Source organism: Pygocentrus nattereri, chromosome 21, assembly GCF_015220715.1.
Source record: "Pygocentrus nattereri isolate fPygNat1 chromosome 21, fPygNat1.pri, whole genome shotgun sequence".
NCBI classification, from domain to species: Eukaryota; Metazoa; Chordata; class Actinopteri; order Characiformes; family Serrasalmidae; genus Pygocentrus; species Pygocentrus nattereri.
Window position 1 is genome coordinate 13147079 of NC_051231.1, and position 246884 is coordinate 13393962.

The 246884-nt window shown below is 38.6% G+C and overlaps 5 protein-coding genes across 9 annotated transcripts; 4 read left to right on the plus strand and 1 right to left on the minus strand.

Moving 5' to 3' along the window:
- Positions 1–106258: 106258 nt before the first annotated feature.
- On the plus strand, positions 106259–199532 carry dgkab (diacylglycerol kinase, alpha b). Of its 4 annotated transcripts, XM_017692733.2 has the most exons (29): positions 106259–106419; positions 111690–111773; positions 112809–112887; positions 113864–113934; positions 114026–114226; positions 115464–115551; positions 117092–117234; positions 117611–117823; positions 118753–118831; positions 126283–126397; positions 126986–127068; positions 129322–129439; positions 129855–129923; positions 130824–130964; positions 131238–131297; positions 131594–131705; positions 132894–132965; positions 133429–133630; positions 134315–134402; positions 135330–135447; positions 136093–136312; positions 136530–136617; positions 136698–136781; positions 137441–137586; positions 137683–137765; positions 138934–139016; positions 139129–139220; positions 139761–140001; positions 162310–162396. In XM_017692733.2, the coding sequence occupies exons 1-29, from the start codon at positions 106393–106395 to the stop codon at positions 162389–162391; spliced, it is 3282 nt and encodes a 1093-aa protein (XP_017548222.1). In that variant the 5' UTR covers positions 106259–106392; the 3' UTR covers positions 162392–162396. The 4 variants fall into 4 exon arrangements, with proteins under 4 accessions (XP_017548222.1, XP_037388141.1, XP_017548224.1 ...); XM_037532244.1 differs by lacking the exon at positions 162310–162396 and having other exon boundaries at positions 139761–158548; XM_017692735.2 differs by lacking the exons at positions 106259–106419; positions 111690–111773; positions 112809–112887; ... (24 more) ...; positions 139761–140001; positions 162310–162396 and adding exons at positions 170372–170453; positions 172333–172496; positions 174779–174855; ... (19 more) ...; positions 198717–198777; positions 199204–199532.
- LOC119261922 lies at positions 118875–125816 on the plus strand. 2 transcript variants are annotated; one of them, XR_005129284.1, is made up of 2 exons: positions 118875–125452; positions 125636–125816. XR_005129284.1 is itself a non-coding variant. In XM_037532243.1 (2 exons), exon 2 carries the CDS (start codon positions 119408–119410, stop codon positions 125177–125179), a length of 5772 nt encoding a protein of 1923 aa, XP_037388140.1. In that variant the 5' UTR covers positions 118875–119046; positions 119230–119407; the 3' UTR covers positions 125180–125690. The 2 variants fall into 2 exon arrangements, 1 of the variants encoding a protein (XP_037388140.1); XM_037532243.1 differs by having other exon boundaries at positions 118875–119046; positions 119230–125690.
- si:ch73-190f16.2 (SOSS complex subunit B1-A) lies at positions 160183–167566 on the minus strand. The gene is made up of 6 exons (XM_017692734.2): positions 166963–167566; positions 166120–166258; positions 164618–164689; positions 162049–162124; positions 161904–161961; positions 160183–160771 (listed from the first exon to the last, which is right to left on the minus strand). The coding sequence occupies exons 1-6, from the start codon at positions 167039–167041 to the stop codon at positions 160614–160616; spliced, it is 582 nt and encodes a 193-aa protein (XP_017548223.1). The 5' UTR covers positions 167042–167566; the 3' UTR covers positions 160183–160613.
- Positions 199533–208002: 8470 nt separating the features above from the next.
- Positions 208003–219289, plus strand: LOC108424607 (probable nuclear hormone receptor HR38). The gene is made up of 7 exons (XM_017692738.2): positions 208003–208126; positions 212624–213468; positions 213573–213702; positions 214058–214212; positions 214591–214793; positions 214889–215067; positions 216447–219289. Exons 2-7 carry the CDS (start codon positions 212632–212634, stop codon positions 216719–216721), a joined length of 1779 nt encoding a protein of 592 aa, XP_017548227.1. The 5' UTR covers positions 208003–208126; positions 212624–212631; the 3' UTR covers positions 216722–219289.
- Positions 219290–239399: 20110 nt separating this feature from the next.
- On the plus strand, positions 239400–240238 carry LOC108424568 (fibronectin type III domain-containing protein 11). Its single transcript, XM_037532480.1, is given in 3 exon segments — positions 239400–239959; positions 239961–240126; positions 240128–240238. Coding segments are annotated over 3 exon segments (837 nt in total).
- Positions 240239–246884: the final 6646 nt, after the last annotated feature.

Genomic DNA, 246884 nt, shown 5'->3' on the forward strand with positions numbered 1-246884 from the left:
AAAGAGGCATTAAACTTGCCCTGAAAACCAAACCAAAAGAAAATAAATTACAAAGAAACTACCCTGCCTACTCTTTTCCAAAAAACAGAGGCAAAAGTCCCAACAAAAAAAGGCAGGTCACCCCTAAGAATCCTGCTACTAAACATCAAACAACATAAGAAATTTGGTCTGGTGGGCATCTGGTGGGCGTCTGGTGGGCGTCCACTGGAGCACCACATGTCGGCTCAACAGGAAAACAATCTGTGCAGCACACCGACTGCCAGACAAAGGGCCCTTTTGAATTTTCCCGTCATCAGATCCAGCCAATAGAAACTGCACAACTGGGTGGAGCAACAAGCAACCAACTCAGCAGAGCAGCCAATCACTACCACAACACCTGACCTGAAATAGACCAGAAACAAAACAAACAGACCTACAAAACACAGAACGTAACAACAGTCACAAGGCCGGAACTCCATACACATCTAAACATGCTGACTTTAACTACATGGGTGGCTAGTAGTGCGTACAGGTTAGATGGCTGCCCCCCAGCTTACACCAAACCCAATCCCGGGGTACATAACTAACACACACACACACACACACACACACGCACGCACAGTCATACTGTGCAGTAACATACACCTGGTTGCAGCCCATGGCTTTATCTGTGAGTATAAGCAAATATTAAATACAAAGATCATGATCCCTCTAGGCGGCATGGTGGCGTGGTGGGTAGCGCTGTCGCCTCACAGCGAGAAGGGCCTGGGTTCGATTCCCCGGCCGGGCGGCCAGGGTCCTCTCTGTGTGGAGTTTGCATGTTCTCCCCGTGTCTGCGTGGGTTTCCTGCGGGCTCTCCGGTTTCCTCCCACAGTCCAAAAGATATGCAGTCAGGCCAATTGGACATGCTACATTGCCCCTAGGTGTGTGAGTGACTGTCTGTGTCTGTCTGTCTGCCCTGCGATGGACTGGCGACCTGTCCAGGGTGTATCCTGCCTTTCGCCCGTAGACTGCTGGGATAGGCTCCAGCATCCCCCCGCGACCCTGACGGAGAAGCGGCTTAGAACATGGATGGATGGATGGATGATCCCTCTAGCATACTTCCTTTACAGTAACTGAGTAAATGTAGTTTATTACTGAACATAAGTAGTTTTTTCGTTTATCTGTACTTTACTGAAGTTTTTCCATTTTGGGCGACTTTTTACTTTTACTCCACTACATTTTGAGAAATCTGTCATTCCTTTTGGTTTTTGTGTGTATAAAAATGTAACATGTCAAAACAAAAGAAGCGCAAAGCATCATACAGACCCAGTGCAGCACACGGTTCAACGTCAGTGCAGCTGCGTAAAAATTTGGGAGCAGGTACGTCACCTAAATGATGAACTAACCTAACTTTGTGTAAATAGACCACAATATAGAAATATGTACACATATGCAGTCGTGACTGGCATGTTTCTTTTTTTCTGAATTCATACAAACACTTTCATTTTATAGTAAATTAGTTTAGGTTAGTTTATGTTTATGAACAGAGGCCTACAGATCAATACAGTAAAGGAAAACTTATTTGTGAACTTGCGTTTAAAGCAAGTTTTTATTGAACTTGTAACTAAATTACAAAGTAATCTTAAACTGAAACTTTGCTTGTTTGTAAAAGTGATTTCAGAGCCACTCGTTTCTCCCTGATGAAAACTGTTTACCTCCAGTTTTTTGTGCTTATGATCATTTTAATAGACGTCAGCATCACTAATTAATGACGTTCTATCAAAAGACTGGTTTACCAAGAGAGACACTGGAGGATTTTCACCTTCCTGAATTCAGGAAGTGAGTCTTGTTATAAAAATGATACCAGGACATCAGAGCCATAATTAATCTTATAGTACTTTTATTTTTGATACTTAAGTACATTTGAAGGCAAATGTACTTTTACTCAAGTGGAGGTCTAGAGTAAGGACTTCTACTTTTACTGGAGTAGTATTTTACCTTGAGTGTCTCTACTTTAACTCAAGTACATGATTTGTGTACTTCGTCCACCTCTGTCAAGGACACACATCAAAGGAATTCAAGTAAGTAACCTTTTACATGATTTATATGTCCCTACCTGTAATGGTTACACTACCAGTCTCTAGCATGAAAAAGGGAGGGGGATGGAGTGTAAAACTCACCACATCACTCTACTAATCCTCTACATTCTCTGGATCTCCAGTAGTTTTCATTATATTGTGAATATTCAGTTTCAAAAAGATGTAAAAACAGAGCCATACAAGTCTGTTCTTACCTGCTGAGACACGGTTCATGCTCCCACCCACCCTATGACAGAGTGATGAAACAAAGGAGCACATTCAGTGCGAGACTCATTCTACTAAAATGCACCTCAGAATGCCACAGGACGTGATTCTTACCTGTAGCCATTAAACTCTATAACTCCTCCCTCAATGTACAATAACTCAGAGGTGCAATAATTTGAACTGTTTTATACAGTATGTTTCATATTTATTATTACAGTCACTGCCACTTACTGTATTTGTAAGAATTTAAACTTGTACAAATTGCAAATTTCTATTTTTTGTCTTAAATAATTAAAATGTTTATTCTTTTAAATAAATTGTTGCAACTGTAACAACTGGAATTTGTCTCTGAGATCAATAAAGTATTCTGATTCCGATTCTGATAATGTACAACATCTTGACTGTAAAGATATCATCACAAAAACTGATCAAACTCTTTGCCTACAAAAGAACGACTGTGGTGTCTCACAAAAGAACTTCAAATCAATCAGGATCTGCTCTACGTTTACTAAATGTTGCAGTTCTCTTCATTAGCCGTTTGTCAGAAGTAGCATGTAAACTGCTTAAAGATGTTTTTGATGCCTCAACACCAACTCAATAAGCCTATAACTGTGACGAGTGGTAAAGAAAGTGTAAGAAAGATGGTGAAAAATGGTTTAGTTGAAGTGATGCATGATATTTTGACCCGGTCTGACATGAATCCTTATGAAAAGGCCAAGTTTTATGCATCAGCCCTGCAAAGATTTTTGAACATAGTCAAAGAAAGAGATGAAGAAGCAACTCAACTAAACCAGTCCTACCTGTTAAATCAGAAAATAAGACTGTGACCAGACTGGTTCTCCAAATTATCTTTCAGTAGATGGTTCTTTTCTGTCCACCTCTGCATTAGGGTGCATCAAGTGAAGGCTGATGCTGCATTGCTGTATTTCAAAGGAGAACTGTGACTATTAGAGCTAGGTCTTCAGTTTGGACTATAAATATCTAAACTATGATAATGCTAATTTTTGCTAGCCCCCGTATGGAACTGTAGTAGTATGTTAGTGCTAAGCTAACATTAGTGCACATGAACATTATTTGTCCATTCTATATAAAAGGTGGACATTTCAAGCTTGTAAAACAGACATGGACATCTACCAGAACCTGTATGTATCAGTTTTACAGCAATTCTTTCAGTAAATTGTCCTGACATGGAGCTGCTGCTGCTGCTGTTTTACATTCCTAACAAACTAAGCCAGACCTCTCTGGACTACAGCTCACATTCACAGTCAGTGACATATCTAGAACTCTTAGAAGGACTACAGTGATATTTTTGTTTCAATAAGTCGGTCACTTCCTAAATATGTTGCTAGTTAATGTGACGTGTAAGGCCTTCAGTCCAGCTCCTGAAGTCCTAACCAATGGGAGAGCTCACTTGGCTGCATCTACCCAGATACCACAGAGAAAACAATCCTGACTGGATCATTTTCCATTGTGGATTTCAAGAATTTAACCCTTTTGTTTCTAACAAATGTTGAAATAAGAGCATTACTACGACACTTTCAGTGTTAAAATAATACAATAAAATTGAGCAAACAGAGAGATTTTATTTTACAGAAATCATTAAAAGGAAAGAAAGACATCATTTAAAAAAGTGAAATCATTGACATTTAAGGAATTTTAACTTAGACATCTTCATAGAAATAAAGAACACAAAATGAAGCTTAACAGTAACTAATAACAAACAATATTCATAACATTACAATAAACTTTAAACAGTAACTTATTTTTTTTTTTTCTTTTTTTTTTGCTTTTTGGTAGTTTAAGTAAAGGCCAACATCTCCTTCTCTCCATCATCCTGATGCCTCCTCCAAGTCTTTGAGTCTTTCAATCTATTTCCTCCTGATCTGGCCCTTTGGTGTCGTGCATGAACTGCACCTCCAGCTTCGGGAGCATAAAGAAGAGGCCGCCGCGGAGCTACAGGTCAAAGCAGCAAAGAGGACAATGTACATTCACTGAAGGTAAAGAGACGGACTCATGAGTTAAAGGTGGAATTTCATTATTAGTAGAAATTCCTGCCTAAATGGTTAAGATGGAAACAGAGTCATTCAGAGTGGTTTGGTGTGAAATGATCTGTTCTAGAGAAACTTAGAGTCAGAACTCTTCACAGTGGTGGTGACAGGAACCAGACCTCCACCTCTAAAAGCCCTCTCACAGAATGTCACTACACACGATGGTTAAAAATACACTTCCTGATGTCTGAGACATTGTTTTATAATACTTTTGAGAAGTTTTTGGCCAAAAATATATATTTTAATAGGAGACAGGATCTATGCAGAGTAATATGAGGCAAAATATTTGCCAAAGAAAATATTTGTTTACATTTATCACGATTTTACCATCATCAATATTCCTTGTAAAACTCAGAGGACATGTGTAGGTTCACTGGTGGTTTTGGATAGTAAAATGTCTATATTTGTCTTGTAGTCATGGTGACTCCTGGTTCCTATCACCACCACTGTAAAGAAATCTGAGCCATTTCACACCAAACCACTCTGAATCACTCTGTTTACATCTCAAACACTGAATTAGACAGAAAATTAGAAAAAAAAATCCCCCATAAAGGTCATCATTTTGACCTCACGTTACCCACTATACATAATAAATACTAATAATACAAACCGTTTTTACCCTGGATTTCCAGCCCCAGTTAACCTTCAACGTCAAGATCTGCATCTCAAACTCCTGGTGCTGATCTGTGACGTTGTTGTCAGAAGAGGTCCTAATGGTTTTTATCTCCTCCTGCTCCTCTGGTGTCCTCATAGTGTCCAGCAGCAGCTCTAGAAGGAGAAAAACACAGTTCAACAACATTTCCATTCAGTTTATGCCCCTCTAGTCCAGGCTAGGCACTGGGCATGGAGACTTTAGGCTCATGTGTGGCTGTTCCACAGTGTCCCATTCTGTTGGTCAGTGCTTTTCTATGGAGATTATAGAAGCTAAGTGGAGGCAACTGAGCTCATGTGTCAGCAATGATTGCATATCAACGGGGAATTCCACTGATATTTCACATCAAATGGCCGAATTATTCAGAACTTTAAAAAATACATTGCAATTCCCCTTTAATGTAGCTAAATGTATTCATTAGAAGGGTGTCTTCAAATTTTTAGACATATAGTGTATATAAACATCATTTCTCACCACTTTTCTCAGGGATGTAGACAGACGTCAGAGTGGTGGTGGTCTGTCCACTCAGATTCATTTCATTTCCCTCCCTGAGAGGCTTATTAGCAGAGCTGATAAATTTCTGGAGAGGCTCGATCAAGGAGACAGGATGTGAGGTCACAGGGTGGACGACACAAAGGGTCTCTACAACACAAAGCAGCAGTGAAATGTCATGTAGTTGATTTTAATACACAATTACTGCTTATTTTGCAGAATTTAACATACTGGGAAAAATAATGAACTTTTACATGGACCACATTTTCTGTTTTTTCCCTAATATGTAAATACAGTAAATAAACAGTAAACAGAGCATTAAACTGTGCAGAGCTGTGATCTCTGTAGAGGATATGTTCACTTATTTTCACAACAACAACATGTAACTAGTCCAGAGGTACCCAAACTTTTGCACACAAGAGTAACTACACATCAGGTCTGTTTTTGTGGTGCTGGTGCTGATAGATACTCGCTAGTCAGGTGTGTATCCACAGCAGATTTAATAGAGCATGTATAACATACCGTTCAGCTCTGTGAGTCTCTCTGACCACGTCCTCTTCCTCATCATCTTCCTATTCAGCATCATGACCTCACAGTCCTGTAGACGGACACTGACGCTGTGATTAAAGGGGACCTTGATTGTGTTCATCTCCCACCCATTGAGTCTGGTCAGAGTGCTGTGAGGAGTTGAGTTGAGGAGCAGGTCTAGGAGGAGTAAAACCCAGTTTAACCACATTTTCATTCACTGCAGTGGAGGTGACCATCAGTATTAGCACTGTAATACTAAACACTGTTAATATCAACATGCAAACCTATAGAAATATAAATGTGAATGTATGACTGATTCATATTCGTCATTTCTCTATTTAACATTTGCACTGTTTCTTCAATCTTACCATTAATCTGCACTGTGATTGGTTGAATGCTGTCAGTAGTTGCTCCACTGATGCTGCAAACTGGGCCAGAAAAACATTTACATTAAAGACAATTACTATACAGTACACTGCAAGAACAATCTATGCAAGTGAAATGATCTTAAATCTACTTAAAATATCAAATATTTCTCACTATGAGATTCTTGTGAGAAGACTCTGAGACTATTTAACATATTTCTGGACATTTTTCTACTTTGGAATCATTTTCTGTAGTGAAAGTTTTAAATGGACAGATAATTTTGCACAAAATCATTTGTGTTATTCCCCGAAACAGGTGCAATGATCAGCCAATGGAATAAGACACTTTCAATTAGTAACACTATAGCTAGAAACAATAACATCTCATAATATTCTTACAACAGTCTTGTAATGAGACATATTAGATATATTGGCTTGATTAGAGACGTTTTTTTCAGTATATATGAAAACACTGCCTAAATGAGACCTTGGCCAGTGAAATGATCTTATATCTAGTTAATATATCTTATATCCTTAATATTTGTTGTAAGCTTATTATAAGAACACAGCACTGTAATCTCCTGCTGTCTGCTTCACCTTGTTCCTCAACATGGTGGTCAGGCTTCTGAACGTCATGGACGATGTCACTCCAGCTCAGCTGCTCGTCTCTCTCTCTCAAGCGCTTCAGCCAATTTCTCTCCATCACTGAAGCACAATCCAGATTAAATCCATCATCTAAACTCTCAGCAGTGATCTTATCAGCTCTGTTAGCTGTGCAGGTGGAGTGGTCGGTGGTGATGAGGGCGAGAGACACTTCTAATGAACAGAGAAAGTAAATGATGAATCAAAGGAACAATGAAAGTCAAGCGTGTGAGCTTCTTAATGTTGATGACAAGAGTGGAAAGCATGGCAAACTGCTACCTTGCTCCTCTTTGAGCTTAGTCGCCCATTCGGTTTTAGTCTGGGTCCTGCTGTGGTCAGGCTGGGCTACAGCAGAGCTGTTAGAGTCACTGGATTCCTCCAGCTGCTGCTCCACGTTCTCATCAGAAGCAGTGAAGGTCCACTTCATAAATGCTTCCTGCAGCAGCTCTGATGTGAGAAAGAAAGTGGGTTAAAGACACTTTGTATGTTTACAGTTACAGCCTGTAGCTCATCTGCTGAAAAGTTTACCCCCCCCTCTAGACTGAAACAGTCCTTATGACCACATCGTGAGTGGGCGGGGTTAAATTGTTGCAAGCTGAAAAGGCAGATGTATGGAAATACAATCACAAAAACAATTAACTCAACATCAGTGAAACAGGTGTCTGTATGGACTGGAGACTAAACAGGACAAACACCTGCGTCAAACACCTTTATTTTGAAAAAGTGAGTAAAGCTCAGTTTACTATGATGTTTAAACAGTGGCTGAGTTCTCTTCATTCTCTCTCACAGGTTACCTTCAAGCAGTTGCTGAATCAGCTCAGCTTCAGCAGACGCAGCACTGCTGGATTCCTCGTAGACTGGAAGACCTGAAATGATGAAATTAGTAGAGAAATTGGTCTTTATCTGCTTTAAAGTATTAATTATGAACTCTTATTTTATCATGCATTCCTGGCTGAACTTACAGAGCAGATCTGCTGCCACACAGTCCTTCTCCTCCTCCTCCTCCTCCTCCAGCAACATCTCCTCCTCTGTTCTGTCTCTAATGTTCTCCAGCTCTGCCTTCTGCTCCTCCACCACAACTGGGCTCTCCACACTGACCCCTTCCTCCACAGCTGGGCTCTCCACACTAACCCCCTTCAGGACCTCAACATTCTCCATAACCTTCCTCTCCTCCTCGATATCCAACACCTGCTGCTTCTCTTCTTTCTTCCTCTCCATGATCACCACCACCACAATTCTGATCTTTTTCTTGCTCTTCTTCTCAGACTTCAGCTCCTCCATAACCTTCTGCAGCTGGATCTTCTCCTCCTCCACCACAGCTGTCTTTACATTAAGCTCCTGCAGCAGAATCTCTTTCTGCGTCTTGTTATTGTCTTCAACTTTCACCTCCTCCTCTACATCCTGCTCCTCCTGCTTCTCCTCTTCCTTCATCTGTTTATGTTAGAATTGATGTTCAGATTATTTTACTGTATTTAAAGCTGACTGACTGTTCAGTGCTGATTTCCACACCTGCTGAACACTGAACAACCACAATGACCAACTTCAAAAAAGAGACTTAAACCTGTTTTACTTAGTTTAGGACTTTATTGGCTGTTCTGTTTTTGTTTTTACATTTTAATATATAACAGAATAAAATTATGTGGCTTAGAAGATGCGTGTTTGTGTGTGTGAATAAAATTATGGAAATTTTTCTTTAAATTCAGTTTTTTATTTCCAATTATCCTTTTTAAGTGTTCTTTTTTATGTTGTATTTTTTTTCATTTCCTTTGTCTTCAGAATCTCTGTACATCTTCACTCTCATAAATAAAGACTTTACATATTATTTTCATACCAAATTTGGAATTATACATAGCAAATGCTGAATAATTTTAGTAGTATTTGAGTATTTAGTAGTACATAATGAATAATTCATAGTACCTAATGAATAATTCATGTTATAAAACGGATGGTTTTGGTCCTAAAATCTGATTGGCTGAGCCGTGTTCATAGCCGTTGTAAAATCATGGGGATCTGCACAGCAATGACCGCCTCACAGCAACTGAACTCTGTATTACTGCACCACGATATGAAAAAACCCTTGTGCTGTTAATGGAATAATCTCTGACTGTAATGCTGCTCACATGGACCACCGAGTTATCGACCCGTATTTTGTTTGAATTGAGTTGCTGGAAACTTATGATCTTAACTAGAACTAGAACTAGACTGGTCAGCTAGACTTGCAGAGGTGATTTTGTGACCAAAAAGTACTTAATATTAATAATAACGTAATTTATTCACTGAAAATGTTATTTTTTTATTGTATTTTATGTTGATGCCGTTTTATAAAAGCAATAAGCCACTCGATGCTGTGCGTTACTGCATTTTATATTACAGTAAAGGAAGTTTAGAGCTCAACACAATGATACAATCACAGTAACACACAGCCTCTCGGGGCTTATTGCTTTAGTAGATACTGAATAGTTCACAGTAGATACTGACTAATTCATAGTTAACAATGAATAATTCATAATTGATACTGAACTCTCCTCAGCTCTCACCTCCTCAGAATCATGCACCTCCTGTTGCTCTTCACCTTTCATCTCTATTTTTACCTCCTCCTCCTCCTTTAACATTTGTTTCTCCTCCTCAACAACAGTCTCTGTCTCCTTCATGCCTCCTTCCTTCTGCACCACCACCAGCTTCTCAACCTGCTCCTCCTCACTTCCGCTCTCCTTCTTCTTCCTCCTCCATTTTTTTACTGTCTCAAGACGTCCTGCTTTACTCAGCTGACGTGTTTCGTTTGGTTCGTCTTCGTCCACTTGCGGCCAAAAGCAGCAGAGCAGCATTTTGTCTGCAGTTTGTGTCGATGTCCAGCAGCCAAATGACCACAGTCTGAGTTCCTCTCAGTGCTAAAGCTCTAAAATGTGTCTGTGACATCACTCATTTAAAGTGTTCTCACAAACAAGCTTTTTTGAAAGACGTTGGTTACTGTTGCCACACATTGAACGTCATGGAATTCTAAGTTGCTCTTATTGGAGTATATGGACAATAAACACTGAGGAACCCTCACTGTATACATACATACATATAGCTGTTCAAATGACATGTTCTGTTGATTTCTAAGAGAAAATAAGTTCAGGTGTCCAGTCAAGTGGTCTTTATTGTTATTCCTCTATATAACTTTCATACATTGGAGTGAAATGCATGGTCTTTTAGCCCTCACAAGACACAACAGCAGTACATCATACAGAACCACTCAGAGTGAAGAGACACGAAGGAGTGAAACGAAAATATAACCCCATTTCCAAAAAAGTTGGGATGCTGCACAAAATCTATATAAAACAAATTCACTGCAGTGCAAGTAATATTATATATTTAATTGAAACTCAAAATATATTTAATTTGAAATGTGGACTCGTCAGACCACAGGACACTTTTCCACTTTGCATCAGTCCATCTCAGATGAGCTCGGGCCCAGAGAAGCCGGCGGCGTTTCTGGGTGTTGGTGATATATGGCTTTGGCTTTGCCTGGTAGAGTTTTAACTTGCACTTATAGATGGAGCGACGAACTGTGTTCACTAACAGTGGTTTTCTGAAGTGTTCCTGAGCCCATGTGATAATATCCGTTACAGAATGATGAGATAAAACCATAATTATCATGATAGAACTTTTCCTCGATAAAGCGATAAGAAAGGTTCCATACATTTTTGATATAATACACGATTCTCACACTTGCATGTTGTAGTGAAAGCCTGTTGGTAGCATTTTCTACTTTAAGGAAAGCAACAATACTCTGCTGTATTATGTTTTATGCTGCTAGCTGATGTTTGAATATTGCAATGTGCTCTGACATGGATGTTATAGGAGTGATGGCAGTAAGGCGGTGTGATCCATCACTGACCTACTGAGCCAGCTATTATTTGCTGTTTGTACTAAACTGATGTTGTTAAGAAACTAAACAGTTCAGCTCTGTTGTTGGCGACTTGTTTAGCATTTGTAACAGGATAGCCGAGCGCTCGTCACCAGACAGCTAAAAATAATCTTTTCTTTCTTAAATTATGACTATTACAAAAACTGCGGCTGTGCTTATCCAGCTGATAAAAACAGCCAACCAGTAACTTCCTCCCACTGTCCCATGACAGATTTGTGAAATGTTCCACTGTTTGGAGGGTGTTTGTCATGTTCCGACTATAAAGGATAGTTTAAAACAGCAATTAATCACCCAGGAGCAAAAATCAGCCTTCAAACTTGAAATCATCATTTTGTAGTCGGTGCCCGGCTCTTTTGCCCGTATTGAGAACTCCGGACTACAGAATGACACAACTACAGTGGTCTGTTCTCGTCTCTACAATTTCCCTTTGTGCTCACTGACGTCATGAACGTACATAAGACACCCTTATAAAGGCCTAAAATTGGAGCTCAAAAGCATTTAAAAATATATCAGAGGTGTTAAAATGTTTTATGCTGTTCTGTGTTCAGGAAATAAATACATTCTTCTTTATAAAAATGTTTAAGCATTTAAAAATAATGATTGGGCTCAAACGCTCCGTCTTAACCCAATCATTTCAGACTCGCTCAGGAGCGCCTTCTAGTGTCCAAACATGCAGAAGACATCACAGAGTGGTAATTCTCCTCTCTACAAATTCTCTGATTTATTCTGACATGATTTCATTACATGAACTTGACCGTTTTGTCATGGCTGTTGTAAAATATTTACATGTGCGCAGCGCAAATCACGGCACAAAATGATGCTCTGCTCTGAGTTGTGGATCATAAATAGTGTAAACCAGGTGCTGTAAGCTTTTCACTCCTCACTCTTTCATTTGTCCTTTCTTTTTCTTCTCTTTCCTCTCCTTTTTCACAAGTTCTTAAGAGTTTCATACGTCATTGTGTTCCAGACGTTTAAGTCATGAGAATGAAGGCTTTTATTTTGAAAAATCTTCCTTGAGTAAATGATCAGTGAACCAGAGTGAACTTGCTTTAGCGATCTAGCATTAGCAATCTCTTCCAGTTTCTTTATTTCCCAGCATCCTCTCAGTTTGTGAAGCATCATTCATTAAATACTTTAAAATACTTAAAAAATCAAAACAAAACAAAGGAATAATTCATTTTATGAAGTGTCATTTGGCACAGCGTATCATTTTGAAGGGTCTTTGAGTGATTAACTTAATCCAAAACAGTTTAACTGGCATTACATCTAACATTAGGCTCACAAGTTCCTCCAAAAATAGAAAGAAATACAATTCTAAACCCACATTTTTGGCTGTTTATTGTATGAAAGTGTTCCCCCTTTAAACTCTAATGGACAGAAGCTGACGTCCAAAGTGTGAGAGCTTTTATTTTGGGGAAAAAAATCAAAAGTCCAGCAGCCAGTATAACCTATCCAGAGCCATGTAGAGAATCAAGAATGATGTTCGGCCTCTAAGCATCATTGTTTAAAAGACCGCTGTCAGGGCGTTTCTGCAGGTTTTGAATCATACAGACTATTACAGTGACTGATAAACAGATTCTCACGTTTTTTAAATGTGGAAAAAGCTGAACGAATTTCTCGCCTCGATCCGTCTGCAGTCACACGTTTCAGTTTCTGTAGAGACAAATCGACGGCTCGTGACAGATACCAGATATCGTAGAGATCATCGGCCTCTTCCTGCCAGAATGGTTTCTGGTGGAAACTGTGACTGAAATCTAAAGAGGAAAAATGTCTGAAATTAGGACCAAAAAATTCTAGAAACACATTTAATTTTACTTACTCAGAGGACGTCTTGCTGTAGGGCTGAATTTGACCTTGTTGTGTTTTTTAATCAATCTTTTCACGTCTTTTCAAAAAAACAAGCAAAACATAAATGTCTCCACAACAAAATACAGAATCATAGGACATATTACACACAAAAATACTTACTTGGGTTTTGTGCTTCATGGGAGTCAGAAAAGCAAGAGGTGCTATCAGGAGCTGAAAACATCAGAAAACAATGTCAACTTGAGCATCAGTTCATTTTAGCTAATTGTCTGAATAATCAGTCAGAAACTAATTACACATAATTGCTTACTTTTAAAACTCTCATTGATGTCCTTTTTCTAGAGCACCATGCTGTATGCCGAAAATCATTCAGGTAACAACATATTTCATGTAATGCACACTTTGAACACAAGGAGTGAGTCAGGAGACACACACACACACACACAGTCTATGGCTCTGTCACTGAAGTGTTGAATCAATGTAAAGGTGTAATCAGAGCAATATTTCAGTTTTAATTTTGAGTATATACTATACACACATTAAAATACATGCATTTGATGTGATAGCTAATCAAGTTACACTACATTCATAAATAATGTTAATTAGCAGTTTTTTTCTATTGCTTACACAGTGAATGATGAAAGTTAGTGAAACATGACACTGAAGAAAAAACCTCAGCCCAGATTTTAAGTATCTGTATTCTTTATTCTTCATTCTGTCCAAGTTACATTTTGTAATTGCAGTATTCAGAATACAGTTATTTTTCACATTTTTACAGAAGGACATTTAGAATTTTTCCCACTAAATTAAATAAAACACGCCATCTCAAAATATACACCACTGATAGTTGGTTTTAAATCAGTGAACTGTATGTTTGGGTTTTGGGATGAGATTAAGGTTAGGATTAGGACTGAGTTTAGGGTTTGGTTCTGGGTATAAGGTTGGTAAGGTTAGGGTGTGTAACAGAAATAACAGTTTAACATTATATCTAATTATTGTAAGCAATGTATCAACAAAGCATCTTTAACATATTTACCTCAATGTATTCAGATGCTGCACTACTGCTACTTCACCAATATGTTGTTTGACATGTTACTGATAATCTGGACCCCTCAAAATAAAGTGTGACTGATGTTGAAAGTTTTGGATTGAGCACTGCAGTGTGTAACTGGTTCAATCTCAGTCAGATTGTATGAGCCCTGTGTGTCATATGGTGACATCATTGATTTGACATGATATTTGTACAGGTTTGAATGAAGTGAATGATCTGATGTTCTGCTGCTTGTGTGTGTGGCAGCATGAATTGTGTGTAGCATTTGGATGAAATGAGCCGTGTTTTGAGGATTGTGCTTAAGCAATCGTAAAAATCTGTTTTAGATTATGTAACAAAAGGAATGCTAAAAAGTCAATAATTAACATTTATTAAATACATTACTTGCTGACAAACATGATTCAATTTTCATGCTAATAAAACAATTTAAAAAATACAAAGATACAAACTGATTTTACTGCTTGTTAGATGGTGATAGCCCCTAGATGGAGGATTTAGGCTTCACGTGGTGCTAACTAACAAAGACTCCAAACAGGTAGTTTATTAAACAATAATAATAAACATAGTTTATTAAATCGCAGGACAAACAGATAAACAAGACACTGTACAAAAGGAAAGAAAATATATACACTATTTACAAGTAGGTTTGAGTAACAGTGTTACGTCCTCTAGGGGTAGGACGCACAAAAGGTTTGAGTGAGTGCCCACTCAGCCTCAGACCAAATAATCAATACAAAAAACTAAGTAGAGCAGATTGTTTTATTATTCTTAACAGTTCTCGAGATTCACCAACTTCTGGAACAAATGACCAAAAATAACAGGATTTTAAAAGCTTCAGGATGAGCCCAGGCCAAAACAAACAAATCACCTAAAAAAAAACAAAAAAACAAAACAACAAAAACAAACCACCATTGAACTTGCCCTGAAAACCAAACCAAAAGAAAATAAATTACAAAGAAACTACCCTGCCTACTCTTTTCCAATAAACAGAGGCAAAAGTCCCAACAAAAAAAAAGGCAGGTCACCCCTAAGAATCCTGCTACTAAACATCAAACAACATAAGAAATTTGGTCTGTGCTGGTGGGCATCCACTGGAGCAGCACATGTCAGCTCAACAGGAACACAATCTGTGCAGCTCGCTGACTGCCAGACAAAGGGCCCTTTTGAATTTTCCCGCCATCAGATCCAGCCAATAGAAACTGCACAACTGGGCGGAGCAACAAGCAACCAACTCAGCAGAGCAGCAAATCACTACCACAACACCTGACCTGAAATAGACCAGAAACAAAACAAACAGACCTACAAAACACAGAACATAACAACAGTCACAAGGCCGGAACTCCATACACATCTACACATGCTGACTTTAACTACATGGGTGGCAAGTAGTGAGTACAGGTGAGACCTCCTTCTGAATGGCTGCCCCCCAGCCTACACCAAACCCAATCCCGGGGTACATAACTAACACACACACACGCACGCACACACGCACACACGTCCACTACATTTCAAAGTCAAATATCTGACTTTTTACTCCACTACATTTTGAGAAATCTGTCGTTCCTTTTGGTTTTTGTGTGTATAAAAATGTAACATGTCAAAACAAAAGAAGTGCAAAGCATCATACAGACCCAGTGCAGCACACGGTTCAACGTCAGTGCAGCAGCATAAAAATTTGGGAGCAGGTACGTCACCTAAATGATGAACTAACCTAACTTTGTGTAAATAGACCACAATATAGAAATATGTACACATATGCAGTCGTGACTGGCATGTTTCTTTTTTCTGAATTCATAAAAACACTTTCATTTTATAGTAAATTAGTTTAGGTTAGTTTATGTTTATGAACAGAGGCCTACAGATCAATACAGTAAAGATAAACTTATTTGTGAACTTGCGTTTAAAGCAAGTTTTTATTCAACTTGTAACTAATTTACAAAGTAATCTTAAACTGAAACTTTGCTTGTTTGTAAAACTGATTTCAGAGCCACTCAGTTCTCCCTGATGGAAACTGTTTACCTTCAGTTTTTTGTGCTTACGATCATTTTAATAGACGTCAGCGTCACTAATTAATGACGTTCTATCAAAAGACTGGTTTACCAAGAGAGACACTGGAGGATTTTCACGTTCCTGAGTTCAGGAAGTGAGTCTTGTTATAAAAATGATACCAGGACATCAGAGCCATAATTAATCTTATAGTACTTTTATTTTTGATACTTAAGTACATTTGAAGGCAAATACTTTTGTACTTTTGCTCAAGTGGAGGTCTAGAGTAAGGACTTCTACTTTTACTGGAGTAATATTTTACCTTGAGTATCTCTACTTTAACTCAAGTAGATGATTTGTGTACTTCGTCCACCTCTGTCAAGGACACACATCAAAGGATTTCAAGTAAGTAACCTTTTACATGATTTATATGTCCCTACCTGTAATGGTTACACTAACAGTCTCCAGCATGCAAAAGGGAGGGGGATGGGGTGTAAAACTCACCACATCACTCTACAAATCCTCTACATTCTCTGGATCTCCAGTAGTTTTCATTATATTGTGAATATTCAGTTTCAAAAAGATGTAAAAACAGAGCCATACAAGTCTGTTCTTACCTGCTGAGACACGGTTCATGCTGCTGAAAAGGTTAGAGCTGTGTTCAAGTAGCAGTTGTGGACAATGGCTCCCACCCACTCTACGACACGGTGATGAAAGAAAGGAGCACATTCAGTGCGAGACTCATTCTACTAAAATGAACCACAGAGTGCCACAGGACGTGATTCTTACCTGTAGCCATTAAACTCTATAACTCCTCCCTCAATGTACAATAACTCAGAGGTGCACTAATTTCAACTGTTATACAGTATGTTTCATATTTATTATCACAGCCACTGCCACTTACTGTATTTGTAAGAATTTAAACTTGTACAAATTGCAAATTTCTCTTTTTGTCTTAAATAATTAAAATGTTTATTCTTTTAAATAAATTGTTGCAACTGTAACAACTGGAATTTCTCTCTGGGATCAATAAAGTATTCTGATTCTGATTCTGATAATGTCCAATTTACCATCTTGGCTGTAAATATGTGTCAGTGTGTGCTGATGTACTAGTATAGACAAAAAATATAATATAAACAAATATGTAGCTTTACTTTCTCTGTTTGAAGCTTTAGCTCAACTATAGCTGCTTCTCACATCTCCAACAGGAAACTCTTCCAACAAAGTAGAATTTCACTCAACATTTGACTTTTTGTGAGGCTGAAGTCGCTTCTAATTCACCAGCTTCCTTTACAAATTTGACCAGTCCACCTTAAATGAATGTAACTGCTGCACCATTTAAGGTAGAACGGGAAAGTTTTAAAATGAACCTGGCGAATGAGACGCGACTTTAGCCTTGTGACTTTGTAATGTTTGACTGTTTCTTGTTGGAGATTAAACGTATCAGGAAACCAGATGGAGTCCTTATAAATGTAAATAAGTCAGCTCGTTTCCAAATTATTGATGCTCGTCTTAAATCTTTCTCTTTGCCTCTTCGTTAGCTGCTACTTGTCTGTGTTGCTATGCTGATCAGCAGTTTGTGAAACAACCTTCAGGGTTGAAGGGTGAATTAGCATTATTATGCCTTAACTCCAGTGTTTAAGACCATGTATTGATAAAGCTCCGTTAGAATGATCATCATGATTTTACTGCAAAGGAGGATTCTTTTATTTTTACCTAAAAATCTAATTCTGCTGTGGAGCCACAACAGGAGCCGCATGCTGCTGACCCCTGACCTTGGCAGTACAGAGAAAGAAAGAAAAACACGGAACCAGCAGATGGCAGCACCAGAGACGTCTTGACTGTAAAGATATCACAAAAACTGATCAAACCCTTTGCCTACAAAAGAACGACTGTGGTGTCTCACAGAAGAACTTCAATTCAATCAGGATCTGCTCTACGTTTACTAAATGTTGCAGTTCTCTTCATTAGCCGTTTGTCAGAGGTAGCATGTAAACTGCTTAAAGATAAATAAGCCTATAACTGTGACGAGTTACTTAAATAAGACCGTGACCAGACTGGTTCTCCAAATTATCTTTCAATAGATGGTTCTTTTCTGTCCACCTCTGTATTAGTGTTCATCAAGTGAAGGCTGATGCTACACTGTTGTATTTCAAAGGAGAACTGTGACTATTAGAGCTAGGTCTTCAGTTTGGAGCATAAATATCTAAACTATGATAATGCTAATTTTTGCTAGCCCCCATATGGAACTCTAGTAGTATGTTAGTGCTAAGCTAACATTAGTGCACATGAACATTATTTGTCCATTCTATATAAAAGGTGGACATTTCAAGCTTGTAAAACAGACATGGACATCTATCAGAACCTGTATGTATCAGTTTTACAGCAATTTTTTCAGTAAATTGTCCTGACATGGAGCTGCTGCTGCTGCTGTTTTACATTCCTAACAAACTAAGCCAGACCTCTCTGGACTACAGCTCACATTCACAGTCAGTGACATATCTAGAACTCGTAGAAGGACTACAGTGATATTTTGGTTTCAATAAGTCGGTCACTTCCTAAACATGTTGCTAGTTAATGTGACGTGTAAGGCCTTCAGTCCAGCTCCTGAAGTCCTAACCAATGGGAGAGCTCACTTGGCTGCATCTACCCAGATACCAGAGAGAAAACAATCCTGATTGGATCATTTTCCATTGTGGATTTCAAGAATTTAACCCTTTTGTTTCTAACAAATGTTGAAATAAGAGCATTACTACAACACTTTCCGTGTCAAAATAATACAATAAAAATGAGCAAACAGAGAGATTTTATTTTACAGAAATCATTAAAAGGAATCATTTAAAAAATCATTTAAAAAAGTGAAATTATTGACATTTAAGGAATATTAACTTAGAAATCTTAATAGAAATGAAAAACACAAAATGAAGCTTAACAGTAACTAATAACAAACAATATTCATAACATAACAATAAACTTTAAACAGTAACTTTTTTTTTTTTGCTTTTTGGTAGTTTAAGTAAAGGCCAACATCTCCTTCTCTCCATCATCCTGATGCCTCCTCCAAGTCTTTGAGTCTTTCAATCTATTTCCTCCTGATCTGGCCCTTTGGTGTCGTGCATGAACTGCACCTCCAGCTTCGGGAGCATAAAGAAGAGGCCGCCGCGGAGCTACAGGTCAAAGCATCAAAGAGGACAATGTACATTCACTGAAGGTAAAGAGACGGACTCATGAGTTAAAGGTGGAATTTCATTATTAGTAGAAATTCCTGCCTAAATGGTTAAGATGGAAACAGAGTCATTCAGAGTGCTTTGGTGTGAAAAGATCTGTTCTAGAGAAACTTAGAGTCAGAACTCTTCACAGTGGTGGTGACAGGAACCAGACCTCCACCTCTAAAAGCCCCCTCACAGAATGTCACTACATACGATGGTTAATAATACACTTCCTGATGTCTGAGACATAGGTTTTATAATACTTTTGAGAAGTTTTTGGCCAAAAATATATATTTTAATAGGAGACAGGATCTATGCAGAGAGACATGAGGCAAAATATTTGCCAAAGAAAATGTTTGTTTACATTTATCACTATTTTACCATCATCAATATTCCTTGTAAAACTCAGAGGACATGTGTAGGTTCACTGGTGGTTTTGGATAGTAAAATGTTTATATTTGTCTTGTAGTCATGGTGACTCCTGGTTCCTAACACCACCACTGTAAAGAAATCTGAACAATTTCATACCAAACCACTCTAAATCACTCTGTTTACACCTCAAACACTGAATTAGACGGGAAAAAAAATGCCCCATAAAGGTCATGATTTTGACCTCACGTTACCCACTATACATAATAAATATTAATAATACAAACCGTTTTTACCCTGGATTTCCAGCCCCAGTTAACCTTCAACGTCAAGATCTGCATCTCAAACTCCTGGTGCTGATCTGTGACGTTGTTGTCAGAAGAGGTCTTAATGGTTTTTATCTCCTCCTGCTCCTCTGGTGTCCTCATAGAGTCCAGCAGCAGCTCTAGAAGGAGAAAAACACAGTTCAACAACATTTCCATTCAGTTTATGCCCCTCTAGTCCAGGCTAGGCACTGGGCATGGAGACTTTAGGCTCATGTGTGGCTGTTCCACAGTGTCCCATTCTGTTGGTCAGTGCTTTTCTATGGAGATTATAGAAGCTAAGTGGAGGCAACTGAGCTCATGTGTCAGCAATGATTAAACATTAAAGGGGATTCCACTGATATTTCACATCAAATGGCCAAATTATTCAGAACTTTAAAAAATACAGTGCAATTCCCCTTTAATGTAGCTAAATGTATTCATTAGAAGGGTGTCTTCAAATTTTTAGACATATAGTCCATATAAACATTATTTCTCACCACTTTTCTCAGGGATGTAGACAGACGTCAGAGTGGTGGTGGTCTGTCCACTCAGTTTCATTTCATTTCCCTCCCTGAGAGGCTTATTAGCAGAGCTGATACATTTTTGGAGAGGCTCGATCAGGGAGACAGGATGTGAGGTCACAGGGTGGACGACACAAAGGGTCTCTACAACAGAAAGCAGCAGTGAAATGTCATGTAGTTGATGTTAATACACAATTACTGCTTATTTTGCTGAATTTAACATACTGGGAAAAATAATGAACTTTTACATGGACCACATTTTCTGTTTTTTCCCTAATATGTAAATACAGTAAATAAACAGTAAACAGAGCATTAAACTGTGCAGAGCTGTGATCTCTGTAGAGGATGTGTTCACTTATTTTCACAACAACAACATGTAACTGGTCCAGAGGTACCCAAACTTTTGCACACAACAGTAACTACACGTCAGATCTGTATTTGTGGTTCTGCTTCTGGTGGATGATCGCTAGTCAGGTGTGTTACGGCCACAAAATCTCCAAATGTATTCACAGCAGATTTAATACAGCACGTCTAACATACCGTTCAGCTCTGTGAGTCTCTCTGACCACGTCCTCTTCCTCATCATCTTCATCTTCAGCATCATGACCTCAAAGTCCTGTAGACGGACACTGACGCTGTGATTAAAGGGGACCTTCATGGTGTTTGTCTCCCTCTCGTTGAGTCTGATCAGAGTGCTGTGAGGAGTTGTGTTGAGGAGCAGGTCTAGGAGGAGTAAAACCCAATTTAACCACATTTTCATTCACTGCAGTGGAAGTGACCATCAGTATTAGCACTGTAATACTAAACACTGTTAATATGAACATGCAAACCTATAGAAATATAAATGTGAATGTACGACTGATTCATATTCGTCATTTGTCTGTTTAACATTTGCACTGTTTCTTCAACCTCACCATAAATCTGCACTGTGATTGGTCGAATGCTGTCAGTAGTTGCTCCAATGATGCTGCAAACTGGGCCAGAAAAACATTTACATTAAAGACAATTACTATACAGTACACTGCAAGAACTATCTAAGCAAGTGAAATGATCTTAAATCTACTTAAAAGATAAAATATTTCTCACTATGAGATTCTTCTGAGAAGACTCTGAGATTATTTAACATATTTCTGGACATTTTTCTAATTTGGAATCATTTTCTGTAGTGAAAGTTTTAAATGGACAGATAATTTTGCACAAAATCATTTGCGTTATTCCCCGAAACAGGTGCAATGATCAGCCAATGGAATAAGACACTTTCAATTAGTAACACTATAGCTAGAAACAATAACATCTCATAATATTCTTACAACAGTCTTGTAATGAGAAATATTAGATATATTGACTTGATTAGAGACGTTTTTTTCAGTATACATGAAAACTCTGCCTAAATGATACCTTGGCCAGTGAAATGATCTTATATCTAGTTAATACAGCTCATATATTTAATATTTGTTATAAGCTTATTATAAGAATAGTCACCTTATTCCTTGTTTTAAATGATTTAGGTCAAATTATTTCACTACATTGGCGTATTAGTTTGTTTGTTTTAATCCTGTTTCTTAAAATAAGCAACATTAGCTGCGTCTAAATTGTCTCACTCAACAAAGTCACTTATTACAAGGAAAAATGTTTAGAAACAAGTTGAATAATCTTATAATAAGCCTAAAACAGTCTCATGATGAGAAATATTAGATATGTTGGTTTGTGTACTTTCACACACAGCACTGTAATCTCCTGCTGTCTGCTTCACCTTGTTCCTCAACATGGTGGTCAGGCCTCTGAACGTCATGGACGTCGTCACTCCAGCTCAGCTGCTCGTCTCTCTCTCTCAAGCACTTCAGCCAATTTCTCTCCATCACTGAAGCACAATCCAGATTACATCCATCATCTAAACTCTCAGCAGTGATCTTATCAGCTCTTTTAGCTGTGCAGGTGGAGTGGTCAGTGGTGATGAGGGCGAGAGACACTTCTAATGAATAGAGAAAGTAAATGATGAATCAAAGGAACAATGAAAGTCAAGCGTGTGAGCTTCTTAATGCTGATAACAAGAGTGGAAAGCATCACAAACTGCTACCTTGCTCCTCTTTGATCTTTGTCGCCCATTCGGTCTTAATCTGGGTCATGCTGTGGTCAGGCTGGGCTACAGCAGAGCTGTTAGAGTCACTGGATTCCTCCAGCTGCTGCTCCACATTGTCATCAGAAGCAGTGAAGGTCCACTTCATAACTGCTTCCTGCAGCAGCTCTGATGTGAGAAAAGAAAGTGGGTTAAAGACCCTTTGTATGTTTACAGTTACAGCCTGTATCTCATCTGCTGAAAAGTTTATCCCCCCCTCTAGACTGAAACAGTCCTTATGACCACATCGTGAGTGGGCGGAGCTAAACTGTTGCAAGCTGAAAAGGCAGATGTACGGAAATACAATCACAAAAACAATTAACTCAACATCAGTGGAACAGGTGTCTGTATGGACTGGAGACTAAACAGGACAAACACCTGCATCAAACACCTTTATTTTGAAAAAGTGAGTAAAGCTCAGTTTACTATGATGTTTAAACAGTGGCTGAGTTCTCTTCATTCTTTCTCACAGGTTACCTTCAAGCAGCTGCTGAATCAGCTCAGCTTCAGCAGACGCAGCATTGCTGGATTCCACACAGTCTGGAAGATCTGAAATGATGAAATTAGTAGTGAAATTGGTCGTTTATCTGCTTTAAAGTATTAATTATGAACTCTTATTTTATCATGTATTCCTGGCTGAACTTACAGAGCAGATCTGCTGCCACAAAATCCTTCTCCTCCTCCTCCTCCTCCTCCAGCAACATCTCCTCCTCTGTTCTGTCTCTAATATTCTCCAGCTCTGCCTTCTGCTCCTCCACCACAACTGGGCTCTCCACACTGACCCCTTCCTCCACAACTGGGCTCTCCACACTGACCTCTTCCTCCACAGCTGGGCTCTCCACACTAACCTCCTCCAGGACCTCAACATTCTCCATAACCTTCCTCTCCTCCTCGATATCCAACACCTGCTGCTTCTTTTCTTTCTTCCTCTCCATGATCACCACCACCACAATTCTGATCTTTTTCTTGCTCTTCTTCTCAGACTTCAGCTCCTGCATAACCTTCTGCAGCTGGATCTTCTCCTCCTCCACCACAGCTGTCTTTACATTAAGCTCCTCTAGCAGAATCTCTTTCTCCGTCTTGTTATTGTCTTCAACTTTAACCTCCTCCTCTACATCCTGCTCCTCCTGCTTCTCCTCTTCCTTCATCTGTTTATGTTAGAATTGATGTTCAGATTATTTTACTGTATTTAAAGCTGACTGACTGTTCAGTGCTGATTTCCACACCTGCTGAACACTGAACAACCACAATGACCAGCTTCAAAAAAGAGACATAAACCTGTTTTACTTAGTTTAGGACTTTATTAGCTGTTCTGTTTGTGTTTTTACAATTTAATATATAACAGAATAAAATTATGCGGCTTAGAAGATGCGTGTTTGTGTGTGTGAATAAAATTATGGAAATTTTTGTTTAAATGTAATTTTTTATTTCCGATTATCCTTTTTAAGTGTTCTTTTTTATGTTATATTTCTTTTCTTTTCCTTTGTCTTCAGAATCTCTGTACATCTTCACTCTCGTAAATAAAGAATTTACATGTTATTTTCATACCAAATTTTGAATTATTCATAGCAAATGCTGAAAAATTCAGTGTAGTTTATCACTAAATCAGAGCAGTTAATGATTAATTTAAAGGAAATACTGAGTATTTAGTAGTACGTAATGAATAATTCATAGTACCTAATGAATAATGCATGTCATAAAACGATGGTTGTGGTCCTAAAATCTGATTGGCTGAGCCGTGTTCGTAGCCGTTGTAAAATCATGGGGATGTGCACAGCTATGACCGCCTCACAGCAACTGAACTCTGTATTACTGCACCACGATATGAAAAAACCCTTGTGCTGTTAATGGAATAATCTCTGACTGTAATGCTGCTCACATGGACCACCGAGTTATCGACCCGTATTTTGTTTAAATTGAGTTGCTGGAACTAGAACTAGGCTGGTCAGCTAGACTTGCGGAGGTGATTTTGTGACCAAAAAGTACTTAATATTAATAATAATGTAATTTATTTCCTGAAAATTTAATTTTTTTATTGTATTTTGTATTGATGCCATTTTATAAAAGCAATAAGCCACTCGATGCTGTGCGTTACTGCATTTTATATTACAGTAAAGGAAGTTTAGAGCTCAACACAATGATACAATCACAGTAACGCACAGCCTCTCGGGGCTTATTGCTTTAGTAGATTCTGAATAGTTCACAGTAGATACTGACTAATTCATAGTTAACACTGAATAATTCATAATTGATACTGAACTCTCCTCAGCTCTCACCTCCTCAGAATCATGCACCTCCTGCTGCTCTTCACCTTTCATCTCCATTATTACCTCCTCCTCCTCCTTTAACATTTGTTTCTCCTCCTCAACAACAGTCTCTGTCTCCTTCATGCCTCCTTCCTTCTGCACCACCACCAGCTCCTCAACCTGCTCCTCCTCACTTCCTCTCTCCTTCTTCTTCCTCCTCCATTTCTTTTCTGTCTTAACACGTCCTGCTTTTCTCAGCTGACGTGTTTCGTTTGGTTCATCTTCGTCCACTTGCGGCCAAAAGCAGCAGAGCACCATTTTGTCTGCAGTTTGTGTCGATGTCCAGCAGCCAAATGACCACAGTCTGAGTTCCTCTCAGTGCTAAAGTTCTAAAATGTGTCTGTGACATCACTCATTTAAAGTGTTCTCACAAACAAGCTTCTTTGAAAGACGTTGGTTTCTGTTGCCGCATATTGAACGTCATGGAATTCTAAGTTGCTCTTATTGGAGTATATGGACAATAAACACTGAGGAACCCTCACTGTATACATACATACATATAGCTGTTCAAATGACATGTTCTGTTGATTTCTAAGAGATAATAAGTTCAGGTGTCCAGTCAAGTGGTCTTTATTGTTATTCCTCTATATAACTTTCATACATTGGAGTGAAATGCATGGTCTTTTAGCCCTCACAAGACACAACAGCAGTACATTATAGAGAACCACTCAGAGTGAAGAGACACGAAGGAGTGAAACGAAAATGTCACCCCGTTTACAAAAAAGTTGGGATGCTGCACAAAATGTAAATAAAAACGAATAAACTGAAGTGCAAATAATTTAAACCCTATATTTCATTGAAACTCATACAAAGACAACATATCAAATGATGAACTTTTGCAAAGAAATTTTATTGTTTTTTTGAAAAATATATGCCCATTTTAAATTTAATGACAGCAACACATTGCAAAAAAATCTGAATAGGGGCAATGAGAGAGAGGCTGAGTCTTTCAGAAATAAAGATGAATGGGCATTCAGACTTCTGTGAAAGACTGCACAAGCAAATAATGAGAAAATTCAAGAATAACTATTCTCAACATAAAATAGCCAAGAATGTTTGCTTTTTTATTATCTACATTATGTTATATCATTAAAATATTCTGAGAATCTGGAGAAATCTCTGTATGCAAGGGACAAGGTGAACTTTGGGCCCTCAGACAGCACTGCATTCAAAGCAGACATGATTCTGTAGTGGAAATCACTGCATGAGCTCAGAAACATTTCTGAAAACCACTGTTTGTGAAAACAGTTCATCACTGCATCCACAAATAAGTTAAAACTCATAAAAACAAAGAGGAAACCATACATAAACAGGGTCCAGGAATGCTGCCACCTTCTCTGGGCCTGAGCTCCTTTAAATTGTACTGAGGGGAAGTGGAAAAGTGTCTTGTGGTCTAACAAATCAACATTTGAAATTTTTGTTTGGAAATCATGGACACTGTGTTCTCCAGGCTAAAGACCAGTCATGTTGTAATCAGTGCACAGTTTAAAAGCCAGTATTCAAGATGTTATGGGGGGGCATTAATGCACATGGCATGGGTGACATGCACATCTATGAAGGCACCATTAATGCTGAACTATATATGCACAATATGCTGCTATCCAGACAACGTCTTTCACAGGGAAGGCCTTGATTATTTCAGCAACACAACTTCAAACCACATTCTGCATGTATTACGGGTGGCATGGCTCTTTATTAATAGAGTTCGGGTGCTAAACCCACCCACTGAAAACATTTGGCACATTATGAAATGAAAATTATGGCAAATGTTGGGCAACTGAAATCTTATATCAAGTAAGGATGTGAAAACATTTCTCTTTCAAAACTACAGCAGTGTCTCCTCAGTGCCCAAACACTTACAGAGTGCTGTTAAAAGAAGAGGTGATGAAACGCAGTGGTAAACATGCCACCGTCTCAAGAAATATATGAGTAGGGCTGGGAGATAAAACCATAATTATCATGATAGAACTTTTCTTCAATAGAACGATAAGAAAGGTTCCATACATTTTTGATATAATACACGATCCTCACACTCGCCTGTTCTAGTGAAAGCCTGTTGGTAGCATTTTCTACTTTAAGGAAAGCAACACTACTCTGCTGTATTATGGTTTACGCTGCTAGCTGGTGTTTGAATATTGCAATGTGCTCTGACATGGATGTTATAGGAGTGATGGCAGTAAGGCGGTGTGATCCATCACTGACCTACTGAGCCAGCTAATATTTGCTGTTTGTACTAAATTGACGTTGTTGAGAAAGTAAACAGTTCAGCTCTGTTTTTGGTGACTTTTTAACATTTGTAACAGGATAGCCGAGCGCTCGTCACCAGACAGCTAAAAATAATCTTTTCTTTCTTAAATTATGACTATTACAAAAACTGCGGCCGTACTTATCCAGTTGATAAAAACAGCCAACCAGAAACTTCCTCCCACTGTCCCATGACAGATTTGTGAAATGTTCCACTGTTTGGAGGGTGTTTGTCGTATTCCAACTATAAAGGATAGTTTAAAACAGCAATTAATCTCCCAGGAGCAAAAATCAGCCTTCAAACTTGAAATCATCATTTTGTAGTTGGTGCCCGGCTCTTTTGTCCGTATTGAGAACTCCGGACTACAGAATGACACAACTACAGTGGTCAGTTCTCGTCTCTACAATTTCCCTTGTGCTCACTGACATCATGAACGTACATAAGACCCCCTTATAAAGGCCTAAAATTGGAGCTCAAAGGCATTTAAAAATATATCAGAGGTGTTAAAATGTTTTATGCTGTTCTGTGTTCAGGAAATAAATACATTCTTCTTTATAAAAATGTTTAAGCATTTAAAAATAATGATTGGGCTCAAATGCTCCGTCTTAACCCAATCATTTCAGACTCGCTCAGGAGCGCCTTCTAGTGTCCAAACATGCAGAAGACATCACAGAGTGGTAATTCTCCTCTCTACAAATTCTCTGATTTATTCTGACATGATTTCATTACATGACTGGCTAAAATATTTACATGTCTGCAGCGCAAATCACGGCACAAAATGATGCTCTGCTCTGAGTTGTGGATCGTAAACAGTGTAAACCAGGTGCTGTAAGCTTTTCACTCCTCACTCTTTCATTTGTCCTTTCTTTTTCTTCCCTTTCCTCTCCTTTTACTCAAGTTCTTAAGTGTTTCATACGTCATTGTGTTCCAGACGTTTTAGTCATGAGAGTGAAGGCTTTTATTTTGAAAAATCTTCCTTGTGTAAATGATCAGTGAACCAGAGTGAACTTGCTTTAGCGATCTAGCATTAGCAATCTCTTCCAGTTCCTTTATTTCCCAGCATCCTTTCAGTTTGTGAAGCATCATTCATTAAATACTTTAAAATACTTAAAAAAAAACAAGACAAAACAAAAGAATTAATTCATTTTATGAAGTGTCATTTGGCACAGCGTATCATTGTGAAGGGTCTTTGAGTTATTAACTTAATCCAAAACAGTTTAACTGGCATTACATCTAACATTAGGCTCACAAGTTCCTCCTGCATTATAGAAACACATTTGGCAAAAATAGAAAGAAAAACAATTCTAAATACACATTTTTGGCTGTTTATTGTATGAAAGTGTTCCCCCTTTAAACTCTAATGGACAGAAGCTGACGTCCAAAGCGTGAGGGCTTTTATTTTGGGGAAAAAAAACAAAAGTCCAGCAGCCAGTATAACCTATCCAGAGCCATGTAGAGAATCAAGAATGATGTTCGGCCTCTTAGCATTATTGTTTAAAAGACCGCTGTCAGGGCGTTTCTGCAGGTTTTGAATCATACAGACTATTACAGTGACTGATAAACAGATGCTCACGTTTTTTTAAATGTGGAAAAAGCTGAACGAATTTCTCGCCTCGATCCGTCTGCAGTCACACGTTTGAGTTTCTGTAGAGACAAATCGACGGCTCATGACAGATACCAGATATCGTAGAGATCATCGGCCTCTTCCTGCCAGAATGGTTTCTGGTGGAAACTGTGACTGAAATCTAAAGAGGAAAAATGTCTGAAATTAGCATAAAAAAAGTCTAGAAACACATTTAATTTTACTTACTCAGAGGACGTCTTGCTGTAGGGCTGAATTCGACCATGTCGTGTTTGTTATCCAGTTTGATCTCTAAACTAATATTTTCATCATCAATCTTTTCACGTCTTTTCAACAAAACAAGCAAAACATAAATGTCTCCACAACAAAATACAGAATCACAGGACATATTACACACAAAAATACTTACTTGGGTTTTGTGCTTCATGGGAGTCAGAAAAGCAAGAGGTGCTATCAGGAGCTGAAAACATCAGAAAACAGTCTATCAACTGAACATCAGTTCATTTTAGCTAATTGTCTGAATAATCAGTCAGAAACTAATTACACATAATTGCTTACTTTTAAAACTCTCATTGATGTCCTTTTTCTAGAGCACCATGCCGTATGAACTGTCTTGTTACCCAAAAATCATTCAGGTAGCAACTTGTTTCATGTAATGCACACTTTGAACACAAGGAGTGAGTCAGGAGACACACACACACACACACACACACACACACACACACACACACACACACACACACACACACAGTCTATGGCTCTGTCACTGAAGTGTTGAATCAATGTAAAGGGGTAATCAGAGCAATATTTCAGTTTTCATTTTGAGTATATACTATACACACATTAAAATACATGCATTTGATGTGATAGCTAATCAAGTTACACTACATTCATAAATAATGTTAATTAGCAGTTTTTTCTATTGCTTACACAGTGAATGATGAAAATTAGTGAATGTCTTTAACATATTTACCTCAATGTATTCAGATGCTGCACTACTGCTACTTCACCAATATGTTGTTGACATGTTACTGATAATCTGGACCCCTCAAAATAAAGTGTGACTGATGTTGAAAGTGTTTTGGATTGAGCACTGCAGTGTGTAACTGGTTCAAACTCAGTCAGATTGTATGAGCCCTGTGTGTCACATGGTGACATCATTGATTTGACATGATATTTGTACATGTTTGAATGAAGTGAAAGATCTGATGTTCTGCTGCTTGTGTGTGTGGCAGCATGAATTGTGTGTAGCGTTTGGACGAAATGAGCCGTGTTTTGAAGATTGTGCTTAAGCAATTGTAAAAATCTGTTTTAGATTATGTAACAAAAGGAATGCTAAAAAGTCAATAATTAACATTTATTAAATAAATTACTTGTTGACAAACGTGATTCAATTTTTATGCTAATAAAACAATAAAAAAAAACACAAAGATACAAACTGATTTTACTGCTTGTTAGATGGTGATAGCCCCTAGATGGAGGATTTAGGCTTCATGTGGGCTTCATGCTTAACCTCTGTGTGGGGGGGTTGGTGCTAACTAACATAAAGACTCCAAACAGGTAGTTTATTAAACAACAATAATAAATAATAATAAACAATAATAATAAACATAAAGTTTATTAAATCACAGGACATAAACAAATAAACAAAACACTGTACAAAAGGAAAGAAAACACAATAATATATACACTATTTACAAGTAGGTTTGAGTAACAGTCACAAGGCTGGAACTCCATACACATCTACACACGCTGACTTTAACTACATGGGTGGCTAGTAGTGAGTACAGGTGAGACCTCCTTCTGAATGGCTGCCCCCCAGCCTACACCAAACCCAATCCCGGGGTACATAACTAACACACACACACACACACACACACGCACACACGCACACACACACACACACACATACACACACACACACACACACACACACACACACACACACACAGTCATACTGTGCAGTAACATACACCTGGTTGCAGCCCATGGCTTTATCAGTGAGTATAAGCAAATATTAAATACAAAGATCATGATTCCTCTAGCATACTTCCCTTCCTTTACAGCACCTGCACGAGAGGAGAGTGGAACCCCCTATATTGGTGGATCCGTCCGACTAGGATAAGAAGACCCACAGCTCTTGCCGACATCCCCTCAAGGACCAGTGGTGGACAGTAACTGAGTAAATGTAGTTTATTACTGTACATAAGTAGTTTTTTCGTTTATCTGTACTTTACTGAAGTTTTTCCATTTTGGGCGACTTTTTACTTTTACTCCACTACATTTTGAGAAATCTGTCATTCCTTTTGGTTTTTCTGTGTATAAAAATGTAACATGTCAAAACAAAAGAAGTGCAAAGCATCATACCGACCCAGTGCAGCACACGGTTCAACGTCAGTGCAGCAGTGTAAAAATTTGGGAGCAGGTACGTCACCTAAATGATGAACTAACCTAACTTTGTGTAAATAGACCACAATATAGAAATATGTACATATATGCAGTTGTGACTGGCATGTTTCTTTTTTTCTGAATTCATACAAACACTTTCATTTTATAGTAAATTAGTTTAGGTTAGATTATGTTTATGAGCAGAGGCCTACAGATCAATACAGTAAAGGAAAACTTTTTTGTGAACTTGCGTTTAAAACTTTGCTTGTTTGTAAAAGTGATTTCAGAGCCACTCGGTTCTCCCTGATGGAAACTGTTTACCTTCAGTTTTTTGTGCTTATGATCATTTTAATAGACGTCAGCGTCACTAATTAATGACGTTCTATCAAAAGACTGGTTTCCCAAGAGAGACGCTGGAGGATTTTCACCTTCCTGAGTTCAGGAAGTGAGTCTTGTTATAAAAATGATACCAGGACATCAGAGCCATAATTAATCTTATAGTCCTTTTATTTTCGATACTTAATTACATTTGAAGGCAAATACTTTTTTACTTTTACTCAAGTTGAGGTCTGGAGTAAGGACTTCTACTTTTACTGGAGTAATATTTTACCTTGAGTATCTCTACTTTAACTCAAGTACATGACTTGTGTACTTTGTCCACCTCTGTCAAGGACACACATCAAAGGAATTCAAGTAAGTAACCTTTTACATGATTTATATGTCCCTACCTGTAATGGTTACACTAACAGTCTCCAGCATGCAAAAGGGAGGGGGATGGGGTGTAAAACTCACCACATCACTCTACTAATCCTCTACATTCTCTGGATCTCCAGTAGTTTTCATTATATTGTGAATATTCAGTTTCAAAAAGATGTAAAAACAGAGCCATACAAGTCTGTTCTTACCTGCTGAGACACGGTTCATGCTCCCACCCACACTATGACAGAGTGAAACAAAGGAGATCATTCAGTGCGAGACTCATTCTACTAAAATGCACCACAGAGTGCCACAGGACGTGATTCTTACCTGTAGCCATTAAACTCTATAACTCCTCCCTCAATGTACAATAACTCAGAGGTGCAATAATTTTAACTGTTTTATACAGTATGTTTCATATTTATTATTACAGTCACTGCCACTTACTGTATTTGTAAGAATTTAAACTTGTACAAATTGCAAATTTCTATTTTTTGTCTTAAATAATTAAAATGTTTATTCTTTTAAATAAATGGTTGCAACTGTAACAACTGGAATTTCTCTCTGAGATCAATAAAGTATTCTGATTCCGATTCTGATAATGTCCAACATCTTGACTGTAAAGATATCATCACAAAAACTGATCAAACCCTTTGCCTACAAAAGAACGACTGTGGTGTCTCACAAAAGAACTTCAAATCAATCAGGATCTGCTCTACGTTTACTAAATGTTGCAGTTCTCTTCATTAGCCGTTTGTCAGAGGTAGCATGTAAACTGCATAAAGATGTATTTGATGCCTCAACACCAACTCAATAAGCCTATAACTGTGACGAGTGGTAAAGAAAGTGTAAGAAAGATGGTGAAAAATGGTTTATTTGAAGTGATGCATCATATTTTGACCCGGTCTGACATGAATCCTTATGAAAAGGCAAAGTTTTATGCATCAGCCCTGCAAAGGTTTTTGAACATAGTCAAAGAAAGAGTTGAAGAAGCAGCTCAACTAAACCAGTTCTACCTGTTAAATCAGAAAATAAGACCGTGACCAGACTGGTTCTCCAAATTATCTTTCAATAGATGGTTCTTTTCTGTCCACCTCTGCATTAGGGTGCATCAAGTGAAGGCTGATGCTGCATTGCTGTATTTCAAAGGAGAACTGTGACTATTAGAGCTAGGTCTTCAGTTTGGACCTTAAATATCTAAACTATGATAATGCTAATTTTTGCTAGCCCCCGTATGGAACTCTAGTAGTATGTTAGTGCTAAGCTAACATTAGTGCACATTAACATTATTTGTCCATTCTATATAAAAGGTGGACATTTCAAGCTTGTAAAACAGACATGGACATCTATCAGAACCTGTATGTATCAGTTTTACAGCAATTCTTTTAGTAAATTGTCCTGACATGGAGCTGCTGCTGCTGCTGTTTTACATTCCTAACAAACTAAGCCAGACCTCTCTGGACTACAGCTCACATTCACAGTCAGTGACATATCTAGAACTCATAGAAGGACTACAGTGATATTTTTGTTTCAATAAGTCGGTCACTTCCTAAATATGTTGCTAGTTAATGTGACGTGTAAGGCCTTCAGTCCAGCTCCTGAAGTCCTAACCAATGGGAGAGCTCACTTGGATGCATCTACCCAGATACCACAGAGAAAACAATCCTGATTGGATCATTTTCCATTGTGGATTTCAAGAATTTAACCCTTTTGTTTCTAACAAATGTTGAAATAAGAGCATTACTACAACACTTTCAGTGTTAAATTAATACAATAAAAATGAGCAAACAGAGAGATTTTATTTTACAGAAATCATTAAAAGGAAAGAAAGACATCATTTAAAAAAGTGAAATCATTGACATTTAAGGAATTTTAACTTAGACATCTTCATAGAAATAAAGAACACAAAATGAAGCTTAACAGTAACTAATAACAAACAATATTCATAACATTACAATAAACTTTAAACAGTAACTTTTTTTTTTTTTTTTTGCTTTTTGGTAGTTTAAGTAAAGGCCAACATCTCCTTCTCTCCATCATCCTGATGCCTCCTCCAAGTCTTTGAGTCTTTCAATCTATTTCCTCCTGATCTGGCCCTTTGGTGTCGTGCATGAACTGCACCTCCAGCTTCGGGAGCATAAAGAAGAGGCCGCCGCGGAGCTACAGGTCAAAGCATGAAAGAGGACAATGTACATTCACTGAAGGTAAAGAGACGGACTCATGAGTTAAAGGTGGAATTTCATTATTAGTAGAAATTCCTGCCTAAATGGTTAAGATGGAAACAGAGTCATTCAGAGTGGTTTGTTATGAAATGATCTGTTCTAGAGAAACTTAGAGTCAGAACTCTTCACAGTGGTGGTGACAGGAACCAGACCTCCACCTCTAAAAGCCCCCTCACAGAATGTCACTACACACGATGGTTAAAATACACTTCCTGATGTCTGAGACATTGTTTTATAATACTTTTGAGAAGTTTTTGGCCAAAAATATATATTTTAATAGGAGACAGGATCTATGCAGAGTAATGTGAGGCAAAATATTTGCCAAAGAAAATATTTGTTTACATTTATCACTATTTTACCATCATCAATATTCCTTGTAAAACTCAGAGGACATGTGTAGGTTCACTAGTGGTTTTGGATAGTAAAATGTCTATATTTGTCTTGTAGTCATGGTGAGTCCTGGTTCCTATCACCACCACTGTAAAGAAATCTGAGCCATTTCACACCAAACCACTCTGAATCACTCTGTTTACATCTCAAACACTGAATTAGACAGGAAATTAGAAAAAAAATCCCCCATAAAGGTCATCATTTTGACCTCATGTTACCCACTATACATAATAAATACTAATAATACAAACCGTTTTTACCCTGGATTTCCAGCCCCAGTTAACCTTCAACGTCAAGATCTGCATCTCAAACTCCTGGTGCTGATCTGTGACGTTGTTGTCAGAAGAGGTCCTAATGGTTTTTATCTCCTCCTGCTCCTCCGGTGTCCTCATAGTGTCCAGCAGCAGCTCTAGAAGGAGAAAAAACACAGTTCAACAACATTTCCATTCAGTGTAAGCCCCTCTAGTCCAGGCTAGGCACTGGGCATGGAGACTTTAGGCTCATGTGTGGCTGTTCCACAGTGTCCCATTCTGTTGGTCAGTGCTTTTCTATGGAGATTATAGAAGCTAAGTGGAGGCACCTGAGCTCATGTGTCAGCAATGATTGCACATTAAAGGGGAATTCCACTGATATTTCACATCAAATGGCCAAATTATTCAGAACTTTAAAAAATACATTGCAGTTCCCCTTTAATGTAGCTAAACGTATTCATTAGAAGGGTGTCTTCAAATTTTTAGACATATAGTCCATATAAACATTATTTCTCACCACTTTTCTCAGGGATGTAGACAGACGTCAGAGTGGTGGTGGTCTGTCCACTCAGATTCATTTCATTTCCCTCCCTGAGAGGCTTATTAGCAGAGCTGATAAATTGCTGGAGAGGCTCGATCAGGGAGACAGGATGTGAGATCACAGGGTGGACGACACAAAGGGTCTCTACAACACAAAGCAGCAGTGAAATGTCATGTAGTTGATTTTAATACACAATTACTGCTTATTTTGCAGAATTTAACATACTGGGAAAAATAATGAACTTTTACATGGACCACATTTTCTGTTTTTTCCCTAATATGTCAAATACAGTAAATAAACAGTAAACAGAGCATTAAACTGTACAGAGCTGTGATCTCTGTAGAGGATATGTTCACTTATTTTCACAACAACAACATGTAACTAGTCCAGAGGTACCCAAACTTTTGCACACAACAGTAACTACACGTCAGGTCTGTTTTTGTGGTGCTGGTGCTGATAGATACTCGCTAGTCAGGTGTGTATCCACAGCAGATTTAATAGAGCATGTATAACATACCGTTCAGCTCTGTGAGTCTCTCTGACCACGTCCTCTTCCTCATCATCTTCCTCTTCAGCATCATGACCTCACAGTCCTGTAGACGGACACTGACGCTGTGATTAAAGGGGACCTTGATTGTGTTCATCTCCCACCCATTGAGTCTGGTCAGAGTGCTGTGAGGAGTTGTGTTGAGGAGCAGGTCTAGGAGGAGTAAAACCCAGTTTAACCACATTTTCATTCACTGCAGTGGAGGTGACCATCAGTATTAGCACTGTAATACTAAACACTGTTAATATCAACATGCAAACCTATAGAAATATAAATGTGAATGTACGACTGATTCATATTCGTCATTTGTCTGTTTAACATTTGCACTGTTTCTTCAATCTTACCATTAATCTGCACTGTGATTGGTCGAATGCTGTCAGTAGTTGCTCCACTGATGCTGCAAACTGGCCAGAAAAACATTTACATTAAAGACAATTACTATACAGTACACTGCAAGAACTATCTAAGCAAGTGAAATGATCTTAAATCTACTTAAAAGATCAAATATTTCTCACTATGAGATTCTTGTGAGAAGACTCTGAGATTATTTAACATATTTCTGGACATTTTTCTACTTTGGAATCATTTTCTGTAGTGAAAGTTTTAAATGGACAGATAATTTTGCACAAATCATTTGCGTTATTCCCGAAACAGGTGCAATGATCAGCCAATGGAATAAGACACTGTCAATTAGTAACACTATAGCTAGAAACAATAACATCTCATAATATTCTTACAACAGTCTTGTAATGAGAAATATTAGATATATTGACTTGATTAGAGATGTTTTTTTTCAGTATATATGAAAACTCTGCCTAAATGATACCCTTGGCCAGTGAAATGATCTTATATCTAGTTAATATATCTTATATCCTTAATATTTGTTGTAAGCATATTATAAGAATAGTCACCTTATTCCTTGTTTTAAATGATTTAGGTCAAATTATTTCACTACATTGGCGTATTAGTTTGTTTGTTTCAATCCTGTTTTTTAAAATAAGCAACATTAGCTGCGTCTATATTGTCTCACTCAACAAAGTCACTTATTACAAGAAGAAATGTTTAGAAACAAGTTGAATAATCTTATAATAAGCCTAAAACAGTCTCATGATGAGAAATATTAGATATGTTGGTTTGTGTACTTTCACACACAGCACTGTAATCTCCTGCTGTCTGCTTCACCTTGTTCCTCAACATGGTAGTCAGGCTTCTGAACGTCATGGACGATGTCACTCCAGCTCAGCTGCTCGTCTCTCTCTCTCAAGCGCTTCAGCCAATTTCTCTCCATCACTGAAGCACAATCCAGATTAAATCCATCATCTAAACTCTCAGCAGTGATCTTATCGGCTCTGTTAGCTGTGCAGGTGGAGTGGTCAGTGGTGATGAGGGCGAGAGACACTTCTAATGAATAGAGAAAGTAAATGATGAATCAAAGGAACAATGAAAGTCAAGCGTGTGAGCTTCTTAATGTGGATGACAAGAGTGGAAAGCATCACAAACTGCTACCTTGCTCCTCTTTGAGCTTAGTCACCCATTCGGTCTTAGTCTGGGTCCTGCTGTGGTCAGGCTGGGCTACAGCAGAGCTGTTAGAGTCACTGGATTCCTCCAGCTGCTGCTCCACGTTCTCATCAGAAGCAGTGAAGGTCCACTTCATAACTGCTTCCTGCAGCATCTCTGATGTGAGAAAGAAAGTGGGTTAAAGACACTTTGTATGTTTACAGTAACAGCCTGTAGCTCATCTGCTGAAAAGTTTATCCCCCCCTCTAGACTGAAATAGTCCTTATGACCACATCGTGAGTGGGCGGGGTTAAACTGTTGCAAGCTGAAAAGGCAGATGTATGGAATACAATCACAAAAACAATTAACTCAACATCAGTGGAACAGGTGTCTGTATGGACTGGACACTAAACAGGACAAACACCTGCGTCAAACACCTTTATTTTGAAAAAGTGAGTAAAACTCCGTTTACTATGATGTTTAAACAGTGGCTGAGTTCTCTTCATTCTCTCTCACAGGGTTACCTTCAAGCAGCTGCTGAATCAGCTCAGCTTCAGCAGATGCAGCACTGCTGGATTCCTCACAGACTGGAAGACCTGAAATGATGAAATTAGTAGTGAAATTGGTCGTTTATCTGCTTTAAAGTATTAATTATGAACTCTTATTTTATCATGCATTCCTGGCTGAACTTACAGAGCAGATCTGCTGCCACACAGTCCTTCTCCTCCTCCTCCTCCTCCTCCTCCAGCAACATCTCCTCCTCTGTTCTGTCTCTAATGTTCTCCAGCTCTGCCTTCTGCTCCTCCACCACAGCTGGGCTCTCCACACTAACCTCCTCCAGGACCTCAACATTCTCCATAACCTTCCTCTCCTCCTCGATATCCAACACCTGCTGCTTCTTTTCTTTCTTCCTCTCCATGATCACCACCACCACAATTCTGATCTTTTTCTTGCCCTTCAGCTCCTCCATGACCTTCTGTGGCTGGATCTTCTCCTCCTCCACCTGAGCTGTCTCCACATTAAGCTCCTCCAGCAGGACCTCTTTATTCATCTTCTCATTGTTCTCAACTTTCACCTCCTCCTTTACATCCTGCTCCTCCTGCTTCTCCCTCTTCCTTCATCTGTTTATTTTAGAATTGATGTTCAGATTATTTTACTGTATTTAAAGCTGACTGTCTGTTCAGTGCTGATTTCCACACCTGCTGAACACTGAACAACTACAATGACCAGCTTCAAAAAGAGACATAACCTGTTTTACTTAGTTTAGGACTTTATTAGCTGTTCTGTTTGTGTTTTTACATTTTAATATATAACAGAATAAAATTACGTGAACTAGGCTGGTCAGCTAGACTCGTGATAGTGATTTAATAATAACATAATTTATTTTCTGAAATTTAGTTTTTTACTGTATTTTGTGTTGGCGCCGTTTTATAAAAAGCAATAAGCCACTCGATGCTGTGCGTTACTGCGTTTTATATTACAGTAAAGGAAGTTTAGAGCTCAACGCAATGATACAATCACAGTAACGCACAGCCTCTCGGGGCTTATTGCTTAGTAGATACTGAATAGTTCACAGTAGATACTGACTAATTCATAGTTAACACTGAATAATTCATAATCGATACTGAACTCTCCTCAGCTCTCCACCTCCTCAGAATCATGCATCTCCTGTTGCTCTTCATCTTTCATCTCCATTTTTACCTCCTCCTCCTCCTTTAACATTTGTTTCTCCTCCCTCAACAACAGTCTCTGTCTCCTTCATGCCTCCCTCCTTCTGCACCACCACCAGCTTCTCAACCTGCTCCTCCTCACTTCTCTCTCTCCTTCTTACTTTCTCCTCCATTTCCTTTCTGTCTTAACACGTCCTGCTTTACTCAGCTGACGTGCTTCGTTTGGTTCGTCTTCGTCACTTGCGGCCAAAAGCAGCAGAGCACCATTTTGTCTGCAGTTTGTGTCGATGTCCAGCAGCCAAATGACCACATTCTGAGTTCCTCTCAGTGCTAAAGTTCTAAAATGTGTCTGTGACATCACTCATTTAAAGTGTTCTCACAAACAAGCTTCTTTGAAAGACATTAGTTACTGTTGCCGCATATTGAACGTCATGGAATTCTAAGTTGCTTTTATTGGAGTATATGGACAATAAACACTGAGGAACCCTCACTGTATACATACATACATATAGCTGTTCAAATGACATGTTTTGTTTGATTTCTAAGAGAAAATAAGTTCAGGTGTCCAGTCAAGTGGTCTTTATTGTTATTCCTCTATATAACTTTCATACACTGGAGTGAAATGCATGGTCTTTTAGCCCTCACAAGACACAACAGCAGTAAATCATACAGAACCACTCAGAGTGAAGAGACACGAAGGAGTGAAACGAAAATGTCACCCCGTTTACAAAAAAGTTGGGATGCTGCCACAAAATTGTAAATAAAAACGAATAACTGAAGTGCAAATAATTTAAACCCTATATTTCATTGAAACTCATACAAACACAAACATATCAAATGATGAACTTGAGAAATTTTATTGTTTTTTTTTTAAAATATATGCCCATTGGAAATTTAATGGCAGCAACACGTTGCAAAAAAAAAAAAAAACAGTATTTGCTGGCCGTGAACTTTGGGCCCTCAGACAGCACCGCATTCAAAGCAGACATGATTCTGTAGTGGAAATCACTGCATGAGCTCAGAAACACTTCTGAAAACGACTGTTTGTGAAAACAGTTCATCACTGCATCCACAAATAAGTTAAAACTCAAACACAAAGAAGAAACCATACATAAACAGGGTCCAGGAATGCTGCCACCTTCTCTGGGCCTGAGCTCCTTTAAATTGTACTGAGGGGAAATGGAAAAGTGTCTTGTGGTCTAACAAATCAACATTTGAAATTTTCGTTTGGAAATCATGGACACTGTGTTCTCCAGGCTAAAGACCAGTCAGGTTGTAATCAGTGCACAGTTTAAAAGCCAGTATTCAAGATGTTATGGGGGGGCATTAATGCACATGGCATGGGTGACATGCACATCTATGAAGGCACCATTAATGCTGAACTATATATGCACGATATGCTGCCATCCAGACAACGTCTTTCACAGGGAAGGCCTTGATTATTTCAGCAACACAACTTCAAACCATATTCTGCATGTATTACAGGTGGCATGGCTCTGTATTGATAGAGTCCGGATGCTAAACCCACCCACTGAAAACATTTGGCGCATTATGAAATGAAAATTACGGCAAATGTTGGGCAACTGAAATCTTATATCAAGTAAGGATGTGAAAACATTTCTCTTTCAAAACTACAGCAGTGTCTCCACACGGTTCAACGTCAGTGCAGCTGCGTAAAAATTTGGGAGCAGGTACGTGTGGTTTATTTAGTAGCGATGCTGTGAAGGTGTAGGAACAAACTCTTCGGTGACACTCATCTCTTGCATATAAAGATGTTTATTAGCATTGAGAGGTCGAAGTCACAGACAAGCCTTCGCGAAACAGCTTGGAGAGAACCGCCAAATGTCTCTCCCATACATCCCAACTCCTGGTTTTTTATACCTGCTAAGATAGCGTCGGTTTTCAAGGATTCAAGGATTCAAGGAGATTTTATTGTCATTCGCATCACATGGTACATGAGGTGGAACGAAATTAAGATCTCATGGTCCAGTTTACACCCAAGAGCTGTTATTAAAATAGATAAATATAAGCAAAATAAAAAAAAAAAAAACCACAAAATAGAATAGAGCAAAATAGATAAAGCTAGACAAAATAGATAAGGTAAATACACAAGAGAGGGAGAGTAGGAGAGTAGGCAGTTAGCAGCAATATGAAGTCCAGAGTGCAAGTTTGCTATAGCAGCATGATATTGAATTAGAGCAGTAGATAAAGTGTCTAGATAAGTGTCTCAGTGCGGTTTAAAGTGACAGTGTTTGTAACAGTAATTGTTCTTGTAAGTGTCAGTGCAGTGTGTTTAGTTGGAATTTAAGAGCCTTACAGCTTCTGGTATGAAGCTGTTTCTGAGTCTGGTTGTTTTGCACTTGATGCTCCGCAGCCTCCTGCCTGAGGGGAGCGGGACAAAAAGTGCGTGTGCTGGGTGGGTGGGATCCTTCCTGATGCAGGTAGCCCTTTTCCTGCATCTGGAGGTGTAAATGTCTGTGGTGCTGGGGAGGCTGACTCCAACAATCCTCTGTGCAGCCTTCACCACCCTCTGCAGAGCTTTCCTATCTGCAGCAGAGCAGCTTCCATGCCACACGTTGATGCTGGAGCACACAACGCTCTCCACCACACATCTGTAGAAGGAGGTGAGGACTGCCCTCCCGAGTCCAGCTCGTCTCAGCCTCCTGAGGAAGTAGAGCCGCTGATGTGCCTTCCTGCCGGAGTGGAAGTGTTGTTGCTCCAGGTGAGGTTCCTGCTCAGGTGCACACCCAAGTACCTGTAGCTGTCGACCACTTCCACCTCAGAACCTCCAATGTGCAGAGGGAGGTGGTCATTGTGGCCCCTTCTGAAGTCCACAATCATCTCCTTCGTCTTCTTTACGTTGATGCAGAGGTTGTTCTCTCTGCACCAACCCTCCAGGTGTTCCACCTCCTGCCTGTAGTTGGACTCATCCCTGTTTGTGATGCATCCAACCACTGCTGTGTCGTCCGCAAACTTCACAATATGACAGCCTGGATGGATAGGTGAGCAGTCATATGTAAGCAGTGTAAACAGGAGGGGGCTCAACACACAGCCCTGAGGGGAGCCAGTGCTGAGGATTATGGTGGGGGAGGAGATGTTGTGAATCCTCACAGACTGCGGCCTGTTGGTCAGGAAGTCTAGGACCCAGTTGCACATGGAAGAGCTCAGTCCAAGTGAGGAGAGTTTTGTTATCAGGGTCTGAGGAATCATGGTGTTGAAAGCAGATGTGAAGTCCACAAAGAGCATACAAACATAGGAATCCTTCTGCTCCAGGTGGGTGAGGGCAGTGTGGACCACAGAGGAGATGGCATCCTCTGTGGATCGATTCCTCCTGTACGCATACTGGTGTGGATCCACAGTGACGTTGATGGTGGCTTTGATGTGGGTCTGAACCAGTCTTTCAAAGCACTTTGTTACTATCGGTAACATCATATTTGATGTATGGCCCCTCTCAAGCCATATTTGGTATTTAACATACATTTTTTCCCAGAATGACCTTGGTCACCAAATCCCATATCTAGGCATTGTTTACATTCAGGGGGCCTCTTTCAAGCCAGATGACTCTTTTCCCAGGTCCACTGATACCCAATGGTCCTACTACTACTTCAGTCAGAGGCCCACAGAAGCAACTTCAGCCAGGATCTACACAGTATACTAACGAATATGATAGAAAATAATGTTACGACTATAGAATTAATAAGATCAAATTCACCACAAACGTCACCTAAATGATGAACTAACCTAACTTTGTTGTAAATAGACCACAATATAGAAATATGCACACATATGCAGTCGTGACTGGCATTTTTCTTTTTTTCTGAATTCATACAAACAGTTTCATTTTATAGTAAATTAGTTTAGGTTAGATTATGTTTATGAACAGAGGCCTACAGATCAATACAGTAAAGATAAACTTATTTGTGAACTTGCGTTTAAAGCAAGTTTTTATTCAACTTGTAACTAATTTACAAAGTAACCTTAAACTGAAACTTTGCTTGTTTGTAAAAGTGATTTCAGAGCCACTCGTTTCTCCCTGATGGAAACTGTTTACCTTCAGTTTTTGTAAATAAATGGTTGCAACTGTAACAACTGGCATTTCTCTCTGGGATCAATAAAGTATTCTGATTCTGATTCTGATAATGTCCAATTTACCATCTTGGCCGTAAATATGCGTCAGTGTGTGCTGATGTACTAGTATAGACAAAAAATATAATATAAACAAATATGTAGCTTTACTTTCTCTGTTTGAAGCTTTAGCTCAACTATAGCTGCTTTTCTCACATCTCCAACAGGAAACTCTTCCAAAAAAGTAGAATTTCACTCAACATTTGACTTTTTGTGAGGCTGAAGTCGCTTCTAATTCACCAGCTTCTTTTACAAATTTTACCAATCCACCTTAAATGAATGTAACTGCTGCACCATTTAAGGTAGAACGGGAAAGTTTTAAAATGAACCTGGCGAATGAGACGCGACTTTAGCCTTGTGACTTTGTAGTGTTTGACAGTTTCTTGTTGGAGATTAAACGTATCAGGAAACTAGCTGGAGTCCTTATAAATGCAAATAAGTCAGCTCGTTTCCAAATTATTCATGCTCGTCTTAAATCTTTCTCTTTGCCTCTTCGTTAGCCGCTACTTGTCTGTGTTGCTATGCTGATCAGCAGTTTGTGAACCAACCTTCAGGGTTGAAGGGTGAATTAGCATTATTATGCCTTAACTCCAATGTTTAAGACCGTGTATTGATAAAGCTCTGTTAGAATGATCATCATGATTTTACCTCAAAGGAGGATTCTTTTATTTTTACCTAAAAATCTAATTCTGCTGTGGAGCCACAACAGGAGCCGCCTGCTGCTGACCCCTGACCTTGGCGGTACAGAGAAAGAAAGAAAAAAAGACCAGCAGATGGCAGCACCAGAGACGTCTTGACTGTAAAGATATCATCACAAAACTGATCAAACCCTTTGCCTACAAAAGAACGACTGTGGTGTCTCACAGAAGAACTTCAATTCAATCAGGATCTGCTCTATGTTTACTAAATGTTGCACTTCTCTTCATTAGCCGTTTGTCAGAGGTAGCATGTAAACTGCTTAAAGATGTATTTGATGCCTCAACACCAACTCAATAAGCCTATAACTGTGACGAGTTACTTAAATAAGACCGTGACCAGCCTGGTTCTCCAAATTATCTTTCAGTAGATGGTTCTTTTCTGTCCACCTCTGCATTAGTGTTCATCAAGTGAAGGCTGATGCTGCATTGCTGTATTTCAAAGGAGAACTGTGACTATTAGAGCTAGGTCTTCAGTTTGGACCATAAATATCTAAACTATGATAATGCTAATTTTTGCTAGCCCCCATATGGAACTCTAGTAGTATGTTAGTGCTAAGCTAACATTAGTGCACATGAACATTATTTGTCCATTCTATATAAAAGGTGGACATTTCAAGCTTGTAAAACAGACATTGACCAGACCATCTACCAGAACCTGTATGTATCAGTTTTACAGCAATTTTTTCAGTAAATTGTCCTGACATGGAGCTGCTGCTGCTGCTGTTTTAAATATCTAAAAACTAAGCCAGACCTCTCTGGACTACAGCTCACATTCACAGTCAGTGACATATGTAGAACTCATAGAAGGACTACAGTGATGTTTTTGTTTCAATAAGTTGGTCACTTCCTAAATATGTTGCTAGTTAATGTGACGTGTAAGGCCTTCAGTCCAGCTCCTGAAGTCCTAACCAATGGGAGAGCTCACTTGGCTGCATCTACCCAGATACCACAGAGAAAACAATCCTGATTGGATCATTTTCCATTGTGGATTTCAAGAATTTAACCCTTTTGTTTCTAACAAATGTTGAAATAGGAGCATTACTATGACACTTTCAGTGTTAAAATAATACAATAAAAATGAGCAAACAGAGAGATTTTATTTTACAGAAATCATTAAAAGGAAAGAAAGACATCATTTAAAAAAGTGAAATTATTGACATTTAAGGAATATTAACTTAGAAATCTTAATAGAAATAAAGAACACAAAATGAAGCTTAACAGTAACTAATAACAAACAATATTCATAACATAACAATAAACTTTAAACAGTAACTTTTTTTTTTTTGCTTTTTGGTAGTTTAAGTAAAGGCCAACATCTCCTTCTCTCCATCATCCTGATGCCTCCTCCAAGTCTTTGAGTCTTTCAATCTATTTCCTCCTGATCTGGCCCTTTGGTGTCGTGCATGAACTGCACCTCCAGCTTCGGGAGCATAAAGAAGAGGCCGCCGCGGAGCTACAGGTCAAAGCATGAAAGAGGACAATGTACATTCACTGAAGGTAAAGAGACGGACTCATGAGTTAAAGGTGGAATTTCATTATTAGTAGAAATTCCTGCCTAAATGGTTAAGATGGAAACAGAGTCATTCAGAGTGCTTTGGTGTGAAAAGATCTGTTCTAGAGAAACTTAGAGTCAGAACTCTTCACAGTGGTGGTGACAGGAACCAGACCTCCACCTCTAAAAGCCCCCTCACAGAATGTCACTACATACGATGGTTAATAATACACTTCCTGATGTCTGAGACATTGTTTTATAATAGTTTTGAGAAGTTTTTGGCCAAAAATATATATTTTAATAGGAGACAGGATCTATGCAGAGAGACATGAGGCAAAATATTTGCCAAAGAAAATGTTTGTTTACATTTATCACTATTTTACCATCATCAATATTCCTTGTAAAACTCAGAGGACATGTGTAGGTTCACTGGTGGTTTTGGATAGTAAAATGTTTATATTTGTCTTGTAGTCATGGTGACTCCTGGTTCCTAACACCACCACTGTAAAGAAATCTGAACAATTTCATACCAAACCACTCTAAATCACTCTGTTTACACCTCAAACACTGAATTAGACGGGAAAAAAAATGCCCATAAAGGTCATGATTTTGACCTCACGTTACCCACTATACATAATAAATATTAATAATACAAACCGTTTTTACCCTGGATTTCCAGCCCAGTTAACCTTCAACGTCAAGATCTGCATCTCAAACTCCTGGTGCTGATCTGTGACGTTGTTGTCAGAAGAGGTCTTAATGGTTTTTATCTCCTCCTGCTCCTCTGGTGTCCTCATAGAGTCCAGCAGCAGCTCTAGAAGGAGAAAAACACAGTTCAACAACATTTCCATTCAGTTTATGCCCCTCTAGTCCAGGCTAGGCACTGGGCATGGAGACTTTAGGCTCATGTGTGGCTGTTCCACAGTGTCCCATTCTGTTGGTCAGTGCTTTTCTATGGAGATTATAGAAGCTAAGTGGAGGCAACTGAGCTCATGTGTCAGCAATGATTAAACATTAAAGGGGATTCTCACTGATATTTCACATCAAATGGCCAAATTATTCAGAACTTTAAAAAATACAGTGCAATTCCCCTTTAATGTAGCTAAATGTATTCATTAGAAGGGTGTCTTCAAATTTTTAGACATATAGTCCATATAAACATTATTTCTCACCACTTTTCTCAGGGATGTAGACAGACGTCAGAGTGGTGGTGGTCTGTCCACTCAGTTTCATTTCATTTCCCTCCCTGAGAGGCTTATTACAGAGCTGATACATTTTTGGAGAGGCTCGATCAGGGAGACAGGATTGTGAGGTCACAGGGTGGACGACACAAAGGGTCTCTACAACAGAAAGCAGCAGTGAAATGTCATGTAGTTGATGTTACTACACAATTACTGCTTATTTTGCTGAATTTAACATACTGGGAAAATAATGAACTTTTACATGGACCACATTTTCTGTTTTTTCCCTAATATGTAAATACAGTAAATAAACAGTAAACAGAGCATTAAACTGTGCAGAGCTGTGATCTCTGTAGAGGATGTGTTTCACTTATTTTCACAACAACAACATGTAACTGGTCCAGAGGTACCCAAACTTTTGCACACAACAGTAACTACACGTCAGATCTGTATTTGTGGTTCTGCTTCTGGTGGATGATCGCTAGTCAGGTGTGTTACGGCCACAAAATCTCCAAATGTATTCACAGCAGATTAATACAGCCACGTCTAACATACCGTTCAGCCTCTGTGAGTCTCTCTGACCACGTCCTCTTCCTCATCATCTTCATCTTCAGCATCATGACCTCAAAGTACCTGTAGACGGACACTGACGCTGTGATTAAAGGGGACCTTCATGGTGTTTGTCTCCCTCTCGTTGAGTCTGATCAGAGTGCTGTGAGGAGTTGTGTTGAGGAGCAGGTCTAGGAGGAGTAAAACCCAATTTAACCACATTTTCATTCACTGCAGTGGAAGTGACCATCAGTATTAGCACTGTAATACTAAACACTGTTAATATGAACATGCAAACCTATAGAAATATAAATGTGAATGTACGTACTGATTCATATTCGTCATTTCTCTATTTAAACATTTGCACTGTTTCTTCAACCTCACCATTAATCTGCACTGTGATTGGTCGAATGCTGTCAGTAGTTGCTCCAATGATGCTGCAAACTGGCCAGAAAAAACATTTACATTAAAGACAATTACTATACAGTACACTGCAAGAACTATCTAAGCAAGTGAAATGATCTTAAATCTACTTAAAAGATAAAATATTTCTCACTATGAGATTCTTCTGAGAAGACTCTGAGATTATTTAACATATTTCTGGACATTTTTCTAATTTGGAATCATTTTCTGTAGTGAAAGTTTTAAATGGACAGATCATTTTGCACAAAATCATTTGCGTTATTCCCCGAAACAGGTGCAATGATCAGCCAATGGAATAAGACACTTTTCAATTAGTAACACTATAGCTAGAAACAATAACATCTCATAATATTCTTACAACAGTCTTTGTAATGAGAAATATTAGATATATTGACTTGATTAGAGACGTTTTTTTTCAGTATACATGAAAACTCTGCCTAAATGATACCTTGGCCAGTGAAATGATCTTATATCTAGTTAATACAGCTCATATATTTAATATTTGTTATAAGCTTATTATAAGAATAGTCACCTTATTCCTTGTTTTAAATGATTTAGGTCAATTATTTCACTACATTGGCGTATTAGTTTGTTTGTTTTAATCCTGTTTCTTAAAATAAGCAACATTAGCTGCGTCTAAATTGTCTCACTCAACAAAGTCACTTATTACAAGGAAAAATGTTTAGAAACAAGTTGAATAATCTTATAATAAGCCTAAAACAGTCTCATGATGAGAAATATTAGATATGTTGGTTTGTGTACTTTCACACACAGCACTGTAATCTCCTGCTGTCTGCTTCACCTTGTTCCTCAACATGGTGGTCAGGGCCTCTGAACGTCATGGACGTCGTCACTCCAGCTCAGCTGCTCGTCTCTCTCCATCACTGAAGCACAATCCAGATTACATCCATCATCTAAACTCTCAGCAGTGATCTTATCAGCTCTTTTAGCTGTGCAGGTGGAGTGGTCAGTGGTGATGAGGGCGAGAGACACTTCTAATGAATTAGAGAAAGTAAATGATGAATCAAAGGAACAATGAAAGTCAAGCGTGTGAGCTTCTTAATGCTGATAACAAGAGTGGAAAGCATCACAAACTGCTACCTTGCTCCTCTTTGATCTTTGTCGCCCATTCGGTCTTAATCTGGGTCATGCTGTGGTCAGGCTGGGCTACAGCAGAGCTGTTAGAGTCACTGGATTCCTCCAGCTGCTGCTCCACATTGTCATCAGAAGCAGTGAAGGTCCACTTCATAACTGCTTCCTGCAGCAGCTCTGATGTGAGAAAAGAAAGTGGGTTAAAGACCCTTTGTATGTTTACAGTTACAGCCTGTATCTCATCTGCTGAAAAGTTTATCCCCCCCTCTAGACTGAAACAGTCCTTATGACCACATCGTGAGTGGGCGGAGCTAAACTGTTGCAAGCTGAAAAGGCAGATGTACGGAAATACAATCACAAAAACAATTAACTCAACATCAGTGGAACAGGTGTCTGTATGGACTGGAGACTAAACAGGACAAACACCTGCATCAAACACCTTTATTTTGAAAAAGTGAGTAAAGCTCAGTTTACTATGATGTTTAAACAGTGGCTGAGTTCTCTTCATTCTTTCTCACAGGTTACCTTCAAGCAGCTGCTGAATCAGCTCAGCTTCAGCAGACGCAGCATTGCTGGATTCCACACAGTCTGGAAGATCTGAAATGATGAAATTAGTAGTGAAATTGGTCGTTTATCTGCTTTAAAGTATTAATTATGAACTCTTATTTTATCATGTATTCCTGGCTGAACTTACAGAGCAGATCTGCTGCCACAAAATCCTTCTCCTCCTCCTCCTCCTCCTCCAGCAACATCTCCTCCTCTGTTCTGTCTCTAATATTCTCCAGCTCTGCCTTCTGCTCCTCCACCACAACTGGGCTCTCCACACTGACCCCTTCCTCCACAACTGGGCTCTCCACACTGACCTCTTCCTCCACAGCTGGGCTCTCCACACTAACCTCCTCCAGGACCTCAACATTCTCCATAACCTTCCTCTCCTCCTCGATATCCAACACCTGCTGCTTCTTTTCTTTCTTCCTCTCCATGATCACCACCACCACAATTCTGATCTTTTTCTTGCTCTTCTTCTCAGACTTCAGCTCCTGCATAACCTTCTGCAGCTGGATCTTCTCCTCCTCCACCACAGCTGTCTTTACATTAAGCTCCTCTAGCAGAATCTCTTTCTCCGTCTTGTTATTGTCTTCAACTTTAACCTCCTCCTCTACATCCTGCTCCTCCTGCTTCTCCTCTTCCTTCATCTGTTTATGTTAGAATTGATGTTCAGATTATTTTACTGTATTTAAAGCTGACTGACTGTTCAGTGCTGATTTCCACACCTGCTGAACACTGAACAACCACAATGACCAGCTTCAAAAAAGAGACATAAACCTGTTTTACTTAGTTTAGGACTTTATTAGCTGTTCTGTTTGTGTTTTTACAATTTAATATATAACAGAATAAAATTATGCGGCTTAGAAGATGCGTGTTTGTGTGTGTGAATAAAATTATGGAAATTTTTGTTTAAATGTAATTTTTTATTTCCGATTATCCTTTTTAAGTGTTCTTTTTTATGTTATATTTCTTTCTTTTCCTTTGTCTTCAGAATCTCTGTACATCTTCACTCTCGTAAATAAAGAATTTACATGTTATTTTCATACCAAATTTTGAATTATTCATAGCAAATGCTGAAAAATTCAGTGTAGTTTATCACTAAATCAGAGCAGTTAATGATTAATTTAAAGGAAATACTGAGTATTTAGTAGTACGTAATGAATAATTCATAGTACCTAATGAATAATGCATGTCATAAAACGATGGTTGTGGTCCTAAAATCTGATTGGCTGAGCCGTGTTCGTAGCCGTTGTAAAATCATGGGGATGTGCACAGCTATGACCGCCTCACAGCAACTGAACTCTGTATTACTGCACCACGATATGAAAAAACCCTTGTGCTGTTAATGGAATAATCTCTGACTGTAATGCTGCTCACATGGACCACCGAGTTATCGACCCGTATTTTGTTTAAATTGAGTTGCTGGAACTAGAACTAGGCTGGTCAGCTAGACTTGCGGAGGTGATTTTGTGACCAAAAAGTACTTAATATTAATAATAATGTAATTTATTTCCTGAAAATTTAATTTTTTTATTGTATTTTGTATTGATGCCATTTTATAAAAGCAATAAGCCACTCGATGCTGTGCGTTACTGCATTTTATATTACAGTAAAGGAAGTTTAGAGCTCAACACAATGATACAATCACAGTAACGCACAGCCTCTCGGGGCTTATTGCTTTAGTAGATTCTGAATAGTTCACAGTAGATACTGACTAATTCATAGTTAACACTGAATAATTCATAATTGATACTGAACTCTCTCAGCTCTCACCTCCTCAGAATCATGCACCTCCTGCTGCTCTTCACCTTTCATCTCCATTATTACCTCCTCCTCCTCCTTTAACATTTGTTTCTCCTCCTCAACAACAGTCTCTGTCTCCTTCATGCCTCCTTCCTTCTGCACCACCACCAGCTCCTCAACCTGCTCCTCCTCACTTCCTCTCTCCTTCTTCTTCCTCCTCCATTTCTTTTCTGTCTTAACACGTCCTGCTTTTCTCAGCTGACGTGTTTCGTTTGGTTCATCTTCGTCCACTTGCGGCCAAAAGCAGCAGAGCACCATTTTGTCTGCAGTTTGTGTCGATGTCCAGCAGCCAAATGACCACAGTCTGAGTTCCTCTCAGTGCTAAAGTTCTAAAATGTGTCTGTGACATCACTCATTTAAAGTGTTCTCACAAACAAGCTTCTTTGAAAGACGTTGGTTTCTGTTGCCGCATATTGAACGTCATGGAATTCTAAGTTGCTCTTATTGGAGTATATGGACAATAAACACTGAGGAACCCTCACTGTATACATACATACATATAGCTGTTCAAATGACATGTTCTGTTGATTTCTAAGAGATAATAAGTTCAGGTGTCCAGTCAAGTGGTCTTTATTGTTATTCCTCTATATAACTTTCATACATTGGAGTGAAATGCATGGTCTTTTAGCCCTCACAAGACACAACAGCAGTACATTATAGAGAACCACTCAGAGTGAAGAGACACGAAGGAGTGAAACGAAAATGTCACCCCGTTTACAAAAAAGTTGGGATGCTGCACAAAATGTAAATAAAAACGAATAAACTGAAGTGCAAATAATTTAAACCCTATATTTCATTGAAACTCATACAAAGACAACATATCAAATGATGAACTTTTGCAAAGAAATTTTATTGTTTTTTTTGAAAAATATATGCCCATTTTAAATTTAATGACAGCAACACATTGCAAAAAAATCTGAATAGGGGCAATGAGAGAGAGGCTGAGTCTTTCAGAAATAAAGATGAATGGGCATTCAGACTTCTGTGAAAGACTGCACAAGCAAATAATGAGAAAATTCAAGAATAACTATTCTCAACATAAAATAGCCAAGAATGTTTGCTTTTTTATTATCTACATTATGTTATATCATTAAAATATTCTGAGAATCTGGAGAAATCTCTGTATGCAAGGGACAAGGTGAACTTTGGGCCCTCAGACAGCACTGCATTCAAAGCAGACATGATTCTGTAGTGGAAATCACTGCATGAGCTCAGAAACATTTCTGAAAACCACTGTTTGTGAAAACAGTTCATCACTGCATCCACAAATAAGTTAAAACTCATAAAAACAAAGAGGAAACCATACATAAACAGGGTCCAGGAATGCTGCCACCTTCTCTGGGCCTGAGCTCCTTTAAATTGTACTGAGGGGAAGTGGAAAAGTGTCTTGTGGTCTAACAAATCAACATTTGAAATTTTTGTTTGGAAATCATGGACACTGTGTTCTCCAGGCTAAAGACCAGTCATGTTGTAATCAGTGCACAGTTTAAAAGCCAGTATTCAAGATGTTATGGGGGGGCATTAATGCACATGGCATGGGTGACATGCACATCTATGAAGGCACCATTAATGCTGAACTATATATGCACAATATGCTGCTATCCAGACAACGTCTTTCACAGGGAAGGCCTTGATTATTTCAGCAACACAACTTCAAACCACATTCTGCATGTATTACGGGTGGCATGGCTCTTTATTAATAGAGTTCGGGTGCTAAACCCACCCACTGAAAACATTTGGCACATTATGAAATGAAAATTATGGCAAATGTTGGGCAACTGAAATCTTATATCAAGTAAGGATGTGAAAACATTTCTCTTTCAAAACTACAGCAGTGTCTCCTCAGTGCCCAAACACTTACAGAGTGCTGTTAAAAGAAGAGGTGATGAAACGCAGTGGTAAACATGCCACCGTCTCAAGAAATATATGAGTAGGGCTGGGAGATAAAACCATAATTATCATGATAGAACTTTTCTTCAATAGAACGATAAGAAAGGTTCCATACATTTTTGATATAATACACGATCCTCACACTCGCCTGTTCTAGTGAAAGCCTGTTGGTAGCATTTTCTACTTTAAGGAAAGCAACACTACTCTGCTGTATTATGGTTTACGCTGCTAGCTGGTGTTTGAATATTGCAATGTGCTCTGACATGGATGTTATAGGAGTGATGGCAGTAAGGCGGTGTGATCCATCACTGACCTACTGAGCCAGCTAATATTTGCTGTTTGTACTAAATTGACGTTGTTGAGAAAGTAAACAGTTCAGCTCTGTTTTTGGTGACTTTTTAACATTTGTAACAGGATAGCCGAGCGCTCGTCACCAGACAGCTAAAAATAATCTTTTCTTTCTTAAATTATGACTATTACAAAAACTGCGGCCGTACTTATCCAGTTGATAAAAACAGCCAACCAGAAACTTCCTCCCACTGTCCCATGACAGATTTGTGAAATGTTCCACTGTTTGGAGGGTGTTTGTCGTATTCCAACTATAAAGGATAGTTTAAAACAGCAATTAATCTCCCAGGAGCAAAAATCAGCCTTCAAACTTGAAATCATCATTTTGTAGTTGGTGCCCGGCTCTTTTGTCCGTATTGAGAACTCCGGACTACAGAATGACACAACTACAGTGGTCAGTTCTCGTCTCTACAATTTCCCTTGTGCTCACTGACATCATGAACGTACATAAGACCCCCTTATAAAGGCCTAAAATTGGAGCTCAAAGGCATTTAAAAATATATCAGAGGTGTTAAAATGTTTTATGCTGTTCTGTGTTCAGGAAATAAATACATTCTTCTTTATAAAAATGTTTAAGCATTTAAAAATAATGATTGGGCTCAAATGCTCCGTCTTAACCCAATCATTTCAGACTCGCTCAGGAGCGCCTTCTAGTGTCCAAACATGCAGAAGACATCACAGAGTGGTAATTCTCCTCTCTACAAATTCTCTGATTTATTCTGACATGATTTCATTACATGACTGGCTAAAATATTTACATGTCTGCAGCGCAAATCACGGCACAAAATGATGCTCTGCTCTGAGTTGTGGATCGTAAACAGTGTAAACCAGGTGCTGTAAGCTTTTCACTCCTCACTCTTTCATTTGTCCTTTCTTTTTCTTCCCTTTCCTCTCCTTTTACTCAAGTTCTTAAGTGTTTCATACGTCATTGTGTTCCAGACGTTTTAGTCATGAGAGTGAAGGCTTTTATTTTGAAAAATCTTCCTTGTGTAAATGATCAGTGAACCAGAGTGAACTTGCTTTAGCGATCTAGCATTAGCAATCTCTTCCAGTTCCTTTATTTCCCAGCATCCTTTCAGTTTGTGAAGCATCATTCATTAAATACTTTAAAATACTTAAAAAAAAACAAGACAAAACAAAAGAATTAATTCATTTTATGAAGTGTCATTTGGCACAGCGTATCATTGTGAAGGGTCTTTGAGTTATTAACTTAATCCAAAACAGTTTAACTGGCATTACATCTAACATTAGGCTCACAAGTTCCTCCTGCATTATAGAAACACATTTGGCAAAAATAGAAAGAAAAACAATTCTAAATACACATTTTTGGCTGTTTATTGTATGAAAGTGTTCCCCCTTTAAACTCTAATGGACAGAAGCTGACGTCCAAAGCGTGAGGGCTTTTATTTTGGGGAAAAAAAACAAAAGTCCAGCAGCCAGTATAACCTATCCAGAGCCATGTAGAGAATCAAGAATGATGTTCGGCCTCTTAGCATTATTGTTTAAAAGACCGCTGTCAGGGCGTTTCTGCAGGTTTTGAATCATACAGACTATTACAGTGACTGATAAACAGATGCTCACGTTTTTTTAAATGTGGAAAAAGCTGAACGAATTTCTCGCCTCGATCCGTCTGCAGTCACACGTTTGAGTTTCTGTAGAGACAAATCGACGGCTCATGACAGATACCAGATATCGTAGAGATCATCGGCCTCTTCCTGCCAGAATGGTTTCTGGTGGAAACTGTGACTGAAATCTAAAGAGGAAAAATGTCTGAAATTAGCATAAAAAAAGTCTAGAAACACATTTAATTTTACTTACTCAGAGGACGTCTTGCTGTAGGGCTGAATTCGACCATGTCGTGTTTGTTATCCAGTTTGATCTCTAAACTAATATTTTCATCATCAATCTTTTCACGTCTTTTCAACAAAACAAGCAAAACATAAATGTCTCCACAACAAAATACAGAATCACAGGACATATTACACACAAAAATACTTACTTGGGTTTTGTGCTTCATGGGAGTCAGAAAAGCAAGAGGTGCTATCAGGAGCTGAAAACATCAGAAAACAGTCTATCAACTGAACATCAGTTCATTTTAGCTAATTGTCTGAATAATCAGTCAGAAACTAATTACACATAATTGCTTACTTTTAAAACTCTCATTGATGTCCTTTTTCTAGAGCACCATGCCGTATGAACTGTCTTGTTACCCAAAAATCATTCAGGTAGCAACTTGTTTCATGTAATGCACACTTTGAACACAAGGAGTGAGTCAGGAGACACACACACACACACACACACACACACACACACACACACACACACACACACACACACACACAGTCTATGGCTCTGTCACTGAAGTGTTGAATCAATGTAAAGGGGTAATCAGAGCAATATTTCAGTTTTCATTTTGAGTATATACTATACACACATTAAAATACATGCATTTGATGTGATAGCTAATCAAGTTACACTACATTCATAAATAATGTTAATTAGCAGTTTTTTCTATTGCTTACACAGTGAATGATGAAAATTAGTGAATGTCTTTAACATATTTACCTCAATGTATTCAGATGCTGCACTACTGCTACTTCACCAATATGTTGTTGACATGTTACTGATAATCTGGACCCCTCAAAATAAAGTGTGACTGATGTTGAAAGTGTTTTGGATTGAGCACTGCAGTGTGTAACTGGTTCAAACTCAGTCAGATTGTATGAGCCCTGTGTGTCACATGGTGACATCATTGATTTGACATGATATTTGTACATGTTTGAATGAAGTGAAAGATCTGATGTTCTGCTGCTTGTGTGTGTGGCAGCATGAATTGTGTGTAGCGTTTGGACGAAATGAGCCGTGTTTTGAAGATTGTGCTTAAGCAATTGTAAAAATCTGTTTTAGATTATGTAACAAAAGGAATGCTAAAAAGTCAATAATTAACATTTATTAAATAAATTACTTGTTGACAAACGTGATTCAATTTTTATGCTAATAAAACAATAAAAAAAAACACAAAGATACAAACTGATTTTACTGCTTGTTAGATGGTGATAGCCCCTAGATGGAGGATTTAGGCTTCATGTGGGCTTCATGCTTAACCTCTGTGTGGGGGGGTTGGTGCTAACTAACATAAAGACTCCAAACAGGTAGTTTATTAAACAACAATAATAAATAATAATAAACAATAATAATAAACATAAAGTTTATTAAATCACAGGACATAAACAAATAAACAAAACACTGTACAAAAGGAAAGAAAACACAATAATATATACACTATTTACAAGTAGGTTTGAGTAACAGTCACAAGGCTGGAACTCCATACACATCTACACACGCTGACTTTAACTACATGGGTGGCTAGTAGTGAGTACAGGTGAGACCTCCTTCTGAATGGCTGCCCCCCAGCCTACACCAAACCCAATCCCGGGGTACATAACTAACACACACACACACACACACACACGCACACACGCACACACACACACACACACATACACACACACACACACACACACACACACACACACACACAGTCATACTGTGCAGTAACATACACCTGGTTGCAGCCCATGGCTTTATCAGTGAGTATAAGCAAATATTAAATACAAAGATCATGATTCCTCTAGCATACTTCCCTTCCTTTACAGCACCTGCACGAGAGGAGAGTGGAACCCCCTATATTGGTGGATCCGTCCGACTAGGATAAGAAGACCCACAGCTCTTGCCGACATCCCCTCAAGGACCAGTGGTGGACAGTAACTGAGTAAATGTAGTTTATTACTGTACATAAGTAGTTTTTTCGTTTATCTGTACTTTACTGAAGTTTTTCCATTTTGGGCGACTTTTTACTTTTACTCCACTACATTTTGAGAAATCTGTCATTCCTTTTGGTTTTTCTGTGTATAAAAATGTAACATGTCAAAACAAAAGAAGTGCAAAGCATCATACCGACCCAGTGCAGCACACGGTTCAACGTCAGTGCAGCAGTGTAAAAATTTGGGAGCAGGTACGTCACCTAAATGATGAACTAACCTAACTTTGTGTAAATAGACCACAATATAGAAATATGTACATATATGCAGTTGTGACTGGCATGTTTCTTTTTTTCTGAATTCATACAAACACTTTCATTTTATAGTAAATTAGTTTAGGTTAGATTATGTTTATGAGCAGAGGCCTACAGATCAATACAGTAAAGGAAAACTTTTTTGTGAACTTGCGTTTAAAACTTTGCTTGTTTGTAAAAGTGATTTCAGAGCCACTCGGTTCTCCCTGATGGAAACTGTTTACCTTCAGTTTTTTGTGCTTATGATCATTTTAATAGACGTCAGCGTCACTAATTAATGACGTTCTATCAAAAGACTGGTTTCCCAAGAGAGACGCTGGAGGATTTTCACCTTCCTGAGTTCAGGAAGTGAGTCTTGTTATAAAAATGATACCAGGACATCAGAGCCATAATTAATCTTATAGTCCTTTTATTTTCGATACTTAATTACATTTGAAGGCAAATACTTTTTTACTTTTACTCAAGTTGAGGTCTGGAGTAAGGACTTCTACTTTTACTGGAGTAATATTTTACCTTGAGTATCTCTACTTTAACTCAAGTACATGACTTGTGTACTTTGTCCACCTCTGTCAAGGACACACATCAAAGGAATTCAAGTAAGTAACCTTTTACATGATTTATATGTCCCTACCTGTAATGGTTACACTAACAGTCTCCAGCATGCAAAAGGGAGGGGGATGGGGTGTAAAACTCACCACATCACTCTACTAATCCTCTACATTCTCTGGATCTCCAGTAGTTTTCATTATATTGTGAATATTCAGTTTCAAAAAGATGTAAAAACAGAGCCATACAAGTCTGTTCTTACCTGCTGAGACACGGTTCATGCTCCCACCCACACTATGACAGAGTGAAACAAAGGAGATCATTCAGTGCGAGACTCATTCTACTAAAATGCACCACAGAGTGCCACAGGACGTGATTCTTACCTGTAGCCATTAAACTCTATAACTCCTCCCTCAATGTACAATAACTCAGAGGTGCAATAATTTTAACTGTTTTATACAGTATGTTTCATATTTATTATTACAGTCACTGCCACTTACTGTATTTGTAAGAATTTAAACTTGTACAAATTGCAAATTTCTATTTTTTGTCTTAAATAATTAAAATGTTTATTCTTTTAAATAAATGGTTGCAACTGTAACAACTGGAATTTCTCTCTGAGATCAATAAAGTATTCTGATTCCGATTCTGATAATGTCCAACATCTTGACTGTAAAGATATCATCACAAAAACTGATCAAACCCTTTGCCTACAAAAGAACGACTGTGGTGTCTCACAAAAGAACTTCAAATCAATCAGGATCTGCTCTACGTTTACTAAATGTTGCAGTTCTCTTCATTAGCCGTTTGTCAGAGGTAGCATGTAAACTGCATAAAGATGTATTTGATGCCTCAACACCAACTCAATAAGCCTATAACTGTGACGAGTGGTAAAGAAAGTGTAAGAAAGATGGTGAAAAATGGTTTATTTGAAGTGATGCATCATATTTTGACCCGGTCTGACATGAATCCTTATGAAAAGGCAAAGTTTTATGCATCAGCCCTGCAAAGGTTTTTGAACATAGTCAAAGAAAGAGTTGAAGAAGCAGCTCAACTAAACCAGTTCTACCTGTTAAATCAGAAAATAAGACCGTGACCAGACTGGTTCTCCAAATTATCTTTCAATAGATGGTTCTTTTCTGTCCACCTCTGCATTAGGGTGCATCAAGTGAAGGCTGATGCTGCATTGCTGTATTTCAAAGGAGAACTGTGACTATTAGAGCTAGGTCTTCAGTTTGGACCTTAAATATCTAAACTATGATAATGCTAATTTTTGCTAGCCCCCGTATGGAACTCTAGTAGTATGTTAGTGCTAAGCTAACATTAGTGCACATTAACATTATTTGTCCATTCTATATAAAAGGTGGACATTTCAAGCTTGTAAAACAGACATGGACATCTATCAGAACCTGTATGTATCAGTTTTACAGCAATTCTTTTAGTAAATTGTCCTGACATGGAGCTGCTGCTGCTGCTGTTTTACATTCCTAACAAACTAAGCCAGACCTCTCTGGACTACAGCTCACATTCACAGTCAGTGACATATCTAGAACTCATAGAAGGACTACAGTGATATTTTTGTTTCAATAAGTCGGTCACTTCCTAAATATGTTGCTAGTTAATGTGACGTGTAAGGCCTTCAGTCCAGCTCCTGAAGTCCTAACCAATGGGAGAGCTCACTTGGATGCATCTACCCAGATACCACAGAGAAAACAATCCTGATTGGATCATTTTCCATTGTGGATTTCAAGAATTTAACCCTTTTGTTTCTAACAAATGTTGAAATAAGAGCATTACTACAACACTTTCAGTGTTAAATTAATACAATAAAAATGAGCAAACAGAGAGATTTTATTTTACAGAAATCATTAAAAGGAAAGAAAGACATCATTTAAAAAAGTGAAATCATTGACATTTAAGGAATTTTAACTTAGACATCTTCATAGAAATAAAGAACACAAAATGAAGCTTAACAGTAACTAATAACAAACAATATTCATAACATTACAATAAACTTTAAACAGTAACTTTTTTTTTTTTTTTTTTGCTTTTTGGTAGTTTAAGTAAAGGCCAACATCTCCTTCTCTCCATCATCCTGATGCCTCCTCCAAGTCTTTGAGTCTTTCAATCTATTTCCTCCTGATCTGGCCCTTTGGTGTCGTGCATGAACTGCACCTCCAGCTTCGGGAGCATAAAGAAGAGGCCGCCGCGGAGCTACAGGTCAAAGCATGAAAGAGGACAATGTACATTCACTGAAGGTAAAGAGACGGACTCATGAGTTAAAGGTGGAATTTCATTATTAGTAGAAATTCCTGCCTAAATGGTTAAGATGGAAACAGAGTCATTCAGAGTGGTTTGTTATGAAATGATCTGTTCTAGAGAAACTTAGAGTCAGAACTCTTCACAGTGGTGGTGACAGGAACCAGACCTCCACCTCTAAAAGCCCCCTCACAGAATGTCACTACACACGATGGTTAAAAATACACTTCCTGATGTCTGAGACATTGTTTTATAATACTTTTGAGAAGTTTTTGGCCAAAAATATATATTTTAATAGGAGACAGGATCTATGCAGAGTAATGTGAGGCAAAATATTTGCCAAAGAAAATATTTGTTTACATTTATCACTATTTTACCATCATCAATATTCCTTGTAAAACTCAGAGGACATGTGTAGGTTCACTAGTGGTTTTGGATAGTAAAATGTCTATATTTGTCTTGTAGTCATGGTGAGTCCTGGTTCCTATCACCACCACTGTAAAGAAATCTGAGCCATTTCACACCAAACCACTCTGAATCACTCTGTTTACATCTCAAACACTGAATTAGACAGGAAATTAGAAAAAAAATCCCCCATAAAGGTCATCATTTTGACCTCATGTTACCCACTATACATAATAAATACTAATAATACAAACCGTTTTTACCCTGGATTTCCAGCCCCAGTTAACCTTCAACGTCAAGATCTGCATCTCAAACTCCTGGTGCTGATCTGTGACGTTGTTGTCAGAAGAGGTCCTAATGGTTTTTATCTCCTCCTGCTCCTCCGGTGTCCTCATAGTGTCCAGCAGCAGCTCTAGAAGGAGAAAAACACAGTTCAACAACATTTCCATTCAGTGTAAGCCCCTCTAGTCCAGGCTAGGCACTGGGCATGGAGACTTTAGGCTCATGTGTGGCTGTTCCACAGTGTCCCATTCTGTTGGTCAGTGCTTTTCTATGGAGATTATAGAAGCTAAGTGGAGGCACCTGAGCTCATGTGTCAGCAATGATTGCACATTAAAGGGGAATTCCACTGATATTTCACATCAAATGGCCAAATTATTCAGAACTTTAAAAAATACATTGCAGTTCCCCTTTAATGTAGCTAAACGTATTCATTAGAAGGGTGTCTTCAAATTTTTAGACATATAGTCCATATAAACATTATTTCTCACCACTTTTCTCAGGGATGTAGACAGACGTCAGAGTGGTGGTGGTCTGTCCACTCAGATTCATTTCATTTCCCTCCCTGAGAGGCTTATTAGCAGAGCTGATAAATTGCTGGAGAGGCTCGATCAGGGAGACAGGATGTGAGATCACAGGGTGGACGACACAAAGGGTCTCTACAACACAAAGCAGCAGTGAAATGTCATGTAGTTGATTTTAATACACAATTACTGCTTATTTTGCAGAATTTAACATACTGGGAAAAATAATGAACTTTTACATGGACCACATTTTCTGTTTTTTCCCTAATATGTCAAATACAGTAAATAAACAGTAAACAGAGCATTAAACTGTACAGAGCTGTGATCTCTGTAGAGGATATGTTCACTTATTTTCACAACAACAACATGTAACTAGTCCAGAGGTACCCAAACTTTTGCACACAACAGTAACTACACGTCAGGTCTGTTTTTGTGGTGCTGGTGCTGATAGATACTCGCTAGTCAGGTGTGTATCCACAGCAGATTTAATAGAGCATGTATAACATACCGTTCAGCTCTGTGAGTCTCTCTGACCACGTCCTCTTCCTCATCATCTTCCTCTTCAGCATCATGACCTCACAGTCCTGTAGACGGACACTGACGCTGTGATTAAAGGGGACCTTGATTGTGTTCATCTCCCACCCATTGAGTCTGGTCAGAGTGCTGTGAGGAGTTGTGTTGAGGAGCAGGTCTAGGAGGAGTAAAACCCAGTTTAACCACATTTTCATTCACTGCAGTGGAGGTGACCATCAGTATTAGCACTGTAATACTAAACACTGTTAATATCAACATGCAAACCTATAGAAATATAAATGTGAATGTACGACTGATTCATATTCGTCATTTGTCTGTTTAACATTTGCACTGTTTCTTCAATCTTACCATTAATCTGCACTGTGATTGGTCGAATGCTGTCAGTAGTTGCTCCACTGATGCTGCAAACTGGGCCAGAAAAACATTTACATTAAAGACAATTACTATACAGTACACTGCAAGAACTATCTAAGCAAGTGAAATGATCTTAAATCTACTTAAAAGATCAAATATTTCTCACTATGAGATTCTTGTGAGAAGACTCTGAGATTATTTAACATATTTCTGGACATTTTTCTACTTTGGAATCATTTTCTGTAGTGAAAGTTTTAAATGGACAGATAATTTTGCACAAAATCATTTGCGTTATTCCCCGAAACAGGTGCAATGATCAGCCAATGGAATAAGACACTGTCAATTAGTAACACTATAGCTAGAAACAATAACATCTCATAATATTCTTACAACAGTCTTGTAATGAGAAATATTAGATATATTGACTTGATTAGAGATGTTTTTTTCAGTATATATGAAAACTCTGCCTAAATGATACCTTGGCCAGTGAAATGATCTTATATCTAGTTAATATATCTTATATCCTTAATATTTGTTGTAAGCATATTATAAGAATAGTCACCTTATTCCTTGTTTTAAATGATTTAGGTCAAATTATTTCACTACATTGGCGTATTAGTTTGTTTGTTTCAATCCTGTTTTTTAAAATAAGCAACATTAGCTGCGTCTATATTGTCTCACTCAACAAAGTCACTTATTACAAGAAGAAATGTTTAGAAACAAGTTGAATAATCTTATAATAAGCCTAAAACAGTCTCATGATGAGAAATATTAGATATGTTGGTTTGTGTACTTTCACACACAGCACTGTAATCTCCTGCTGTCTGCTTCACCTTGTTCCTCAACATGGTAGTCAGGCTTCTGAACGTCATGGACGATGTCACTCCAGCTCAGCTGCTCGTCTCTCTCTCTCAAGCGCTTCAGCCAATTTCTCTCCATCACTGAAGCACAATCCAGATTAAATCCATCATCTAAACTCTCAGCAGTGATCTTATCGGCTCTGTTAGCTGTGCAGGTGGAGTGGTCAGTGGTGATGAGGGCGAGAGACACTTCTAATGAATAGAGAAAGTAAATGATGAATCAAAGGAACAATGAAAGTCAAGCGTGTGAGCTTCTTAATGTGGATGACAAGAGTGGAAAGCATCACAAACTGCTACCTTGCTCCTCTTTGAGCTTAGTCACCCATTCGGTCTTAGTCTGGGTCCTGCTGTGGTCAGGCTGGGCTACAGCAGAGCTGTTAGAGTCACTGGATTCCTCCAGCTGCTGCTCCACGTTCTCATCAGAAGCAGTGAAGGTCCACTTCATAACTGCTTCCTGCAGCATCTCTGATGTGAGAAAGAAAGTGGGTTAAAGACACTTTGTATGTTTACAGTAACAGCCTGTAGCTCATCTGCTGAAAAGTTTATCCCCCCCTCTAGACTGAAATAGTCCTTATGACCACATCGTGAGTGGGCGGGGTTAAACTGTTGCAAGCTGAAAAGGCAGATGTATGGAAATACAATCACAAAAACAATTAACTCAACATCAGTGGAACAGGTGTCTGTATGGACTGGACACTAAACAGGACAAACACCTGCGTCAAACACCTTTATTTTGAAAAAGTGAGTAAAACTCCGTTTACTATGATGTTTAAACAGTGGCTGAGTTCTCTTCATTCTCTCTCACAGGTTACCTTCAAGCAGCTGCTGAATCAGCTCAGCTTCAGCAGATGCAGCACTGCTGGATTCCTCACAGACTGGAAGACCTGAAATGATGAAATTAGTAGTGAAATTGGTCGTTTATCTGCTTTAAAGTATTAATTATGAACTCTTATTTTATCATGCATTCCTGGCTGAACTTACAGAGCAGATCTGCTGCCACACAGTCCTTCTCCTCCTCCTCCTCCTCCTCCTCCAGCAACATCTCCTCCTCTGTTCTGTCTCTAATGTTCTCCAGCTCTGCCTTCTGCTCCTCCACCACAGCTGGGCTCTCCACACTAACCTCCTCCAGGACCTCAACATTCTCCATAACCTTCCTCTCCTCCTCGATATCCAACACCTGCTGCTTCTTTTCTTTCTTCCTCTCCATGATCACCACCACCACAATTCTGATCTTTTTCTTGCCCTTCAGCTCCTCCATGACCTTCTGTGGCTGGATCTTCTCCTCCTCCACCTGAGCTGTCTCCACATTAAGCTCCTCCAGCAGGACCTCTTTATTCATCTTCTCATTGTTCTCAACTTTCACCTCCTCCTTTACATCCTGCTCCTCCTGCTTCTCCTCTTCCTTCATCTGTTTATTTTAGAATTGATGTTCAGATTATTTTACTGTATTTAAAGCTGACTGTCTGTTCAGTGCTGATTTCCACACCTGCTGAACACTGAACAACTACAATGACCAGCTTCAAAAAAGAGACATAAACCTGTTTTACTTAGTTTAGGACTTTATTAGCTGTTCTGTTTGTGTTTTTACATTTTAATATATAACAGAATAAAATTACGTGAACTAGGCTGGTCAGCTAGACTCGTGATAGTGATTTAATAATAACATAATTTATTTTCTGAAATTTAGTTTTTTACTGTATTTTGTGTTGGCGCCGTTTTATAAAAGCAATAAGCCACTCGATGCTGTGCGTTACTGCGTTTTATATTACAGTAAAGGAAGTTTAGAGCTCAACGCAATGATACAATCACAGTAACGCACAGCCTCTCGGGGCTTATTGCTTTAGTAGATACTGAATAGTTCACAGTAGATACTGACTAATTCATAGTTAACACTGAATAATTCATAATCGATACTGAACTCTCCTCAGCTCTCACCTCCTCAGAATCATGCATCTCCTGTTGCTCTTCATCTTTCATCTCCATTTTTACCTCCTCCTCCTCCTTTAACATTTGTTTCTCCTCCTCAACAACAGTCTCTGTCTCCTTCATGCCTCCCTCCTTCTGCACCACCACCAGCTTCTCAACCTGCTCCTCCTCACTTCCTCTCTCCTTCTTCTTTCTCCTCCATTTCCTTTCTGTCTTAACACGTCCTGCTTTACTCAGCTGACGTGCTTCGTTTGGTTCGTCTTCGTCCACTTGCGGCCAAAAGCAGCAGAGCACCATTTTGTCTGCAGTTTGTGTCGATGTCCAGCAGCCAAATGACCACATTCTGAGTTCCTCTCAGTGCTAAAGTTCTAAAATGTGTCTGTGACATCACTCATTTAAAGTGTTCTCACAAACAAGCTTCTTTGAAAGACATTAGTTACTGTTGCCGCATATTGAACGTCATGGAATTCTAAGTTGCTTTTATTGGAGTATATGGACAATAAACACTGAGGAACCCTCACTGTATACATACATACATATAGCTGTTCAAATGACATGTTTTGTTGATTTCTAAGAGAAAATAAGTTCAGGTGTCCAGTCAAGTGGTCTTTATTGTTATTCCTCTATATAACTTTCATACACTGGAGTGAAATGCATGGTCTTTTAGCCCTCACAAGACACAACAGCAGTAAATCATACAGAACCACTCAGAGTGAAGAGACACGAAGGAGTGAAACGAAAATGTCACCCCGTTTACAAAAAAGTTGGGATGCTGCACAAAATGTAAATAAAAACGAATAAACTGAAGTGCAAATAATTTAAACCCTATATTTCATTGAAACTCATACAAACACAACATATCAAATGATGAACTTGAGAAATTTTATTGTTTTTTTTTAAAATATATGCCCATTGGAAATTTAATGGCAGCAACACGTTGCAAAAAAAAAAAAAAAAACAGTATTTGCTGGCCGTGAACTTTGGGCCCTCAGACAGCACCGCATTCAAAGCAGACATGATTCTGTAGTGGAAATCACTGCATGAGCTCAGAAACACTTCTGAAAACGACTGTTTGTGAAAACAGTTCATCACTGCATCCACAAATAAGTTAAAACTCAAACACAAAGAAGAAACCATACATAAACAGGGTCCAGGAATGCTGCCACCTTCTCTGGGCCTGAGCTCCTTTAAATTGTACTGAGGGGAAATGGAAAAGTGTCTTGTGGTCTAACAAATCAACATTTGAAATTTTCGTTTGGAAATCATGGACACTGTGTTCTCCAGGCTAAAGACCAGTCAGGTTGTAATCAGTGCACAGTTTAAAAGCCAGTATTCAAGATGTTATGGGGGGGCATTAATGCACATGGCATGGGTGACATGCACATCTATGAAGGCACCATTAATGCTGAACTATATATGCACGATATGCTGCCATCCAGACAACGTCTTTCACAGGGAAGGCCTTGATTATTTCAGCAACACAACTTCAAACCATATTCTGCATGTATTACAGGTGGCATGGCTCTGTATTGATAGAGTCCGGATGCTAAACCCACCCACTGAAAACATTTGGCGCATTATGAAATGAAAATTACGGCAAATGTTGGGCAACTGAAATCTTATATCAAGTAAGGATGTGAAAACATTTCTCTTTCAAAACTACAGCAGTGTCTCCACACGGTTCAACGTCAGTGCAGCTGCGTAAAAATTTGGGAGCAGGTACGTGTGGTTTATTTAGTAGCGATGCTGTGAAGGTGTAGGAACAAACTCTTCGGTGACACTCATCTCTTGCATATAAAGATGTTTATTAGCATTGAGAGGTCGAAGTCACAGACAAGCCTTCGCGAAACAGCTTGGAGAGAACCGCCAAATGTCTCTCCCATACATCCCAACTCCTGGTTTTTTATACCTGCTAAGATAGCGTCGGTTTTCAAGGATTCAAGGATTCAAGGAGATTTTATTGTCATTCGCATCACATGGTACATGAGGTGGAACGAAATTAAGATCTCATGGTCCAGTTTACACCCAAGAGCTGTTATTAAAATAGATAAATATAAGCAAAATAAAAAAAAAAAAAAACCACAAAATAGAATAGAGCAAAATAGATAAAGCTAGACAAAATAGATAAGGTAAATACACAAGAGAGGGAGAGTAGGAGAGTAGGCAGTTAGCAGCAATATGAAGTCCAGAGTGCAAGTTTGCTATAGCAGCATGATATTGAATTAGAGCAGTAGATAAAGTGTCTAGATAAAGTGTCTCAGTGCGGTTTAAAGTGACAGTGTTTGTAACAGTAATTGTTCTTGTAAGTGTCAGTGCAGTGTGTTTAGTTGGAATTTAAGAGCCTTACAGCTTCTGGTATGAAGCTGTTTCTGAGTCTGGTTGTTTTGCACTTGATGCTCCGCAGCCTCCTGCCTGAGGGGAGCGGGACAAAAAGTGCGTGTGCTGGGTGGGTGGGATCCTTCCTGATGCAGGTAGCCCTTTTCCTGCATCTGGAGGTGTAAATGTCTGTGGTGCTGGGGAGGCTGACTCCAACAATCCTCTGTGCAGCCTTCACCACCCTCTGCAGAGCTTTCCTATCTGCAGCAGAGCAGCTTCCATGCCACACGTTGATGCTGGAGCACACAACGCTCTCCACCACACATCTGTAGAAGGAGGTGAGGACTGCCCTCCCGAGTCCAGCTCGTCTCAGCCTCCTGAGGAAGTAGAGCCGCTGATGTGCCTTCCTGCCGGAGTGGAAGTGTTGTTGCTCCAGGTGAGGTTCCTGCTCAGGTGCACACCCAAGTACCTGTAGCTGTCGACCACTTCCACCTCAGAACCTCCAATGTGCAGAGGGAGGTGGTCATTGTGGCCCCTTCTGAAGTCCACAATCATCTCCTTCGTCTTCTTTACGTTGATGCAGAGGTTGTTCTCTCTGCACCAACCCTCCAGGTGTTCCACCTCCTGCCTGTAGTTGGACTCATCCCTGTTTGTGATGCATCCAACCACTGCTGTGTCGTCCGCAAACTTCACAATATGACAGCCTGGATGGATAGGTGAGCAGTCATATGTAAGCAGTGTAAACAGGAGGGGGCTCAACACACAGCCCTGAGGGGAGCCAGTGCTGAGGATTATGGTGGGGGAGGAGATGTTGTGAATCCTCACAGACTGCGGCCTGTTGGTCAGGAAGTCTAGGACCCAGTTGCACATGGAAGAGCTCAGTCCAAGTGAGGAGAGTTTTGTTATCAGGGTCTGAGGAATCATGGTGTTGAAAGCAGATGTGAAGTCCACAAAGAGCATACAAACATAGGAATCCTTCTGCTCCAGGTGGGTGAGGGCAGTGTGGACCACAGAGGAGATGGCATCCTCTGTGGATCGATTCCTCCTGTACGCATACTGGTGTGGATCCACAGTGACGTTGATGGTGGCTTTGATGTGGGTCTGAACCAGTCTTTCAAAGCACTTTGTTACTATCGGTAACATCATATTTGATGTATGGCCCCTCTCAAGCCATATTTGGTATTTAACATACATTTTTTCCCAGAATGACCTTGGTCACCAAATCCCATATCTAGGCATTGTTTACATTCAGGGGGCCTCTTTCAAGCCAGATGACTCTTTTCCCAGGTCCACTGATACCCAATGGTCCTACTACTACTTCAGTCAGAGGCCCACAGAAGCAACTTCAGCCAGGATCTACACAGTATACTAACGAATATGATAGAAAATAATGTTACGACTATAGAATTAATAAGATCAAATTCACCACAAACGTCACCTAAATGATGAACTAACCTAACTTTGTTGTAAATAGACCACAATATAGAAATATGCACACATATGCAGTCGTGACTGGCATTTTTCTTTTTTTCTGAATTCATACAAACAGTTTCATTTTATAGTAAATTAGTTTAGGTTAGATTATGTTTATGAACAGAGGCCTACAGATCAATACAGTAAAGATAAACTTATTTGTGAACTTGCGTTTAAAGCAAGTTTTTATTCAACTTGTAACTAATTTACAAAGTAACCTTAAACTGAAACTTTGCTTGTTTGTAAAAGTGATTTCAGAGCCACTCGTTTCTCCCTGATGGAAACTGTTTACCTTCAGTTTTTTGTAAATAAATGGTTGCAACTGTAACAACTGGCATTTCTCTCTGGGATCAATAAAGTATTCTGATTCTGATTCTGATAATGTCCAATTTACCATCTTGGCCGTAAATATGCGTCAGTGTGTGCTGATGTACTAGTATAGACAAAAAATATAATATAAACAAATATGTAGCTTTACTTTCTCTGTTTGAAGCTTTAGCTCAACTATAGCTGCTTTTCTCACATCTCCAACAGGAAACTCTTCCAAAAAAGTAGAATTTCACTCAACATTTGACTTTTTGTGAGGCTGAAGTCGCTTCTAATTCACCAGCTTCTTTTACAAATTTTACCAATCCACCTTAAATGAATGTAACTGCTGCACCATTTAAGGTAGAACGGGAAAGTTTTAAAATGAACCTGGCGAATGAGACGCGACTTTAGCCTTGTGACTTTGTAGTGTTTGACAGTTTCTTGTTGGAGATTAAACGTATCAGGAAACTAGCTGGAGTCCTTATAAATGCAAATAAGTCAGCTCGTTTCCAAATTATTCATGCTCGTCTTAAATCTTTCTCTTTGCCTCTTCGTTAGCCGCTACTTGTCTGTGTTGCTATGCTGATCAGCAGTTTGTGAACCAACCTTCAGGGTTGAAGGGTGAATTAGCATTATTATGCCTTAACTCCAATGTTTAAGACCGTGTATTGATAAAGCTCTGTTAGAATGATCATCATGATTTTACCTCAAAGGAGGATTCTTTTATTTTTACCTAAAAATCTAATTCTGCTGTGGAGCCACAACAGGAGCCGCCTGCTGCTGACCCCTGACCTTGGCGGTACAGAGAAAGAAAGAAAAAAAGACCAGCAGATGGCAGCACCAGAGACGTCTTGACTGTAAAGATATCATCACAAAAACTGATCAAACCCTTTGCCTACAAAAGAACGACTGTGGTGTCTCACAGAAGAACTTCAATTCAATCAGGATCTGCTCTATGTTTACTAAATGTTGCACTTCTCTTCATTAGCCGTTTGTCAGAGGTAGCATGTAAACTGCTTAAAGATGTATTTGATGCCTCAACACCAACTCAATAAGCCTATAACTGTGACGAGTTACTTAAATAAGACCGTGACCAGCCTGGTTCTCCAAATTATCTTTCAGTAGATGGTTCTTTTCTGTCCACCTCTGCATTAGTGTTCATCAAGTGAAGGCTGATGCTGCATTGCTGTATTTCAAAGGAGAACTGTGACTATTAGAGCTAGGTCTTCAGTTTGGACCATAAATATCTAAACTATGATAATGCTAATTTTTGCTAGCCCCCATATGGAACTCTAGTAGTATGTTAGTGCTAAGCTAACATTAGTGCACATGAACATTATTTGTCCATTCTATATAAAAGGTGGACATTTCAAGCTTGTAAAACAGACATTGACCAGACCATCTACCAGAACCTGTATGTATCAGTTTTACAGCAATTTTTTCAGTAAATTGTCCTGACATGGAGCTGCTGCTGCTGCTGTTTTAAATATCTAACAAACTAAGCCAGACCTCTCTGGACTACAGCTCACATTCACAGTCAGTGACATATGTAGAACTCATAGAAGGACTACAGTGATGTTTTTGTTTCAATAAGTTGGTCACTTCCTAAATATGTTGCTAGTTAATGTGACGTGTAAGGCCTTCAGTCCAGCTCCTGAAGTCCTAACCAATGGGAGAGCTCACTTGGCTGCATCTACCCAGATACCACAGAGAAAACAATCCTGATTGGATCATTTTCCATTGTGGATTTCAAGAATTTAACCCTTTTGTTTCTAACAAATGTTGAAATAGGAGCATTACTATGACACTTTCAGTGTTAAAATAATACAATAAAAATGAGCAAACAGAGAGATTTTATTTTACAGAAATCATTAAAAGGAAAGAAAGACATCATTTAAAAAAGTGAAATTATTGACATTTAAGGAATATTAACTTAGAAATCTTAATAGAAATAAAGAACACAAAATGAAGCTTAACAGTAACTAATAACAAACAATATTCATAACATAACAATAAACTTTAAACAGTAACTTTTTTTTTTTTTGCTTTTTGGTAGTTTAAGTAAAGGCCAACATCTCCTTCTCTCCATCATCCTGATGCCTCCTCCAAGTCTTTGAGTCTTTCAATCTATTTCCTCCTGATCTGGCCCTTTGGTGTCGTGCATGAACTGCACCTCCAGCTTCGGGAGCATAAAGAAGAGGCCGCCGCGGAGCTACAGGTCAAAGCATGAAAGAGGACAATGTACATTCACTGAAGGTAAAGAGACGGACTCATGAGTTAAAGGTGGAATTTCATTATTAGTAGAAATTCCTGCCTAAATGGTTAAGATGGAAACAGAGTCATTCAGAGTGCTTTGGTGTGAAAAGATCTGTTCTAGAGAAACTTAGAGTCAGAACTCTTCACAGTGGTGGTGACAGGAACCAGACCTCCACCTCTAAAAGCCCCCTCACAGAATGTCACTACATACGATGGTTAATAATACACTTCCTGATGTCTGAGACATTGTTTTATAATAGTTTTGAGAAGTTTTTGGCCAAAAATATATATTTTAATAGGAGACAGGATCTATGCAGAGAGACATGAGGCAAAATATTTGCCAAAGAAAATGTTTGTTTACATTTATCACTATTTTACCATCATCAATATTCCTTGTAAAACTCAGAGGACATGTGTAGGTTCACTGGTGGTTTTGGATAGTAAAATGTTTATATTTGTCTTGTAGTCATGGTGACTCCTGGTTCCTAACACCACCACTGTAAAGAAATCTGAACAATTTCATACCAAACCACTCTAAATCACTCTGTTTACACCTCAAACACTGAATTAGACGGGAAAAAAAATGCCCCATAAAGGTCATGATTTTGACCTCACGTTACCCACTATACATAATAAATATTAATAATACAAACCGTTTTTACCCTGGATTTCCAGCCCCAGTTAACCTTCAACGTCAAGATCTGCATCTCAAACTCCTGGTGCTGATCTGTGACGTTGTTGTCAGAAGAGGTCTTAATGGTTTTTATCTCCTCCTGCTCCTCTGGTGTCCTCATAGAGTCCAGCAGCAGCTCTAGAAGGAGAAAAACACAGTTCAACAACATTTCCATTCAGTTTATGCCCCTCTAGTCCAGGCTAGGCACTGGGCATGGAGACTTTAGGCTCATGTGTGGCTGTTCCACAGTGTCCCATTCTGTTGGTCAGTGCTTTTCTATGGAGATTATAGAAGCTAAGTGGAGGCAACTGAGCTCATGTGTCAGCAATGATTAAACATTAAAGGGGATTCCACTGATATTTCACATCAAATGGCCAAATTATTCAGAACTTTAAAAAATACAGTGCAATTCCCCTTTAATGTAGCTAAATGTATTCATTAGAAGGGTGTCTTCAAATTTTTAGACATATAGTCCATATAAACATTATTTCTCACCACTTTTCTCAGGGATGTAGACAGACGTCAGAGTGGTGGTGGTCTGTCCACTCAGTTTCATTTCATTTCCCTCCCTGAGAGGCTTATTAACAGAGCTGATACATTTTTGGAGAGGCTCGATCAGGGAGACAGGATGTGAGGTCACAGGGTGGACGACACAAAGGGTCTCTACAACAGAAAGCAGCAGTGAAATGTCATGTAGTTGATGTTAATACACAATTACTGCTTATTTTGCTGAATTTAACATACTGGGAAAAATAATGAACTTTTACATGGACCACATTTTCTGTTTTTTCCCTAATATGTAAATACAGTAAATAAACAGTAAACAGAGCATTAAACTGTGCAGAGCTGTGATCTCTGTAGAGGATGTGTTCACTTATTTTCACAACAACAACATGTAACTGGTCCAGAGGTACCCAAACTTTTGCACACAACAGTAACTACACGTCAGATCTGTATTTGTGGTTCTGCTTCTGGTGGATGATCGCTAGTCAGGTGTGTTACGGCCACAAAATCTCCAAATGTATTCACAGCAGATTTAATACAGCACGTCTAACATACCGTTCAGCTCTGTGAGTCTCTCTGACCACGTCCTCTTCCTCATCATCTTCATCTTCAGCATCATGACCTCAAAGTCCTGTAGACGGACACTGACGCTGTGATTAAAGGGGACCTTCATGGTGTTTGTCTCCCTCTCGTTGAGTCTGATCAGAGTGCTGTGAGGAGTTGTGTTGAGGAGCAGGTCTAGGAGGAGTAAAACCCAATTTAACCACATTTTCATTCACTGCAGTGGAAGTGACCATCAGTATTAGCACTGTAATACTAAACACTGTTAATATGAACATGCAAACCTATAGAAATATAAATGTGAATGTACGACTGATTCATATTCGTCATTTCTCTATTTAACATTTGCACTGTTTCTTCAACCTCACCATTAATCTGCACTGTGATTGGTCGAATGCTGTCAGTAGTTGCTCCAATGATGCTGCAAACTGGGCCAGAAAAACATTTACATTAAAGACAATTACTATACAGTACACTGCAAGAACTATCTAAGCAAGTGAAATGATCTTAAATCTACTTAAAAGATAAAATATTTCTCACTATGAGATTCTTCTGAGAAGACTCTGAGATTATTTAACATATTTCTGGACATTTTTCTAATTTGGAATCATTTTCTGTAGTGAAAGTTTTAAATGGACAGATCATTTTGCACAAAATCATTTGCGTTATTCCCCGAAACAGGTGCAATGATCAGCCAATGGAATAAGACACTTTCAATTAGTAACACTATAGCTAGAAACAATAACATCTCATAATATTCTTACAACAGTCTTGTAATGAGAAATATTAGATATATTGACTTGATTAGAGACGTTTTTTTCAGTATACATGAAAACTCTGCCTAAATGATACCTTGGCCAGTGAAATGATCTTATATCTAGTTAATACAGCTCATATATTTAATATTTGTTATAAGCTTATTATAAGAATAGTCACCTTATTCCTTGTTTTAAATGATTTAGGTCAAATTATTTCACTACATTGGCGTATTAGTTTGTTTGTTTTAATCCTGTTTCTTAAAATAAGCAACATTAGCTGCGTCTAAATTGTCTCACTCAACAAAGTCACTTATTACAAGGAAAAATGTTTAGAAACAAGTTGAATAATCTTATAATAAGCCTAAAACAGTCTCATGATGAGAAATATTAGATATGTTGGTTTGTGTACTTTCACACACAGCACTGTAATCTCCTGCTGTCTGCTTCACCTTGTTCCTCAACATGGTGGTCAGGCCTCTGAACGTCATGGACGTCGTCACTCCAGCTCAGCTGCTCGTCTCTCTCTCTCAAGCACTTCAGCCAATTTCTCTCCATCACTGAAGCACAATCCAGATTACATCCATCATCTAAACTCTCAGCAGTGATCTTATCAGCTCTTTTAGCTGTGCAGGTGGAGTGGTCAGTGGTGATGAGGGCGAGAGACACTTCTAATGAATAGAGAAAGTAAATGATGAATCAAAGGAACAATGAAAGTCAAGCGTGTGAGCTTCTTAATGCTGATAACAAGAGTGGAAAGCATCACAAACTGCTACCTTGCTCCTCTTTGATCTTTGTCGCCCATTCGGTCTTAATCTGGGTCATGCTGTGGTCAGGCTGGGCTACAGCAGAGCTGTTAGAGTCACTGGATTCCTCCAGCTGCTGCTCCACATTGTCATCAGAAGCAGTGAAGGTCCACTTCATAACTGCTTCCTGCAGCAGCTCTGATGTGAGAAAAGAAAGTGGGTTAAAGACCCTTTGTATGTTTACAGTTACAGCCTGTATCTCATCTGCTGAAAAGTTTATCCCCCCCTCTAGACTGAAACAGTCCTTATGACCACATCGTGAGTGGGCGGAGCTAAACTGTTGCAAGCTGAAAAGGCAGATGTACGGAAATACAATCACAAAAACAATTAACTCAACATCAGTGGAACAGGTGTCTGTATGGACTGGAGACTAAACAGGACAAACACCTGCATCAAACACCTTTATTTTGAAAAAGTGAGTAAAGCTCAGTTTACTATGATGTTTAAACAGTGGCTGAGTTCTCTTCATTCTTTCTCACAGGTTACCTTCAAGCAGCTGCTGAATCAGCTCAGCTTCAGCAGACGCAGCATTGCTGGATTCCACACAGTCTGGAAGATCTGAAATGATGAAATTAGTAGTGAAATTGGTCGTTTATCTGCTTTAAAGTATTAATTATGAACTCTTATTTTATCATGTATTCCTGGCTGAACTTACAGAGCAGATCTGCTGCCACAAAATCCTTCTCCTCCTCCTCCTCCTCCTCCAGCAACATCTCCTCCTCTGTTCTGTCTCTAATATTCTCCAGCTCTGCCTTCTGCTCCTCCACCACAACTGGGCTCTCCACACTGACCCCTTCCTCCACAACTGGGCTCTCCACACTGACCTCTTCCTCCACAGCTGGGCTCTCCACACTAACCTCCTCCAGGACCTCAACATTCTCCATAACCTTCCTCTCCTCCTCGATATCCAACACCTGCTGCTTCTTTTCTTTCTTCCTCTCCATGATCACCACCACCACAATTCTGATCTTTTTCTTGCTCTTCTTCTCAGACTTCAGCTCCTGCATAACCTTCTGCAGCTGGATCTTCTCCTCCTCCACCACAGCTGTCTTTACATTAAGCTCCTCTAGCAGAATCTCTTTCTCCGTCTTGTTATTGTCTTCAACTTTAACCTCCTCCTCTACATCCTGCTCCTCCTGCTTCTCCTCTTCCTTCATCTGTTTATGTTAGAATTGATGTTCAGATTATTTTACTGTATTTAAAGCTGACTGACTGTTCAGTGCTGATTTCCACACCTGCTGAACACTGAACAACCACAATGACCAGCTTCAAAAAAGAGACATAAACCTGTTTTACTTAGTTTAGGACTTTATTAGCTGTTCTGTTTGTGTTTTTACAATTTAATATATAACAGAATAAAATTATGCGGCTTAGAAGATGCGTGTTTGTGTGTGTGAATAAAATTATGGAAATTTTTGTTTAAATGTAATTTTTTATTTCCGATTATCCTTTTTAAGTGTTCTTTTTTATGTTATATTTCTTTTCTTTTCCTTTGTCTTCAGAATTTACATGTTATTTTCATACCAAATTTTGAATTATTCATAGCAAATGCTGAAAAATTCAGTGTAGTTTATAACTAAATCAGAGCAGTTAATGATTAATTTAAAGGAAATACTGAGTATTTAGTAGTACGTAATGAATAATTCATAGTACCTAATGAATAATGCATGTCATAAAACGGATGGTTGTGGTCCTAAAATCTGATTGGCTGAGCCGTGTTCGTAGCCGTTGTAAAATCATTGGGATGTGCACAGCTATGACCGCCTCACAGCAACTGAACTCTGTATTACTGCACCACGATATGAAAAAACCCTTGTGCTGTTAATGGAATAATCTCTGACTGTAATGCTGCTCACATGGACCACCGAGTTATCGACCCGTATTTTGTTTAAATTGAGTTGCTGGAACTAGAACTAGGCTGGTCAGCTAGACTTGCGGAGGTGATTTTGTGACCAAAAAGTACTTAATATTAATAATAATGTAATTTATTTCCTGAAAATTTAATTTTTTTATTGTATTTTGTATTGATGCCATTTTATAAAAGCAATAAGCCACTCGATGCTGTGCGTTACTGCATTTTATATTACAGTAAAGGAAGTTTAGAGCTCAACACAATGATACAATCACAGTAACGCACAGCCTCTCGGGGCTTATTGCTTTAGTAGATTCTGAATAGTTCACAGTAGATACTGACTAATTCATAGTTAACACTGAATAATTCATAATTGATACTGAACTCTCCTCAGCTCTCACCTCCTCAGAATCATGCACCTCCTGCTGCTCTTCACCTTTCATCTCCATTATTACCTCCTCCTCCTCCTTTAACATTTGTTTCTCCTCCTCAACAACAGTCTCTGTCTCCTTCATGCCTCCTTCCTTCTGCACCACCACCAGCTCCTCAACCTGCTCCTCCTCACTTCCTCTCTCCTTCTTCTTCCTCCTCCATTTCTTTTCTGTCTTAACACGTCCTGCTTTTCTCAGCTGACGTGTTTCGTTTGGTTCATCTTCGTCCACTTGCGGCCAAAAGCAGCAGAGCACCATTTTGTCTGCAGTTTGTGTCGATGTCCAGCAGCCAAATGACCACAGTCTGAGTTCCTCTCAGTGCTAAAGTTCTAAAATGTGTCTGTGACATCACTCATTTAAAGTGTTCTCACAAACAAGCTTCTTTGAAAGACGTTGGTTACTGTTGCCGCATATTGAACGTCATGGAATTCTAAGTTGCTCTTATTGGAGTATATGGACAATAAACACTGAGGAACCCTCACTGTATACATACATACATATAGCTGTTCAAATGACATGTTCTGTTGATTTCTAAGAGATAATAAGTTCAGGTGTCCAGTCAAGTGGTCTTTATTGTTATTCCTCTATATAACTTTCATACATTGGAGTGAAATGCATGGTCTTTTAGCCCTCACAAGACACAACAGCAGTAAATCATACAGAACCACTCAGAGTGAAGAGACACGAAGGAGTGAAACGAAAATGTCACCCCGTTTACAAAAAAGTTGGGATGCTGCACAAAATGTAAATAAAAACGAATAAACTGAAGTGCAAATAATTTAAACCCTATATTTCATTGAAACTCATACAAAGACAACATATCAAATGATGAACTTTTGCAAAGAAATTTTATTGTTTTTTTGAAAAAAATATGCCCATTTTAAATTTAATGACAGCAACACATTGCAAAAAAATCTGAATAGGGGCAATGAGAGAGAGGCTGAGTCTTTCAGAAATAAAGATGAATGGGCATTCAGACTTCTGTGAAAGACTGCACAAGCAAATAATGAGAAAATTCAAGAATAACTATTCTCAACATAAAATAGCCAAGAATGTTTGCTTTTTTATTATCTACATTATGTTATATCATTAAAATATTCTGAGAATCTGGAGAAATCTCTGTATGCAAGGGACAAGGTGAACTTTGGGCCCTCAGACAGCACTGCATTCAAAGCAGACATGATTCTGTAGTGGAAATCACTGCATGAGCTCAGAAACATTTCTGAAAACCACTGTTTGTGAAAACAGTTCATCACTGCATCCACAAATAAGTTAAAACTCATAAAAACAAAGAAGAAACCATACATAAACAGGGTCCAGGAATGCTGCCACCTTCTCTGGGCCTGAGCTCCTTTAAATTGTACTGAGGGGAAGTGGAAAAGTGTCTTGTGGTCTAACAAATCAACATTTGAAATTTTTGTTTGGAAATCATGGACACTGTGTTCTCCAGGCTAAAGACCAGTCATGTTGTAATCAGTGCACAGTTTAAAAGCCAGTATTCAAGATGTTATGGGGGGGCATTAATGCACATGGCATGGGTGACATGCACATCTATGAAGGCACCATTAATGCTGAACTATATATGCACAATATGCTGCTATCCAGACAACGTCTTTCACAGGGAAGGCCTTGATTATTTCAGCAACACAACTTCAAACCACATTCTGCATGTATTACGGGTGGCATGGCTCTTTATTAATAGAGTTCGGGTGCTAAACCCACCCACTGAAAACATTTGGCACATTATGAAATGAAAATTATGGCAAATGTTGGGCAACTGAAATCTTATATCAAGTAAGGATGTGAAAACATTTCTCTTTCAAAACTACAGCAGTGTCTCCTCAGTGCCCAAACACTTACAGAGTGCTGTTAAAAGAAGAGGTGATGAAACGCAGTGGTAAACATGCCGCCGTCCCAAGCGTTTTGGAAATGTGGTTCTACAAGAAATATATGAGTAGGGCTGGGAGATAAAACCATAATTATCATGATAGAACTTTTCTTCAATAGAACGATAAGAAAGGTTCCATACATTTTTGATATAATACACGATCCTCACACTCGCCTGTTCTAGTGAAAGCCTGTTGGTAGCATTTTCTACTTTAAGGAAAGCAACACTACTCTGCTGTATTATGGTTTACGCTGCTAGCTGGTGTTTGAATATTGCAATGTGCTCTGACATGGATGTTATAGGAGTGATGGCAGTAAGGCGGTGTGATCCATCACTGACCTACTGAGCCAGCTAATATTTGCTGTTTGTACTAAATTGACGTTGTTGAGAAAGTAAACAGTTCAGCTCTGTTTTTGGTGACTTTTTAACATTTGTAACAGGATAGCCGAGCGCTCGTCACCAGACAGCTAAAAATAATCTTTTCTTTCTTAAATTATGACTATTACAAAAACTGCGGCCGTACTTATCCAGTTGATAAAAACAGCCAACCAGAAACTTCCTCCCACTGTCCCATGACAGATTTGTGAAATGTTCCACTGTTTGGAGGGTGTTTGTCGTATTCCAACTATAAAGGATAGTTTAAAACAGCAATTAATCTCCCAGGAGCAAAAATCAGCCTTCAAACTTGAAATCATCATTTTGTAGTTGGTGCCCGGCTCTTTTGTCCGTATTGAGAACTCCGGACTACAGAATGACACAACTACAGTGGTCAGTTCTCGTCTCTACAATTTCCCTTGTGCTCACTGACATCATGAACGTACATAAGACCCCCTTATATAGGCCTAAAATTGGAGCTCAAAGGCATTTAAAAATATATCAGAGGTGTTAAAATGTTTTATGCTGTTCTGTGTTCAGGAAATAAATACATTCTTCTTTATAAAAATGTTTAAGCATTTAAAAATAATGATTGGGCTCAAATGCTCCGTCTTAACCCAATCATTTCAGACTCGCTCAGGAGCGCCTTCTAGTGTCCAAACATGCAGAAGACATCACAGAGTGGTAATTCTCCTCTCTACAAATTCTCTGATTTATTCTGACATGATTTCATTACATGACTGGCTAAAATATTTACATGTCTGCAGCGCAAATCACGGCACAAAATGATGCTCTGCTCTGAGTTGTGGATCGTAAACAGTGTAAACCAGGTGCTGTAAGCTTTTCACTCCTCACTCTTTCATTTGTCCTTTCTTTTTCTTCCCTTTCCTCTCCTTTTACTCAAGTTCTTAAGTGTTTCATACGTCATTGTGTTCCAGACGTTTTAGTCATGAGAGTGAAGGCTTTTATTTTGAAAAATCTTCCTTGTGTAAATGATCAGTGGAACAGAGTGAACTTGCTTTAGCGATCTAGCATTAGCAATCTCTTCCAGTTTCTTTATTTCCCAGCATCCTTTCAGTTTGTGAAGCATCATTCATTAAATACTTTAAAATACTTAAAAAAAAACAAGACAAAACAAAAGAATTAATTCATTTTATGAAGTGTCATTTGGCACAGCGTATCATTGTGAAGGGTCTTTGAGTTATTAACTTAATCCAAAACAGTTTAACTGGCAGTGCATCTAACATTAGGCTCACAAGTTCCTCCTGCATTATAGAAACACATTTGGCAAAAATAGAAAGAAAAACAATTCTAAATACACATTTTTGGCTGTTTATTGTATGAAAGTGTTCCCCCTTTAAACTCTAATGGACAGAAGCTGACGTCCAAAGCGTGAGGGCTTTTATTTTGGGGAAAAAAAACAAAAGTCCAGCAGCCAGTATAACCTATCCAGAGCCATGTAGAGAATCAAGAATGATGTTCGGCCTCTTAGCATTATTGTTTAAAAGACCGCTGTCAGGGCGTTTCTGCAGGTTTTGAATCATACAGACTATTACAGTGACTGATAAACAGATGCTCACGTTTTTTTAAATGTGGAAAAAGCTGAACGAATTTCTCGCCTCGATCCGTCTGCAGTCACACGTTTGAGTTTCTGTAGAGACAAATCGACGGCTCATGACAGATACCAGATATCGTAGAGATCATCGGCCTCTTCCTGCCAGAATGGTTTCTGGTGGAAACTGTGACTGAAATCTAAAGAGGAAAAATGTCTGAAATTAGCATAAAAAAAGTCTAGAAACACATTTAATTTTACTTACTCAGAGGACGTCTTGCTGTAGGGCTGAATTCGACCATGTCGTGTTTGTTATCCAGTTTGATCTCTAAACTAATATTTTCATCATCAATCTTTTCACGTCTTTTCAACAAAACAAGCAAAACATAAATGTCTCCACAACAAAATACAGAATCACAGGACATATTACACACAAAAATACTTACTTGGGTTTTGTGCTTCATGGGAGTCAGAAAAGCAAGAGGTGCTATCAGGAGCTGAAAACATCATAAAACAGTCTATCAACTGAACATCAGTTCATTTTAGCTAATTGTCTGAATAATCAGTCAGAAACTAATTACACATAATTGCTTACTTTTAAAACTCTCATTGATGTCCTTTTTCTAGAGCACCATGCCGTATGAACTGTCTTGTTACCCAAAAATCATTCAGGTAGCAACTTGTTTCATGTAATGCACACTTTGAACACAAGGAGTGAGTCAGGAGACACACACACACACACACACACACACACACACACACACACACACACACACACACACACACAGTCTATGGCTCTGTCACTGAAGTGTTGAATCAATGTAAAGGGGTAATCAGAGCAATATTTCAGTTTTCATTTTGAGTATATACTATACACACATTAAAATACATGCATTTGATGTGATAGCTAATCAAGTTACACTACATTCATAAATAATGTTAATTAGCAGTTTTTTCTATTGCTTACACAGTGAATGATGAAAATTAGTGAATGTCTTTAACATATTTACCTCAATGTATTCAGATGCTGCACTACTGCTACTTCACCAATATGTTGTTGACATGTTACTGATAATCTGGACCCCTCAAAATAAAGTGTGACTGATGTTGAAAGTGTTTTGGATTGAGCACTGCAGTGTGTAACTGGTTCAAACTCAGTCAGATTGTATGAGCCCTGTGTGTCACATGGTGACATCATTGATTTGACATGATATTTGTACATGTTTGAATGAAGTGAAAGATCTGATGTTCTGCTGCTTGTGTGTGTGGCAGCATGAATTGTGTGTAGCGTTTGGACGAAATGAGCCGTGTTTTGAAGATTGTGCTTAAGCAATTGTAAAAATATGTTTTAGATTATGTAACAAAAGGAATGCTAAAAAGTCAATAATTAACATTTATTAAATAAATTACTTGTTGACAAACGTGATTCAATTTTTATGCTAATAAAACAATAAAAAAAAACACAAAGATACAAACTGATTTTACTGCTTGTTAGATGGTGATAGCCCCTAGATGGAGGATTTAGGCTTCATGTGGGCTTCATGCTTAACCTCTGGGTGGGTGGGTTGGTGCTAACTAACATAAAGACTCCAAACAGGTAGTTTATTAAACAACAATAATAAATAATAATAAACAATAATAATAAACATAAAGTTTATTAAATCACAGGACATAAACAAATAAACAAAACACTGTACAAAAGGAAAGAAAACACAATAATATATACACTATTTACAAGTAGGTTTGAGTAACAGTCACAAGGCTGGAACTCCATACACATCTACACACGCTGACTTTAACTACATGGGTGGCTAGTAGTGAGTACAGGTGAGACCTCCTTCTGAATGGCTGCCCCCCAGCCTACACCAAACCCAATCCCGGGGTACATAACTAACAGACACACACACAGACACACACACAGACACACACACACACACACGCACACACACACGCACACACATACACACACACACACACACACACACACACACACACACACACACACACACACACACACACACACAGTCATACTGTGCAGTAACATACACCTGGTTGCAGCCCATGGCTTTATCGGTGAGTATAAGCAAATATTAAATACAAAGATCATGATTCCTCTAGCATACTTCCCTTCCTTTACAGCACCTGCACGAGAGGAGAGTGGAACCCCCTATATTGGTGGATCCGTCCGACTAGGATAAGAAGACCCACAGCTCTTGCCGACATCCCCTCAAGGACCAGTGGTGGACAGTAACTGAGTAAATGTAGTTTATTACTGTACATAAGTAGTTTTTTCGTTTATCTGTACTTTACTGAAGTTTTTCCATTTTGGGCGACTTTTTACTTTTACTCCACTACATTTTGAGAAATCTGTCATTCCTTTTGGTTTTTCTGTGTATAAAAATGTAACATGTCAAAACAAAAGAAGTGAAAAGCATCATACCGACCCAGTGCAGCACACGGTTCAACGTCAGTGCAGCAGTGTAAAAATTTGGGAGCAGGTACGTCACCTAAATGATGAACTAACCTAACTTTGTGTAAATAGACCACAATATAGAAATATGTACACATATGCAGTCGTGACTGGCATGTTCCTTTTTTTCTGAATTCATACAAACACTTTCATTTTATAGTAAATTAGTTTAGGTTAGATTATGTTTATGAGCAGAGGCCTACAGATCAATACAGTAAAGGAAAACTTTTTTGTGAACTTGCGTTTAAAACTTTGCTTGTTTGTAAAAGTGATTTCAGAGCCACTCGGTTCTCCCTGATGGAAACTGTTTACCTTCAGTTTTTTGTGCTTATGATCATTTTAATAGACGTCAGCGTCACTAATTAATGACGTTCTATCAAAAGACTGGTTTCCCAAGAGAGACGCTGGAGGATTTTCACCTTCCTGAGTTCAGGAAGTGAGTCTTGTTATAAAAATGATACCAGGACATCAGAGCCATAATTAATCTTATAGTCCTTTTATTTTCGATACTTAATTACATTTGAAGGCAAATACTTTTTTACTTTTACTCAAGTTGAGGTCTGGAGTAAGGACTTCTACTTTTACTGGAGTAATATTTTACCTTGAGTATCTCTACTTTAACTCAAGTACATGACTTGTGTACTTTGTCCACCTCTGTCAAGGACACACATCAAAGGAATTCAAGTAAGTAACCTTTTACATGATTTATATGTCCCTACCTGTAATGGTTACACTAACAGTCTCTAGCATGCAAAAGGGAGGGGGATGGGGTGTAAAACTCACCACATCACTCTACTAATCCTCTACATTCTCTGGATCTCCAGTAGTTTTCATTATATTGTGAATATTCAGTTTCAAAAAGATGTAAAAACAGAGCCATACAAGTCTGTTCTTACCTGCTGAGACACGGTTCATGCTCCCACCCACCCTATGACAGAGTGAAACAAAGGAGCACATTCAGTGCGAGACTCATTCTACTAAAATGCACCACAGAGTGCCACAGGACGTGATTCTTACCTGTAGCCATTAAACTCTATAACTCCTCCCTCAATGTACAATAACTCAGAGGTGCAATAATTTTAACTGTTTTATACAGTATGTTTCATATTTATTATTACAGTCACTGCCACTTACTGTATTTGTAAGAATTTAAACTTGTACAAATTGCAAATTTCTATTTTTTGTCTTAAATAATTAAAATGTTTATTCTTTTAAATAAATTGTTGCAACTGTAACAACTGGAATTTCTCTCTGAGATCAATAAAGTATTCTGATTCCGATTCTGATAATGTCCAACATCTTGACTGTAAAGATATCATCACAAAAACTGATCAAACCCTTTGCCTACAAAAGAACGACTGTGGTGTCTCACAAAAGAACTTCAAATCAATCAGGATCTGCTCTACGTTTACTAAATGTTGCAGTTCTCTTCATTAGCCGTTTGTCAGAGGTAGCATGTAAACTGCTTAAAGATGTATTTGATGCCTCAACACCAACTCAATAAGCCTATAACTGTGACGAGTGGTAAAGAAAGTGTAAGAAAGACGGTGAAAAATGGTTTATTTGAAGTGATGCATCATATTTTGACCCGGTCTGACATGAATCCTTATGAAAAGGCAAAGTTTTATGCATCAGCCCTGCAAAGGTTTTTGAACATAGTCAAAGAAAGAGTTGAAGAAGCAGCTCAACTAAACCAGTTCTACCTATTAAATCAGAAAATAAGACCGTGACCAGACTGGTTCTCCAAATTATCTTTCAATAGATGGTTCTTTTCTGTCCACCTCTGCATTAGGGTGCATCAAGTGAAGGCTGATGCTGCATTGCTGTATTTCAAAGGAGAACTGTGACTATTAGAGCTAGGTCTTCAGTTTGGACCTTAAATATCTAAACTATGATAATGCTAATTTTTGCTAGCCCCCGTATGGAACTCTAGTAGTATGTTAGTGCTAAGCTAACATTAGTGCACATTAACATTATTTGTCCATTCTATATAAAAGGTGGACATTTCAAGCTTGTAAAACAGACATGGACATCTATCAGAACCTGTATGTATCAGTTTTACAGCAATTCTTTCAGTAAATTGTCCTGACATGGAGCTGCTGCTGCTGCTGTTTTACATTCCTAACAAACTAAGCCAGACCTCTCTGGACTACAGCTCACATTCACAGTCAGTGACATATCTAGAACTCATAGAAGGACTACAGTGATATTTTTGTTTCAATAAGTCGGTCACTTCCTAAATATGTTGCTAGTTAATGTGACGTGTAAGGCCTTCAGTCCAGCTCCTGAAGTCCTAACCAATGGGAGAGCTCACTTGGATGCATCTACCCAGATACCACAGAGAAAACAATCCTGATTGGATCATTTTCCATTGTGGATTTCAAGAATTTAACCCTTTTGTTTCTAACAAATGTTGAAATAAGAGCATTATTACAACACTTTCAGTGTTAAATTAATACAATAAAAATGAGCAAACAGAGAGATTTTATTTTACAGAAATCATTAAAAGGAAAGAAAGACATCATTTAAAAAAGTGAAATCATTGACATTTAAGGAATTTTAACTTAGACATCTTCATAGAAATAAAGAACACAAAATGAAGCTTAACAGTAACTAATAACAAACAATATTCATAACATTACAATAAACTTTAAACAGTAACTTTTTTTTTTTTTTTTTGCTTTTTGGTAGTTTAAGTAAAGGCCAACATCTCCTTCTCTCCATCATCCTGATGCCTCCTCCAAGTCTTTGAGTCTTTCAATCTATTTCCTCCTGATCTGGCCCTTTGGTGTCGTGCATGAACTGCACCTCCAGCTTCGGGAGCATAAAGAAGAGGCCGCCGCGGAGCTACAGGTCAAAGCATGAAAGAGGACAATGTACATTCACTGAAGGTAAAGAGACGGACTCATGAGTTAAAGGTGGAATTTCATTATTAGTAGAAATTCCTGCCTAAATGGTTAAGATGGAAACAGAGTCATTCAGAGTGGTTTGTTATGAAATGATCTGTTCTAGAGAAACTTAGAGTCAGAACTCTTCACAGTGGTGGTGACAGGAACCAGACCTCCACCTCTAAAAGCCCCCTCACAGAATGTCACTACACACGATGGTTAAAAATACACTTCCTGATGTCTGAGACATTGTTTTATAATACTTTTGAGAAGTTTTTGGCCAAAAATATATATTTTAATAGGAGACAGGATCTATGCAGAGTAATGTGAGGCAAAATATTTGCCAAAGAAAATATTTGTTTACATTTATCACTATTTTACCATCATCAATATTCCTTGTAAAACTCAGAGGACATGTGTAGGTTCACTAATGGTTTTGGATAGTAAAATGTCTATATTTGTCTTGTAGTCATGGTGAGTCCTGGTTCCTATCACCACCACTGTAAAGAAATCTGAGCCATTTCACACCAAACCACTCTGAATCACTCTGTTTACATCTCAAACACTGAATTAGACAGGAAATTAGAAAAAAAATCCCCCATAAAGGTCATCATTTTGACCTCATGTTACCCACTATACATAATAAATACTAATAATACAAACCGTTTTTACCCTGGATTTCCAGCCCCAGTTAACCTTCAACGTCAAGATCTGCATCTCAAACTCCTGGTGCTGATCTGTGACGTTGTTGTCAGAAGAGGTCCTAATGGTTTTTATCTCCTCCTGCTCCTCCGGTGTCCTCATAGTGTCCAGCAGCAGCTCTAGAAGGAGAAAAACACAGTTCAACAACATTTCCATTCAGTGTAAGCCCCTCTAGTCCAGGCTAGGCACTGGGCATGGAGACTTTAGGCTCATGTGTGGCTGTTCCACAGTGTCCCATTCTGTTGGTCAGTGCTTTTCTATGGAGATTATAGAAGCTAAGTGGAGGCACCTGAGCTCATGTGTCAGCAATGATTGCACATTAAAGGGGAATTCCACTGATATTTCACATCAAATGGCCAAATTATTCAGAACTTTAAAAAATACATTGCAGTTCCCCTTTAATGTAGCTAAACGTATTCATTAGAAGGGTGTCTTCAAATTTTTAGACATATAGTCCATATAAACATTATTTCTCACCACTTTTCTCAGGGATGTAGACAGACGTCAGAGTGGTGGTGGTCTGTCCACTCAGATTCATTTCATTTCCCTCCCTGAGAGGCTTATTAGCAGAGCTGATAAATTGCTGGAGAGGCTCGATCAGGGAGACAGGATGTGAGATCACAGGGTGGACGACACAAAGGGTCTCTACAACACAAAGCAGCAGTGAAATGTCATGTAGTTGATTTTAATACACAATTACTGCTTATTTTGCAGAATTTAACATACTGGGAAAAATAATGAACTTTTACATGGACCACATTTTCTGTTTTTTCCCTAATATGTCAAATACAGTAAATAAACAGTAAACAGAGCATTAAACTGTACAGAGCTGTGATCTCTGTAGAGGATATGTTCACTTATTTTCACAACAACAACATGTAACTAGTCCAGAGGTACCCAAACTTTTGCACACAACAGTAACTACACGTCAGGTCTGTTTTTGTGGTGCTGGTGCTGATAGATACTCGCTAGTCAGGTGTGTATCCACAGCAGATTTAATAGAGCATGTATAACATACCGTTCAGCTCTGTGAGTCTCTCTGACCACGTCCTCTTCCTCATCATCTTCCTCTTCAGCATCATGACCTCACAGTCCTGTAGACGGACACTGACGCTGTGATTAAAGGGGACCTTGATTGTGTTCATCTCCCACCCATTGAGTCTGGTCAGAGTGCTGTGAGGAGTTGTGTTGAGGAGCAGGTCTAGGAGGAGTAAAACCCAGTTTAACCACATTTTCATTCACTGCAGTGGAGGTGACCATCAGTATTAGCACTGTAATACTAAACACTGTTAATATCAACATGCAAACCTATAGAAATATAAATGTGAATGTACGACTGATTCATATTCGTCATTTGTCTGTTTAACATTTGCACTGTTTCTTCAATCTTACCATTAATCTGCACTGTGATTGGTCGAATGCTGTCAGTAGTTGCTCCACTGATGCTGCAAACTGGGCCAGAAAAACATTTACATTAAAGACAATTACTATACAGTACACTGCAAGAACAATCTAAGCAAGTGAAATGATCTTAAATCTACTTAAAAGATCAAATATTTCTCACTATGAGATTCTTGTGAGAAGACTCTGAGATTATTTAACATATTTCTGGACATTTTTCTACTTTGGAATCATTTTCTGTAGTGAAAGTTTTAAATGGACAGATAATTTTGCACAAAATCATTTGCGTTATTCCCCGAAACAGGTGCAATGATCAGCCAATGGAATAAGACACTGTCAATTAGTAACACTATAGCTAGAAACAATAACATCTCATAATATTCTTACAACAGTCTTGTAATGAGAAATATTAGATATATTGACTTGATTAGAGACGTTTTTTTCAGTATACATGAAAACTCTGCCTAAATGATACCTTGGCCAGTGAAATGATCTTATATCTAGTTAATATATCTTATATCCTTAATATTTGTTATAAGCTTATTATAAGAATAGTCACTTTATTCCTTGTTTTAAATGATTTAGGTCAAATTATTTCACTACATTGGCGTATTAGTTTGTTTGTTTCAATCCTGTTTTTTAAAATAAGCAACATTAGCTGCGTCTATATTGTCTCACTCAACAAAGTCACTTATTACAAGAAGAAATGTTTAGAAACAAGTTGAATAATCTTATAATAAGCCTAAAACAGTCTCATGATGAGAAATATTAGATATGTTGGTTTGTGTACTTTCACACACAGCACTGTAATCTCCTGCTGTCTGCTTCACCTTGTTCCTCAACATGGTAGTCAGGCTTCTGAACGTCATGGACGATGTCACTCCAGCTCAGCTGCTCGTCTCTCTCTCTCAAGCGCTTCAGCCAATTTCTCTCCATCACTGAAGCACAATCCAGATTAAATCCATCATCTAAACTCTCAGCAGTGATCTTATCGGCTCTGTTAGCTGTGCAGGTGGAGTGGTCAGTGGTGATGAGGGCGAGAGACACTTCTAATGAATAGAGAAAGTAAATGATGAATCAAAGGAACAATGAAAGTCAAGCGTGTGAGCTTCTTAATGTGGATGACAAGAGTGGAAAGCATCACAAACTGCTACCTTGCTCCTCTTTGAGCTTAGTCACCCATTCGGTCTTAGTCTGGGTCCTGCTGTGGTCAGGCTGGGCTACAGCAGAGCTGTTAGAGTCACTGGATTCCTCCAGCTGCTGCTCCACGTTCTCATCAGAAGCAGTGAAGGTCCACTTCATAACTGCTTCCTGCAGCAGCTCTGATGTGAGAAAGAAAGTGGGTTAAAGACACTTTGTATGTTTACAGTAACAGCCTGTAGCTCATCTGCTGAAAAGTTTATCCCCCCCTCTAGACTGAAATAGTCCTTATGACCACATCGTGAGTGGGCGGGGTTAAACTGTTGCAAGCTGAAAAGGCAGATGTATGGAAATACAATCACAAAAACAATTAACTCAACATCAGTGGAACAGGTGTCTGTATGGACTGGACACTAAACAGGACAAACACCTGCGTCAAACACCTTTATTTTGAAAAAGTGAGTAAAACTCCGTTTACTATGATGTTTAAACAGTGGCTGAGTTCTCTTCATTCTCTCTCACAGGTTACCTTCAAGCAGCTGCTGAATCAGCTCAGCTTCAGCAGATGCAGCACTGCTGGATTCCTCACAGACTGGAAGACCTGAAATGATGAAATTAGTAGTGAAATTGGTCGTTTATCTGCTTTAAAGTATTAATTATGAACTCTTATTTTATCATGCATTCCTGGCTGAACTTACAGAGCAGATCTGCTGCCACACAGTCCTTCTCCTCCTCCTCCTCCTCCTCCTCCAGCAACATCTCCTCCTCTGTTCTGTCTCTAATGTTCTCCAGCTCTGCCTTCTGCTCCTCCACCACAGCTGGGCTCTCCACACTAACCTCCTCCAGGACCTCAACATTCTCCATAACCTTCCTCTCCTCCTCGATATCCAACACCTGCTGCTTCTTTTCTTTCTTCCTCTCCATGATCACCACCACCACAATTCTGATCTTTTTCTTGCCCTTCAGCTCCTCCATGACCTTCTGTGGCTGGATCTTCTCCTCCTCCACCTGAGCTGTCTCCACATTAAGCTCCTCCAGCAGGACCTCTTTATTCATCTTCTCATTGTTCTCAACTTTCACCTCCTCCTTTACATCCTGCTCCTCCTGCTTCTCCTCTTCCTTCATCTGTTTATTTTAGAATTGATGTTCAGATTATTTTACTGTATTTAAAGCTGACTGTCTGTTCAGTGCTGATTTCCACACCTGCTGAACACTGAACAACTACAATGACCAGCTTCAAAAAAGAGACATAAACCTGTTTTACTTAGTTTAGGACTTTATTAGCTGTTCTGTTTGTGTTTTTACATTTTAATATATAACAGAATAAAATTACGTGAACTAGGCTGGTCAGCTAGACTCGTGATAGTGATTTAATAATAACATAATTTATTTTCTGAAATTTAGTTTTTTACTGTATTTTGTGTTGGCGCCGTTTTATAAAAGCAATAAGCCACTCGATGCTGTGCGTTACTGCGTTTTATATTACAGTAAAGGAAGTTTAGAGCTCAACGCAATGATACAATCACAGTAACGCACAGCCTCTCGGGGCTTATTGCTTTAGTAGATACTGAATAGTTCACAGTAGATACTGACTAATTCATAGTTAACACTGAATAATTCATAATCGATACTGAACTCTCCTCAGCTCTCACCTCCTCAGAATCATGCATCTCCTGTTGCTCTTCATCTTTCATCTCCATTTTTACCTCCTCCTCCTCCTTTAACATTTGTTTCTCCTCCTCAACAACAGTCTCTGTCTCCTTCATGCCTCCCTCCTTCTGCACCACCACCAGCTTCTCAACCTGCTCCTCCTCACTTCCTCTCTCCTTCTTCTTTCTCCTCCATTTCCTTTCTGTCTTAACACGTCCTGCTTTACTCAGCTGACGTGCTTCGTTTGGTTCGTCTTCGTCCACTTGCGGCCAAAAGCAGCAGAGCACCATTTTGTCTGCAGTTTGTGTCGATGTCCAGCAGCCAAATGACCACATTCTGAGTTCCTCTCAGTGCTAAAGTTCTAAAATGTGTCTGTGACATCACTCATTTAAAGTGTTCTCACAAACAAGCTTCTTTGAAAGACATTAGTTACTGTTGCCGCATATTGAACGTCATGGAATTCTAAGTTGCTTTTATTGGAGTATATGGACAATAAACACTGAGGAACCCTCACTGTATACATACATACATATAGCTGTTCAAATGACATGTTTTGTTGATTTCTAAGAGAAAATAAGTTCAGGTGTCCAGTCAAGTGGTCTTTATTGTTATTCCTCTATATAACTTTCATACACTGGAGTGAAATGCATGGTCTTTTAGCCCTCACAAGACACAACAGCAGTAAATCATACAGAACCACTCAGAGTGAAGAGACACGAAGGAGTGAAACGAAAATGTCACCCCGTTTACAAAAAAGTTGGGATGCTGCACAAAATGTAAATAAAAACGAATAAACTGAAGTGCAAATAATTTAAACCCTATATTTCATTGAAACTCATACAAACACAACATATCAAATGATGAACTTGAGAAATTTTATTGTTTTTTTTTAAAATATATGCCCATTGGAAATTTAATGGCAGCAACACGTTGCAAAAAAAAAAAAAAAACAGTATTTGCTGGCCGTGAACTTTGGGCCCTCAGACAGCACCGCATTCAAAGCAGACATGATTCTGTAGTGGAAATCACTGCATGAGCTCAGAAACACTTCTGAAAACGACTGTTTGTGAAAACAGTTCATCACTGCATCCACAAATAAGTTAAAACTCAAACACAAAGAAGAAACCATACATAAACAGGGTCCAGGAATGCTGCCACCTTCTCTGGGCCTGAGCTCCTTTAAATTGTACTGAGGGGAAATGGAAAAGTGTCTTGTGGTCTAACAAATCAACATTTGAAATTTTCGTTTGGAAATCATGGACACTGTGTTCTCCAGGCTAAAGACCAGTCAGGTTGTAATCAGTGCACAGTTTAAAAGCCAGTATTCAAGATGTTATGGGGGGGCATTAATGCACATGGCATGGGTGACATGCACATCTATGAAGGCACCATTAATGCTGAACTATATATGCACGATATGCTGCCATCCAGACAACGTCTTTCACAGGGAAGGCCTTGATTATTTCAGCAACACAACTTCAAACCATATTCTGCATGTATTACAGGTGGCATGGCTCTGTATTGATAGAGTCCGGATGCTAAACCCACCCACTGAAAACATTTGGCGCATTATGAAATGAAAATTACGGCAAATGTTGGGCAACTGAAATCTTATATCAAGTAAGGATGTGAAAACATTTCTCTTTCAAAACTACAGCAGTGTCTCCACACGGTTCAACGTCAGTGCAGCTGCGTAAAAATTTGGGAGCAGGTACGTGTGGTTTATTTAGTAGCGATGCTGTGAAGGTGTAGGAACAAACTCTTCGGTGACACTCATCTCTTGCATATAAAGATGTTTATCAGCATTGAGAGGTCGAAGTCACAGACAAGCCTTCGCGAAACAGCTTGGAGAGAACCGCCAAATGTCTCTCCCATACATCCCAACTCCTGGTTTTTTATACCTGCTAAGATAGCGTCGGTTTTCAAGGATTCAAGGATTCAAGGAGATTTTATTGTCATTCGCATCACATGGTACATGAGGTGGAACGAAATTAAGATCTCATGGTCCAGTTTACACCCAAGAGCTGTTATTAAAATAGATAAATATAAGCAAAATAAAAAAAAAAAAACCACAAAATAGAATAGAGCAAAATAGATAAAGCTAGACAAAATAGATAAGGTAAATACACAAGAGAGGGAGAGTAGGAGAGTAGGCAGTTAGCAGCAATATGAAGTCCAGAGTGCAAGTTTGCTATAGCAGCATGATATTGAATTAGAGCAGTAGATAAAGTGTCTAGATAAAGTGTCTCAGTGCGGTTTAAAGTGACAGTGTTTGTAACAGTAATTGTTCTTGTAAGTGTCAGTGCAGTGTGTTTAGTTGGAATTTAAGAGCCTTACAGCTTCTGGTATGAAGCTGTTTCTGAGTCTGGTTGTTTTGCACTTGATGCTCCGCAGCCTCCTGCCTGAGGGGAGCGGGACAAAAAGTGCGTGTGCTGGGTGGGTGGGATCCTTCCTGATGCAGGTAGCCCTTTTCCTGCATCTGGAGGTGTAAATGTCTGTGGTGCTGGGGAGGCTGACTCCAACAATCCTCTGTGCAGCCTTCACCACCCTCTGCAGAGCTTTCCTATCTGCAGCAGAGCAGCTTCCATGCCACACGTTGATGCTGGAGCACACAACGCTCTCCACCACACATCTGTAGAAGGAGGTGAGGACTGCCCTCCCGAGTCCAGCTCGTCTCAGCCTCCTGAGGAAGTAGAGCCGCTGATGTGCCTTCCTGCCGGAGTGGAAGTGTTGTTGCTCCAGGTGAGGTTCCTGCTCAGGTGCACACCCAAGTACCTGTAGCTGTCGACCACTTCCACCTCAGAACCTCCAATGTGCAGAGGGAGGTGGTCATTGTGGCCCCTTCTGAAGTCCACAATCATCTCCTTCGTCTTCTTTACGTTGATGCAGAGGTTGTTCTCTCTGCACCAACCCTCCAGGTGTTCCACCTCCTGCCTGTAGTTGGACTCATCCCTGTTTGTGATGCATCCAACCACTGCTGTGTCGTCCGCAAACTTCACAATATGACAGCCTGGATGGATAGGTGAGCAGTCATATGTAAGCAGTGTAAACAGGAGGGGGCTCAACACACAGCCCTGAGGGGAGCCAGTGCTGAGGATTATGGTGGGGGAGGAGATGTTGTGAATCCTCACAGACTGCGGCCTGTTGGTCAGGAAGTCTAGGACCCAGTTGCACATGGAAGAGCTCAGTCCAAGTGAGGAGAGTTTTGTTATCAGGGTCTGAGGAATCATGGTGTTGAAAGCAGATGTGAAGTCCACAAAGAGCATACAAACATAGGAATCCTTCTGCTCCAGGTGGGTGAGGGCAGTGTGGACCACAGAGGAGATGGCATCCTCTGTGGATCGATTCCTCCTGTACGCATACTGGTGTGGATCCACAGTGACGTTGATGGTGGCTTTGATGTGGGTCTGAACCAGTCTTTCAAAGCACTTTGTTACTATCGGTAACATCATATTTGATGTATGGCCCCTCTCAAGCCATATTTGGTATTTAACATACATTTTTTCCCAGAATGACCTTGGTCACCAAATCCCATATCTAGGCATTGTTTACATTCAGGGGGCCTCTTTCAAGCCAGATGACTCTTTTCCCAGGTCCACTGATACCCAATGGTCCTACTACTACTTCAGTCAGAGGCCCACAGAAGCAACTTCAGCCAGGATCTACACAGTATACTAACGAATATGATAGAAAATAATGTTACGACTATAGAATTAATAAGATCAAATTCACCACAAACGTCACCTAAATGATGAACTAACCTAACTTTGTTGTAAATAGACCACAATATAGAAATATGCACACATATGCAGTCGTGACTGGCATTTTTCTTTTTTTCTGAATTCATACAAACAGTTTCATTTTATAGTAAATTAGTTTAGGTTAGATTATGTTTATGAACAGAGGCCTACAGATCAATACAGTAAAGATAAACTTATTTGTGAACTTGCGTTTAAAGCAAGTTTTTATTCAACTTGTAACTAATTTACAAAGTAACCTTAAACTGAAACTTTGCTTGTTTGTAAAAGTGATTTCAGAGCCACTCGTTTCTCCCTGATGGAAACTGTTTACCTTCAGTTTTTTGTAAATAAATGGTTGCAACTGTAACAACTGGCATTTCTCTCTGGGATCAATAAAGTATTCTGATTCTGATTCTGATAATGTCCAATTTACCATCTTGGCCGTAAATATGCGTCAGTGTGTGCTGATGTACTAGTATAGACAAAAAATATAATATAAACAAATATGTAGCTTTACTTTCTCTGTTTGAAGCTTTAGCTCAACTATAGCTGCTTTTCTCACATCTCCAACAGGAAACTCTTCCAAAAAAGTAGAATTTCACTCAACATTTGACTTTTTGTGAGGCTGAAGTCGCTTCTAATTCACCAGCTTCTTTTACAAATTTTACCAATCCACCTTAAATGAATGTAACTGCTGCACCATTTAAGGTAGAACGGGAAAGTTTTAAAATGAACCTGGCGAATGAGACGCGACTTTAGCCTTGTGACTTTGTAGTGTTTGACAGTTTCTTGTTGGAGATTAAACGTATCAGGAAACTAGCTGGAGTCCTTATAAATGCAAATAAGTCAGCTCGTTTCCAAATTATTCATGCTCGTCTTAAATCTTTCTCTTTGCCTCTTCGTTAGCCGCTACTTGTCTGTGTTGCTATGCTGATCAGCAGTTTGTGAACCAACCTTCAGGGTTGAAGGGTGAATTAGCATTATTATGCCTTAACTCCAATGTTTAAGACCGTGTATTGATAAAGCTCTGTTAGAATGATCATCATGATTTTACCTCAAAGGAGGATTCTTTTATTTTTACCTAAAAATCTAATTCTGCTGTGGAGCCACAACAGGAGCCGCCTGCTGCTGACCCCTGACCTTGGCGGTACAGAGAAAGAAAGAAAAAAAGACCAGCAGATGGCAGCACCAGAGACGTCTTGACTGTAAAGATATCATCACAAAAACTGATCAAACCCTTTGCCTACAAAAGAACGACTGTGGTGTCTCACAGAAGAACTTCAATTCAATCAGGATCTGCTCTATGTTTACTAAATGTTGCACTTCTCTTCATTAGCCGTTTGTCAGAGGTAGCATGTAAACTGCTTAAAGATGTATTTGATGCCTCAACACCAACTCAATAAGCCTATAACTGTGACGAGTTACTTAAATAAGACCGTGACCAGCCTGGTTCTCCAAATTATCTTTCAGTAGATGGTTCTTTTCTGTCCACCTCTGCATTAGTGTTCATCAAGTGAAGGCTGATGCTGCATTGCTGTATTTCAAAGGAGAACTGTGACTATTAGAGCTAGGTCTTCAGTTTGGACCATAAATATCTAAACTATGATAATGCTAATTTTTGCTAGCCCCCATATGGAACTCTAGTAGTATGTTAGTGCTAAGCTAACATTAGTGCACATGAACATTATTTGTCCATTCTATATAAAAGGTGGACATTTCAAGCTTGTAAAACAGACATTGACCAGACCATCTACCAGAACCTGTATGTATCAGTTTTACAGCAATTTTTTCAGTAAATTGTCCTGACATGGAGCTGCTGCTGCTGCTGTTTTAAATATCTAACAAACTAAGCCAGACCTCTCTGGACTACAGCTCACATTCACAGTCAGTGACATATGTAGAACTCATAGAAGGACTACAGTGATGTTTTTGTTTCAATAAGTTGGTCACTTCCTAAATATGTTGCTAGTTAATGTGACGTGTAAGGCCTTCAGTCCAGCTCCTGAAGTCCTAACCAATGGGAGAGCTCACTTGGCTGCATCTACCCAGATACCACAGAGAAAACAATCCTGATTGGATCATTTTCCATTGTGGATTTCAAGAATTTAACCCTTTTGTTTCTAACAAATGTTGAAATAGGAGCATTACTATGACACTTTCAGTGTTAAAATAATACAATAAAAATGAGCAAACAGAGAGATTTTATTTTACAGAAATCATTAAAAGGAAAGAAAGACATCATTTAAAAAAGTGAAATTATTGACATTTAAGGAATATTAACTTAGAAATCTTAATAGAAATAAAGAACACAAAATGAAGCTTAACAGTAACTAATAACAAACAATATTCATAACATTACAATAAACTTTAAACAGTAACTTTTTTTTTTTTTTGCTTTTTGGTAGTTTAAGTAAAGGCCAACATCTCCTTCTCTCCATCATCCTGATGCCTCCTCCAAGTCTTTGAGTCTTTCAATCTATTTCCTCCTGATCTGGCCCTTTGGTGTCGTGCATGAACTGCACCTCCAGCTTCGGGAGCATAAAGAAGAGGCCGCCGCGGAGCTACAGGTCAAAGCATCAAAGAGGACAATGTACATTCACTGGAGGTAAAGGGATGCACTTTTAACCACACAAGGGTTAAGATGGAAACAGAGTCATTCAGAGTGGTTTGGTGTGAAATGATCACCACCACGGTAAAGAAATCTGAGCCATTTCACACCAAACCACTCTGAATCACTCTGTTTACATCTCAAACACTGAATTAGACAGAAAATTAGAAAAAAATGCCCCATAAAGGTCATCATTTTGACCTCACGTTACCCACTATACATAATAAATACTAATAATACAAACCGTTTTTACCCTGGATTTCCAGCCCCAGTTAACCTTCAATGTCAAGATCTGCATCTCAAACTCCTGGTGCTGATCTGTGACGTTGTCAGAAGAGGTCCTAATGGTTTTTACCTCCTCCTGCTCCTCCGGTGTCCTCATAGAGTCCAGCAGCAGCTCTAGAAGGAGAAAAACACAGTTCAACAACATTTCCATTCAGTTTATGCCCCTCTAGTCCAGGCTAGGCACTGGGCATGGAGACTTTAGGCTCATGTGTGGCTGTTCCACAGTGTCCCATTCTGTTGGTCAGTGCTTTTCTATGGAGATTATAGAAGCTAAGTGGAGGCAACTGAGCTCATGTGTCAGCAATGATTGCACATTAAAGGGGAATTCCACTGATATTTCACATCAAATGGCCGAATTATTCAGAACTTTAAAAAATACAGTGCAGTTCCCCTTTAATGTAGCTAAATGTATTCATTAGAAGGGTGTCTTCAAATTTTTAGACATATAGTCCATATAAACATTATTTCTCACCACTTTTCTCAGGGATGTAGACAGACGTCAGAGTGGTGGTGGTCTGTCCACTCAGATTCATTTCATTTCCCTCCCTGAGAGGCTTATTAGCAGAGCTGATAAATTTCTGGAGAGGCTCGATCAGGGAGACAGGATGAGAGATCACAGGGTGGACGACAGAAAGGGTCTCTACAACAGGAAGCAGCAGTGAAATGTCATGTAGTTGATTTTAATACACAATTACTGCTGATTTTGCTGAATTTAACATACTGGGAAAAATAATGAACTTTTACATGGACCACATTTTTTGTTTTTTCCCTAATATGTCAAATACAGTAAATAAACAGTAAACAGAGCATTAAACTGTGCAGAGCTGTGATCTCTGTAGAGGATGTGTTCACTTATTTTTACAACAACAACATGTAACATGTCCAGAGGTACCCAAACTTTTGCACACAACAGTAACTACACGTCAGATCTGTATTTGTGGTTCTGCTGCTGGTGGATGCTCGCTAGTCAGGTGTGTTACAGCCACAAAATCTTCAAATGTATCCACAGCAGATTTAATACAGCATGTATAACATACCGTTCAGCTCTGTGAGTCTCTCTGACCACGTCCTCTTCCTCATCATCTTCCTCTTCAGCATCATGACCTCACAGTCCTGTAGACGGACACTGACGCTGTGATTAAAGGGGACCTTTATGGTGTTTGTCTCCCTCTCGTTGAGTCTGGTCAGAGTGCTGTGAGGAGTTGTGTTGAGGAGCAGGTCTAGGAGGAGTAAAACCCAATTTAACCACATTTTCATTCACTGCAGTGGAGGTGACCATCAGTATTAGCGCTGTAATACTAAACACTGTTAATATGAACATGCAAACCTATAGAAATATAAATGTGAATGTATGACTGATTCATATTCGTCATTTCTCTATTTTACATTTGCACTGTTTCTTCAACCTCACCATTAATCTGCACTATGATTGGTCGAATGCTGTGAGTAGTTGCTCCACTGATGCTGCAAACTGGGCCAGAAAAACATTTACATTAAAGACAATTACTATACAGTACACTGCAAGAACAATCTAAGCAAGTGAAATGATCTTAAATCTACTTAAAAGATCAAATATTTCTCACTATGAGATTCTTGTGAGAAGACTCTGAGATTATTTAACATATTTCTGGACATTTTTCTACTTTGGAATCATTTTTTGTAGTGAAAGTTTTAAATGGACAGATAATTTTGCACAAAATCATTTGCGTTATTCCCCGAAACAGGTGCAATGATCAGCCAATGGAATAAGACACTGTCAATTAGTAACACTATAGCTAGAAACAATAACATCTCATAATATTCTTACAACAGTCTTGTAATGAGAAATATTAGATATATTGGCTTGATATGCCTAAATGATACCTTGACCAGTGAAATGATCTTATTTCTAGTTAATATATCTTATATCCTTAATATTTGTTGTAAGCTTATTATAAGAATAGTCGCTTTATTCCTTGTTTGAAATGATTTAGGTCAAATTATTTCACTACATTGGCGTATTAGTTTGTTTGTTTCAATCCTGTTTTTTAAAATAAGCAACATTAGCTGCGTCTATATTGTCTCACTCAACAAAGTCACTTATTACAAGAAAAAATGTTTAGAAACAAGTTGAATAATCTTATAATAAGCCTAAAACAGTCTCATGATGAGAAATATTAGATATGTTGGTTTGTGTACTTTCATACACAGCACTGTAATCTCCTGCTTTCTGCTTCACCTTGTTCCTCAACATGGTGGTCAGGCCTCTGAACGTCATGGACGATGTCACTCCAGCTCAGCTGCTCGTCTCTCTCTCTCAAGCGCATCAGCCAATTTCTCTCCATCACTGAAGCACAATCCAGATTAAATTCATCATCTAAACTCTCAGCAGTGATCTTATCAGCTCTGTTAGCTGTGCAGGTGGAGTGGTCAGTGGTGATGAGGGCGAGAGACACTTCTAATGAATAGAGAAAGTGAATAATGAATCAAAGGAACAATGAAAGTCAAGCGTGTGAGCTTCTTAATGTTGATAACAAGAGTGGAAAGCATCACAAACTGCTACCTTGCTCCTCTTTGAGCTTAGTCGCCCATTCGGTCTTAGTCTGTGTCCTGCTGTGGTCAGGCTGGGCTACAGCAGAGCTGTTAGAGTCACTGGATTCCTCCAGCTGCTGCTCCACGTTCTCATCAGAAGCAGTGAAGGTCCACTTCATAACTGCTTCCTGCAGCAGCTCTGATGTGAGAAAGAAAGTGGGTTAAAGACACTTTGTATGTTTACAATTACAGCCTGTAGCTCATCTGCTGAAAAGTTTATCCCCCCCCTCTAGACTGAAACAGTCCTTATGACCACATCGTGAGTGAGCGGAGCTAAACTGTTGTAAGCTGAAAAGGCAGATGTATGGAAATACAATCACAAAAACAATTAACTCAACATCAGTGAAACAGGTGTCTGTATGGACTGGAGACTAAACAGGACAAACACCTGCGTCAAACACCTTTATTTTGAAAAAGTGAGTAAAGCTCAGTTTACTATGATGTTTAAACAGTGGCTGAGTTCTCTTCATTCTCTCTCAGGTTACCTTCAAGCAGCTGCTGAATCAGCTCAGCTTCAGCAGACGCAGCATTGCTGGATTCCTCACAAACTGGAAGACCTGAAACGATGAAATTAGTAGTGTCATTGGTCGTTTATCTGCTTTAAAGTATCAATTATGAACTCTTATTTTATCATGCATTCCTGGCTGAACCTACTGAGCAGATCTGCTGCCACACAGTCCTTCTCCTCCTCCTCCTTCAGCAACATCTCCTCCTCTGTTCTTTTTATAATGTTCTCCAGCTCTGCCTTCTGCTCCTCCACCACAGCTGGGCTCTCCACACTGACCTCCTCCTCCACAGCTGTGCTCTCCACACTAACCCCCTTCAGGACCTCAGCATCCTCCATAACCTTCCTCTCCTCCTCGATATCCAACACCTGCTGCTTCTCTTCTTTCTTCTTCTCCATGATCATCACCACCACAATTCTGATCTTTTTCTTGCTCTTCTTCTCAGACTTCAGCTCCTCCATGACCTTCTGCAGCTGGATCTTCTCCTCCTCCACCACAGCTGTCTCCACATTGAGCTCCTCCAGCAGGATCTCTTTATTCTTCTTCTCATTGTCCTCAATTTTCACCTCCTCCTCTACATCCTGCTCCTCCTGCTTCTCCTCTTCCTTCATCTGTTTATGTTAGAATTGATGTTCAGATTATTTTACTGTATTTAAAGCTGACTGACTGCTCAGTGCTGATTTCCACACCTGCTGAACACTGAAAAACCACAATGACCAGTTTCAAAAAAGAGACTTAATCTTGTTTTACTTAGTTTAGGACTTTATTAGCTGTTCTGTTTGTGTTTTTACATTTTCATATATAACAGATTAAAATTATGAATAATTTCATTTTTATTTCTTGTTATCCTTTTTAAATGTTCTTGTTTATTTGTATTTCTTTCTTTACTTTTTTCTTCAGAATCTCTGTACATCTTCACTCTCATAAATGAAGAATTTACATTCACACCAAATCTTGAATTATTCATAGCAAATACTAAATAATTTAATGTAGTTTATAACCAAATCAGAGTAGTTATTGAGTAATTAAAAGGAAATATTGAGTAATTAATAGTACTTAATGAATAATTCATGTTATAAAACGGATGGTTTTGGTCCTAAAATCTGATTGGCTGAGCCGTGTTCGTAGCCGTTGTAAAATCATGGGGATGTGCACAGCTATGACCGCCTCACAGCAACTGAACTCTGTATTACTGCACCACGATATGAAAAAACCCTTGTGCTGTTAATGGAATAATCTCTGACTGTAATGCTGCTCACATGCACCACCGAGTTATCGACCTGTATTTTGTTTAAATTGAGCATCTGGGAACTTATGATCTTAACTAGAACTAGGCTGGTCAGCTAGACTCGCTCTGATGATTTGGTGACCAAAATGTATTTAATATTAATAATAATGTAATTTATTATTTATTTTTTTATTGTATTTTTTTGTTGATGCCATTTTATAAAAGCAATAAGCCACTCGATGCTGTGCGTTACTGCGTTTTATATTACAGTAAAGGAAGTTTAGAGCTCAACACAATGATACAATCACAGTAACGCACAGCCTCTCGGGGCTTATTGCTTTAGTAGATACTGAATAGTTCACAGTAGATACTGACTAATTCATAGTTAACACTGAATAATTCATAATTGATACTGAACTCTCCTCAGCTCTCACCTCCTCAGAATCATGCACCTCCTGTTGCTCTTCACCTTTCATCTCCATTATTACCTCCTCCTCCTCCTTTAACATTTGATTCTCCTCCTCAACAACAGTCTCTGTCTCCTTCACGCCTCCCTCCTTCTGCACCACCACCAGCTTCTCAACCTGCTCCTCCTCATATCCTCTCTCCTTCTTCTTCCTCCTCCTCCATTTCTTTTCACGTCCTGCTTTATTCAGCTGACGTGTTTCGTTTGGTTCGTCTTCGTCCACTTGCGGCCAAAAGCAGCAGAACAGCATTTTGTCTGCAGTTTGTGTCGATGTCCAGCAGCCAAATGACAACAGTCTGAGTTCCTCTCAGTGCTAAAGTTCTAAAATGTGTCTGTGACATCACTCATTTAAAGTGTTCTCACAAACAAGCTTCTTTGAAAGACATTAGTTACTGTTGCCACATATTGAACGTCATGGAATTCTAAGTTGCTCTTATTGGAGTATATGGACAATAAACACTGAGGAACCCTCACTGTATACATACATACAAATAGCTGTTCAAATGACATGTTCTGTTGATTTTCTAAGAGATAAAAAGTTCAGGTGTCCAGTCAAGTGGTCTTTATTTTTATTTATCTGTATAATTTGTATAAATTGGAGTGAAATGTGGTCCTTTAGGCAACAATCACACAACAGCAGCACATTATACCGAACCACACGGAGTGAAGAGACACAACAGAATGAAACAAGTCCAGAATATACAATAAATACACAAGACAGTAAATATCAAATGACAACACAACATGTGTAAATGAGAGTTAGATACACTCTTAAAAAGATGGTTCTTCAAGATTTCTTTAGTAAAATTTATTTTATTGTTAGAAGTCATTGACATGGATCAGCAATAGTAGACTTTTGCTGCTATATGGAACAAATTTTTCAAAATTGCATGACAGAGGAAACAGTGATTCAGAGTGGTTTGGTGTAAAGTTATAGACTCATTTTATTTCCTATTCAAAACCACCAGTAAACCTGCATGTGTTTCTGAGTTTTTCATGTAATGATGATGTTGGTAAAATAGTGGCGGATCTGAAAAATTATGGTTTGTTTTTGGAGTAATATGCCTTACAAGACCCTGCATGAACCATAAATAGCTTTTTAAAAATATGTTTTGGGCTGAAATCTTATCGCAAAACAATTAAAACAGTGTCTCGGACATCAGGCATTGTATTCATAATCATTTCATGTAGTAATTTTCTGTGGGGGAGCTTTTTGAGGTGGATGTCTGGTTCCTATCACCACCACTGTGAACAATTCTGACAGTAGAACAGAGCATTTCATACTACACCACTGACCAGACTGACTCTGTTTACATTTTAACCATTTGAGAAAAGATGAATTCAGTCACGCCTCCGTTAAATGGCACAAGAGAACCCCTCCAGCAGAAACTGTGAGATCAAGTTGACGAGTGATTGTTATTAATGGTGTCACAGTGCAAGGTTGGTCCAGATATTCAGCAGTAAGGTTGGGGAACTATAATGCCAAAAACAGTAGCTGCAAGTGAGAAGTGCTCACTTTGAAAAAGGCATGTGGCTCCAAAATAAACATCTGTATTAATGCATTCTGAGCTACAAAAAATGGCTCATCCGTTGGCCCGTGTTGCTCTTTACAGGGCAGAACTCTGGTCCTCATTCTCCAATATCTTCCTACATTTTTTTGTAAATGTGTTCTTGATTAAGGTCCTAAGAAAAAGTCTACATCAGATTCATGATGTGTTCTTAAACCACAGAACTGTTCTCACATTTGTGTTCTTAACTGTGCGTATATTCTGTTCTAACCTAAGAACAAATCCCAAATAAGAAACACTGGTTAATGTCAGAATCATCTGGAAACTGCGTGTGTTTTAAGAAGAAACTTTATCTCACAGTTGGTCAATGAGGCCCAATGCAAGTGATGCACTGAATTAAAAAGCATATTCAACTGAGGACAGTATGACTGAGACACTGCCCAAGTATCGTTTGACTGTAGTTTGTTTTGGAATTATTTAACGTCTCGGGATGGTGAATTTGCACATAAAAACATTTATTCCTGAGGAAATGTCAGTGTGATGGTGTCTTTGAAGGCTATTTTGGGCTGAAGACTGGCGGCTGGTTCGGTGCTTTTTGAATTCTTGTGCTTGAGGCCGATTGCTGTTGCTGTAAAAGTCAAAAATATAAGCTGCACATTAGATGTCATTCCTAGGATGAAAAGTATTCATGTCATACTGATGGCAGGTTTAATAACAGCTTTAATAGCTTTCCTAATCTTCATCACTCAGTAACCAGAAGTTAGCTGGAGCATTGCTGTTGATTCTTACTGGCCACAGATTGTCTGGCCTGTTCATTTTCTTTGATCTGTTGGATGGACAAAATGACAATAATTAGCCAACTCAAACATTTTTGACAAATATATGAATTAATTTTACAGGCCACTGTAAAAAATGGCTCATCAGATTAACCTAAACATGACTACATGGGTTAACAAGTAACTGAACTAGTTTTATTTAACTTTAACAAATTACACTGATTGAAAGAAATGCTTATTCAAAGCCCTTATGTTGAGTAAAAGTAGTTCATTTTCTCATAACCAGATGAAGGACTTTTTTTAGGCTGACCTGACGATCCATTTTTTACAGCGTACAGAAAAATCACAGGGTTGAACTAACTTACAGCTGAATCTCCTCTTGCAGAGACTAACAGGGGGCCGAAGCTTCTGTCTCCTGGTTTACTGCATCACTGTGGGCTGAATTACTGGACGTAGAAATTAGACACATGAAACATTTCCTGTGTTGTAGAAAAGTCAGGCAAGAGTGTAGAATGTATGCAATATGTATAATATGTGTAATATTACATATTAATGTAATTTATGTATTTTTGGACTTTTTTTCTTCAGAGACCTCAATTGTTTCAACCATTTGTTCGTTCTGGATATAATAATGTAAATCAGTGTTTATGCTCTGTGCTAGAAAAGCTCTTTGTTATTATTTATTTATATTTCAGGAGCCATCATGCAGAAGTCCAGGTAGTTCCAAGAGTTCAGAAACTTCTTCATGCAACTGTATGTGCGGCAAACTCAGAAGACTGGGAAGAAGAACATTTTTGCCTCTTATTACGTTGGTGATAAATATATATATTCAGTATACTGGATGCTGAATTTTATATGTGTCGCTGTAAAAAACTACCAACAATAACTGTTTTGGTCTTTCAAGACTCGTTATTAAAGGCTAATCATTCCTTATCAGTTTTCTCCCAACTGCAGTGTCCATAGCACCCTCAGCTTACCAGTTGCATTTGTGTCTGATTAATCTCACACAGTTGGATGTTAAAGTTTTGCACTACCTCTAAGCAACTACCTAAAAGATCGCATGCTATATTTAACTCAGTAACCCAAGAGAACGTGTCATATTTCACAAGTTTATTTAATCATTTTATGAGCAAACCATGACATAATAGTAACCTGACCTGCCAACAGGCTATAGCTATCTAACAGGCTAACTAAGCACTTTTGGAAATATTCAGTTACAGAGTTTAAGTTTAAATTTAATGAAGTCTAGAACATTGTTTGATAAAAAATGCTTTGAACTTTTATTCAATCACTGAAGTTAATTTATCAGGAAATGCAGGTTTTACTGTAAAAAAGACATGTATAAAAACTCATTGTGACATCTTAATTCAACTTTACTTCCATCCATTTTCTAAGCCACTTCACCCTCAGGGTCGCAGGGGGGTGCTGGAGCCTATCCCAGCGGTCATCGGGTGGAAGGCAGGATACACCCTGGACAGGTCACCAGTCCATCGTAGGGCAGACAGACATAATCATTCACACACTCACACCTAGGGGCAATGTAGCATATCTTTTGACTGTGGGAGGAAACCGGAGAACCCGGACGAAACCCACACAGACATGGGGGAGAACATGCAAACTCCACACAGAGAGGACCCCGGTCACCCAGGCCCTCCTCACTGTGAGGCGACAGCGCTTCCCACCACGCCACTGTGCCGCCTTCAACTTTACTTATAGGAATTATATATTAACATGTAAAATGGTACTGATGCAACTCTTTTTCATTATGATAATGTATCATAAATACTGTAATAATTGTGACCCAAATGAAATTTAATTACAATTAAAAATGAAATAGTTATGCTAACATTAATATGGCAAACCGTTTCATATTTTATATTTCATGTTTTTTTGATCTTAGGAGTTAAGTAAGTGATCTGGACTGAGGAGGGTAAGTGAGATCATTTCTAAAGTCTACCAACAGATGGCGCTGCTGAACGAGCTCCGCGCTGCTGTCGTTCCGCCGCCGTCCCTGCAGGCGGGCACTGAGGATCCTGAGCGCTTCTGCTGCTCAGAGCAATAAACACGGCGGTGCGTATGGACGAGCAGCCAGCCTTTCCCTGAATAACTGTCACAAATAAAACCACACAGTATTCTCGCCTCACGCTATTCTGGCCTGATGAAGGAGCTTCGCCCTGACTGATCTGGGGAGATGGGAATACTAAGCATAACAGACCAGGTAATTCGGAGAAAGCGCGAATTTGACATTTGCGCCGCATTTTCTGCTCCTCTGCTTTCTTTATCCCAGCTTGTCAAACGGGGCGGGTTTGGTGGTTAGCTAGCTCGGTTAGCACAGCTAGCCAGTGGCCTGCAACGGGACATCACTTGGTTTTTTTTTTTTACCCCCGAGCACTTATTTTTTTCATACGTTAGACATTTTGCCTATGAGCAGATTAAACGCTGGTGTATATGATCCCATGTTTGTGTTAAAATATTGCTGCATTCATAAGAAGCTGGCAATTTGGCGTTGGCTAGCGTTACCTGTCTAAACAATTACATCAGCGAGCACAGTAGCGTTAGTACTATACTAGCTGTTAGCTAGCTGGCTCTATCAGACATTTAAGCTGTCCAGCTCGCATCCTGATAGCACTAAAATAGACGGAATTAACTTACGTCTTTGTTTTAGTTCTTGCTGTGTTAAAGCTTAATTAGCTAGCTGTAGACATTTTCCAAGGCTTCGCCTAAAATTAGCAGCTACACGTAACAACTGGGCTAACATTAGCTAGCTTAGCATAGAGGAGCCTGGCGTATTTGCAGCCTGGCAAATTTACGTGTACGTTATTTAGTTAGCTAGCTGGATATTTCTACGTCTTTGGATGCCGTAGGACACTGTGTGAGTTACTTCTGCTTTTGGTTGCAGTTCTACTCCGTTTTGTTAGAAATTGGTATCTTATTCGACACATTCTCATTGGAATTTTCCGCTCCACCTTAAATGGCGCAGCGCTTGTACAGACGCTTGGAATGTAACTGCTGCACAATTTAAGCCATTTAAGGTGGGACGGAAAAGTCCAGGAAGAAGTCAGGTTCGGCTTCGTGCTTGGTACCTAATTTTGCTAACGTTAGTATTTTTTTTTATCTGTAAGTAATGGAGAAACATTTTTCATCTCCACTTAATATCTAAACAGGAGTAAGTTGTCCAGAACAAATAAATTCTGGTCTGTGCTTGCTGAGAATGTTGGTGTGTGCCTCTGCTTTAAACTGCTGGACATGCACTTAATAACACTTAAACTGTGTTGCACATAACTACTGTCTGTGCCATAAATCCTCTGAATAAGAACCTCTCCCACTTTCCTCTACTGTAGTCAGTGCAGATATGCACTTTAACTTGTTGCAATGTACATATCTGATAAATGTGTTTACAATCATAATTTATATTTACTGTTTCATTCTCTACATACTGTCTATATGTACCTCAGCACTCCAGAACTATACTGTATTGTCTGTGTGCTCCCATTGCATGTCCTTTTTCTTGCAGTTTGTTTTTGTGCTGTCTGTTTTATGTTTACATATAGCACATCTTTTTCTATATTCACTTCATCTGATTTTACACCTGGTTCTTGGTAGATAAAGAATCTGATTCTGGTTAATGGAAAAGCACATGGCTGGCATATTTGTCAGACAAGTAGGTAATTTGGCATGGAAGCAGCCATGTGGATATACTAAATATAAGATACTAATGTGTCTCGGAAGGGCATGGAAAAACTGTTTTATTGTGTTTTTAGTGATAGTTGTATCGCAGCGATAAGTAAATCCTGACATCCGTTTGACACTGGCCAGATTAAAGGAAGGGAAAGGGAAATTCCACCACGTGCCTAAATGTCTAATTCCATGAAAATTACATGTTCAGACCCACCAGTGGACCTACACTGTCTCCTGAGTTTTTCTGTGTTACATAGATGATGGTAAAATAGTGGTAAATCTGCAGGAATAAGTTTTCTTTGGGGACTGTTTTGCCTCGCATTGCTCTGCATGTATCCCTCCACCATGATTGGGTAAAACTACATCTAAGGCCAAAATCTTATCACAAATGTTTCATAAAACAATGTCTCAGACAACAGTGTACAGTTGTGTACAGTGTTCTGACTCTGTTCACAACAGTTTCTGTAGAACAGAGAATTTCACATCAGACCACTCTGAATGACTTTATTTCTTGGCCATTTAATTCTGCAGAAATTTTGAAAAATTGGTGCAATTCCGCTTTAATTATACAGTTTTATGGCAGCAATAAGTAAATTCTGAAGTCCCTTTGAGACTGGCCATCTTAAAGGGAAATTCTTCCTTTTTCATAAATGCTGAGATGTAGACAGTCATTCAGAGTGGTTTTATGTAAAATGGTTAATGGTAGAGACCAGATTTCTTTACAGTGGTGGTGATAGGAACCAGGGGTCGCCATGACTACAACACAAAAATAGCAATTTAATTTGCTATCTAAAACTTCCAGTGAACCTACATGTGTTTTCTTCCAAGAGTCTTATTTGCAGTGGTGGTGGTGATGGATGGGGGGGGGGGGGGGGGGGGGCTATTGGTAAATCTATAAAATGTGTTTTCTTTGGGTACTACTTTGTCTTACAAATGTCCAAAATCTTTTCAAAAGCTATTGTTAAATAGTGTCTCAGACATCTGCCAGCATATTCATAAGTATTTCACTTTCTGTGAAGGAGCTTTTAGAGGATTTAATATGTTTGTCTAGTAACCTATAGACATAGAAAGTTTGTGCAATTCTTCTTTACTGCAAATTGTACTGCCTGCAGTAAATTACCTGAACCACAGCACAGCAGCTGTTCTTTATTCAGCCAACCTGCATATATATAGTATTTAGTGTTTTTTTAGCAGTTAAGTTTTATTTTCGCATGTTTGGATTCTTTCTTCAGTAACTTGTAAACAGTGGACTAAAAAGAAGTTAACACATAAATGATCATTAGCAGCCAAGGCAGTCAGCTTCCATTTAGCTTGTGTCTGAAATTAGTGTGGAACACGTTAATTTCTGTGTACTGTTGGAATCGAAAACTAAGTGTAGGCAGTAGTTCATGTGAGATCACCCTCATAATCATGAGAGACATAATCTCTCATTGGTAAAGTAAAAATGTAAAATTTCCATCCACATTCATGATGTATTCAATGGCATCAAACATGCCACAGTCTACATGGGTGTCTCTTTCATTGCTTTTGTCCATGATACATTTTTACAACCTCCTCCACCGTTGCCATGTTTGTTGTTGTCACAATCGTTTCTCAGTGCTTACCCCTGTATTTAAATTTAAGGATATTCTTGTTAAAGTCACTTAAATGTTGTCCCAGGAGTGATGCAGCTGGACCCCCTACAGAGGACTGGTTTCTGAACTTGCCACCTTTTTCACCACTTATGAGTTTTAATGTCTGTACATGTTACAATCTTATCAGCCAACTCAAAAAACATAAAGATGTGTTGAATGTTCTGTGGTGATAACAACAGAATTTTACTTTACCTGCTACCTATTAGCTTGATAGCTAATCCTTCAGTTCCTGAACATGAACAGGCCGTGGCACCTACCAAATTCATAGAAAACGTGACTTAATGGGCCATAAATAAATCAAATGACGACTTTGTGAACACAGAACAGTGCTTTTGTTCCACTGCCACTCTAAACAAATGGCAAGCCTTTTTTTTTTTTTTTTTTTTTTTTTTTTTTTTTTTTTTTTTTTTTTTTTTTTTTTTTTTTTTTTTTGGTGTAAACTCGGTGTGCACACTGTCGCTCAGACATGAGTGAGAACCACCACCTTAAACAATACAGTGGCATACAAACATCTCAGGCTCTTTATGCTACTAATTAAATGTTCAAAGGGTAAAATCTTTTTTTATCGTTTCATACAGTAGGATTTATAGTGGTACCTCACAATAAAAAACACTTATTCTGTTATAAGGATAAACAGATTGTTCAATACTGTTGAATGATAACACCAGATAATGTGTTGAATTAAAGGCATGTGTGAGCAATGATAGTAATATTTCAGAATCATAAACATCAGATTCCTTCAGTTTTCACCACCTTCAGACCGATTTTGATATTTGAAGATTAAAAAATCGGATATATCCAAAATATATGCCAATATAATTTTTTTAAAGAAATGCGTAACATTAAACAAAGATTTTTTCTAACATTTATTTTGTGTAATTATTTAAAAAGCCTCACCATGATAACATAATGCAGTTTAACTTAGGGATTTCACGCTGTCACTTTATCATTTAAAGAATTTAATGATTAACTGGATTACATGCAGGGGCATCTAAACATGGCATGTTATTCATAACTATACTGGCCCTCACAGCATATCAGTGCGCTCTGTACTCTTGACAAAATAATGCAATTGCAATACACACACTAACCATTTCAAAGAGAAGGTAGATAACTTTGTCTACCAAGCCTTGTTAGATATTTGATTAGATACTGGATAAGTGGGTTTTCTGTTCACAGTTTCTTGTTTGTTCTTGTTACTACTGGTTAATTACTGGTGTAACTGCCACACTGTTTATGATGGAACGGAAAAATTCAAGCAAGAAGCTGGCCAATAAGAAGCTGTCTTCAGCTTCGACATGTAAGCTGAATAAGTTAAACACTGTAGTTTAACCACTCAATAACGTTAGTTGTTTTTCACTGATAAACATCCACAAATCTAGCAAGTGTTAGAACCTAATTTAGCAATGAACAACATTTTAAGCTGCTGTAAGCAATGTTGCCAGAAAACTTTTCAAAGTGACGAGCTAGGGAGAAAAGATTGGACCGTTGGTTGTTTACTCGCTAGAACTGACAGACTGTTTTATAAATAAATCTACAGTCAAGTTTGTCTGCTGCTTGGCCACAACACTCAACACCCAATTATTAGGTACACATGTTCAATTGCTTGTTAACTCAAACAGCTAATCAGCCAATCACATGGCTGCAACTCATTTTGCATTGCATTTACATGCATTTAGGCATGTAGACCAGGTCAAGACAACTTGCTGAAGTGCAGACCGAGCAACAGAATGGGGAAGAAAGGTGACTTAAGTGACTTTGAACGTGGCATGGTTGTTGGTGCCAGATGGGCTGGTCTGAGTATTTCAGAAACTGCTGATCTGCTGGGATTTTCAGTCACAGTTTTATGTAAAGTATTACACTTTTGTTTCACGTTACTTCAACAAACGCCGGCATGGCTGACATGAATTTTGCCAGGCTTCTTTAGGTTAAGAAGAGAAGTGATGGGGACATTTCTTGTATTAATTAAGTATTTCATGTGACAAATATGAACTTTCTGTAGCACTACTCTGTTGCTCTGAGCTGGACAAAATGGACAAAAAAGTTATCAGTCTTTTGTATCATATCTATTTCCAGTATGTACAGGAACATTTAGCTTTGCACAAAATTAAAGACATTGTGTTGTTTCTGGTCAGTTGTTTAAACTTATATACAACATGAATATTTTCTCTTTCAGACACCCCTGGTCCAGGCAATATTCAGCCGAAATGCAGAAGAGGTGAAGTTTTTATTGCACAAGAAAGATGACGTTAATGCACTGGTAGGTGATCACACAGTCAGCTCAGTTATTGTGAAGTGCATTTAAAAAGTGAAATATGTACTGGGAGTGGAGCACAATCAAAAACATATTCCCATTATGAAATATCAATCATCAATGGAACCAGACTTTTCCATTTTATGGCGTTTCTTTTGGTCCATTTATCATGAAATATCAACACAATGTAAAGACCAACCGGCATGTTCAAATCATGTCAGAAAACATGACAACTCCATAATAGTTGGGACAGTCTGTGAAATTAAAAAAAAAACAAAACAAAACAAAGCAGTAATTACTAAATTCAGTTTGACTTGTATTAGATTGAGAAGAGGTCAGTATTTAAGAATTCAGTAAAGTATTTGCACAGCTTCTATGTCTGTTATCATAAAGACTTGTTCATTAAGTTTTTTGTTTGTTTCTCTGATTTTAATGTCAATAGCTCTTAAAAGCAACTGCACAGGCTGTCACTGAAGATAGTCTGAAGAGGCACGCATATAAAAATTAATGTACAAAAGCCAGGCCGATTATATGACACTGAGTAAAGACAGCAATATGATGATAAATAGCCATGATAACTTCATTGAACCACTAATTTAATACAGCTTTAATGGTTTCTCAAAATTTCACAAAATTAGCTATTAAAAATGAAAAACTTTGGACTCAATTTGCTGATACCTGCAGAGATTCTGATAATGCATGTTTAATTTTTCTCCAGTCAGCAACAGAGCTTTTATTGGAAGTATTTCTGAAGGCTTACCTTTTGGCTTTTTCAGTGTTGTGGAATCGTTGAAATGCTTTGCACACCATACTTTTGTTTATTTAAACCTATTTTTATTTTGTGGCCTTAAGAAACACTCTTTTAGTTGTCCAAATAATCAGTCAGTTACTTGATTACTGTTGCAGTCAGTTGTGACGGTCTTGCTGCTGTCTGATTCTCAAACGTTAAAGGACAAATTTTTAATATTAATATTGCACAAATGTTTAGATAAGATGCAAAGGGTCACAGAAAATGTTAACCGATGTCTGTTTTTGTTGAAGGACCAAGAACGCCGTACCCCTTTGCATGCTGCTGCTTGTTTGGGTGATGTCCGCATCATGGACCTCCTCATCAAATCAGGTACAATCAGAATGTCACTTTATCTGTATTTCACAGCCAGTGTGTGTTTCTTGTCAGTAAAATGTAATATCAAAGGGGTAAAAATCTCTTTGTAAATTAAAAAAAAAAAAAAGTACAAATGAAGTAGACCACCCAACATTCAACCAGTCAGGACAAGGAGGTGCATCAGCTTTCCTGTTGCTGTTACATTTACCCGTGTCTCTGAGAATACCTAAAATTTTTGGCCACCAAAAATGTATTGAAAAGTCGTTTGTGAAATCTTAGTTTAACATTTCATTGTAGTTCTGTTTATTTCTGTTAGATTTTTTTTGGCTGTTTTGAAAGATTACAGGGCTACAGTGTCAAACTAAGAATGTACAGAAAGGAAAAGGTACTTTTCCAGGTAAAAAGGTTACAAATACAAATTGGAGATGGAAACAAAAACTTTCCATTTCTATTATGTCAAATATATTTTTTCGATTAATGAAATCAATTAATGAAAACTTTGCTGACAAAGTTTAGACAGTTGAAACCAGCTGCTGGGGAGCCAAAATCACATTTTTTAATGTATTTTTTTTTTACTCACATGGAGTTTGCACAAAACGCAGGTGGAAGCAGCTACTGTTCAGGCTGAATATCAAGAAAAGGAATGACACATAAAAACTTCTCTGTTACAGGTTTAATACCGTGATACCCTGCTCGATACACAGAACAGCAACAGAAGCAGAAAGGAAACGATCTGTAGATTTATGGAAATGTTAAAATAATTTACAAATGACAGCCAAAGTGCAGAACTGAAAACAATGTAATTCTTTATCTTGGTTGACTGATCTCTTTTGTGTAAATATAAATAGCCTTTATTATTATGTAATCATAGTTATATAGTAATTTTTTCTTAGATCATTTTGGGGGGTTTTTTGGTCCAGTGTATTGTGAAATGTGGTGTCAGCCAAGGATTTTCATTTCAGTGCATCTATAGTGACTCTTGTTTTATTAGGTGCTAGTGTTAATGCTAAGGACCAAGGGTGGCTGACCCCGCTGCATCGGGCAGCTGCCTCGAGGAATGAAGTAAGGCTTTTTTTTCTTTTCTCTATTTATTATTATTTCATACAGTGTTCCATCATCTCATGTTCTGAATCCTCTTATTTTACATTTTCAGAAGGCAGTAGGGTTGCTGCTAAGACAAGGCGCTGAGGTCAGTGCGCGGGACAGGCTCTGGCAGACGCCGCTGCATGTGGCTGCTGCTAATCGAGCCATAAGATGTGCCGAGGCTCTCCTGCCTCTGCTGAGCAGTCTCAATGTTGCAGACCGGAATGGTAGAACAGCCTTGCACCATGCAGCCTACAGTGGACACACAGAGGTAACACTACATTATTTCTTAAGCCCTTGGGCTCAACTTGACTTGACTCGGCTTGGCTCAACTCAACTTGCTTTTGGTACCAGCTGCTTCATTTTCCAGCATAGGAATGCCTAATGAAACTCCCGAGACGAGAAGGATACCAGTTTGGTTCAGAAGAGCCTGATGGCAGCAAAACCAGACTGCCGAAAAAAGAGTTTGTGAAAAACTACATCTAAGTTTAGATGGCCTGATGATTCTGGTTACGTGAAAAGGGCGATGCAAGAGGCCATGCTAACCTGATAACTAACGTTAGCATATGGCTTTATTGATTCTCTCTGACTAATCAGTAGTGTGTAGCATTTTTGTACCTTTTGGTAATGGCTCAGCTCACTTGGGACCTTGATGGAAGTGAAACCAAAAAAGTAATGGGTACCAGGTACCAACTTTTGCCTTATGGAAAACCAAAAAAAGGCAAGTCAAGTTGAGTTGAGCTGGTGCTTGCTTAGCTTTTTTGATTGGACTTGTTTTCTTTTTTTTTTTAATTCTGTACAGAACTACAGATCTTAATCAAATAGAAAACAAAGACCACCATTATTTTACAGACATAACCTGTGCCAGAAAGTGCAGGAAAACAATAATAATAAAAGCGTGTGTGTAAGCATGTGCATGCATGTGTCTAGTCTAATGTATTTTTTCTTTTGCTTTACCTAATAATTTTCTTGTGGCTTAACCTTTGTAAAAATGAAACGGTTCAGTAAAGGTTGAGGTTGTAGTACATTTTCATGTATAATTTGGCCACAAATCTGTAATGAATCTGGTTATAAAGAACTGGGTTGCAAATGTCACTTAAATGTGTAGGAGAATTCAGTATATTGCTGAACACCAACTATACCATATTTATATTTAATAACACTCACATTATTATTATTATTATTATTATTATTATTATTATTATTATTGTTATTATTATTATTATTATTATTATTATCATTATTGAATTTTGAATTTACATGTCATCTGCTCTTTGGTGTCAATTAATTTGTTAGTTAACAAGAGATCATATCTGTGTACAAGTTATAATTTAGATCAAATCTGATGTTTGCTGCTGATTTTATTCCATGATTTAATGACTAAAGGAGGAGACTTGGCTCCCTGTTTTTTTGGAAATTGGTACAATTAATACAAACCAAAAATCATGCACGTCTGCATCACTTGTTCACTTTCTCTTTGTGCAATATCTGTTTTTTTTCCATTCCAGATGGTGACCTTGCTCCTGAACAAAGGGGCCCACCTGAGTGCCAGTGACAAAAAGGACCGGCAGGCTATCCACTGGGCCGCTTACCTTGGTAAAACAAATTCTTATCTTTTCATTCAATTTATCTTGTGTGACTCATTTCTTAGTGGAACAGCCGAATCTCTGAGCTAGAGTTTGGTATATGTGTCCAAACCTAGAAGGATTAATAATAAACTCATGTGTTTGGAGCAGAAATCTGTTGATTCTGGGTGACACCGATTGTGAATTCTTGTTATTGGTCAGTATAATTTTCCCCTCCTGCTGGTGCTTGGAAATGTAATCAAAAACCAGAAGATTCATTATGTTTTGATGGAAGATCAAACAAGAATATTTTAAATGATACGATGTGATCAATTGTGCCTGAACTAGTTTGTGTGTTGAGAAGAGGGATGTCATGAAGGTCAGCAAATGGACAGTCTTGGTCAGCACAGGATGGACAGTCTTGGTCAGCAAAGAGCTGCATACACATTTTCTGACCCTGACCCTAACTGACCCTATTGCCTGGTTGTGCTTGTTCTTGATGTGTGTGTATAACCTTCCCGTCACTGTGTTTATGGGCCGTTTTTAATCCATGCGTAGGCAGTTTTATGCTTTTCTTGGATGAAGGCAATAATTTTAGTGTTATATGGTTGAGGGAGTTTGGTTTTTGTTTGTCCTACAGTTTGCCAAAATTTTCCAGTCTGTAGCTTTTAGCCAGTTAGTCACCTCACCTCATAAAGGTCTGCAGTTAAATAAGTTACACAGTGTGCTGCTGGACACAATCTATATCGAGTATGGACTTTTTGCATATGTGTTTTTGACAGTGACAAAAGAGAATGTACTGTTTCATGACTACAAAGCACACCACAGTGTATACTAGAACAGCACATTAATGTCAGTTAATTTCACAGGCAACTTTGTCTTTCATCAGTTTAGTCTTTAATGTGTGATCACACTTGTTAAAGTCTGAAAAGTGCTTGATTTCCGGTATATTCATCAAATCTATTATCAGTGTAATCATATGTAAGTGAGATGCATGTAAATGAGCTCTGTTCTGATTGGCTGCCCTCATGCCCTCATTCAAAAACACTTCAGCGTGAATGGACGGTGTTAAACTGCTGTAGGCTGAGTAGGTGGATATTTGAAAGTGAGTTAAAACAGTGAAATTAAAACAGACTGTTCTGCAGTTTTATGTCCATATATGAACTGTATGGACTGGAGAGTGAAAGGGACATTTTGTTTACATACTACATTTAAAAAAATGTCTTTCATTTCAAAAGAGCGAGGCAAATTTGATTTTCGATGGATGGATGGATGGATGGATGGATGGATGGACTCTTTAAGACTGATATCTTCTGAATGGCTCTCCGGTATCATGCCTTGTTCAAAAAGCAATCAAGCCTGAAACACTCCTAATAACTTCAGTGTGAACTGCTGTTGGCTCAGGATGTACAACAGTGCAGGATTTTGTGGTGTCACAGCTAGCTCAAAATGAGCTGTTTTCACAGATTCATTTGCATACACCGATTCTGTGGACTGAGAAGTGAATGGTAGATTTTGAAACACATTTTCCTTTGTGTACTGAGTTATGCCTTTGTTTTCTGCCTAATCAGGGCATTTGGAGATCGTGAAGCTCCTGGTGTCTCGGAATGCCGATGTGGCATGTAGGGATAAGCGGGGTTACACCCCACTGCATGTAGCTGCTATTAATGGGCACATTGATGTGGTCAAGTACCTTCTTCGACTGGGAGCTGAGGTAAGATCACAGTGCATTCTCTCTCTTTTGAGTAAATGATTTGACGTGAGAGCAGTGGGAGGTGCTGCTTTTAAACAAAACAGAATAGTTTGCAAAGAAACCTTACTTAGAACCGATTATCCAATATCAGTACCTGACTTAATGCAATAATGCAATAATATTATAGTACAGTAATATTCCAACATCTGGTGTAAAGCCTTCCCAGAAGAGTAAAGGCTGTTACTGCAGTACAAACTCCCTATTAATACCCTTAATTTCAGAAGGTACTCTTGTCTACAGACATTTGCATTTGTTGTGTAGTGGAGAAGTAATGGAACATCCACCATGTGCCAGGTGTTCATTTTCATTTGTTTTCCTTCCCTCTTACCTCAATCAGATTGATGAACCAAATGCCTTTGGGAACACTTCTCTCCACATGGCCTGTTACAACGGGCAGGAGGCTGTAGCCAATGAGCTGGTGAACCGCGGGGCCAACGTTAACCAGCCCAACCTACGAGGCTGCACCCCCCTGCATCTGGCTGCGGTCTCCACCAATGGGGCCCTTTGTCTTGAGCTGCTAGTCAACAATGGTGCCGACGTCAACATGCAGGTCAACAAAGAAGCTTAAACACTTCATATACATGAATGCACTGTATAAAACTGTTTGCTAAATAATTTAGGCTTGGGCGATGTCTACCTAACTGACATACAATGATGTCTACAGGGAAGATAAGTGTTGGTTCTTAAAAGCTGACTTAACACTGTGATGTCTGTCAGTCCTCGCTGATGCATGATGGCATCGTCTGTCGGCCCAATCCAAAATTACGTTTTGTTTTAAGTAAAATTAATAATTTCATATGGGACTGCTATGCAACAGTGCAATGTGCTTACAGTTTTTTCTAGAATGGACTTGAGTTTTGTAATGGTTTGGCAAAAAAAATCACAATTACACAATTTTCTGTTTTCCCCAGATGTAATTAGCTGAGACATATTTGGCTTTTTAGTTATAAACTAGTGCTACTGGGCTAGTGTAGCTGACAAACACGAAGTCAGTAGTCAGCCAAATCTTTTCTGTAAATATGATCACAAAATGTCTCTCAACGCACCTCAAACAGCAGCCAGATCTTCTTACTGTGACTTACCAAAAGCAATAAAAATAAAAAAAAAGGGTTATTGTGAAATCTCCACAGAATCCTACTCCTACAGATAGCATTTACAATCTTTATTGTGTCTATTTAAAACAACTGTCGAGCAAAATATGTGTTTAAAAGTAGAAACAGCAGGAATCACAAATGTAATGAGTCCACAGGCCAGAGTGGCATGCGTGCATGCCAAGGGGAGTTGGATTTTGCGGGGGAGGCAAAAATCGACACAACACCTATGGTCTAAAATAGCTGCTTGCAGCATTCAGCTCCACAATGAAGTTTTGTTTGATTATGTTGTTCGCAATAAGTCATACTGTGTACTTGCACCACAAATTTTTAATTAGGAATTAATGTTATTTTTATTGGTGTCTTATTTTTATTCTTTGATTTTCAGAGTAAAGAGGGGAAGAGCCCTTTGCACATGGCCGCCATTCATGGGCGCTTCACCCGTTCCCAGATCCTTATTCAAAATGGTAGGACATACACCTGTGTGTCGCCATTAGGGCGATATGTATAGGGACTTTTATAATGACACTTTGAGAAATAATAGGACCTTTTATTTTGATGCCATTTCCTGGCATAACTTGCTTACCACTTCCTGCCTTGTCATCAGTTACTTCCCACTCAGTTTCTATCTGTTGAGAACAGTTAAGAATTCCTGACCCTGAGCGATGCTAGAAGCAAAGTCGTAAGTAAAATTCATCGTTAAGTTAAATCATTGATGGAATAAGTTAAGTTTAAAGTTGAAAGAGAAGGTAATAAATAGTTTAAAAGATTGTTTTTATTTACATGTATTTAGAAGGATATTTCATGAGACTTCATGTGAAGCTGAACTTTATGTTAAAAAACAGTCAAACCTTGTTTGTTGCAGTTTTCACTCTGCCATGTAATACTGGATTCTTCAGTAAACAACAGTGAAATGTTAACTACAGTACAGACTCCTGGTTTTTGCATCAGAGTTTAACTTGTTGGATAGCTTCAGTAGCTACACTGCAGTGAGGACAACACAGTGAAAAGACTGAGAAGTTAGCATTGAACATCGAGTCAAGATGGAAACTAGATCTAATAAATCAGGAAAAAGCAGAAGCAGCTTTCATTCAACTGCCTCATCAACCAATGCTTTACTTCACGCACGAGCAAAAGCAGCAGCTGCTAAAGTGCGTGCTGAATATGCTGAGCAAGAAGCCAAAGCTAGGATTGAAAAAGTTAAAAAAGAGACTGAGATTGACACACTAGCTATCTGCCGTGAAGCAGCAGAAGCTGAAGCCGTAGCAGCTGTCTGGGAGTCAGCAGTTACAGGGAGCAACAATTATATCGTGCTAGATGAAACAAATTCAACAGAACAAAGCAAACTTGAACGAACAAGCGAATATATCCAAACTCACTTCCATTCCACTAACTCAGTCCAACGAACAGCCATGAAGGCTAGTCCGCCACTAACTCAACCAGCTACCTATGCCACACTCAGTTATAGCCTGAATAACCCCTTTGTTTCACATCATCAGTCGCCGGGTTTTTCATACAACAGCACAAACAATGTGGATTTTACAGACTATGACTTAGACTATGCACCACCAGCAGCCAAAGAGTCAGTCAGCCAGAATCCATTTACCAGAGAAGGGCCCCGGGTTATTCCCAAGACTCTCACTTCGCAGATCAGTGACTTGAACATTGGGGCTCCATCCTTCAACCCCCAGCCGACAAACGCTCAAAGTATGCTTGTAACTGAACACCTGGCACAATATTTAGCACGGCGTGACCTAGTGAGTACAAGTTTGTACGAGTTTGATGATAAACCTGAAAATTATCGTGCTTGGCTGTCGTCGTACAAAAATGCCATTCAAGGACTTGGTCTCACAGCCACTGAAGAATTGGACTTGATGACACGATGGCTTGGAAAAGAATCCAGCAACCAGGTGAAACGTCTCCGCGCAGTGCACATAGCAAGTCCACAAACAGCACTGGTGAAAGCCTGGGAACGTCTTCGGGAGTGTTATGCAGCCCCAGAGGTCATTGAAAAGGCCCTCTTTACCCGACTGGACACATTTCCCAGAGTCTCAGCTAAGGAAAACCTGAAGCTACGAGAGCTGGCTGACCTGCTTATGGAAGTGCAGTGTGCTAAGGAAGATAGCTACTTACCAGGCCTGTCCTACCTGGACACGACGCGCGGAATTGAACCTATAGTGACCAAGCTGCCTTATGCACTCCAGGAAAAATGGATCACGGCCGGTTCTAAGTATAAAGAAGCAAATGGAGGACGGTTCCCACCATTTGATTACTTCACGAAATTCATATGTTACGAAGCTAAGAAAAGAAATGACCCCAGCTTTGCATTTTTGAATACCAGTACAACATCATCTGTCAGAGCTGAAAGTGCCTTTCCTAAAACCATCAAGAAACCCATTGCAGTTCACAAGATCAATGTCACTCCTGCAGAGCAAAATGTCTCCAGTGATCCGGGTAAGATCTGCCCAATACATGCCAAACCCCACCCACTGAAGAAGTGCAAAGCCTTCAGAGGCGAAACTCTTGACGACAGAAAGACATTCCTGAGAGAAAACGGAATCTGCTTTAAGTGCTGTAGCTCAACCAACCATATGGCAAAAGACTGCACTACAATTGTGAAGTGTTTCGAGTGCGACAGCACCCAACATGACTCAGCTATGCACCCGGGACCAGCACCGCAACCCACGACTCCTCTGACCTTGCCACAGCATGGCGGGGAGGGAGAAAAGGTAAACGACACCAGTGAGATTAGTTCAAGCTGCACAGCAGTATGCGGTACAGGACAAGTTGGACGGTCATGCTCCAAGATATGCCTGGCAAGAGTGTACCAGAAAGACCACCCAGAAGAAGCCATCAAGGCCTACATCGTGTTAGATGACCAGAGCAACCGATCGTTGGCCAAGTCCAGTTTCTTTGACAAGTTTGCCATTCACACTAAGCCATATCCTTACCAACTGAAAACATGTTCTGGTATAGTGGAAACGTTTGGCAGAAGGGCATCAGATTTTATCGTGGAGTCCCTCAATGGAAAAGTTACAATTCCCTTACCACTACTCACTGAGTGTAATGACTTACCTGATAATCGGTCCGAAATTCCCACACCAAATGCCGCTCTTCATCAGCCTCACCTGTCAAAGGTAGCAGAACACATCCCAGAGCTGGACCCCACAGCTGAAATCCTCCTGCTGCTAGGGAGAGACGCGATCAGAGCACACAAAGTACGAGAACAAATAAATGGCCCCGCCAATGCACCCTTCGCGCAACGCCTTGACTTAGGCTGGGTGCTGGTCGGAGAAGTCTGTCTAGGGAAAGCACACAAGCCGAACGTTTGTTCCTTCCGGACGACCATGGTCGACTGTCATCGGCCCTCACTCTTCCAGCCGTGCACAAGCCTTTTGCGCATTACAGAGGAACTTAATGACAGACTTCCTAGAAACAATGCCTTACCACCCAGAGCTAAGGAAGACAGTCTGGGTCAAAACGTGTTTGACTGCACCAAACAGGACAATAAGCTAGCACCTTCAATCGAAGATGAAACCTTCCTAAAAATTATGGACAAAGAAGTCTACAGAAATGACTCACGAAGCTGGGTTGCTCCATTGCCATTCAGACAACCTAGGCAACAGCTTCCCAACAACCGCGAGCAAGCACTCAAGCGGTTTGAATCACTCCAGCGCCAATTCAGAAGAAAGCCAGAAATGCAGCAGGAATACGTGGAATTTATGGGCAAACTGCTGAAAAACAACCATGCTGAGGTGGCACCAGAGCTAAGAGAAGAAGAGTGCTGGTATTTACCAAGCTTTGCCGTGTATCACCCACAGAAACCTGATCAAATCAGGGTAGTGTTTGATTCAAGTGCCCAACAGTCTGGGATCTCCTTGAATAATGTGCTCTTGACAGGACCAGATCTGAACAACACCCTTCTAGGAGTGCTCATGCGGTTCCGAAAAGACAAGGTCGCTGTGATGGCGGACATTCAACAAATGTTCTATTGCTTCCTTGTGGCCGAAAAGCACAGAAACTACCTGCGATTCTTATGGTTTAAGGACAACAATGTAGCCAATGAGGTCATTGACTACAGGATGAAAGTTCATGTTTTTGGGAACAGCCCATCTCCTGCAGTGGCAATTTATGGACTCAGAAGAGCCATCAGAGATGGCGCAGAGAAATATGGAACAGACACAGTTAACTTCATCGAACGGCACTTTTATGTTGATGACGGCCTCTGTTCTGTCCCAACTGATGCAGAGGCTATTGGGCTGCTCTATAGAACTCAAGCCTCACTTGCGGAGTCTAACTTGAGGCTCCACAAATTTGCCTCAAACAGTCAGACTGTCTTGGAAGCCTTCCCAAGTGAGGACTGTGTACAAGCCAAACAGGACATAGACCTCAGCGGAGATGAGGCACCCACCCAACGCAGCTTGGGGCTCCTGTGGGAAATAGCAAGTGACACATTCACCTTCTCTGTGTCAACCGACACCAAACCATTCACCCGTCGAGGGGTTCTTTCAATGGTCAACAGTGTATTTGACCCTTTAGGGTTTCTGGCTCCAGTTATGATCCAAGGCAGGGACCTTCTCAGGGAGTTGAATTCTGAGACATCGGAGTGGGACATCCCATTGCCTGAAGATAAGTTAGGCAAGTGGAAAGCTTGGAGAAACTCGCTTCAAGACTTGAGGCACTTTCATATACCTAGAATGTACACAGGCATCTGCCCAACCAAGGCTGAGCAACTAGAACTCCACGTCTTTAGTGATGCATCTGTAAAGGCCATTGGCGCCGTAGCCTACCTGAAAGCCATCCGAGAAGACACAGTGGACATTGGATTTGTCATGGCAAAGGCCAAACTTGCCCCTCAATCGGACCAGACCATTCCCAGACTTGAACTGTGTGCAGCAGTCTTAGCAGTGGAAATGGCTGAGCTGATTCAGGATGAACTGGATCTAAAGCTGGATACCACCAAGTTCTACACTGATAGCAAAGTTGTCCTTGGTTACGTTTACAACCAGTCCAGACGGTTCTATGTGTACGTCCATAATCGGGTCCAGCGTATACGCCAGTCTACCATCCCTGAACAATGGCACTACGTGAACACCGAGGACAATCCGGCTGACCTGGCGTCACGGTCAGTTCCAGCAGCACGCCTCACACAGACAATGTGGTTCAACGGACCAACCTTCCTGCGCAAGCCCTCGATTCAGCCAGACCCTGCTCAGTCATTCAGCTTAGTCTCACCAGAGTCAGATGCAGAGGTCCGTCCAGTTGTGAAGAGTTACATCACTTACCTACGAGGGAAAGTTCTCAGCACAGAACGCTTTGAAAGGTTCTCCACATTCGACACTCTCCAACGAGCCATCGCACTCTTGATTCATATAGCAAGATCCTTCAAGACTCCGGCAGGAAAGTGTAAGGGATGGCATCACTGTGACTTACCTCGCTCAGTGGATGAGCTTTCCCAAGCAAGAGAAGTCGTCATCAGAGCTGTTCAGAAGAATACGTTCGCGAAGGAAATTGAAGCTCTGGAGAAAGGAAAGCAAGTTCCGTTAAACAGCTGCCTACGCTCTCTCAACCCAGTCTTACAGGATGACGTCCTCTGTCTTGGAGGCAGACTGAAGAATGCGGATGTGGCCATTGATCAAAAAAACCCTGTCATTCTCCCAAAAGAACACCACGTGTCCTTGCTTCTCACCAGATACCACCATGCCCAAGTAAAGCATCAGGGCCGTCACTTAACAGAAGGTGCTGTACGAGCTGCTGGGCTCTGGATCCTGGGAGGCAAGAGGCTTGTTAACTCAACTATTCACAAGTGCATCACTTGTCGCAGACTTAGAGGACGGATGCAGGAACAACAAATGGCAGATTTGCCCGCAGAGCGTCTTACAACCTGCCCTCCCTTCACATATGTGGGCCTGGATGTCTTCGGACCCTGGCACGTCTCCACCAGACGCACCAGAGGGACACAACCTGAGAGCAAGTGCTGGGCCATACTATTCTGCTGCATGAGCTCCAGAGCAGTTCACATCGAGGTGATTACTTCAATGGACACTTCAAGCTGCATAAACGCGTTGAGGCGTTTCCTTGCCATAAGAGGACCAGCCAAACAACTGAGGTCAGACTGCGGCACAAATTTCATTGGGGCGTGCAAAGAACTTGGGCTGAGTGCAGATCAACCAGACAGAACAGTGCAGCAGTATCTGCAACAACAAGGATGCTCCTGGGTGTTTAACCCACCTCATGCCTCACACATGGGGGGTTCATGGGAGCGCCTCATTGGGTTGGCCCGAAGAATCCTGGATTCGATGCTCCATGAACACAGCACTCGCCTAACTCATGACGTTTTGTGCACACTAATGGCAGAAGTGACAGCAATTCTGAATGCGAGACCACTACTTCCAGTATCGAATGATCCAGAGAATCCATTCATCCTCACACCATCGATGCTGTTAACGCAGAAAGTCGGAGTCCCACCACCTCCGGGTGACTTCACAGACAGAGACCTCCTCACTAAGCAGTGGAGGCAAGTACAAGCATTATCCAACTTGTTCTGGAACCGTTGGAGACAAGTGTACCTGTCGACCTTACAAAGCCGCAAGAAATGGACAAGTTCCCATCAGAACCTGCAAGACGGTGACATCGTCCTCCTCAAAGACACCCAAGCTGCACGCAACAACTGGCCTTTGGCAGTGGTCACAAAGGCTATTCCAGGACCAGATGGAAGAGTCCGTAAGGTGGAATTAAAGACAGCAAACCAAGGACAATCAAGGACATACCTTAGACCAGTGACCGAAATTGTTTTGCTTCTTCGCAAGGACTGATGTTTCAGTTGTAGTTCTTAGTTGAGTTTAATGTTCATGCTAGTGTAGTGACCCCACAGTGGTCAGGCGGGGAGTGTGTCGCCATTAGGGCGATATGTATAGGGACTTTTATAATGACACTTTGAGAAATAATAGGACCTTTTATTTTGATGCCATTTCCTGGCATAACTTGCTTACCACTTCCTGCCTTGTCATCAGTTACTTCCCACTCAGTTTCTATCTGTTGAGAACAGTTAAGAATTCCTGACCCTGAGCGATGCTAGAAGCAAAGTCGTAAGTAAAATTCATCGTTAAGTTAAATCATTGATGGAATAAGTTAAGTTTAAAGTTGAAAGAGAAGGTAATAAATAGTTTAAAAGATTGTTTTTATTTACATGTATTTAGAAGGATATTTCATGAGACTTCATGTGAAGCTGAACTTTATGTTAAAAAACAGTCAAACCTTGTTTGTTGCAGTTTTCACTCTGCCATGTAATACTGGATTCTTCAGTAAACAACAGTGAAATGTTAACTACAGTACAGACTCCTGGTTTTTGCATCAGAGTTTAACTTGTTGGATAGCTTCAGTAGCTACACTGCAGTGAGGACAACACAACCTGCATATACGCTAAAAGGAATAAACAGCACTGTGCACGTTTTAGACACTTGAGATAATCAGAATTAAAAAGCTGTTCATTTTTGTACTAATAAATGCTAATATTATTGTATTAAATACAGTAAGTAGAGATTTTGTGCTTGTCATTGTGTTCATTAAACCTTATACCAACCTCTCCTCAATAAAGGCCAGCCTTCATTGTAGTTATAACTCAACACCTGGTTTGACTAATCAATACTTCATTCTATATCATCGAAGAAATCTGGAACCAAACATGAAATTCTTGTTAATTTTTGCTGTAGTTATGTTTGTATATAGCGTAATCTGCTAATGCTTAAGACTTTTCATAAATTTTGAAATTAGTTAGCAAGTCACTCCATAGTATTACTGCAAATATAATCTACATTAAAGAGTTGCTCAGAAAAACTCTGAGAATCTGTTAATTTAACGTCTTACTTATATATCACACACAGGAAATCTGTTACTTCATATCATTCTTCTGTTTTAGGTGGGGAGATAGACTGTGTTGATAAATATGGCAATACTCCTCTTCATATTGCTGCTAAGCATGGCCACGAGCTGCTCATCAGCACTCTGATGACTAACGGTGCTGATACAGCCAGGTAAACTAGACCATTCCTATCTATGCACTTCTGCTTTACTTTTTCAGAGGACTCTTTACTGTGGCTTTTTGCTCTAAGTCTAGTTTACACTTCTAGCATAATTTAGCAACTAAACTTTTTTCCCTCACATCTATATATTTCTTGAATTGAAGACAATATCAAGTACATTGTTCACTGTAAAAGTACCCTGTGGCTGAACATTAGCTCATTCAACTGAGCAGGTGGTTTTCACCGCTGCTGTCTCAAATGAACATCAGGCAGTTATTAATGTTGAATCTTTCTTTAAACACCTAGTTTCTTACTAAATGTGGCCATATGGGCAAGACCAGTCATATCCTGTGTATAGTCTGCCCCTTACCACCTTATTTTCAAAAACAGTTGTACAGTATGTACTGCTCAATCTTTTTCATATATGTTAAACACAAACCTGATTTGTTGATGTCTGCTCAGGGTAATAACTTACTGCCATGGTTGAGATTATAAAAATAGTCTTTGGGAGTGATTTAGTTTTCTTCACTTAATGCCCTTTTGCAAGAAACTGAACCAGATTTTTTACGATCATCTGTGTCTTTTTCTTCCTCACATCAGGCAAGGGATTCATGGGATGTTTCCATTGCACTTGGCGGTGCTCTACGGGTTTTCAGACTGTTGTCGAAAGTTACTCTCCTCAGGTAGACTTTGTTTACCTTAGATTACTTTTAGTACTTTAGATTACTTTTACTTTTTCTGTTATTATAGAAATGCAGTACTGTTTCTAAGTCATTGCAGAGTGATTTTTGTTAGTATTCCAAAACATTTTAAATGAATCACTTTCTAGGGCTTTCTAAGGCTAGTTACATCTACATTGGTTGAAGTTTACAGAATCACATGCTTCAACCAAGGTCAACACTTTTTTTTTTTTTCCCTCCACCTTTTCCTATTTATGTCACTTTGTTGCAAGTTCAATGTGAACTCCACCAATTTTTAGCATAATTAAATGGTTTAAGATGTTAGCATGCCATTCAGAGTGGTTTGGTGTGAAATGCTTTGTTCTAAAGAAACTTATTGAGTCAGAATTGTTCACAATAGTGGCGATAGGAACCAGACATCCACTTCTAAAAGCTCCCTCACAGAAAATTCCATCCATCCATCATCTTCCGCTTCTCCGGGGTTCGGGTCGCAGGGGCAGCATCTTAAGCAATGAGGCCCAGACCTCCCTTTCCCCAGCCACTTCCACTAGCTCTTCGGGGGGGATTCCGAGGCGCTCCCAGGCCAGCTGGGCAATATAGTCACGCCAGAGTGTCCTGGGTCTTCCCCGGGGTCTCCTCCCTGGTGGACTTGCCTGTGACACCTCACGAGGGAGGCGTCCAGGAGGCATCTGGTTACCACCTCAACTGGCTCCTCTTGACGTAAAGAAGCAGCGGCTCTACTCCGAGTCCCTCTCGGATGACCGAACTGCTCACCCTAACTCTAAGGGAGAGTCCAGACACCCTGCGGAGGAAACTCATTTCGGCCGCTTGTATTCGTGATCTTATTCTTTCGGTCATTACCTAAAGCTCATGACCATAGGTGAGGGTGGGAACGTAGATTGACTGGTAAATCGAGAGCCTTGCCTTGTGGCTCAGCTCTTTCTTTACCACAACAGACCGGTAAAGAGCCCGCATCACTGCTGACCCAGCACTAATCCGCCTGTCAATCTCCCGCTCCCTTGTACCATCACTCGTGAACAAGACCCTGAGATACTTAAACTCCTCCACTTGAGGCAAGAGCTTATCCCCGACCCAGAGAGGGCTCTCCACCCTTTTCCGCCTGAGAACCATGGTCTCGGATTTAGAGGTACTGATTCTCGGCTGCAAACCGATCCAGCGAAAGCTGAGGTTCACTGCCTGATGTACCCAATAGGACCACATCATCTGCAAACAGCAGCGATGTGACCCTGAGGTCACCAAACTGGACACCCTCCATCCCCTGACTGCGCCTAGAAATTCTATCCATAAAAATTATTAATAGAATTGGTGACAAAGTGCAGCCCTGACAGAGTCCAACTCTCACTGGGAACGAGTCTGACTTACTGCCGGCCATGCGAACCAAACTCCTGCTTTGTTTGTACAGGGCCTGAATGGCTAGTAGCAAAGAGCCATGTACCCCGTACTCACAGAAAATTATTACATGAAATTGTTATGAATGCACTGCCTGCTGTCTGAGACATCGCTTTATGATAGTTATGAGAAGGTTGTGGCCTAAAATGTAAATCATACCTGAAATGCACTGAAAATTAATTATTGGAGATGTACCTGCAGGCTGCTATGAGGTGAAGTTATGTTATGTGGTGGCACGCCATAGAAACCAAGTTGAAACTACACTACACTACTAAGTTTTGGGGATTTGGAGACCCCTCTTGTGGAAACGTGTAATTACGCACAATGTGCAGAAGAAAATTTTGTAATGGGTTGTGCTTCGGACCACTTCTTTGAACGAATGTGTCTGATAATTGAAAGAAAATCGAAAGAGAGTTCAATCAAAAGTTGGTTAAGGATGCATCGTCCAAGGATGTGAGTGAATTATCTACTATTGTCATCATATTTTCATCAGTATGATGTTGATTTTGAGGTCCCTTGAGGCCTAAACATTGAGCTGGACCTTCTTTATGAGGGTGTGAAAAACTCCTGACCTGGTGCTTCTTTCTTTTTTCTTCTGAGCGGGCAGTGATTCTTTTATATTTAAGTCAGTGCAGTCAAAGCTGAAGTTTTTTTGTTTTTGTTTTTGTTTTGTTTATCCTTTAATAATGAAAGTTGGTGTAGGGAAATCTTTGACATCGCCTCAGCAATTCATTTACTCTGCCTTGGGAAGGTGCAGATTTTACATAGTGTTTTTATGTTGATTATGTTGCTTAACTTGCACATCATAACATTAATCATTTATTTGTGTACTCTTTAACATCCTAGGTCAGCTGTACAGCATTGTATCGTCTTTGAGTAATGAACATGTGCTCTCTGCTGGGTTTGATATAAACACCCCAGATAGCCTGGGGAGGACCTGCCTACACGCCGCCGCTTCTGGAGGGTATGTCTATAGGACAGGCTTAGATTTCATTTTCTGTTAGATTGTGTGTTAATACACTGTGTCCAAACGTATCCAGGGAGCCCTTTTGTTGAGTCCAGCTACTTTAATGTGCACTTTAATTACTGGCTTAGCTTGTATAATCTCCATAAGAAAAGCATTGATTAATAGAATGTACCTGACCACACTAATGCTTTTGTGGCTGAATGCAATCAGACCCTCACAGCAATGTACATCTTGTGTAAAGCCTTCTCAGAAGAGTAGGGGCTGTTACTGCATCAAAGGGAGACTCACTGTTAATATGCCTGGTGGAGCGGGTGTCTACAAATATTTGGACACATAATGTAGCTTATTTAAAAATATGTATCTTTGTGAGAAAAGTTGAGAACAAATTGAAGTTTTTCTTGTATTTTGACAGAAATGTGGAATGTCTTAACTTGCTGTTGAGCAGTGGTGCTGACTTGACAAAAAAGGATAAATTGGGAAGGTAAGTGACTTTTTTTTTTGTTTGTTTATTAATTATCTACAGTGGAGTATCAGAATTATAAGCCTAATTGAAACATCTTTGCACAGCTGTCTACATCAGTGTTTGTCTACATCAATCAGCACCATATTTCCGAACAATAAAACCACATTGTGTGGCTAAATAGCAATTTTGGTGCTAAAAGCACAAATTTCAGTGGCAATCGCTGAAATGACAGAACCTCCACAGGTAAAATTGATCCAGGTCCAATAGGGCTTTATACTTTACAAATGATTTAAATGGTAATGAAAATTTGGAATAGTGGCGAAAATGCTTGTGGTTCCTTTGCTCTCATGTGCTGGTCAGCATGGACATGTCCAAACAGTTTGAGCAGCAGCAGATCACTGGTAAAAATGATCAGCCAAATGTAACTGTTACATGGTTTCTCGAGGAACATTACACACTGTTCGTGTTAAGTGTCAAGAAGAGATACAACACCCAAGAGCATCCATTATAGGTTTGATGGCACCTGAAAACACTACGCGATACGCAGAATACAGTAAAACAATATAAGCAGGAAGGAAAGTCCCTGCGAGCACACCGTGCCACACGTACAAGCAGTTTTTGAAATGATGAAAACTTTGACAGAACACAAACAAAGCTCAAAAATTAACTAAAGAATAGTGTAAATTATTATTATTATTAAGTCTTGGCTAACTGGAAGTTCTCTGTTGTCGACCATGACACATACTGTAGCTATGAATTGTAGCTACAGTCAGTATGATTAAGGATATTTTATGTGCAATGTTTTTTATTTGTGGCCTTCCTTTTTTGGATTTTCATACTGTTTGTCACTAGTTGTAATTAATCAGTGATGTGTGGCAGTTTGCAACTTATGCACATTGTTTTTTGTTTTTTCTCTAGGGCTCCTCTGCACTATGCAGCTGCGAATGGTACATACCAGTGCACCGTAGCCCTAATAAGTGCTGGAGCTGAGGTCAATGAACTTGATCTGAAAGGGTGCAGCCCTCTGCACTATGCAGCTGCTTCTCAGACCTTCCGCAGGTACAGTACTGTCACCACCCCAAATATGATCATCCACACAATGTTCAGATACTGCAGGCCTCGAGTTTCATTCTGCACAGATTGGTTTGGCACATATAAATAAATAAGACTGTCGTGACACCCGCTAACAAAACAAAACACAGAAGTCACAACTCCCAGAATTTGCAAGGCCTTCAGGGGAAAAAGCCCAGTCATTTGTGTCTATTGTAGAGATGTCTAACAGGTTACTAAGTGAGAAATGATGTGTGGTTCTCATGAGTTTTATTGTTTCAGAGTTGACAGCTACAACTTTGGAAACCACCAGAGTGAAGAGCGAGATAAAGAGGCTTTGTTGTAAGTGTTAAGCCTGTTTTTCACAATACAATATACAGTGAAAAAAAAAAACTACAAAAGTCAATGAAAATGAAACAGAACACTAAATAATGTCTTGAATTCATGGCTGTCATTAGAAATTTCAGCACAGTGCAAATGCAGTATAGGAATGACAAACATGTGAGCTATGGCAGTACACTGCATCGCTCATGTCAGGCAGAGGTAGTATGTGTGAAACAGGCCTTAGTTTTCACTTTTCAAAAGCTTTTCTAACCATGTAGAATAAGATCATACTTATTTGCTGTTTTTGTGTCCAGGTGTTTGGAGTATCTGCTTGATAACGGGGCTGAGCCAGGTCTACGCAACAACAAAGGATTCAGTCCTGTGCACTATGCAGCTGCCTATGGCAACAAGCAGAACCTGGAACTGGTGGGTTTACATTTATGTTAGTAGATATATGCACATTCAGTAGGTCCTGCACAGAAATCTTGCCTTTAATTGATTTGGCAAAGGTGTAATGCAGTCAGTCAGCCAAGATTATCTTCATCTTGCTTCTTTCGTTTAAATGTGGTTTTACAAGGCTAAAGTAGCTGATAAACACAATTCTTTTCAGTAAATTTATCACCAAAACTTCTCTCAAGCTGCTCAAAGCACATCTCATTCTTCATCAAGGTGGTTCAGACTTGTTGATCTGATTTGGCACAGAGAATGACTTATTTTGAGCTCTAAAAACAAACAAAAACTTTAGTGTAACTAAGGCATATCAAACTAGGGACCTTTGGCTAAAATGATGTACAGATTAGTGTTTACCCACATCTAACACTCTGAATTCAGTTCACAAAGGCCTTGCTAATTAGTTTATGACCTGAATCAGGTGTGTTTAATGAGGTAGTGTGCTGAAGTCTGCAGTGTTTCGGACTCGAGCTTGACACATGTGGTGCAGCTGAACACTACAGGCAGTCACTGTAGACAATGGGGTTGTTGTGCTGAACTCTGACACCCTTGTGACATGCATCACAAGACCTAATGTCTAAAGTAGCTGCCCACAGCGTTCAGCTACACTGAAGTTTTATTCATTTTATAGCTCACTGTGTCCTAAAATACATTGCCAAATCTGTGCCACCTTAATGAAGCCTGAATGCGGTTTGAGAGATGTTTTCAGGGATGTATTTGCTAGCAACGTTAGCCTTGTAGCTCCAGTACTAAACTAAAAAAAGTCACCAAACATTTTGGTTGATTGACTGCATCTGGGGTGCATGTGGAACATTATCTAAAATTGATTTGGAAGCATTGCATTAAGGATATGCAAGTAGCATGAGATGAAAAAAATCAGTGTGAAAAAAAAAAAACGAGGACTGGCTGCATCTCGGACCTTAGAGGTTCTGTAGGGGAGACCTAGATAGCAGGTAGTGTGATGAGTACATGTGCATATTCATCGGGAAAATATTGTTTACAAAATGAAATGACCGGTACATCAGCACCCAGCTCAGTATACAGTATGTGTGATGTTTATATTTGCTTTACTACTTCATTTTATCTGAACTGAATCATTAATCTGACGGCCTGATGTGTTTTTTTTTTTTCTTTTCTTCTGTTGTTTTTTTCCTTCTCTTATAGCTCTTAGAAATGTCTTTCAACTGTTTGGGAGATGTGGAAAGCAGTTTTCCTGTAAGCCCTTTGCACTTAGCTGTAAGTGTCTATTTAAAATATCTCAGTAGATTAAAAATAAATAAATAAAAATGATCATGACTCTATAAACCTAAAGAAAACTTTTATAGATGATGTTAGAATTGTTTCTTCTTTTTAAACTATTAGCTCATTGGTTGTTATTGGCATGAGGGCCCAGTCACACTTGCATGTACCAGCAAATTTTTGAGAGTGAAATTATAGAAATTTCAGTGGAATTTGCTGAGATGAGCAATTTTGCATCAGACTTTTGAGGCAAATTTTTGAAGCGAGGTCAACTTTGACACGCTGATTTGTGTCCTCAACCAGTAGTGTTTTTTTACTGTATATGGTTAGCAAGTTAGCTTATTTCTTGTTCTCCCTCTGTTTTGATGAAGATTGTTCAGCACATTTGCCAAGAACAAAGGATTCAAATGGAATGTGAATGGTCCTGAAATCATTTACGTTATTGATCTCTCTCTCTCAGGCGTATAATGGTCACTGTGAAGCCCTGCGGGTGCTGTCGGAGACGCTGGTGAGTCTGGATGTGCGGGACAGTGGTGGCCGAACAGCGCTTTACCTGGCTGCCCTAAGAGGCCATGCGTCCTGTGTGGAGGTGCTTCTAGCTCATGGAGCCTCCTGCGTTCTGAAGGAGCGCAGACGCAAGTGGACCCCACTTCATGTAGCAGGTAAGTTTGTGTGTGAAGCCTGGAAGTAAGGATGACTGCACATTAGATGCTGAAGCAACATCAAAAACCCAACTCGCATACATGCAAAGTCATAACCTTTTGGCAAATTCAGCATTTTGAATGTTAATTATGTCATTTATGTGACTCCACAGATTCCACAGATACAGTATGCATTTTTACTGGCCAGATAACATTGAAATGTGAAAAGAGAGCCACGTTACGTGATGGGAGAAGTTTTACATTTTTCCTATTTGAATTTCTTTAGTGGTCTTCAGTTTGCCAAACAGTATACAAAAAGGTTATTATGTGAAAATAGTACTGTTTATAACCAAGATGAAGAGCAACTTTGAATTTTATTGGAATTTGAGTTAGTTGATTTCTGTGAACTGGTGTAACTACATTGAGAGCTTTATGACCAGAAATATTACATATAATTACAAATAGCAGTCATTGGGGTCAAAGTGTGGTAAAATTGATACAAAGTTTTCTTTGGGAACTATTTTGCCATCATGATGCAGATAACAGGCAGCTTGGGTATAACCATTTTGTTTAATAACTTTCTGGAAGGAAGCTTATGGGGACATTAAACTCTTCTGACATCGGGTTCCTATCACCACCAATGTGATACGACTCTTACCAGTTTCTTATTGACATGCTTAAACTTTGTTTTTCTCTGTTGTTTAGCTGCCAGTGGCCAAACAGACTGCTTGTATATGTTGATGAGCCGAGCTGAGAAAGCTGACCTTATCGACCTCGCAGATGTACAGGGACAGTAAGTGCAATCCTCTGCATGGGATCCAGTTAATAATAATCTAATCATAATAATTACTCAGTTAATTAATAATCTTGTTTCATAGATTAGACACACTAAAGTGAGAGGGTTTACTGTTGGATTGACCAGGTTAAATAACTTGTTCGTGTCCAGCAAGTAGTATACATCTAATAAACCCCATTTAAATTGATTTGATTACTTGTAATTTTCATATTGTTTATTCACAATTAATTTTTTTTTGCTATGTTAAAGGGTCTATATCATGAAAAAAAAGATTTTTGCTTGATTTATTTTAAAATAAGAGTTTGAGGGAGTTTCAAGTTTCAAAACATGCAATTCACTCTCCAGTTCATGCAGTCCACCCAGTCCCGTTTTAAATATGTTGTTTTTGGGATGCTACAAAACCAAAGTATTTACTTGTTTCTGCCTTCTCAGTCTGCAACAGTTTAGCTCCTCCCAATAAGACTGAAGTTGTAAGCAGTGATTTGGCCTGCTTTTTGAATGAGGCACCAAACAGGGCAGCCAGTCAGATCAGAGCAGTAACAAAAACAGCCTGCTGTGAGGTTGGAAAATGGCCATATAACTAATTAATTAATTAATTATTTAATTAGATGGCCACATGTAATAATTATGACTATTATTGGTACAAAAATTCACACAAACATCAAATGAACCTCAGGGGAAAAGGTGAGTAAAAGAAAAATGTATTTGTCTTTCAACAAGAAGTGCGTTACTGGCATAGTCTTAAGCATTTTTTGTCTTTTTGGGCTTCAGAGATGTTTAGCATGTATATGCAATACATTGTATTGTCCTGTCTGTTGTCCTTTTGAGTGTTGCAAGAACTTTGTGGTTAATAAGATGATGATGATAATAAGGATAAGGGTTAGTATTGTAAGTTTTTGCTTGCTTAAAATTGCTGTTTCCTAGGACTCCACTAATGTTGGCCACTCAGGGCAGTCACGTGGATTGTGTCCACATGCTTCTTGAGAGAGGGAGTAAGCCTGATACAGGGGACAAATGGAGCTGCACTGCACTTCACAGAGCGGTCAGTGCACTCATGGTTATTTGAACATTTTTGGTAAAATGAGTTCTTTCCAGCTAAATTGAGAAAATTCATTCTTAAAATAGAATTTTATAGCTCAGTGGTTAAGAATTCAAAATGGTTTGATGTAAATTGGTTCATTGTAAAACAAACAAGCTAATTGACTCACATTTCTGCTTTATATTTCCTCTTAAATGGTTAAGATGTCAACAAGTCATTCAGAGTGGTCTTGTGTGAAATGCTCAGTTCTAGAGAAAAGCAGTCATAATTGTTCACAGTGGTGGTGATAGAAACCAGATGTCTGAATTGCTTTGTTTACGTCTTCACAAATGTTTTAAAAATTGAATGACATTCCCCTTTAACTTTTAAAATCCATACAAAACTAAAGAAATAATAAGAGTCCTTATTGCAAGTGTGGTTGCTGTCTCTTACAGTACTGTGTAATATTAATAAAAGTAGTAAAGTAAAAAGATCCATCAGGGTAGAGCAGAGTACTTGGGTGCTAACTTGCATATTACCTGATACAAAAAAGTCTGAAAATAGTGTTGAAGTACTGAATTTGACTAGTTTGATATGAGCATGTCTTTCTCTCTTACTCTCTCCTGTCATCTGATTCTGTACTGTCCACTTTCTCCCCCATACCTGCAGGCGGTGACGAGCAGTGAGGACTGCGTGTCAGCTCTGCTGGAACATGGAGCTTCTGCGCTCTGCAGGGATGTGCGTGGCAGGAGTCCTCTGCACTTGGCCGCCTCCCGTGGCCACGCAGAGCTACTGCGACTCCTGCTACAGGCAGCCGTCCAGTCAGACCCTCTGGACTCTCTACTGGATTACAGTAGCTACACACCTGCTCACTGGGCAGCCTACCATGGTGAGGACTTTCAAAAGTTTGACTGTTTTAGAATGTTTAGAATCAGTGTTTTCAAATTATATTTAATTTTGCTGCAGATAGATGTGTATAATGTTTGTAACATGGTAGTCCTGCAGCTTAAAAAAACAGAACTATACAATATATAAAAACAAAGTCTTTTTAATTATTTTAACTGTTTCCTTTTCTGTATTCCTGGTTACATTTATCATATATTTAGGGCACAAGGACTGTTTGGAAGTTTTACTTGAACATAAACTGTTAAGTATCCAGGAAGGAAATCCCTTCACTCCACTGCACTGTGCACTGTAAGTATTCTCCATTTAGCAACAGTATAGAAAATTTTTTTTTAAAATGTGGACAGAGCAAGCAGATTTATCTCTTATAGAATGACTGGCCATGATGCTGCTGCTGAGCTGCTGGTGGAAACGATGGGCACCGAGATTATAAACCTCAGAGATGTCAAAGGAAGGTGGGTATCTCTTGTCTGTACAAAACAGAAGTTTTATTATTTTTTTCAGTAGGGATGCATGGATGCTGCTTTTTCCCTTTCGAACCCCTTAAATGATACAGATACACTTTAGCAAAAATGGTTCCATATAGTACCAAAAAAGGGTTCTTTTGCTTGTACCAGTAGTGGAACTCTTTTTGTTGCTATAAAGAACACTTTTCCGCTTTCAAAAAGGATTCTGTATATAACCACATTCTCAGTCAGTCTGAAGAACCCTTTCACAATGCAGAGAACTCTGTTATCATGCAAAGGGTTCTTTATGTTCATGGTTCTATATAGAACCATTTTTTTTTTTACTAAAGAACCCTTGAAGAACCATCTTTTTAATGATTGTAGTAATTGCTTATACAGAGTACCTAAAGCACTCTATCTAACCTTTTAATTCCTGATGATTATACAGTTCCACTCTTTAAATGTTTCACTTTAGTAATATCAATGTTTTGTCATGAAAAATGTATTCAGGTTTGTGTTGTATGTGTGTATATCATTACATTACAAATACAGACCTGTGGTACATGCATGTAAGCACTCAGCAGCTTCTCATGTTTGACCAAAATAATTTTGTCTCGTAGCATAGTGATCAGAATTGTTGATTCTGTATCTCTGTACTTTGTCTGAAGGACTCCATTGCATGCAGCTGCTCATGCAGAGAAGGTTTCTGGGTTGCAGTTGGCTTTGGTCTGGGGCTCTGAGGTAAACTCTGTTGATTATTCAGGACGATCAGCACTGATGGTGGCTGCTGAGAATGGGCAGACCTCTGCTGTTGGTATGTGGTTTCTGTTTTATTTTGTTAATTTGAGTTCATTTATATGGCACGTCCACAACGTTAGTCAGTAGTCTCATGCTTCTGTCTGTTTTGCAGAGATCTTGCTGCATCAGGCCAAAGCAGACCTGTCACTGCTGGACATCAACAACAATACAGCACTACACTTGGCGTGTAGCAGAGTAAGGAGGCATTAAGATCTTGCCTTTTCAAACTCTCTGAAATGAGCTTGTTTTCAATGATGTTTACATGCAAAGATTTTTGCTAATCTGATTGAATACATTCCGATTGTTAATTAAGACTGAGGTGTTTATATGCACTTTCCTCAGCAATCTGATGAAAATCTCTGTTGACATGCACACAAGTAATCCGATTAAAAATTACTTGCATCACAGCGCTTGTGTTTTTAATTACTTTAAAATGATGTCAGATTCAGGAAAACATACTTCACATGTGCTTATCAAAGAAGGGCGAGAGGAAGACATTGTGTTCTGAGGCCCATAAACTGGACGCCCGTCCTACTGCCATCTTTTAAGGTTCAAAATGCACAATTCCTCTGCTCCTGCCATGGTGAACGTTATAAACCTTTACTATGACGCAACGCACACCCACACACTCAGATTGTACTTAACTTTTCTGATTGGGGATGTAGTCCGATATATTAGTTTTCAGGGTTAATATTCTTTTATTTAACAGATTATTTACAGAATTATACAGCTCGCTGAGACCGAAATTGTATTGCAAATGGCCTCAATTGCATTCCATTTAAAAACCTTTGCTTTAAACTAGTGATACAGTCAATAACTTCCTCTTTCAGCTTACCTAGTAGAGAAGTTCATATACTTCAGTTATCACTCAGTCAGACAGTGTTTTATAAAAATAATCCCACTACAATCATCACTTCATCTGGAATAAAAGGTTAAGACATTTAGTCTATTTCTCATTTTATTATTCTCCATTGTTGTAATTTGAACACTGTGGAAATATTTGAGCTCTATCCAGTAGGAGGAGCACTGCACCTCCTGCTCGACTCCAAATGCTTATACCGAACACCATTTCTTATTGGCTCACTTTCAAAACAGAGTGTGCTTTATATACATTATATGTTTATTCTGTTGAATAAGGACTTTTTTTTTTTTTTTTTTAAACTTATTAATTTTTTAAAATATTTATCAATGAACAAATACTTCTTTTTTTTTTGTATTTATAAGTACGAAGTCAAAAGACATTATGTGTAAATGTGACATGGATATACGCACTGGAAGTGTATTACATCACTAGCCCATCATCTAGATGTAGCACTTATCCAGGGAAGTGAGTGGTGATGGTACTTTTTCTTTAATATTGCAGAGTCATGAGATGTGTGCCCTGCTGATTCTGGCTGAGATTGATGACCCTTCCCTCATCAATGCAACAAATAATGCTCTGCAAATGTGAGGCTCCGTAAATGCTTTATAAATAATTTTAGCATTTCCTGCTATTGGTTTGTCCACTTGTACTTATTTCCTGTTCCTTTGTCTCATTCATGTCTCTCCCTAACACAAGGCCTCTTCATATTGCGGCGCGAAATGGCCTGGCCACTGTGGTGGAGGTGCTCTTGAGTCGAGGAGCCACAGTTCTGGCTGTAGATGAGGAAGGTTAGTTCCTCGATTTAAATATATATATATTGTGTATATATACTTGCACGTTGGTGCAAAGATGGTTAATTCAGAGCAGATAAGTTATCTATACACTTGTACATTCAATTTTCAAATAATTCTCCTTTAATAATTTTTCATTTGTTTTTTTTCTCATAACATGACCGACTGATTACTATTTCTATATGGATCATTCAAATTGGATCAGAGTTAAAAACACATTTTGTCTTTTAACTGGTTTTAGAATTTAGACTTAGAATATTTTTTTTTTTATTATTATTAAAACTAATCATTGAACTTCCCATTTTGTCACTACAAAACAATAATAACACTTCCCAAACTTTACCAGATGTTTCAGTAGCTACTGTTTCAGTAGTGACGATTTTAGCTCATTTTGAGCAGAATGCAAAAACACAGTAAGCATGTTTCTAGCAAGCACAGCTTTGCACAGCTGTACAAACAAAATCATACTATGTTTTTCATTAAAACAAAGTTTCAGTAATTGCTGATGCTGGATCCTGACCCTACTCCCGTCACTAGGTCACACCCCGGCTTTGGCGTGTGCGCCGAATAAAGATGTGGCCGACTGCCTGGCCCTCATCCTCTCCACCATGAAGCCTTTTCCTCCCAAAGACCCCACTTCTGTTACCAGTTACAGCCTCAATCTGTTAAAGCACTGTGGCATAATTGCCACTCATCACCCCCTGCCCAACGGCAGCCTACGGCACAGCTATTCCAAGGAGCGCCACGGCACTGTAGGGCTGGACAGCTGCCTCACTGAGTGAGAAATACACCCTCTTAACATGCACGCACCCTCAGCAGACCACCCCTCACCTCCATGTGCTTATTCCCCTTTTCTTTAATGTCCCACTATAACACCTGTATAACCCACCCACACTGTTATAAGGGCAGGAATGTACTACTACATGCGTGTGAATGTGTGCACACGCATGCGTAAGTGTTATGTCGAGTTCTTCTTAATTGTGCAGTCAAACTTGTTGTATATGCAATTATTAACCCCTCTCCGTCTCAGCCCCTAAAAGTCACCACATTCTCTTAGACATCCGTTTTGGTGATCACGAGCAACTGTAGCTGGTCTTACATAGGTTTGACTGTACACAGAGCTATTTATTTCCAGGCAAGACCCTTCTCAGCAAAAGCAAATCCCAGATTTCTTCTGCTGAGAAAATAAGGGGTTGTCTGCACATTACTATAAATAGAACACCTTAATGACTCTTGTTGGTTTAGTTTTTTTTTTTTAGACAAATTTTCTTGATAATTCCAAATGTCTTAGTGTTGTGCCTGTGCTATTCAGACCATTTTAGTACTCCCCCTTTTCCTATTCTACATCCTTCTATTGACCCCTTTCTCTCCCTTCTTTTCTTTAAGAGAACAGTTCTGCTCAACAAAAACAATCTTTTGTATGAAATGAGAGGAAGATGTCAAAGCACACATACTACGTTGCTATTATGAATTGATTTCAGACGATCTTATTCATTTGTTACGACTGAAACTGTTTGCTGAATGCCAAGGTTTGCACATGTTTTATTTCCTCTATCGGAAAACAGTTTTGAAGTGAGGTTTCATGATAGCTGCTAATGATAAAGCTGCCTTCTCTTCATTCTGATGTGCGGGTCTTTTTAATTCCTGTGTTTTTTTTGTTTTTGTTTTTTTTGTTCGTTTTGTTTTGTTTTTCTTTTTTTTATTATGAGAGCAATAACCGTTGTCACAGCATACCTCATGTTTGCTTTGAATTTCTAAACGTCGTTTGTTCAGAAAATAATGTAACATTTGCACATGGAAGCGATTAAGCCTTCTTAAACAGGCACTTGTTTTAATCAAAAATGGCAAATGACTATAGTCTGTGTACTGATGTTTTTCAAGAAACACCCTCGTTTTCAATGATAATGTCTCTTGAACACTCAAATACATGGATATTCTGCGTGTAGTTTTGGTGCAGCTCTGAAAATAACCGTAAAAGCTGCTTGTCTGTGGATCGCAAGTTATAGCAAGTGAAAATATTGAAGGAGGAATGAACAACTTTACAAGTAAAGCTTTTTTTCCTTCTCGAAAATAGAAAGCAGGAAGGAAATCAAGTGTTCTTGGGCTAATTGTACCTGTGAAGAAAGGTCTGAAGCCTAGTTGTCAGTGGCGTAGGTGAGCCAGCGACCGGAAGGTTGTGAGTTTAAATCCCAGTGCTGCTCCCACACTGACATCAAATCAACATATTTCTTTGAATGATCAACAAGGTATAATCATACATGTAATCTTTCACAAAACATCAGCTTTGTTCACATTTACTTAGTTGTATGCCAGTTGATATGGATTGGATGGATAGTGGATTCAGCCTAGCCTGTTAAAAAAGGACATAGTTTTATTATATTACAAATCCCTTTTTTTCTCCTTTACATTATGACTTCAAGGTGATGCATCTCAACATCAAATTTATGTACAGTACTGTGCAAAAGTCTTAGTTTGTCTGAAAAAATGCTACTTAAAGCTGTCTATCTGGGTGTTTATCATTAGAAAAATTTCAGTGAAGCCCAGCATTTGTAGTCAGTATCCAATAACAAGTATATCTAATCAATAACTTCACTAAATTAAATGAGCTGCTGCTGATGTAAATGAACAAGTCCATGCAATGGCTGACATGCAGAAGAACCAACCCTGTGCTCGTCTAACTGTATTCTGCTAATCTACATATTTATAACATCTTTAAAAACCACTTCTCGTTTTGGTTGTTCTGCTGCTTAATGTTTACTTGTATTTATTCTAACATTACTGGCAGAAGCAGACTTAACTGCTCAGATAAATAATTTCAGATGTTCACAACTTTTGCATAATACTGTAAATACCGGGTAATATATTGCTGTTATCAGAAGAAAACCTTCTATCTCCAAAGTCCAATACTTTAAAAGCAAAATAATTTTTCTCTTGTAATTTAAGTCCATTTTTTTTTGGTCCATTCATCATGAAATTTACACACAATGTAAAGGGTAACAGACATTCTTAAATAATATCAAAAACTGGAAAATGACAAAAATGGAGATTTTCTTCCTGCAGCTGCAATATTTTACTGTACACTTCAGGCTGTTGCATCATGAGGGGAATCCCACTGTTTGGACCTGCATTACACAGAAAAACAAGTCGGAAAATAAACTGATTTAACGTTATGTGAAATTATTTTGTGGTTACACTTTTGTAATTTAACCTTGCTAATGTGTTATTTAATTTTACTTCTGCAGTACTTGTTTAAGGAAAACTTGAAATAACATCTTTTATTCGTGTCTCAAATCTTTGCGTAGCACACTTTAATTCAATAACGTGGCACGGCAGATCCAGGAACCCTCCTCTAGGTCTGTTTAGAGAAATGTAATTTCAGATAAGGCTAGTGTAAAGGGGAGGGCAAAGTGGTAATGCCTTTAATTTTCTTCTTTTTTCCTTTTTTTCTTTTTTTTTAATTGACAATCAGTATTTTAAGGGCTTTTAATTACACAGAAGCTTTAAATATGCATATATTAATGAACATTCTTTTTCCTAAAGATAATTAGTCCTCTCATGTGGTTTAGTGTGTGTGCTTTGGCTTTCCTCTCATGTACAATGTTCCCACAAAATACTCACACTCATTTTACAAAAGGGCTTCTTAAGGACCCCACTGACTTTTTCTTTACTTTTTCTTTTACTTTTTTCAAAAAAGTGGCTTCTCTTTAGTATCTTGTAGGAACATTTTTATTTTGTTTTCTACTTTGTGTGTGTCAGGTCATTATACCTCATGATCAAATATACACAAAAATGGTCTTTCGTACTGATTTGTCATCAGTACTAATTGATTGGTTTCTCATCTGTTTTTATATGTATCAATTTTGATTTGCTGAGGGCTCTCCAAGTACAAAAAAAAAGCAGGACCAGCCAATTTTGGAGAGGTGCTCGATAGGAAAAACAAAAAAAAATGCATATATTGCACCCTTTGTGGCCAGTACTGGTCGTCTGCTACATCTTGATGAAAATGAGTCAATATCCTTTACTCTGTGTAGGTGTCGGCGACACCACTGTCACTGCTGTTCCTCATATTTGCGCTAAAAGATGATTGTATTAATCTACCTTAAATGACATTTTTTCATAAGCCTTTTTATATGATGTCAGAGTAGGGGTCAAACTCATGTTGAAGAAGCCATTCAGTGACATTATGATTTAAGCAGTTTGAAAAGGAGATATTTATTGGAACTGTTCATTTCCTTTTTAAATGAAAGTTTTTTTCCTTTAGCATTGAACTAGGCTTAAAGGGCAAGTCCACCAATTTTTCTAAATTGTGGCATAACTCACTCCTTGTGATGTAAACAAAGTGATTCAGCGTGGTTTGATGGAGACTGACTCTGATGTCTTTACAGTGGTGGTAACAGGAGCCAGAGATGTGAATACAAATATAGCTGTTTGTTTACAATCTGAAACCTCCAGTGAACCTACACACCTACATTTAATTGAACCTACATTTCTCATGTTGATGATAAAATAGTGAAAAAAAAAATTAATTTCATGCATTTGCATGCACTTAAGCCATTACACACTGAATGTGGCTCATGTAAACGACACAGAAATGTGAAGTCTTTTTCTCTCACATCAGATCTGTACATGCCAGCACAATTGGGGAATTTTGCTGTGGAAAAACACATACAGTTCTTTCAAAAAGACTTTCTTTGCTTCTCATAAAACAGGTTTCACTTTGGAAAAGTGAAAGAACTGAGAGTTTTCTGTCTCATTCAGCTGGGATCTCTGCTGAGTTTGAGCTGTTTTTGGCTCCACACCGGACAAAGCAGAAATCAAATGGACCGAATTGCTTCTCACAGAATGAGCAAACTGTGGACTACTTTAGATTTTGTTGAAGTAAAAGTAGAGCAAAGAGCTTCATCTCTTCATTCAGAGGCTGAATCTCTGAGTGCTTCCGCATATAAACTCAGATGTTTGTGGCCTAGTTTAAGCTGTTTGTGTGCCGAGACACAGCCGCTCTGTCTTTGTTGTCGCCATGCCAACCGCAGAGACGACCATGATTCATGAGTTAGTTTCTCCAGCCAAAATTCATAAAATTGAACAGGGAAAAAGTATATATTGCATTTTCACTCTCTGAAAAATCTCATTTGGTTTGCAAGATATTATTTTATACACACGATAATTTGCATGAATAAATCGCACTCTGTATGTAAAGGCCTTAAATGTCCCCTAAACTGTCATAAAACAGTGTCTCAAACATCAGGCAGTGTATTCATACCTATTTTGTGTAATAACATTCTGTGAGGGAGCTTTTAGAGGTGGACGTCTGGTTCCTATCACCACCACAATGAACAATTGTGTCTCTAGAACAGAGCATTTTACACCAAACCACTCTGAATGAATTTGTTTACATCTTAACCACTCAATTATGCTGAAATCTCGAAAGGTCAGTGGAATCCCTCTTTAATTACAGTGTAAATTTAGGATTTGTGCCCAAGAACTGCGGTGAAACTGTCCCTGGGACAGAGTTTATACAGTAAATTGTGGCAATACAGCTGTAGTCCCTTATTTATACAGAGTGTTTCCTACCTTAGAAGCAAGTACATATTGATTGAAAGAAACAAGGGGGAAAAAAATAATTATTATGGAATAATTAGTTTTTTCAGTGCTCTATACCATAAATGAGCTACAGCCTTTTTTTTTTTTTAATGCAACGAAATTTCCTCTCTACACTGACCCAAAGCACTTATTTATGAATACGCACTTTTGTATCTTTAATATATCAATACGTATGTGTGTATTAGTGTATGCATATTTTGCTTTTGTAGTTTTAACTTATCCTTTGGGGTTGTGATGTTGAGGTTAGAGAGAGAATGGATCTTAACTTCATAGTGTGTGTGTGTGTGTGTGTGTGTGTGTGTGAGAGAGAGAATAACAGTAAAAGAGTCTTTTCTCTCTCTTCTGGGATCAGTAAAGGGTAGCAGTGGAGCTTGCACTTCAATGTGCACACGTGCGTAGCACAATATACATTTCAAACTGAAAACTCTATTTGCACTGCCTTTAATGAGTTGCCAAAAAGAGCAAGGGCATAACAGAACATTATAAAATATGTGGGTAGATGCTGATTTACAGACCTCTCCACTGAGCCATATACATACGGGAAATTAGCTGGGAGGGGAGTGAATGTAAGTTCTAAATTCATCTGGGAGTTTTGACTGAAATTGCACTGTAATGGGAGCCTCATCTTCCTAATTTCAGCCTGATCTCTGTCAGCTGTGTCTAGCAAACCAGACAGTCATTTCTTTAGTGTTTAGAATAGAGTTGGGTTTAATTATAGTTTCTTCTGTGTAGTTGGGCTGTAATTATAGTTTCTAAATAATTTAAACATTCATTTCTTAACATTTGTACTTGGTAATTTCTATTGGATTCATAACATCAGCAGATGATTGTTTTCAAAAATGATCAGCATTAGTCAGATGATCAGATTGCCTGATACGTTAATGGGGGGGGGGGGTTATGGGGGGTGAGCGGTGTATCGCAAAAACATTTTTTGTTTGTTTTGTTTTAAAGGTATTGCATTTAGAGATGTCTGATCCTGGCATATTTTAATGGATGAGATATTAGATAAAATATGCCTGATCCTGTTGTGAACCATTTACTTATGTAGATGTACTATAAATGAAGATAAGCAATTAGCAACCGCTTTAAAAGGTAACAGAGTAGGCCAAACGCCTGTCATATCTACAGTAGTGGCATGTAAAGTGTGCCACTGCTCTGGTTGGCTTTCTTTGTGTAGGAATATAATCCAGAACAGTAAACCAAAAGCACTCAGCCGACAAAAGTTACGCTGAGAAGGCTATGAAAGGATCATATAGTCTCAAAGCATGTATTCATGCTTGTACAACTAGTTGATTTGGGTAATTGTTAATACGTGTGAGTTTGCGCAGCACGTGTTCACCTAAATTTTCTGCTCTTCTGGAGTTCAATAAAGATACGGGCAATATGCTTCCTGTGTCTTTGGGCATTCTATTAACCTCTTTAACTTTGTGGAACCACCAGTGGTTGCAAAATGCACTTCGTCTTATTCTTTACTTCATAACTTCTATTTCAATCATTTCAATCATGTTTCATAAGCTACATTCAAAAGTGTCATATGAGAGCTGTAACTGCCTTCTTTGGCTAATGTAATTTTAAAACTTCATAATAAAAGAGACTGAAAGTTGACCCATTTTCCATAAATCTGAGCTATAAACAGGATCTCAGAGAGCCTCTTCAGCGATATGCAGTGTAAAAAAAAAATTCAAAAACAAAACAAGTGTCTAAGATTTCTGGTTTTTAGCAGTAAATTGTAAGCATATGGCATTATGTTTGATCATAAAACACATTTTCTGTTAATTTGAGCTTTTACAACACTTTACATTTATTTCATGCAGTTACTAAATAATTTGCCTTCAGATTTGGGAATGTAAATTCAGATGGAAAAACCAAAATATATCTTGGGAAATAAGAGGTAATTAGTGATGGCATGATACCACTTTTTCTTTTCCAATACCAATTCTGGAATCTCAAATATTGGCCGACCCAGAATGGAATTGATGCATGTGGTGGTGGACTGCTTGCCACAGACAGAGATCAGGTTGAAAAATGTTGGAGTATTCCATTAAGATGTACAAGATGTTTACCCTCTATTGCAGATGTACATTTCTGTTCTGTCTGTTTATTCTTCTTTCTCTGAGTCCTCGTCGTTTAAGCCACTACAGGGTGTTAAATGCTCAAAGCTGTTTCCAGTCTAGATTTCTTCACTAGGCATAGGATTAAATGCCTCCTCTGATGCCTGTCAGACCTGCTCCTGTGTCTTCTGGTTTTTTGAGGATGCCTTACTGTCATCTTTTGGAGTTGCTTTGTTTTCCTCTCTCTGCCCTTGCCCATATGGGAATGTATATTGTTGCATATCAGAAATGGTTGACCTTAACACCTCGTGCGTTACAAAAAAAACCTGCAAGTGCCATATGATTCTGTTTCTGTCTAGAGCTAGTCTTTCTCTGTCCACTCCCACTCCCTTTAGATTTGGGTGAAAAAAATTTTTTTTCGACCCGTATGTAAAGGCATGACTGAATTTTGAACACCCTGGAGTGGTTTAAAGGGGAATTCCATCACATTTTCCAAAGTTTTGGCTTAAATCAGTGTTTGATATATAAACAGAGACATTCTGTGTGGTTTGTTGTGAAATGGTTAATTGTAGAGACAGTGATGGTAATGGGAACCAGGGGTCGCCATGACTACATCACAAATATAGACATTTTATTTAGTATGTAAACACACCAGTGAACCTACATGTATCTTCCAAGTTTTATATAGAATTTTATGTAGAATTGATGATGGTAAAATAGTCAAAAAAATGACAACACACATTTTTCTATGCGGACTATTTTGCCTTAAAAACCTTTCATGTACCTCTCTACCATGAACCCTGTCTGTTGGTTCCAAACCCTCTCAAAACTATCATACAACAATGTCTCAGACATCAGCCAGAAAATTCATAACTGCTTCAGATAACTTTCTGTAAGGCAGCTTGAGGTGGACGTTTTGGATCACCACCGCTGTAAACAATTCTTCCTCTAGAATGTAGGATTTCACACCAAACCACTTTGAATTACTTTGTTTGCATACTATGCAGATTTTTTTTAAAAAGTCCCCTTCAAATGATCACGAGGAACCCAGTGTTACAGAAAAGTGTCTGGTGAGATTCAAGGTCATCAACCAGCTGAAAATGATCAATAATTCTTGTTCTGGAATAGCATGAGATTGTATTAAGTATGCATAATTTAGATTGAATGGCCAATTGTGAAAATAGCAATATGGCAGCTGGGCCAGTTTGATAAGATAGCAGTGAGTAAAAATTGCACAATACTAGTAGCAGGCACCATTCTGTTAAAATACATACGTTATAGAGCTTTGGAGCACATCATGGAGGGAAAGGAACAATGAGAGTAGTTGTTTTACTCACAGAGTCAGTTTACCATATTAAATGTTTAGTTTAGTGACTTATGGTGAAATAGATGTCCATTATTTCAGTAAGGGTGTGAGTCTTCAAGTTTAAGCTAGTAAATTACTGAATAAATTGACCGAACAGATTTTATGTCAAGATCATAGCGATTTGGGTAGTAGAAAAAGTTTACAGATGCTAAAATATCCCTTGAATACTTGATTTCAAAAAGTTTTAATTGTCAGGGCTGTCTTTTGTAAGCAACACCATCGACATTCTTTTTTGGGAAGCGTCCCACTTACCTCCATGGACATTTGTGTCCCACTTTACTTGAAGAATTAGTTTAAGGCAATAGGAGTCTTGTTTTCTATTTTGGATGAAATATCCCTGGAATATGCCTTAAACTTTAAAGGTACAGCATAAATGGCTCTACTTGACAGTTATCTATGATGGGTTTACAGTGCAGTTCTTTCACTGTATTAACTGTGGCTGGAAGTTTCTCTGTTTTAATTTAGTGTCAGTTTTTGTGGTGTTTTATTGACTCTGAGCTGTACTGTACCATGATGAGAGGAAAAAATGTCCTACGCTACAAGGATGATCCAAATGTGGTGTTTCCTAACTCTAACTACCAAGGACTAAGATTTTAGGCCATATAATATATGCAGCATTGTACATATTATATGCTTTTGTTGTGCATCAGATATGGCTCGCAAAACAGTTCCTAAATGCTTGTAAAGAAGTATCTATTATGGGGGAAAATGTAATCCATAATAAAGGCAAACTTAAAAGTTACTTGGCATTTCTAGTTATGACGTGGCTTAAAATTTGCCTCTCCGATTTCAGATGATCTGTTTGTGTTTTAGGGGAGAAAAAAAAAAAACAAAAAAAGAAAACCTAACACAGTTTCAAATTTAAGCCAGAAAGCTATTACAGTTTTTAGATGAAATTGAAGTCTAAATATTACAGTTTGCATTCCTGGCTATTTATTGTTGTTATTAATATGATAAAAACTACAGAGTGAGTGTCCTGAATGTCTGCTTTAGCTTCGAGTCGCGCAGGGTTATTACGCATTATAAGTCCAAAATTACAGAGATATATTAAATAAATGTATTTTTCTGTTTGGTCCCAAAATTTTTCATCCTTAAAGGGCCTTGCCAGACAGACTAGGAAACCCCCTTCAGATGAAGAAAAGTTTGGGCATCCAAAAAACATTTTGTTGATGTTTTTAGTAATAAGAAGTAAACACAACCTCTGCAGCAAACTGTTTTTAAACAAATAAGACAACTCTGCAAGTGGGGGATGGTGAGGACCATTCCAAAAGCTTCAGCCTAAGTTTATTGAAGTAGTTTTTGGTTGACTCTGAGGCATGTTTTCAGTCATTGTCCTGTTGTAGAAGAGAGCCTCAGTTTCAGTTTCAGTTTACAGCATTTGCTTATATTTAGTGGAATCCATTTTTTCATCCCCAAGCTTAACTGTTTGCAAGGTGTTCTTTTCATCAAATGCTGCTCCCCTTTTCTCCAAACCTACCTTTGGTAATTGTGGCCTTTGATGAGTTCTGTCAGAGTTTTCTAGGTCTTCCAGGTCTTGCTTTGACTTTCAAAGTTCCCCATAATGGTCTTCACCTGCTTTGTTGCCCGTGGATGTCGAGTACAAGATTTGAAGAGTCAGAAAATATGACTATTTTCCCAATGACTGTAATTTCCAAAGTCCAAACTTTGGCATACCGCTGTTGAAGGTGTGTTGAAAAACTACACTTACTTTGGGGTGGATTTTTGGGGGACAGTGGATTTTAGCATCCAAGTAGTAAAAATAGCTAGTTGGCTTTATTCTGCATTCGCCAGCTAGCAAGGAAAATTAAGAAAGTAATATTCCAAGCACAAAAAAGACAATATGCGTGAGCATGTGGGCCTCTAACACTTTGTGTGACCCACCTAAAGTAGCTCCTCCCAGCTTTAAAACTATGTCACCAGGAAAGGGTTTCCCAGTCTGGCTTGAGTGTCACTTTTATTGTTCTTAAAATTCTGCAGTTAATAAATGTTTAACAGGATATACAAGGCACAACCCTCATCCAAATATTTCCTTTTTGTAAATCCAGATATGATAAATGAGTTTTTTGAGATGAAAGTAGACCCATCTGCATGAAGTGTTGTTTCTTAGCGGGTCAAGGAGCTTTTCATGGAGAGGTCATGGAAATGGTCCTGTTCTTCACTTGATTAGTTGTAAGCACACAGACATTTACCTCAGGCATTTTTATGATTAGTAGCAGTTTTTGTTGCTTAAATGAACCTCATGCACTTCATTCATGCTTATACTTTGGATTAAAGCTTACGCATAGGCAAATATAAGGAATATTGACATCTTCACTTGTATATAGCTCTTTCAGAGGAAGTTGTAAAGTCTACATAGGGTGAAGGGACTCCAGGCAACCCCAGTTTTATTATTAAAATTGTTTGGTCTGTTTTTATCATGAAAATCACTGTGGTAGATGGTAGAAATATGGCTGTTTTGATCAAATATGACTCAACAAGCATGAATCCAAAGAATATAATTGTCTACATATGCATGCACCCAAGTTGTTACCTCAGTCGCAGAACATTTATTTAATTTTGAGTAATTAAGGTTTGGGTAAGTTTAGGTAACATACGTCCTTAAACAGGAGAAGACCTTCGGGGGTCTTCATTACATTTACCTGCTGGGTAAAGGATACCTCATAGTTTTTAGGTGCATTACTTGAACATTTTAGATGTCAGACAGCCCAATTCAGTGTAATGTTGTATACTTTGAGTTTCTGAAAGCTCACGGTCTTCTTTGCGTGGAAGATGCATTCGTAATGAAATATTTGGCAGTCTCTGAATGGTACAGAATTTATTTAGTCTGGTGCTTTCGCTGTTTTGTCTTATTGTAAAATCTAGTCTCTCCTGACTTGAAGATTAATTGATTTTAATATGATGTGATATTGAATTAAATGACAAAGAATGAAACATCTGTTTTAGCACTCTAAATAGCAAATATTGCAGTTTGATTCATGTTAGAGGTATTTTTAATTAAAGTATATGAAGGACTGGCCAGAATCCAAGTAACTGTAGAGGTTCAGAAAATGTAAAATTGCAAAATTGACAATATGTAACTAATGTGGCTGTGATATTGAGAAGAATAAACATTTTGATTCTGACTTTATCTATTTAAACAGACGTAAATTATAGCCATTTTGGTCTCTGTGGACAGTTCAGTATTTTAGCGCCATCACTACATTACTAAAGATAAAGAATAAATGCTTACAATATCATAAGCAGAATATATCACAAGCACCACGATTGAAAAGTTTGAAAGTTTTATTGAGTGTGTTCAACTAAGTCTAATTTAAAAATAAATAAATAAAATAACACTGATCTTTAACCTCATTAGTGTGTGCTGGTTAAAACCAACCACCCATTTCTGGTTCCCTTGTCCAATTGGCATTGTCATTTACCCCCAGGCGAATGCCCAGTGCCTCCCCAAGGCCTGTTCCATTACTGTATTAGCATTAGAACTTGCCCAGAAATCATTGAGGTTGTACACATGTACAAAGGGTATATGTTTATAAGTCAAAGCAGTGAAGTCTTAAAATTTTGCTGAGCTTTAGTTTGCGAAGTACTCCATCTGTTACACATGGCTGCTGATACAACGTCATCACTTGACTGCTAGCTGGCTAGTATGCTAAAGGCTACATGGCTAACAACAGAAAAAGAAAGTTATAAATATTGTAGGATCAGAGCTGAATAACACTGTTTAGAGTTAGATATTAGAAAATAAGATATAACCGATACAGAAGGTAGGGGTGAGCACCGCATCCATTCATTCAGGCCAGATTATTTACACCAGTGAACATTCATGTAAAGCAAATGGGTGAAGTAGAGACGTTGCTGATCCACACTTGAAGTGGAGCCGTGTAGGTCAAGCAAGATTAGCAGCTTTTTCTGAGATCTGAGAAAGTCCAGTTGAAGGTATTCATCCCCTCCAGGGCTTCTGGTCGTCTTAACACTTTATAGCTTCTCCAAGATGTTGGGGCTGAAAATGTATAAGTTTTTAAAGAATCATAAATTTGTCATTTTTTAAAGAGCTGCAATTGTAATTATAGCCTAGAGGTTTTAAGTACAATTATAAAAAGATGGTGCTTTGAGGGTTCTTAAGAAGATTCTAAAGAAAATAGTTCTATATATAACTATGAACACTCAAAGAACCTTCTGCATGATTAAAGGGTTCTTTGCATCATGAAAGGGTTCTTCAGATTGTTGCATGATGTGCTATAGATGATTATATAGAATTTTTTTAAATGGTTCTTCTATTGTTATGGTGTCAAGCTTGTAACAACAGAAGAACACTTTTAGGGTGCAAAATAGAACCTTTTTGAAAATGGTCTATAGCACATTCATGTACATTTTCCATCAATCTGAAGAGCCCTTTCATGATGCAAAGGACCCTTTAATCATGCAGAAGGTTCTTTGAGTGTTCATGGTTGTATACAGAACTGTACTTAATAACCCTTGAAGCACAATCTTTTTTGAAAATGTAGGATTTGTTTAACCATTAACACAAAGCTTGTGATCTGGCTGTAGATGGGTCAAAGCAAGGGTGTCCAATCCTGGTCCAGGAGATCTTCTACCATGTAGAGTTAACTCCAACTAAAAAAAGATTCACGTGATCCAGGGGCATCGGAATAACTAGGTATGTTAGATCTGAACTCTCCAGGGTTGTAGATCTCCAGGACTGGCAGTGGACACCTCAGAGTTAGACCAGTCATAAGCGCATAAGACAAACATGACAACACAACCAAAACTAACTGGCTGTCTGGCACATTACACTTGGCACTTAAGCCTAAAGCCAAAAAAAAAACCTACTAATATTCCGATCTTCTTGGCCCAAATAAAATAGCGTGTTACCACTAGCAAGAAACATCTTAAGTATTTATCATAAGTTAAATGTTTAAGGTACATTTGAAACTGTCAATTTACATTTGAACTTTGCACCTGAAGTGCTGGAGTTTACATTTAGAGCCTAAAGCTTAATTAGCTTAATTTGAATTTTCTTTCACTTCCCTAAACAGATTTTGTGCAGCTCACCTGAGGTATAAGGCCAAGATTCGCTTAAGATGTTTCATCAGAGACATTACAAACGAGGAGGTCTCTGGTTAAAATATGAATGGGAATATTTGATAAGGCATCTGTTTATGGAGAAAGTCTCACCCTTTAAGAAAAAGAGCCAATCAGATTGCTGGTTATACTGTGAGTGGAGAAGGGTAGATGATAATGAGGCCTGAGCAGAGAAAGCCCCCAACGTGTTGTGGAGATCTGCACAAACCTGGTAGAAAGAATAACCAGAAAAATCTTAGTTTTTTTGTGCAATATCGAGCTACAAACTGTTTGAGGTTTTTTCCAGCAATTTCAAATATATTTTTAAACTTTTTGGAATATTGTGGTCTCTCCCCATTCAAAGAGAGAGAGGTCTTGCATGGCTGTAAATAACTGCCAAAAGATGGCCACTGAGTGAACAGATTTTCCTGAAATGACTCATGCAAGTGACCACTGGACCTTAATTTATAGAAAACAATCACAGTTTAAATCACAGTCACAGTAGTGGTCCAAATCTTGCAATTGCCCTCCCTACAAGATACAGCCTGATTAAGCCTGGAGAAAATGATAATCTGGTTCTAATACTGACTGTGCCACAAATAAAGTTCTCACAGAAACTTCCCAATTTCAGTAAATTGTGTTTTGTATAAAATTCCCCTTTGACCATAATCTGTTTCAGTCCAGGTTTACAGTCTCTTCCCTGTTGTAGCTTTTGTGTTTTCATGAGTGATTTAGTTGCACGTTGTAGTTTTCTAGTTTTCTTCTCTTTGACGAAAGCGATGCTGAAACTTAGTTGTAGTTTCTCTAACATTTTACCAGCTTATTAATGTAGAGAGATGCTTGCAAAATTAAAGAAATTATGCTTCCCTACATGTTTATCATCAACTAGGACTTGCTTGTGTTTACAGGTGCATGCTATTGAATGCATTAGCACTTTCTGGTAAAGAAGGAAATCATAGTTGGTTCTTTGGTGTTTTTAGAAGCTTTTTTCTATATTTGGTGTATAGAAAATACAATCTCTGTATTTGGCCTCTCCAAAGCAGTTTTGTGGACAGTTTTTAAATTCAGGTTTGATTCCCTGTAACTGTATAAGGATGGTTGAAATGGCATGGCTGATTAAATTAATCTTTCTTTGTAGAAAAAACTTTAGGGTAGAACAGTCAAAACGTTTACTTAGAGGTCCCTGCGGACTGCAGACAGTGCCTATTCAGTCAGCCAGGGGATCTAAGAGAGTTAAGAGACTTTAGAAAGTTTTAGCCGAAACTTAGAGGACCCTTCGATTGTGTATATACTTTATTTCTTCTAACGAAAGTAGAATAACCCTCTGGGTTTGTGTTGTGTGCATAGTTATTTAAATATTTTTACTAATCCTCCCCCAAACACTCACACAGGAAACTTCATCAAAAAGTTGGATGTTTTGTAGTTTATTGTAGTTGCTGCTGCTATTAAGGTCTTTTTACGGTGGCTGATAGTATTTTCCCAGAGGAAGAGAGGATGTGTAATTGTGGGTTCCAGAGCGATTTCCTGTGCCTTGTATTTCTATAACACCGTCACATATAAAGCTCCCTTACAGAAAAAAATCAAATTCTGAATACCGTACTTTTTGAGATGAGGGCCCGACCGATGTGTAAATTTTGTGACTGATACCAAATTTAATACGCTGTAAAAATCTGATAACTGCTCATATCGGGCAATATAATTTTAAAATGTATTTATTTACGGACACCAGGCCTGGGCGATAACGTCATGTACTCCAATATCACCAACGATTGATATAAGCTGATGATGATGCTTTAAAGGTGTTCAATAGTATTTACATGTAATGGTCTATTCCCGTTTCTCCCATTGTACTAAAATGACTGCAATTTGCTAAACGAGTCCTTGATGAATGGGAATAAACGTAGATCAATGGCTAAAAATGAAAAACTTGCTTCTAATTCTTAATCACATTTCTGCATCACATTTCCTTAATTTTGGAAAGCAAAAGAATGCATTTCATTAAAAATCAAAGAAAGCTGGAGAGCATATATCTCCAGCAGGAGACACTATTAGCACAGAAGTTACCATGAACTTGCACCAGAAGGAATCATACGATTGCATGCAACAACTTTCAAAAACGAGCCATGAAAGTTTTCAAAAATGTTCACAAATATTTATATTGTTCAATATTTAAAATATATAGATTTTCATTAAATCAATGTTGAAAGCTGTAAGCTAAAATTGGGTAGGTCTAAGCTTCAATTAAAATTTCTTTTAACAATATTGTAAATTATTTTTGGTATTGCCCAGGCCTAATCGACACATTCAGTTCATATCTGTCTCACTTCATGAATAGCTTTGAATAATATAAATATCTTCGCAGCTACACAGAACTTTTATTTTTGCTTTTTGTTAATTACATCTTATTTTCCATCAATTTTCTTAATAGGTAAAGTTTTATTTGTGCTTTATGGCATTATTCTTATGGTAGCTATCAGATTTTGATACATCCCAATGAAGTAGCACAACTGTATTATTGGAAGATCATGAGTTTGGATCCTGGACCATCAAAGTTACCAATTTTTTGTTGCATTATTGGCAACATTTTTAAAACCTTGAATTTTAAAACCGAATTGTTGATATCGGCTGATATTATTGGCTAACCAAAGTATCGGTCGGGCTCTAAATGAGACTAAACAAGGTGACATTCTGTCGATGCAGCTTCTTTCCTTTGCATTAACAATATAAGTAGATGCAAAACTTGGTGTAGGATTTTATTAACCCGTGTTACAGAAAATCGTTTTATGACCGAATTTTTTTTTTCGCTGCTGCCAGTCAGTAATGTGATTTGACTTCAGTTGACAGAAGTTTGTGTGCATTCATTTTTGGATGACTTTATGAACTGACAGCAGCCTTTTCTCACATAATAGTGGCTATAGTGTCTGGACCCCTTATTGCTCATTTCCATTTCATTCTTGTTGTCATATAAAGGAAAAAGTCATCAATATTATGAATAATAAGTCATGTTTTGCTACCTCTGCTATGTATTGATATCTTGTTCAGCATTTAGCTAGCTACAATGTGAATAATATTAGTGCAAAACTATTTATCTCCTCTTTCATTGTAACTTTCAGTCTCTGAAGTGTGCAAGTGGTTGTGTGTGTCATATGGAAGTAATATATCAACAACTAGAGGAATGTTAAGCCACCAAACTACTAAATATACTGTATTCATTGGAGAGCAATTATATTTTCATGAAAAAAAAAACATTATCTCTAAGCTCAGTGGTCTTCTCATGAAGGCCATTTGAGCCGTATGACATGAATGAATTTTAAAAATCTCATTTATCGGTGACTGTGAGTTTGTGGAAGTTTGTGTGTACCTTCATTAAAAAGCAACAAACACCAGACAAATATTGGATTGGTGGTAGATGTCTGTCAGTGAATCTTAATCTTAATCCAGCCTTAAGTATTTGAAATGGAAAGAGAACATGACACAAACACGTACTTTGAGACATGCCAGTTGTAACACTGCTAAAAGATTGCACTTGATTTGAAAACGGGCATTGCTACTGCATATACTTCCTTCTGCTAATTAAGTGAGATTTATGATTATTATTGGGTTTGTTTGTTTTTTTTTTTTTGTTGGTTTTTTTTTGTGCATTTCTGCATAACTCAGTGGTTGAAATGTAAACAAATCCAGCATGGTTCAGAGGTTTTTGGTTTGAAATGGTTGATTCTAGAGACTCTGATTGCTTTACAGTGTCGGCGATAGGAATCAGGAGTTGCAAATACAGTATGAGTTTTATTTAGAAACAAAAAACTGTCTGAGTTTTCTTGAAAATGATAAAATACTGGAAAATCTGGGGAAAAAAAATCTTTTAGGGACTATTTTGCATCAGTGTCCTAAAACTTCCCAGAACTATCATAAAACAATGTCTGTCATCAGGCAGTGCATTCATAACCATTTCATATAACTTTCAGTAAGTGAGCTTTTAGAGGTGCACGTCTGGTTCCTATCACCCCCACTGTGAACAACTCTGACTCAGTATGTTTGTCTAAAACAGAATTTCACACCAGTCCACTCTGAATGACTCTGTTTACATTTTAACCATTTAATTGTGCAGAAAATCAGTTGCATTCCCCTTTAAAGTCATCCAAGTTATGGGTGATGTATCCATGTACACACTTCAAACTGTTAATTGATCCTCTTTCTCTATAAATTGAGGATATAAATTAGTCAATTGCCCAAATCTATATCTCCAGGCTTCGCGGAACAAGAAAGTCCACAATTCTGGTGCTCATTGAGACCACAAGGGGGATCAAGCGGGCTTTTTCTTTGAAGGAGTCAAATTTTCAATAAGACTTCTTGTGGAATTGACCGATTCATAACAAAACACACTGAACTGACAGCAGTCTTTTTCTAACATAATAGAGTGGCTTGAGTGTCTGGACCCCTTATATTGCTCATTTCCATTTCATTCCTGTTGTCATATAAAGACAAATGTCAATATTATGAATGTCAAGTTTTGTTACCTCTGCTAGGCCACAAGGGGGTAACAAAACTTAATTAAATATCTGGAATGCCTCATATTTGAAAAGCAGTGACCAAATCTCACTGATTGAATAATTCTGTGACAAGAAATGACTATAAAAATGATAATTACAATTTATTCCTTAATAGTATTTACTTTTTTGGTGTAGCCACAACATAATTTGCCATTGTTCCCAAATAATTTAAATTTCTGTTTACGTTCTGGCATCTAGTTTACATTTCAGCCTACAGTGTATAAGTTGACTGAACATTATTATTAATGACTCCAAAATTTTGAATGGTAGTGTACATAATGCACTACTTGTGCAGCTATTAGGTGTCTGTATGGAACTGACGTCCCCTCTTATTAGTGCTTTCTGTATGCTCGCAACCTCACAGATTCAACGTGATGTTGAGAGCTTCAGTAGACGTCCCAGAACCTGTGAGACTTTGAGTCTGGAGATTGTGATTGGGCATTTTGTCAGTTAAGGGCACTTAGCCCCAGTGTTTGGAAATACCCTGGCCTTGTTTATTTGTGTATTAAACAACTCTGCCAAACAAATAGGCAAACAAAAATGTTCAGAATGTGTAAAAGTTGATTTTGGGGAAAAATTCTATTAACTAAGCTGTTTACCCGACAACGTTCAGTTTTATACAATGTATACAGCAGGCAGTGAGTCTTGTTATGAAGTATTGTGGCTACAGAATTGGTTTCAATAAAGAGCTATTGCTTAATACATGTGTTGTGCTTTGTATTATTGGTTTTCTTTAATGTTACAGCACTTATCCATTCTTCTGTATAGAGATGTGTATTAATTGTCCATAAAATTCTAACATTTATATGAAAAAGTATAAAATAAATTTTAAATAGAGCTTATAGCTCATTGAAACAAGTGGATAAATTGTGTGGAAAGTGCAGATTCTTTGTAAGCAGAAGAGATATTTGATTTCTTATGGAAAACAATAACTTTATTAAAAGTCAGACTCCAAATCCATCCACACAGAATGTAAATGGATATTACAATCACTGCGTAATCATGTATATCAAGTATTTTTAAATAATCAGCCCAGTGTTAACCAAATGAATAGCAGAATAGTCAATCTAGACCTGTAAGGGTTAATTTCAGTCACATGCTATAACTGTGAACTGAACAATTTTAACTATCAAATTTCTTTTTTGAGAAACATAAGACTAGCACATGACCCCAGTATGTGATTATACTTTACTGCTCAAGTTTAAACAAAAAATGTGTTTTAAAAAAAGAAATCCGTTGCTTGCACAGACAAGCAATAAAATATTAATCATATTTTCTCCCAACAATATTACAATGTTCCCAACCATGTGTAATTCTCATGGAAATTTTTTTACAGGAGTTCATAATAGTTTTGTGGATCTGCAACTTTTAAGACAAAATTCACAACATACAAAAGTAGTTTTCACTAACATGGAAAAGACTGAGATGTGAATGGAAAACAACACAAATTACTGCAGGTAATTTTGAACAAACTACTGTTAACTATACATATGAATCCCCATCTTTATTAAAATGGTACACAAATACTTTTTGGCTTTTCTAAAAGTTATTCAGGTGACCGGTTTAATTTCCTTTGTATGATTTTAATTCAGCTCTGAGTGACACACCCCACCCCACAACCCCCAAAGACAAAATAAAATGGAATAAAAACTTGATGCTGAGCACAGACAGCTTTACGGTGTACGTGTCTAAAGCTGGCTTTAAATGTTGAAACTTTTGTGCAAAGTTTCTCTCTCTCTTTATGTATGTGTGTGTGTGTGTGTGTGTATATATATATATATATATATATATATATATATATATATATATATATATATATATATATATATATATATATATATATAGCTGTTGTCAGAAGAAAAATCTGTGTTGTTTTTCAGTTTTTTACAATTTGAAAATACCTGTTACCCTTTACATTGTACAGTTAACATTGTACAGTTTTATGTTTACATTGTAATGTTACCATTTTAGAGATATGAGGTGTAATATAGCATCCATTTAAATAACTTGGCGTTAGCTGGCAAATTAAAGCAGCTGGTTTCAGAAACGTATAGCTTTGAGAAACTTGTTTATGTGTTGCTGTGGCTCAGGGGGCTCCTTTTAGCCTCCCAGTAAAGTCACAACTTCAAGAACCTTATTGCAACTGTTGTAGAGTTTCAAGAGAATTGAAGAATCCTTTACATTATTTAACTTAAGTGCAATTTAGCTTCACATAAATTTAAAGCAACTACAGCTGCATGAAACTTTCACTCTGTAAAGCCAGCCTCAGTGTCAGAGACATCCAGTTTGTTATATTTATAAATGTGTCACAGGAGAAATAAAACTAGAGGGCATAATTTACATTCTGCACATTTACTTTACCAATAATATTCTTTACCTCTTCTTCACACTTAAACACTTCAAAATTCACCTCTTTTTATCTGGTAGTCAAGGAGGGTACAATAAAATTATTTTAAACTAACCAGGAATGCACGTATTCATAAAGGAAATATAAACTAGGGTAAACTACAGTTTTAACATAGAATTTTAAGATTAAAGACAAACCACATATAGTCAACCATTTGTGTAGGATGTATATTTCCATATGTTTCTTTTGCTCTTTAGGACATGCTTATATCTTGTTAACGGATTTAACAGTTTTCCTCTTGCTTTACCTGCTTGTAGTGAGCTGGGTGATAAAATAAGCTGAGTATTTCAGTGGCCAGAGTCTTTAGGGAAGTCCATGATCTCCCTTTGTTGCTGGTAGATGAGAAGCTCTGTGCTCTGATCATCTTTTGGCAGAGCGCCTTGTCTCTTTTCCATTACTCACAGTGCTCCCTGCTGCGGCTCTGCTTCCATTCCCACTGCTTGCTCGCCCGCCCTGCTGCGTGTTGGTGGAGCTGGCAGTTTGGGAATTTACTCCATTTCCATTGGTGGTGTCATTACCTTTAAAGCAGAACAAAACGAACAGGACTAAGCCAGTATTTACTATCTCACAGACTGGATAAACTTTTTTTTTTTTTTTAATTCAGCAAAGTTGCAAATAAACAGGAAGAATCAAATGTACTATGGATTTGGCGTTGGGTTTAAATACTGATACATGGAGGCCCAGAAAGTTACATTTTATTGTTTATATACATTTAAAATATTAATTATTAAAGTGCACTGAAAGACTAACATGACAATATAGTCTAGTAAGCCATAGGCACACTAGACTAGAGCAGTTTACGTTGCCTTGTGAAATGGGTGTGATCAGGGCTGGCTAGAAGAAAGATCATCCATGATGGGGCTCATAGCAAGCTCATTCCCTCGGTATTCATCAACAGTATTGACACAAAATTGAACAAACTATGACAGACGATTATATACTTATAGCATTAGTGCTGCAGACTTATCTGGAAAAAAAAAATAGTGCAAATAACTGGCATAGGTGGCAAGAGTGGCGTGACTTGTGTTCAACCGCAGATAGCCAAGGAAAACACGTACATGATGGTCCTATAGTCTCACGAAGCCAGATGTGATCTCATAATGAGAAGATCTGGGGAGAACCATAAGAAATTTTGGGCTGAATGCTGGTGGAAGTGTAGACATCTTAGAATAGAAAAAGCATAGAAATTTCCACACCAATCCAATGTCTTGTGAAGGCAAAGCTCAAACTAGGGCCACTGGTGTGCTTGTCAGCATCATCCGACAAACAACTAGCCTGTCGTTAGTATATGGATGTAATTTAAGTTAGCGTGGCTGAAAATCCCCCAAACGTCTCAAATTAAGCGTGTAGATTATATGCAGTAAAAACAAACATTAACTTATACAAAAAGAAAGTTCAGTTTGTTTACAATAGCACCTCGTTGGCAAAACATTTGTGTTATTGATTGTACTCTGGACATAAAAAGATTCAAATCCAATTGATATGAAATTTTTAACTGCCTTTTTTAAATGAAATTACACAACTAACTGAATTTTAACATTGTTCCTATCAGTGTTTTTTGCTAAGCACTGCTTAACACTGTCTTTAAGAAAGTTAAAAGCAAAGTTTTCTAAAGCAGTGTTTTCAGATTCCACAGATACAATAACTTACCTGCAACACCTGAACCATTACCGCTGCTGTTCACGTTGTTTCCTTGGTCATTGAGTCCCTAATCAATAAGAACAGAGTTACTTACTACAACACATTACAGCAAGTCATCTTGAAAAGTAGACTAAAAAGAGAAAATCTAATATACCGATTTGTTCATTAGAGCCAAGTACTCTGGATTAGGCTCACTGAAGTTTGGCACCTCAGAGTACACCATGCAGAACCTAGAAAAACAGTATAATGACAACAGTATGAGTTAGCAAATTAAAGAACTGCATGGTTCATTAGAAAACAAGCACAATTAGCCCCGTCTAACTGGGTTTAATGCGATATGTGAAACACTAAGGAGAAAAATCACTGTTTTTGATGTTATTTTCTAATATGGTGCTAATATTTTTGCCATATTCAGCAAACTTTCAGCAGACTATGCTGGACAGTGCTCATGGGAGAACTACAGAACTACAGATACTTCCCTGGAAAGCCTCCACTAACAAGAATCCACTATATGAACAAGAGCGAGAGCTTTCAATCAAGGAGGAGTAAATCATTGAATTGAGGTATTCATTACATTACATTACATTACATTACAATTTAGCAGACGCTTTTATCCAAAGCGACTTACAAATAATGTACATAGAACAAACATAGTCAGGCCTTAAAGGAGGCCAAGGGGTAAAAGCAGGGTAGAGAAGGGAAGGAGGGCAAGAAGGAGATGAGGTTGGTAGTGGCTAGATTTGCAAGAGGCGATTAGAGCAAGTGCTCCCTGAAGAGCTCTGTCTTCAGGAGTTTCTTAAAAATAGCGAGGGACGCCCCTGCTCTGACAGCGGAAGGTAGCTTGTTCCACCATTGGGGAAGCAAGTATGAGAACAGTCTCGATTGCTTTGTGTGAATGTTTGGAAAAGCTAAGCGACGTTCATTGGAGGATCGCAGCGGCCGGGCGGTGCTGTAAGCCTTTAGGAGCGAGTGCAGGTAGGAAGGAGCCTGCTCTGTTAACACCTTGCAGGCAATTGTAAGAGTTTTAAATTTGATACAAGCAGCAACCGGTAACCAGTGGAGCTCAATGAGCAGTGGGGTGACATGCGCCCGTTTTGGTTGGTTAAAGACCAGACGCGCTGCAGCATTCTGAACCATCTTCAGTGGTTTTACAACACAGGCCGGGAGGCCCGTCAGTATGGCATTGCAGTAGTCGAGGCGTGAGATGACCACTGCTTGTACCAAGAGTTGGGTGGCTTGTTGTGTTAGAAACGGCCGTATCTGTCTGATGTTGTACAGCGCAAAGCGGCAGGACCGAGCCACCGAGGCAACATGGTGCGTTCCATGTATTCCAATCACTTCCATGGCCACAGTTGTATAAAACCAAGCACCTAGGCCTGCAGACTGCTACAAACATTTGTGAAAGAATGGGTCGCTCTCAGGAGCTCAGTGAATTCCAGCATGGTACCATGACAGGATGCCACGTGTGCCACAAGTCCAGTTATAAAATTTCCTCACTACTAAATAGTCAACAGTCAACTGTCAATGGTATTATAACAAAGTGGAAGCGATTGGGAACAACAGCAACTCAGCCACGAAGTGGTCGGCCACGTAAAATGACAACACGGTCAGCAGATGCTGAAGCACATAGTGCGCAGAGGTCGCCAACTTTCTGCAGAGTCAATCGCTACAGACCTCCAAACTTCATCTGGCCTTCAGAACAGCTCAAGAACAGCATAGAGAGCTTCATGGAATGAGTTTCCATGGCTGAGCAGCTGCATCCAAGCCTTACATCACCAAGCGCAATGCAAAGCGTTGAATGCACAGAGCAGTGGAGACGTGTTCTCTGGAGTGACGAATCACACTTCTCTGTCTGCCAATCTGATGGATGACTCTGGGTTTTGGCGATTGCCAGGAAAACAGTACTTGTCTGACTGCATTGTGCCAAGTGTAAAGTTTGGTGGAGGGGGGATTATGGTGTGGGCTCAACTCCTTAGTTCCAGTGAAAGGAACTCTTAATGCTTCAGCATACCAAGAGATTTTGGACAATTTCATGTACCCAACTTTGTGGGAACAGTTTGGGGATGGCCCCTTCCTGTTCCAACATGATTGGGATGAATTAGAGTGGAGACTGTGAGCCAGGCCTTCTCGTCCAACATCAGTGTCTGACCTTACAAATGTGCTTCTGGAAGAACGGTCAAACATTCCCATACACACACTCCTAAACCTTGTGGAAAGCCTTCCCAGAAGAGTTGAAGCTGTTATAGCTGCAAAGGGTGGGCTGCCAACATATTAAACCCTATAGATCAAGAATGGGATCTCCCTCGATTTCATATGCGTGTGAAGGCGGATGAGCAAATACTTTTGGAAATATAACATATATGAACATATGAAGCTCTCACTGGATATCAGTGATGAAAACTGGAAACTGTTCTCTCATTTTCTTGCTCAGGTTCTGCATTCACACAATGAAAAAGTAACTGCATTACTATTGTAAGTACTACATTGTGATGAAGGTGATTTTGTCCACTCATACAGCTGTAACAACATGCACTGCTTTTTAAATGGAAAAAAATCTTTCCTTAGGGTCATATTTGAGTGATTAACTACAGGAAATAGCGCAATTAATTATTTCAAATGCTCAACAGCCCTAATAAAATGTTTCTTCTTATGTTGTGCCACAGCAAGTTTGGCCTGAAGTTTATCAAATGTGAATCTTTAGCGTATCAAAATTCAGTACTTACTCTCCAATCTTCTGGAGCTCCCCTCCTCTTCCGGTATACAGAGTGAGACAGCCTTTGAAAACTGAAGCATACCTGAAAATGAAACATAAAAATAGACTTGCAGTGTAACAATAAAAGCTGAATTAAAATTACACATTAGTATTACTATAAGTCAATCATATCCATAGTCAGTTATAATTGCGGCGCAATGTGTTTAAAAAAGCAAAAAGGACAGATGCAGTAACTTAACTGGAGAAACTGTGGAAATATATTATTACATAATTTAAAAATGTCAGCTGCCCTTTACATTGTGTTAAAATCTCATGATGAATGGGCCAACAGATATGCTCCACAGTTACATGTTCCATTAACTTTCATTCAAATTTAAGAACACGTTTTCCTTCCTACTTCTCAACATTTCTTGACATTAAAACAAACACTAAAACAAAAGCCGGCTTGAATCTGTCTATACAAAATACAAAACAAATGTAAATGTAATTCGATTAAACTTAAAAGTGGAATTCCACCAAAGTTTTGTCATAGTTAAATGGTTAAGGCATAAACAGTCATTCAGAGTGGTTTGGAATTAAATGCTCTGTTCTTAGAATCGTTCTTAGTGGTGGTGATTGGAACCAGACGTCCACCTCTAAAAGCTCCCTCACAGAAAGTTATATGAAATGTTTTGGCCTAAAAAAATCTGTTCATGGTGGACAAGTACATGCAGGGCACTAATGAGCCAAAATATTTTAAATGGAAACATATTATTTTAGATTTACCACTATTTTACCATCATCAACATTCCATATAAAACTATATAAAATATATAAAACATATAAAAGACTGGTAGTTTTTGATAGTGAATAAAATGGCTTTATTTTGTTGTAGTGACAAGTAAGTGTCGTGAAAAGCAAGTAAAAAAAATTTAGTCTCTATAATTATATATAAAATTATATATAAAAAACCACTCTTATCAATTGAATTATGGAGAAATTTTGAAAAATTGGCTCCTCCCCTTTATTTTGGTTTTACGTACTTTGTATTTCTTTCTATTTATCTGTTTACTATTTTTTAGGCAATGTCTATTTATTTATTTATTTTTACTGTTTTTCACTTAACTACTTTGTCTTTATTTTTCCTTTTGATGTTCCTTTTTATTTACTTAAAAAATTTATTAAATTTGTTATGAATTTAAATGCATTTAATTAAATGTTCTATTTAAATGAACATGCCTTGCCTATGTCCTCCTTTATATTTCAATAATGTAAATGATAAATGTTTTGACTTCTAAGGGTTAAATTGTTCTTTGTCAGCTTTTGGGGGTGCATCTGATATTTACATTTTATTACATGCTACTAATACTTCCTTCTGAATTTCCCTATTTAACTGGTTTTACACAGGACAAAGGTTCACATGTATTTAAACATTCAGAATATACAGTATAGTTGTGAGGTGTAGACCTGTTGAGCAATCATGAATATAGCACAATTTCAGTTATGTAAAATGACTCCACCTTAAAGTCTCACCCTTTGGTAAGTCTGATGATGTCACCGGTCTGGATGAGTCCTCCTACCTCGTCCCACACCGATATGCTGATGCTGCCTGTCTTGTCAGCCACCTTGCAGGTGCGCACCTCATGCCCATCTTTGGTTTTTGTGACCCTTCCTTGAAAAACAGAATCAAGAGAGACCGCATCGGACAAAAAATGAATTTGCTTTCATCTATAATGACCAGACATGTGTTGTGTAAGCACTGCCAACTGGAAGGAGATTAATTTTCTGATATTACTTTGATTGACCTTACTCTCCTGATTGAAAACGCAGATGAAAAACTAAAGGTCACGGTGTAATCTGTTTAATAGGACTGTAAAAAATGATCTCACACTGGATGATGCAAGAGGTGACCTCATCTAGTGTAATACCTTCTTCAGTAAAGGCAATGGCTCTTTTATAGAACCATTTCATGGTTCTTTACTTGGTGAAATGGTGCTTTGGATTGATGGAGAATGTGCTGTATGTGGCTTCACAGAGAACCTGGTTCTATACAGAACCAAAAAGGATTCAGCTACTGTTGCAAGGTTAAGCTTGCAACACTAGAAGAACCCTTTTTGGTGCTGTGCAGAATCATATACAACACATTCTCCATCAGTTTGAAGAACCATTTAAGCATGAAATGATTTTATGGTTCTAAATACACTAAAGAACCTTTGGAGAACCATCTTTTTTAAGTGTGCAAAAGAGTAAAAGGTGTTAATGTAGCAAAGCAGGGTCAACTGTCTATCAATACCCTTAATTTCAGAGGAAACAGTAGAGCATTTGTACACAATGTAGTTTCTCAATCCCTCAGACAGAAGTACAGTTTGTGCACACCTGTTTCCAGCACGATGAAGATGACATTTAAGTTCTTAAGTCCTGGCTTTATGTCCTTGACAAAAGTCTCCGTCGTCATGTTTCGTTACTTTAGTGTCTGATGAATCTCCAGTAATTTAAATCTGACTATTCATTCAGGTCCAGACGCTCTTAGCTGGAGGAGAAATCTTCACAACTTGAACACAACATGGCCAGCTGTTCTTCACTGGACAATTGAGCTCGTCTTCTTTGACCACCTTGATAATAACTCGGACTTTCTTGTTTAAGCAGACGCCTGTAACTTATTCCACAGTCCGAACCGTTTGTAGTTACTTGCTCTGACTTTTAAAAACAATGCTGTCGTTTAGCAGCTAGGCTAGGTTAACTGAGCTAACTTGACGCGAATGGCAGGATTAGCTCTCTGTTAACGCACTAACCTACACTTGTCGACTTCTTATGCAGACTTCGCGCACTAATTTACCACTTTCCCAACAACATCTGACCTGTTACCACTCAAAACGGCCAGTTCATTTCACGCTTTTCTGCTCAAGACATTATGCACTAGTCTAGCTAGCCTGTTGTGCTAACCGTCTCCTGCTAAACGCTGCTTAGCTGTTGTTTTTCCGTAAACGATGACGCAAGCAAGTTGCTTTCACATGTGGACAAGGTCTTAAAGGGAAACTTCACCGATTTTTCGAAAATGCTTCATAATGGAACGGTTCAGATATACACAGTCATTCGGGGGTTGGTGTGAAATGCTCGGTTCTACAAATAATAGAATTGTTCACAGTGGTGGTGATAGGAACCAGACGTCCACCTCTAAAAGCTCCCTCACAGAAAGCTATTGCACGAAATGTTTGTGAATACGCTGTCTGATGTCTGAGACAGAGTTTCGTGCTGAAGTTCTGGCTTAAAATGACTTTTAATCCACTTGTAGAAGAGGGGCGCATGCAGGGCGTTGTGAGGCAAAATAGTTCAGGTTTTAAACTCTTTTACCATCATTAACATTCCATATAAAACTTGGAGGACACGTGTGGGTTCACTGGTGGTCTTGGATAGTGAATAAAATGGCTGTATTTGTGTTGTAGTCATGGTTCTTTGCAATAGTGGAGAGTGGAGCCAGGGAAATATAACCGAAACAATGTCTGAATAACTCTGTTTACATTATAAGCAAAAAATTAAAAAAATTAAAAATTAGTGGACAGAGCACACCACAGAAGTTTCGTGTTATAACCGAGACGTTAGGACATACATATTATTGCTCTGGATATATTATGATTGAAACGGTCTGAAACAGACACTTTGCATTTATAAATAATGTAATAAATAAGATATGTTACTTTATAATTTTCCAAATTGTGGTTATTTTATTAAAATAAACAGGCAGTAGCTTTAATATGTAGCATGTTAAAGCATTATGTGCTGGTTGTGGACGTTTATCTGATAATAATTTTATACTTATTTAATCTTTTTCATAGTCCCAACAGAAAACAGGTAAAGATCTGCTTAGGCCCACATAATGACTCTCCTGATGTAAACTATGATTCTTTGGACCTTCAAGACCAGCTCAGTAACCTGTTAGTTTGTAATACAATAAACCAAATGTAGAGAAGGTTTGTAATAAGTGGTGGTTGAAAATAAATTGGTGGCCTTCGGTGAGGTCAAAAAGAAAACTACAAATCCCAGGAAAGGACCCAAAAATGCTTGTTTGGAATATTTTCACAAATATGAGAAAATATATATTCTTTGGCTTATGATACAGAAGAGATTCCATGAAAGCTCATATAAAACCACCTTAAGAGCAGAACTGGCTGTTTCACCTGCCAAATGTTCAAACTTAATCTTTTTAATAGATCAGACCAGATTACCGAAATCAATTACATTTATGGCTTCATTTTTGATGTCCTTTATACACTGTATTTTCCTTTAGCTTAGGAAACTTTCACACAGAGCTCAAACCAACCTTACCGATTTTCTCTGTACAATGGGGGAATGCCATAACAACATAAATGAAAGTCCCCAAGTGGTATTTCAGGAAAATGTGCCTCTGAGTCTCTGAGTCAGGTCCCAAATCAAGTCCCAGATAAAATTCCTGTATCTTAGACCTGAATCAAATCCCAAAATCTGGTCCCTGAATTAAATCCCCACAAAAAGTACCCAAATCATTTTCTTGAATTAAATTCCTAAATCAAGTCCATGAATCAGGTCTCTGAGTCAGCTCCTCGAATCAAATTCAGGAATCAAATCTCTGACTAATGTGTCCAAAATAAATCCCAGAGTCAAGTCCCCAAATCAGTCCCTGAATCAAATCCACAAATCAAGTCCCTGAATAACGTCCACCTCTAAAAGCTCTCTTACAGAAGGTTATTACATGAAATGGTTAAGAAAACACTGCCTGACATCTGAGACACTGTTTAATGAGTGAGATTTTAGAAGGTTTGAAAGTCTGGGGCGTAAGAAAGTGTGGCGAACTTGTTTGTATGAGCTGTACTGGTTTGTATACTCTTTATAGTAACTGTATGCTATTAAGGTGAATTCCATATGATCGTCTGTTGTGCTTGTATAAAAGTTGTTTTTATATTGGTTTTTATTGTCTCAAATATGTTCAAAAACTGGCAATCAGTGCACAAAAACCTGCACAGATTTCTGCATCATGTTCCCTGTTTTGCTTGGTCATTTCCCAACAACCCATTACAGCAACCTACTAATCTCTGTGGTAATCCTGAGCATTGGCTGCGTTCCACAAGAAAACAGTGTGCAACGTTTCACTGTTGAACTGTGTGTTTCCACTGCATACGTCTGTCACGAATGCTGCATAAGATTCTTTTAGGCCTATGAAACCATATCAGAGCATCTAATGCACATGGAAGTCCAGGAAAGTCCAACTAAGTGCATTCAGTTAAAAAAAGGGTGGTTCTCCATGGGTTTTTCAGTCTATCTTCAGTCAATTTAGAACCATGAGTTGCACATTAAACCATTTAATGCTTTAAGAGTTCTCTGCAGGGTGAAATGGTTCTTCAGATTAACGGAGAATGTGTTGTGTATGGTTCTTTATTGAACCATTTTCAAAAAGGTTATTTGAAGAGTCATATACAACACATTCTGCATCAGTCTGAAGAACCATTTCACCTTGGAAAGAATCATTTAAGCATAAAATGGTTGTATATAGAACTCATGGATCTAAACAGAATCATTCCCTTTCCTAAAGAACCCTTAGAGAACCACCTTTTTGTGGTAGTGTGTAGAGTGTAGGCTATAGTGCTCCCACTCAGTAACTGGCCATGGCTTGTAAACAATCAAAGATATTGATTTATGTGTCAGTATTTGGTTTTGTAAGTGTGTAATTGTACAACAGAACTGATTACAGGCTTAACTGACCCATGCATGTGGTCATTTCACATGTAAACGGTTTGAAACATTGCGCTCATAGTGAACGCACCTGAATAACATTTAATCCTGAGAGAACTAATCTCCCCATTCACTTCACCGGACAGCACTTGGCCAGCACTGAGGTAAGACCATTTCTAACTGGAGTTGTTCACTATTTTTTGTAGGAGGGGACGGGAAAAGGCAATTAGGTGATTTTCATTCATCCTTGCTAGCTGCTATATTCAAAGTAAACATCTAGTTTGAAGGGGAAAATCTAAAATTCTACATAGTTAAGTGATTGAGATGTTAACAGAGTCATTCTGAGTGGTTTGGTGTGAAATGCTCTGTTCTAGAGAAACTTATCGAGTCAGAACTGTTCACAGTGCTGGTGATAGGAACCAAATGTCCACCTCTAAAAGCTCCCTCACAGAAAGTTATTACATGAAATGGAGACATTGTTTTATGATAGTTTGTCATGAGGTTTTGTCTTAGAATGTATTTTAATCCATATATTTTAAACTATTCATGGTGGAGGGATACATGCAGGTTGTTGCGAGGCAAAATAGTTCCCAAAGAAAAGATGTTTTTCAGATTTCTGACTATTTTACCAATATTCCATATAAAAGCTCAGAAGGCATGTGTGGGTTCACTGGTAAATAAAATGTCTATATTTGTCTTGTAGTCATGGCAACCCCTGATTCCTATCAGCACCATTGCCTGCACAAATAGGCATTTAGTTTCAAATGGGGTTAGGGGGCTTGTTGAGAAGTCTAATTAGACATGCATGTCAGTTAGCACCCACTGCAGCGTATGAATGTGCAGAATGGGTAGGTAAGTTTGATGTTTGTGAGAATAAAGAGCAAATCCTGATGGAGTTTGATTGCTTTAGCTTTTTTCTTTTTTAGAGTGACATTTAACATATAATCCCATGTAATACTGCATGTTAATGTATGTGTAATCCTATTGCCATAAATCAAAGCCAAAGAACAGAATGCTGCCTTTCTGTGGCTAATGCATTGCCACTACTAACATACAGTATAGTAAGTTTTTCCACATTTTTAATGGGTTACATTTCAAAATATATCACAAAAACAAATTCAGTGAATTCGAAGTTGTTAAATGTAAGTAATTTATGTATGTATTTATCTAAGTAGGTATTTATTTATTAGGCCTATGCAAATAAGACCAACAAACAGATATAAGCTCCCTTATACCAGCCTGAAGAAGGATATGAAAGCAGGTGGCATCACGATGTTCAGCTGTTCACATGTTCAAGCAGGAGCAGGCTCAGGAATTTTAAATGCTTTACTATATTAAATACTAGATCAGAGGTTTTCACAGTAGTGTCCTTTTCTTGGGTGATGAAGCTTCTGTAAATGGACATGACCTGTGAGCACATAAGTGCTGTATAGGGTTTTTTCAATGAGCCGTTGTGCAGTTTAAAGAGAAATGACAGTTTTTTTCTTTTTCAATACTTCTGCACAACTCATTGAGATGTAAACAGGGTCATTTAGAGTGGTTTGGTGTGAAATGGTTAAAATTTCTTTTCAGTGGTGGTGATAGGAACCAGGGATCCCCATGACTACGACACGAATATAGCCATTTTATTTACTATCCAATATCACCAGTGAACATACATTTGTCTTCTGAGCTTTATATGGAATGTTGATGATGGTAAAGTAGCGCAAAAGCTGAACATATAAGTATTTTTCAGGAACTACTTTGTTAGTCAACGTCCTGCATGTATCCCTCCACCACTAATGGAGTTTAAAACAATGTCTCAGGCATCAGACAGTGCATTCAAAACCATTCCATGTAATAACTTTCTGAGAGGGAGCTTTTTGTGGGGCGTTAAACTTTTCAGACGTCTGTTTTCCATCACCACCACTGTGAAGAGAAATCTGTGGAACTCACTTATAAGTTGTTTCTTGATTTGATCATTTAGCATTGCTGTCCATGGAATTACTGTATTTTACTGCAATTGTTTATGCACTTTGCAAAAGCATTTTTTTTTCTATGTAGGTCCACAGAATTTGAGTGGAGAGAAAAAATACAGTGCGTGCAGGTTTGCCTCTCTGACCACAGCCAGTGTGTGAACGACCTGTGACAAATGGCCTCCATATCTGTAGCAGATCCCAGTGGATTAAGTCCAGTCGACTTCATCCAGCTGCAGGAATATATGGAATGTAAGTTCTTATTATAATCTGAACCAAAGATCGTACAGTCAATGAGATCAATCATTCATGCTTTCAGTGGCTCATTTATTGATTGCTTGTTTAAAGGGCCCACATCCTTCAGTTATACTTGTTTTTTTCCCTCTGAGGTTCACTGATAACATTTGTTATAATTTATTTTCACTTGACCAGTCTGTGTGCCTTAGATTTAAACAGGCTGTTTTTTGTTATTGTGCTATTAAGACTGATCTACACTAGATATACACTATATTGGCAAAAGTATTCACTCACCCATCCAAATCTTTAAATTCAGGTGTTCCAATCACTTCCATGGCCACAGGTGCACAAAACCAAGCACTTAGGCCTGCAGACTGCTTCTACAGACATTAGTGAAAGAATGGGTCACTCAGGAGCTCAGTGAATTCCAGCATGGTACCGTGATTGGATGCCACTTGTGCAACAAATCCAGTTGTGAAATTTTCTCACTACCAAATATTCCACAGTCAACTGTCAGTCGTGTTATAACAGGAAGCAGTTGGGAGTGACAGCAATTCAGCCACGAAGTGGTAGGCCGCGCAAAATGACATATCAGGGTCAGCGGATGCTGAGGCGCATAGTGTGCAGAGGTCGGCAACTTTCTGCAGAGTCAATCACTACAGAACTCCAAACTTCATATGGCCTTCAGATCAGCTCAAGAACAGCATAAAGAGCTTCATGGAATGGGTTTCCATGGCCGAACAGTTGCATTCAAGCCTTACATCACCAAGCGCAATGCAAAGTGTCGAATGCAGTGGTGTAAGGCACCAACACTGGATTCTAGAGCAGTGGAGACGTGTCCTCTGGAGTGACCAATCATCTGGCAATCCGATGGACAAGTCTGGGATTGGTGGTTGCCAAAAGAATGGTGCTTATTTGACTGCATTGTGCCACGTGTAAAGTTTGGTGGAGATTATAGTGTGGGGTTGTTTTCAGGAGTTGGACTTGGCTCCTAAGTTCCAGTGAAAGGAACTCTTAATGCTTCAACAAACCAAAATATTTTCGACAATCTGATGCTCCCAACTTTGTGGGAACAGTTTGGGGACGGCCCCTTCCTGTTCCAACATGACTGCGCACCAGTGCACGATGCAAGGTCCATAAAGACACGGATGAGAGAGTTTGGTATGTAAGAACTTGACTGGCCTGCACAGAGTCCTGACCTCAACCTGACAGAACACCTTTGGGATGAATTACAGTGGAGAATGCGAGACAGGCCTTCTCGAGCAACATCAGTGTCTGACCTCACAAATGCGCTTCTGGAAGAATGGTCAAAAATGCCCATAAACACATCCCTAAACCTTGTGGAAAGTCTTCCCAGAAGAGTTGAAGCTGTTATAGCTACAAAGGGTGGGCCGACATCGTATTAAGCCCTATGGATTAAGAATGGGATGTCCCTCAATTTCATATGCGTGTGAAGGTAAATGAGCAAATACTTTTGGAAATATATTGTAACTTTGCAGTCTCAATAGACAAACACTGGCAACAGAATGGGTCATACTGATGAGCTCAGTGACTTTAAACATGGGAGGTGTAAAGCACCACGCCACTAGACACTTGTGCAGTGAAAACGCATTCTGTGGAGTGACGAATCACGCTTCTGTATCTGGCAGTCTGACTGACGAGTCTGGGTTTGGTGAATGCCATGAGACCGTTACTTGCCTGACTGCATTGTGCCAGCTGTAAGTTTGTTGGAGGAGGGATAATGATATAGGGTTGTGTTTTCAGGGGTTGGCCTAGGCCTCCAGTGAAAGGAAATCTTAATGCATCAAACACCTTTGGGATGAGCTAGAATGAAAATTGTGAGCCAGGCCCTCTCATCCAACATGTCTGACCTCACAAATGCTCTTCTGGATGAATGGGCAGAAATTCCACAGACACACTCCAAAATCTTAAAGAAAGCTTCCCAGAAGAATGTAAGCTGTTATAGCTGCAAAAGGGGGCCAACTCCATATTAATGCCTATGGATTTAGAATGGGATGTCATAAAGCTCCCATAGGTGTAATGTGTAAGTGTCCCAATACTTTTGTCCATGTAGTGTATGTTAATGAGCTCTGTTCTGTTGTGCCTCAAAAGGTACAAAAGGTGAAACACTGCTTATTCCTGCTATAGTCTGAATGTAATTAAGCTGGTTCCTGTGACATCACAGAAAGGGCGAATTCAAAACAGCCCTTTTTTCTTCAGTATCAGAGTTTGAGGACATGTGATGCCATGAAAGCATTTGTATTTTATATGTTGCCACACTCTTTTGACTTTCATAGACAGCAGTATGAAGGTGAAAGATGTGATGAAAGACTTCAATGCTGGTGGAAAGCTGGTCCATCACAGGTTTGGTGAGGTAAGACTGACAATTACATTCCGTGTTCGCTTCAGACAAATGGCTCTATAGAATATGATGAATATATAAATATATATTCCAAATGTATTCATCAAATGTATGTTTGCAATAAATGAAAGTGTCAGGAGCATCAGGCAGTGTATTCATAACCATTAATAATTAAGCAGGACATTTGAAAGACTTCAGTGCTAATCAAAATCAGAATCTGATTCAGTTTTATTGACCAAGTGTGCTGACACACACAAGGAACTTGTCTCTGGGTAACAGTGCTCATAAACAGTACAATTGCCATTATATAGTGCTTAGCAACATGACAATAGACATGATTTACAACTAACACACAATTAATTGTTTAAGTGAACCTTAATAGTCCCACAGCGGGGAAATTCCACCTCCCAGTTTACCCATCCATGCAGTGAAACATCACATACACACTAGTGAACACACACACTAGGAGGTAATGGGTAAACTTGTCCAGTTTGGTGGGCAGCCCTATCCATGGTGCCTGGGAGGGGGTTAGGTGCCTTGCTCAGGGGCACTTCAGTTAAGTTATCTTCTAAGCCGCTTCTCCTTCTGGGTCGCGGGGGGTGCTGAAGCCTATCCCAGCTGTCATTGGGCGAAAGGCAGGACAGGTCATCCTGGACAGGTCACCAGTCCATCGCAGGGCAGACAGACAGACAGACAGACAGACAGACACATGCGCTCACACATTCACACCGAGGGGCAATTTACCATGTCCCAATGGCCTGACTGCATGTCTTTGGACTGTGGGAGAAAACCGGAAAACCTGGAGGAAACCCTCGCAGACACAGGGAGAACATGCAAACTCCACACAGAGAGGACCGTGCTCACCCAGCTGGGTGCCCCTCCTTGCCCCCAATTACTATTAACAAAAACTAAAAATATTGCATGGCTAATTATTGCACAAGAGCCGAAATATTACATAATCCATCCATCCATCCATCCATTTTCTAAGCCGCTTCTCCGTCAGGGTCGCGGGGATATTACATAATATTATATGATATTACATATGTATTATTGAATAGATGAGGAGTATGTAGTGTTTGGGGTGTTTAGGCTGATGACTTGTGTGAGTATTCATTCAATAACTTAATGGCTAGTGGAAAGAAACTGTTCCTGTGCCTGGATGTTTTGGCAGCAGGTGTTCTGTAGCACCTGCCAGATGGGGGTTCAAACAGATTAAGCCATGCGTGTGAAGGGTCCTCAGTCATTTTCCCTGTCCTTTTCCTGACACGGGAAGAGTACAGGTCCTGGAGGGACTTGTCATGCTGAACCAGAAAGTCCACCATCATAATGGGTTGGGTGCAGTAATATGTAGGTGCAATAATATAAAATCATCTAAATAGTATATCTAAATGTGTCAGTTTTTGTGACATTACAAAACAGCGAAAACTGTTCTTGCATCTTGAACTTTTACAAATGGTATGTACTGAAATATTTACAATGTTGCATGAAAATGCATAAAACTTTATTATTCCAAAAAAGAGAGTGAAATTCAGTTTTGCATGATATGGGCCCTTCAGCTAAAAGGACATGAAACAACAGTGCAATGTGATATTGTCCTCATTTAAATGAAAATTAAAAATATGATGCGTACAGTAAAAGTTCTGGAGATAATCCAGGCTCAGTCCATACAGTCCTGTGTTTGGTTATTATGTGTGCAGCACTTTTCCCCTCTCTTCTCCTGCAGGGCAGGATTAGATGTTGGGGTAGATTAAAATGACATTAAAAAAATTACAATGCTCTTTCAGTTCTTGTTCACACTGGAGCTGAAACAAATGATTTAGATCTGTGTATGACATCAATTAGTCACAAAATGTTAATAGAAATTAATGTAGTGGTTGGTTAGTGTAGTGGTTAACACCTTTGCCTTCTACGCTGTAGACTGGGGTTCAATCCCCGACCAGGGCAAGCACCCTACACTATACCAATGAGGGTCCTTGGGCAAGACTCCTAACACCACCTTGGCCTACATGTGTAAAATGATAAGTCGCTCTGGATAAGAGCGTCAGCAAAATGCCGTAAATGTATGAGTCTCAAAAAACCCTTCTCTCCTCTTTAGCGTATTGATGCAGAGGGATTCTCTCTGTTTCTCAAGTCCTACCTAGAAGTGGACGATTTCCCAGCTGACCTCTCCCAGCGTTTATATCAGTATTTCCAAAGTTCTGAACAGCACGTTCCTGGTCGGAGTGCTCACCCCAAAGACGGTTAGTCATTTAGAACTGCTATGTCAGATTCAGAGACCACCCTTCATTTATTTTCCCATATTTTATATTAGACCATTTTTTTACAACTGAATTACTTCAATCTGTGGTCCCATTTCAAAATAGTAAACCAAGCTACTTAAAAAACAATGAATTATTCAGATTTTAGATATTTACAGAGACCATATTATCATTTATTTAAACACAAGGCATTAATTGAGCTAATATATCGTTATATCACTGCTGTTGGACCAAATCCTTGTATCTCCATTTTTGTTTTTTAGTTTTTGACATGATTTGAAATGCCTGTTGCCTTTTACATTGTGTGTAAATTTCATGATGAATGAGCAAAAAAGAAACGGCCCAAAATTACTTGGAGGAAAGTCTGGTTCCATTGACATTAAAAGTAAAGTATGTTTTTCATTTTCCTGTAAATTTATCATTTTGGAGATACAAGGTTTTGCTCCAGCGGCGATATAGACAATCCTCAATTATAGGGTACTTTCTTTTGGGACATGTCTGTTTCAAACCCTATCCCCTAAATTCACACATAAAGAAAATAATGCTTGTTATTTTACTTTAATTTTTTTAAATTCATTTTTTAACTGAGTTTTTATTTGACACATATAACAATACACAGAACTTCTATTATGTACGAGATGCATCTGCAATACAACATAACAACCTAAAATAAATGAAAAAAAAAAAAAAACAGAAAAGGAGGTCATTACAGTTCATGCATTTGAAGCTTAATTGGTAGCCACCTTTTGCTAAATTTATCAGATCTTAGCTGTAATCTTGCAGTAATTTTCTCCATTATAAAAACTTTTTTAACCCCCTCTCTCCATTGCAATATGCTGGGAGGCTGAGGTTTTAACCAGCACACCGTTATCATTTTTTTGGCTATTAAGAGTAAGACTCTCAATAAGTATGTCAAATCCTCATCAATCATACTATCAGGTAACATACCTAATATACACAGTGCAGGATCTAATGTGAACCTGATTCCTAAAATTTGGCTAATTTCTTTTTGGATATACCCAAAATATATGTGTATATATTTTTACTTTCCACTCAAATTCCCTTCATGTGGGTCTATTAGTTAATTTATGTCCTGCTATTAATGTTTCTTCCCATTCATCATCTGTTATTGTAATATTTGCTTCCAACTCCCATTTTTCCTTGATGTCCATATTATTAACCTCAAAACCTTTTCCCATTCATCATGTTTCTGGAGATAGTGTTGTAGTTGTAGGAACTTATAGAAGTTGTGAGCAGGCAGGTCAAACTGTTGTCTAAGTTGTTGAAATGATTTCATGTTTTGCCCCCTGAACAATTGTGCAATGTGTGTTAACCCTTTATTTGCCCACATTTTGTAGCCTGCATCCATGGCAATGTTTTAGTTTTTTTAAAGATCTCTTTCTATAAAATGAAATATTTAGATTTTTTCATGAGTTTCATTTAAAAATGCTGTACAAAGTTTTAGTCTGTAGGAGGCTGCGTTCCTCTCCCTCGTGGCCTCATGATGAGCAGTTTGATCCCCTTGTTTTGAAGTAAATGTGTCCCAAAGTCTGAAACTCAGTGTGGAACATTAAGATTTATCACTAATGAAGCACTTTTTTGTGTTTTAATGAAAATATGATGATTTTATGTGTGTACGGCTGTTCAAAGCCATGTTTGCTAGTCATACTGGCTGCGGTTTTGGGCTCAAAATTAGTTAAAAATTCACTATCAAAACAGTCAATACAGCAACATTTTATAAAGTTTCAGTTTTGTTATGATTGTTTTGGTAGTGACAAAAAGGAATTTTCTGTCATTTACTTCAGTAAAATAAACATAATTTATAGGGTCACTGCAAACTCCAAAATCCCAAATGTTTTGAATTCTAACTGTGAACCACTTTGAAAGAATTATTCATGTCAGACCTTCAAACACACGTTTAGCTGTGTTTAGCTGTGTTTAGCTGTCATACCTTTCATGACTTAAAATGCAAAAATACTATTTTATTAATCAAATTCCATTCATTTGTCCTTATTTGAGTCTTTTTTCCATTACAGGTGGCGTCTGCATCAAAGCTGTATCATGTTACTTCTCTGTGCTGGAGGATGGAAAACCACGTGACAAGCTTGAGTGTAAGAAATGATGACGATGAGATTTGAAGGGCCCCATCAAAGAAAACCGAATTTTTATCATCTTTTTGAGATGAGTTTGATTTGATTTAAAAATATATATCTGTAAGATCAGTGTAGCCCTGCTCACCAATCCTAAAGTATGTAGGAGTGTTTCAGCCCAGACTGCTTTTTGAACAAGGCACAATACAGGGCAACCAATCAGCACTGAGCTTATTATATATAACACATATGTTAGTCTTAAGGGCACAGTAACAAAAACAGCCTGTTTAATTCTAAGGGATATGGAGAGATGGTCATGTAAAAACTTTTTTTGGTGTGTAAAACTGCAAAAATATTACTGGTTTTGAGGGGAAAAAACAAAATACAACATAAAAGCTGTATATGGGCCTTTTAATCTCATCTTCAGTGCAGTGTATGCAGTCGTGTTAACACCACTTGACATAGTGCATCACACACTGAACTCAGTTTATAAAATCAATGCTATGTCACTGTAGGTCAGTGTACTTTTTTCTACCCTTCCTTTTAAATGAGTCTAATTTGAAAGAGTTGTTGTGATTTTATTAATCATTCGACCAAAATTGCATTCATTAGACGCTCTTGTGTGTGATATTCCCAGAAAATGTGTTCATATGGAGATAGAAAGACCCCCAAATTGGCACTGCACTTTTTCTAGAGTCATTCAGAGTGGTTTGGTGTGAAATGTTTCGTTCTAGAGAAACTAGATGTATTCACAACAATATTGATAGGAACCTCTAAAAGCTCCCTCACAGAAAGTTATTACATTAACTGGTTATGAATACATTTTAGCCTAAAACCTATTTTTTATTTATAGTCCGGATGGAGAGGTACATGAAGGACAGTACTGTATATATATTTATGTATTAGCTTATGTATATATATATATATATATTAGCACTATTTTACCATCAATCATCGACACTCTTGAGTTGGCGTAGTGCTAACTGTTGCAACAGTGTTTGATTTTAGGTTATTTTTACACAACTGTCTTGGCTCCTTTCAGTCATAATAATCATATATGTAGTTAAATGACATATCTGGTGATTTTCTCCTGCGTTGTTTACTGCATGCTGGCTACAGATGATAGACAGACGCAGAGGACATCTGAGGGAATGTGAATTAGAGTGCTGGCCCACTGTAGGTCCACCCTGAATGACCTAATGACTGGCTGTGACAACATTGATCAGATATGTCATCAATATTGCTTTTAACACCACCTAAGCCTTGTTTAATCTATTGACACTGCCCACATGTCCAATAACACAAAACGGTACTCGGTCAGTGCTCATTTAACATCCTGAAATAAACAAAGTCTCATGCATGGCCGGACAAATACCTCACAGCTTACACAGGCCTAGTGTTGCATTTTAGTTATTAGTGGAAAATGTATAATTATAAGGTTCTGAAATGCACCTAGAACCCAGAGCAGCAGTCAGTTTATATATTTAACTATGTCAGTTGGAAATGTATAGCCCAATAATAACTAAATAATTTGGAATACAAATGTTCCATTAACCTACATTAAAAATAAGAAAAAAAACACATTAAGAATGACTCAGGTTAGAAAACACAGAGACTTCGCAAACTCTAAACCAAACAAAGCAGTTTATATGAGGCCGTTAACGAGTCCAGAATCATTTGCAGGTGTGCGAGTGGGCGAAGCCAGGAAGAGTCCTAATCGCACTGAACCATCATTATCAAAAGTCAATCTTGATAGCAATTTTAAAATGACATATGGTTTATCTTCCATAAACAGCTAAACTTTTTGGCAAAAAAGTTTATCATTTGCTATTTTAAGAGTTTTTTCAACATCTTTGTTAAATAAACTAAACTTTGTTAAATTTGCTTATATAAAAGGACCCTTATTATGGAATAACCTACCTTTTTAAAAAAGAAAGTGTTATCTATCGCTGCTGTCGGAACAAAACCTTGTATCTCCATTTCTGTCATTTTTCAGTTTTTGACATAACTTGAAAATGCCTATTGCCCTTTATATAGTGTGCAAATTTCATGATGAATGGACTGAAATATGTAGCCCAAAATTACTTGGACAAAATGTCTGGTTCCGTTTACTTTAATCAAAAGTATGTTTCTTCCTTCTACTGTAAAGTTACCATTTTGGAGAGGTTTTGTTATGATATGATATGATATGATATGATATGTACAGAACATGCTGTTTACTCTTTAGTATATTTATATATACATAGTACACACAGTGTGTGTGTGTGTGTGTGTGTGTATGTATATACATACATACATATATGCATGTATTTGACTATATATATATATATATATATATATATATATATATATATATATATATACATATATATATATATAGTATCTCACATTATGAGTACACCCCTCACATTTCTGCAAATATTTTATTATATCTTTTCATGGGACAAGACGGTAGAAATGCAACTTGCATATAACTTAAAGTAGTCGGTGTACAGCTTGTATAGCACTGTAGTTTTACTGTCCTCTGAAAATAACTCAACACACAGCCATTGTATAAATAACATATTTACATATATCAATCATGAAAGTACAGTATTTTACAGTATATACTGTTTTTTCTGTCCCACAGTTACCTTCAAGCTCTATGACCAGAATGGAAATGGATTGCTTGAGAGCACGGTAAGATTGTTTTTATTATTTTTCACCTCTGTATTATTTTTTCTGTATTCAGTGATCTGTGCTGTACAGTTTACTTTTGAATATTTGGCTCATTAGGAAGTTGACAAGATCATCACTCAGATGATGCGGGCTGCAGAATATCTGGGATGGGACGTGTCAGAACTCAAGCCAGTAAGTGTTTCTGTTGTTATACACAGCACCCAAAGAACATTTTACAGGCAGATAAAGAGGACACATGCATTCCACTGTATTGTATTGGACTGTACCATAACAACATCCATGTTGCATTGTAAAGTATTGTGTATCATATTATAACATATCATATTGAATCGTATTGTAATGTATGGTATTGCATCGAAACACATCACAGTGTAATGTATCTTAACATATAGCGTATGATTTTATCATAGCATTTTGCATAGTATCATAATACATTGTATTTGAACACGTAAAACATCAAATATAGCCTGTGCAAAATTTATATCTTAGATTTTCTATTCCATTTGTTCCTAAACATAAAGCTCAACAAATAAATTGACATTTAGAAATAAACAATAGAAATGGGCAGAAAAATGCCATATTTGAATGTGGAGGATGTATTAACATATTTTTCTACACAACATGTAATTTGACCAGGAGCATTTAAACTTTTGCCTAGGACGGTATACAGAAGTATAGCCATAAAGACATAAATAAACAGCAATGTGGGTGCTTTTAAAATAAAATCAGTTGTATTCTGAGTGCTCATAAAACAGAATAAGTCTGCTTTGGTCAGGCGCTTCAGGAGATGATGGCAGCCATAGACGCAGACAGCAATGGTACGGTTACTCAGGAGGAATGGATCCAGGGTGGCATGAACAATGTACCCCTCCTGGTGCTGCTTGGACTCCAGGCAAGACCTCTACTTATGTTATTCACACGATTATTACTGATGCTTTGTATTGTATTGGTCAGCTGGGTCCAAATGTCTGAGGGCGTTAGTCAAAGTGCTTCTGTTTTGAGTTTTCTTTTTCAAAAATGCAAAAATTTGGCATTACAAATGATATTATCAGCATAATTAGATTGAAAAGTAGAGTTTGGAGTATGTGCTTGAATTCCCCCCTTTTGCTTTAAAGGGCCCGTATCCTACATATGAGTTTATTTACCAAAAAAGTTGTACTTCAGTTTTAAATTGCCATTTTAAAACCTCTTAATTGCTAGAATTAAGGCTGTTTTTTTTACTGTTTGTGACATGGAGCGATGAGGCGGACGCACGTGCTGAGTAAAGCGAGATTTATTTTGGGCAAATCCAGGGTCGTGGTCGAAACAGTCCAGGTTCAAATAGCCAAAATGAACAGATCGGGGTGAAGACATAATAAACTACAATGTAGACTATACACAGAGAACAAATTACAACAGAGGCTAGGATAACAAACAGCAAACGATACATCCCACATATGTACAAATCAAACAAAGACCAGCAACCACAAGGGGCAAACACAGGGCTTAAATAACAAGGATGACGAGGGACAGGCGGAAAACAGGTGGAAACAATCAGGGGCGAGGTTACAAAACAAGGGGCCGGACTGGGGATCAAAACAAAGAAAGAAAGTGGATTAGACTAAAACACAACACAAACACATGGACAGGACTAGGAGGGGCCAATCGTGACACTGCTCTTTTAAGACTAATATAGGTATGAGTATGTAAATGAGATATGTTCTGACAGCCTACCCTGTATTTAAAATACTTTAATGACAGTGTGCACTTTAGCTGGCATGTAATCCACAAGCTTTTCATGGTCCATCTCACTAATTTGTTTAAATTAATACAGACAAACAGTGCATAGTCTTTAGTATTTCTTCTTAGTTTCACTTGGCACAGGTTTTTTTTTGTTTTAAAGTTTTCTAATGTTTATTTTAAGGTTTAAATGAAAGAAAAAAATTCAGACTCAGACGTTTGGACCTCACTGTATTTCGCCTTTTAACACAGTTTACTATGTATTTCTTAGATGGCAGATAGAGATGGTCAGCATGTTTGGCGGATGAAACACTTCAACAGGCCCACATACTGCTTCGTCTGTCAGAACATGCTGCTGGGCCTCCGCAAACAGGGTCTGTCCTGCAACGGTGAGTTCAGACGATACTGAGGCTTTAGGAAAAACAGGGGTGCACGATATGAAACAAATATAATTTTATGATTCATAAGACTTCTTCACAATATGCACTATATATGTGTGAGTGTATATATATATATATATATATATATATATATATATATATATATATATATATATATATATATATATATATATATATATATATATGTGTATATATGTCATGACACTGAAGAGGAATATGTCTGCATATTTTGACAGTTTCATTGTAAACAAAGTCATTCAGAGTGATTTGGTATAAAATTCTCTGTTCTAGACACAGTTGTTCACAGTGGCAGTGACAGGAACCAGACGTCCACCTCTAAAAGCTCCCTCACAGAAAGATATACATGAAATGATTATGAATACACTGCTCGAAGTCTGAAATAGTTTTGAGAAGATTTTGGTTTAAAAAGCTTTTTTTTATATATCTGTGGTGGAGGGGTACATGTAGGATGTTGTGAGGCAAAATAGTCCCTTATTATTACAGATTTTTCACTGGAATTGAAAGTTATTTCAGTGCGTTCAGTGTTTTCCATTTAGTTTCTGTTGAGAGGGCAGCATGTGTTGCCAAACTCAAAATGGGTTGTAATAGGTAAAATAATCCCCAAAGAAAAATTGTTTCAGATTTTCCACTATTTTCCCATCATCAAAGGTTCCATATAAAATTCAAAAGACTTGTGTAGGTTTACTGGGGGTTTTGGATCGTAATTAAAATGTGTAAATTTGTGTTGTAGTCATGGCGACCCCTGGTTCCTATCATCAACACTGAAAAGAAATCTGAACCATTTCACACCAAACCACTCAATCACTCTGTTTACATTTCATACACTGACATTATACAAATAATTTTTCATTAAATGGTGAAATTGCCCAAAAAGTTTTTCTGGGGTTGGCTAACGTGTTTGGAACAGGCACCATGCGCCAGCAGTAGTGTCTAAAAACACTATCTAAAACTATACTGTAAGTAGGGCTGGGCAATACGGCCCAGTAATGCCACATTAATAAAGACTATCAAAAATCATTATGACTTTTAGTTTCACGCAGTGCACTGCCCTAATAAAACAGGTATATTAAGGCTCTTGCTCTTTAAGCACTGACAATATTTACAACATGCTCAGAAAAGCATTTTGTGGTGTAATGTGATACAATTTGCTCTGCTACTGCTGTATGGTGTGGTTTGCCAGCTGCACAGAAGAGAATAAAAAGGTCCTGCAGCAGGTGGTAAGAGGGGGCAGAGCATGCCATTGGTACCACACTAGCCCACCTTAGGGACATCTACACTGGTCAACTCCTACAGAAAGCCAGCGGTATTTCATAGGACCCCCTCACCGTGGACACAGCCTGTCGAAAAACATCCCAGAATTGATCAAAATAAATAAGATGATAACAGAATGGGCTAACATCCAAGGAGCTACTTGTTACTATGCAGCACTGCTCCAAATTAAAATTGATTAAAATATCTCTTTTTTAATAAGACATGCCATTGACCAGTAGCCAGATATATTAACAGTACCTGCATGTGTACAGCTGCAGAGCAGTGTGTTTAATAAAGTGACCACTGATTATTCATAAATATACTGTTTTCTACTATTGGTTGCATTAATTGTAAACAACAAAGAGTCATCCTGTATGAGCAGTGCTTATGTAAGACTGCAGCTCCATGTCTGGCCACCAGAGGGAACATAAGTGTTTTTCATTCAGTTCGTGTTGAGAGGGCAATACCTGTTGCTAAAATCAAAATGGGTTGTAATATAATCTATGTAAGCTTTATGCGTCCATTTCAGTGAAAAATCACTTTTCTGTGGCATTGATTATGCATAGATGTCTTTCCTGAATCGTTCACTGAATCAAACCATTCAAGACCACAGATATGGTTTCTCAAATGTAGTAGAGATGCAGACTTGCTTTCCATGAATGGTTTGATTAGGATGAGTAATGATAAACTAGAACTACTGTGCTAATTTGTCCTGGACGGCTTGTTGCACGTCTCTCAGAGGGCTGATTTAGTGGGCTAACTGTCTACATCCTTCAGCATTGCTGAGTTTGCTTAGGACAGATGAGATCACATAGTTTTATGCCAGTTTTATTGCAAATATTAAATGTAACACCCACATTATCATTGCAAGCAGGATTTTTTAATTAAGTGTGCGTTTGTTTTTTTTGTTCTCTTTTCTGTACCTTTCAGTTTGCAAATGTACTGTTCACAGCCACTGTGCCAACAAAAACCCTCCACCCTGCACTGCCACGTTCGTCAAATCCAAAGATGAATTAGGGGTGAGTCACAGAGAACACATTTTACAGTGATTGATCTTTTCCTGGACACAAATGTTTTCATCAGCGGCAATTCACACTGGAGCTACAAAGCTAATATAGCTAAAAAGCAATGGGAGCCCCACAGGACCACCACAGACCAGGTATTATTTGGGTGGTAGGTCATTCTCAGCGCTTCAGTGACACTGATGTGGTGGTGGTGTATTAGTGCGTGTTGCACTGGGGTGAGGGGATCAGACACAGCAGTGCTGCTGAAGTATTTGAACACCTCAGTGTCCATCCTACAGTGTCCTGCGTCCTGTGACCACTGATGAGGACTCACAGCATGTGAGCTATCATCTCTGACTTTGCATCTACAAAGTGGACCAACAAGGGGTGTCTAATAGAGTGGACACTGACTGTTAAAGACAATGGCAGCATTGCTGTGTCTGATCCACTCGCACCAGTGCAACACACACTAACGCAGCACCACCACGTCAGTGTCACTGCAGTGCTGAGAATGAACCACCATCCAAATAATACCTGCTCTGTGGGGGTGACCACTGAAGAACAGGGTAACAAAGTATGTCAAGAATCAGATGGACTACAGTCTGTAACTGTAGAACTACAAAGTGCTCCTGTATGGTCAGTGGAGCAAAGAGTGTAGATACAAGTACATGTACTTAATGTTATTGCTGATCGGTGTATACCCCACCAGTTAGCATGGTGTTAACTGAATGTCTAAATACACTCTGACCTAAAAGCATACGTAGTTGTTAATCAATCTGTAATAGATTTGATTATGTGGTTTTGTTCACAAAACTGCGCTCATCAACTAATTTCTGCATTAATGCACCAAAGTATTAAATAACGCTGAATCAGGGCCCAGTATGTCATTCAGTCATGGCCATTTCTTGCCATAACAGAATAGGCCTACCAGTAGAGGTGGGCATTGTAACCATATTGTATTGTTATTGTGATAAATTTTGTTATTGTGATAAACATGCATCATTACAAAGACTGCATTATGTTTGATTGGACTTAGCGTGAAATGCTGAATAATAATCATTTTGTTTATATTTGAGAAACAGTCTACTCACAGTGCATACTTAGCACAGTAGTAATTGGAGGATATAAGCTTCCATTACTTCATTAGCTCCTGTACAAAACCCAGAAAGCAATCTTCAGACACCAAACTACAACCTACATTTGCAGTAAAAAACTGTGTACATTTGATTGTTTTGTTGTTTTAACCTGAACCATTGTGTCCAAATAAACACTAATGAATATTTATACATTATTTCTGAGTGACATTTTATATTGTGCATCTCAGATTGCAGTGCATGACTGGGTCAGTGCGGACTGTGACTCCAGCAAGTGTGAGATCTGCCATAAAAAGATCAAGGCGCTGGCGGGGAAGCGCTGTGTGTGGTGCCACCTGACGGTGAGCGGGATGTACAGTGTGTGGTTTTTAACTTTTGGATATATGACCGTCCAACTGCTTCAAGGTTACTGATTGACAATGTCAGCTATAATTTGGAATCTTACTGTTTGCCTGCTGAAAAAGACTTGGAAGCTGTGCCTACTGACTTTGATGCATTTAACCTGTGTCATTTCTTAGAATTAGCTGATTAAAATAGAAACGTTAAATAAACCTGAGCCTTACCTGTAGGAAGTGAACTATTTTGCCGCAGCCAGCACTGTAGGTTTCCTCTCTCTCAGTGAGACACAAAACCCCCAATGTGGGGAATCTGAATTACTGTGGAGAACCTGTACTTTGTTAAGTTTTGAGGATTTGTAGACCTCTCTAGTGGAAATGTGTAACTATATGCAAAAAAATTTTGTAGCGTGGGTTGTGCTTTGGCCCTCTTTACTTCTACTATTTCTACTATACTCTGACTTTTAAATAGTTATTTCAGGTTTTACGGGTGACTCACAGCAGCGCACACTCATCATATTTTAACCTGTTTTTTCCTCCTAACTCAGCAATGACACTTCTTTCAGTTTTAACAAAACAGTTTTTACATAGTGCAGCTTTAATTGTCTTTACATTTATCAGAATGAGCATAAAAATTCTAATCTTTTACATGCAGCTTCTGGTTGTTTCCCAATTAAAATGACAAACTATTCCACTCATTAGGATTAATATTACTAATAATATTATTATTTTGTTTTTATGAGTGCAACCATATTTTAATTAGTCACACAACACTTGCAACCTTTCTAGCAGCAGTGCTACTTGCTCAAAATATTTATATCTCTTTTGATTTTCAGCGCCACAACGAATGTGTGTCCATAGGGTCATTTAACTGTGACTGTGGGCCTCTGAAAGATCATATCCTTCCACCGTGGACAATATGTTCAGTAAGCAAGGTATCTCAAAGCATTTCTAACCAACGCAGACCAGTGGCCACTGATCAACTCACCTATCCACCCTCTACACCCTCAGTTGTGTTCTTGCATAGCTACTGTTGTGAATTTGGAAAAGCTTCACAGAACATTAGGAAAAATCCCATTCAACCTAATAATAACTGTAGAACAGACTCAGTTTATATCACTATATCTACATTTAGAGCCATTTATTCATTCAACCTAATGAGAAACTGTAGAACAGACTCAGTTTATATCACTATATCTACATTTAGAGCCATTTATTCATTCAACCTAATGAGAAACTGTCGAACAGACTCAATTTCCAGGCATATTTTGCTTCAGACATTGAGCCTGCAGATAAGGTTTCCTCCTGATGACTTTTCTGTATAGATTATGTTCAAACAGTTCAAACAGTGCTTTACAGTAGAACATTACACCACTTCTGTGCAGCTAAACTCTTAAAAATCTTGCTTTGACTTCCACAGTTCCCCTTAACTGCCATTTCTTATTGACATTTTGCACAGTGGAAATTATGAGTTGGAAATACCTGATCTCTCTCTCCTGCTTTATATGCATCAGTTAGCTTCATTTTCAGTTTCATTCTCAGCCAGCTTCTTAGAGGTGCCCATGATTGAGTGTTAGCGCAAGGTTTGAAGAGTTTGAAGGTTTGAGTGTTCCTGACTGACTAATACTAATGAGACAGGGATGAATGATGTAATGAACAGTAGCTACAAAAGAAAACATTTGTGGCCAGAGCAGAGATTTATTTTCATACATGCTGTCTGTCCTTACTGCAGAGGAATGGTGGCTCACACTGCCTGGAGGAAAGTGACCTGGTAAACATTACCCCCGATGGACACTTTCTACAGGTAGGAGCTCTAAATGCTCTACTGGACAACAGTGTATATTCTCAATAGATTACTCCATTTAAAGGAATGGTTAAAATGGTGAAAAAGCAAGTTTAATGAATGTTGTTGAGGACGAGGCCGAAGTTGGCAGCTTCATATTCTAATTTTTTGTTCCACTTTGACTGCTGCAGCATGTAAGGTAGAGTAATTTTAAACTGTGCTCAGGAAAGAAGTGATTCTGGTTATATTAAATGGCCGACCCGTTTTAGCTACTCTTTCAGAGTTTTTTCATATTTATAGTTCATAGTGAGTTTTATGTGTTCTAAACTACATCAACTCGTCCGTGCAACCTGAAATGAGATGTAGATATGGTTTGAGAGAATCTTTGGACATGCGTTTACAGAAAAGGTTTGGGAGACAACTGACTTCCAGTGTTTATTGGCAATGTTAGCCTCATCTCCAGTTCTATACAAAAAAGCAGAATTTGGACAACAAGAATGTCTTAGCTGATCAGCTGAATTGGGGGTATGTGGGAAATCATGTAAAGTAGACTTTTGGACAAGATATTTCTTTAGTCTACTCATCTCTCTCTCTTTCTGTTTGTAGATATTCCCTGTGCAAGGCATAAACCCTCTGCTGGTGTTTATGAACCCCAAAAGTGGAGGGAAACAAGGGGAGAGGTTAGACCCTCTGAGATGTTTCCACTCACTGGCCACGTTACTAGAAACACCTACCTTGTATTTCTACTCACTGGCCACTTTATTAGAAACACCCAGCTTCTGCTCACACATACTGGGCACTTTATAAGAAACACCTACCTTGTGCTTCCACACACTGGCCACATTACTAGAAACACCCACCTTGTGCTTCCAGTTACTGGCCACATTATTAGAAACACCTACCCTATACATCCACTCAAACTGGCTAGACTATTAGACACACCTACCTTATAGCTTAGTGTACAGTTAATGTCGTGTATTGTAGTAATGTAGTATTCATTATTGGTCAGTTTCTGATGACAGGATCACTCTTGTCTGGATATTTTTTGGTGGTGGGTCATTCTCAGCAAAGCTGTGACAGTGACATGGTAGTGTGTGTGGTGCTGGTAAGAGCGTATCAGATACAGCAGTGTTGCTGGGATTTTTACAGACATCAGTGTCACTGCAAATTGAGAGTCACCCAAAAATATCCAACACCAACTGTGCATCAACGGATGAGCTACAGTCTCTAACTGCACATCAGTAAGCATAAGCGACAACAGAGTTTCTGATAAAGTGGCCCATGATTGTATTGTACTCTTACGTGTAGGGTGTTGAGGAAGTTTCAGCACCTCCTGAATCCACGGCAAGTCTACAATCTCTCAAATGGAGGACCAAATCCAGGGTACTACTTTTTCAATAGATGGAAAAAACATAAGTTAACCACCCTTCATGTATTTAATTTCCAGTTAAAACAGCCATTAAGCCATTAAGTACAAGCTATCAATTTTAGGAGATATTTCAGAGATAATTAGATACAAGATAATCCATTTGTATATGGAAGGAGAAAATCAAAGTGAAAATACATTTCCAAAAAAAAAATAAATAAATATATATATATATTTATATATATATATATATATATATATATATATATATATATATATATATATATATATATATATATATATATATATATATATATATAAAAGCTCCAGAGTAAATGTGAATCCTAACAACCACTTAGAAGCCCTGGTAGACACCAAAACTGTCCACATCAGATAAACAGCACTTAAAGCTTTCATCTTTGAGATAGAGGAGAAAATCAAGCTGCTTCAGATCTGAAAACATCCACAGGTGTTTCTGTCCATCCTTCCACTGTGAGAAGACAACTCAGCGCTATGGGTCTGAAAGGATGTGTAGCTGTCAAGAAGCCTCACTGAGAAAAGGAGACAGACACATCAAACAAAGAAGCTGAACAATGTATTGACCACCCCAGAGTCCAGACCTGAATGTGTTTGGATTAATTCAGAAAATGTTCAACCAACTTCTAAGACTGAACTGTGGAGGTGTGTCTGCAGATTCTTTGAGATCTCCTGAAAAGATTGGAAGCTGTAATAAAGGTGAAACACTCAACACTCAAACATCTGATATTAGATCTGGTTGTAAGTTGTATATTTGGTAAGTTTTTTGTGATTTTCTTTTTTTAAGTTTCTTGTGCATAATGGCTTTATTGGCTGGAAAGAAATAAATGAAGGGTCTCTGACTTTTGCACGGCACTGCAGTGTGGACCGTAACTTTACATATATTTTATATTTTAGGCTCCATTTCTTCCGTAATCTTCAGAAATACAGGATCTTGGTCTGTGGAGGAGACGGCACTGTTGGCTGGGTTCTAGATGCCATTGGTGAGAACACAATTGCACACATATATTCTTAAACAAAAGGGTGCTAAAAAGGTTCTGGAGTGATGCCAAAGAAGAATCACCTTTGGTTTCATAAAGTACACTTCAGTGGATGGCTCTCTCTGTGTTTGCATGAGAGGTTCTTGGACCTTTAATTGGTGTAGGAATATTACATTATGTGGAGGTTCTCAAAACTTTTAAAATGTAATCATTTGAAAGGTTCTTTAAGGAACCAAAAGTGGTTCTTTAATGGTAGGTTAGCAGTGGTCTAGATTATGCTTAAGATTATGCCACTTTTATGTGCAATACGTTTTTAATGTAGTGTATAAACAGTTTTCAAATTTTAAAATGTTTACTGTTTTTGTGATGTCACCTAAATTAACACATCCACACATATCTACCTAAGCAGTGTACAGCCCTGCCCATTCACACTGAATTTATGAGGAGGTCTGCCCAAACAGCTTTTTGAAGGAGGCGCAATACAGCGCAGCCAATCAGGACAGAGCTCATTGATATATATCACTCTTAAAGGCACGGTAGCAAAAACAGTCTGTTAAGGTATAAAAAGAGGTTGGAAAGCAATATGGGCATATAAAAAATGAAACTTTGGTACATAAACCTGCACAAATGTTGAAAGTGAAGCAGAACTAAAGTACAAGTAAAATTCAGAGGATGGGCCCATTAATTTAAGCCCATACTGGCCAGTTAAGCTCTCCTACCTGTCCATGTTGATCCTGTCCTAAGTCTTTAGACCAGGGGTGGGGAACTGAAGGCCAGAGTTCCCTGCCCTGCTCTACACCAATGAGAGAACATTACAGTATGACATACAATGTATTTGAATGCACGATTACTCATAGTATAAAATAATCTTTTTCCTCCCACACATATGTGACTGTATTTCACTTTCCAGTACTATTCTTTCCACAGATAAAGCAGATATGGCAGTAAACCCTCCTGTGGCCATCCTGCCACTGGGCACGGGCAATGACCTGGCCAGATGCCTCCGCTGGGGAGGAGGTAAGTTGAGGATTTATAGTTATTATAGTGCAACACTTTATTTAGCGGTCATTTATTAGCAGGTTGAAAATTCCTGTAAGAGTCAAAGCCCTCAGTATTTCTATTATTACCCATTTCAATTCAGAAGACAGTAATCTACTATTGACTTAATTTTGTGGCAAAAGACTTGACTCAGACTCATGACTGGAGACTCAACTTAAACTTGTACTCAAGGGACTTGAGACTCAACTTAGACTCCAGAGACTAGAGACTATTTTGGGACTGGCACCCCAGAGACTAGAGACTAGACACAGATTCACACTCCAGAGACTCAAGACTATTTTTTGACTTGAAACTCGACTCGTATTCAAATTTGAGTGACTAGAGAGTTTTTTCAGACTTGCAATCCATAGACTACTCGGTCTTTAATCCAAAGACTTGAGATTTGACTTGCATCCCAGTGACTTGAAACTCGACTCAGACTCCAAAGACTAGAGACTCTTTTTGGACTCACGCCCGAAAGACCAGAGACTGTTTGCAACTGCTTAATGGAGTCTTTTAATGTGCAGTGTTCTTTACAGGAAACTTAAAAAAAGCATGAAAGAACCATAAAAATCCTGCCTGTTCCTTTTTCATTGTTTATGACTGTCAGTGTTTGTTTTTGGTAGGATATGAAGGATCTGATTTGACAGAATTTCTCAGAGAGATTGAGGAGAGTAGCTTAGTGAAGATGGACCGCTGGAGGGTGCAGGTGGTCCCTAATGATGAGAATGAAGTTGGTGATCCCATGCCTAGTGAAATCATCAACAATTACTTCTCCATTGGTGTGGTACGTTCCTTGGGACAAGTTGTTTCCTGAGAACACACTGATTGAAACAGTTGGCTGGTGGAGATTCAGTGGATCTTGATTCAGTCTGAACACTCAATATTGATTATTGCATACTTAAGTGGGTCAGTGCTGACTATGCGGTCAATCCAATTTCAATCTTTGTTAAGGTCCTATTTGTCAGTACTATACTGTGTAAAGAATTCATAACCAGACGATTTCCATGATAATCGTAAAAATTTGAGTGCAGTGAAAAAATGAACTGTGTATTGAAATTTAAAACTGCATTGCAGAGACAAAGAACTGAATGGAAAGATGAGGCTTCAGCTCAAAATGCAGGAAACAAAGGCTATGACAACATGAAAGACTGCTAACTTTACCATTGTTGGTGAAGATGTAGAAATGATGGACAGCTTAATTGGATTAATTATTAACAACAAAGGGTCCGGTGAGTCAGGAAATATGACACTGATGGATACTTGGCAGAATGAGGATAAAGGAGCTTGAAAAGATCCTCAAATGTAATGATGTGTCTTCATAAACAATCTGAATGGTCCATGCTGTTGTCATTTCTGCTTCTTTATGAATATCAAAGCTGAACAATATAAACAGATGTTTTAGGGAACCCAAGACCGCATAGAAAACAAACAAATGGATACTTGACCAAATGACCACAAACTGAAGCTCATATTTCAGAAGTCTTATTTAAAAGAATAAATTCTTGTTTTTATTCCTTTTATTTATACAGGATGCCACCAGCTCTGTGTGGGAATGAGATAATCAAGTAGTGGTCACAACTTAGTAAAGCGTGGGAACGAGATCATGCTGTATTAAGCTGTGATCAAGTTGTGGCCATGCATTAGGATCTTATCCCCATGCCTTAATAAGTTGAGGCACTGACCTAATTATCTCATTCCCATGCCTTATGAAGTTGTGGCCACCCATTATTTTAATTAATACGGGATGTTTTTATTAATACGGGACCAGCAAGGCTCTGTATTCCCCTGTAATCATCCAACTAAACATAATGACTTTAGTCCCACCTCTAAAGTCTTCTGATTTTTTATGACATCACCATGCACCAACAGACAGGGCACCTCCTCCCACCACCCTCACCTGTCACTCAGAGAAAATGCTCAGGTAGCTCAGAGATTCACTCACAAAATGTCACAGAATGTAAAGAGACATAGATTATGATTTTACATTCATGCTTTAGGGACACACTGTGTTGTTTTTAACACATCTGTTATTGAGAGAGCACCTTATACTATATGGAGTAGTTGTTGGAGTAGCATTTTTTAATTTTGTAAATGCATTTATGATGGCTCTGTTTACAGGATGCGTCTATAGCCCACCGGTTTCACACCATGAGGGAAAAACACCCACAGAAATTCAACAGCAGGTATCAGCCGGGCGATCAAAGTGGGTCAAAGTAGAACTGTCTTCTCTGGTTATGTTTGATTTCTTTATCTCTTAGTTTGATTTCTTTATCTATTAGATTAGGTGCTGTTAGGGCGGTTTTAGGAGACTTTAGCTCTTCCCAAGCATTAGTTTGCCCCCTCAAATACACTATTTATTATTCAGATACCTTTTTTTTAACTTATAAGTATGAAGAAAAATTTTATTTATAAGCATGATCAAAGCAAAATTGATAGAAGTAGTCAGAATATTAATTAGTGCTTTGTTGCAATGCTGTTATTGGCAATTATCAAGATCTGGATCTGGTCTATGTCTTTCCAGTCAGGAGATTGGCTAGGCCACCTTTTTTAGAAACCAGCCTTGAGTGTTTTTGTCTGTATGTTTGCGGTCATTATTTTGTTGAAATGTCCATCTTCTCCTCTTTCTTGGTTGATGAGATTAAATTCTCCTCTAATATCTAATATCTAATTCACTTGATGACATGTAATGCTCCAGCACTGTTTGCGTAAAATGCAGCTCCATATCGTGGTGCTCCCACCGTCATGCTTCACTGTGAGGATGATGTTCGTACAGGCAACTCTTCTTTCTCCAAACATGATGAGCTCAATTACAGAATTATGATCTGTGTTTGTGTTTTGTTCTGTTACAGAGCTAAGAATAAGCTTTGGTATTTTGAGCTCGCCACTTCTGAGACAATTTCAGCTTCCTGTAAGAATCTCAAAGAATGCCTCACTATTCAGGTAAAATTATAATATTATAAAATAAAAGTTTGGAATTATTATAAATTATATTATTATAAATGTATAATTATTATATAATTATTATAAAATTAAGTTGGAATTATTATACAGTTCTTGTTTAACCTTTACATGTCTGGAGTTATTGTCATTTTGATATACTATTCAGTTTGTATTATGTACATTACTTATGTCTATACACACACACACACACACGTGTATGTATATATGTGTATGTATGTATTGATGTGGGCGGCACGATGGCGTGGTGGGTAGCGCTGTCGCCTCACAGCGAGAAGGGCCTGGGTTCGATTCCCTGACCGGGTGACCGGGGTCCTCTCTGTGTGGAGTTTGCATGTTCTCCCTGTGTCTGCGTGGGTTTCCTCCGGGTTCTCCGGTTTCCTCTCACAGTCCAAAGACATGCAGTCAGGTTGATTGGATGTGCTAAATTGCCCCTGGGTGTGAGTGACTGTCTGTGTCTGTCTGTCTGCCCTGCGATGGACTGGCGACCTGTCCAGGGTGTATCCTGCCTTCCGCCCGATGACTGCTGGGATAGGCTCCAGCACCCCCCGCGACCCTGACGGAGAAGCGGCTGAGAAAATGGATGGATGTATTGATGTGCATGTTTTGATGACAAAAAAATATACAAACATGGAAAACATTTTTCTATCTGCAAAACAAGACATGCATTAGAGATTGAAAGATTAAAAGCTGCACTTTTCACACTAATTCTCTGCTTGTTCCGTGGGCTATGAGTTAATAATTAAACCGAATATACAGTACAGTGCAGAAGTCAGAGACTTCAACATCACTGAATGTGCTTGGGATTACTTGGATGAAATGCTAAACTAACTTCTAAGACTGGGCTTTGGAGGTGTGTCTGCAGATTTCTTTTGGGAAGTAAAGAATGTAAGTCTGGACCCACTGACAGATTTAGTTTTCAGTTTCAGTTTTAAAGGGGTTAAAAATGATTTTGTCTCACACTGTTATTTGTTTACAGCCTTGTTGTCATATGTTGTCTTCAGTGTTGTGGTGTTCCACTGGATCTGAGCAGTCTTTCCCTGGAAGGAATCGCCGTCCTTAATATTCCCAGCATGCACGGAGGCTCCAACCTATGGGGAGAGACGAAGAAGGCTGAGGAGGTCCATAAAGATGATCATTTCCCTCAGGTCATTACTGACAGTGAGGTCCTGGAAATGAGCTCTCAGGGTAGGTGATGTTCAGAATGTATAGATGTGGCATTAGAGGTCTGCTAACTGAAATATTGCATTTTGGGCCCCTTTTTTAAGTACAGCATCATTGTTTTCTAGTCTCAGTGATTGTTTATGTAATAGATTTTATTTTATTTGAGGGAATATAGTACCTTGTACAGCCATGTAGTGACCTTTCATATCTTTATAGTGGCCGGTAATCAGATTTCAAAGATAAGGGCTAAGAGCTGACTTGTGTTAACCAAGTGACAGAAAATAGAGATTATGAAATAGTGAAAATTCCTGTATAATGTGAAAAGGCTATTTATATTGTATAAGTACATGGATGATATACAAGCATCTGCAAAGCATCTACAGTGGACCACCCAAATAAAGTGTTACCTTTTTTTTTTATTTTTATAGATATGAGTGACAGACTTCTGGAAGTTGTTGGACTGGAGGGAGCCATGGAGATGGGCCAGATTTACACAGGCCTGAAGAGCAAAGGCCATCGTCTGGCTCAAGCAACACAGATTATGATCAAGTATGTGTAGAATAAGCTATAATTAAGAGCAATAAAAGCCTCTCATAAAACACTGTGCAAAAGTCTTAAAAGGCATAAGCATCTGAAAAAGTGAGATATAAAAAATACAATAAATCCAGATAAACAGTGAAACATTCCATTAAGATTTGATGTAAGTTCTAAATCTCTCTTCAAAGAAGTCTAGCATTTACAGTTACCATCCAATACCTGGTTTATCTAATCAATAACTTGAATGAAATGAAATCCGTTGCTGGTGAACACATCTATGCAATGGCTGGACCTACATATCGTCACTGTCCGATGAAAAGTGATTTTTACTTTTTAGCATCATTTGAGCTGTCCATGAATTTTTCTGTGAAAATTTCATGATGATTGGACGCTCGGAAAACTGCTTAGAATAAAGCATAGAATAAATTTGCAATGAAAGCAAAGAATGTTTTTGGCCTCTCCTGTGAATTTACTATTTTGGTGCCTACACTCTTAGAAAATAGAGTTCAATATAGTACCAAAAAGGGTTCTTTAGCTTGTAACAATAGTGGAACTCTTTTCGGTTTTACGGCACATTCTCCATCAATGTGAAGAACCACCTAATCATGCAAAGGGTTCTTTGCATGCTCATAGTACTATACAGACTTTTGCACAGTACTGCATATTGTAAGTCAAACCTGATTATTAACCATTATTGTCTATTGTCACTAATACATTCTATGTATAATGAATGTCCAAAAGTTTGTAGACACCTGCTGATCCAGCATTTCTTCTAAAATGAAGGTTTTTAATAGAATTTGTGCTGCAGTAAAAGCCTCTACTCTTCTGGGAAGGCTCAGATGTTGGAACACGGCTTTGATTTGATTGAGCATTAGTGAGGTCAGGTATTGATGTTGGATGGTCAGTTCTGGATCCCAAAGGTATTGGATGGAACGCCATCACTGCAGAAAATACAGTTCCACTGCTCCACAGCCCAGTGCTGGGGGCTTTATACCCCTCTAGCCCATGCTTGGCATTGGACATGGTGACTCATGTGGCCGGTCTAGCACTTCCCATTCTATTGGTCACTGCTGTTCTGTGGAGCAATGGATACTTATTAGAAGGGCTGTCTGGATACTTTTACTCTGCTGCCATTTACAAGCTGCTTCTTTTTCAGGACAAAAAAAGCTTTGCCCATGCAGATCGATGGTGAGCCTTGGATGCAGCCTCCCTGCACAGTAAGTTTACTTATATTTGAGTTGTTTACGGCAGTTAGTCTCAGTGTAGATAGTAGGGGCTCTTAGATAGACATTTTAACATTAGGAGTGTTTAATAGTGATATTTAATAATTAATCTCAATAAATTACATTTTTTGTGTAGTTAATGCAATTTGTCTTATTTACTCAGATTTGAACCTAAAAAAGTTTCAAAAAGCAGTGGATTTTGTTATAGCTGTATGTTTTGAGAATAGAAGCTTCATCAAAACATATTTACTGTGTGTGTGTGTGTGTGTGTGTGTGTGTGTGTGTGTGTGTGTGTGTGTGTGTGTGTGTGTGTGTGTGTGTGTGTGAAATGCTCCATTCTAGAGTAAGAGTGGTTGGCTTATGCTTCTAAATGTACTATGCTGATTATTTAGTTCTTTCCTGTAATCTTTGTCTCTATAGATACACATTACACATAAAAACCAGGCCAATATGCTGATGGCTCCCCCTGTCAAATCATCCGGATTCTTCCATCTCAAGTAAACAATGTACACCAAACAATGTACAACAAAGGTAGTTTTTTTCAGTGTAATTACATTCAGATGATGAGGATAAAGCTGAATTTAGATTAAAACAGCTTGATGTTTTAATCTTTTTTGGTGGGAAACACTGCAAACAATGTGAAATACTGTGTTATTAATGTGTTATATAAAACTTTTTGCTGTTGTCAGAATACAACCTCGTATCTAAATCCAAAATGGTAACTTTACAGGAGAAGGAAAAAACCTACTTTACTTTTAATGTAAGTCAGTGGAACAAGACATTTTTCCAAATCATGTTTGGCTGTTTTGTTTGATCCATTCATCATGAAATTTACACACTATATAAAGGGCAATGGGTGTTTTCAAATTATGCCAAAAATTGAAAACTGCCAAAAATAGAGTTACGAGGTTTTGTGCCAACAGCAGCAATATATTAGATTAGACTGTAGGCTGGACCTGTTTCACATTCCATTCCAGGTATTGCATTTTTACACCTTTGAAACACACACACACACACACACACACACACACACACACACACACACTCACATTCATACATACATATATAGCTATTAAATCCTTTGTTCCAAAATGTTAAATCCTTAAAATATACTTCATACTTCATTTTCTTCTCACCTTCTTTCTCTTCTGCTGCAGCTTTTTCAGTGATGTCCATCTGTTACTCCTACTGAGCAATTATACTCGCTGTCCTTCTGTATTTGTTCTGTTTCTATTTGTATTTGTATTATTGCTCTGAAATGTTCACCTGGATTACAATACAGTGTTCAGAGTCACAAAAGTGGTAAAACTTTTATTTACACTCATCTGCACAGTTTCACTGCCATGTCAAAACCCTGAACTCCATTTTTCATCATTCAACACCACTAGCTGTACTTAAGTGAACATTTATTGGCCAAATAACTGAACAGATCCAAAATTAGCTTTAAGAAAATCTAATTGCATTAAGTTACATTAAGGTTAAGATTGTTTTTTTCTTGCTCCTATTTAGTTACCATTTTGGAGACGTGAGGTTTTGTTTGGAATGCAATGATACACTCAGGGTTAGACAAATTACTAGAAGTGATGGCTGAATCACAGTTTCGGAGAGAAATAACGCATCAAAGTTACTCTCAAGCATCTTTTGGCAAAGAATTTGGGACTTTACAGATAGCGAGCAGCAGTTTATTAAGGTCATGTGTGCAAAGATACTTTCTCTAGATTGACAAAACACTTCTTGTAAGTCGCTCTGGATAAGAGCGTCTGCTAAATGCTGTAAATGTAAATGTAAATGTGATTTGTATGTTTCCTGACTCCAGTCGACTTTGCACAACGGTCGCAAAAGAGTAGAATCCCTAACACGGCATCCAGGCTGTGCAGGGAGAGGGCTGCGTGGTGTAGATGACCACATCAATGGTAATGCTGACGCTGAGGAAACAGTGTAGTAGAATGTCCGGTAGATCCTACTTGAGCGATGTACGTAGTGAGGGCGCCTAGCTATTCCAAGTGATTTACAGTTATTGTAAATCTCCGAATCGAGGCATAAATGGCAGTTCCAGCTATGTAAGTCTGTTGATGTATACTCAAGCACCATGTTTAGGAGATTCAAGCAAGTATTCTAAAACCGAACATCAGCCACCTGACTGACCGTACTGCCAACCTCACTGGCCATACATCCGAAGCACAACAGAGCCAGCGCCTGCCAAGGGAGGGGATATTCACTTCCTAGTTATGTTGCTCGTTAATCTAACATGTGAGGACTTCAGTCCAGCTCCTGAACTCCTAACCAATGGGAGAGCTACATCTGCCAAGGCTGCATCTGCCTGGATACCAGACAGAAAACAATCCTCATTGGACAGTTTTCTGTTGGGTGTTTTAAGATCTTTCAGTTTCCAACCAGTGAAATAAGAGTATTACTGCAATATGTGGAGTTTCATTTTAATACAAGCATAACAGTTCTGTTAAATAAAAGAGCTTAACATTACAGACATGTACATTCTTATTTCACAGAAACCATTACGCCTTCTCTGAAGGCCTATAAGGCCCTGAGCGTTCCCCATGTTCTGCCCTTGGGATAAGTGATTATCAGCTACTTTAAGGGGCACCCACAGTAATACTGCAGTTTAAAGAAAAATATGAATCTGTCAGTGTCTAAGCTGTGAGTCTCAACTTTGCAGTAGTCTAAGGCTGTCAGTGTGTACGCGGCCAAACAGGCCAAACGCTGAGCCTGGACGCTCAGGACAGCTGCTGTTAATGGTATGAATTTACTGTAGGTCTCTTCGAAAAGTGCTGACAGGTCAGTGCAAACAATATCCACGTGGCAGTCATGCCCGGATGAGATCAAGTCCGTGGGCACTGCTGTTATCTATATCTCTACTCCATTTTATGTCATCAGCGTAGCTCTTCAGGGACCGAACAGCTGATCACCTTGGTTTAGAACTTCACTTTAAGAACTCTCACCGCTAAGGAAACTTATATATGTGTGTTTGCAAGTGTGATTACATTGAATCTCTCCTGGGTTTCTCACCATGCTTTAAAAATAACTTGATACCTCAACCCGAGCGTGCAATTGCTCTCTGAAGAATTAAGAAGCAATTAGTTACTGGCTATAGTATCTGGGCACTTACATAAGACGAGCTCACAAATGCTCAGGCAAGGGGTTTTCTTCTCTGTTGACAAACTGAGGAGAACAGATGACTGCCTGAGGCTCGGGGCTAATTTTCTGAAGGGGAAAAAGTCATATTTCTCTGTAGTGGCTAAAATTAAAAATAATGTCACTCTGGCCTCATAACATTTCTGAATGCACATTCTGTAAAGTTCAAATATGAAAAGGTTCATTTTATTTTCTACACAAAGTATTCCTAAAAGTAAATTTGTCAAAACCTTTCTCTAAAGTGGTGCTATAGGAGAACTACTTTTGTTTCCACTACAACCTTTCGATTAGTGGTGGGAACCTCTATTCATATTATCATACTGCTAGAATCCAAGGTGCTAGCAGAAATTAGCATCATCATAAAGGTGTGTTCCTTGAGTTTTGACATTTATGGCCTGAACTGAAGACCTAGCTTTAACTTGTTTCAGCTTGTTTCAGAGTTTCAATCAGTAGGTGAGCAAGCAAATCAATCTTAATTCAAGTATTTTATTGAGCTTAAATGATGTTTATTGTGTCACTTGCTCAGGATTGATATAAGGAAAGCTACAGTTGTCCATTTAATCTCGGCACAGCTGTCAATGTGGAGAGGGACACAGAGAGACAACAAAGTCCTGGTTCATCTGATAACAGAGGAAACAAATATTGCATTTGATTACATTCTTACAAACTATCTGAGTCAATTTCCAATCTACTAGCAGAACAGCCACAAGGGCTATGGCTTAAGTCTTTTACTGTTACTGGATTAGTCTGTTAATCTGTTAGCATGTTGAAAGGGGGTGTGGTCTGGACAAACCACTATTTTATAGCAAATGGAAAGTGTAAAAACATAAGCCAAACCTAAATGATGATTTGCTTAACCAGAAATACATCCAACATAAAACAATAGTTACTGGTACATACATAAATATGCTTTTTTGAACATTTGAATTTGAAATGAATTAAATCAATATAAGTTTATATATAATTCAATTCAATATATATACGTCACTGCATCTCATTTCATGTCTAAATATGCAAAGATACAATATTTACATGAAAAGTTTGACACTCCCGCACTGCAATGAGCAAATATGATTCCATGACGGCTCAGGTGCTAAGGCTACCCTTGTACAGGGTTTATGAATAGTTTAAATTAATGTATCAGTGATCATGATTACATAAAATTATTACTATGCGGTTATAGCACATAAATCAAAAGAGCAGCGGTGAGCTGTTCTACGAGATGAATATGAATATGTGATGAAGCTGGCAGGTTTAGTGCTGACTGAGAACACAAAGTGAGATCAGTAACCAGCAACATCTGAGCTTTCACAGTGTAGATGAGTGTGGGCTCACTATTTGGCAAATCAATAGATCACTGTTGCCCTATGCTATAGCTTCTTATTGATGATTATATGAGGTGTTCATAACCTAATTTAACCTTTAATAAAGGTTTGATATTTTATAAGTCTAGTCTTGCTGTAAAGTGGTCCTGCCGGTTCGTTTGTTGGCTGCTACATGCTGATTTGCCTATTTGAGTGGTTTAAGCCACAAACGTGTCCCATCATGTTTGTGGGTGAAGCTGTAGTGAAACGACATGCTGTTGTGTGCCACTGTGTGGGCGTTCAAGTTTTTCACACTCAGCCTTGCGAAGTGTCATGAACTGGAACACACCCAACACATCTCTAAAGAGCTCTTACGAAACTGTCTGAGGAATCACTCGCCAAATATGGTCATTTGTGCATTTTTAAGTATATTTCAGTTTTAAGTTTCAGTTCTTAGTTTCCAGATTGAATGCTATTCAAGTTCATGTGCCAGTGAAATTGCAATGAATCCAGAAGTCACTTTGGACTGATTACAGTGTTCAAAATAAAGGGCTTTGAGTTTATTTAAATGTAAATTAATATACAACAAACACTCAATTATTCATTCTAGGTCTACCTACTTTGTGTCTACACTGACTTTTTATATCCAGTTACCGTATAGGAGCACTTTACAGTCCATTTGATTCTCTGGATAATATCTTATTCCGTTTTACCTCGTTTCTCAATGGTCAGGACCCCCACAGGACCACCACTGAGAGGATAATTGATGCCTACAAAGCAGGAAAAGGCTATAAAAATATATCAAAGCACTTCCCGCTCTCAATTTCCACTGTCTGAAATGTCACTAAAAAATGGCAAGGTTTGAACTCCTTGAGACCACCGGTGTTCCAAAACGCACTTCATCATATTCTTCATAACTTTCATATTTCATGAGCTACATTCAGAAGGTAGGTGTCATATGAGAACGGTGACTGTCTTCTTTCCAGTCCAATAGATGGGAAATGTAATTTAAACTCTTATAATAAAAGAAGCTGAACATTTTTACTGAAAGTCGACCCATTTTCCCATAAATCAGGGCTATAATCTATAAACAGAAGGCGTCTCTTCTGTGATCTGCTCTGTAAACATTATTTTTATTAAAAAAAATACAAAGAGTGTCTAAGATTTTTGGCTTTCAGCAGTAAATTGTAAGCATATAGCCATATGTTCATAAAACACATTTTCTGTTCATCTGAACTTTTACAAAAAATAAATAAATAAAATACAAATTTACATTTATTTCACGCAGTTACTGAATAATATGCCTTACGATTGGGCCATATTCAGATGGAAAAACCAAAATATACCCTTGTCAATAAGAGGTTAAGGGGAACTGTGGAAGTCAAGGCAAGTTAAGATAATTGTTTATTTGTCCCACAATGGGGGAAATTCACAGTGGTACAGCAGCAAAGAGACAGAAGAAAAAAATATCAAGAACAGAATTAACAAAAAAGTTATTAACCTTATTAATTACTTAACAAGGTTACAGTTTGTTACATATTACCAACCATATCAACAATATATATAAAACTAAAGACAAAATATATAAACTCTTATCTTTTACAACATTAACAATATAAACAGGGCAAAAGACCTGCACCTTATAAGGATATTTTAGACTTGGAAAATCAAGAAAACTCATATAGAACTGCTTATATGCACTATAAAGGCAAAGCTAAACCACCACATGACAGCAAAGGAAAGGAAGGTCTCATTGACGCAGGAGTGATGGTGAACTGTTCTACTGTACAGAGCTGCTCACACAGACATGATCAAAAGTTAATGCAAAACAAAGTGCAGGCTGACAAAGTAAAAAATGGAACTCTTCAGCAACAGTCACTAAAAGTATGTTTGGAGAAAAAAAGGTCAGTATTTGATGAAAAGAACACTGTAGTAACTGTAAATCACGAGGGTGGGCCCATTAAATCACGAGGGTGGGCTTCGGGGTTGTATAAATGCAAGCTGAAGCTTTTGGAATGGGCCTCACAGTCCCCTGACTTGAACATCATTGAAAATCTGTGAGCAGATCTTAAACTAGACGAATATCGCAGAACTAGAAGCATTTTATATGGAAGGTTAGGAGGTGTTAAGAACTTGTGGATGTGCCACAATTACTAATTTATGAAGTTAGTTGAATATAAACAAACTGTACTAACCTTTAAAGAAGAAAATACTTTTAATTTAATCAAAAGCAACAAAGATCGAAGACGTTCAGCTCAGTCAGATGAAATTCAGACACTTGCTTCACACATTAATCCAGTCTTGTATGAGTAATGTGAGAAAGTCAAGCTGGTGGAAAATGTGCAAAAAAGGAGACCTTTAAAAAAGAAGAAGAAAAGAGATCCACAGTACAGCCTAGTGTTTACGTTAGAGAGCACTTTCATCACCGATTTCCAGTATCTTGACTGACCACACCACATTATTACGCAACAGCACTAGTCAGTGCACTGCTATTACTTAACCCATTTAAATTCCCAGTCTTATTACATACTAAGTCTTACTATCGAGTAACTACGGGGACTTCATTGCGTGTGTAACAAAAGGTGGGCCTGCTGACGGCCCTGATTATTTAAGAGGTTCTTTTGATCAACTAAATTTAGTATGAGGAAAAATGAGGAAAATGTGGTCAGAAAGTGGTTCTTTCACAGTAAGCACTTAAATATGGCATTACTTTGGCAAAGTTTAGTGTGCAATTCCTATGTATGTGCTGAGTTTAACATATTGGAAAAGCATAAATATAAAATGTGCCATAAGACTATTGCACAAGCTTTCAAGAACCCTTCAAGAACCTTTGAATTTGCGCTTAATAGTGTGTTTAGTACTACTTGCGAGGAAAATAATCTACTTTTCTACACTGTTAGAAATAAAGGTTCTGTGCAGGTACATGTTTTTGTTCATCAAGGTACAAACAATATAAATTTTTCCTCAAAGGTACAACAGAGGTTTTAAGGTCCAATTCTGAACGTTAAATATGTTTTTTCTATGTGAAATGTGTGTATTTGTACCTTTTCATAACCGAATGTTTTACAACAGAACAATAAAATAAAAGTCTGGAGACGAGACTGAATGTGTGGAGTCAATACAGCTTAGGAAATATAATTTCAGTGGATTATGGTCAAATTCTATTCCCTAACTAAAGATATTGAGATGAACCATTATGGGTCCTACCCCAGTGACAAGAAGGGTACTGCCCCAGTGACAGTTTAATACCTTTATTTCTGAGAGTGTACTGTGTTATACGTGAGTTATTAATGTGCAGTTACCAATTGCTTTGTTGAGTTTACTCTCAATTGGTTCCACAAGTTGCTACTTTTATACTTGTATGGAAGTTGTAGCTTACTTTAACTTCAACTTCAGTCATTATTGCACTGAAGCAGCAACTTTAAAGTGGAATTCCACCAATTCTCTAAACAACAGCTCTGCATTAAATAATAACAATGGAACAATTTTGCATATTTTCTGTATAATTCAGCAAATAAGATGTAAACATAATCATTAAGAGTGGTTTGATGTAAAAGGATTTATTGATGAGTTACTTACTGGCTTAAAAAATTTGTGAAATTCCCTTTTAAGGCTGTAAACAAAGTCTTTCAGAGTGGTTTGCTGTGAAATGCTCCGTTCTAGAGGAACTTACCCAAGTCTGAATTGTTCTCAGTAGTGGTGAATGGAACCCGACATGCACCTCTAAAAGCTCCCTCACAGAAAGTTACTACATGGAATGGTTAATAATAAACTTCTTGTTTTGCAAGAGTTTTAAGTAGGTTTTGGCCAAAAATGGTATCTTCTTACAATCCATTCGTGGTGGAGGGCTACGTGCAGGGTATTGTGTGGCAAAACACACTTATCATTTCAGATTTATCACTATTTCACTGTCATTAACATTCCATATGAATCTCATAGGTTCACCGGTGGTTTTGGATAGTAAATAAAATGTCCATATATGCGTTGAAGTCATGATGACCCCTGGCTCCCATCACCACCCTTTCTTTCCATAATGAACCATTTCTCTGAGTGAAACCACTCGGAATGACTTACACTCAACAGCAGTTTGGAGAAACAGCTGGAATTCCCCTTTAAGATGTAAACCAAGTCTTTCGGATGGGCTTTGATGTGAGACGCTCCGTCGCAGAGAAGCTTAATGAGTCAGGATTGTGAAGAGCTAAACGCCTGTAAAAGCACCCCGAACGACTTTGTTTACATCTCACAGGCTAAGTTAAAGAGAAATTCAGAAATATCAGTGGAATTCCCCCTTTAGGCTGCGTTACCCAGCTCTCTCCTCAACCGCATTCTGTATGGAAATAAAAGCGCAAGGAAAACAACAGCAAACGTCAACAGCCCGCGTGCATCAACCCAACCAGAGCGCCGCTTCCTCTTCCAAGCGGTCACGGTCGCTTTGGCACGGCTGCCTAAAGGCATTTAAGCCAGGCGTTAATTTCGGACCCTTTTCTTTTCCTTTTTTTCGGATCTACAATGTCATCATCGCCTGACGTCTATTTATAGGCCATTCCAGGCAGTAATAGCCGCGCGCGTCTCCTGCGTCTGTACGTCTGAGCGCTATTTTTAGATCACACTGGTTCCGCCGTCTTTTGCGTCAATGGAATCCCGGTCGTGCGTGCGTCATCACGTGCGAAGGAGCGGATTGGCTGGCCACCCGGAAAGGCGTCCTCTTTGCTGTCCATATATGGCGAGACCACGCCCCCCGCGGTGCGACGTAACGGCAAAAATATATTGAATGGCACGTCAGGTGCGAGCAGCTCGCGCACTGTTTGTCTTCTGGAGATGAGACGGGACCTGCTGCTGCTCAGCTTCTCCTCTCTGTCTGGCTGGAATTAAAGAGAGTTTTCGCGCAGGTAGGCTTTCACTGAAGTGTTCTCTTGAGAACAGGTTGGCAGCGTGAGACTACAATTCTAACTTGTCCGTTCCACCTTAAATAGCGCAGCGGTCAGCATATATTCAGGCGCCTGAATGTAACTGCTGCGCCTTTTAAGGTGGAACGGAGAATTTAGAATGTTAGTCCCAACCTGTTGCGCTGTTGTTGTGCTAACTGGGCTCGTCTACGGTGTCTAAAGCAAAGCGGTGGAGTGCGGAATGTGGAGGGGGTGTGTTACTGTTTTGGTTGTAATGGAGTCAGCTCTCCAGACTGTAGACCGTGTCAGTGTGAGCAGTGCTCTGGGGTTTGTCCTCAGAGCGCTTTAGACCAGAGGATGGCCTAACTTTCTGGCCAAAAGTGCAGTGTTTGTCGTGGACTAGGGGTCAAAGAGTTGTCAAAATGGGTTTTACATCCTGTAGAAGAGAGGTGGGCGATATGGCACGAATATAATATTGCGATACTCAAAGAAACTTATACGATATATCATTTTTCACGCATTCGATCAGTTGGAACAGAACCAGTAGTGCTCCAGTTAAAAATGATACTATCAAAAAGTGTGAAATGACTGCACAGAAATCATTTTTACTCAATATTTGGCACTAAATGCACTAAAACAGGACTAATTTTGTTCTCTTTATAATGAAACATGCGCAATATGTTGACAGAATACTGTATTGTGTTGTGTTATTATAAAGACAATGATATATATGGTCATGTAGCCCTGCCCTACATGCTGTTATTATAATAGTTTGAAAGAAAACGTTTTGAAATTGATCAGTTATATGTATTATGAAAATCTGTATCTTCTCTTGTTGAGTTGATTTTATAACTAACATTTTCTGCATAATATGAATTAAAAGGATAAAAGGTGAGTTTTGAGCACTTATCCTGTCATATTTATTCCTTTGGTCACGCTGGGGTCACACTGGACTGATTTTTGCCCAAATTGCCCAAATTGTATTGTGGATAAAAGTATAAAAATGACAAAAATTGTGTGCTATTAGAGGTACAGCAATACAGAATTTCATCATTTTAGAATAAGAGTGCTCAAATCTTTTGTCAAAGTCAAAGTGTGACTGGGCCAAGGGCCAAAAAAGATAATACAAAAGTGGATGGGACAGGTATACCTGTCTCTAATGTGTGCTTTTTGGGGGAGACCAATGAGAACAAGGCTGGTGATCCATCCATCCATTTTCTAAGCCACTTCTCCGTCAGGGTCGTGGGGGGGTGCTGGAGCCTATCCCAGCAGTCTTCGGGCGGAAGGCAGGATACACCTGAAGACTGCTGGGATAGGCTGGTGATGTTTTTCCTTATTGTGCTAATGCAATGATTGAACAGTGTGTCTTCAGACAGATATAATGAAGAATTTGCCTCCATAACAAGGACCTGCAGTACCATTCTTTCTCCAGTTAAAGTATTTCACTAAAAAATCACATTGATCCTTTTCACCAATCAGACCCAGCATAGTCAGCTGGTTTCGCCACGTTTGGTATCTGGAGTTTGCTTCTTTAGCTTTAGCACTGGAGCTTTTGACTTCTTAGCTACATTAGCTCCAGTGCTAAAACTAAAGATGTCAGAGAGTCACATATGGTTAATTTACTAAGTGAAAATAAGTTAACAAGTCCTCTACAGAGAGCACACATTTTAATGCACAATTACTGTTTTTAAATGATGTGTTTAACTGAATCAACATACTGGGAATGTGGGCCTGTGTAAAAGTTATGGCACAGTTCATATTTTATGTTTATCTTCAATGTGGAGCACTTAGACTGTCACCAAAATCAACACAACATAATTTAGAGTTGTTTTAGATACAGTCATACACTGTGTGTGCACATTTCAGTGCTTCATTGGGTTATAAGTCCTTCATTTAGTTGCTATCATAACTCAGATGAAGCTATTCAGATTTACTGTGGAGCATAATTCTTTCCACCCGTTGCTGGTCACTGGGTTTATAATGCCAAGCACATACGTGGTGATGAGCATTAACCCTATGGATGGCAGTAAGGGCTATCGCATGTCTTAGTGACATGCTGCTGTTGTCTACAGTTTATTATGTGTGTAAGTATTTGACTACGTGCTCGCATGGTGCATATTCACTGGTCATGAAACAACCGTGTGATGTGGATGCCTTCCATAGAGGTCAAAAGGTCAGCTGGATTAGCTGCATTCATCATCTGAAATAACAAAGCTGTCAACAAAAAGCTGGTCAACCTGTTAGCCTAATAAATTGTGAATACAGAAGTCGTACTACACTATATATACAACTAGATACAGCATGCCCACATATATATATGATTAAGTACTTAACTTACTACTATGGCAGACTCTATTTTTCTTTTTACAAAGAGTTAAAGGGGAATTCCACCAATTTCTCAAAATTTCTATCTAGGTAAATGGTTCATATATATAAAAAAAGTGTGGTTTGGTGTGAAATGCTCTAGTTCTAGAGAATTGTTCCCAGTGGTGGTGATAGGAACCAGACATCCACCTTTAAAAGCTCCCTCACTACAAGTCACTACATGAAATGATGTGATATGAATATGCTGCCTGATGACTGAGACATTATTTTTTGATAGTTCAGAGAAGATATTGGACTAAAACTTTTTACATATTAACATTTCCCTAGCCAACAGACATGCACTCAAAACAGTCCACAAAGAAAACCTTTTTCAGATTTTCCACTGTTTTCCCATCAACAACATTCCATATATCACTGGTGGTTTTGGATATTAAATAAAATGTCTTTATTTGTGTTGTAGTCATGGAGACCCTTAGTTTCCATAATCTTCACTGTAAAGAAATTGGAGTGTCTACAGTCAACCATTTCATACCAAACCACTTTCAAATCGGGGGCTCTCCTCTTTAAGTAATAAAAAGGTACATGCATGGTAAAGTGTAGTGTACTTTTACAACCATAACACCATTGTTGTACCTCTGAGGAGATACTGTTGGTGCCCTTTTTTCTGACAGCGTACCGCCAAGTTTACTCAGTTTATTAATAATGCTTGAAAGACTCACTGATAATTACGAGCTGTCTTTTCTACCCTCCCCTCAGCTCAGTCCCCCAATGTTGGCCCTTTTGAGCTCTCTGCATTGCTTGGCCCGTTGCCCGTATCTGAAACCCAACTCCATGTTCTCCTAAATGCCGTCAGTCTTACAGGACTGGGGTAGAGAGTGTTTATAACTGGGGGGCGGGGATTTGAGCGTTAAGGGCTGGTAATAAAATCTCCTCAGGCAAGACTATCTTTCCGTACACAACCGGCTCTCTAAGCTTTTCCTGGAATTTCGGCGAGGTTTGAAAAGGCACAGTAGTAGCCCAGGAGCTGCGATAGCTGCTGCCAAGAGGTGCTAAGATGCCTCTGAAGTGACACTTCCACAAGATCTGCGAAGTTGTGCATGCGAACGGGGGTGTAGACAGATCTCATAATGCACATCAACGCTGTTGAAACAAACCCTCCTCTATATTTCATTTTTTGACGTAATGTAAAACTATATGCTATCTTTAATATCATGAGCAAATTTTGCAACAAATAGATAAACAGAAATGGTCAAAGATTAACTGGAATAAAATCTTTTTGCATTAACTTCCATTAGAGTTAAATGTTTTTTTCTTCTCCTGTAAAGTTGGCATTTTAGAAATACAAAGTTCTTGTTTCCAACAGCGGGGAAATTTTCACTGTTGTGTCAAATCCTTGTTACAACTGCACTGTTTCATTTAAAAATGAAGGTTCCTTGGCTTGGACATCTAGTTCCAGTCCTTTTATTGGTGTAGAATCTTTACATACTCTTTGGACATGCTTCAAACTATAGAGATATTGTTCACACATCATTTACAAAAATGATTATCATTAAAAAGTTGTTTTACGGAGCCATAAATTGTCCTTCTGTGGCATTAAGAACCCTTTTTGGCCCCTTTCTTTGTTAAGAGTTGTTTCAAAATTACTTACTACATTAATAATATTCTTTTATTAAGTTATAAGATTTTGTTTCAACACGGATGGCATGTTTGTAAAGCATAATTATAATAGTTAGGTATGCACAATAATATTGGAATCGTGTTGTGTATCAGCAGATAATTGCTTTTAAAAAAGTTATCAGGATCGATACTTTTAGATATGACCAGTATTTCAAACCAATATTTGATGCACTCTGGAGAGCAGAATATTTAGTTGACACCAAGTTACTGCACTAAAATAACTATATTTCTTTTAACATACACTGCATTTACTGCGTATTACTCTACAGAAATAAATGCTATATATATTTTTTTATCTTTGATCTTTGATTTCTCTGATGCTGATCCCAATTTCTACATTTTGTAAACAGCTTATATAGCAGCATCAGCAGATATGTACAGACATTGCCATTGGCCCACAATTCCAGTATTAGTGCATCCCTGATCTTATTCAGTTCTGCTGTGATAGTTATTAAAAATATTCAGTAGTCAAAAGTAATAATCGGTATATATTTGCAGCTGCAGCAATGCCTTGTGTTGAGACCCAGTATGGAGCTCTGCCTTATGAAAACAACTACTTCAGCCCCGATTTCCTAAATTCAGGACTCTCCACCAAGCTGGGCATGGACCTCAGTGGCCAGATGGAGCAGCTGTCCCCACCATCGCTGCCTGGCATCAACACTCTAGTGGAGAACCAAGCTGGTGAGCTTGACACCTTCTCCTGCCAGTTCACTGCCTCTGTCTCAGCCAGCAACATCAGCCACCCTTTAGTTGAAAGCTCAAGCCCACGTGATCAGCAGTCGCCCTTCAAACTGGATGACGTTCAGGTCTACGGGTGCTACCCAGGCACCTTTTCCTTTGGCTATCTGGACGAAACAGTGTCCTCCTGTGGATCTGACTACTACGGCAGCCCCCTTTCAGCCACTGCCTCGCCCTCCACCCCAGGGTTCCAGACCCAGTCTGCTTCGGTCTGGGACACCCCGTTCAGCCCCTATTCTTCTGCTCCTGGCTGTTGGGTGTCAGATGTCAACTCTGTTCCCCAGCAGCCCTCCTTCTTCACATTCAACACAGCATTGGAGCAGCAGCAGCAGTCACCCATTGGGGATCACCAGCTGCAAATCGGGGAAGAGGATGCTTTTGGACAGCTGTCCCAACTTCACCACGCATCTCCACTGCATTTCCAGGCCCTGGAGCTTGACCACAGGGGCTTGGATAGTCCAATGCTGAAGGAGGAAAGGCGTGAATCTCATCCATCCCCGAAAACCCGGAGCCCCAACGAAGGCCACTGCGCAGTTTGTGGGGACAGTGCCTCCTGTCAACACTACGGGGTACGCACCTGCGAAGGCTGCAAAGGATTTTTTAAGGTAAGCTGTTCCATAAACCTTAAATGAACCATCAAAATGCTGTTCTCGTGTGTTCTCCATTAGATTTATACCTTCAATATCTTATGGTTCTTGTTTTTTTACAGCGCACCGTTCAGAAGAACGCCAAATACGTCTGCCTTGCCAATAAGGACTGCCCAGTTGACAAACGGCGGCGCAACCGGTGCCAGTTTTGTCGTTTTCAGAAGTGCCTTGCAGTGGGAATGGTCAAAGAAGGTAAAAGTGAACACATGCTAACCAGCATGTTAACCCTTGAAAGTCTAGATTATTGCTTTTATTCTGCTATTATTATTCACATAATTACATATGGAATCACATAGTTTAGCTACATTTACATTCTATATCGACAGATTTGAGTCTGCACTTGCTTCTGTTTGTTTAGATGCCAAGAAATGACATCAACATGCCAACATATTTTAAATATATTCAAATTCAGATCATGAGCAACAACGGAGTAGTAATATAGAATTCTGCCTCACTTTTCTGATTGGAAATATGTTATTGCTGTTAATAAAACAATATGTTATGCACTTGCTTGCTTGTTTGCTAATGAACTCTTCTCCGTTTTCAGTTGTGCGTACAGACAGCCTTAAAGGGAGACGAGGACGTCTGCCTTCAAAGCCTAAGAATGTTCCAGACAGTACTCAGCCTGTGAACATTATTGCCTCTCTTGTAAGGGCTCATCTTGACTCCAGTCCTGTATTGGGAACACTGGACTACTCCAAGGTAAAGAAACTGAACATCTCTCAAAATTAATAGTCTTCCACCGTGGTCTTCAAAATTCCTCGATATTTCAGTGTTTGAGATGTAAAAAGAGTCATTCAGTGTGGAGTCATTTGGAGTGAAATGGTTCAGATGTCTTTACAGAGGTGTAGATAGGATCCAGGGGTCACCATGACCTCAGCACAAATATAGCAGAATATGAGAGAATACAAGATGCTACAGTACAATATACAAAAAAATACATTGTATTGTTACAGCTTTAATAAATACAGTGTCATAGATGCTGATAAAGTAATCAGGGGATTAATTTGAAGCTCAGTCTCACACCTTCAAGCCAAATGTAAAGGGTTGCATTTTAACACTGACTTCCATTCTGTCCAGTATCAGGAAGATGTGTCCAGCCTGTCTGAAAAGGAAGATGCCAATGACATCCGACTGTTCTATGACCTTCTCACCGGGACCATGGAAGTTATACAGAAATGGGCCGAGACCATCCCTGGATTCAGCGCCTTCTGTCGAGAGGACCAGGAGCTGCTGCTGGAGTCTGCCTTCGTGGAGCTCTTCATACTGAGAGTAGCTTACAGGTAAAACAGTCCCACCATTCTGATGGTTCTTCCACATCAACATTCATAAATGTGGCTTGTGGTTAGAAATGAGAACTGTATGCTTGTGCTTGCAGGACAAATCCTGAGGAGGATAAGCTGATCTTCTGTAATGGTGTAGTGCTGCACCGTTTGCAGTGTGCGCGAGGATTTGGCGACTGGCTCGATTCTATCATGGACTTCTCCAACAGCCTCCATCGCATGAGCTTGGATGTAACATCTTTCTGTTGCCTGGCAGCTCTTGTCATCATCACAGGTGAGACCCATCAGCAACTCACTAGAATGAAGTAAATGTTTATACACAGGTGCATGCAAAAGTTTGGACACACCCAGTCGAATTCACATTTTGTTGATTTTCTAAGTGAAGATCAGGGAACACACTTCTGCACGTTTTAATGGAAAATTACTGTTTATTTAGTGAATGTAGCATATTGGAAAAAGTGGTTCATGCAAATGTTTACAAAACATTATTTTATGCGTTCTTTTTTCCTATATGTTAAACTATTAAAGTCAGCAATGTAATTTAACCCGGGCACCTAAACTTTTGCAGACGCCTGTAGTGTGAGGCTTCATAATGTCAATTTTGAAGCGTTATTCATTGATATTGCATGGTTTGAGCTACGATATGCGAATGAGCCCTCTAACCAATCAGAGTGTGTTTACTGTACTGTGAGAGTTAATGTTTTGATAAATTAAGGCATTCAGGATATTATTGGGTCGGGTGTGGGCAGGGTGTGGTGCTGTGGGGAGTGGCGTGGACAGGGTGATGGAGGGTTGGTTGGAACATTTTATCTTTATCTCATTATTTTATCTCATCTTCAAAGAGGAATTTAAAAAATGTACATATGAATGTCGAAAAGTCATTCAGAGTGCTTTGGTGTGAAATCAGTCAGAATAGTCCACAATGTTAGTGATAGGAACCTGGTGATAAGGCAAAATGTTCCCTTATCTTACAAATAAGAAAACATATATTTTTTCACACTTTCAGCATGAACATTCCATTTAAAAACTCAAGAGACAGGTGTAGGTTCACTGGCTGTTTGGCTTGGAGCTAACATAGTAGCTTGTGACACTATAATACACAGCTTGTGTTTTGTATGTGTGTGTGTGTGTGTGTGTATATATATATAGCTGCTGATGGAACAAAACCTCATATCTCAGTTTTTTTACATAATTTGAACATTGTGTAAAAATTTCATGATGAATGGAGAAAAAGAAATGGCACAAAGTTACTTGGGAAAAATTATGTACATTAAAAGTAAAGTATGTTTTTTCCTTCTCCTGTAAGGGTATAATTTTGGAGATTATATTTGAAGGTTTATATATATATATATATATATATATATATACATACATACATACATACACACACACACACACACACACACACACACACACACACACACATTTGGGGTTTCGGGTTGGTAAATAAAATGGCTATTTTTGTGTTGTAGTTATGGTGACCCCTGGTTCCTACCACCACCACTGCAAAGAAATCTGTACAATTTCACACCAAACCGCTCTTGTTTGGGAATTCTTATTTAAAATGTCGACACACACACTTTAGCCACCATGCAGCCCTAATACAGTTTTCAATAAATCTTTCTTCACCATTGACTTCCACTTTCTTTGCAGACCGCCACGGTCTGAAGGAACCAAAACGTGTGGAGGAGCTTCAAAATCGCCTGGTTGCGTGTCTGAGAGATCACATCAACAGCAGCAGCAGCAGCAGCAGCAGCACAGACCACAGCAGACCTCAGCTCAACATGTCCCGCTTACTTGGCAAACTGCCCGAACTGAGGACTTTGTGCACTCAGGGCCTGCAGCGTATTTTTTATCTGAAGTTGGAAGACCTGGTGCCTCCACCCCCTATTGTAGAGAAAATCTTCATGGATACTCTACCATTCTGAGAAGCAAAGACGGAGATCACTTACCGGAAATATGTTTCCTGAAATTGGAGTAATGAGCACATTTAAAATGAAAAAAATAGACTATAAACAAGAATAATGGGCAAATATTGCCAAATAAGTAAGGAAATCTAGCATTTCTGGTCCATCACCTTCTGGAATGTTATCTGAGGGCCTTTTTTCCACCTTCCCCAGAAACTGCCATTCGTACTTACCAGTTTGACAGAAAATATGTTCTTGTATATTTTTTTATGTCAGAGCACAAAATTAGAGGGCATTTCATGTCTGTACTTTTGTTTGGTTGTGTGTGCATTTGTTTTGGGTTTGACTTAATTGCTATGCAAATATATTAATATATTCTGTGAATGCTGTTCACTTAGGTACGCAGGACTTTCTACAATAATACTTTGTAAATATGATGTTGATTTAAAGGTCCTTCCTGAAAAGCAAAGAAACAAGACTAAGGCAACTATAAAATGTATTTTAGATCATTTCAGGAACGAGCATAGTCCAAAAATATGTCATACATATGTGTGCCACTTTAAAGGGGAATTTCACTGATTTTGAAAAGTTGCTGTATAATTTAATGTTTGAGATGCAAAGTCATTCAGAGTGGTTCGATGTGAAACAGTTTATTGTAGAGAAACTTTAATGTAAAAACTACCTTCTCGGAACTAGTAGAGCCATGGTGATGACGTGATATATTGATTGTTTTAAATAAGGCTTGGCCATGAATTAATATACTGAGATTTGTGGCCATAATTAAAAATAATCACCATGTCACATTTGTATCACATGTCAGGCATCATGTAATAACTTTCTGTGAGAGAGCTTTTGGAGGTGGACATCCGGTTCCAATCACCACCATTTTTTTTTACAATTTACACCAAACCACACTGAATCACTTTGTTTACATCATGCTGGAAATTTTAACAATCTTTGAAATTCCCCAAAACATATTTACACAGCTTTCAAAATAGCATTAGCACAGGATATACATTGTTAACATGCTCTAATTATGATGAATAGTCCAGACATTTCAGTACATAACCACAGAAGAACCCCAAAAGTTCTTTTATTATGAATTTCTACAGTTTCTACAGGATGGGGCTGACGTGAACAGGGGGATACCTACCAAATCAGAAGCATTACTTGTGGTCTTTTGCAGATAAATGCAGGGCTACCATTGCATTACATTTATATATATTCCTCAATTCTTTCTTTCAAAGCAGCACAGGTATGTTGAGTCTAACAATAATGAACTCAATAAATCCACTTACCCCATCGGCATTGGGGCTGGATGGAATAATGTATTTTAAATTTTTTTAAACAAAACATTTTATCATAAAACCATAGAAAAATGGCAATTACTGAACAATGCATGTGATGTTAGGCTATAAAAATCACGTTATACCCAGGGAGTATTGACTAAAGGCTGAAAACTGCCATAATTCGGGCCATCCCTAATTAACATAGTTTGAGTTTAGTCTAAATTAGGTATGTCAAACTGGTACCTTTAAGGCCAAAGTGCTGTGGAGATAAGCATTTACCCTCATCTAACACTCTGAATTTAGTTTATGAAAGTCTTGCTAATTAGCTGTTGAGCTAAATCAGGTGTGCTTAATGAGACACTGTGCTGAAGTCTGCAGAGTTTTGGCCTGCAAGGACTGGAGCCTGACACATGTGGTCTGAATAGTGCCTTATGTTGGGAATAGATCCCATTTCTTTTTCTCTACATACCTTAGTGTGAAACCTCCATCAGTATTTTGAAACTCTTCTCATTGATTGCTTATCATAATTTCACTATTACGATTTCCACTTTAGGAACACCTGCAGGAATCCTACATGACTCAGAGTTGTGTATTTGGAACTGAATACAAATGTATTCAATTACTTCAATAGTAACACATATAAATACTATACATTGTGTAAAAAGATCACAAGATCTATAAGTAGTGAAATAGTATATAAGTAGTATTGAACTTTGTAAAAATCCAAATTTCAAAGCAAAGGCAAAGTTTTATTAACTGTGAATAATTTAACACATCCTCTGCTGAGAACACATTATTATACACAATTACTGTTTGTTTTTTTGGTGAATTTAACATATTGGGGGAAAAATAACATATAAAATAGGGCCTGTGCAAAGGTTATGGCAGTTTTTATGTCATAAGATTGTTCTATGTAGAGGATGTGTTATCGTATTGCCACCTATTAATCAGAATCCTAATTTCTAAGTACTCTAAAATTTATAGGTATTTATAGGTATTAGACCTTTCCAAATAACGGTTTGTTTCTAAAGTAAAAGGAAAGAAACTGGCACTGTATTGTACTGTACTGTACTTTTTTTGCATCCACTGATATGTAAACTGGACATGCATTGAAATGTCGACAAATGAGCAGCTATGAGTACTTCAGGCAGCATTCTTAAAAAGAGATAATGTTTTGTTTGACTTTGTATGTTTGTCATACAAGTGTGTATATGTTTGTCACATAATTTATATTTGTGAGTTTTCTTAATGTGTATTCCTAAAACTGAAAAGCTATTTGATAAACCCAATTCATACGACACTTTTTGTGTTCTATCTTCATTACAGAGATCAGCTGATATCTTCATTGCATCATTGTTCACCAGCACAGGCCACTTAAAACAGAATAATAAAGAAAAAGAGAATAGTAAACAGCTGTGCATGCTTAGTGATAACATGTCCAGTAATTCAATATTGCTATCTGTTAAAGCACTGTAAGATCTAATAATTACCAACAGTCCTAAGAACAGAATGTCAGTTAGAAACTCACAATAAGAAGAATAATCAGAATCTAGAATGGTTTAACTCTAAATTTCAGACTAGCGTTAAGGGTGCATAATGGCCCTGTCAAAATGGCCATTAAGTACAAGTTATTCACAGTAAACTCCTAAATTATACAGAAGCCTCGACAACAAAATATAATTCAGATGTTTTAGTATTTACTATGCCAACTCTTTACCTTTATAGTCAAGGTACAGAAGTTCCTTATAAAGTATCATTAAGCCTATACCAGAATAGGTTGCTTATGCTTTTTTCTTTACTTACAGTGTTTATACAGTGTTTGATCAAGAGCTTTTTTCCACAGGACTTGAAGGGGGAATTCTCAACATGCTAGGTCATTCATATGTAATGTATAATACCTTGTATCTTTGCCTCTTATTTCACTACACACACTATAGCCAAGTTTCTGTACACTCCTCCTAAACAAGTATGCTAGTAAGACCCACCTAGGTAACAACCACCTAGGATTAGTTAGTACTAATTAGTACTAACTAATACTATTAGTACCTAACCAACCACCTGGGATACCATATCAATGGCCTAACAACACATGTTGCAGTGGCATCCCAGGTAGTTGCTTAGATGTTGCTAAGCCATTACCAGGATATCCCAAGTGGTTGCTAAGGGGTTGCTAGGCAGTTGCTGTGCTATTCTAGGTGGTTGCTAGAGTGTGTTTAGACCATTTCTATGGTGGCAACTGCCTGGAATAGCACAGCAACTGCCTAGCAACCACATAGGATACCCTAGCAATGGCCTAGCAACATCTAAGGACCATAGCTTGGATGTTGGGTTATCATAGCAACAGTCTACCAATGCTTTACCAGTGCTGGGGGTTTTTACATTCTTGTTAAAACTTTGTCTTTTCTGGAATTCTGTGAGGCTGCTTTGTGACAACATCCATTGTAAAAAGCGCTATACAAATAAATTTGAATTGATTTGACTTTAGCAACCACCTGGGATGCCAAAGCATTAGCCTAGCAACACCTTACCAATCACCCTAACAACAAGCTGCACAGCCTAATAACAACAATACCATTGTAACTGTTCGGAATCACTATATAAACCCAATTAAGTTAACTCTTGAAGCATTATTTGCTGACTTTGTTAAAGCTCATTCACAAACTTTCCCTCTGTAGTTGTTTTTGTGATGTCATGAAAATCACTAACGTATATCCTCCTGGTTATCCTGCAGCAGGTTATCCCAATGCATTCGAATTTATAAGTAATATTTCAGCTCAGATTTGAATGAAGCATTCTACAGGACAGCCAATCAGAGCAGAGGTCGTTCACATATATTAGTCTTAAAGATACAGACTGTTTAATTCTAAGGTATGAGGTTGGAAAATAAATAAATACATACATTTTGATGGTACATAAACCTACACATACATCAGCCAAGACATCAAAAGACATAGTCAGCAGGTACCAGTGGGACATGCAATATTTAGCTCATCTACATTTAAGATCTTTGGCAGACACAATGGAAAAAAAAGAGAGAGGGTGTGAGTACCGAAGGTGCAAGGCGGTTATCCGAGCATGAGCAAGATGTGTGGTAGACTATCCAGTGGCACTTGTGCATGAGCAGTTAACTTAGAGGACTCTCTGAATAGCTGAATCAGCTATGGCACTGTAACTGCTGACTGTGTTCTGTCACTGAATTTGATTCTCAAATAATGCCTCAGCCTTCTGTGACTTCTCAAAGAGATGGAACAGTAGTGATGTTTGTTTGTTATGCAGAGATCAGTCAGTGTCATGGCCATGGATTTATAATGGTTCAAAAGACTCATAGTTACAAGTGTCTAAAATGGTTCTTTGGAGCACATGCAATAAAATGGATGTCCAGACTTTGAATCTAGCTTCTGTCCCATCCTTATGTTTTTATTATTATATACACACCTTCTAAGCCCCTTCTCCTTCCAGCTCGCTGGAGCCTATCCCAGCTGTCATCGGGCAGAAGGCAAGATACACCCTGGACAGGTTGCCAGTCCATCACAGGGCAGACAGACAGACATTCACTCATACCTAGGGGCAGTTTACCACGTCCAATTGGCCTGACTGCATGTCTTTGGACTGTGGAAGGACACTCACAGGGAAAACTACACACAGAAAGGACCCTAGTTGCCCAGCCGGGGAATCAAACCCAGGCCTTTCTTGCAGTGAGGTGACAACGCTACTCACCGCACCATGGTGCCGCCCTTTTATTAGTATAGATATTTTAAAAATGAAATAAACTCTACCCACTATTTGGAATAAACTCTGTTCTGGAATGCTTTAATGGCAGATTTGCAACATGTTGTTCAGGTTAGTTTGATCATAATCATAAACTACAGTTTTTTAGATGATTCAGGAGATTCTCCTTGGGTTTTTTTAACAGATTAAACAGATGTTCTTGGAGTTTTTCCCTGCATTTTGCTCGATTCATTCTTTCATCATTTCTAACAAAATGTCCCATTCTTATTGATATAATTCTGTTTATATTTCTAGACTGGTGACGCTCCTAAAACTATTGCTCCAGGTGTTTTAATCCAAGTAATGGGCCAAGTAAGCACTCCAAGTTTGGACTATTTTCATTTGTCATGATATTTCCCTCTCCTTCTTATTGAGTTTGGGGGCTCCAGCCACACTCACTGCTAACAGGTGTATAAAATCGAGCACATAGCCATGCAGCCTCCATAGACAAGCGACAGCAAAAGAATGGGTCATCGAAAAGAGCCCAGTGACTTTTAATTAAACACTATTATGGGATGTCAGTTTGTGAAATTTCTGCCCAGCTAGATCATCCCCAGCCAACTGTAAGCACTATTACACAATTTGTACAAAATGTTGTGACATCCATTGGGAACTATCTGACACATCGATAGAAAACCTATCAACAGTCTTCATTTAACACAGCTATGAAAAGTGATTTCACGTTTCCTAGTAACATTACTTAGAGGAAGCATGTACAGTGAGAAAAGATACCTAGGACACTGCAGATAGATAAAATAGTAAGTAATCAGAAAAATGTATTTGAAGGCTGACAGATGATCATCCCCAAGCTTATATCTGACCAAACAACTATAGTTACGATGTCAAACTTGGAACAATAGAAAAAACCCTTTTTGGTGCTATATGGAACCCTTTTCTAAAAGGTTCTATATAGAACTATAGACAATATATTCTCCATCAATCTAAAGAACGCTTTCGCAATATAAAGAACCTTTTAATCACACAAAGGTTCCTTTGAGTGTTCATGGTTCTATATAGAGAGTACATGAAGGCCTATTTGTGTAAGAATATTTGAAATATCACACCAATCATTTAGCAGAAGTAAATTTAAAGACAAAGATGAATCCAAGAGTTAACAAATACTCAATTAATCTGCAGCAGATGCAGAAGACTTGACCTCACAGGCCATGCAAAGACTATTCTGCAGACAGACATGGGGTCATTTACAGGCTTGGCTTAGCGTCATCTGACCAAGCAATTTCTTTCCAGGGAATGTCCAGCCAGAAAGAACCAGCAGTGGCAGAGGATCCGGTAACTCTGATCATATCAACTGTTTTCCAGTTCTAGCTGAGGCAGTAAAAAAATGTGAAACGGTTCACCAGAAGGCAGTGAGATGGACAGGAAACTGCAGAATTGCTGGCGTCCTTCATGAACATGAACGAAAAGTTATATGTTGAATAACCATCACACACACAATAAACAATTTTTTGGGCTTAAAAAGATAGGTAAGCTACATGCTTTTTTTGTTTTGAAACTAAAACACGTTTTCTTTAATAACACATTAAACATACATTTAACATTTAGTAATATTTGCTGAAGCCACCCTTACCAATATTACTGTAACTTAGCTGTGGAGAACACTTGTGGTGGGATCTCAGATCACCACTCCATGCAGAACATTTCCAGTTCCTGGATGGCCTTCTTTAGTACATACCACAGGTTTTCAATTCAAGATTGTTTTATTTATTAGGGTTACCTATAATTTTGGGATACCATAGCAATGGCCTAGCAACACAATCATAAACACCCATAAACTCAGCTGCATTCTTTTACATCATTTCCGTAAACATGATGGACAGAGCATTCCATGCACTGTACACTCTGACCCTTTGCTATTCATGCAACACTCTAGAGTACAAAGAGGCATGCACTTGCACCTAAATTTGACACAGATGTCACTTATGATTTGTGCTACAAATGCTATTACTGGGGTTTCATGATTGATACTGACATACAATGTCCTGTAGAAAACAAACGCCTTATAAAGGTTTTCACTCAAGCAGTCACACCTCTGAGCTTGACTCCTTGTCCTGATTTTAAAGTGCAATCTGTTGAGTTGTTTACCTTCAGCTCTTTTACACCAGCACACAGACACAGCATTGCTGGCCTTGAAGGCATTCATGGGCTGGGGGTTAGGGAACCTGGAAGGTCGCCGGTTCAATCCCCAGAGCCGACAGCACATAGCTGAGGTGTCTTTGAGCAAGACATCTAACCCCTAACTGTTCCCCAAGCGCTGCGGATAGGGCTGCCCACCGCTCTGAAGAAGTATGCTTACTGCCCCTTAGTGTGTGTGTACTCACTAGTGTGTATGTGGTGTTTCACTTCACGAATGGGTTAAATGTGGAGATGAAATTTCTCCATTGTGGGACTAATAAGGGTCTGTTTATATGTCACTGTAGCTTAATGTCGTACATCTGAAACACAAATCTGTTGGTTTTGTGACATCACAGAGACAGGGAATACAAAATGGTCCGTTTTTGTGGGCTGCATGGATTGAGAAGTGAATGATACATTATGAAGGTTTTGCAATGCTTATACACAATATATATGTATATGTATATATATATATATATATATATATATATATATATTAAGGGTTCTTTAGTAAAAGCAGTGGTCCTATTTAGTTCCATATAGAGCCATTTCATGCTTAAAGTTCTTTGCATAGGGAAATGGTTCTTCAGATTGAGGGAGAATGTGCTGTTTATGGTTTTATAAATACTCATAGCAAAAACTGTTCTATATAGCACCAAAAAGGTTCTTTTGCTTGGAACTATGGTGGACCCTTTTCAAAAAAGGTTCTTTGGCTTATAACAGTAGTGGAACCCTTTTTGGTGCTATAGAACCCTTTTCAAAAAGGCTTTTTATAGAATCATCTATAGCTCACTCTCCATCAATCTGAAAAACCCTTTCATGGTGCAAAGCACCAGAGTTCTGTGCATGTTCATGGGTCTATGTAGAACCATTTTATTGAAGAACCATCTTTTAAAGAGTGTAGCACCTTTCTTATTGTTACAATGTTAAGCTTCACTCTCTAAAAAATGGTTCTTTAAGGGTTCTTTAGTAAAGACATAGATTCTATATAGAACCATTCTATATAGAAACACTCAAACAACTGTTTGCTTGCCTAAAGTGTTCTATGCATTGTGAAATTGTTATTCAGATAGATGGAGAATGTGTTGTATATGGTTCTGTATAGAACATTTTTGAAAATGGTTCGAGATAATACCAAAAATGGTTTTCTGCTGTTATAAGCTCAACATCATAACAACAGCAAAACCCTTTAATGCTATATAGGACCATTTTCAAAAAGGTTGTATACTGAAATATATACAACACATTCTCCGTCAATCTGATTTCATGATGCCAAGAATCATTTAAGCATGAAATGGTTTTATATAGAACTGCAAACAGAGGCAGTGGCTTCTATCAGCAGGACACTGCATCCAAGAATGGTTTGGTGAACATGATAAAGAGCTTACAGTGATCTCAATCCATTTCAGCATCAGTGGGAAGTGCCAGAAAACAAAGTCCAAATTTGCAGCGGCTCCACTTCTCAACTTCTATTTGAGTGTAGGTGTCTCGTGTCTGATTGATGTCTTGTTGAATGTCTGGACCAGAACATCTCCCAGATCATTGCACTGCCTCCACTGCCCTTTCTGCTTACCACAGTGCATCCTGGTGCCATCGCTTCCCCAGGCAAACCAGGCCGTTCATGTGATGTAAAAGAATACAGGACTCACCAGACTAGGCAACCTTCTTCTGAGGTCCTGTGTTCACACTTGCATGCCCACTAAGCGAAATTATGTTGGTAGGTTACAACAAGTATTTGCCAATGTGGTGAGATGACGTCACTTAATAAAATCACTCACAACAAGTAAAAAATGATCAAGAAATATGTTAAATAATCCTATAATAAGATTAACAACAATGAGAAATATTACATTGCCTGATTAGATCTAATATCATTTTGCTTGAAAAAATGCCATTTTTTGCAGCACCAGATCTTCCTGTAGCTTTGAATCAGTCATCTTGATTTACACACATTGTATGTAAGTGTACCTGTGGCTGTATTTCACTGTACGGGTCATGAGTGCAGGGGGATAGCATGCTTGGATCTGTGCTTTGACGCCTCTTTCATATATGCATGCCTGCATGTTTGCTCGGACGCTCTGGACTCTTCTGTAGAAGCCAGACAAGAAGGCAAGTGGAAAAGCCTCTGGCCAAATAGATATTTTTAGACCTGGCCATTGTCAGAGCCTGGAAACCTCTGTAATCTGACCGGCCCTCCTACAGAGCTGTTGATAAATGAGTTGGCACGCACCTGCCTCCATACCAGCTGCCTGACCAGTAGACACACTGTATGCCCAACAGGCTATCCTTTTCCTAACGCTTTCTAAAGCTAGGAGACCAAACTTGAAATGGTTAGACATGTTGCTCAGGAGTCATCCTGTCAAGAGCCATGAGGAGATTCTTTTAAAGTGCTAATGAAAGCTGTTATGACCTTTTCACTTTGCTTTTCTATCCTAAATAGGCAACTACATACACTGTGAAAGTGCAAATAGGACCAAACCTAGCAAGAAGAACTAAAACCTGTAAATCTGCCATTGGTTTCTATGGTGCTGTACACTGAGCCAAAGACGTTGGACTCTTTTAGTGCTCTTGTTCCACCCATTCAAGCCGTCATGTGATATACAGCAGTCTTATAATCTTCAAAGAGATAATGTTACCCTCATGCCTGCGCTACACCCTTCCTCATGGCATAGGGGGCACTTGTTGTATTGGAAACTTCCCTCCCCTCCAGATAGAGAATATGAGAATGTTACATTTATAAGACAAGCGATGGGATAGCTTGTGGTTTCACCAACCAGCCAGGCAGGCTCTGGCCACTGGCCCAGAAGTTTTCTCACTAGCCCTGCCTCCCTCTGGGCCTAGACGAAGCTGAGGAGCAAGGTCAGGAGGAGAATGGCATGAGCTCTTTATTTCACTTAGGCTTTTATGCCAAAATGTGAAATCATCTGCCCTCATAAAATGACTGCAGGAACAAAATATGACATATGGTACTGTGCAAAAGTCAGAGACCCTCTTTATTTCTTTAAAGCAGCACTATGTAATGTTTTTGTTAAAGCTAAAAGAAGCAGCATTAATGAGTATGGAGTAAAAAGAACACTAAAATATTATGAGCATGCACCATTGTGAGTCACCCTGTAAAGCCTGAAATAAACATTTATAAGTGAAAAGTACAAGGACAGAGTTTTGTGGACCATGTCACACATATTAACGTCACACATACAGGCTCAAGAAGAAGCTCCAACGTAATGTTTAGGTCTAAACGCAAAATACTGATGACAATAGCAGATAATTCACACACACCCTTTGTGTCCTGCACCAAGTTTTGACAGAATTCTCTTCAAATACTCTTTCAATACACTCACAAAAGTCAGAGTCATCAGCTTGTGGGGGTTTGAGAAACAGCCAGCGTTATACATGTTCTTTCACACATTGCATCCAATTACACATTTTCACCACAGAGGTCTCCAAATCCCCAAAATCTATTGCTTTAATTTGGAAAATGGAACTCCGGACGATTGGGAAAGACCTGCTAGACCACCTGCACTGCCCCCATCAAATAAACATCACTTAAAGCTTTCATCTTTGAGAGAGAGGAGAAAATCAAGCTGCTTCAGATCTGAAAACACCCACAGGTGTTTCTGTCCATCCTTCCACTGTGAGAAGACAACTTGGCACTATGGGTCTGAAAGGACGTGTAGCTGCCAAGAAGTCAAGAAGCCTCACTGAGAAAAAGAGATAGACACATCAAACAAAGAAGCTGAACAATGGACTGACCACCCCAGAGTCCAGTCCTCAACATCACTGAATGTGTTTGATTAGTTCAGAAAATGATCAACCAACTTCTATGACTGAACTTTGAAGGTGTGTCTGCAGATTCTTTGAAAAAGCTGAAAGTGAGTCTCCTGAATATATTGGGAGCTGTAATAAAGGTAAAGAGTGATACACTGAACACCCAAACAAAAACAACATAAAGGTTTAGACTCATTTAAAATGTTGACCAGGATCCAAAGGGTAATGCACTAGGCAGTCTGGCGTTTTAAATGAAGCCAGCATATTGATTACAGCATGCAGTATTAATGACATTATGATAGCCTCAGTCTGAAGTGATTATGTAATAGCCTAGTAGCATGAAACATGGAGAGGTGTAACTCTCTTAATAGTAAGCAGGATCTCATGCCTGCAATACATGTGTTGAGGGACAGGAAGTACAAGGCTAATTTTGGACAGTTATCCTCTCTAGCTGTGGTACTACGTCTACAGTGTAAGACAGCAGCTCTCAATAAAGTGGCTCATTAACACTCAGCAGGTAATTATACAGTCCGGTATGAGATGTATTGCACTGTGTAAAAGTCAGAGACCACAGGCACAAAAGCAGAAATCATAATTTAGTAGAATTATATAGAAGCTATGATATCAGATGTTTGAATGTTCAGTGTGTCTCTCTTCACCTTTATTACAGCTTCCAATCTTTTCGGGAAACTCACTTTCAGTTTCTCAAAGAATCTGCAGACACACCTCCAAAGTTCAGTCTTAGAAGTTGGTTGATCATTTTCTGAACTAATCAAACACATGCAGTGAAGTTGAGGTCTGGACTCTGGGGTGGTCAGTCCGTTGTTCAGCTTCTTTGTTTGATGTGTCTGTCTCCTTTTCTCCGTGAGGCTTCTTGGCAGCTACACATCCTTTCAGACTAATAGCACTGAGTTGTCTTCTCACAGTGGAAGGATGGACAGAAACACCTGTGGATGTTTGTTTTCAGATCTGAAGCAGCTTGATTTTCTCCTTTCTCTCAAAGATGAAAGCTTTAAAGTTTGTTTGTTTGTTTGATGGAGATTGGTGGTCCAGCAGGTCTTCCAGGTGGTTGTTAGAATTTTCAATGTAGCTCATAATCAGTTTCTGAACTTTTGGAAACTCTCTTAGTTTTGCAAGTGGACGTCCTTATGCAAGTGGACTAACTTATAACCCATAACTCTGACACATCTCTTATAACTCAGACACATCTCCTCAAAATTATCTCCTGAAATATCTTCTTTCACTTCCTGGCCTTTTTCGTTGATAATTAAATGATCTCTGACTTTTGTGCAGTACTTTACCTCAGGGATGTTCCTGTATAACTCAGTATAAGCTATTAGAGTTGGGTACAATCAAGCAAACGCAGTTTGTTCTTGCCACATGTACTGTTAGAACTGAAGTATGAGGCCAAAATGATTTCTGCTCAGCCTAGAAGTTAGAACACATGGCAAAACTCCTGACTGACTGTGCAAGCCAAGCAATATGAAGCATGCCTATACTGTATACTGCTGTAAATCTGCCTGAATAGAACAGTACTTTAACTACTGAGGATATGGAGGAGAGGAAAGCTGCGCAGCTTGGTTGATGAACTGATAAAATAGCAGTGCTGCAGTTGCCTATGCTATTGTAAATTGTGTTCCAGGATAGAACATTAGTGCTTATTCGTACTCTACGTCATATTAATACGGTATTCTGGCCTAAACCTAGAGTTTAGTATGTTGTTTGTCATGTTATGTAACATCTTGTAGTGCAGCATTTCATCCCCCCGTATAACTGGTTTGACAGAATTTATGGTTTTTAATCATTTTCATGTTTTCATTCACTAATGTTCTCTCATGAATGTACAATGAATCCCTGTGGCACCAACCATCCCTGATTGCTAGCTTAGCCACTGAACTACAGGCCAATAAAGCAACTCACCAAACAAAATCATTGATGTAATCTTTACTCAGGACTAAATAGACACCAGAGACATCTTTGCTATAATATTAGATATTTGGCTTTCTTTTGAAAGAAAAGCATTCATCCATTAATTTCTTCATCATTTTAACCACATAATCCACTACAGTCGCAGTAGCAGTTGAGAAAGCAGAGAATCCCAGACGACCCTGTCCCCAATAATTTTATCCAGCTCATTATGTGGCAGCGTGAGCCACTCCGAGACCAGCAAGGAGATATAATCCCTCCAGCAGGCCCTAGAACGACCTCGGGGTCTCATCACAGTAGGCCATGCCTGGTAAACCCCCACATGGAGGCATCCAGGGGGCATCTGATCAGATGCCTGAACCACTTCAATTGGTTTCTCTCAGTGTTGAGAAGTAGCGTCTCTTTTCTGGGCTCCTCACCCTATTAATCCTGCCAAGAAAGCAAATTTCAGCCGCTTGGATTCGCAATCTCATTCTTTTAGTCATTACTCAAAGCTCATGACCAGAGGTGAGGATTAGGATGTAGACTGACCGGTAAACAGAGACCTTTACCTTATGGCTCCCTTATTACCACTGCTGTCTGGTACAGTGACTGCATTACTGTTGTCACTTGTGCCAGCCTTTGGCCAATCTCACCATCCCTCTTCCCATCACTTGTGAACAAGACCCAGAGATACTTAAACTCCTCCACCTCTTTATCACGTCTTTTGTTTTCTTTAAAAAAGCCAAAGTATGCTTTATTTACATTTTACTGACCCCTTTATTTTAAACAAAGGGCATCAAACAAAGGCATGTTTATATATATAATTTTTACAAAAAGAATGCTACATATACAGTTTTTTTACTGCAAAGGCTCAAATATCTTAAAATCCACAAGGTTAATTTTACATCACTCTGTAGGGGTGAGGAGTGCAGTGACATAAAAGCAATTACCAGTATACCAGGATACCAGTTTCCTAATGGGGGCTTTACCATACTGTGATACGCCCAAAAACAATGAGCCACAATTAGCCCAGCCAAATGAACAGAGCCGTTTATTATCAGAGTAACATACAACTTTACTTAATATTTCAAAACTGTAATAATGTCCCACATTCAGACTGAGATTCAAGCAGCAAAACATCCTCATCTAATATACCAGACTGATGTAACATCATTACTTCACACTACAAGGGCTAATTAGCTAGTAACAACAAATCAAAAGAGCAGTGCATCATGGTTCTATAACTGAAGTTTAAAACATTCACAAAGTTTTGTGTGTTTTATTCAAACCTCTCAAAAAAGTTTTGCATTAAAAACCCTGCTGACAAAATAGCACAGACCAGTGTGAATTCCATTCCATATCTAAACTGGTTTATGCTGGTTTGGTGCTGGTTTAGCTGGTCACCTGGTATGGCCATCCTGGTTGACCAGCCTACCAGCATCCCAAACACAACATATGTGGTTTTGTGGTGACCTGCTATGTTGGTCTTTGCTGGCTTTTCTAGCAGGGAAGTTTTCTTAGCTAGCAAGCTAATTAGCTCACTGAGGCTAATGAGTGCTGTGAGAAATATTTTTACAAAATTAGTGCAAATGAATGCCTCTACACTCGTAATAACTAGAACACTGAGCATCTTCTTTGCATGTTAACATCTTATCTTTGACGACATTTGAAATTGGGTGAGTTTTCATAATTATGAATGTGTTATGGCAAATTGTAAAGTTTTTCAGGTTTTGCTACCTGAACCAGTCTGCTACAGTGCCACCCTGAGGCAGAGCAATATTGCAGTGCTGGTTAGTTAAAAGACAGAAGCTTGCCGTTTGCGGGCGAAGCACCTGAAAAATGAGCTTTCCCTGAATTTATTTTTTTTTTAGCATTTTTTTTCCAGTATAACTCCATATAAAACTTTTTCTAGGTACTCCTTGAATTTTGATTTTGAGACATTCAAGACGTTCATTGGGAGGACCTGGAGCCATCATGAACCCCTGTATTTTTACACCTTGATCATGTTGTACTTACAATGACCGAAATGGTAGCTTTAAGTCCTCCTCCAACTCAGTAAGTATTCAAATCATAATAAATTTTGCCCTCACGTCTTATGAATACATGAAAAAACATTAGTTTGTGTAATGGAAAATACTGTTTAAACTCATACTGGCCAGCCCTCCTCTGTGATTTCAGTCTGTCATTCTCATAGCACAGCTAATGTTTTACTTCCATTATGCAAAACCTAACCTTACTCAACCTTACCAAAAAGCTAATCCTAACCCTGGTCCTAATCCTCACCCAAACCTTAACCTCAGCCCAAAATCTAATAAGTTGTTTGCCATGTTACTGAGAAACATTGAGTGTTTGTTTCATTCAAAAAGACCAATCAAAATAAAGTGTCACCAAGAACTTCCCATTTTAGGCATGCATCCCCATGAAATCTCAAGCAACAAATAACGTTACATCAGCCAGTGAAGGGTTAGACCTTAGACCTTTGAGGCTTTGCTGATCTAACCACATCTTGAGGTCAGGTTTAAGTCAGCCAGCTCTGTGACCTTTCTACTGCAATTTATGCCTGTCAAGTATAATATGTCTTCGAATTAAAGCATGGAAGACAAACATATGATTAGCTAAGTGACTTGATTGCCTTTCTGGCACCATTTCTATTATTAAATTATTCATTTGGCACCTGCGAGCACTTCCTTACAGTATCTGTCACGTGCTACCATAATCCTATCTTATTGTATCCCCCCCCCCACCCCCCCGCCCCCGGAGGGACACACGGACCCTCCCAGTGTACAGCGTGTTCCTTCGAAGGCTCATGTTTTATCTTTTGCAGGCAGAGGCCCTGGGACAGAAGTGTGCTTCCAGTATTAGCCTCATTCAGCTCACTAAAATAGCTCCCATCACATGAAATCAATAATGTCACCTAGAAGTGTCAGAGTAGCATTGACGGTCCTTGGACAGGCACATAATGAACTGCTTGTGGTGCCATCAATACTGTTTCACCCCATCCAATAATGAATAAATAAGTAAATGAACAAAAGAAAGCTGAGGCCCATACAGCAGCTATTCTCAAGCAGTTATAGTCTAAGGACCTATTTGTGGATTGCAGGTGCCACTGCGCCATCCCCCTACCGCATCCCCCAAACACCTCCTTCATTACTTTCATTTTATAAAACAAGACCTTGTCTTACCAAATTAGGAATAACTTGTTGAGTGGATGCAGCACGGCCTTGAATTGTGATTGGCATGTTTTTCATTTTAATAATGTTTAATAATCTACCATTTTAAAACAGGTACTTTTATATATGGCCAATCTTTAATAAACTGACCAAATGAAAACTTGCTTACAGTGTAACTTCACAGTATGCGGCATCACAGTAGTTCAGACAATTAGAGACAATTTTGCAATAACAAATGTGTTGTTTGCTAATGAAATTGTTTTGAATAGAGATTTTTTGTTGCGATCTTTCACTTTTGCAATGGGTAGATACTGTGAAGTTTAAACGTCCCCAATAAAATTCAATGTTTTATTGATTGGAGTGGAACTGCAAATGCATATTCTCTACAACTTAAATATTCCACTTTTAGTGCACAGCTTCTACTTGTTGGTTGGTGTTAACACATTGGGGGGAAAATAAAACATAAAATATAAAATATGCCATAACTTTTCTTCAGATTTCATGTTTTTTCCAATATAATAAACTAAGTAATTGTTTTCTCTATACATTGGGGCAGTCATGGGCCTCGTGACCGGAAGGTCGCCGGTTCAATCCCCAGAGCTGACAACACATGACTGAGGCGTCCTTGAGCAAGTCACCCAACCCCCAACTGCTCCCCGTGCGCTGCGGATTGGGCTGCCCACCGCTCCGGTCAAGTGTGCCCACTGCCCCCTAGTGTATGTGTGCTCACTATGTGGTGTTTGACTTCACGGATGGGTTAAATACGGAGGTGAAATTTCCTTGTTGTGGGACTAATAAGGGTCACTTAATCTTAATCTTAATCAATTCAACAACACATGGAACTTGCCCAGAGTCACCCAAGCTTTGCATATGACTGTACTTGTTTGTCACATTTATTTACAGTCTGAACTTCTCTGGTACTTTTATCTAGTTTTATCCCTCCTTTTTCAAACTTTTTCACCTTGACTTTCTCTGAAAAGGTCATGAATGTTTCTGTGAGACTATATATATACTACTGACTAGTGCTGCCATCTACTGGATGCCAGGCTCACAGTCTCAGGGTGTAGACTCAACATGAGAGGCCTCCCACAGCAATTTGTCCTTTTGGACTTTCTCATCTTCATATCATATATATATGTGTGTGTGTGTGTGTGTGTGTGTGTGTGTACATATATATATATATATATATATATATATATATATATATATATATATATATATATATGTACATTTTAATAGCTGTTATTTGCAATTGTAGCTTATTTTCAGAAATTTCAATGCAGCATCATTATGGGGATGAAGACCATCAAGTGATTTTCTAGGAGAACAGAGGGAAAATCCAAGTTATTCAAATGCAGTAATCTTTTACAGGTTGCTAAATACTTATTATTGTAATAGTGTAATGGGATTATAACGTCTGTACTACTTTTTAGAACATTATCCCACTATACTGGCAGTTTCAAGTGTATGTCTGTGTATGTCTCAAACCTAAAACAAACAAAATGATTTGCCAGTGTAGTGAAATAAGTAGAAAATGTGTAGAAATAAGTTGAATAATCTACTGATATTCTTACAACAACCTCAAAATGACTACACTAGATTTAAGATTATTTCACTAGCTAACATTTTCTTGAAGCTTTGTCACGCATTTAAAAATGTGCATCCAGGGGGCGCCATTCCTGTCTTCTGCCTGGAGCCCCACAACCACTAAATCTGCCACTACTGGTGTACCTTTCTTGAAGTAACTCTTTTGGGAAGACTTCACACCAAACCTTGGAACACTGCTGTGAGGATTTGATTGAGTATTAATGAGGTGAGATACTGATGTTGGATGATTGATTCTGGATCACTCCAACTCATCCCCAAGGATTACAGTTTACAGTACGCTGTACACAGACAATGACTGACAGAGGCTTTTAACATTTATATTTCCAGAAACTGGGACATAGTAGCTAATGAATTTTACTATTAGTATTGCTAAGATTTTTAGTTAGCTGAAATAACCAACGTAATCATTCATAAAGAAGGCCAAAAAGGGATGATGCCCTTACATTTACAAACATGAATATGGTATTTACCCACAATGATAACTGGGTTAACCATTGCAGAAACATTTGTCGGTAGGCTATTCACATACAAAGCTTATATGGACACACTGAAATTCTGGAATAATTCTTATTCTAAGGGCTAGCCAGTCATGAATATTATTCAAGAAATAAATGTTCTGATGGCAGTTGAGCCCATAAAATCACTGTGTGCTCCTGACAGACTTGTTTAAACTGGTTTACACTTTACATAATCTTTATAACAGGATTCTCTTCTGAGCATTTAACGGAAAGCTAGCTGGCTATCAGACTAATGCCACAATAAAAGACACGACTTCAAGCTCATAAATGAAGCGTTATGTAAAAACTGAGACATATAAAGTAAATAATGTTGCTTGCCTGTTAGGAGATAAAAATGTCTGTATTTAAACTAGAGCTGACATAAAATCCCATATAGCGCCAGGCTGACCCCACTAGCTTGACGCTAGCATACACTTTATTGCCAAAAGTATTCACTCACCCGTCCAAATAATTGAATTCAGGTGTTCCAATTATGTCCATGGCCGCAGGTGTATAAAACCAAGCATGCAGACTGCTTCCACAAACATTTGTGAAAGAACGGGTCGCTCTCAGGAACTCAGTGAATTCCCGTGTGGTACCGTGATCGGACGCCACCTGTGCAAGTCCAGTCATGAAATTTCTTCACTACTAAATATTCCGCAGTCAACTGTCAGTGGTATTATAACAAAGTGGAAGCGATTGGGAACGACAGCAAATCAGCCACAAAGTGGTAGGCCACGTATAATGACAGAGAGGGGTCAATGGATGCTGAGGCGCTTAGTGCGCAGAGGTCGCCAACTTTCTGCAGAGTCAATCACTACAGACCTCCAAACTTCATGTGACCTTCAAATGAGCTCTAGAACAGCATAGAGAGTTTCATGGAATGGGTTTAAAATGGCCGAGCAGCTGCATCCAAGTCTTACATCACCAAGCACAACGCAAAGCGGCGAATGCAGTGGTGAAAAGCGTCACCACTGGACTCTAGAGCAGTGGAGACGTGTTCTCTGGAGTAACCAATCACGTTTCTCCATCTGGCAATCCAATGGACTAGTCTGGGTTGTGCAGTTGACATGAGAACAGTACTTGTCTGACTGCATTGTGCCAAGTGTAAAGTTTGGTGGAGGGGGGATTATGGTGTTGGCTTGTTTTTCAGGAGTTGGGCTCGGCCCCTTAGTTCCAGTGAAAGGAACTCTTAATGCTTCAGCAGACCAAGAGATTTTGCACAATTTCACGTCCCCAACTTTGTGGGAACAGTTTGGGGAAGGCCCCTTCCTGTTCCAACATGACTGCAGACCAGTGCACAATGCAAGATCCATAAAGACATGGATATAAAAAAGACATGACATAAAAATGTCATATATTGCTGAGCTAACCCCTTAGCTTGACACTAACATAGCTACCTAACTAGCTACCATGGTAAAAATACATGGAGTATTAATAATACGCTGGTGTAAAAACAGATTTCTACATTGTTGTTTGTTGGAACTTTGTTATAGTTCTCTGTCTGTTCCTTCCTCTCACAGTAAATACAATTGAAAAGTAAAATAAGATGATGTTTATTAGCATGAATAATGGGTGTAGGCTAACGTTATACATGGGATCCTCTGACTGAGCATTTCTCTCCCGCAGGTTCAGGTTTCTGTTGACAGATCGATTAAGCTACAAACATTGGCACACGAGCATTCAAGCATCCCACCGATAAAGATTATTGATATTGATGTCATTTATTATGTTTTAAGCATTTGCTCCTTCATTCATTGCTTATGGCCGCAGGGAGAGCAGGAGAGCGTCACCATAGCAGGCTTATGTTTAGTAAGATAAGAGAAAATCAGGAAGAGGCAAATACTTTTTCACAATCTGTGTATAGTACCAGGCAAAATGTGAAAAAATTTTATTTATAACAATTTTTTTTCTGGACAGTAAACATTGTTCATAAAAAATTACAATAAAACACATTAGCAAATAATTAATTATTTATTAAATTAAATTTTATACATATATATATATATATATATATATATATATATATAATTTTTTTTAATATAATAATTATATTACATTATACAGTATCTATTAATATGTTACTACTTAGATTGACAAAGTCAGTAGTTTTAAATAATCCATATATGGGTCAATGACAAATAAGGTTTTCAAAATGATGATTTTTACATGATCAGCATTTTTATTTCTGCATATATTGCAGTTATATCTATGTCAATATTATATCTTAACCATAGTGAATGTCTTCAAAGTTTTTAACGGCCTATTTCATTAATTAAACTGTGCTGGTCTGATTGCACCATTTGACTCACTGGTTGAGCTGGCTGAATAATTTCTAATTAAACAGGCGTCTACTTAGACACTCACAGAAACCTTTTTTCCTTGAACTTGAGTTGTGCTTCCATTTTCTCAAATAAATAAACATTATTATAATATTTTTTCCTGACACTTTTAGACTTTTTAAGGTAAAAAGCAAATAAAATTCATGTCAATGCAATGAAAATTGTTTCATGTAAAAGAGGCTATTGTTGAACAATTTGATATATGTCATTTATTTATTAAATTATTTCTTGGGAAAATAATGGACTTGGACAAGCAACATCATCAACATCATGACCCATATATAGTCACACACACACACATTTTCTAAGCCGCTTTTTACCTCAGGGTTGCGGGGGGGGGCAGGATATACCCTGGGCAGGTCGCCAGTCCATCGCAGGCCAGACAGACAGACACATACAACTAGAGGCAATTTAGTATATCCAATTGGCCTGACCACATGTCTTTGCACTGTGGTAGGAAACCCACGCGGTCACGGGGAGAACATGCAAACTCCACACAGAAAGGACCCTGGTCGCCTGGCCAGGCAATCAAACCCAGGCCCTTCTAGCTGTGAGGTGACAGCACTACCCACCACGCCACCGTATACTGTCAGTCTCTGTTAAATTAAGGGAAAATAATGTTTACACAGAGGTGCAGAAGTGTCTTAACTTATTTTACATAAAATTTGACCAGCAAGGCCCAAGCATTTGTGTACAACTGTATGGGCTGGTTCAGATCTTTGTAGCTTGACGCTGTGCAGTAAGTTATGCAACAACTTCACAACCACTCCTGAAACTCCACCTCCTGACTAATATTCCACTGTAGGCCATCAGTCATACGCTAGCTCTTGACTTGACTTGTTATCGTACTGACTGCATGTGGCAGCTTCTTGGCTCTGATTTCTTGTAAAACGCACCTCTTCCCCCAAACCCTTCCTGTTTTTCTTACACCTTAGGGTAGCGGCATGTTACTTTATAATCATTAGTCAGATCAACCTCAGGAAACTACAAAAGACTCGTGTATGAGATTTGTTGTTGTTTTTTTGTGAAAGGGTCATGACAACATGCATTTTTTTCCTTATAATTTAATAAATACACAACATATATGATATTATCTACAATACCTTCTTTATGTGAACACATTGTCAGTCCATCAAAATAAATGTATGCCTTGCAAAATCTCAAATGTCAATACAATATATGCAGTTTAAGTAAACCATCAAAAAAGTTTGACATGGTTATATGTTTTAAATGTTGCAAAATAGTGTATTACATTTTAAAATATGGCAAAACTTTTGTCTCTAAATTCTGATTTCTCAAATGTCAAGCGACACAACTGACTACAAAGGACTTTATCCTGAAATGCTTTTGAGAAAGAGTGGGTAGGGTATTGCATCATAAAGAAGACTCCATGCTGTAATGCTAAGCTCACTAGCATTTTCGAAAATATAAAAAAAACGAATTTTGAGAGTATGTTTTAGAATTTACCAGGTCAGGTGGTGCGACCCCAGAAAAACCATGGACATGTGTTATTATTATTATTATGTTTATTTATTTAAAATATAATGAGCTTGAGCTTGAGAGCAAAGCTTTATATAAGGTTCAAGTATAAAGACTAATTCATGCATGTTTCATTAGCAGTAAAAAAAAAAGTTTAAAATATAATATTTTTTAAAAATGTGTGGCTGCACCGCATGACATTTTCTGGGTGGTAGGATTGACTATCCTGTTTAAAACATGTATTTAAAGCATTTTAAAAGCCAAGGAGCAGATATCAGCACATTGAATAGCCCTGTGCAGTAACCAAAATGCTTATCATATCCTTTTACATTTATTTTTACATTTAGAATTTCTAAAATGATAAATTTTAAATATTTTATTTTTCATTGGCCATAAAAAGCAATAATAATTGGCAGAGCCTAAGTAGTTAAATGTCTGCTTACTAAAACATCATTACAAGTACAGACTAATCTCAAGTGCACTCAACATTACGTAGCTTTTGTCACTCATTACTGGCTTTTAGTTCTCCTTAGATTGATCTCTTCCAATTCAGCTTATTCAACTCGACAAATCTTGAACTTTACTTCTTTGAAGGTGTGGCCTGAGTCAGCTTCTTGTTATCAGTATACTATCCTGACCAAGCTATTTATATTGCAGATATGAAAAGAAATACCAACTGGCTGGATTCAGATCTCTTAGGACACTCTCTTTCCACACAGACCCACTTTACAGACCCAATGGAGAACATTGAAGATCCCGCCAAAATCCAACACCACATAAGGCATATACTCACCAAAAGATTAACTCATGCTCTTATCCAGACCTATAACAAGAAGCTGGAGCTTCTCAGAAGGTGCTCCTTCTACATCAAGATCATACAAGTGGATCACTCTCAGCATGACCATAACCATGCCTCCTCCTCAACAGTTATGGCACTCATCGACTTTTGGAGGTTCCAGCGGATGAAGATGATAGGCAACAACCAAGTAAAGATCCAGCTGGCCCTTCTGGAAGAGCTCCTCAACAGTCTCAGTAGGGGCCATGAAAAGCTACAAGCCATCTCGGACCAAAAGGGGCTTGATGAAGGCACAATTGAAGAAGGCACAATTAAGAAGAAAATATCCAAGCTTCTGCAGGAGGCTGCTGAGTTTAAAGATGTGCTTGTGCCTCGAAGGCTGCATCTCAAGCATCACCTTATCTCAGAGGTCAGTAGCACCAGAGTTCCAGAGATTCAGCTGGCCCTGAGTATCAAGATGCCAGTGAGATTTGATAAAACCATGTGCGCTGCAGCTTCAGACTCTTTTACACTGGGATATTATTGAGCAGGAGCAGCATGAGCCAGGAGAGCAATTCAAGATCTGCTATAAGCTTTTCCATCCAACCACTGAAGCAGAAGGCAACCTGATGGCCAAAATAACATGTGCAAGCTATTGCCTCAGGATCGACAATCTGATGATGGACATGGTTTTATGAATTTACTGTGAAGAGAGTGGACACATGCTTGTTGGTGTATAGTCTTTGGATTGATGCCATCACCTCGAAAACTGTCCTCGTGACAATCGGGAGTAGCGAGTAGAATACAGAGAAAAGCTGAGATCAATCAAATTTATCTATCTACCAACTGGTGAATGATATAAAACATATTTTGAGCCATTATCATTTTTGGCCTGAGACTTATTATGATGTACTTAACTCTACAGGTCTCATTTCAGCTATGGGAACACTCAGGGCCTTCTAGGCCTTCATTGAAGGCCTGATAATTACAAGGTACAGCCTACTGAGCTCTCCTACTGGTTGGGACTTCAGGGGAAGAGATCTCAAGTCTTTGGTCTGGCTTTACAAGGTGAAGCTTTCAAGCTACTTTACATGCTTGGAACCTTGGAAGTTGCATCATGCAAAGTGTCTTGCAGGATGACTGAAACTGAAACTCATCCGCAATAGATGTAGGGAACTCAAACAAGTCACATCACACACATGACAATGCGTCATATAAGTAAGTGATACTTTTTTGATCCCACAACCGGGAAAATTCCACCTCCGCATTTAACCCATCCATGGGGTGAAACACCACATACACACTAGTGAACACACACACTAGGGGGCAGTGAGCACACACTTGCCCGGTGTGGTGGGCAGCCCTATCCACAGCGCCTGGGGAGCAAATAAATCTGAAATTGATGTTTTATTTTATGGACTATAAAAAATATATATATATATATATTTTGCCTCACTTGCCAAACTATTTGGACTATTTTGCCTCACCACATCCTGCATGTACCCCTACACTATGAATGTAATTAAAAGACTCTTATCAGAAAACAATGTCTTGGTCATCATCCAGACTACTCATATCCATTTCTCACAATAACTTTTAAAGTTTATTTAAAAAAAAAAGCTTTTAAAGACGCATTAAACTCCTCAGACATCTGGTCCACCACCATGAACAAGATCAGAGCATTTCACACCAGACCTCTCTGAATGACTGTTCACTCTGTATATTGCTGAAAACAATCCAGAATTCCCCTTTAAACTTATTATACAAATTGTCCCTTTTTGTCTATTACAGCTCCAGAAAAAAATACATCTTTACACCTACAAAAAAAAAACCTAAACACCTAAAAATAATTACCAATTCTAAAAATTACTAATAACTGCAATGTCAGCAAATATTATTGATATATTATGATGGAACATACTGCAGAAAATGTTGTGTCCCATATTATGTTCAAATGTTACTTCCTACTGACAACTGGAATTTCGGTGTTATGCTCTTTGAAATAACTCACTGCCAATAAAGTTTAATTTTAGGTTAAAACTGGCTGGAGAAAAAAGTGCTTTATAAACTGATTCAGACCTACTTTTCACTCTCAGCCAACGTTTAGCAGCCATTGTTTAAAGCTGTACAGTTGATCAGCAGTGACTTGCCTTTTTAAGGATATGGTTTAGATTCCTTGATAATCTCTTCTGGACTTGAACCAACAGGATTCTATTTACTGCGCCCATACAAATCGGCACAAAAATGAGCTTGGCTCCTTATTCAACAGCTCCTTATTCGAATTTTCTGCTCCACCTGAAGTGGTGCAGCAGCCTCAGACACCAGAATGTAACTGCTGCGGCATTTAATGTGGAATTGAAACAAGAAGCTGCAGAGTGAGATGCTAAATTCAGCCTTATTGCCGTTAATATCACTAGTATATGTTTCTTTTGGCTGTATAACATGATGCTGACTGCTCTTTGTTTAAGCTAGATAAGTGTTGGTCCAAGTCCAGAAACGTCAAAACACTGTGTAGTTCAGTGTCACGGAAGACTATTCATTTCTTTTCCTATCCCAAACAAGTTGGCCAAAGAAGAGCTTCATTCTATTTCAGTGCAGGGTTGTTTCTGAATGACCTAAGAGACGACTTCCAGTGAACACTGTACATTACACAAACCCAGACGGTCTGAAGTAGAGCCAAAAAATCATCCCAGGCAACTTATAGTGAAACTATAACTGAAATCACGCTCAGTAACAAACGGTTAAAGGGGAATTCTACCGATTTTTTCAAAAATCTGTATAATTAGATGGTTAAGGTGTAAAAAAGTCCGAGTGGTTTGGTGTGAAATGCACCGTCCTACAGTCCGAACTGTTCACAGTGGTGGTAATAGGAACCAGACATCCACCTCTGAGACGCTGTTTTACGATAGTTTTATGATAAGGATTTAGTCTTCATTTATGTTCATGGTGGAAGGGTATATGCAAAAAGTTTTGAGGCAAAATAGTCCCTGATGAAAATGTATGATTTCAGATTGATCACTAATTTATGTCTTTAAAGAACCTCATACATCAGGTTTTCTGTAATGGAGGCGAACCATTTAATCATGCATTCAAATGATTCTCATAGGTGTCATGTTTCTATATACACTATTCCAAATAAAGGGTTCTTTGTGCCATGCTTCACAACAGGGGTGTCAAACTCGACCATGCAAAGGGCTTAATTAGAAAATCTCAGCAAATCCGTGGGCCAGCTGTGTTTTATTTCATTTTTACTTAACTTTGATTTAAACAGGCCATCGTTTATTCAAAATATGCCAAAAAATAGGCACTGAATACTTATTCAAAAATAATTGTAAATAAAAATTGTTTTATGTAGTTATTTTACAACTGCCTCTTTGTTTGAACTCGACACCTGGCATCTTTTCTGTTTGTGTAACTGCTGGCCCATAGTTTGTTGTTGGTGGTCAGGCAGCATATATTGCAGGGCATGCTGGGGACTGTAGTCCATCTCAGGGTCAAAAAGGCTAATAAGAACAGAAATTTAAAATAATGTGTCACAGGCCTGACTTGGTCCGTGGGCCTTGTGTTTGGCACATGGGCTTTAGGAGAACCTTTTTTTGCAAATAAGCTGTGCAAAAGCCTTTTTAAAGTTCACACTATGTTGAAAAATTATACTGCAGTTTTTCTAGAGCTGTACATCCCAGCCAAGAACCATTTAAGAACCTTTATTTCTAAGAGTGTACAGTGCTTCTTTAGGGGTTCTTTAACAAGGTGCCAGTGAACGTTCTTTAAGTGATGCCACAGAATGGTTCAGTGAAAGTGTGAAGAACCTTTTTAAAGTACCACACAATGTTCTAGAAAAGACTATTACACTGGCAAATATGTTCTTCAGACCTTTAAAAGGTTCTTCACACACACAAAGCTCTTCATCAAACGTTTTCAGGGCATCATCACTCAAACCTTTATTTTTGAGACTGTACAATAGTTCTCCAAGGATTCTTTAATAAGGGCACTCTTCAAAAAAGGTACCACTTTTTTAAAATACCACATGATGTTCTAGAAAGGACTGTTACATTGGCAATTATGGAGAAGTTTAAAAGGTTTATTATGGAAAACCTTTAAAAGGTTCTTTACACAAATCTCTTTATCAAAGATGCTTTAAGGGAACCAGCACTTAAAGAACCCATTGTGGGACCTTTTAAGAATGCCTTTTCTAAAGAACTCTGGAAGAGGTGCTTTTTTCTTCTGCTCAAAAATAAAGGTCCTTAAATGATTGGCTGGCATAAACGGTTCTAGGAAAACTGCTGTAGAACATTTTTGAGCGCTCTTTGTTATACATTATGTGAAGATTCTTTTTACTTTAGAATGGGTTTTACACTCACATGCCTCATTCGCACATTCTGTTCTAAAAAGAATCATCCGCTGAAAGGTTCTTTAGGGAACTGAAAGCCGTTTTCAAAGTCATCTCTCCAAAGAACCATTTTTAGAGCACACTTATGGTTTAACAGCATTAAAAAATGACAACAGCACATGTAGAAATGATTTTTATCAATACTTTCAAAAAATACAAAGCATTTTATAATATCTGTCATAACACTGTACACATAACACAGTAATAATACAGAAACAATATACAAATACATCATCTACATTCAGTCTTTTTACATACACATTCAGCCTGAGTAACTGTTGCAGTTGTAGAGTATGTGAAAAATAGCCAACACTTTACTGTAGGGTGTTGTTTATAAAGCTGCATGACACCTACATAAGCTTGTCATGACAACGGGCATAACCCTATATAAATGTTTATAAATGCTTATTCCAATAGGCATCATCTGTCATAAAGGCTAGTTTGGCTGACTTTGAACAAAAATGGGCAAATATGTCTATTGGAATAAGCATATATTAACATTTATATAGAGTTATGTTAATTGTCATGTCAAGCTTATGTAGAAGTCATGTAGCCTTATGAACAGCACCCTGCAGTAAAGTGATACTGAAAAATATAAATGTATATCCATGAGGAAAAGAGAAGTACAGCAGTTTTGAATTTTTACTGATGAGCATTTTCAAGTGCATCTATATGTCAGTTTACAATAACTGAAAGTAATGCTGAAAGTCAGTTGCTAAGCTTCAATGAATTTTTCCCTCTAATTTGATTCTAATGAACCACTTCTGGTCACAGATGATTCAAAATGTGAAACAGAGAGGAAACGTCTCCATCTCTGTGCTCTAATGATGATAAACGACTGTGTGATATCCTGTCTGCATGGCCGAACAGCTCACACTGATGAAATTCCCAGTGCATCACTCACCCACTCAGAGCAAAATGTCTGAAAATGAATGATATACAATAACAGTCTGTGGAGCGGAACACCCGCCTATACCTTCCTTTGTTTTATTTTGCATGTAAACCATTGGATTTATGCAGTCATAACAAAAATACGAGCCTTCAAGCTGAACAATCAAGTCATAGCTCATTGGGCTTTTCCTGTCCTTCTGAAGTATGCGTGTTTTGATGGCGTCTCTCAGGCTTTCTACATTGGGTCTGTGGAATTTAACACCGGAGTATGAAGAGTCAGGTTCTAGTAAACCAATACTTGAACCTTCACACAAAGTCAGTTTACTATAAAACAATACTTAAGTGCTTAATAGTCAGTAGTACAGGTGATTTCCCTGCTCTAGCAACAAATCAGTTACCTACCCCGTTTAGAATGTACAATATGTGTCCAAAAGCATCCACATAGCCTTTCTAATGGGCGAATTCTGCTGCTCAGCTGTGCACATACCATTCAGTAGTGTTGACCAACAGAATGGGATGTTCTGGAGCAGCTGCACATGAGCCTAAGGTCACCATGGTTGCCAAGGTTGGGCTAGAGAGATATAAAGCCCTCCAGCACTGGGCTGTGGAGCAGTGGAACTGCATTCTTTGGAGTGGCACAGCTCCATCCAATATCTTTGGAATGAACATTCTCTCAGGGGGTCTGTAATAAATAATGGGACTTTGTGTTTACAGTATTGGTGTAGATCAGGGGCCCACCTTTAATTTCTAGAGAGCCGAAGATCAGCAGTGATTTCTGTGATCTAACAGACCTGAGAATGGCGGCAGCAACAGCACATAATGTAACATAAGCTAGTGATAACATAAGCATTCACTAGGTTAAAGCTACACTATGCATGTTCTGGGGATTTGGAGACCTCTCTGGTTGAAATGTATAATTACATTTACAGAAGAACATTTTGTATTGCAAGTTGTACCGCATCTTCTGAGGATGGGAGTGAAAAATCTACTATTGTCATCATATCTCCATTAGTATTATGTTGATTTTGAGATTGTCCCAAACGTTGAGTCAGACCTTCTTTTTGAGTCTATGTGTGATGTCAATATGTAAAGACATATCACATGATTTGAAAAACTCCCGACCCGACACTTCTGACTTAAACAGTTCAAAGCATTACAGGGTGACTCACAGTGGCGCAAGCTCACCATATTTAGCCTGCTTTTATTTTCCTTGCTCAGAAATGATGCTTCTTTCAGTTGAAATATCTTGCTTAGTGCAGCTTTAAGGTTTATACATTATTAAGTCAGGTTGCACTACACAAAGTTTTAACACTGAGTTGGCATAAGCTCCCTAAATGCTATACTTTATGTTTAATTTTCATCTCCACCCATGCAGCTGAAATCCATAATTTCAGTTCAGTAATGGACTTCATGATGAAAAGACCAATAAGAGGTCTCAAAATGACCTGGACAGTTTATATATGTTAAAGAGGAACTCCATAATTTTTTCAAATGTCTGCATAAGTAAATAATTAAAACGTAAACAAAGTCATTCCGGGTGGTCTGGTGTGAAGTCCGAAGTCACAGTGGTGGTGAAAGGAACCAGATGTCCATCTGTAATAACTCCCTCACAGAAGTTATTACATAAAGTGGTTTTGAATATGCTGCCTGATGTTGGCTGTGTCTCAGTTTGCTCACTAGTTCTGTATGTAGTGAATCAGTACATGCTAAGTACGAATTCAGGCAACGGCTAGGTTAATTACGGTGTGAAAACAACAGCCCAGTACCAACATCGACTGGGCAGCTCATCCACTGCTTGACCATACTGTCATTTTTAGGATAACTACAACAATCAGTCAGTCTACCTATGTTTAATATGATTAATAAAATGAAGCCTTCCCTCAGGCAATTAGCATAAATGTTAATTCCATTAGCGTAGCTAGTGCCAAGCTAACCGTGGCTCACCAAAGCACTTCATAGCAGCTGTAGCTAAAACAGTCAACTTATGACTGAATAGACATTCACGTAATACCTCAGTAACATTACTGTTAACATCACTCTTAAAGTCTGTAACTGAATATGTCCAAAGGGGGCAACTTTGCCTGTCAGCAGGCCAGGCTACTTAAATGTCATGCGACATTCATAAAATAAATAAATAAAGTGCATTACTTGTGAGATTTAGCATGT

What these genes read in the sequence shown, in the direction of transcription:
- dgkab (XM_017692733.2), top strand. Translation starts at nt 106,393, where the DNA reads ATGGGAATACTAAGCATAACAGACCAG. An exon ending in CCTACAGTGGACACACAGAG is followed by an intron (nt 114,227 to 115,463) that starts GTAACACTACAT and finishes TTTCCATTCCAG; the next exon opens with ATGGTGACCTTGCTCCTGAA. An exon ending in ACTCCACTGCACTGTGCACT is followed by an intron (nt 136,618 to 136,697) that starts GTAAGTATTCTC and finishes TATCTCTTATAG; the next exon opens with AATGACTGGCCATGATGCTG.
- si:ch73-190f16.2 (XM_017692734.2), bottom strand. Translation starts at nt 167,041, where the DNA reads ATGACGACGGAGACTTTTGTCAAGGACATAAAGCCAGGACTTAAGAAC. An exon ending in ATCATCAGACTTACCAAAGG is followed by an intron (nt 164,690 to 166,119) that starts GTGAGACTTTAA and finishes TTTCATTTTCAG; the next exon opens with GTATGCTTCAGTTTTCAAAG. An exon ending in TAATGGTTCAGGTGTTGCAG is followed by an intron (nt 160,772 to 161,903) that starts GTAAGTTATTGT and finishes TCTGCTTTAAAG; the next exon opens with GTAATGACACCACCAATGGA.
- LOC119261922 (XM_037532243.1), top strand. Translation starts at nt 119,408, where the DNA reads ATGGAAACTAGATCTAATAAATCAGGAAAAAGCAGAAGCAGCTTTCAT.
- LOC108424607 (XM_017692738.2), top strand. Translation starts at nt 212,632, where the DNA reads ATGCCTTGTGTTGAGACCCAGTATGGAGCTCTGCCTTATGAAAACAAC. An exon ending in ATACTGAGAGTAGCTTACAG is followed by an intron (nt 214,794 to 214,888) that starts GTAAAACAGTCC and finishes TTGTGCTTGCAG; the next exon opens with GACAAATCCTGAGGAGGATA. An exon ending in AGCTCTTGTCATCATCACAG is followed by an intron (nt 215,068 to 216,446) that starts GTGAGACCCATC and finishes CTTTCTTTGCAG; the next exon opens with ACCGCCACGGTCTGAAGGAA.